This window comes from Rana temporaria, chromosome 4, assembly GCF_905171775.1.
Source record: "Rana temporaria chromosome 4, aRanTem1.1, whole genome shotgun sequence".
NCBI classification, from domain to species: Eukaryota; Metazoa; Chordata; class Amphibia; order Anura; family Ranidae; genus Rana; species Rana temporaria.
In genome coordinates this window covers 431,104,563-431,392,920 of record NC_053492.1, presented here as the reverse complement: position 1 = coordinate 431,392,920, position 288,358 = coordinate 431,104,563, and the positions used below count along the sequence as shown (strand labels likewise).

At 44.6% G+C, this 288,358-nt stretch overlaps 1 long non-coding RNA gene across 1 annotated transcript; it reads right to left on the bottom strand.

The window, feature by feature from the left end:
• Positions 1-209,861: 209,861 nt before the first annotated feature.
• Positions 209,862-210,419, bottom strand: LOC120935458. Its single transcript, XR_005748498.1, has 3 exons — positions 210,356-210,419; positions 210,057-210,261; positions 209,862-209,920 (listed from the first exon to the last, which is right to left on the bottom strand). It is a non-coding gene; the product is annotated as an uncharacterized LOC120935458 (long non-coding RNA).
• Between the last annotated feature and the right edge of the window lie 77,939 nt (positions 210,420-288,358).

The following is a 288,358-nucleotide window of genomic DNA, read 5'->3' as shown; positions in this document are numbered from 1 at the left end:
GGGGGGGGTCAATTTTTGCTGGGAGGGATCTACTGGTGAGGGAGAGTTCTATTGTTGCTGGCTCCTGGCGGGCCTATTGATGCAGTCTGCTGGGAAATCTGTTTTTGCTGCTGGGGGTCTATTGTTGCTTGGGTTATATATTTTTTTGCAGCGGGTTGTCTATTGTTGTGTGGGGGATCTATTTTTGCTGGGATGAGGTTTATCATTGCTGGGGGTGTCTACTGTTGTTGGGGTGGGTCTGTTGTTGCTCACTGCAGGGGATCTATTTTACTGTCTGTCTTGTTACCATTACCAAATTCAGTGCCCATTGACTTGGCAGCAAAATTGATACTTGGTTGTGTATTCTCTAAAAGGGGCGGTACTGGGAGGTTGGTAGGAGGTGGAACCAAGGAACGGTGCTCAGGGGTGGGTAGGGAGCAGAAACAAAGGGTAAAGGTCGGAGTTCCTGCACCTATTCTCTGAGAAAAAAAGCCCTGCCTATACCTAGACGTTCCTGTGCTTTCAGCCTTATAGCTGTATATCTGTAGTGTGGGCTCATCCAAGACACTGTTGCTTCTGACTGCTTTTCTCACCAGATTTGGAGTAAGGTTTGGTGAGATCTTTACTGTGCTGCCACTGCTCTCCTTGCTGGAGGGAGTGAGACTAGAACTCATGTCTTTTATATTATACAATCAGTGCCCATCAGTGCCGCCTATAAGTGCCACCTATAAGTGACCATCAGTGCCACCTATCAGTGCCCATTGATGCAGCCTATCAGTGCCAACTATCAGTGCCCATCTATGCTGCCTATCAGATCTCATTAGTGCTGCATATCAGTGCCACCTATCAGTGCTGCTTTATCAGCATCAATCAGTGCTGCATCATCAGCAAGCATCAGTGAAGGAGAAAAATTACTTATTTTATTTACAAAATTTTCGGACAGAAACTTAGAAAAACGTTTTTTTTTATTCAAAACTCTTGGTCTTTTTATTTATTTTTTAGCAAAAAATAAAAAACCCAGTGGCGATTAAATACCACCAAAATAAAGTTCTATTTGTGAGAAGAAAATTATAAAAAAAATTCATTTGGGTACAGTGTAGCATGATCGCGCAATTGTCATTCAAATGTCACAGCACTGAAAGCTGAAAATTGGCCTGGGCAGAAAGGGGGTGAAAGTGCCCAGTATTGAGGTGGTTATAGGGAAAACAAATCTGTACGCGATTATTGGTCAAAGAAAACTACATAGGATTGATGAAAGTGAAAACCTAAAAATAAACATGGAGGGAGATTTCCTCCTGGTCCGCCATGGCAGATGTGGTCAGGTAGGAGACTTAGCAGAAAGCTGCTTGCTGTGTGTAATAGAACCATCCTTTGCTTCGTAAAGCTTTCAAGGGTAATAAAGCCTTCCCCCTTTAAGCCTTCCCTTTTGTCCTATGCATTTATTTAGTGCCATGTGTACAGAATACAAATGGTCCTTAAAATCAGCCTGCAGTCTCAGCAGAATAATGCAAGTGGACAAGTAAAAGTCACAGAGACGCTCCAGAAATCCGAAATATCTGATGAAATACAAACTCGGACCAATGTTTGGCCATACACATGGCATACTATAAAGCTGTATATCACACACAGTTTTGAGACTGAAGAAAACAAACAATCAAAATTCTATTAAAAGAATCAGTAATTTCTACCCCATGATTTAATTGTTTGCTCACTTGTAACTGAGTTCCAACTCAGGCCCCGTACACACGACCGAGTTTCTCGGCAGAATTCAGCCAGAAACTCGATCGGAGCCGTATTCTGCCGAGAAACCCGGTGGTGTGTACACTTTTGGCCGAGGAAGCCGACGAGGATCTCGTCGGGCCAAATAGAGAACATGTTCTCTATTTCCTCGTTATTCAATAAGGAAACTTGGCTCGCCGAGATCCTCGGCGGCTTCACAAGGAACTCGACGAGCAAAACGATGTGTTTTGCCCGTCGAGTTCCTCGAACGTGTGTACAGGGCCTAAGAGTATGGATGGCAAATTGTCATAGACCATTCAATTTCACGCAATTGTTTTTTTTTTAATCAACAGTTTCTACATTGCAACAAAACTTGCTTCTGGGTGGCACTAGTCACAGAATAACATGTGTGTGTTGGTGTGAACAGGCCCTTAAAGTGGACCTCAATTTAAAAAGTGAAGATTTCCTATCTTATAGGTAATACCTAGAAATATCGATTGTGCTTAAGCAGTTCCCCTTAAAAAAATACTTTTTACCATGAATTTCTTCTACAGTATAGCTGTGCACTTCCTGTGCCTTGGGGCCAATAGCAAACAATCACCTATGAGATCATCTTTGACACTGCTGCCTTTAAAGCCTGCTACACACTATGATTTTTTTCCGTTCAACCCTCCGATTAGAGCTGCTGTACTAACTAGTGTTGTCCCGATACCGCTGCTGTACTAACTAGTGTTGTCCCGATACCGATGCTTCCGATGCTTTACCGATACTTGTACTGTCGGCGGTGATCAGTACGTGTGGAAGTTACAAGCACCGCTGACTGTCCCGTGTCCTCCTCCAGCCCCCCCTCCGTTTTGCTGCAGTCTGTCTCCCTCCCTCCATGTCCCCCGCCGTGTTTCTCTCTCCCTCCGTGTCCCCCGTGTTTCTCTCTCCCTCTGTGTATCCCTCCGTGTATCCCGCCGTGTATCCCACCGTGTTTCTCTCCCCTTCCGTGCTCCTCCTCCACCCCCTGGAACTGTCAGGATGGAGAGCGGGGTAGGAGCCGGTAAATCCGGCTCCTTACTGCTCCGAATGGACAGAGTCAGTGATCACTGACTCTGTCCATTCACATAACTGAAACATCGTAACCTGTGTTTACAATGTTTCAGTTTATGAATGAAGAGAAGACGCTGTCTTCTCTCCTTTCATTTTCAGAGCAGCTAATGCTGCTGAGAAAGGGACTGGGGAACATGTGTCCCTAGTCCCTTTCTCTGTCTCAAAGGGGAGATGTCAGTGGTCTGTTAAGACCCCTGATATCTCACCAAAGCCCCCCAACAGGGCTGAAAAAATAAATAAAAAAAATAAAGAATAAAAAAACAAAAGAATTAAAAAAATTATTGTAGAAAATAAAAAAATAAAATAAAAAACACACTGACACGATCCGCCCCCCCTCCCCCCTTAAAAAAAAAAGAAAGCATTATAAATAAAAATAAATGTAAAATAAAATGTAAAAAAAAATTGTAAAAAAAAGAATTGTAAAAAATTAAAATCAAATTGTTAAAGATAAAAAATAAATAAAAAATACTGACACATGTGCCGCTGTCACATGAGATTAAAAAAAAGTATTAAAAAAAAGTCTCGGTCTTAAAAAAAGTGGTATCGGGACAACCTTAGTACTAACGATTTGACATTAGTACACCGATCTCCCTCGCTGAGCTGTTGTGTTCTGATGGATAACGGCCCCCTGGTAGAACACTCTGATCAGCACTTTCTACCATTGTCTGAGAGCGCTGAACGGGAGTCAGTTACAGTAACTGCTGGTTTTCCAGCATGCTTGTCCAACAGAAGCTGGCCAAATGTTCGGCTTCTGTCAGACCGGCTGCCATAAACACCGGCTGAATGTAAGACGTTTTTTATTGAACTGGCCGATGTTCCTCGGTATTCGACCCGTGTGTACGGGGCGTAACTACAAGTCTCAGGAGACTTGAAGACAGGGTTGGTGGTCACTACTGTGCTGCTATCTGTTTTGCTTGCTGGAGAGGAAGCTGTACCTGAGGACCTGCAGTGGAAGGATCTCCATGGTTTTGCTTCATCCATTCTGTGGATCCATGCTTTTTTCACTTCTCCTGCTGCTTTTGGAATATCCCTCCACCAGTCATCAGGGGCAACTTTGACATAAGAAATAAATTGTCTGCCTTTACCAAGATGGCAGAGAAAGAGAAAATATTTGCCAGCACACCTCTGAGCTTCAGTCCAAACTTTTTTTTGTTCAGCATGATCACATCAAAGCAAAAAAGTGCAATGTTTCGGAGTCATGCAGGCATGTGACATGTCACATGCCTGACGAAGAGGTTCTGCATGACTCTGAGACGTTGCACTTTCTTGCTTTTGATGTGATTATGCTGAACAAAAAAACATTTGGACTGAAGATCAGAGGTGTGCTGGCAAATATTTTCTTTGTGGTGTTCATGATCCAGTCTCCAGCTGGTGGTTGTTACAGCATCCAGTATCCTAGAGCTTTCTCCAGGAATGTGTGCAATGAGAATATGGACTATTGCCTCCACACAGAGACACAGTGCAAAACATACATGGTGGGTCAGCAATAAAGGAAAATATCAGTTGCAGAGAGCCTACGGATAACATCAATGACTAGTCCTGTACTCTATGCTTGCATGTTTTTGGCACAAATTCCAGGTTTAGGTTCTCTAAATTTAATAGTAATAGTAAATACTGTAAATAGTAACTGAAACACGTTTAATGGAGGATTAATAAAAGAGGAAACAATTTCTTAAGCAAGGGTGGTACAAATCTTCCAATATTTAGAAAAATAGCTGTTAAAAGACCTTAAAGTCAACCAAGAATGTAGGTAATCAAATTATTGTGTATTTGTTAGACTGTAATAAGGAAAAATGTGAAGCAGGAATGAGAAAGTGAAAACACCCTGTTGAAGGTGAGAAGAGGATGGGTCATTTTGTGGTGTTAATAGCTGAAGATGAGTCCATGTATGGTGGGAGAGGAGCTAGCTAATTGAGGAAGGAGAAGAAAGGAAAGAAATAAGAGAAAAAGGGAAAGAAACAAGGAAAAGAAAGCATAGAATGTAAGGAAAGAAGAGAGAAAGGACAGAAGGAAAAGAAAGGAAAGTAAGAAGAAAAAGAAGAATGTAAGGAAAGAAGAAAGTGATACAGACTAAACTGCTATACAGACCTTACTTTACACCATGTTTACTGTTCAAACTTCAAAGACTATCCTCAGCAGCACTATGCCCCCGATGCGGCATGGCTGATGGCACGTTCTTTCACTTGATGTGGGAGTGTGCTCCGATTAGGAAGTTCTGGTCGAAGGTCACAGCCTTTATTAGCTCCCTAACACAGATACCCAATATATGTAATCCCTTGAGGTGTTTACTGGGCTATATTGATGATGACGGTATATCTAAGAGTGTGCAAACTTTTATGCGTATACAGTAGTATTGTTTTATGCTAAGAGATCAATAACCTTCCACTGGAAGTTTCAATCCTCGCCTACCATGGCCTTTTGGCTTACTACCATTAATCATGCTATACCGCTATATAAGCTGACATATGAAGCCAGAGGGTGCCCGAAAAAAATCTTAAAGGTTTGGGGCTCCTGGGTTAGCTCCAAGAGTACCATGCCACCTGCTCCTTGAAATCTGAATGAAGCTCCTTCCCCTTGAACGGTCGTGATTGGGCAAATTTACATGTGATTATTGGGTTGCTATGTATCTACTCAATGTTTACCAGCTACCAGATCTCTGTAATGGAATGAGTGATGTTCGCTCCAGATATGTGTTTGTTGTCTGTTGTGTGTTTTGTACTAAAAATCAATAAAAAAATGTACCTTTAAAAAATAAAGCAAAGAACAAAAAAAGGAAAGAATGAAAAGAAAGGAAAGTACGAAGGAAAAGAAGAAAGAAGGGAAAGAAGGAAAAGAAGGGAAAGAAGAACTGACGGAAATAAGGAAAAGAAGAGAAAGAAGAAAGAAGGGAAGAAAGGAAAGTGAGAAGGGAAAGAAGAAAGAAAGAAGATAAAGAAGAAAAGAAGAAAGAAAGAAAAAAGATCACGAAAAGGAGGGGTTGGGTTAAGGAAAAATACAATGAGAAAAAGGGATATATAACAGAGCTGGGAGGAAAGCATGATGGAAAAACAAGAAGAGAAAGAGGGGTTTGAGGGAGAGAGAGAAAGAAGAGGGAGAGCAGGGATAGGAGGAGAGAAAAAGTAAGAGATTGATGACACTGAAAAGGAAGATAGGTGTAAACCGAGGAGAAAGAATAAAATAGAAGGAGGAAAAAGAGAAAAGATGAAAGTAAAAAAGATGAAGGTGGTGGGGACAGTTGATGAATGAGAGAGCGAGAAAGCAAGTAAAAAATGAGGAGGAGAGAGGGAAAAGTAAAGTATGATAGTAGTTTGGAAAAATTGTTGGGATTTTAGCATGATGAGAAAAGCCTTGTTGTTCATATCTGTATACTAAAATAATAATATTTTCAAATTAAAAACCACCAACAGCAATAACTATAAAACAAAAATCTGTAACATTGACATAGAATCTTCACAGTGCCTCTAATTGTCCTCCTAATTTAACTTAAAACCAAACTAAAGCAAAAGCCAATAACACAAAATATTTTCAAAGCTTGTGCTAGGTAAAAACAGTGTATAAAAACTCAAGCATCAATTTTCTCTTCAATATAAAATAACACAAAAGTAAAAAGAAAATGAAAGCAGTACAACATCCTAAACTCTACTTGTTCCCTATTTATCCATTTGTTCCCCCCATCTCCCCAAAGTCCACATCCCCAGGGAGCATAGAGCTAACAGCCGGGGACTGGAGTTGGTGTTGCCTCAATGAAATATACTTACAGATCTTAGGAATCCCCCAAGAATTTGATGCAGTTTCAAGGACAAAGTGTCTTAAAGGAAGTCTTGCTAGCATACGGCAGCATTCTAATCTGATTACATTGGCACCCTACTAAATGTGCCGAGATAATGGAAAGTTCCCTGATGAAGAGATTGTCTTGTGTGAAATATCAGGGTAAGGTCTCGCTCAGTGATATGCTCCCTAGTTTACACACATAAACATGCAGGCAGGCTGATGCTGGTTTTGCAGCCCTGCAGGGAGAAGACCTTACTGAAAAACCAATGGCATCACATTTCAGCGTTTAGTGCCAGGCATAGGGAGGAAAACATGCTTCCACAGCTTCACACAATTGACAATTAAAGTGGAAGTGTGAGTAGGTCTCCCGCTTGTCCTCTTCTCAGCCTGTCTGCTCTTTTATCCTCAATATTCTCCTGTTTTTTTTAATTAAACAGGTTTCCAGCTAAAGTATTTTCTCTGTGGTCTGTAAAACTTAGTTTAAAAACAATGCCGGCAACCAAACCCCCAAAGTACCCCAGGGCCTTAAAAAAGAAACAAAACAAAAAACACACCAAAAAAATAACGGGAAAAAAATGGGCAGACTCGTTGGACTACTCTGTCTTTTTCTGCCATCACTTTTCTATGTTTCTATGTTTAAAGGGGTGGTTCCCCCGAAATTATTTTTTTTTTTTTAAATCCATTCTCCCGCTTAGTGCATGTACAATCATGTACTCACATGTCCCAGGAATCTAGGCGCCAGCATTCTTAATTCATCAGAAAGTAAATGTTATAAAATACAGCGATGGACGTTTCCATCTTAGCTCCTGGCATTCTGAAGCCCTACGTTCGTGTCTTCCGGGATGCGGCGAATGCTGTAGTCCCAGCATTCACCGCTCTATCCCGCGCATGCGCAGTGTTGACGGCGGAATAAACATCTATTTATTGGAACAATAATGGGCTAGATTCAGAAAGAATTGGGCCGCGTAAATTCTAAGCTGTGCCGGCGTATCTTCTTTCTGTATTCAGAAAGCAAGATACGCCGAAATGTGGCTAAGATCCGACTGGCGTAAGTCTCTTACGCCGTCGTATCTTAGTTGCATATTTACGCTGGCCGCTAGGTGGCGCTTCCGTCGATTTACACAAGGAATATGCAAATTAGGTAGATACGCCGATTCAGAAACGTACGTCCGCCCGGCGCATTTTTTTACGTCGTTTGCGTAAGGCTTTTTCCGGCGTAACGTTACCCCTCATACAGCAGGGGTAAGTCATGTTAAGTATGGACGTCGGAAACGACCGAACAGCGTCGTATTTTACGTCGTTTACGTAAGTCGTTCGCGAATAGGGCTGTACATAAGTTCCGTTCAGGTCGAAAGCATTGACAGTTTGCGGCGTAATTTGGAGCATGCGCACTTGGAAACGTTCACGGACGGCGCATGCGCCGTTCGTAAAAAAACGTCAAATACGTAGGGTACCTCACTGTGCCCATGCCTCACTGTGTCCATGCCTCACTGTGCCCTTGCCTCACTGTGCCCATGCCTCACTGTGTCCATGCCTCACTGTGCCTCACTGTGTCCATGCCTCACTTTGTCCATGACTAGACACGTTTAACATGGAAGTATATAGAAGGGGTGCCCGACTTTGAAAAATCGGTGCTCCCCGGCCGTAGGTCCCCCGGACAACAAACTCTGCACACTTGTCGAGGAAGAGTGTGGCTACATGTGTGCCAAGCCGGTACCGGGTCCCCAAAGTCCAGGAGATCAGGTGCAAAAAGGTGACTCGAGTATACAATAAAATGTGCTGAAAAACTCGGCATATACTCGAGTATATACGGTAAATAAAATGTAAATGAATGAATATGTTTTAACTAGGGCTTTTTTTTTTTTTTTAACAAACTGTATGGGACTCGGAACAACAGAGAAAGAACTTCAGTGAAACAAAGCAAAGAAGTTACAAATAAACTTGAGTTTATAAAACTTGAGTCATCAATAAAGATCGAACATGAATAAATTCAGTCTGCACCTTTCTCATCAGAGTCCCCCCTTACATCAGGGTCCCCACCAGTTCCCCCCCCCCTAAATCAAAGTCCCTATCATACTCCCCTTTACATCAGTGCCCCCATCAGAGTCCTCCCTTATTTTCAGCAGAGACTATGCACATCAGCTGTAGGTCAGACAAAATCTTGTATTGGGCCACATGTGTGCTGTAGTTTAGAGACCCCTGGTTTATAAACTAGTAAGTGATGGTAATTGTCCCCACAAATGTAAAAAAAAAAAAAAACAGACAGGGGTTTCAGCCTTTCAAATATAAAAGGTATACTTTAAAAAACACAAAATACTATTAGCCAGATTCACGTAGGCGGGCGCAACGTTTAGCAGGCGTAGCGTATGGCATATACGCTACGCCGCTGTAAGTTAGAGAGGCAAGTGCTGTATTCACAAAGCTCCTAAGTTATGGCGGCGTAGCGTAAATGGGGCCAGCGTAAGCGCGCCTAATTCAAATGAGGATGAGGGGGCGTGTTTTATGTAAATGGGTGGTGACCCGATGTGATTGACGTTTTTTTACGGCATGCGCTGTCCGTGTACATATCCCAGTGTGCATTGCTCCAAAGTACGCCTCAAGGACGTATTGGTTTCGATGTGAACGTAAATTACGTCCAGCCCCATTCACGGACGACTAACGCAAACGACGTAAAATTTTCAAATTTCGGCGCGGGAACGACGGCCATACTTAACATTGACTAGGCCAGCTATTTGTTCGACTAACTTTACGCCGGAAAAAGCCATACATAAAAAATTGCGCCGGGCACACGTACGTTCGTGAATTGGAGTATCTAGTCATATACATATTCTACGCCAAACTCACCGGATTCGCCACCTAGCGGCCAGCAGAAAAATTGCACCCTAAGATACGACGGCGTAGGAGACTTACGCCGCTCGTATCTTAGCCTAATTTAAGCGTATCTGGTTTCCAGAATACGCTTAAATTTACGCCGGCGTAGATTCAGAGTTACGCCGGCGTATATCTACTGATACGCCGGGGTAACCCTACCAGAATCCAGCTATATCAAACTACCAATATTTTCTAAGAAAAAAAAAACACACAAAAAAAAAACGTACACTGCTGCAGAGCTTGCCAGCTTTCCAATCTATTATGCCAGCCATTAATACGGTTTAAGTCACCGGAATTGTTTTATACCTAATAAGAACAGCTCAATCAGTTAATAAAAATGGGACACATTGATAGCAAGTAAAAAACTAATTATACAATTAAATTAACAAAAGACGGAATGTATTCTGCAAGGAGTAATTTCTGACCAGCAACACCCTGCATAAAAACCCTTGAGGCTGATGCTATTCCAGCGGCTGGTGCGCGTGGTTCAGTCTTATTTATCCAATGAGGCATACACAGCCGAGATACATTCCACCGAAAACACAAGACGTGATCTAGTTTACAAAGTCCCAAAGAATAAACACTGATGGAAATAAATTAGCTGAAGGAGGAGAAGATCCATAAACACAGGCCACACAACTAATAAGACAAAAACACAAATACGCTCTGATGCCACAAACTCTACAAACACTAAATCTAAATACACAGATAAAACTCCTATAGGGGAAATACTATATCTGCCTAAAGATACGAAAATGCAAATAATGTCCTGAATCACCTATTCAAGTACAGTACCATAATAAGGGTGCAGACTGTACAATTCTACAGCCTTACTAAAGCTTATGTGCATATATTGGCACAGCCTTTCTCAACCTTTTAACCCTAGAGGAATTTTTAAAGTGATATAAAAGTTGTTGTTCTTTTTAAATAAAAAACATGTTATACTTACCTACTCTGTGCAGTGGTTTTGCACAGAGCAGCCCAGATCCTCCTCTTCTCACGCTCCTGGCCCCTCCCTCCTGCCAAGTGCCCCCAGAGCAAACAGCTTTGTGTGGGGGCACCCAAGCAGGTTCGCTCCTGAGCCACTGCTCTGCGTGTCTATTCAGACACAGAGCTTCAGTTTGGCCCCGCCTCATTTCTCTTCTCATTGGCTTACTGGCTGTGATTGACAGCTACAGGAGCTAATGGCTCCAGCAACTTCTCAGCCAATGAGGAGGGTGAGTCCCCGGAGAGCAGACGCTCTCATGCCCATCGCTGGATCGCGATGGGGCTTAGGTAAGTATTAGGGGGGCTGCTGCACACAGAAGGAGTTTTTACCTTCATGCATACAATTCACAAAGGTAAAAAAACGCCAGCCTTTAGAACCACTTTAAAAAATATTTTATTGGCTTCTGGGAACCCCTGCTAAGATAATTTCATTAGGGGTCATTGGGAAAATTATTATACAGGATTTATATACCAACAACAGTTTGTGTAGAACTTTACAATAAGGACGATGGCACCGTTGCAACACGATTCAATACAAGAGAGTTAGGGGGGCCCTGCTTTTGAGAGCTTACAATACAATCTAGGTATGCGCCTTACATTGATAGCCAGTGGGAAACATTTACCTTTCTATGGTGGTCAGTGGGAAGAATGCCCCCTTACATTGGTGGTCAGTAGAAAGAATGCCAACCTTACATTGGTGGTCAGTTAGAAGAATGCCACTCTTACATTGGTGGTCAGTTAGCAGAATGTCACCCTTACATTGGTGGTTAGTGGGAAGGATGTCCCTTACAATTGGTGGTTAGTGGGAAGAATGCCCCTTATATTGGTAGTGGGTTGGATTGATGCCTCTTATATTGATGGGCTGTGGAAAAAATCTCCCTCTACATTGGGTCAGTTAGAAGAATGCTAACCTTACATTGGTGGTCAGTTAGAAGAATGCCACCCTTACATTGGTAGTCAGTTAGCAGAATGCCACCCTCATTTTGGTGGTTAGTGGGAAGAATGTCCCTTACAATTGTTGGTGTCAGGAAAGGGTTCGCCCGTTGGTGGCGCTGTCGGTCCTGTGGATCTCAGTACCAGTGTCCACCACCAGGTGTCTTTTGACAGTCAGGATCTGTAGTGAAAGGTTTCACCTGCTGGTGGCACTGTTAGATTCTTGGGCCGTAGTACTGGTGTCCACCAGCAGGTGTCTCCCAGCAGTGTGGGGCCAACATTATCTTCTGCGATCAGGCGTCACCCGAGCCTGATTGCAGGAGATGTGTATAAATACCCGACAAACACACACACAGTTGCCTTGGTATCTTCCTAGCGCCCAGACCTGAACCTGTTATCTCGGAAATTGACCTTGTCTCTGTACCTGATACCTGAACCCTGTGCACTGTACCCAAACCTGTCCCTCCTGTGACCCTGTTACCTTTACCTTGCCCTGCAGCCTGATCCATCCATCCTCTCCCAGTTGTTCCCTGTCCCGATCTGCTGATCTCCTGTGAATGACCCTGGCCTGGCTAATGTTTATGATTCTGCTATTTCCCATTTATTGTATATACCTGTCTGACTGTTGTTATTTGTGGGTCTCTGTCTGTTAGTTGGTTTGTTGTGCACTGTGTTATATTGGAGGTGGTTGTATTTATATTATTCACTTATCTTAACCCCCCTGGCGGTATTCCTGAGTCTGACTCGGGGTGAGATTTTCATACCAAAAGCGGTAACCCCAAGTCAGACTCGGGCTTGCCTCGTTGCAGCCACAGACAAAGTTACTTACCTTGTCCCTGGATCCAGCGATGCCTCTCCACTGTGTGAGCGAGCGGGACCTCGCTCGATTCACACAGTGTCCTCCTGTGCCGCCGATCTCCGTTCCCTGCGACGTTACGACGCACAGGAGCGGAGAACGGCGCCAAATTCAAAAACGTAAACAAACACATTACATACAGTATACTGTAATCTTATAGATTACAGTACTTAATGTAAAAAATACACACCCCCTTTGTCCCTAGTGGTCTGCCCAGTGTCCTACATGTACTTTTATATAATAAAAACTGTTCTTTCTGCCTGCAAACTGTAGATTGTCCATAGCAACCAAAAGTGTCCCTTCATGTCAAAAATGGTTTTAGAGCGGCTAGAAAACAGCGATAATAAATTATAATCACTTGCAGAATTGTGCGATAGCGATTTGTGGGGAAATTCATCATAAAAAAATAAAAGTAATGACAGCGACAATTCTGCAACTGAGAAAATTTCAGTGATTTTGAGTTGATTACATTATTGAATAATTTTTATTATAATTATATTATTACTTGTTATAATTATTTATAATTATTTATTATATTATAATTTATAATTTTGTTTTTAAAAAAATGTCATATCCGGGATGCCTACAAGACTCTTGTTTGATCAGATTTAAGTGAGTTATTCCTAAAAATTACAGGCCTACAATATAAAACACCAAATTTCCTTGCAAATAATTGTACCGCTTCCAGCACCTTTTTTCTGAAATAATCATACCGCCAGGGAGGTTAATAAATCACTTTACATGCATTTGGTTTTCCTCTGTTGCTATCCACACAGTTCTGGTCACACCTAATTCGTGACAGGTGGTTAGTGGGCAGAATGCCCCTTACATTGGTAGTGAGTTGGATTGATGCCCCTTATATTGATGGTCTGTGGAAAAAATCTCCCTCTACAATGGTGGTCAGTGGGTAAGAATGCCAACCTTACATTGATGGTCAGAAAGATAATTATTCCTTATATTGGTGGTCAATAGGATAATTGCCCCTTACATTGGGGGTCAGGAGGAAGAATGCTCCTTACATTGGTGGTTAGAAGTATGCCCCCCCTTACAGACAGCTAAAAACATCATCAGTGTCATGCTGCTGGCTCTGCCAAGTGAAGTTAGACCCATAACTATGCAGACATCATCAGACTGAAGGTCAATTAGCACAGTTTAAGGAACCTCTGGAGGTACCCTAGGTTGTCCTGGTTTAGAATTAATGCATTAGCACATCTATCGTTCCCCCTACAGCCTAATCATAAAAATATATAACAAATAGCGTGCATATAGTGGAGGCCATTTATCACTAAAGTCGCAATGGTTGCAACCATTAATGTGCCATGGTTTGCGAATCCGTTGCAGACTTGCAAAAAGCATTTAAGAAGTAATTTTTAGATACTTACTCCTATTTCAAATGTAGTCCTCATCACGTCGGATGATTTGAGAGATCAGTGTGTTAATTCTGTCGTAATCTAATTCATGATACTTATGAGCAATGTGAAAACAGGCAGCCATTTTTAGATTGGTTGGTGGCATTCATGATGCAGGAAGTAGCACGACACTCACAAAGCTTCAGCCAAAAAATGACAGTAGGACAGTTTGAATGTTATACACACATGTCATGAACATGGTGTGACATTTGAACAAAAGTGTCCTTAAATCTCCCCCAGTGGATAAAAGTAGCGTGCTTGGCTATTGAATCTGTAAAAAAAAATCAATTAACCACTTGCCTACCTGCCACCCTCATTATACTGCGGCAGGTCGGCACGATCCTGTGAACCGCTGTACGTCGGTCCTTTTAAGTGGGATAGCAGGCGTGCACTGCGTGTGTGCCGATGCTCGTGGCCCGCGGTTGCGATGACTGCCGGCCACGCGTGATCGCGGGCACGGGGGCAGAACAGCTATGTCTGTGTGTAAACACACACATCCCTGTTCTCTGAGGAGAGGAGATGCAGATCCTGAGTTCTTAGTAGCTAGGAACCATGATCTGTTATCTCCTATAGTGAGTCCCCTCCCCCCAAAGTTGGAACACACACTAGGGAACACTGTTAACCCCTTGATCGCCTCCTAGTGTTAAAGCGGGGGTTCACCCCAAAAAAATAGTTTTAACATTACAATCAGGCGAGTTATGATAATGACATTAGGCTGTTTTTTTTTTAAATCCTTGCCGTACATACTGTTTCATATATACAGTGAGGAAAATAAGTATTTGAACACCCTGCTATTTTGCAAGTTCTCCCACTTGGAAATCATGGAGGGGTCTGAAATTGTCATCGTAGGTGCATGTCCACTGTGAGAGACATAATCAAAAAAAAAAATTCCAGAAATCACAATTTATGATTTTTTAACTATTTATTTGTATGATACAGCTGCAAATAAGTATTTGAACACCTGTCTATCAGCTAGAATTCTGACCCTCAAAGACCTGTTAGTCTGCCTTTAAAATGTCCACCTCCACTCCATTTATTATCCTAAATTAGATGCACCTGTTTGAGGTCATTAGCTGCATAAAGACACCTGTCCACCCCATACAATCAGTAAGAATCCAACTACTAACATGGCCAAGACCAAAGAGCTGTCCAAAGACACTAGAGACAAAATTGTACACCTCCACAAGGCTGGAAAGGGCTACGGGGAAATTGCCAAGCAGCTTGGTGAAAAAAGGTCCACTGTTGGAGCAATCATTAGAAAATGGAAGAAGCTAAACATGACTGTCAATCTCCCTCGGACTGGGGCTCCATGCAAAATCTCACCTCGTGGGGTCTCAATGATCCTAAGAAAGGTGAGAAATCAGCCCAGGACTACATGGGAGGAGCTGGTCAATGACCTGAAAAGAGCTGGGACCACCGTTTCCAAGGTTACTGTTGGTAATACACTAAGACGTCATGGTTTGAAATCATGCATGGCACGGAAGGTTCCCCTGCTTAAACCAGCACATGTCAAAGCCTGTCTTAAGTTTGCCAATGACCATTTGGATGATCCAGAGGAGTCATGGGAGAAAGTCATGTGGTCAGATGAGACCAAAATAGAACTTTTGGTCATAATTCCACTAACCGTGTTTGGAGGAAGAAGAATGATGAGTACCATCCCAAGAACACCATCCCTACTGTGAAGCATGGGGGTGGTAGCATCATGCTTTGGGGGTGTTTTTCTGCACATGGGACAGGGCGACTGCACTGTATTAAGGAGAGGATGACCGGGGCCATGTATTGCAAGATTTTGGGCAACAACCTCCTTCCCTCAGTTAGAGCTTTGAAGATGGGTCGAGGCTGGGTCTTCCAACATGACAATGACCCGAAGCACACAGCCAGGATAACCAAGGAGTGGCTCTGTAAGAAGCATATCAAGGTTCTGGCGTGGCCTAGCCAGTCTCCAGACCTAAACCCAATAGCGAATCTTTGGAGGGAGCTCAAACTCCGTGTTTCTCAGCGACAGCCCAGAAACCTGACTGATCTAGAGAAGATCTGTGTGGAGGAGTGGGCCAAAATCCCTCCTCCAGTGTGTGCAAACCTGGTGAAAAACTACAAGAAACGTTTGACCTCTGTAATTGCAAACAAAGGCTACTGTACCAAATATTAACATTGATTTTCTCAGGTGTTCAACTACTTATTTGCAGCTGTATCATACAAATAAATAGTTAACAAAATCATACATTGTGATTTCTGGATTTTTTTTTTTGATTATGTCTCTCACAGTGGACATGCACCTACGATAACAATTTCAGACCCCTCCATGATTTCCAAGTGGGAGAACTTGCAAAATAGCAGGGTGTTCAAATACTTATTTTCCTCACTGTATATGTTCACCATGGCTTCCGGGTATAATCTGCGGGACTGGGCGTTCCTAATTGATTGACATGCTTCCGACCGGCGCATACAGCGCGTCACGAGTTGCCGAAAGAAGCTGAACGTCGGTGCGCAGGCGCCGTATAGAGCCGACTCGCAGTACGGCTTCTTTCGGCAACTCGTGACGCGCTGTATGCGCCGGTCGGAAGCATGTCAATCAATTAGGAACGCCCAGTCCCGCAGATTATACCCGGAAGCCGCGGAGAACATATATATATAAAACGGTATGTACGGCAATGATTTTTTTAAAAAAAACTGCGTAATGTCATTATCATAACTCGCCTGAATGTAATGTTAAAAACATTTTTTGGGGTAAACCCCGCTTTAACCCCTTCCCTGCCAGTTCCATTTTTATAGTAATCAGTGCATTTTTATAGCACCGATCGCTATATAATTGTCAATCTTCCCACAAATTTTTTTTCAAAAGTGTCCGATGTGTCCGCCATAATGTTGCAGTCCCAATAAAAATCGCAGATTGCCACCATTACTAGTAAAAAAATAATAATAATACAAATGCCATAAATCTATCCCCTATTTTGTAGACGCCATAACTTTTGCACAAACCAATCAATACACGCTTATTGCAATTTGTATTACCAAAAATATGTAGAAGAATACATATCTGCCTAAACTAAGGAAAAAAATTAGCTTTTTTAAAAAATTGGGGGATATTTATTTTAGCAAAAAGTACAAAATATTGTGGGCCAGATTCATGTAGATTTGCGGCGGCGTATCGTATCCCGTTTACGTTACGCCGCTGCAAGTTTCCAGCGTAAGTGCTTGATTCACAAAGCACTTGCGTGTAAACTTTCGGCGGCGTAGCGTAAAGCCGTCCGGCGCAAGCCCGCCTAATTCAAATGGGATGTGTACCATTTAAATTAGGCGCGTTCCCGCGCCGAACGTTCTTCGCATTCTCCGTTTGGAAATTTTCCGCCGTGCTTTGCGCGAAATTACGTGCCCCATTGTGTTTTTTGAACGGCGACGTGCGTAACGTAGTTTCGTATTCCCGGACGTCTTACGCAAAAAAAATAAAAAATTTTAATTAGACGCGGGAACGACGGCCATACTTTAACATGGATGGTGTAATTTTACACCATCTAAATAGCACACTTAACTTTACGACGGGAAAAACCGGCGATCCGAAGGCGTACGCCTGTCGAATCTATGCCAAAAGCCGTCGTATCTTGGTTTGAGGATTCCAAATCAAGATACAACGCGGCAAATTTGAAAATAAGCCGGCGTATCAGTAGATACGCTGGCGTATTTCTGCTGTGAATCTGGCCCTGTGTTTTTTTTCTAAATAGTCACTCTTTTTTTGTTAATAGCGCAAAAAAACGCAGAGGTGATCAAATACCACCAGAATAAAGATATATCTGTGGGGGGGGGGGGGGGGAAGGTAAATTTTGTCTGGGTACAACTGCGCATGACCGCACAATTGTCAGTTAAAGTGACGCAGTGCCGTGTCGCAAAAAATGGCCTGGTCATTTAGCAGCCAAATCTTCCGGGGCTGAAGTGGTTAAAAAAATATATATTTTTGCTAATGTTTTTGGTCTCTACTGTCAGGGTTCACTATAAGGTTGTGTTAAGGTAATGCATGCTACCGCTATGGCTAGGCTCTAAAAAACGATCTGTGGTAGATCGCTTTTCAAAGTGTGGCTAAGCAGCCACTGTCAGGTCTGGTCTTTCTTTGTTTGATTCTTTTTGCCAAACGGTGGTTTATAATGGGACCAATGCATCGCTACCCAACCATGAGCCAAGCATTTGGGTTGCGGTTGCACTAAAGCCCCATCAACCCGAATAGGAAAATTGGTAGGCAGTGATACCTGTCAGGTTGGCATGTCATGTGCAGAGCATGGCAGTTGTGGTATGTAAACAGCCTCCTCTGGCTGTATTTTACATTTTAGGTGGAGAGCTGCAGGGTGGTAGAATTGTGGCTCATCTGCCTATTTTTACTGACCCTGAGAAAGGGTCCTAACACACAAATGAAGTACAAAACAACACACGTGCATTTTAGAGCACCACATTACACATATGTAACCTACCTGTGCCTTGTGGTATACTGCATTGAACAAAAATGCTGTGTTTTTGTGTGCTGGCAGCCCATTTAAAATGAATGGGATGCTCTACTGCAATGCATGTTAATGTGTGATGGTAATGCATGGCATCAATTTTAATGCAGCCTTAGGGATTTTTCATGCACATCTAATCTCATAGGATTAAAACAGCACTGATATCATTAATAGCAACAAAAAAAAACGCAATCTGAAAAAATACAAAATGTATCCTGACCTCACTAAGAAAAAAATATATATTCATAACAGGTCCTAAAGGGATAATCTCTGCTTGGTGTGTTTATAATGTGTAATGGTGATCTGTTATCACTGTCTGTGCCACTGATCTCGCCTGTGTTGGGGGACTTGATGAATATTAGTCTATGAGGGGGTACATTCCTGGGCTGCATTCTTGGGCACAGATGGGGCTGCATAGCTGGGCACAGGTGAGGCTGCATTGCTGGACACATGTGAGGCTGCATTGCTGGACACAGGTGAGGCTGCATTGTTGGGCACAGGCGAGGCTGCATTCCTGGGCATTGGCGAGGCTGCATTTCTGGGCACTGGTGAGGCTGAATTGCTGGGCACAGGTGAGGCTTTGTTCCTGGGCACTGGTGAGGCTGCATTGCTAGGAACAGGTGAGGCTGCATTGCTGGGCACTGCTGAGGCTGCATTGCTGGGCACTGGTGAGGCTGCATTTCTGAACACAGGTGAAGCTGCATTGCTGGGCACTGGTGAGGCTGCATTGCTGGGCACTGCTGAGGCTGCATAGATGTGCACTGGTGAGGCAGCATAGATGGGCACTGGTGAGGCTGCATTTCTGGGCACTTGTGAGGTTGCATTGCTGGGCACTGGTGAGGCTACATTGCTGGGCACAGGTGAGACTGCATTCCTGGGCACTGGTGATGCTGCATTACTGGGCACTTGTGAGGCTGCATAGATGGGCACTGGTGAAGCTGCATTGCTGGGCACTGGTGAGGCTGCATAGATGGGCACAGCTGAGCCCTGCATTCTTTATGCAGTGCATTCCTGAACTCTGCACTCTGTTTTTTCTCTATCTTATCTTCATAACATTTGGTAGTCATATCTCCAAAAATTCTAAGAAGTATCTTTATTTATTTTATTTATGAAATGTGAGAAATATTGTATATATCAAAAAAATATAATTCCATAAACAGACACCACACACACTGCATATGAAATTTGAGGAAAATATGCTTAAAAAATAGTTAACCATTTACCAATAAAAAAATATATAATTTTAAAAATCTGGTCACCTTCTGGTAGATGGTAGCAGATTTTTATCAAGAATGTCTTGGTGCTTTTTTCCATTCATTCTTCCTTCAATGATATAAAGTTTTCCAGTACTGTATGCTGAAAAACAGAACCACACCATGATGTTCCCATCTCCAGACTTCACTGTTGGTATGGGGGTGTTTTTGGGTTGATGTGCAGATCCATTTGTCCTCCAAACATGGTGTGTATTATGGCATCCAAGGAGTTAAATTTTGGTCTCATCTGACCAGACTATATTCTCCCCATATTTCACAGGCCTATCTAAATGTTGTGCAGCAAACGTTAAACAAGCTTCAACATGCTTTTTCCTCAGCAATGGAGTCTTGCGTGGTGAGTGTGCATACAGGCCATAGCGAGGAGAACATTACTTATTGATTTCTTTGAAACAATTGTATCTGCTAATTCCAGCTCCTTTCTGAAGATCTCCACAAGTGGTTCTTGGCTCTTGGACAACTCTTCTGTTAATTCTTTTTATTCCTCTGTCAGAAACCTGGTCATGGCTTATGGTGAAATGATGTTCCTTCTACTTCTGGATTATGGCCCCAACAGTGCTCACTGGAACATTCAGAAGTTTAGAAATCCTTCTGTAACCAATGCCATCATTGTGTTTTGTAACAATAAGGTTGCAAAGTTCTTGAGAGAGCTCTTTGCTTTTACCCATCATGAGATGTTTCTTGCGTGACACCTTGGTAATGAGACACCTTTATATAGGCCATCAGTTGAGACTGAACCAGCTGATATTTATTTGCACTGATGAGGGGCAGGATTGCTTTCTAATTACTGATAGATTTCAGCTGGTGTCTTGGCTTTCCATGCCTTTTTGCACCCCCTTTTCTTCATGTTTTCAATACATTTCCCCTGTGTCATTCCATTTTATTACACATAACTTAAAGGGGTTGCAAAGGTTTGTGTTTTTTCATATGCATTAAGGTGAAAAAACACCTGGCAATGACGGGCCCCCCAGCCCCCCGTTTTACTTACCTGAGCCCGTTCACCTGCTCGGCTCGTCCCCGGCATCCTCTTCTCCACAGAGTCTCTGCATTGATCGGATAGATTGATAGCAGCGCAGCCATTGGCTCCCGCTGCTATCAATCAAATCCAATGACGCACCCGCCGGGGGCAGGACCAAGACATACACTATGGCCCAGATTCTCAAAAGATACGACGGCGCATCTCCAGATATGCCGTCGTATCTCTGCCTAGCGGCGTCGTATCTATGCGACTGATTCTTAGAATCAGTTACTCATAGATATCCCTTAGATCCGACAGGCGTAAGTCTCTTACGCCGTCGGATCTTGACTGCAATTTTTTTTTGCCCGCTAGGTGGCGCTTCCGTCGATTTCCCCGTCGAGTATGCAAATTAGCTAGATATACGAATTCCCGAACGTACGCGCGGCCGACGCAGTAAAGTTATGACGTTTACGTTAGGCTTTTCCCAGCGTAAAGTTACCCCTGGGTCTATGAGGCGCAGTCAATAATAAGTATGGCCGTTGTTCCCGCGTCGAAAATTAAAAAATTTACGTAGTTCGCGTAAGTCGTCCGTGAATGGTGCTGGACGTAATTTACGTCCACAACAAAACCAATGACGTCCTTGCGACGTCATTTAGAGCAATGCACGCCGGGATATTTTAGGGACGGCACATGCGCAGTTCATTCGGCACGGGGACGCGCGTAATTTAAATGAAACACGCCCCCTACTCGTCGAATTTGAATTCCGCCGGGTGTTTTACGCTACGCCGCCGCAACTTTACAGGCAAGTGCTTTGTGAATAAAGCACTTGCCTGAAAAACTTGCGGCGGCGTAACGTAAAACAGATACGTTACGCCCGCCCAAATTTATGCCCATCTACGTGAATCTGCCCCTCTGTGTCTATGACAAGGAGCGCGCCCGCAAGGTAACCCTCTTGGTAGAGAGCTTCCCAGAGGTGGTTAGCTATTGCAGGGAGGAGCCAAAAAAGCCGCCGTGGGACCCCAGAACAGGAGGATTGGGGCCACTCTCTGCAAAACGAACTGCACAGTGGAGGTAAGTATGACACGTTTGTTATTTTTTTTTAAAAATGAACCTTTACAACCACTTTAATTTCTGAACTTATTTGTTTTGGTTTATTTGTATGTATGGATTTCATGGGCTGTTACCGACATGTGGTGAAAATTTCATGTCAATAGTACCTTGAGAGTCGGTTCACACAGGGGCAACACGACTTCCAGCACAACTTTGGGAGGCAACTTGGACACGACTTGAGTATGAATCATCAGGCAACTTACAAGGCAACTTCAAGTTGCCTCCCGGACAGGAAGCTTTCCAGTGGCCAATCAAACAACAATCAGCTCTGTGGGAGGGGGAGGGGTTTGCCTGAGAAATGTAGGTTATCTTCCTGTATTGTTGCTTCAGTTAAAGCGGAGGTTCACCCTTAGAGGGCACTTTTTCCCCTTAGATTCATGCTCATTTTGTCTAGGGGAATTGGCTATTTGTTTTAAAATATGAGCAGTACTTACCCGTTTACGAGATGCATCCTCTCCGTCGCTTCCGGGTATGGGCTGCGGGAATGGGCGTTCCTTCTTGATTGACAGTCTTCCGAGAGGCTTCCGACGGTCGCATCCATCGCGTCACGATTTTCCGAAAGAAGCCGAACGTCGGTGCGCAGGCGCAGTATAGAGCCGCACCGACGTTCGGCTTCTTTCGGCTACGAGTGACGCGATGGATGCGACCGTCGGAAGCCTCTCGGAAGACTGTCAATCAAGAAGGAACGCCCGCTCCCGAAGACCCATACCCGGAAGCGACGGAAGAAGATGCATCTCGAAAACGGTAAGTACTGCTCATATTTTAAAACAAATAGCCGATTCCCCTAGACCGAACGAGCAGGAATCTAAGGGGAAAAAAAAATAAAAATAATAAATGGGTGAACTCCCGCTTTAAGACAGTGATCCGACTTCTGAGGCAACTTCCATTGAAATCAATGGGTACAAGTTGCCTACAAGTTGCCTAGAAGTCGGACTGAAGTAGTACAGGAACCTTTTCTGAAGTCGGAGCGACTTCAGTAGTGTGTATTAAGACGGCTCCATTCACTTCCATTGATTTTCTCAACCACACGACTTGGGATGACTTGGGGCAACTTTGCGTCGGATCTCAGGTCGCCCCTGTGTGAACCGGCTCTTAGAAATATATTTACCTAGAAAACCAGTGACGTGTTAAATCCTTTTTTTATCCGCTGTATAATTAGCGGCTATTGAGGAATATATTCGATTTTTTTTTGTACCTTAAATTCTGCTTCAATCCAGTAAACAATGATTAAAAAAAAAAACATTATAGTTCCAATAAAGTTAAAATATCCACCAGGCTTATTTTTATGGTAATTAAACATTACATTACATTTAAACATTACATTACATTACATTTCTTGGTACAGGGCTGGTGTTTTGTTTATCTGACCGCTCACATTTATTCCAGGTAAACCTCCCCCACATCTATTTTTCTAACCGGTGAAAAACAGCCGGGTAAAATATAGACTCGCCTGTGTTTATTATAAACCATCTCAAAGGATATCTTCAACTCTCCTACAATTTCTTTGATTTATGTTCAAAAACACACAGGGCATGAAATGATTTCGGCAACCTCACATTTCCCTGAAGAGCGCGGCGGCCAGCCGGTATATTCCGAAACATCATGTCGGATCCCTTGTTATGTCTCCTTCTTAAAATAAATTTATGATAATCAATTATGTCTGCTTCAAAGGAACTGCCACTGGATTCCCCATGACAAAATCTGCAAAAAATATATATATATATATATACTGTATATATATATATATATATATATATATATATATATATAGAATACCGCTTTCCCTACATTTAAGGTACCACGGGAGGATTGTGCCCATGCTGACATCCAAATTGAAAGAAAATGTGACAAATTCAGCAAAAAGCGACATCTATCAAAAGCCGGTAATGTCAAAGGTGCTGGAGGAATCGGTAACCTTCCTTCTCTTCATATGCAGAAGATTCATGGCCGGTGAGATAATGCACTCATAGCGCTTCACAAAGAATCGGGTTACCTGTAGTTAACCAGCAGCTGTCTGCCTATTTCACAGCCCTCTCGCTCCAACATTCCGTGCTCTATGCATATTGATCAGCTTATCATTGTACAATTTGCTCCAGCTGGTAAGAAATGCAAAACCGCAGTTCACAATATGACAGCAAGAAATGACCATATAGGTTGTCTTGCAGGAGGTATGCATTTGTTATTATTTGAAAGAAGACTCTACATTCTTTAAAAAAAAAAAAAAAAAAATTGATACAATATATCTATTGGTTAAAGCAGCCTTGATCCAAAATCAAAATTCCACAAAGGGCTCTCCCTGCAAAAGGAGAATGGAAATAGTCCCTTTCCTGCCAGCTGTGCCGTCAAACATCATCCTGTTAGTCCTCCAAATAAGGGGCAGAGAGACGCTCACCATAGAAGCCACTATGAGTTTATTGAAATCAAAAGGATTAGGCTCCTTTGGTGAAGTGAAACGCGTTAGCCAGTTATCACACCAGGTGGACTTTGTGACTGCATCCTTTGGATTCGATAAACTCATAATGTCTTTTAGGCTCAATGCACACTAGCTTACTTTTAAGCTGCTAGCAGCTAGTGTGAGCTTATTTTTGTTTGCCCCTAGAAGCAAACAATGGTATTCTATGTGCCCACGCACACTATTGTAAGCTAAAAGCATTTCCAGCTTCTAGGGGCAGAAAGAAAAACAATGGGGCAAATCCTCAGCCAGCGGGCGTAACGTAATTTTTCCTATTTAAGTTACACCACCGCAAAATTTCTACCTAAGTCCCCGATCCACAAAGCACTTACCTAGAAATTTTGAGCGGTGTAACTTAAATCCGGCCGGCGCAAGGCGTTCCTCTTCTCCAGGGGGCGATTCCCATTTAAATGAGGCGCGCTCCCGCGCCGGCCGTACTGCGCATGCTCGTGACGTAATTTTCCCGACGTGCATAGCGCGAAATTACGTTACGCCGGGCTTTGTGGATCGCGACGGGACAATAAAGTTGCGTCGGGTAAAAAAAAAGATACGGCGCCAAAAAAAAAATTTTAAAATAAAAAAAAAATCGCGTCGCTAGCAAGAAAGGTCTGCTTTTACAAGGTGTAAACAGTTTACACTTTGTAAAAGCAGCCCTAATTTTACGTTTGCAAAATAAAACTTACGGAGAAAAAACGAAGCTGAAAAGCTTCGTGGATCTCCGTAAGTCCTAATTTGCATACGCGAGGCGGCATTTCGACGCGAAATGCCCCCAGCGGCGGATGCGGTACTGCATCCTAAGATCCGACAGTGTAATTCAATTACACATGTCGGATCTTCGTCCTAACTATGGGAAACTGATTCTGTGGATCAGTTACTCCGTCGTATCTCTTTTGAGGATTTGGCCCCATGTTTTTTGTGTTTTTGGGAGCGATTTGCCAGCTGAAAAATAAGCTGACAGCTTCTAGAAGTTCCTAAATGCTGTTAACCACTTTTAAGCACTGGATTCCAGCATTTTGTTTTTCTAGCAAGCGACCCACCGGCATCCTTAGCAACCAGTGCATAGCTGGTTGTTAAGGAGCGAACCAGGAAGCTGACCGCCGCATCCTTAACAAAAGATCACTCACTGTCCCCCACTGACAGCTGAATGTTAACACAAAATCCAGTTATGGATTTTGAAGGGGAACCCCACGCCACAAATATTTAAAAAGCGGTGTGCCCCAGCCCCCACCCCCCTCAAATAAAAAAAAATTGGGGTGCCCCCCCCCCAAAACCCATACAAGGCCCTTATCCAAACATGCAGGAAAGGGGGTAGATGAGCAAGCGGGGGGGGGGGGGGTTATTATGCGACAAGGGCAGCAAGAGAGGTGTGTATTTACATTCATTATTTACTTTTGTGGAACAACAAGTCTTTTAAAGCAGAACTTCACCACCGCACCATACCCCTGTTCCCACCCCTCTTCTGTGCTGCTATCTTCAAAAATTCAGCAGGTGCACAGGTACGCTGCCAGTTCCTGTCAGGTATTTGGGATCTGGCAGAGCTCTACAGTACACCTTAGCACGCATGGGGGATTTCTGCACATGGGCACAAATACCATCAGTTTCTGATATATGGGCACTATAGCGGCCCGCGGCATCTGTGTGCATGCACAGAAATACGCACGTATGCTCAGTTGTGGCAATGGTAACACACTGCCTCCTAGGTGTGATGTGGCAATCCCACAAGGCAGCAGGGCTAGGGTGAACACGTGTCCCGGGTTGTCTGGGACAGTCCCGCATTTTGCAGGTCTGTCCCGGGTACCTTCATCCCAGGACAATACAGTGTCCCGGAAAGAAACTGACACAGCCACCCCCCTTGCCAATCTCATGCCCCCAAAAAAGGCTGCCACATCACCGCTTTACTCACTGACAATACTTTTACTAGCCGGGAATGCCTGGAGGAGCACAATCCCCGCCCCCCTTGTGATGGGAGAAATCATAAGTCCTGCCTCCTGTGTCCAATCACTGTGCTGTGATTCGTTACAGCACAAGCTGATTTTTGGGAAGGCGGGTGTCCCCGAATGGTAGTTTGAAATGTGGTCACCCTAAGCAGGGCCTGGCCTAGGCCGGAAAGCAGGAGATGCTGTCTTGCAGTACATAAAAGTTCAAAAAGTTTAAAATAATTTGTATTTTTTCCACTTTTTTTGTAAGGTGGAGGTAAACACATTGATAAAAGGTTGCTATAAGTAAGTTGAGGGCCTACTTATTAAATGGAGGATAATTCACTGTAGGTACTTTAAAGTGAACCTAGAATACATAATTGTTCATGTTAAATTGGAACTAACCTGCATCTGAGCACCACAAACTAAAAACACTTTCATTTTTAATATTCACAGCAAATTGACCTATCCATCCATGTCTCTGTGCTTTATTTTGTTGAGAAATCACTTTGAAAAACACCCCCCAGCTAGGCTTGCCACCTTTTCTTCAAGTCAAACCTGAACAGTTTAGCGGTGCACAGCTATTTTTTTACAGTATATACTATACAGTACATATATTTTGTAATTAAATATGATTTATAATCATATGAAGTTACGGCAATCACAAGAGTCCCCTCTTACATCAGAGTCCACAGCCCAGCCGGTCAGGAAAGGAGTGGGAACGAGTGAGCCCCCCCCTCCTGTGCCATACCGGGCCGCATGCCCTCAACACCCCCCCACCCCAAAGCACCCTGTCCCCATGTTGATGAGGACAGGCCTCTTCCCGACAACCCTGGCCATTGGTTGTCAGGGTCTGCCGGCGGGGGGCTTATCGGAACGTGGGATCCCCCTTTAATAAGGGTGTCCCCAGATCCCAGCCCCCCACCCTAGATGAATGAGTATGCCCTACCCATTCACCTGGTGGAAGAAAAATATCAATAAAAAAACACTACACAGGTTTTTAAAGTAATTTATTAGGCAGCTCCGGGGGTCTTCTTCCAAGTCCGAAGGTCTTCTTCCGACTTCAGGGGTCTCTTCAGACTCTCCGGCCTCTTCTCCCACTCTCCGGTGCCTTCTTGGCGCTCTCCGGTTCTCTTCCCGCACTCCGGTGCTTTCTTCCTTCTGCCGGCCTCCATCGCTATCTTCTTCCAGCTCTTTTACTAGCGGGGGCCCGTCTTCCTCGTCGCCTTCTTCCCTCTTCTCTTCTTCCGATGTTGCCACAACGCTCCCTCCCGCTGTAATGCCGGGTGTGCGGTGCGCAACGATTTATATAGCCCTTTTATGTCGTCACTTTTTTTAAAAAAAAGGGGGGAAGTTTTGGGACTTTGAATGAGGTTGCAGACATGGTGTGAGTGTTAGGGAGGTACATATTTATTAAACATAAAAATTGCATGACATATCTCAAAGTACAGCAACCACATGGATGAAACAATCATTAAGTGTAAATGTCATTTCATAATGCAAGTGCAAAACAAAGCAGAAAGGGTACAACAGTGCATAACCTGACGCCAGCCAGTGGTCTGAATTGATCGATGGATACAGTGTATACATTAGCATATGTACAGATGTAGTAGTGAACAGCATAAGCGAGAAATATAAAAGTTGTTTAAAACAAGTAAAACCATCCAAAATGTTGTATTGTAGTATTCATCAATATTAGTGATATTCTAGGGACATATATCCGCATATCTCGTGCCCGACGCGTTTCGTGTCCATGACACTCATCAGGGGCTGATGCAAGGAATATCTATGAAGTAAATAGTATAGGTATAATTAAGGGGTCTGATCGTAAAAATAAATAACAGTAATGATGAAGGATGAAAAACCAGAAGGTCCATCTTAAGTACTTACATATAAACTGGGAGATGACTGTGGTAAGTGTGTAGTAAGGGCCACTAAAAAGGTCCGCCACGGGAGCTGAGGTAATGGTAGGCCACACACCGGCGGAGCGCAGAGAGCAGAGCCTCCCCCACAGATTTGGAAAATAATGTGCTGGCATGCAAGAGGACATAAAATGGTGGACCGATAATGTCAGTCAAGGGATATCTAAAAAAACACAATAACAATGCCAGCAGTCAGACTGGGTTTGTCCACATGGAGGACTAGTATCCTATGTCAAAAAGAATAAAGTAGCAAAATGATTAACCTGGTGCTGGGGTGTAGATGAACTCCAGCATACAGGAGGTAGAATAAGGTGTGTCAGTCTGGCATGGTGTCTCCAAAAAGTGGCCAACAAATCTGTGTGTGGGGAGGATCTCTATATGTCGTCACAGTCCCAGCATGCTACGGGTGGTGACAACATAATTCCCCCACCCCCTTATGTCGTCACCACCCGGAGCATGCTGGGACTGTGACGTCATAAGGCCCTGTACAGACGAGCGGACAGTCCGCTGAAAACGGTCCGCCGGACCGTTTTCAGCGGACATGTCCGCTCGGAGATTTCTGTCTGATGGTTGTACACACCATCAAACAGAAATCCCCTCGGACAGGATACGCGGTGACGTGCCTCTGGAAGGTCAATGCTTCCATGCATGTGTCGAATCACTTCGACGCATGCGAGGACTTTGGGCCGAGCGGACATGTCCGGTGAGTCTGTACAGACGACCGAACATGTCCGATGGACAGGCTTCCAGCAGACATGTTTCTTAGCATGCTAAGAAACATTTGTCCGCTGGAAACTGTCCGATCCGCCGGACAATTGTCCGGTCGGCCGTACACACGACCGAACATGTCTGCTGAAACTGGTCTGTCGGACCAGTTTCAGCAGGCATGTTCGGTCGTGTGTACGGGGCCTAAGAGGCCTATATAAATCATTGCTCACCGCACACCCGGCATTACATCCCCCCTCAGTGTCTGGAATTGGCAGGAATCCAAGTCTGATCCCCTTCACTTCTATCTCGCGCTCGCTGTAATGTGTTTTTCCTATTGCAGCGGGTGTGAGATGTCGGCACCCTGTCGACGAGAACCACCATGATGTGGTCGTGCTGGAAACACATTCACGGGGACAGGTACTGCATGTCGGCTTTTTCCCTTCCCGGCGAGCCAGCTATGCGAGATTGACCACCTACTAACCAATATCGCAGTCACCTACTGTATAACATTTTCAACTCTTTGAAATTGACTGGCCTGCACAAAGTCCTGACCTCAACCCGATAGAACAGCTTTGGAATGAATTAGAGCGTTGACTGTGAGCCAGGCCTTCTCGTCCAACAACAGTGCCTGATCTCACAAATAAGCTTCTAGAAGAATGATCAAACATTCCCATAGACACACTGCTAAATCTTGTGGACAGCCTTTCGAGAAGAGTTGAAGCTGTTATAGCTGTTATAGCTGCAAAGGGTGGGAAAACTCCATATTGAACCCTACGGACTAAGACTGGGATGCCATTAAAGTTTATGTGCGTGTAAAGGCAGACATCCCAATACTTTTGGTAATATAGTGTATATGCATCTGCCTTTTGATAATATAGTGTAGCTGGTGGGTCTTCTTTACATGGATACGGCATGGCTGTCGGCCCGGCACACTGTGACACGGACATAGAGCCTGGTCATATGTGTGCCCTGGAGCGAATAGCTCGCCGGCCACCCCTGGAGCAAGGGGCATGTCGTGGACGGCCCAGCGCGTAGCTAAAGGCCAGGACACGCTTGATGGCCAAACTTGGGGGGACTACAAGGATCGAGGATCCAGCCTGTCACCCAGTCGGCAGTTGATTGTAGATCTCAGGATCCAAAAATGCAGGAAAACAAAAAAGAAAAGCAAGAAAATTGCAAAAAAATCCCCAGAGCACATAGGCCCAGAGGAGCCATGTCATTCTCCTTGCTAGGCAGAAAAAATCTGGTGCTGCAGAGCAGAGAGTGGGGGATGTACCCGGGGGAACCGCCCCCTGGGAGGTACTATACTGTGTGGAGTGTTTAACACTTAACATGCTGTTTTTCTGCCTAGTCAATCTCCTAGAAAGGAGGATAATACCCTAAGGTCAATATGCTGCTGTGTCCGTCCATGAACGGAAGATATTTTTTTTTATTATTATAAATATCAGTTTAAAAATATATTTTTTGGTGGTAATACTGCCCTTACACTAACCCTACCTATATCCCCAACCTTAAGCCTTGCACTAACCTTCCCATTAACCCTAGCACAGAGAAACTCTTAAAACCCTAAGCCTCATATTTACACTTCATGTAACCCTCACACTAATCATCCATGTAACTCTAACACTAACCCTATTCATCCTTCTAACTCTAATATAAACCTCACACTAATATTACTTTATCTATGTAGAAGTAGTGCCCCTCACAACGTCACGTGTGACAAAACGCATATGGCGGAGCTGCGTGCGTATATCATCGCTTCTCAGTGATCCCGGAAGTTGGGTGTTATGTGTATTGCTAGCAAAGAATTTGTTACTGCTTTGCATTCAAACTTCTTTTATCATGTAAGTGTGATTGTATTGTTCTAAATAAACTATATAAAGGATACTACACTATTGGCGCATTCTGTTTCCATATTTATACTTGTGTGAGAGGATATCTGGCGGATGGTTATTACATCTACCCTGCCCCCTATTTACCATTGGAGGATTTAAATTTGAGCCTTGTAGACCTCTCTAGAGATAGAGGGTCATCTACAGTGGTAAGCGTGCATTTTTACCATTGAAGGTGGTGGTTTGGCACAAGGATGAGAAACGGTGATGGATACTCACTACATTTATGTATTTCTTAAGGAGAATTTTATGGACTCATGTGGACTATTTTTGTTTTGTTTTTTTTACTTTTTTTTATATATTGGTGTTTTCACTGTGGAATTCAAATTAATTGTTAATTATACACAGATGCTTAATTAACAAATTTTTTAGCGCAACTTTGATATTTATGATATGGAGTAGTGTTGTCACTCTTGGACAGGAAGTTGGTATTATAGAACACCTCTCCTTCTCTTCCTCCCCATAATATGGGCGGAAAGGGGTTCTGTAATCCACAGAGAGAGATAGGAATAGTGTTGAGCAGAATACGCCATATTCGATTTCGCGATATATCTCGAATATATAGTCGAATATTCGAGATATATTCGCTAAATTCGAATATTCGTGATATTTTATCGAAATGAAATAATTGCGAATTTTCGCTATTGCGAATGCGAAAATAATTGCGAATTTTCGATAAATGCGGTAGGAGCACTCTGATTGGCTCAGAATATTCGTGATATTTTACAATACAAAATAATTGCGAATATTCGGCAAATGCGGAAGGAGCACTCTGATTGGCTCAGAATATTCTTGATATTTTACAATACAAAATAATTGCGAATATTCTGCAAATGCGGAAGGAGCACTCTGATTGGCTCAGAATATTCTTGATATTTTACAATAGAAAATAAAAAGTGTTTTGCATTGGTGGTGATTCTTTACTCTATCCATCTGTCACAGCCGTTTGTCAATCAAACACCTTGAAGATTGAACACGTTCATGCTGCATGCTTTGGACTTTTTTTCACTTCACATATTACTTTTTCTACTATTGGGACTATATTTCTTTATATATTTGTTTCACTGTGTATTTCACAAGTTATTTGCGCTTGCTTATTTTATAATTTGCCCACATGTCTTGTCACTAGACATATTTTTTATTCTTGTAGAGCGACTCCATTTTCTGTCTTGTATTAATTTATGTTGTATAACATTTTTGAGTTGCTGCTGTATTCTCCCCTTTTTTTAAGGTATGCGCAATTTTTTCCTTCTTACAAAAAAAAATAATATCAAACATACAAATATTCATAACAGAAACATACACAAAGCCCCCCCCTTTTGCATCAGAGACAATCAGAGTTCTCCTACCACAGTTATCGAAATTTCGCAATCATTTTCGCATTCGCATTAGCGAAAATTCGCAATTTTTTTTTTTTTATATTCGGCAACATAAAAGGATCGCCTCAGCTTAGCTGCTCGGCCCAGGGTCTCTAATCATACCAGCAATGCTTTTAGACGTCGATAGGATGTGATCTGTTTTAAAAATAAAATTGAAAAAATGTGAATATTCGGAATTGCGAATATTCATTGCGAAATTCGAAATATATCGCGAATACTCGAATATGCCATATTCGAGCCGAATATTCGCAATACGAATATTCATGAGCAACACTAGATAGGAACAATACTAACTGATACGAGACAACAGACAGTGCAGGAAGGTATTAGCTCACAGGATTTCTGGCAGGACCAACAGGTATTTTTTTGCACACAGTAAATAGATCTAACAAAATGCTTTTATTAGTATTTTAACAAACCAAAAGGGAGCAGTAAAAGATGTTCATTGTTCTGGGTTACATGCACTTTAATCACTTTAATTTGCCTCTCCTACAGTGGAATTCTCTGTCCCAAAGACCAACCCTTTATACATTGCCAGTGCTAAGGTTTCTGCAGCAGAATCTTAAAGGGGTTGTAAAGGTTCGTTTTTTATTTTCTTAATAGGTTCCTTTAAGCTAGTGCATTGTTGGTTCTCTCACCTATTCTTTCGATTTCCCTTCTAAATGTTTTTTTTCTTTGTTTTCTTTGTCTGAATTTCTCACTTCCTGTTCCTCCTCAGTAAGCTGTTCAGTAAGCTGTTCTGGCTGACTGAACACCGCTCGGATGATGGTGTGAACTTTACTGAGGACAAACAGGAAGTGAGAAATTCAGACAAAGAAAATAAACATTTAGAAGGGAAATCAAAGGAAAAGGTACGTGAACCACCAATGCACTAGCTTAAAGGAACCTATTTAGAAAATAAAAAAACAAAGCTTTACAACCCCTTTAAGAACCACCTAGCCTATCATGGGCCTATGAGATTCTGCTCTCACGCTAACAGATATATCAAATGCTGAGCTTAGCATTGGCCTTACATGATGATCCTCCAGTTGGCCACAAACATAAGTCATCCTCTACACCACATTTGACGAACACAAGACCTGCGGGCCAAATACGGCACCCCCTCATCTCTGATCCCACATTGTCTCAGCAGTTGGCAACAGAGAGAAGGACAACCCCCCCCAGATCCTGCACTTTTCCATGCAGCCACAGAGACGATGGTCTCCACCCTGCCCCCAAATCTAAGCATTTGGCAGCAGAGAGGATGGTCAAATTCCTCCCACAGATCTTGTGCCTCTCTGTGCAGCTGCAACACCCCCTTGTCTCCCCTTTCCCTAATCTCAGCATTCAAAAGCCCCCGGCAGCTGACTTCAGCCTTCCTCTGGTCCTCCTCCAGACCTTGGACTTTCTGCTTCTCAGCTTTGCCTCCAGCTTCTTCCCGGCAGCAGCATAAGGTAAGAACAGGGGGGGGGTGCACTATGATGTAAGGGGGGGACTCTTGACTTCTGATGGTGGGGAGCTATTGACATCTGATGTACAGGGAGAGTGGGGTACTCTGGACATCTAGTCTTACAGATATAACCGGCCCTCCATTGGCTGAGAGCGCTGATCGGGAGTCGGTTAGCTGCTGGTTTTCCAGCATGCACCTCTGACAGAAGCCGGCCAAATGGGCGAATGTTGGCGGTGTTTTCGTGAACCGGCAAATGTCCCCCAACATTTAGCCCGTGTGTACCCGGCTTAAGTGACAGTGGAAGGGGTCTCAGCACCCATCAGACCCACATCCAGTATAAATGGGCTCATAAGTCCCGTAGGGCCCTTGCACAAATTGTATGCCTCCCCTTGTTGTTTATTTTTGGTGAAATATGTCCAATTTTTATTAGGGCTGTTACTGATTAAAATTTTCATTTTTTTTCGTTTTTAATCTTTTTTTTTATTTTTATCGATTAATCGACTAATTTCGATTAATTATAACGCACATACAGATCCAACTACTTTTAGCTGAGCTCCTTGCAGGCTGATTCCCAGTGCAGCTACCAACAACTGGAAAAATGGAGAGCAGGATACAAAAAACACACAAAGGCAGCGCTTGATGGGAATAGCATTAAAACTTTTATAGTCTTCAAGTAGGTAACAAAATAAATATTGCACTGGAGATAAAATCGATGTAGCTACATAAACAGTAAAAATGGTGCGAGTAATACCAAACAGTAGCAAAAGCAGCCATAAAAACATGTAGCTAAGTATGATACTGGTATAAAAATGTGTACAACGATACCACTGCTGAATCCAGATGAGAAGGGGTTAACATCAGTCTGTCGGCATGTAGATGTTCCATGAAGGGAACTATCACAACTCCCAGTGTATGGCTGTAGAATCCCAGGTTGATAGAGGGAAGTGATAGAGGGAAGTGTAACAGCCCTTGCGTGTGGCAGATAGTAAGGTCCCGCCGGCATGCAGATATGAAGGCACAGCAAAGGAGCCCTTCAGATGGACACGGCAAGCCCCGCCGGTGTCCGTGACGTCACGGGATATCCGACGGAACACCCTGAAGACCCGGAAGCCAGCAGAGAGGTGAGTACCGATCAAAAGAATTTTGAACGATCAAAAAAATGTACGATTAATCGAGGAATTAATAGTTAATTTCCACAGCCCTAATTTTTATACTACATATTGTTTTTGATACACAGTGGGACCTTATAATTTCATTTGCCTGGAGTAGTAGGCTTTGCAGATCCCTGTCCAACACTTGACCTTTCATTGGCTATTTTTTACATTTGTTAGAACGTAAAGGCTTCTACCAAAAAAAAAACTACAAAAAAATTGAAACAGACACACAAGTAGCTTTTACCACATCCAAGAACGCTCATATTTTTTAGAGCATACAACTCCCTGGTGTAAAGCAACCTAAAAAAAAATGCGTTCAACAAATACTCCACTGTCAAGACAAGGCCCTATTAGCCCATAAAAATGTAAAAGGCAGCTTAAAAATCATAATATTATGAACCTTTAAAATCATTATTTTCAGAAACAGCTTAAAGCATCTCTGTTGGCTGGGAAATCTTTGGCTATTTCTCCTACTTAGAAGAGGCTCAATCAAAAGATTCACCAAGTGCCCCCTCGAGAAAACAGCAGATCTACATTTAAATGGAGATATATTTTCAAATGCACACTACCTGGAAGGCAGAGGCTGTCAAGGTTCCTTAGCGAGTTAATATAAAATAGTTTGAAATATATTTTGCTGGCTTATCCACCTTCCCTTTAGAGGGCTGTGAAATATGCATTCTCCCATTTATTTGCTTGCCTAGTTTTGATTTTTCTGTCTTGTAAATTAATATTAATCACTTAACCAATGACATTTTTTATTGTGCTAACAAATCTCTATTATGCATTTATTGCGTTCTTATTTCACTTGAGACCGTGGTAGGCAGCTTGTGTTTGCTGGTCAGCTGTGCTAAATAATTAAGCATTTTAATGTTATGAAGTGAAAGGGGCTGCTTTGTAAAGGAGCCAGTTTCAGCTATAAGACAATGGGGGTTATTTACGAAAGGCCTTTTAGTTTTAGATTTAGAGCGACTGGACCTCCAGGTGCAATTTCAAGTGCACTTTGCACTTGTAGTTTGCAGTCGCTCTAAATCTAAGGGGTAGATCTGAAATGTGGGGAAGCTCTGCTGATTTTATCATCCAATTATGTGCAAGCTAAAATGCAGATCTACAGTGACTGCACTTCCAGTGCAATTTCTAGTGCACTTTGCACTTGTAGGGCCAGATTCAAATAGAATTACGTTGCTCCACGGCAGCGTAACGTATGTGATTTACGTTATACCGCCGCAGGTTTACAGGATAAGTGCCTGATTCTCAGAACTCTTACCTGTAAACTTGCGGCGGTGTAACGTAAATGCGCTCGGCGCAAGCCCGCCCAATTCAAATGTCGGGTAAATTACCCGACGTGCATTGCGCTAAATGACGTCGCATGGACGTCATTTGTTTAGACGTTAACGCAAATGGCGTCCAGCGGCATTCACGGACGACTTACGCAAACGACGTTGTTTTTTAAATTTCGACGCGGGAACGACGGCCATACTTAACATGGCTTAGAACAACTAGGGCTCAGCCCTAATTTTACGTGGCGTAACTCGATGGAAACGACGTAAAGTTAGATCGACGGGCAGCGCAGACGTTCGTGGATCGCCGTAACTATTCATTTGCATATTCTATGCCGACCGCAATGGCCTCGCCACCTAGCGGCCGGCCTAGAATTGTATCCTTAAGATCCGACAGTGTAATTCAATTACACCTGTCGGATCTTAGGGCTAGCTATGCGTGACTGATTCTATGAATCAGTCACATAGTTAGGACGGCCGTAACACAGAGATACGACGGCGTATCAGGAGATACGCCGTCGTATTTCTTTTGTGAATCTGGCCCGTAGTTTGTACTTGTAGGTCAAAGTGGATTTGCCTTTTGTAAATAACCCCCTATGTACCCTGCACAGCTCATGTCTCAGTGTCACAGGTTACTAAGATAATTAAACAGAACCCAACTTTTCAGCCAGATAGTTAGGCATAAGGATTGGATTTGCCACTGCCATGGGTTTGCGGTGAATCCTGCAGGTGCAAAATTTACGATACCGGTAAATTTATGTCCGAAAACACCTGGGCTAATTTTACTTTAAACTAAAGCCGCGTACACGCGATCAGTCCATCCGATGAGAACGGTCTGATGGACCGTTGTCATCGGTTAACCGATGAAGCTGACTGGTGGTCCGTCGCGCCTACACACCATCGTGTCAGAACGCGGTGAAGTAAAACACAACGACGTGCTGAAAAAACTACGTACTGAAAAAAATTAAGATCAATGCTTCCAAGCCAGTTTCAGCTATAAGACGATGGGGGTTATTTACGAAAGGCCTTTTAGTTTTAGATTTAGAGCGACTGCACTTCCAGGTGCACACGATCGGTCCATCCGATGAGAATAGGCCGATGGACCGTTTTCATCGGTTAACCGATGAAGCTGACTGATGGTCCATCGCGCCCACACACCATTGTTTAAAAAAACGATTGTGTCAGAACACGGTGGCGTAAAACACAACGATGTGCTGAAAAAAATTCAATGCTTCCAAGCATGCGTCGACTTGATTCTGAGCATGCGTGGATTTTTAACCGATGGTTGTGCATACTAACGATCGGTTTTGACCTATCGGTTAGGAATCAATCGGTTAAATTTAAAGCAAGTTGGCTTTTTTTAACCAATGGTTAAATAACCTATGGGGCCCACACACAATCGGTTTGGACCGATGAAAGCGGTCCATCAGACCGTTATCCTCTGTTTAACCTATCGTGTGTACGAGGCCTAAGGTAACGGCAGGCCCAAATCTAAACCAGCAGCTCCTTCGGGGGTAGTGCTACATAATAATGCTTAAGTTACACAGGTGTGAGTGGCCTTCAATCTATAACCAGGTGTGTCAGTGGAGACCATGTAGTTTAAGGAGTTGTGGCAGAACAGATGACCCATCAAATCAAACGGATCCTTTGGGGGTTCGCTACACATGCAAGCACACACATACTAGGACCATTTAACCTACGTGTATGTCTTTGGAGTGTAAAGCCCTGTACACACGGTAGGACATCCAACAAAATTTCCCTTGGATTTTTCTCCTAATTGATTTGTCCTGCCACACCCATAGCATACACACAGTCAGACTTTTCTGCAAACTTTTCTAAAAGTTTCCTAACATCATGTTTTTTTTTTTGCTATTTTCTGCTCTTTACCGCCACCCTTTGGTTAACTTCTGCTATTGTTTGTTGCTTTTAACATTGGTTTTGAGCATTCGTATTTGCACTTTGTCCAAAAGTTGGTTGGATTGCTGTACACACGGTCACACAAAGCACCATCAGACTTTTGTTGCCGAAAAGTTGGTCCGTTCGCAGACCCAACTTTTTGTTGGATGAAACCAGAAAAAGTTGGTCTGATGGAGCGTACACACGGTCGGACAAATTTGAAAAGTTGCAGATTTTGAAGTTGGTTGGCCAAAAGTCCTACCGTGTGTACAGGGCTTAAGGCCTCGTACACACGACCGGACATGTCCGCTGAAACTGGTCCGCGGACCAATGTCAGCGGACAGATCCGATCGTGTGTACAGGCTAGCGGACAGATTTCCAGCGGACAAATGTTTCTTAGCATGCTAAGAAACATGTCCGTTGGAAAGCTGTCCGGCGGAAAAAGGTCCGCTGGTTAGTACGTCTAACCAGCGGACCGAAATCCCGCGCATGCGTCGAATTGATTCGACGCATGCGTGGAAGCATTGAACTCGCGCGATAGAGAACGTCGGTGTCGTCTACGTCACCGCGTTCTCTGTCCGCGCGGATTTCGGTTTGATGGTGTGTACAGCCATCAGACCGAAATCTCCCAGCGGACATGTCCGATGAAAACGGCCTGGCAGACGGTTTTTAGCGGACTGTCCCCTACGAGGCCTCAGAGGAAGCCAAAGTAACTAAAGGAAACCCATATAAGCACAGCTTGAACATGCATATTCCATACAGATAGCATCTTAGAGACCCCAGTACTGCAAAGCAGAAGTGCTAACTACAAAGCCACTGTGCCACTACAATCAGTTTCATAATATTTTATTATAGCATTTAAGTATGAATTTTCTTTTACCGTTTTTTTTCTAATAAAAATCATTACAATGTTCATTTATATAGAGTATGTGCAATATTAATAAAATCTCTTTTAGTGCCATTTCCCCTTAAAATAAAACACACTGGATCCTCTAGCATGACCACCAGCCAAAACACTGTAAATCCAGACCATCATTACAGTGTTGTAAAAGGAAGGATTCTCTCCGACTGGGGTGAACTCAGAGATGGAATTAGTTCATTTTATTTTCATTATTTTGGCACATAAAATGTACATTAGGAAAACGGGGATGCCAGAATTATAAAATAACACAGTTCATCTCCAAATCTGTGCAAAATGGGATAAATTAGTCTCCATCAACCCTCTTATCTCTCGGTGACTAGTGCATGGAGCACCATGGCACCCGGAGCCTCAGGCTAATGCTGTGATAAAGTGATTACTGCCATTCAGTGTATTGGGGGTCGCTAACGGCCAACACAAAAATAGAAAACATACTTGAAAACTAAAGGAGAATGCAGTAATGCTGGCTATACGCAGTAGAAATTTCTTTCCCGCAACCATCGGTTGTTAACAGACAATCATAACAGGGAAATCCTTTCCGCTGAGCCATTGTATTCTTCCGATGGGGGGGGAACTTCTCCCTAGGACAAGACAGTGATTATTGCTAGCAGCTATATCAGCCGCTAGCAATAATTGCATGCAAAATCCAGCATGCTGAATCGATCGATCAACTTGTTACTTTCAGCTTGCCCATACATTATTTGAATCTCAGCCAGTTCAGTAGGAACTGGCCGAGATTCAGCCATTGGCTCCCACTGCTGTCAATCACAGCCAGTTAGCCAATTAGGAGACAGAGGGCCGGGGCCGAGCCATGGCTATGTGTGTGAATGGACAAACAGAGCCGCGGCCTGGGAGCACAACTGATTGGGTGCCCCCACAGCAGGCTGCTTTCTGTGGGGGCACCCAGCAAGTGGGAGGACCCAGGAGCGCCAGCATGGGACCCGAGAAGAGGAGGATCCGAGCTTCTCTGTGCAAAACCACTGCACAGAGCAGGTAAGTATAATGTTTGTTATTTTATTTTTATTTTTTTAACAATACTTTAAAGTGGAACTACACTGCATCTGAGCACCACAAACTAAAAACACCACTTAGTTAATTTTTAATATTCAAAGCAAACTCCCCCATCTATCCATGTTCCCATGCTTTATTTTGTTCAGAAATCACTTTGAAACACCCCCCTGCATTTCTGTGAGTGGCCATCTGTGAGTAAGGGCAGATGATTTCATGTAGCATTTACTTCCTGGGATTCACCTGCCCTCTGCTCAGGCACGCATGCAGGAGAGTGTGCTTAGCTGAGAAAATCTCTACTCCTCTCCTCCCCTACTGAAGACTCCTGGGATGTATTGCATAATTTGCCTAGGCACGAAACCAGGAAGAAACTGAAGAAAATATAATGGGCCAGATTCACATAGGAATGCGCTACGCTGCGGCAGCGTAACGTATCCCATTTACGTTACACCGCCGCAAGTTTACAGCGTAAGGTCTTGATTCACAAAGCACTTACCTGTAAACTTGCGGCGGCGTAACGTAAATCCGCCCGGCGCAAGCCCACCTAATTCAAATGGGGCGGGGACCATTTAAATTAGGCGCATTCCCGCGCCGAAGGTACTGCGCATGCTCCGTCCCTAAAATTACCCAACGTGCATTGCGCTAAATGACGTCGCAAGGACGTCATTGGTTTCGACGTCCAGCGCCATTCACAGACGACTTCCGCAAACGACGTGAAATTTAAAAATTCGAACGACGGCCATACTTAACATTGGTTAGACCACCTAGAGGGCATGCTTAGTTTTACGCGACGCATCTCTACGGAAACAACGTAAATTTAGATCGACGGGCAAAGCGGACGTTCGTGAATCGCCGTAACTAGTCATTTGCATATTCTACGCCGACCACAATGGAATCGCTACCTAGCGGCCGGCCTAGAATTGCAGCCTAAGATCCGACGGTGTAACACAGTTACACCTGTCGGATCTTAGGGCTATCTATGCGTAACCTGATTCTATGAATCAGGCGCATAGATACGACAATCGTATCTCAGAGATACGACGGCGTATCAGGAAATACGCCGTTCTATCTCTTTTGTGAATCTGGCCCATTATACCTTCCTATCTATTTACTAATGCTAGAAGCCTAAAGCCCTGTACACACGGCCGGTTTTCCCCTTGAAAAAACTCAGATGAGAGCTTTTCGTCGGGAATCCCGACCGTGTGTATGCTCCATCTGACTTCTGACAATCCAGTCTCCATACTCCTGACCCTCAGAACAGAGGTAGAGTCACCAGTAGAGGTAAAAGGGGTGGACGAGGGCATTCTCGTGGCAACTTTTCACAAAATGCACCCCGTTCCCATCATCGTTATGATAGTTATGCTTCACCTGACCCTTATAGGGAGCACCATGAACCATACTATCACTATCCTCCCCAACATTATGCACCCTCCATCCCAACCCGCAATAGATTCTCACCTCTGAGAAATCAAAGTGGCTACATTTCAGACCCTTATGGGAGGAATGATTATCAACACACACCACAGCCATATGCCCATTCAAACACACATGGCAATCAGGGTTTTCACGAGGACCGGTCTTCAAAAAAGAAAAAAGGTCCAAATCCAAGAGAGGGTGCAGAGGGGGCCGTCGAATCCAGACGAGGAAAGAGAAGGAGGGTTTAAGAGGCCTTGGTGTATTCAATCTTAGCACTAAGACACTTACAAACGCCGAACAATCAGTACTTGATAAAGGTCTCAAGTTTGCTCCCCCTAAACAACTCAGCAAATTTGGGACCTTTATTGACATAAATAAATATATACGTAAAATCAATATTCAAAGATATTTGATTTCCAATACACGCAGTCATGAAGAACGGGCAGCAACGTCCGGCACGGTGCATTCCGGATTAGCTAATCCATCTCTTTTTAATCCCACAGTGGCGGTAGCACCAGCCGTTAAGATTTTCAAGGACTGCGTGTTAAGGGATTTATCCAAACTGTCCATTAAATCACCCCATTTACCTTCGGTTAGCAGTTCGGGCCTCCGCTCCCTCTGCGACCGAAAGGACCTGGTTATACGCCCCGCCGACAAAGGTGGGGGCATTGTGATTTTGGATAAGTCAGACTATGAATCTGAGATGTACCGTATTTTAAGCGAACCCGGTACTTATAAGGAAATTCCGAATAACCCTACTCATATCTACAAAACTCAGTTATTAAGCCTTGTCAATAAGGGTTATGAGTTAAAGATTTTGAATGACAAAGAAAGAACATTTTTAGTACCCAAAGTTCCACGTATACCTACAATATACTACCTGCCTAAAATTCACAAGCATCCCACTGCTCCCCCCGGTCGGCCCATTGTGAGCGGCATCGACTCGGTCACGTCCCGTATAGGCCGGTATATCGATCATTATTTACAACCACTTGTTCAAAAAACTCCATCCTACTTGAAAGACACTGGTGACACCATACGTCTATTAGAAAAAACAACTGTTGAGGGCGACTATTTATTGGCCACGGCAGATGTTGCTTCCCTCTACACCTGCATTCCCCATCATCTGGGCATTGCTGCTGTTAAGCATTTTCTTGATCGTGAACCCACTCTTGCCTCGTTTCAATGCGAGTACATCTTAGAGTTGTTGGAGTTCGCAACCAAACGAAACTATTTTTGGTTCAACCAGTGTTACTATCTCCAACAACGAGGAGTAGCCATGGGGGCCAAGTTCGCACCCAGTTTAGCGAACTTGTTCATGGCCAAGTGGGAGGAGGATGTCGTCTTTGCACAGGACCATCCGTCCTTGGTCCTTTGGGCCAGATACATAGACGACATCCTCCTCCTATGGAATGGCAGCCCAGAATCGTTAGAGTCTTTCTTCAAGACTCTTAACCAGAATGATAGAGGCATCTCATTATCTTTTGAATACAGTTTCACCAAAATCAATTTTTTGGATCTTGAGATTGGACTTGTCGATCGCAAGTTCAGTTTCCAGACTTATTTCAAACCAACTGATAGGAATGGTTTCATTCCCATTGGCAGTTGCCATCATAACTCATGGCTTCAGTCGGTTCCTCGTAGCCAGTTTTTGAGACTGCGTAGGAATTGCACTGATACAGAGTCCTATTTACGCCAGGCCACGATGCTCAAACAGAGGTTTGTTGATAAAGGCTACTTAAGTGATGTACTCGATCTGGAGTTACAGAGAGTTCTCTCATTGGACAGATCATCTCTCGTTGTGGCCAAACCAAAACGGGTGCAGGATGATAGTTTTAAATATGCCATGATTACATCTTATTCCACTCAACATAGACAGGTGAAGAACATCATAGACAAACATTGGGACATTCTTAGGAATGACAGTGTCCTTAGATCTGTACTCCCAGAACGTGCCAAATTAGTCTTTAGGGGTGTACCCTCGTTACAGAGTCGGATTGCGCCCAACATCATCAATCCCCCATCAAAGATTTCCTTCTTTCATGATCTTATTGGTTTTTTTCCATGTAGGAAATGTAAGGTGTGCCTACACAATTCATTAAAGGGACGTAAAATTACACACTTTACATCCACTGTGACCAACAAACAGTATGAGATTAAGCATTTTTGCACCTGTGAAACAAATTACATTGTTTATCTCATTACTTGTATATGCGGTAAGCAATATGTCGGCCGCACGATCCGTACCTATTCGATACGTGTGGGTGAACATATCGCTTTAATTATAAGTGGCGATACGAACCATACGGTTCCTCGCCACTTCAGACATTGTCATGATAGAAACCCTTCCGGTACACAATTTACAATTATTGACCGGTACATACCTCCCTGGAGAGGAGGGGCTAAGACAAGAGGGGTTTCTCAATTAGAAACATATTGGATATATGAACTCCAATCTTATCATCCCTTCGGCTTGAACGTCGAATGGGATATCAATTCATTTATTGATAAGGCATGAACTGTCATGTTTCAATTTCGTAGGAACTTTGTGTACACAACCCCCCCCCCTCTTTTTTTTTTTTTTTTTTTTTTTTTTTTTTTTTTTTTTTTTGTCATTCAATAAATATGCTCATTCATTTGACATCTTTTTAACAATTTTTACATTTATTGTTAAATATAAAATTGATATATTGACTATTTTATTTGTTAATGCATGTTTTGTCCGTACTTCCAACTTATCATCTGGACGACTCACTCAGCATTGCTTTACAGATATATTTTGATTTTTATATATTTTTACACAATTTTTATCTGTTGCAGTTTGCGGAATTTTTTCATTATTAGATTCCACAACTCTGCACTATTTATTACAGTTGATTTCCGTCACTGTCCTTTTTTTTTTTTAATATTAAAGGTCATTTTTTATAAATATGTCATTTACACGATTTTTTACTTATGTTTTTAGACTCTTACTTGGAACTTTTCCTTTCTTTAGGTTATTCCATTAATGATTTTTTGTCTATTAATGCATTTTGGCTTTCCGATGCATTTGGAAGTTATACTTCCAAATATTGTGTGGTGTTTCAGTCATCCAAAAATCAGCCGGCCTCTCTGTTAGCCAGTGCATTTACATTTTCCCCTTTTTTTTTTTTTTTTTTTTTTTTTTTTTTTTTTTTTGATCTTTTTTACTGCGGAGCATCACGTGGACCAACCTTGAGTTATTACTTCCGGTCCACTTGACACGCACAGCGTTAACCACAGTGAGGGGTGAACTACATAGATTTGCATTTTGATCCGCCCCCCATCCTGACGTTTCTAGTCTGTATCGGCTTGCCGTTATGTGCTGCGGTACTTCCTGCTCAGCACATGTACTCAGAACGAGGCTTGGAGCGCACGCTCTGGCGCCATTTTGCTGTAACTAGGAAGCGCCCGCTCGGAGCGCCTCCTCTTTTCTATACACCCTATCAGAACATTGTGTCAAGATGAGGCTTGGAGCGCACGCCCCGCCGCCATCTTGCCACATCCAGGAAGTGCTTGTTTCAAGCACTTGTGCATTACAGACGTTCTGATTTTCCATTTTTCTTCTTTTTTGTTGCTTTTTTTCGCCACCCATGTGCTCATTACATGTTCAGAGTGCTATTTCACATTTAACATTTTGTTCAGATCTGATTCCTACCCGGAAGTGTTGCTGTTCTGAGTGACTCCTCCCAGATGGTGAGTTGTATGTGTTTGGGGGCTCATTATAAATTTGTCTGTTGGCCACATAGGAGGGATACCCTTTTGACAACGTGTACTCACACGAAACGCGTCAGGGATGACTCCAATGTTGCCATCATTTTATTGAAGTGCGCTTTTTTCTCAACTGACATGTAAGTGCAATCTTTAATTAAACCTAAACTGATTTTGACGGTACTACACTATGGCGTCCCCTCTTTTCTTTTCCACGTTCACATGTAACCCTCACTAACGGATGACCATCTCCTGCATTCCCTGAGCGAGAGACCTTCCAGTTCCCCCCAGGTCATGATATTTGGATCATTTGTGGACCCCTTCCTGAAGCAGCTCCACACCGTGGTTTCCAGTCTATACCAATCCTGATTGACTCTGGAAATATACATTTCGCAGAGTCCACAAGTTCCGGTAAGCCTGCATCCACATTGGTGACGGGATATTCCTTATTTTTGAAATTCATTTATATTCATATATTTTTTGAAGATTTCATCTCACCCTTCAATTTTGAACTTTGTATTCATCCATCACTTGGTTCATTTTGGACATTTAGTCATTTGCTTCCAACATTTGTACCTCCATATATATGTGCATTTCTCATTGTTGCATATTGATCATGCGTGGTTTTTGATTTCACTGTCATACCTTTTTTGTATCAGAGCGCTACACTTTTTTGTTTCTATTCTGTTTTTTGCTTCTTGTTTTTCAGTAGCTGTGTTTAGCAGCTTGATACATGCACATTTAGCAGCGCAATAATTTACACTATACCATTTGACTTCTGAGAGCAGGATCTCTTTTTTCCCATCAGGAAAAAATCCTAGCGGGAAAACCGTTCGTCTGTATGCTTTTCCCGACGGGAAAAAAAAACATGCATGCTCGGAAACAATTTGACGCATGCTTGGAAGCATAGAACTTAATTTTGTTGGCTCGTCGTAGTCTTTTACGTCACCGCGTTCTTGGCAGTCAAAAGTTCACCGGACTTTTTGTGTGACCGTGTGTATGCAAGGCAGGCTTGAGAGGAATTCCATCGGGAAAACTGTTGTTTTTTTTTCCCGACGGGAAAACTGCTTGTGTGTATGTGACATTAGGATTAAAAATAGCCAATGTTGATTTAGAGAGCGAAGTTCCGCTTTAAAAATATGCTGACTCTGACTATTGACCCTTAACTTGACTATAACACTAACCCTGACACTGACTTCGATCAAACTTTTTTTTCTTTATTTTTACATTTTTTTTATAAAACATTATTTTCCACGCTTTTGTTTGTTTACCTCTTTCTGCCCTGCAAGATGAGAAAGATGCAATGCATTGTTCTCTCCATTCAGAAGAGAAAGAAAACAAATGACTATTCACCGTCATAGCCAATCAGAGGCTATCACAGTGGTCAGGTCACAAGGAACTGGGAGTCGCAGGTCTCGATTGTTAGATCAGTGAGAGCTCGGTTTCTGTGCTGGGAATGCTCTCCCATCACAAACACAAGAATACATAGGCCCACCTCCTGGACAACGCATATGGCCCGTCCATAGGGGCGCCCGGGCGCCGCCCCCCATCCCACAGTCAGTAAAAAAAAAAAAAAAAAAAAATTTTTTTTTAAGTCTGTCCCTTTAAGAATTTTTTTTCCCCAAAAACGGGCTTTATGTGCTCTGTGTCCGCGCGCCGGATGCCGGGAACAGTGCTGTTGGAGTAGCGCCACGTCTGTGCAATCACGGGATTGCAGACGCGGCGCTACATTGGCACAAAAAATATGCCATTGTGGCGTTCTCCATCGCGCCACTCGCTTCCGGCGCGATGGAGTGTATTGTTATGGCCGGGCGGGTGCATACACTGTCTGTGTGCACCCGCCCGTCTCTGCGCTCGTTCCGACGTCACTGGGAAAACAGGAAGTGACGTCGGGTCAGCTCGAGCTCAGTGCGCCCGACCGTGGAAGAGGTAAGCCTGCCTGTCTCTACATCGGCGGCCACTTCACAGCATCCAACCCCTCCCGCGATTTCCACAAACTATTTTCGTATTCGGCGGCTGGCCGGCCATCCCCCCCCCCCCCCCCCCCGCTTATTGAAACTTTTTTTTCTATTTAGTATTCGGCGGCACTCCCCCCCCCGCTTATTCAAAGTCTTTTTTTGCATCTAATATTCGGCGGCGGCCCCCCCCCCGCTTATTCAAACTCTTTTTTTTATCTAATATTTTAATATTTTATTTTATATTAGTTAAATATATTAAGCTTATTAACAGTTTATTTTTTATATTTGATTCAATTTAGCATTAAGTATAAAAAAAGTTTTTTTTTTAATAACTGGGGGGGGGGAGGTGGTCTGGTGGGGTAGTGTTACCGGCCCGCTGTAGTGTTACTTGTGCTGTAATTAATTTTTACATAGAAAAGAAATGTTGTTAATAAATGGGTAAATGAATTATAAAAAAAAGATTTTTCCAATAACGGTTATTAAAAAAATCTTTTTTTTATAATTAATTTACCCATTTATTAACAACATTTCTTTTCTATGTAAAAATTCATTACAGCACAAATAGCGGGCGGTAACACTGACTCACAGTGCGCTCAGCCTATCAGCGGCCGCAGCAATGTCCCGTCGCGGCCGCTGATAGGCTGAGCGCACTGTGAGTCACCGACCCCCAGGAAGTGGAAGAGACCGGGACCGGAGAACGGGACGGCGATATCGGAACAACGGGGGATCGTAGGCAGGTAAGTGAAAGTTTATTTTGTATAGTTTTACAGCCCGGGCACAGCGGGGGTTAAAAGTTTTAGCTCAGAGAACTCCTTTAAAGCAATGCCTGTGTATTCTCGAGGTCTACGGACCTCAAGTTGCATCAAAGTGGGACCAAAGTAATGCAGGGACTACTTTGAAGTCGCACAGATATGAACGGTTCTCATTGGAAACGACTTGTCATGCAACATTTAAGTCCCAAGTCGCAGGACAAGTAATTCCTGCAGTCTCTGGTAATCTTGTGCAGTATGTCCGCAGTCTCTGGTAATCTTGTGTAGTATGTCCGCAGTCTCTGGTAATCTTGTGTAGTATGTCCGCAGTCTCTGGTAATCTTTTGCAGTATGTCCGCAGTCTCTGGTAATCTCCTGCAGTATGTCCGCAGTCTCTGGTAATCTCCTGCAGTATGTCTGCAGTCTCTGGTAATCTTGTGCAGTATGTCCGCAGTCTCTGGTAATCTTGTGCAGTATGTCCGCAGTCTCTGGTAATCTTGTGCAGTATGTCCGCAGTCTCTGGTAATCTTGTGTAGTATGTCCGCAGTCTCTGGTAATCTTTTGCAGTATGTCCGCAGTCTCTGGTAATCTCCTGCAGTATGTCCGCAGTCTCTGGTAATCTTCTGCAGTATGTCCGCAGTCTCTGGTACTCTTGTGCAGTATGTCCGCAGTCTCTGGTAATCTTGTGCAGTATGTCCGCAGTCTCTGGTAATCCTGTGCAGTATGTCCGCAGTCTCTGGTAATCCTGTGCAGTATGTCCGCAGTCTCTGGTAATCTTGTGCAGTATGTCCGCAGTCTCTGGTAATCCTGTGCAGTATGTCCGCAGTCTCTGGTAATCCTGTGCAGTATGTCCGCAGTCTCTGGTAATCTTGTGCAGTATGTCCGCAGTCTCTGGTAATCCTGTGCAGTATGTCCGCAGTCTCTGGTAATCTTGTGCAGTATGTCCGCAGTCTCTGGTAATCTCCTGCTCATTTCGAGTCCTTCATTACTAACCGTGTCATATTTTAGTTTGTTTGCACCGATCTGTAAGGCTGCGCTATATACCATGATTTGTGATGCTGGGGCTATATACTCTGTGCTGTGACGCTGAGCTGTATACTCCTGACATTGAGTGGAATACAGGGGACGGAGTGGTGGATTATATAAGGGGTGTGGCTTATGAGAAGTGGGAGGGACCAAATGTGGAAGGGCGGGGTATTGCGCCCCCCCATCATAAAACTTCACCAGCCGCCACTGCTGTATGTGTTATGTTTTGGAACAATCACTGGGCATTAATTGTGGTAATTAGCACTGCTCTATGGATGCTATAAATCCCATAATCCCTAGTCCAATCTCGGAAACGAGCAAGAAAGGGTTACTATGATCCTAAACACAGCCACCCTCTAATTGTAAATCGTGTTACTGCAGCAAATAAAAGAAATGCGGATGTAGGGGCCCAAGTGCCGCCCGTGGCCCCACACCTCCCACTGCCGGGAAACACAGACACTGACAGGCTCTCTAAAAGGGAGAGTGAGCCTGTCAGCAGCTGCGGGGGAATTCCCCCTCCCTCTCCTATCCAGCACTACAGTGTGCTAGTGGCACTCGCAGGGAAGTAGGAACAAAAATTGTCTCTGGACAGCCGCACTCTGAACAAATTGTAGCCTTTATTAAAAGAAGGACAGCACTACAAGTCACAGCAAAATAAAATAAAAACCTGACTGCTGACACGTTTCGCACTGAAACTAGTGCTTAGTCATAGCAGAGACTCAACAGCCTGACCTGCTTCCTCATTGGAAGTGGAAGGGAACCAATGGGGCTCCATAATTGCTATAGCAAAGCATCTTGGGACATGTAGTCCCCAGCACAGGTGGCCCCATAGGTAATCTCTGGGGGCAGAACTACACAGCCTAGCATGCCCACACTCAGGGGGAGTAATCACACAGCACAAGGCTGCCCAGAAGGACAGAGACCATGAGTCGAGAATATATAAACGGCGCTCGTCGCTGTATTGCGTTCCACGCTGGAGCGCATACGGCGACTGTGCACTGACGTCATCGCCCGGTGCCGCGTGCGTTCCAGCGTGGAACGCGGAAGTGCCGAGTGTAATTAACGCTCAATTCGGCACATATGCTGTATCCTAATAAATAGAACAGCGTGTCTGCCCTCCATGAAAGAATCCCATTGCTGCTACAGTACTCTGCTTATTGAAGAACTTTCATGCTCTGCAAATGGATAAGTACCATTACTACGTTACATTTATTGCTGTACAAATACCTGCTTCATATATAGCTTTATTAAGTACTGCATTTGAATCTGGCGCTAGTAATTACTACTTGCTGCTTGGGATTACTAATGGTACCTTCATGTAACAGTTGTGGAATATCTTAAAGGGACATACACTCTTAAGCCATTTAATCTTCAATTGCCTCTCTCAAGTTAATGCTACTTGCATACAGTATTTTCATATGCTACGTGCTTGACATTCGTTGTTACTTGTATACGGGCCCTAAAATACTGAACATGTTCATTGTACCTTTTTTTGACTAAGGTTGAAGGTATGTGGTAATACCTCCACCCTTAGTAGCTCAACGCATTCTTGTATGTGAAAGAGATGATGTAGTGAACCCCCAAACTCCTGTTCTCTGATTGGAGTGACGCCTGGGGTCCAGTACTGATATTCACATCGCATAGAGAGGTGCATTGAAATCTTTCCTAACCCGCAGTTGTGGTTCTCTCTCGTTCACCGTTAGTTTGTGACAGAAGAGGACCAGACACGGAGGGAAAGGTGCTGCCATCCAAGGTCGGTGTGCCCATTTTCTGCCACAGATCTATGGCCAGTCATGAACATCCCACCAGAGAGAGGCCCCGGTGCATCTCCAGGCGTTCCTGAAGACATGAGACGTGCCGATTGTAGGGTAGCCAGTCGTTCAACCTGAGGAGCCTACCTGCCAGGACATCTCCTTTGGGCCTTGGTCACAGGATTGGTGGGCGGGCACTTGCCCATCATACAGATACTGAGAGACACTGCATGCAGACACCTTTACTTTACTTATTTCATCAAGCTCTGTAAGGGGACCCCTTTTGCATCGGTTGCTTCATCCTGCTGAAAGGATTACCCTTAACACATTTGCCAGGACATTTCCAACACACTTTAACCCCTTGCTGACCACCCCATATATATGCTGTCCTCTGGGCAAAATCCCATGCAGGTACATGATTTTTTACTTCCAGGGCGGCGGCACGCGCTGCCGGTGACCCGCTCCCACTCTGATTAGACACAGCGGGAGCCAATCAGCAGGTCCGGTGGACCCGATGTCCTCTGGAACCCACCGATCTTTCCTGACAGAGGCAGAACGGTGGTCTGCCCATGTAAACAAGGCAGATCGCCGTTCTGTTAGTAGGGAAGACAGAGATCCTGTGTTTCTGCTAAGCAGGAACACAAATCTCTGTCTTCCCACAGTTAAAGCACCCCCTGCACAGTTACAAAGCACTCCCTAGGCAAACATTTAACCCTTTGATCACCCCTAACGTTAACCCCTTACCTGACAGTGTCATTAGTACAGTGACAGTGCATTTTTTTAGGACTGATCACTGCATCTGTGTCACTGGTCCCCAAAAAAATATCAAAGTGTCACTTAGTGTCCGATGTGTCTGTTGCAATGTCACAGTCCCGCTATAATGTGAGTATATAGTTTGTTTCAAACTAGCTACGACTAAGGCTATTGCTGAAACGCGTACAGTCTTGCCGGCTCTTCTAAATATTTACAGTCCCACTATAAATCGCTGATTGCCACCACCACTACTAGTAAAAAAATTAAATAAATTAAAATTCCATAAAAATATCCCATAGTTTGTAGATGGTATAAATTTTTCACAAACCAATCAATATACACTTATTGGATTTTTTTTTACCAAACACATTTATAGCAGAATGTAAAAAATATTGTTTATCTTTCAACATTTTCGGTCTTTTTTCGTTTAAAGTGCTAAAAAAATCGCAGAAGTGATCAAATACCACTAAAATAAAGCTCTATTTGTGGGAAAAAAGGACATCAATTTTATTTGTATACAGCATTGTATGTCCGTGCAATTGTCAGTTAAAATAACTCAGTGCCATATTGCATAAAATGGCCTGGTCATGAGGGGGGGGGGGGGTAAACCTCTCGGAGCTAAAGTGGTTATAGAGCCAGCTGAAGATACCAGACATCTGCACTATGAGGACTTCCTTGTTTCTTCTTCATTTAACAGTGATTCAGTGGCCAAACTCATTAGGATGGAACGCTAACTTTAAGGGCCCTTTCACACGGGGCGGATCAGTAATGATCCGCCTCCGTGTGTACGTAAGCTCAGCGGGGATCGCTCCGTATATCCCCGATGAGCCGGCAGCTGACAGGGCGGTCCCTGCACACTGTAGGTCAAATTCGAGCCATTTAAGTTAGGTTTGAATTGTGCCATTTGTAATTTGCATGTGATTTTGTGCTATATTGTCCGATATCAGAGTTTTACAATTTGTGACTCCTCTGTGATACTATTACTGTTTCTTGATGTTAAAAAGTCGTCTAGTAAGCATACTTTCTGATTTACCGAGGTTTGTGTCTATCCATACCTCCCAACTTTTTGAGATTGGAACAAGGGACACCTATTAGCAAAAGTATAAAATAAAAAAAAAAAGTATTAGTTAAACCCAGAAGTGCTTTTTTTTTGTACCATTAATATTCCTTTTATATTGGAATTTGAAATTTACAAATGCAGTAATTTAGAAATTGATGAAAGTTTTAGCACTGGGAAACACTTTTTGATAGATAAAAAGTCAATTATTTATCCAACTATATAGATCAGACCAAAATGAGGGACAAATGAGGAGGAATGAGAGACATTGCTCCAAATCAGGGACAGTCCCTCGAAATCAGGGACAGTTGGGAGCTATGTCTATCTACTATTGTGTCTGCACTAACACTGTTTACTAGGGGGGTTATTTACGAAAGGCAAATCCACTTTGCACTTAAAATTGCACTGAACGTTCACTTGGAAGTGCAGTCACTGTAAATCTGACGGGTGGATCTGATATGAGGGGATGCTCTGCTGATTTTATTATCCAATCATGTGCAAGCTAAAATGCTGTTTTTTAGTTTCCTTGCATGTGCCCCTCAGATCTACAGCGACTTCACTTCCAAGTGCACTTTCAGCGCAATTTCAAGTGCACTTTGCACTTGTAGTGCAAAGTGGAGTTGCCTTTAGTAAATAACCCCCTTGGTGTTCCAGAAGGGCTGAGACTGTTCTTGGGGTTGAGAGGCAGAGTACAGACACCCTTGGTGTTCCAGAAGGGCTGAGACTGTTCTTGGAGTTGAGCGGCAGAGTACAGAACCAAAAATACTCAAGCAATCCAGTTTTTTGTAGGATGTTGAGCGCAAAAGAAGGGAGTTTTTGAATCAAGAATACAAACTTGAAATAATTTTTTTAACTCAAGTTTAGTGTAATACCGCGTACACACAACCGTTTTTCGGGATGTAATTTTTTTTTAATGGTCTAGAAAAAAATAATTTTTTTTCAACCCGATCATTAAAACGTCCTTGCCTACACACGATCATGAATGCTCTAGCAAAGCGCGGTGACGTACAACACGTACGACTGCACTATAAAGGGGAAGTTCCATTCGGATGGCGCCACCCTTGGGGCTACTTTTGCTTATTTTGTGTTACTTAAAGACGATTCACGATTTTCAGTCTGTTACAGCGTGATGAATGTGCTTACTCCATTACAAAAAGCTAGTTTTACCAGAACGAGCGCTCCCGTCTCATAAATTGCTTCTGAGCATGCGTGTTTTTTTCACGTCGTTAAAGCCCACACACGACCATTTTTTACGACGTTAAAAACAACGTGAAAAATTAGAGCATGTTCTAAATTTTTAATGCCCATTTTTTACGTCGTGACAAAACGCTCTGGAGCCCACACACGATCGTTTTTAATGACATAAAAAAAACCGTAATTTTTTAGAACCCGAAAAACGGTCGTGTGTACGCGGCATTCGTTTTAAAAAGTGACCTTTGGGTCTCAGTCTGCTTATTTCCTTCTTGACATTTTTTTGGCAAGACCGGCATACAGCTTTAAGAAGCTTGCCTGCAGTTTGGCCAGTTGTTACTGTCTGGGAATAATTCTGCAAAGTGCATAACATGACATTCAGTTGGGAGTCGTACAGATGGCCATATAGTGAAGCAGCACGCTGTTTGCATAAGGCACTCTCACTAATTCATTCACATGTCAATACCATCTCTGTGTATTTAATTTTGATTCAATCAAGGTTCCGCAGGCTTGAATTAGAAAGAACAAAGTACGGCATAGATTTTCGGGCCTCTGTTTATCTATTTCCAGCGTTTTCCTGGCTCTCCCTGCCCGGCAGTCTTTGTCTTCTTCAGCTTCCCTCTGACATTATCCGGCTTCCTTTACAGCACTTATGTTAAACGAGGTTAATACAACGAGACAGTAAACATTGCTCCTACTTCAAATAATATTGAAAGCAACAAACACTCCTTTTAGTTAATATTTTCTCAGGCTGAACTGGCAACACATTCTGATAATCCAATTTACAAAATGGCTTGGGTTAACCTGATTATAGTCAGCCAATGTTCGGCTAACCCCTCTATGGATAGGGATCACAGCAGGAGAGGGGTTAAAGGTCAGCTCTGCCCAAAGGTAATATTGAGGGCACATTCACATTCTTGCGGTGCGTTAACACTTATGCTTTGCGTGTATTGTGTCTTCTGTTAACCATTTCAATGACCGGGCCATCTTTTACGATTCGTCACTGCGTCACTTTAACTGACAATTCCGTGGTCGTGCAACGTTGCTCTAATAAATATCCCCAAAAAAAAGATATAAAAAAACTTTTTTATATGTATTCTTCTACATATTTTTGGTAACAAAATTCACAATAAGCGTATATTGATTGGTTTTCTTCTACAAAATAGGGGGTCGTTTTATGTCATTTTTATTTTTATTCTTTTTTATTAGTAATAGCAGTGATCAGCGAGTTTTATCGGGACTGCGACACTATGGCGGACACATCGGACACTGTTGATGCTATTTTGGGACCATTGTCATTTATACAATGATCGGTGCTATAAAAATGCACTGAGTACTGTGTAAATGACACTGGCAGTGTAGGGGTTAACTTGTAGGGGGCGGGGATAGGGTTAAGTGTGTCATAGGGAGTGATTCTAACTGTGGGGGGATGGGCTACATGTGACACGACACTGATCACTGCTCCCAATGACAGGGAGCAGACAATCAGTGTCCTTTCACTAGGCAGAACAGGGAGATGCCTTGTTTACATAGGCCTCCCCCCGTTCTGCCGCTCCATGGGACAAGTCTAAACGAGCCCTATATTTTTTTTGTGGGGTACCAGTTAAATCACCTGCCAGCTTCTCTCAGTAGTAAATGTTTCTGGTAGCCTCCACTCCCTGCCACAAGATTGTCACTTGCTCACTTTGGTTATTTGGCCTGGTAAATTCTTCCAAGATCTTCCTTACTCCAACAATCAAGGATAACATTTATACTCCTACAATAAATATATGGGAATGGAAAACATGTACTGAAAAGCTGGAAGGATCTGGATGGGGCTGGGTGTCACCACCAAAGGGGACTTTACAGCAGACTTGATGGTTCTTTAGCAGAAGAGTTCTGGAGGGAGTTGAGGGGCACTGTGGGACACTGTTAAAGGTCGGGGCACTATGGAGGGATGGAGGCTATGTGCTATGGGAGGCTGGGTGGTACTGTGGAGGGTGGTGGTTCTGGAGGGGTTCTGGGACTCTGCAGCTAATTTAAAGACCTGTAGGTGAGGTGTTCTAAAGGGGGTTGGGGGGCACTGCGAAACACTGTTGGAGATTGGGGGGCCCTGTATAGAGACTCTGCTCCTCAGGAGGCTGGGTGGAGCTGTGGGAGGTTGGGGGCCACTGCAAAACACTGTTGGAGATTGGGGGCAGGGCTGGTGCAAGGATTTTTGGCATCCTAGGCGAAACCTCATTTTGCCGCCCCCATTGACTCCACTCTATTTGCCCTGCCCATGTGACAGGAGGCGGCGCTATACATCGGCTCTGCTTCTTCTAGCGATGGCTCCAGTGAGCAGCTGCCTGAGACTGAGTTAGTTACATGCTGCAGCCTGCAGAGCATGCAGACACAGAGGGAAACCAGCGGGCGGGCGCCCCTAGGCAACAGTGCACCCTAGGCGGCTGCCTAGTTTGCCTAGTGGTAGCACCAGTCCTGATTGGGGGCACTGTGTATGTATAGAGACTCTGCTCTTCAGGAGGTTGGGTGGAGCTGTGGGAGGTTGGGGGGCACTGAGAAAGTTGAAGGCTCTCAGAGGGCCTGAGGGCACTGTGGGTCACTATGGGAGGATGAGGGGCATAAATAAGGCTTTTGATAGCTGATATACTCCTACAATAAAAGTATAGGAATGAAAAAAAGTACTGAAATGCTGGAAGTCAGAGAGGAGAGGGAGAGGAGCGAGGCTTCGTTTGCCCACATTTCCTATCCCATTGGAAATTGAACTATTATGCCACAACCGCCATACAGTAGCTGTGTTTGGCAGTAGAGATGTATAGAACGCTTCGCCGGCGAATAGTTTGCGGCGATTTTCGCTTGTTCGCGTTCGCCGTCGCAGGCGAACATATGCGTTGTTCGACCCGCCTCCTATTAAAGTGGTTGTAAACCCACTTTTTTGACTTTTACCTACAGGTAAGCCTATAATAAGGCTTACCTGTAGGTAAGGAGAATATCGCCTAAACCTGCACGGTTTAGGAGATATTCCCCTCGCAATGCGCCGCAGCGCATGTGCAGGGGGGATCTACGGCGAAAGGACCGGCAGCCGCCGGACCTTGCCGAATTTAAATCTCCCGCGCGCACGAGCGGGAGTGATGTCATCGCCGCTCCAGCCAATCACAGCGCTGGAGCGGCGATACCCGGAAGACACGCCAGACAAGAGGACATCTTGCTCGGCGTGGACCAGGTAAGTTCTACACACCTCGTTCCGAGGTAAGTATTTTATAATGAGCTAATATGCGGCGCATATTAGCTCATTATGACTTTTGCCTTGCAGGAGAAAAAAAATAAAAAATGTTGATGCGGGTTTACAACCGCTTTAATTAACATTGAGCAAACTTTGACCCTCTACCTCACAGTCAGCAGACACATTCCAGCCAATCAGCAGCATACCCTCCCTCCCTGACCCTCCCACCTCTAGGGCAGCATCCATTTTAGATTCATTCTGAACCTGCATTTTTAGTGAGAGGAGGGACAGTGTTGCTGCTGCTGATTTTATAGGGAAAGCGATAGCGAGGGCAGTGTACTCCAGTCCTGAAAGACTCATCTGATCTCTGCTGTTAGAACAGCACCCCAAACAGCCCTTGTTAGGGCTAATCAATCAGTCTGCTTTTTTTTTCTCTGTAATCTGTGCTGCGTGGTTTACAGAGAGAGACAGAGAGAGAGACAGTGTATTTTTTTGGAGTTAGGCAGGCTAGTCAGTTAATGTTACAGTGTGTAGAGGATATATATACATCCCAGGAGTTGTACATATATTTATACACTGTACAGTTTAGTTAGATTAGAGGTGCAGGGTGCTGTGTAATATAAAGGGGCCCAGTGGTGCAAGCTGCTGTGTAATATAAAGGGGCCCAGTGGTGCAAGCTGCTGTGTAATATAAAGGTGTCCAGTGGTGCTGGGTGCTATGTAGAGGGGCCCAGAGCTGTGGGGTGCTGTGTAATGTAAGGGGCCCAGTGGTGCAAGCTGCTGTGTAATATAAAGGGGCCCAGTGGTGCTGGGTGCTATGTAGAGGGGCCCAGAGCTGTGGGGTGCTGTGTAATGTAAGGGGCCCAGGCTCACAGTGTAAACTGTGCCCACCTGCCAGTGCCACATCTCATCTATATTGTGTTGGCACAGTTGATAAGATATAAAAACAAAATTCACGGCAATACATAATAGTAGTCATTTGTCTGCCAGGGTGTCTTTGCCTCACAGGGTAAACTGTGCCCACCTGCCTGCCAGTGCCACATCTCATCTATATTGTGTTGGCACAGTTGATAAGATATAACAACAAAATTCACTGCAATACATAATAGTAGTCATTTGTCTGCCAGGGTGTCTTTGCCTCACAGGGTAAACTGTGCCCACCTGCCAGTGCCACATCTCATATATATTTTATTGGCACAGTAGATAACATTTAAAAAAAAAAAAATTCACTGCAATAGAGAATAGTAGTCAGTTGTCTGCCAGCGTGTCTCAGGCTCACAGCGTTTACTGTGCCCACTTGCCTATGCAGTGCCACCACTCATATCTGGTGTCACATTACATTTAAAAAAAATGCAGGGGGTCCAGTGGTGCTGTGTAATATAAAGGGGTCCAGTGGTGCAGTGCTGTGTAATGTAAAGGGGTCCAGAGGTGCAAGGGGCTGTGTAATGTAAAGGGGTCCAGAGGTGCAGGGTGCTGTGTAATGTAAAGGGGTCCAGTGGTGCTGGGTGCTATGTAAAGGGGTCCAGAGCTGTGGGGTGCTGTGTAATGTAAGGGGCCCAGTGGTGCAGGGGGCTGTGTAGTGTAAAGGGGTCCAGAGATGCAGGGTGCTGTGTAATGTAAAGGGGCCCAGAGGTGCCCAGAGGTGCATGTTGAACTTCCAGTGACCAATATGAGAGAGAGTGAGAGCGATAACACCAAATTTAACACACCTGCTCCCCATTCACACCTGAGACCTTGTAACAATAATGAGTCACATGACACCAGGGAGGGAAAATGGCTAATTGGGCCCAATTTGGAAATTTTCACTTAGGGGTGTACTCTCTTTTGTTGCCAGCTGTTTAGACATTAATGGCTGTGTGTTATTTTGAGGGGACAGCAAATTGACACTGTTATACAAGCTGTACACTCACTACTTACATTGTAGCAAAGTGTCATTTCTTCAGGGTTGTCACATGAGGGTAGACTACAATTACAATACACTTTAAAACAGGAGGAATCAGAGGGCCCTGCTTGTTAGAGCTTACAATCTAAGAGGGAGGGTCAAGAGATACAAGAGGTAATAACTGTGGGGGATGAGCTGATGGAGAAAATAAAAATACAGTTGTTAGGTGGGGGCCAGATAGGCTTCTCTGGAGAGATGTGTTTTCAGGGGTCGTTTGAAAGTGGACAAAATAGGAGATAGTCGGACAGATTGGGGTAGGGAATTCCAGAGGATGGGAGAGGCTCGGGAGAAGTCCTGGAGGCAAACATTTAATGAAATGACAAGGGAACTAGAGAGCAGGAGGTCCTGGGAGGAGGGAAAAGAACAATTTGGTTGGTATTCTGAGACCAGGTTAGTACATTGATCTCCCCACTGAGCTATTGTGTTTTGACAGGGGGACCCCCCACAGAACACTCCAGCCAGCACTGGCTGTGAGTGCTGATCGCATGCCGTAATTTTTTTTCGCCCATGCGCCTTCTTCTGTCATAGACATAGGAGACGAATGCTGTCTGGTTTTTATTGAACTGGCCAATGCCGTCCGATATTCCGTTTGTGTGTACAGTCCTTTATATACAGTATACTAGCAGATTTAGATGCACTAACAAATTGAAACCAAACTCCAGCTCACACTTTATAATCAGTTACAGCAAACGTTTTCTCCTTTTTTTGCTAAAGGTTTTACATGAATAAATAAAAGCTGATCATTGTAAGCACCCTTGACAGTGTAAAATGGTTTGCTTCATCGCTGTAACTGATACATTCTGCTGGAGAGCTTGTTCTTTTGAAGAACAACAGACTTACTGGCCAGATTTCTAGATGAAAAAAAAATAAGAAAAAAAGCCTAAAATTAAATTGGTAAGTTGCAATGTAATGAATGTTTGCTTTTTGGGTTCATTATCGCTTTAACTACTTGCCTACCAGTTTTACTGCGGCAGGTTGGCTCGACTGGGCAAATCCACGTTACCTTACATCGCTTCCAATTGTGGCCACTAGGGTCGCGTGCCACCGGAGCCGATACGAGTGTCCGGCGGACGCGATGACTGCTGGGCACCCACGATCACTCGTGACAGAGCGAGAACCGGGATCTGTGTGTGTAAACACACAGATCCCGGTTCTTTCAGGGGAGAGGAGACAGATCATGATTTCATACAAAGTATGAACACCGATCAGTCTCCTCCCCTACTAAGTCCCACCCCCCTTCAGTTAGAACACAGAAAGGGAACAAAATTAACCCCTTGATCGCCCCCTAGTGTTAACCCCTTTCCTGACAGTGACATTTTTACAGTAATCAGTGCATTTTTATAGCACTGATCGCTGTAAAGTTGTCAATGGTCCCAAAAATGTGTCAAAAGTGTCCGATCTATCCGCCATAATTTTGCAGTTCCAATAAAAATCGCAGATAGCCATTACTAGTAAAAAAATAAATAATAAAAAGGACATTAAACTACCCCCTATTTTGTAGACGCTATAACTTTTGCGCAAACCAATCAACATACGCGTTTACTAAAAATACTTAGAAGAATACATATTGACCTAAACTGAGGAAATTGTATTTCTTTTTTTTTTAAATGTGGGATATTTATTATAGCAAAGAGTAAAAAATATTGCTTATTTTTTTCAAAATTTACGCTTTTTTTGTTTATAGCACAAAAAATGAAAACTGCAAAGGTGATCAAATACCACCAAAATAAATCTCTATTTGTGAGAAAAAAAGGACAATTTTGTTTGGGTACAGCGTCGCACAACCGTGCAATTGTCAGTTAAAGCGACACAGTGCCGAATCGCGAAAAGGGGCCTGGTCATTGGACAGCCAATTCTTCCGGGGCTGAAATGGTTAAGGAACTACTTTATATACTAGAGTATAAGCCAAGTTTTTCACCTTTTTGCGCCTGATCTCCCGGACTTTGGGGACGCGGAACCAGTCGGCCATGAAATTTGGCACACATGTAGCCCAACTCTTGCTGAACAAGTGTGCAACGTTTGTTGTCCGGGGGACCTGCGGCCGGAGAGCACCGATTTTTCAAAACCGGGCACCCTTTCCATAGACTCCCATGTTAAACAGTAATTGTATCTGTGATTTTGGGGACCTGGTACCGGACGGTCGTGGGCACAGTGAGACATGGGCACAGTGAGGCATGGACACAGTGAGGCATGGTCACAATGAGGCATGCATACAGTGAGGCATGGACACAGTGAGGCATGGGCACAGTGAGACATGGGCACAGTGAGGCATGGGCACAGTGAGACATGGGCACAGTGAGGCATGGACACAGTGAGGCATGGTCACAGTGAGGCATGGGCACAGTGAGGCATGCACATGGACACAGTGAGGCATGGACACAGTGAGGCATGCACATGGACACAGTGAAGCAAAGTGAGGCATGCAGATGGACACCCTAAGCTTATAATCGAGTCAATACGGTTTCCCATTTTTTTGTGGTAAAATTAGGTGCCTCGGCTCATATTCGGGTCGGCTTATACTCGAGTATACGCGGTATATTGAAAAAAAAACGACCGTATTTTCCGGCGTATAAAACGACTTTTTGCATCTAAAATCATGCCCCAAAAGTCGGGGGTCGTCTTATACGCCGGGTACCTGTCAGTCAGTCAGTCAGACGGCGGCCATCCATTAATCAAAAGCCGCGCCTCCTCCTCAGGCTGTTCCGTGATAGGCGGAACACTAATTTTCCCAGCAGAGCCTCTGTTCAGTGTTCCGCCTATCACGGATGCCTTCTCATCCTCAGCCTCGGACGAGAGGACATCCGTGATAGGCCGGAACACTGAACAGAGGCTCTGCTGGGAAAATTAGTGTTCCGCCTATCACGGAACAGCCTGAGGAGGAGGCGCGGCTTTTGAATAATGGATGGCCGCCGTCTGACTGACTGACTCTGCAAACAGGAGAAGGTAGGGAGATAATCGAGGCAGGGAATGGCACAGTGAGGCATGTATAGATGGCACAGTGAGGCATGTATAGATGGCACAGTGAGGCATGTATAGATGGCACAGTGAGGCATGTATAGATGGCACAGTGAGGCATGTATAGATGGCACAGTGAGGCATGTATAGATGGCACAGTGAGGCATGTATAGATAGCACAGTGAGGCATGTATAGATGGCAAAGTGAGGCATGTATAGATGGCACAGTGAGGCATGTATAGATGGCACAGTGAGGCATGTATAGATGGCACAGTGAGGCATGTATAGATGGCACAGTGAGGCATGTATTGATGGCAGAGTGAGGCATGTATAATGGCACAGTGATACATGTATAGATGGCACAGTGAGGCATGTATTGATGGCACAGTGAGGCATGTATAGATGGCAGAGTGAGGCATGTATAATGGCACAGTGATACATGTATAGATGGCACAGTGAGGCATGTATTGATGGCACAGTGAGGCATGTATAGATGGCAGAGTGAGGCATGTATAATGGCACAGCAAGGCATGTATAGATGGCACAGTGAGGTATGTATAATGGCACAGCGAGGCATGTATAGATGGCACAGTGAGGCATGTATAGATGGCACAGTGAGGCATGTATAGATGGCACAGTGAGGCATGTATAGATGGCACAGTGAGGCATGTATAGATGGCACAGTGAGGCATGTATAGATGGCAAAGTGAGGCATGTATAGATGGCACAGTGAGGCATGTATAGATGGCACAGTGAGGCATGTATAGATGGCACAGTGAGGCATGTATAATGGCACAGTGAGGCATGTATAGATGGCACAGTGAGGCATGTATATTGGCACAGTGAGGGGTCGTCTTATACAGTGAGTATATCCCAAAACCAACATTTTAGCTGGAAAATTAGGGGGTCGTCTTATACGCTGGCAAATACGGTATAAGTAATTTCAATTAATTCATGAATTAAATAAATGGGGGGGGGGGGGGTCTGTTATATCTGGCGGCACCTTGATGTTAATTTCATAAAAGCAAGTTTCTTTTTTGCACCCATCCCCCTCAATGTCACTGAGAAGGTATGTAAGTAAAATTTCACTTATAAGCGCTCATTTCCCCGCGGTAAAAGTAGTGGCTATCACGGTATATTTTCCTTTATTAAACAGGATTTCTGCATCTACGAATCCAAAGCCGTTCCATGGCCCAGATTTAATCCGCGGAATACAGCGCACATTAAGGGAAAACACACCCTGCCCACATTACTGTAACAACAGATAGCGTGTAGTCCATTCTCCCAGACTCGTGTTTGATAACACAGCAGTCCCATGTGGCTCCGCTACATAACTAGATTTAAAATAAAAAATAAATAAATATATCAAAGCGGCAAAAAAAAAAAGAAGAGAACTAAATGGATACAAGTCTGGATCCCACTAGGCCTGCGAGCTGCAATCTTATTTGAATTCAGGTTGTAGCAGAATTAATTCAGTAAGGAAGCAATCACTTGACTAGCAGACAAGAGATGAGGGCTGTGGTTACATTAGGAGTCTCACCCGCCATTAATTGAAGAGTGGGGTATAGGAGAAAGGGGGGGGGGGGGGGGGGGGGTTGAACTTGTGAACTCTGACTGTCTGTCTGTCTGTCTGTCTGTCTGTCGGTCTGTCTGGGAAATTCAGAGCATAGGCATATCACACGTCTCTTTCTTGTGCTTACTGTCAAAGTATTTTGTAAATCATTTTTAAAAATAGCGGGTCCTTCTAAAAGGCCGGAAGTTATATAGTTAAAAATCGTACAGCTAATTTTTAAAATGTTTTTCAAAATGTAATTTTGTTTTACTCGTATGTGCAGCCTACCTTACACAGCAGACAGCGATAGGGGTGTTGAATTGCGCCCCCCCCCTGAAGGAAATCAAAGGGGTCCCAAATATATTACACACTTTGGGCCAGATTCACATAGAAGAGCGGCGACGTAACGTATCGTAGATACGTTACACCGCCGCAATTTTTCATCGCAAGTGCCTGATTCACCAAGCACTTGCGATGAAAACCTACGCCGGCGGCCTCCGGCGCAAGGCGGGCCAATTTAAATGGGCGTGTGCCATTTAAATTAGGCGTGCTCCCGCGCCGGACCTACCGCGCATGCTCCGTTTCCGAACTCCCGTCGTGCATTGCGCGCCGTGACGTCATTTTTTCGAACGGCGACGCGCGTAGCGTAATTCCGTATTCCCGGTCGGCTTACGCAAACAACGTTATTTTTTACATTTCGACGCGGGAACGACGGCCATACTTTATACAGCAATACGATTGCTGTGTAAAGTTAAGGCACAAAAAAAAACGACTAACTTTGCGACGGGAAACTAGACTAGCGGCGACGTAGCGAACGCGAAAATCCGTCGGGAATCGCCGTAACTCCTAATTTGCATACCCGATGCTGGTTTACGACGCAAACTCCCCCCAGCGGCGGCCGCGGTATTGCATCTTAAGATCCGACAGTGTAAAACAATTACACCTGTCGGATCTTATGGCTATCTATGCGTAACTGATTTTATGAATCAGTCGCATAGATAGAAACAGAGATACAACGGCGTATCAGGAGATACGCCGTCGTATCTCCACTGTGAATCTGGCCCTTTAATTCAACATCTAATTGATGTGCAATTTGATCAACATGATCGAAGCAGCAAACAAATGAATGGGTATAGCTTCCTAACAATCAATTTAGACTTGATTTAGATACACTTTGCTACAATGTAAAGTAGTGAGTGTACAGCTTGTATAACAGTGTAAATTGGTTGTCCCCTCAAAATAACTCAACAAACAGATATTAATGTCTAAACCGCTGGCAAAATAAGTGAGTACACCCCTAAGTGAAAATGTCCAAATTGGGCCCAATTAGCCATTTTCCCTCCCGGTGTCATGTGACTCTTTCGTGTTACAAGGTTTCAGTTGTGAATGGGGAGCAGGTGTGTTAAATTTAATGTTATCGCTCTCACTCTCTCATACTGGTCACTGGAACTTTAACATGGCAAAGAATCTGAAAAAGAAGAATTGTTGCTCTAAAAAAAGATGGCCTAGTCTATAAGAAGATTTCCAAGACCCTGAAACTGAGCTGCAGCATGGTGGCCAAGACCATACAGCGGTATAACAGGACAGGTTCCACTCAGAACAGGCCTCGCCATGGTTGACCAAAGAAGTTGAGTGCACATGCTCAGCGTCATATCCAGAGGTTGTCTTTGGGAAATAGACATATGAGTGCTGCCAGCATTGCTGCAGAGGTTGAAGGGGTGGGGGCTCAGACTGTCAGTGCTCAGACCATACGCCGCACACTGCATCAAATTGGGTGGAATGGGAGTCCTTCTCCCAGTGAAGGGGAAGGGAGAGAGAGCCGCCCATGTGATCGAGTGCATCACAGGGAACACAGCGATAAAAGCTTTCATTTTAATTGCTGGGTTCCCACGGCTCAACGTCATATACAGCCCCTCCTCCTGGTCCCGGGACTTTGATAGACAGATCACCCGTCCAATCCCAGAACAGGTGATCTGTCAATCAAAGTTCCCCGGCCAGGGGGCGGGGCTGTATATGACGTTAAGCGGTGGGGACACAGCAATTCAAATGAAAGCTGTTATCGCTGTGTTCCCTGTGATGCGCTCTGATGATCCAGGCGGCTCTCCTATTCCGCTCCTCCCCTGCACAGGTACAGTAGGTTGTACAGTGGGCACAGGCTGCATGGTGGGCACGGGCTGCATGGTGGGCACGGGCTGCATGGTATACACAAGGCTGCATGGTGGGCACAGGCTGCAGGGTGGGCACAGGCTGCCTGGTGGGCACGGGCTGCATGGTATACACAAGGCTGCATGGTGGGCACAGGCTGCAGGGTGGGCACAGGCTGCAGGGTTGGCACAGGCTGCATGGTGGGCACAGGCTACATGTGGGCATGGATAAAGTTGTAGTTGTTAATATTTAGTTTTATAACTTAATTTTGCATAAAACATTTAAGTGTAATTTCATGAGATAATTTACGAGGGCGGGTTTAGGGGCGGGATTGGAGGCGGGGTTTGGTGGGGCAAGTGGTTCCTATAGGCACAGCGACCCATACGTTGCTGCCTGTTTATAGGATTCGGACACGTGCCCCCATCCACCTACTCTCCTGTGATTTAAAATAGCAGTTTGTCAGCAGGGGGGGAAAAAAAACAATTTGTAGTAAAAAGCAGCACACATTACATGTTGTTAGGCATGCAATTAACCCCTTAATTGCCCCAGATGTTATCCCCTTCCCAGCCAGTGTCATTAGTAAAGTGGTAGTGTATAGTATTAGCACTGATCACTGTATTAGTGTTACTGGAGATGTCACTGGCAGTTGGCAATTAGTCAGTTCCTGTAAAGTGTCAGTTAGTGTCAGATTTCCTGTTGCACTATCACAGTCAAACTGATCGCCACCATTACTAGTATAAAATAAATAAATACAAATTCCAGTATACATACCATTGTTTGTAGACGCTATAACTTTTACGCAAACCAATTAATATTCACTTATTAGGATTTTTTTATCAAAGACATGTAGCAGAATACATGTTGGTCTAAAGTTATGAAGAAATTAGATTTTTTATCAAAATATTTGTTATTTTTCCGCTTATATAATAAAGAATAAAAAACTCAGTGGTGATCAAATACCACTATAAGACCCGGTTCACACTGGGGCAACACGTCAGGCGGCTCAGCCGCCTAATGAGTCGCGTCCCATTGAATGCAATGGAAGCGTTCTAATAGGAGCGACGCAAGTCGCTCCGACTTAGAAAAAGGTTCCTGTACGACTTCGGGGACGGCTCGGGGCGACCTGCATTGACTTCTATACAGAAGTCGTTTTGCAAATCGCCTCTGAAGTCGTCCTCAGGACGACTTGCAGAGTCGCCCCCAAAGTCGTGTCGCTGCAGTGTGAACCGACTCTTAGAAAGCTCTATTTGTGTGAAAAAAAAGATATACATTTCATTTGGGTACAGTGTTGCATGACTGCGCAATCGCCAGTTAAAACGGCCGGGTCACAAAGGGGGTAAAATTTTCTGGAGCTAAAAAGGATATACACTGTATATACTGTACATATATGTATACTGTCAGGGATGCTGTTAGAAACCAGGGGCCCCATACAGCCTTCCCAACTGGGCCCCCCACCCCTGAAAATATAATAATATTTTCGCTAAAGTGCCATGGCTGTGATGCAATGCTTCGGAGCCATGGCAGAAACTATACCCTCGTTGTTAAATACCCATTCAGTTGAATAGCGCTGCACTGTAAGTGCCCCACAACCACGTGCTAGTGTGGGGTTAAAACAAGTGGTGAGACGATTTTATTATTTATTTTATCTTTACATTTTTTTAACTGCTCTTTTGGGGGGGCTTTGGTGAAATATCAGGGGTTTAGACCCCTGATGTCCCACATTTGAGATAGTAAAAGGGACTGAGGACAGAGATTCATCAGTCCCTTTCTCTGCAGCCTCAGCTGCACTGGATCCACAAGTGTCAGCAATAAAACAGTACAGCCAACCCTCTGGCTCAGTAGGTACAAGAGGGCTTCCTGTACTGCCTTGTCAGCGACTTCTGCCGCTGCTGTCTTCTCCCTTTGCTGGTTCTCCTCTCTCCGCTATCTTCTCCCTCTGTTCTTCCTCTGATGTTATCTTGATGCTCTCTTGCGCTGTAATGCTGGGTCCGTCTTGTGCTAATACTTATATGGCCACATGGCGGAGCCACCTGGTGATGTCATCCAGAGGCCGCGCCCCCTGTGTTGTCACCGCTGGGGCATGATGGGCGGTGAGGTCACAACCTTTTAGCAGCATCAGATGTTTTTAAAACTCGTTTTTAGGCTCTGTTTCCACTATTGCAATCCCAAAGTTGCGCGATTTAATGCGACTTGAAGCAATGCCTGTGCATTCTTGAGGTTCTGGACCTCAAGTCGCATCAAAGTGGAAGCAAAGTAGTACAGGGATTACTTTGAAGTCGCTTCCACTTGAAGTCGCACAGATATGAATGGTAGTCTTCGGAAATTATGGGGTATGACTTTTCATGTGACTTTGCAGCCCCAAGTCGCACAAGTGGAAACCGAGCCTTATTGCTCCTGGAAGCACAGGCCGTCGTTTTTTTCTACTGCCCCTAAACACTTATGCCTCCAAAGGCCTTTGATGTGTGCATGGGCCAATAGGCTAACATGGAGGGGCGTTTAAAAGCAGTTAAAAAAAAAAAACATCAGACGCCCCAAACAGGAAGAAGAAGCAAAAGGAGCTGAAGTGCAAGGAAGATGCTGACAGGAGAAGACAGCAGAGAAAACAAGAAATGAGCTCATCACTGTGCTGCTTCTCCTTTCACTGTCTAGTCGCTGGCTGTGGGAGGGTCAAGACCTGTAACCATAGAGGAGAAAAATCTGGTCTCCTAGTGGGCAGGGTTGTCCCGTGTGATGGGGCTTAGACCTCAGGACTGGATGGGCAGAGGTAAAATAGTCCCCATATATGTGTTTAATTTGTGTATTTAGCGGTTTGCCTCATGGTCAGCTTTAAACTGAAAAAGAACCAACACATTGGCACACTTAAAATAGGGTTGCGCAGATACCGATATCAGTGTCGATACTAAGCAAATGCTCCGATACCTAAAACTGATATCTTTGCGGTGTAATTAGAGCTCATACAAAAGGAATGGGTTCAAATGTGTCCGAGTCACGTGCAGTTTCCTGTACCGCTCCCGGTTGAACCTAGGCTTGCCATAGTGACTTCAGCCTGGGTTCACACCAATTGAGACATGAATCATACGCATTCCTGTACAAATCACATGCGATTCTTTGCAGTGCGATTTGAGACCATTAATTTTGTATGGGCTTAAATCGTACCGCATCGGTTATTGGTATCAGTGAGTAATTGAGCACAAGTATCGGTACTCACACTCGCTCTTAAAAAACAGGTTTCAGTACATCTCTAAGGCCTCGTACAGACGAGGAGATATCCGATGGAAACGGTCCGCCGGACCGTTTCCATCGGACATTTCTCCTCCGGATTTAGATCCGATGGCTGTACACACCATCGGATCAAAATCCGCGGTGACGTATCCGCGCCGCGACGATGACACAGCGACGTGCGCGACGCTGGAAGGTAAATACTTCCACGCATGCGTCGAATCATTCCGACGCATGCGAGGGATGGGGATCGGACGGACTTATCCGGTGAGTCTGTACAGACGACCGGATAAGTCCGACGGACAGGATTCCAGCGGATAGATTTTGTAGCATGCTACAAAATTTTTATCCGCTGGAAATCTGTCGGCTGGATTTTTATCCGCCGAAAATTGTCCACTCGGGCCTACACACGACCGGATCTATCCACTGGAGCTGATCCGCAGATAGATCCGGTCGTGTGTACGGGGCCTAAGGCCCCTTTCACACTGGGGCCGGAGGTGTGGTGGCAGTATAGCGCCGCTAAAAATAGTGGCTCTATACCGTCGGAATTGCCATGGGATTCGCCCGCTAGCGGTGCGGTATTAACCCCGGCTAGCGTCCGGAAAAGGGTTAATACCGCCCGCAATGCGCCTCTGGTATTACCGCGGTTTCCCATTGTTTTAAATGGGAAGGAGCGGTGAAGGAGCGGTATACACACTGCTCCTCTCACCGCTTCAAAAATGCTGCTTGCAGGAGATTTTTTTCTCTCCTGCCAGCGCGTCGCCTCAGTGTGAAAGCCCTCAGGCTTTCACATTAAGAAGGCTGGGCAGGAGTTTTTCAGGCGGTATTTAGGCGCTATTTTTAGCTTGAAAAACTCCTCAATGTGAAAGGGGCCTAACTTAAAGCGGTGTTCCGGGCAAAAAAAAAAAAAAGCCAGCAGCTACACATACTGCAGCCGTTGGCTTTTAATAATAGGACACTCCTCTCTCCTATTGGCCCAGTGGCTGGGGGAGGAGGAGGGAGCCCCACAGTGACGTCACGGGCCGTGGCCCGGACTCCTGGAAGTGTGAAAGGATACCTGTCAAAGAATCAGATTAGCGGAAGTTGTACTTTAAAGCCTATTCACTGGATTCTAACAACCAAGAATAGTACCAAGAAAACTTTTTAGAGGTTTCTCCTTCTACAATAACCCCCCCCCCCAAAAAAAAAGGTTACTTCAAGATGAGATGGAAGGCAGCCATCATTTTTTTATGATAACTTCACCACAGGGTGGCTCTGCTCCGTTCAGCCTCTTTGCTTCTGCTTTAAACATCAGCTACAGAGCTTCTAAATGCAAAGCGACAACAAAGCTTCGCTGTGCAGAATAATGTACCGCCATATGTTTTATTGAACAATTATAGAAACACAAAAAAAAAAGTACAATGGCTTCTGCTTACTAAACAGGGGCACCTTCTAAAAGTGCAGGAGCGTAGAAGATCAACCAATTCTACGCCATGTTAATGATGGAATGCTTCTTTTTTTATTCTTTCCCTTTTTTTTTTTTACGAATCCTGCTGTGGTTTAGTCTACCTTTATAGGTGAAATTAGTATTGTAGGTACAATACATACATAGTACATTTTAATGCATGCAACAACGCACAAAAAGCAGGAAGATGAAAATAACCACAAACATGGTCACCAAGCATCCTGCGCTTACAAACTGGTCCTTGCTCGTACCATTGCCTTACTTAAAGGGATAGTTCACCTTTACCACAACAATTGCTTATGCTCATAAGGGGCATTTATAGATAAAAACAAAAGGCCAGATTCACGTAGCCCGGGCGCAACGTAACTTAAACGATTTAAGTTACACCGCCGCAAATTTTCCAAGTTAGTGCCCGATCCACAAAGCACTTACCTGGAAATTTGCGGCGGTGTATCCTAAATCCGTCCGGCGCAAGGCGGGCCAATTCAAATGGGGCGAGTCCCATTTAAATTAGGTGCGCTCCCGTGCCGGACGTACTGCGCATGCTCCCGATACAAATTTCCAGACGTGCTTTGCGCAAAGTTACGATGCGCCAAGGTTTTGTGAATCGCGACGGGTCAAAAAGAGTTGCGGTGGGAAAAAAAGAGTTGCGGCGGGAAAAAAAAAATGTGAAAAAAAAATTGAAAGCGACGTGGGAAAGACGGGTATACTTTTACATGGTGTACTAATTTTACACTTTGTAAAAGCAGCCCTATCTTTGCGACAGCAAACTAACACTTGCGGCGACTTTCCGACGGGAAAAAGTTTCGTAGATCGCTGTAAGTGCTAATTTGCATACCCGACGCTGGTTTACGACGAGAACTCCCCCCAGCGGCGGCCGCGGTATTGCATCCTAAGATCCGACAGTGTAAAACAATGACACCTGTCGGATCTTAGGGATATCTATGCGTAACTGATTCTATGAATCAGCCGCATAGATAGAAACAGGGATACGACGGCGTATCAGTAGATACGCCGTCGTATCCCTTTTGTGAATCTGGCCCAAACTGTGCAGCTCTGACTAAAGTTGAATAAAGCCATTGCTATAGGTGTTGTCCATTTACATACCTTATGAAGCCTGACTGGAATACTCCCAGGACGTTGCTAAGTGAGGCCTAGTCATCACTGCTCACCTCCACCATAACAGGAATGAGAACTGTCTCTGATTCAAACCCCCTCACATGCTCTCTCTATCCCCTGATGGAGTAGCTCTGAGCTCAGCATTTGAGGGCTCACTCCTGTGATGGTGGAGGTGAGCAGTGACGACTAGGCCTCACTTAGCAACGTCCTGGAAGTATTCCAGTCAGGCTTCATAAGGTATGTAAATGGCCTACACCTATAGCAAGGGTATTATTCAACCGGACAGTTCGGGTTTGGAATCATGTGTCCGGGTTTCCAACTGCCTGAAACCCGGACAAATTATTCAGACTGGACTATGGCTTCCCAGCAGGGTTGTGGCTCTAGCTGTCTAAGCTGAGAGTGTCTGTCACACTCTCTTTCACACTGTCCAAGGCCAGCATTAACAATCCCCCCACACACAGACAGAAGAGGAGAGAGGGCTTGATCTGCTCCTCTTCCTCTTGCCCCTACCCCTCTGTGTCTGCCCACACTTCAATCTCCGGTGCTGTGCCTCAGAAAAGGGAAGGGGGGGGCCATAAATTTGAAGCCCAGCAGCCTCAGATACGTCTGGGTGAGAGGTGCTGACTGCCAAGGGGTGAGTGATCTCACCATCCATCCCTGTCTGTGAATAAAGTCTCCCCCCCCCCCCTTCTCTCTCTTGCCTCTGAGTGAATACACTAAAACCTCGTACACACGATCAGTCCATCCGATGAGAACGGACCGATGGACCGTTTTCATCGGTTAATCGATGAAGCTGACTGATGGTCCGTCGCGCCTACACACCATCAGTTAAAAAAACAATTGTGTCAGAACGCGGTGACGTAAAACACAACGACATGCTGACCTATCGTGTGTACGAGGCCTTAGGTAAATCAGGGTTCTCAGAGCACCCCTTACATCAGAGTTCCCCTTTACATCAGAGGCCACAGTGTTCCTCCTTACATCAGAGTCCTCTACCGTACATCAGAGTTCTAAGTGTTCCACCTTAAATCAGGGTTCCCAGAGCATCCCCTATGTTAGAGTCCCCAGAGTTCAGATGTAAAAAAAGGAACTCTGCGGATTCAGATGTAAAAGGGGAACTCTGCGGATTCAGATGTAAAACGGGAACTTTGCGGATTAAGATGTAAAAGGGGAACTTTGCGGATTCAGATGTAAAACAGGAACTTTGCGGATTCAGATGTAAAAGGGGAACTCTGCGGATTCAGATGTAAAACGGGAACTTTGCGGATTAAGATGTAAAAGGGGAACTTTGCGGATTCAGATGTAAAACAGGAACTTTGCGGATTCAGATGTAAAAGGGGAACTCTGTGGACTCTGATGTAAAGGGGAACTCTGTGGACTCTGATGTAAAGGGGGACTCTGGTGATTAACTTCATATGATTAGAAATGTTATTTAATTGCAAAATATATGCATAGTTTATACTATATAAATGTCGCTAAAGTGTTCGGGTTTGACTTGAAGAAAAGGTGGCAATCCTAGTTAGGCGGGAATCCTACAAGTGGGTTCATAGGGTTTTAAGGTAAGTGCATACTCATATTTTACTCCAGTGGTCTCCAAACTGCAGCCATGGGGCCGGATGTGGCCCTTTGCTTGCCTTTATGCATTATTCCTTCCACTGACACCAAGGTTGGTGTATAATGCCTTCCACTGACACCAAGGTTGGTGTATAATGCCTTCCACTGACACCAACGATGGGGCATAATTCCCTCCACTGACAAAAAAAAAAAAATTGGGTACTATTCCTCCCGCTGACACTATTTCTTTCCTTAATTCCAAAGATCGGCCATTGTTTGCTCCCACTGGCCACAGATTGGCACTCCTTAAGGTTGAAGGACAGTAAACTGGCCCTTTCTTTAGACAGTTTGTAGACCCCTAATTTAGGGTACATTCACACCAGTCACAGTACCACCTGGTGAGAGGCATTGGATTGCCTTACATTGTGCTGCACTTAAAAAAGTACTTCACGCAGTACCTTTTTGTATCGCACACCACTCACAGTGGTATCAGCAAGGCAAACAAGGCATTTTGCGGTGCTGGAATAGCGGCCCAACGCAGTCCCACCGCTGATGGTGTGAATATACCGCTACCCATTACAGAAAAAAATATTTTTTGTGAATATTGCCACCTGTTTAGGCTGGGTTCACACTATTGTGAATTGGATGTGGGTTCCCTGCATCCAATTTGCAATAGTAGGAGGAGATTTTGACCGGCTATCTATGGAGTCGGTTCACATGTCTCCACTGTGGCTTCGATGTGAATTTGCACAGGAGCCCTGTGCGTCTTTTGATCAGTTTCAGATCCAAATTCAGACAAAAATTCAGGCTGAAATCGGACCTGAGAAGGTGAACGGGGACGCACCAGACCACTGCTGTGAGCCACATGGGAAGCCTTACACCTTAATATGCATGTAAAATACTCCTTCTGTATACAGAAAACCATAGGTAAAATGCACACATTTTACTGCATGCAAGTGTTCGCAAAAAGTACAAAGATGGGAGAAACACAGGCACAGTTGACTGCCCGTCATTTTATAATTGTATGTCTCACTATTTAGTGGGTAGCCTCATGGGCGTCCGCTCCATAGGGCAAGGAAGGTCGTTTGCCCCCCCCCCCCTGGAATCACCAGGGAGAGCCAGGAGCAGGGCCGAACTGGCCCTGAGGCCGATTTAAGTGGTGACTGCAGCGCTCCCCTCCCGTCTAGTTGTCCCTTATTTAGAGTGCCTGTCCCTCTTCTGGAATCAAATCCATTTGTCCCTCATTCCAAAAGGTTCCTCTTTTAGACCTGCAATAAATATACTGTCAATATAGTGTAGTGTTTCAGTCAAGGGAAAGGGGTGCAGTGTAATGTAAAGGGGGTAAGTGTAGAGGGTGCTGTGTAATGTAAAGGGGGCCAGTGATGCAGGGTGCTGTGTAATGTAAAGGGGGCCAGTGATGCAGGGTGCTGTGTAATGTAAAGGGGGCCAGTGATGCAGGGTGCTGTGTAATGTAAAGGGGGTCAGTGATGCAGGGTGCTGTGTAATGTAAAGGGGGCCAGTGATGCAGGGTGCTGTGTAATGTAAAGTGGGCCAGTGATGCAGGGTGCTGTGTAATGTAAAGGGGGCCAGTGATGCAGGGTGCTGTGTAATGTAAAGGGGTCCAGAGGTGCAGGGTGCTGTGTAATGTAAAGGGGGCCAGTGATGCAGGGTACTGTGTAATGTAAAGGGGGCCAGTGATGCAGGGTGCTGTGTAATGTAAAGTGGGCCAGTGGTGCAGGGTGCTGTGTAATGTAAAGGGGGCCAGTGATGCAGGATGCTGTGTAATGTAAAGGGGGCCAGAGATGCAGGGTGCTGTGTAATGTAAAGGGGTCCAGTGATGCAGGGTGCTGCATAATGTAAAGGGATCCAGAGCTGTGGGGTGCTGTGTAATGTAAAGGGGTCCAGAGCTGTGAGGTGCTGTGTAATGTAAAGGGGTCCAGAGGTACAGTTGTGGAGGGGTACACAGTAGTGACAAAGAGATATTGAAAGATGCAGGGGGCACAGTGTTTTTTTTTTACATTTTAAGGTGGGGTTGCGCTTTTAACCCCCACTAGCAGTCGAAGAAACGGTAAAATGCGACTGTGTATGGCCGCTGCCGAAGCGCCCCCCTCTGAAAAAATTTCAGCGGACGCCCATGGGTAGCCTACAAGCTGCCACGGAAGGTTTCAAGCTAAATTCCTGCCAACTTTTTGTCCTTCCGTTTAGTGGGTAGTCTACAAGTTGCCCAGGTGGGCTTCAAGCTAAGTTTACACTCATTTTTCGTCCTGCAAGTAGTCAACCCCCAATTTGTCAAGGTGGGCTTCAAGCTAAGTTCACAATAATTTTTTGTCGTACTAGTTAGGAAGGACATAGATGATGCAATTTTCTTTCCTGCAGCCACAGGTTGATTCCCCCATCAACACAGTCAGTGTTGATGTGGAAATCCCTCCTGTGGAGGGGGCGAGGGCAGCTACCCCTGCTTGGAGAATACATAGGGGTTGATTTACTAAAAGCAAATTGCTGTGCAAAGTTCAGTTGCAAGCTTCAAGTGCAGTTGCTCCAGAGCTTAGTAAATGAGGTAAAGCTTCACTTTGCAAAGAGTACCCAATCACCTGCAAGGATATTTAAATAAAGAGCATTTTTGCTTGTACATAATGGAAATAATGATGGAAGTCAGCAGAGCTTCTGCTCATTTACTAAGCTCTGGAGCAACTGCACTGGCCGCTGGCGATAATCGCATGTAAAAATCTGACATGCTGGTTGTACCAAGGTTGATCGATGGATCGATGTAGGTACAATCAGCATGCCTATAGAAGGATTGAATCTCAACCTGTCCCTGCTAACCCTGGTGAGATTCGACCAATCTGTGTCTGACTTAGGTTAATGATCATTTTTTGTCCTACCAGTTAGTGGGTAGCCTACAAGTTGCCAAAGTAGGCTGCAAGATAAGCTCACACTCATTTTTTGTCTTGTTAGTTAGTAGTCGACCTTACATTTTTGCCAAGGTGGTCTTCAAGCAACGTTTACACTTATTTTTGTCCTTTCCATTATTGGGTAGCCTGCAATTTACCAAGGTGGGCTTCAAGCTAAGTTCACTTCACACTCATTTTTGTCCTTTTGGTTAGTGAGTAGCCTACAAGTTGCCAAGGTGGGCTGCAAGATAAGCTCACACTCATTTTTTGTCCTGTTAGTAGTCAACCTTCAATTTTTGCCAAGGTGGGCTTCGATCAACGTTTACGCGCATTTTTGTCCTTTCCATTATTGGGTAGCCTACAACTTGCCGAGGTGGGCTTCAAGCTAAGATCACACTCAGGCCCTGTACACACGACCGAGTTTCTTGGCAGAATTCAGCCAGAAACTCGATGGGAGCCGTATTCTGCCAAGAAACCCGGTCATGTGTACACTTTTGGCCGAGGAAACCGACGAGGATCTCGTCGGGCCAAATAGAGAACATGTTCTTTATTTCCTCATTCGTCAATGAGGAAACTTGGCTCGCCGAGATCCTCGGCGGCTTCACAAGGAACTCGACGAGCAAAACGATGTGTTTTGCTCATCGAGTTTCTCGGACGTGTGTATGGGGCCTCACTTTTGTCCTTCTGGTTCGTTAGTAACCAACAATTTTCCAAGGTGGGTTTAAAGCTAAGCTCACACTCATTTTCTGTCCTGTTAGTTAGTAGTCAACCTTCAATTTTTGCCAAGGTGGGCTTCAAGTAATGTTTACACTCATTTTCGTCCTTTCCATTATTGGGTAGCCTACAACTTGCCAAGGTGGGTTTAAAGCTAAGCTTACACTCACTTTTGTCCCTCTGGTTAGTGATTAGCCTACAAGTTGCCAAGGTGGGCTTCAAGATAAGCTCACACTCATTTTTTGTCCTGTTAGTAGTCAAACTTAAATGTTTGCTGAAATGGGCTTTGAGTAACGTTTACGCGCATTTTTGACCTTTCCATTGTTGGGTAGCCTACAAGCTAAGTTCACACTCACTTTTGTCCCTCTGGTTAGTGAGTAACCAACAATTTGCCAATGTGGGCTTAAAGCTAAGCTCACACTCATTTTCTGTCCTGTTAGTTAGTAGTCAACCTTCAATTTTTGCCAAGGTGGGCTTCAAGTAATGTTTACACTCATTTTCGTCCTTTCCATTATTGGGTAGCCTACAACTTGCCAAGGTGGGTTTTAAGCTAAGTTCACACTCACTTTTGTCCCTCTTGTTAGTGAGTAGCCTACAAGTTGCCAAGGTGGGCTTCAAGATAAGCTCACACTCATGTTTTGTCCTGTTAGTAGTCAAACTTAAATTTTTGCTGAAATGGGCTTTGAGTAACGTTTACGCGCATTTTTGGCCTTTCCATTATTGGGTAGCCTACAACTTGCCGAGGTGGGCTTCAAGCTAAGTCCACACTCACTTTTTTTCCTTCTGGTTAGTGAGTAGCCTACAATTTGCCAATGTGGGCTTCAAGCTAAGCTCACACTATTTTTTTGTCTTGTTAGTAATCAACCTTCAATTTTTGCCAAGGTGGGCTTCAAGTATTGTTTACGCTCATTTTCGTCCTTTCCATTATTGGGTAGCCTACAACTTACCAAGGTGGGTTTTAAGCAAAGTTCACACTCACTTTCATTCTTCTGGTTATTGAGTAGCCTACAAGTTGCCAAGGTGGGCTTCAAGCTAAGCTCACAAAATTTTTTTGCCCTGTTAGTAGTCAACCTTCTATTTTTGCCAAAATGAGCTTTGAGCAAAATTTATGCTTATTTCTCATCCTTTCCATTATTGGGTAGCCTACAAGTTGCTGAGGTGGGCTTCAAGCTAAGTTCACACTCATTGTTTAGTGAGTAGCCTACAATTTACCGCAGCGGACTTCAAGCTTAAGTGCACATTTCCTTTTTTACCCAATACAGAAAAGATTTAAAAAAAAAAACAGAATATTGTCACTTTAACGCGCAGCACTGATACAGAAAGCAAACAAACCCCCCCCCCCCCCCTCCTACACACACACATGTGCAATGCTTCCCCTAAATCACATATTCAGCACGTCTTAAAAATGCGCAAAGTGTTTGTCGATGAACGATCGTCTTGAATTCGTCTTGGAGGGATCAGACTTCAGAAAAACAAAGATGCGATTGGTTGCTGTGGGTTACCACACTTTACGACGTTGCTACCTAAAGAGGATGCGAGGAAATGGTATAGGTCCCCCCCCCCCCCTGTGAGTGCCGTCTGCCTGTGTCATTGCAATCTCCTCTATTGTGCGGTGACTATGAGAACTGACTGCTGAGTAAGTTCATGCGAGGCTCGCCAAGGTTACACACAAGTACACACATAGCACAGACACAGACAAGTCCCACAGCGCGAGTATCCCAGAGGAAGGTCAGCCAGTTGCCTGCATCTTATCAGCGTCCGAAACTCTTGCTCCAGACTTTGGCTGCACTCTAACGACGCAGTAGAGTCATGGGTCTGTCTAATTTTTCTTAGTTCTATGGCAAAACTGACAAGGAAGAAGGGAAAAGAGGACACAGAACAAAAAGATTCTATCCCCCCTCCACCACCACCACCTCCACCCCCCACCCCCCCTGTGTGCTAGGAGAGCGAAGGGCACAGTACCTGGTGGTAAGCAGTCAGGTAGCCGGTTGGGTATTACGGAGAGAACACCATGCAGAAGCACTGAACGCACGCCTCCTCTCACCGGCTCCCACGACCTCCACTCGGGAGGGGTGCTGGGTCCTCCTCCACTGACGGGGGCGCCTGGCTGTCCACGGGGCCGGCTCCTTCCATTAGGCAAAATTAGGCATTGCCTAGAATGGCATAAAATGAGTTGGAAGAGGAGGGGGGGGTGGCGCCGGAACAGAAAAAAGAGATGCGGGCAGTTCAAAGAGCTGTGCCGTGATCAGGTCTTTGAATTGCAGAGTCTCCGTTACAGCAGCAGCAGGAGGAGGCGGAGGAGGGGGGGAGCGAGGAAATTCATCACCTCACTCTATGCAGAGCGCTCGGATGAGACTTCTGGTTCCTGATCGTCTGTAAAAACTGCTAAGTTATTCCTGAACGAGCCCCCCGACTGCGTGCGGATTAACGTGAGCCCGGGGAGAGCAGCACTTGGGGGCTGTGTGTGTGTTTTCCCTGTGACCCCCCCTGCATGACAGCTGACACAGCAAGCTGACCTCCAGGCAAGGCAGGAGAAGGGGGACCGGCGATGGTCACAGGACTCCACTGCACCTTGCGAAGGTTACCGGAGACTTTCTGCAAACACCTAACCAAAACATAAAGGAACGCTCGTCATAATGGCAGCATAACTCCAATATCAAAAAAAGTAAAAAAAAAAAAAAGTATTTTATAACTTTGATATAAAGCTATCTATAATACAAAATAAAGCCTAGCGCGTAAAATCACTTCAAACCTTCCTATGTATAAGCTGGATTGTAATATTGTTTTTTTTTTCTTTGTCTTTTATGGATAAAAAAATTGCATAAAAAAAATAAATAAAAAAAATTTTTTTTTTTTTAAAAAAATATATTGGGATTGATTTACTAAAACTGAAAATTAAAAAAAATATAAAATGGAGTTGGGACTTTGTATGAGGCACGTGGCTAAGACCGCCACGGGCCTCCATCCCTGCAAGGGTTAAAAAAATGGAAGATTGGGACTTTGAATGAGATGCGATTATAGCAGTATGCGATTAAGTATAAATATGGAAAATAAAAAAATTGTTTCCATAATGACCAGGCTCAAAAATACCAGCTTTACTAAAATACCAGCTTTACTAAAACTGGAGAGGGCAAAATCTGGGGCAGCTGTGCATGGTAGCCAATCAGCTTCCAGTTTTTTTTTTTTTTTCGTTTTTTTTTTTTTTTAAGTCAAAGCTTAATTGAACAAGCTTAAGTTAGAAGCTGATTGGCTACCATGCAGAGCTGCACCAGATTTTGCACACACCAGGTTTAATAAATCAACCCCAATGGGGGTTATTTACTAAAGGCAAATCTACTTTGCACTACAAGTGCAAACTACAAGTGCAAATTGCACTGAAAGTGCACTTGGAAGTGCAGTCGCTGTAAATCTGAGGGGTAGATCTGAAATGAGGGGAAGCTCTGCTGATTTTATTATCCAATCATGTGCAAGCTAAAATGCTGTTTTTTATTTTCCTTGCATGTCCTCCTCGGATCTACAGCGACTGCACTTCCAGTGCACTTTCAGTGCAATTTCAAGTGCGCTTGAAGTGCAAGGTGAAGTTGCCTTTAGGGCCAGTTCACACCAGATGCAGTTCCGTTCGGTTCTATGTGCTTTTTTTCTGCACTAAATGCATGAACTGGGGGTTATTTACTAAAGGCAATTCCCCTTGCACTACAAGTGCAAACTACAAGTGCAAATTGCACTGCACAGAGCTTCCCCTCATTTCAGATCTACCCCTCAGATTTACAGCAACTACACTTCCAAGTGCAATTTCAAGTGCACTTTGCACTTGTAGTTTGCACTTGTAGTGCAAAGTGGATTTGCCTTTCACACGGAGCGGACCGTTTTTGTGTCCGCTCCGTGTGTCCGCAAAAGCTCAGCGGGGATCATCCGTAATCCCCGCTGAGCTGTCGGCGGATAGGGCGGTCCCCGCACACAGTGCAGAGACCGCCCTGTCTTTCCTCCGCTCTTCCATATAGGGGATCAGATGAAGACGCACCGTCATTCCGTCTTCATCCGATCCGTTCCGCCGGAAAGGCAAAACCCCCGGTGTTTTCCATGTATTCCAATGGCTCTAAGGCTTCATTCACACTAAGGCCCCTTTCAGACGTACGGACCATTCGTCCGTTCATTACAAGTCCGTTTACGGACTTGTAATGCACCCCTATGGGATCGCGTCCGTTAGCGGATGATGCATCCGCTAACGTCCGTAACCATCAGCGTCCGTCAGGATCCGGTTTTTCGGACAGAAGAAAACCCTATTTTTCTTCCGTCCGGCGGAACGGATCGGATGAAGACGGAATGACGGTGCGTCTTCATCCGATCCCCTATAGGGAAGAGCGGAGGAAAGACAGGGCGGTCTCTGCACTGTGTGCGGGGACCGCCCTGTCCGCCGACAGCTCAGCGGGGATTTACGGATGATCCCCGCTGAGCTTTTGCAGACACACGGAGTGGACACAAAAACGGTCCGCTCCGTGTGAAAGAGGCCTAATGCGTTTTTTGATGCACTTTGCATTTTGCAGAAATGCAGGGAAATTTTTTAACATGGTTTCCTATGGAACATCAATGCTTTTTTGTGCCTCTGCGTTTTTGGAAAGGGTTAAGGGACTTTTTTTCCTGCAAAAAGCAGCGTTTTGCATGTAATAGAATTCAATGGACCCGCATCCAAAACGCAAGTACTGCGTTTCTACTGCGATTTTGCCGCGATTTGCATTTGCGTTTTTTTTTGTTTAACCTGTTTATAGCTGATTATTAAAGGAAATGTAAAAAAATAAAAATTGATAGCTAAAAAAAACAAAAAAAAGCGAAATGCAAATCGCGGTAAAAACGCACGTCAAAAAACGCAGCAAGCACCGCAAAAAGCACTGCAAAAACGCTCAAAAGCAACATGCATAGGTGTGCATCGAGCCTAATTGGCTCTAGTTCACATCATGCAGTCAGTTTCCGGTCAGTTTCTGCACCGTCCGGTAACTGATCGGAAACTGACTGCATGGTGTGAACTAGAGCCAATTAGAGCCATTGGAATACATGGAAAACACTGTGCATGCATTTTTAGTGCAGAAAAAATGCACACGAAACTGTACGGAACTGCGTCTGGTGTGAACTGGTCCTTAGTAAATAACCCCCCCAGTGTGTTTTTCATGTCGTACATTGTTGCCAAAGCTCAACAAATCGCACAGGTGTGAACGACAGATGAAGTCCTGTGTGATTGGTTGCTCCTCAGTGGCTGTGCATCATTTCAGGACAAGAGGAATCTCATTATTGTTTATGGGGCCCATTCACACCAATGTAACGCGCTTTCGTGCGACTTAGAACAAAAAGGTGCAGGCTTTTTTTTTTGGTGTGTCAAAGCGCAATTTTAACTCCACAAACTTCAATGGGAGCACATGAATGCATTATTAACCGCTTGCCTACTGGGCACTTTTTTGTGATGAAAAAAAACGTTGTTTTTGAAAACGTCATTTAAAATGACCGTGTGTGGGGAAAACGTTGTTTTATGTCTTCTGAAAAACGACAAAAAAAATTTTTGAACATGCTTGAATTTTTTGTGTCGTTTTTCAAAACGTTGTTTTTTGTGTCAATTAAAATGATAGTGTGTGGGCAAAACGACGTTTAAGACAACGTTTTTAAACCCGCGTATGCTCAGAAGCAAGTTATGAAGCGAGCTTCAATGGAAAAGAGTGCTGAACGTAACCGCGCTTTGCTAGAGCATTTTGAAAAAACGATGGTGTGTAGGCAACGTCGTTTTTGAAAATGAAGTTTCAAAAACGTCGTTTTATTTCATGATTTAAAACGTCGTTTTTTTTCATCACAAAAAACGACCGTCTGTACGCGGCATCACACTTTGAATGACAATTGCGTGGCCATACAACACTGTGCCCATAGGAACATTTTTTCACACAAATAAAGCTTTCTTTTGGTGGGATTTAATCATCACTGTATTTTTTATTTTTTGCTAAACAAATGAAAAAAGTCAGAAAAATTTGAAAAAGAAAATAGTTACTTTTCATAGTTTGTTATAAAATTTTGCAAACAGTTAATTTTTTTCCTTCACTGATGTGCGCTGACGAGACTGATGGGTACTAATGGGCACTAATAGGCGGCACTGATAGCTGGCATTGAAGGGCACTGATAGGCAGCACTGATAGCTGGCACTGCAGGGCACTGATAGGTGGCACTGATAGGCAGCACTAGTAGGTGGCACTGATAGGTGACACTAATGAGGGGGAATGCTGATTGTCAGCAATGATGAGCACTGATTGGCAGCACTGATGGGCACTGTTGGTACTGCACTGACAATTAGAACACTGATAATCAGTGCCAGTGTCCCTTTAACACAAACCAGTTATCGGCTCTCTTCTTCTCTCCTCACAAGAAAATCCGATAACCAGCTTGTATTTATTTCTGTGATCAGTTGTCATTGGACACATCCGAAGCACAATTACAGGAGGACATCCATGTATGTATAGCGCGAGTGTGAAGGGGTTAAACCCAAAATCAAAAATATAATATAATGCAGCTTACCAATCCTTAGAGGAGGTGGCTGCATTAGTTTTATTTTTTAAACCTTTTCGCCTCTGTTTTCACCTGGTGACCTGTGTTAGAGTGCCCCCACTCTGGACGAAGGAGCACATGAGCACCTTTGGACAGCAACATTGTTAACTTCTTGGTGCCGGACGCTCAGTGGGTGGGCCTTAAATAGGAAGTAAACCCTGATGGGTTTTACTTCCTCTTTAGCTCGCTGCTGCAGCCTACAAATGAAATGCATCGCATACTAGCCCATTATGTGCCACTTACCTGCAAAAGAATCCAGCGATGTCCCCAGAGTAGGCAGCGTCTATCTTCTGTCTTCTCTTCCTTCCGGGACATGGACTGTGATTCGCCGGAGCCGCGTGACATCACTCCCTCGCATTGGCACACGGGACCCGCCATGCACGGCACAGGCTGGGCAGGGCCGTCTTAATAGCATCATGGGCCCCTGGGCAAAGTATTGCTCTGGGGCCCCTACAATGATGACAGTGCAGGTAAAAAGACATTAAAGAGGAGTTCCACCCAAATTTGAACTTTCGGTTATCCCACTCCTCACCCCCTTACATGCCACATTTGGCATGTAATTTTTTTTGGGGGGGGGGAGTGGGGGCTTCAGGAAGAGTGGGACTTCCTGTCCCACTTCCTCCTTCCTGTAGGCGACTAAGCTTAATCGCCTACAGGAAGGGGCTGCTGTAGGCGATCGCCTAGGACACGTCACAGGTCCTAGGCGATATCCTGGCCAATTACACGGCGCAGCGCCGGGCCGCGCCGCTCGCGCATGCGCAGTGCCGCTCGCGCATGCGCAGTGGGTGCCCGGCCGTGAAGCCGAAAGCTGTCACGGCCGGGTGCCCACACTGAGAATGAAGACGCCGGCCGGGGAGGGGGGGAGAGGAGCGGAGCCCCGGCTGGCGCGTCGCTGGAGCAGGTAAGTGTCTGTTTATTAAAAGCCAGCAGCTACACTTTTTGTAGCTGCTGACTTTTAATAAACATACAAATTGGCTGGAACTCCCCTTTAAGTAGGTAGGGGGCCGACTGCCTCCCCTTTGCATCTATCTATCTCTCAGTGCCATCATGGGGCCCCCAATTTCAGGGCAGTGTGGGCTTAAGGACCAGCTGCTCTGGGGAAAGTGCAGGGGCCCCCCATGTAGCTGGGACCCCTGGGCAGTGCCCAGGTGTGCCCTCTCATTAAGACAGCCATGAGGCTGGGGAAGAAACGGCACTTAGTTTAGTTTCTTCCCCGCGCATGCGCAGTGAAGAATTTCGGCGGACTACAAGTGAAATATCTCCACTACCTATAGGTAAGCCTTATAAGCCGCAGTGGTTCAAACTCGGCGCGGGAAGCGGGTATCGGCGTATATCGCGCACTCACGATTTTGCCCTGACTTTCAGGGCAAAAAAGTGCGCGGTATACGCCGATAAATACGGTACTCTTTGACTCCGTTGAATTTGGTTAAATCGGCGAAACAGGCTCTTTTGGGTGACAGGGTTGCGGAGGCCTCTAAGGCCCAAAGGCGGTTGCTTACTTTCATTTTTATATCGGCTAAAATTACAATCGCTAGGAATTGGCGGTCCGCAGCCCTGCAATTCAATCAGCTTAAGAGGAAAATGTCCTGGTTGAGGCTGAATGAATGCTTGACGGCACTGGCACAGGACAAAGTGAGGTTATTCCATAAAGTCTGGGATCCATGGCTTGGGTATCTTACCAACGACCTGAGGACACTGGCGATGTAGTTATGATCTTATTTGATGGACTATTTCTTCCTTTTTTCTTCTTTACTTCTCTTCCTTTTTCCCTCCATTTCTCTCCAACACTGGCCCTTTTTTCTCAGATGTCGGTATTAGCAGTAAGACGGGCTTACAATTTTGTGCCCGAGGACTCTTGCCCTGCGGGACTTGAGGTCCCTGGGATACGCACTGCTAGTTATGTTGTTCCTAAAGGGTTACTCTTTAGGTGGTATCCTGGGGGGGTTTTCAGGGTGTGTGTGTATTTGTATTTTTATTTTTTATAACTTACTGCATTACTTATATGGTCTATGTATGGGTCCTAGATTGCGTTTGCTAACACTGGTGGATGTGTTAAAACACTTTTGTACTGTTGTATACATCTTTTAAATCTTTTCAATAAATACCATTGAACATTAAAAAACATGTAAAATATGCGAAAAAAGCGCAAAATGCACCGGGAAAACGCATTAGCCGGAACCTGCATAGGTGTAAACCTAGTCTTATAAGAGATGTTTTTCTATTGCCTTTTCCCATATTTGATTATTATCCCCTAGCTAGTACACTGGGCTGTGCTATCCTTTCTTTTTAGGGCCCATTCACTCTTATAAGTTCTGTTGCAGGATGTTAATGCACGCGTGTTATAGCATGTTATGGCATACAACATGCGTTGTGTTTAGGCAGCCCATTCATTATGGATAGGCTGCTACAAGCAGATACATTTTTAACAACACAGCCAGGCTCGGTGGACTATGGGCCGCATGTCACGTCTCCCCCCAGTGTAACATGCAGTAGGTCCAGAACTGTTAGAGGGGTGTTTGTGTAATGTAAAGGGGTCCAGAGGTGCAGTGCTATGTAATGTAAAGGGGTCCAGAGGTGCAGGGTGCTGTGTAATGTAAAGGGGCCCAGAGTTGCAGGGTGCTGTATAATGTAAAGGTGTCCAGAGTTGCAGGGTGCTGTGTAATGTAAAGGGGTCCAGGGTGCTGTGTAATGTAAAGGGGCCCAGAGGTGCAGGGTGCTGTGTAATGTAAAGGGATCCAGAGGTGCAGGGTGCTGTGTAATGTAAAGGGGTCCAGAGGTGTGGGTGTTGTGTAATGTAAAGGGGCCCAGAGGTGCAGAGTGCTGTGTAATGTAAAGGGGCCCAGAGGTGCAGGGTGCTGTGTAATGTAAAGGGGTCCAGAGGTGCAAGGTGCTGTGTAATATAAAGGGGTCCAGAGGTGCAGGGTGCTGTGTAATGTAAAGGGGTCCAGAGGTGCAGGGTGCTGTGTAATGTAAAGGGGCCCAGAGTTGCAGGGTGCTGTGTAATGTAAAGGGGTCCAGGGTGCTGTGTAATGTAAAGGGGCCCAGAGGTGCAGGGTGCTGTGTAATGTAAAGGGGTCCAGAGTTGCAGGGTGCTGTGTAATGTAAAGGGGCCTAGAGTTGCAGGGTGCTGTGTAATGTAAAGGGGTCCAGGGTGCTGTGTAATGTAAAGGGGCCTAGAGTTGCAGGGTGCTGTGTAATGTAAAGGGGTCCAGGGTGCTGTGTAATGTAAAGGGGTCCAGAGGTGCAGGGTGCTGTGTAATGTAAAGGGGTTCAGAGGTGCAGGGTGCTGTGTAATGTAAAGGGGACCAGAGGTGCAGGGTGCTGTGTAATGTAAAGGGGTCCAGGGTGCTGTGTAATGTAAAGGGGCCCAGAGGTGCAGGGTGCTGTGTAATGTAAAGGGGCAATAAAGGAGTGGCTCAAGAAGAAGAAAATTAAGGTCTTGGAGTGGCCCAGCCAGTCTATAGACCTTAATCCCATAGAAAATATGTGGAGGGAGCTGAAGGTTCGAGTTACCAAACATCAGCATCAAAACTTTAAAGACTTGGAGAGGATCTGCAAAGAGGAGTGGGACAAAATCCCTCCAGAGATGTGTGCAAACCTGGTGGCCAACTACAAGAAACGTCTGACCTCTGTGATTGCCAACAAGGCTTTTGCCACTAAAGCCTCGTACACACGCTTGGTTTTCTCGGGTCAGAAACAGCAAGAAAACTGCTGGCAGAGCTTTCTTGCTGAGTACACCGTGCGTGTGTACGAGGCTTGGAGGTTTCTCGCCAAGAAAACTGTCCAGAATCTCAACGAGAAAAATAGAGAACCTGCTCTCTATTTTCTCGTTGTGATTCTCAGCTGCGTTTTCCTGCCGAGAAACCCGAGAGTGTGTATACTTACCTGTCTCCATCGAAACCCGCGCATGCTCAAAATGACTTTGATGCATGCGCGGTAGCTTCCAAGGCATAGGTAGGGTGAAGCAAGAAGGCGGCGACGGCATCGAATGTGACGAGCGCGTGCTCGTCATAGTCGATGACGTCACCGCGTTTGTGACATTCAAAAGAACTGCGGTTCTTTTGAATCGTATGTGTGTACTCTCAGCCGGCAAGAAAATCTTGCCAGGAATCTTTTCAGGAAAAAAAAAAAATTCCTGACGAGAATCCCGGCAGTGTGTACAGGGCTTAAAGTGGATGTAAACCCGAAAAAAAAAAATCTTTGCTGTCACAATGTACAGTATAATATTTGCTATCATCTGTGCCCAGTCTTGCCACACAGAGTTAATCCAGCTCTGAGCAATCCTCTTTTATTGTTCAGTGAAATAAAACGGACTTATAGAGAAAAACTTTAGTCCGTTCCGCCCCCTTGCTGTGAGTGACAGGTTATTTATATATCTCATGCACTAGCATGGAGACAGGCATTATTTCTTAATGGCCACCCCCACTCCTTTTCTGAAGTCATGTGGTTACTTTTCTGGATTTTGACTGGATGATAGTGATCATAGCAGAATTTAGTGTAAGGGGAGTGTAGAGGAGGGCGGGGAGTCTACTGACATCACGACTCCACCCACAGAGCTCCAGACAACAGACCCACCCACAGAATCTGCAGTTTTTCAGTTCTTATAACAGACAGAGGGGAGACATTTGACAGGTAAGGATACCTGCAGGAGACATCTATGGGCCAGATTCACAAAGGGGATACGACGGCGTATCTCCTGATACGCCGTCGTATCCCTGTTTCTATCTATGCGACTGATTCATAGAATAAGTTACGCATAGATATCCATAAGATCCGACAGGTGTAATTGTTTTACACTGTCGGATCTTAGGATGCAGTACCGCGGCCGCCGCTGGGGGGAGTTTGCGTCATAAACCAGCGTCGGGTATGCAAATTAGGAGTTACGGCAGATCCACGACGGATTTTCGCGTTCGCTACGTCGCCGCTAGTCTAGTTTCCCGTCGCAAAGTTAGTCGTCGTTTTAGGTGCCCTAACTTTAGTCAGCAAACGTATTGCTGTCTAAAGTATGGCCGTCGTTCCCGCGTCGAAATTTTAAAATGAACGTCGTTTGCGTAACACGTCCGGGAATACGGAAGTACGCTACGCGCGTCGCCGTTCGAAAAAATGACGTCACGGCACGCAAAGAACGACGGGATTTGCAAAACGGAGCATGCGCAGTAGGTCCGGCGTGGGAGCGCGCCTAATTTAAATGGCACACGCCCATTTGAATTGGCCCGCCTTGCGCCGGAGGCCGCGGGCGTAGTTTTCATCGCAAGTGCTTTGTGAATCAGGCACTTGCGATGAAAACTTGCGGCGGTGTAACGTATCTACGATACGTTACGCCGCCGCGATTCTACGTGAATATGGCCCTATATCCTTATAGATTAGCACTATGGCGGTAGTTTAGAAAGGATGAGAGTGGCTTTACATCCACTTTAAGTCATGTTTTGCGAAGGGATCAAATACTTATTTCACTCATTAAAATGCAAATCAATTTATAACTTTTTTTAAATGCGTTTTTCTGAATATTTTTGTTATTCTGTCTCTCACTGTGAAAATAAACCGACCATTAAAATTTTAGACTGATCATTTTTTTGTCAGTGAGCAAATGTATAAAATCAGCAGGGGGTCTAATACTTTTTTTCCCTTACTGTAAATGCCCCAAACATGCAACATAACACACTTACAGGTGTGAAGGGCCCAATAAATTTCTACACCACATCGGGAATGAACAAATCTTTAACATGTTTTTCCTACTAAGACAAAGAAATGTTCCCTTTTTATATTCCTCAAGAGTTGCCGTATATATCATTGCTAATTGATAATGTCAGTTTTGTGACTGAATACAATACTGATAATAATTCATTTTCTACTTCTATCGTTTTACTTTCTAGTAATTTTTTTACTGAAAATTAGTAAAAAAAAAAAAATTTAAAAGACTTTACAAAAAAAAAAAAGACTTTGCATGTGTTTTAAGACCTTGCAGCTATAAATACCGAGGGCCAGATTCTCAAAGGACTTACGACGACGTATCTCCATGTACGCCGTCGTAAGTCCGAATGTGACCCGTCGTATCTATGCGCCTGATTCTTAGAATGAGTTACGCATCAATTTGGCCAAGATACGAGCGGCGTAAGTCTCCTACGCCGTCGTATCTTGGGTGCATATTTACGCTGGCCGCAAGGGGCGCTTCCGTAGATTTACGCGTCGAATATGTAAATTAGGTAGATACGCCGATTCACGCCCGCTACGCCGTTTACGTTAGGCTTATGTCCGGCGTAAAGTTACCCCTGCTATATGAGGCGCAGCCAATGCAAAGTATGGACGTCGGAACAAGCGTATCTTTTTACGTCGTTTACGTAAGTCGTACGTGAATGGGGATGTGCGTAGGTTACGTTCACGTCACAGGCATTGAGCCGGCGTATCTTAGGGAGTAAATTCGACGTGATACTGAGCATGCGCGCGCATGCGCCGTACGATCGGCGCTTCATTTGCATGGGGTCACGGCTCATTTTAATAAAACACGCCCACCTCTTCCACATTTGAATTACGCGGGCTTACGCCGGCCGATTTACGCTACGCCGCCGCAACTTACGGAGCAAGTGCTTTGTGAATACTGCACTTGCCTGTCTAAGTTGCGGAGGTGTAGCGTAAATAGGATACGCTACGCCCGCACAAAGATACGCTCTCCTACGTGAATCTGGCCCCTAAAGTCAGTTAGCCAGATTCAGGTAGAGTTACGCCGTCGTAACTCCGAATCTGCGCCGTCGTATATATAAAAGGGTATTCTCAAATTGAGATACGCTTAAATGTTGCTAAGATACAACCGCCTGCGCCGTCGTATCTTAGCTGTCTATTTACACTGGCCACAAGGGGCGTGTACGCTGATTTTCGCCTAGAATGCGTAAATCAGCGAGATACGCCTATTCACGAACGTACGCTTGCCCGTCGCAGTAAAGATACGCCGTTTACGTAAGGCGTTTTCAGGCGTAAAGATAAACCACCAAAAAGATGGCGCAGCCAATGTTAAGTATGGACGTCGGAACCGCGTCGAATTTTAAAATGTTTACGTCGTTTGCGTAAGTCGTCCGTGAATGGGGCTGGCCGTAATTTACGTACACGCCGAAAGCAATGAGTCTTTGCGGCGTAATTTGGAGCATGCGCACTGGGTTACGTCCACGGACGGCGCATGCGCCGTTCGTTAAAAACGTCATTTACAAGGGATCATGCTTTATTTACATAAAACACGCCCACCTCTTCACAATTTGAATTAGGCGCGCTTACGCCGGCACATTTACGCTACGCCGCCGTAACTTAGGACGCAAGTGCTTTGTGAATACAGCACTTGCCTCTCTAACTTACGGCGGCGTAGCGTATATGAGATACGCTACGCCTGCCTAACGTTAGGCACGTCTACCTGAATCTGGCTAAGTATTTACATTATGTGATCTTCCCACAGTCTCAGGCATAGAAATAATCAGATCAAGTGTGGAAGGTTCTGCACTGTAAGCAAATAAACCATGGCTCAGATCTGTCCCTTATTTGAAGGGGCTGGCCTTCTTTTGGAACCAAATCCCTCTGCCCCTCTTTCTTCCTCAGTTGTCCCTCTTTTTAGCTTGATGTATAGATCTCTATTAAAAAAAACATATATATATATATATCTACATACACAGTAAAACCTTGGTTTGAGAGCGTTTTGCAAGGCAAGCAACATTTTTTTATAAATCTTGACTTGATATACAAGCGATGTCTTGATATACAAGTAGTGTCATGTCCCAACTGAGTATAAAATAGAAGAGGGGCGCCTCTAAGTGTAGCAATATGGTTACATGTAATGAAGGTACAACATTTAGCAACTCACAATATTTAGCATTTTCTGAATGAATGCAAAGCCTTCTCTGATAGGACAAGGTGGAGAGGTGGGCGGTGACATAACACTCTCCATCTTGTCAAATCAGAGAACGCTTCTTATTCATGCAGATAATGTAAAGCATTCTCTGAATGGCGCCCGTGCTGACTGGCTGACCACCCGTGTTCACAATGCATACAGCACAAGTGAAGATAACTGGCAGGGGGCTATTTCAGAGATTTCCAGCCCCTAGGGGCGTTGGTCAGGTATGGTATAATCCTTCTATGCTATACTATATACTATAGTGCAGAACCTCACAAGAAGATGATCCTGCACTGCATTGAAGGGTCATCTCTATCAAATTTGGGGTACTTGTCTTTACCTAGGATCATAATGGAAGAATGGTGATGTGACCCATCCCCCACCAACCCCACCCCCATATCTCCCACTGCCACCCCCATATCTCCCACTCCCGCTTTTTTTTTTACTTTTTAGCACCAGTAAGGGGTCCATCAGTAAATAAGCTTTACCTCTGTGTAAAAGAGCCATGTGTATTCTTATTTGAATCTTACATTTTTTGGTGTATTTCTTTCAGATCTGTGCAGTAATCCAGTGTGAGACTTCTCCGCTGTGCAGGAGCTTCCTGTAATTAAGACCGGTCACCGCTGCTCTCTCGCCTTCTGCAGGGTGACTGGTCTTGTCTCCACCCCCTCCTGTAGTTATCTGCAGGAAGCCACCTGTAGTGTAGAGGTCGACAACCCGTGGCATGCGGGCCACACCCGGCCCGCCCCTGCTAAATGTCCGGTCCCATCAGTTGCCCCGTTATTAATTCACTGCCACCCGGCCCAAGGACATTTTCACTGCTTTCCTCTTCATTGGACAGCAGCCAGTATCACAGGACTGGATGGGAAAGGGGACCGCTGGAGTTAACGGCAGGTGATTGGTTGCCGGGCAATCCTACTAACCAATCACCAGCCTGTTAATGTGAAAAGTTAACTTCAGCAGTTCCCGCCCCCATCCAGACCTTTGATGCCGATCTCTGCTCTGCTGTACACATGTGTAAGGTAGGAGAGTTTTACTTAAACAGTGTGTTTTGTGTGTGTGGGGTGCAGGGGGCATACGAAACTGCTTTTGGGGGGCACAGGAAACTTGCTATGGGGGGGAGGGGGCAGAGGACACTATGGGATTGATGTGAAGGGGACAGAGGACAATTCTATAGGGGTACAAAGGACACTGCAATAGGGAGGATCCTATCTCCCCTGGGGACAGGAACCTCATCACCCGTGGGGGCAGGGACCCCATCTCCCCCTGGTAACAGTGACCCCTTCTTAACTGGTGAGAGGGATCCCTTCTCACCTGGAGACAGGGAGCCTTTTCACCTGGGGACAGGGACCCCTTCTTCCCTGGGGACAGGGACCCCATCACCCCTGGGGACAGGGACCCCTTCTTCCCTGGGGACAGGGACCCCTTCTCACCTGGGGACAGGGACCCCTACTCACCTGGGGACAGGGACCCCTTCTTCCCTGGGGACAGGGACCCCATCACCCCTGGGGACAGGGACCCCTTCTTCCCTGGGGACAGGGACCCCTTCTCACCTGGGGACAGGGACCCCTACTCACCTGGGGACAGGGACCCCTTCTCCCCCTAGGGACAGGGACCCCTCTCACCTGGCGACAGGGACCCCATCTCACTTGGGTTTGAGTTTTGAGATGCAACAGAAGAGACATTGTCATTGTGTGTGTGTGTGTGTATTAATGTATTAAACAAACGACTTTCAGAATTACGATTTGTTATCACAAATATATATACATAAATAACTAATTATCCGCAAACGAAACAAACACTAAAACGAATCGATTTGTTAAAACGAATATCTATACTCTACAGAAATAACAAATTATCCAAAAAGAATTACCGTAACATAACAAATATAACAGAACAAAATTATGTATTTTACTAAAGAAAAACGAAGCAAAAAATATTTTTGCCCATTATTCTTTGCAAAATAGCTCAAGTTCTGTCAGATTGGATGAAAAGTGTCTGTGAACAGCAATTTTCAAATCTTGCCACAGATTCTCAATTGGATTTAGGTCTTGACTTTGACTAGGCAATTCTAACACATGCATATGATTTGATCTAAACCATTCCATTGTAGCTCTGGCTGTATATTTAGGGCCGTTGTCATGCTGGAAGGTGAACCTCTGCCCCAGTCTCAAGTCTTTTGCAGACTCTAAGGCCGAGTACTCACGAGCAAACATGTCCGTTCGAAATGTCCGACGGGCTGTTTCCGGCGTACAAGGCTGTTTTTTCATTTGGCCCGCTGGCTTGTACACACCAGCGGACGATATTTCCCTGCGGACCTGAACGCGTGCACGTAATCCACGTTTGACGTCACTATAAAGGGAAAGGCCAAAGTCAATGGCGACGCCCTCTGTTCCGCTTTTGCTAGTTACGGCTTTGCTCGTGTTAGTGAAGGTTTGGTTAGAGCTGATTCGCGCTTCTCGGTCTCCAGGCTTTAGCAGGTAGTATTTTCTCGTTCAGTGCGTGTGCTTGTGGGTACGTAGTTGGCATTCGGGTACAGGCGTGCAGTTCGTTCTGCTTAGCAGATTCGTACTGTGCGTTCGTATCTGTGTGTCGTGCGTTCTTTGCAGGTACCGCTGGATTTGATTGTGCTTTCTGTTGGAGTGTGTTCTTGACTGACCAGCCGGCCGGTTTGAAGCCATGATGGAGCAGCAGCGTCAATTTTCGCGAGTTGGTGCTGTTTATGGGATGGCTGCTGGATATGTTCATTATTCCAGTACTTTGGCCAGAAACAGGGGGCGGAGGCGTTTCTGGACCAAGAATTGGTTGCGCCAGCGTGACCAGTTCTCACATATGCCTCTGCTTAGGGAAATCCAGGAGAATAATCCTAATGATTATAGGAATTTTCTCCGCATGACGGACCCCGTATTCAACAGTCTGCTGGATCTTCTGTCCCCCTATATCATGAGGCAGGACACTGTGATGCGCCAAGCCATCACGGCCGAGCAGAGGCTTATTGCCACGTTGCGGTACCTGGCGACTGGGAGGAGCCTGCAGGACCTCAAGTTCTCGACAGGCATCTCTCCGCAGGCGCTTGGGGTCATCATACCGGACACGTGTGCTGCCATCATTAAAGTTATGCACGAGGAGTATATGAAGGTAAGTTTCCTCATTTTAACCTCACAATGTGTCTTTAATAATGTGGCAAACTAACTTTTTATTTTATTTCCCAGATATGCTGTGTGTTTAACTAACGTTCCCTTTTCTCACTATGCATGTTGATATCAGCTTTTACATGTTCTTTTTATTTTGGCCTACCTGCATATTTTGATCTTACCCAATATTAACCTGTCCAGCATGCTATCTTCGGGCCAACCCCCACCATGCCACTTTTTTTTTTTTTTTTCTAAAAACAGTTTTAACACCCCCCACCCCCCCCTTCAAAGTGTTTTTGTCCCCATCAGAGGGCTGTGGAGTCTCTTATTAATTAAGTGGGCCTATATATTTGTGCCCCGAAATTCTCCCTTCATAATTTGCAAATGCTATTTTAAAAATGTAAAGTTGCACAAGGATGCTTGTAGGATTATGTTTGCAATGTTTATGTGCCAAAGTACTAAATCTCTTTTTTTGTTTGTCCCCACAGCTACCCTCCACACCACAGGAATGGCAGTCTGTGGCTTCCCAATTTGCCGAGCGGTGGGATTTTCCTAACTGCGGTGGAGCAATAGATGGGAAACACGTCCGCATTGTGCCCCCACCCCACTCGGGGTCCTACTATTATAATTACAAGGGTTATCATAGTATCGTGTTGATGGCGGTGGTGTCGGCACAGTATGAGTTTCTATATGTGGACGTGGGGAAGAACGGCTGGATGTCAGATGGGGGAGTGTTCGCACGGACTGATTTCTATGATCGTCTCCAAACTGGTGGTCTGGCATTGCCACCAGATGAAGATAATGTGGAAGGACTTCCGTTTGTGTTCCTAGCGGACGAGGCTTTCGGCCTTGGACCTCACCTAATGCGGCCTTTTCCCCAGAGGACCCTCACCTTAGAGAGGAGTGTGTTCAATTTTCGGTTGTCCAGGGCTCGGAGGGTAGTCGAGAATGCCTTTGGGATCCTCAGCAACCGGTTCCGCCTGTTCCTGACATCGATACATTTGGCGGAATATAAATTGAACACCATTATATTTGCCTGCTGCATTTTGCACAATTTTCTACGCAGGCACTCCCAGACGTACCTAGCCTCCATGGGCTCTGAGGCAGGACTACCCTCAGAGAACATTCCTGGCCTGGACACTGGTCGCGCTGGCTTGGCCCCCCAATCTGCTCGTGAGGTACGCGACAAATATGTTGAGTACTTCATGGGTCGGGGGGCCATTGCTATGCCAGATCATATTTCTTTCTAATTCGGCCCCCAAAGAAAGGAATATTCTCACAACTAATAAATAATTAGACCATTGGACTTTATACAGTTGTTTGTCATTACTGCTTTTTCTCTATTTTTCTGTCTTCCAGGTTATCTCCAAAAATAGTGCACTTCTAGTGCCAGATTTACTTACTCAGATGTATAAACTAACCACATTTGCACATTATTCACTCATCTACTAACTGGGTATTCAGTCTAGAAATAAGAAGCCACTCATTTTTCTGCTTTTGATGTCTCATATTTTTTTTTTTAGTTTATTCATTTTTTAACAAGAAATGTGTATTTTTAGGCAGAAAACATTTCCTGCAAATTCTTGAGACAAAATATTGGCTTTTAATTATTTATTTTTTTGTCTTTATTGACAGTGATTATCAATAATAATGATCGAAACACAATGTAAGAATAATTTCACTAAAACTATACGCAAGAATTTTTGGGCTTGTCATTTGTTTGTGTCTAATTTTTTCAACAAGATTTTAACACAACACAAAAATTTTTGGATTTTTTACCAAAATTAGTTAACTTCTTTCTTTAGGTGAGATTTATTGTTCGTTTTGTGATCTGAAACTGGAAACATTTACAAACCAAAAAAGATCAACACCAAACAAAAATTAAAAACAATAACAGCAGTCAGTCATATGGATGGTGTGCTTTCACACTGGAACACGCCAAAATTTCTAAATGCACACATTCAGTGCAAACTCGCCAAATGTCATAGGTTAAACAGACAAATGGCCACATGTGCTATCTGACATCATGGGTGATCAATGTCTGTGTTTTGTGGGAGCAAACCCTTCCTCTCAACTACTTGAGGATCGAGGAGGGGTTTGTACCCACAAAGCACAGACAATAGATAGTCTGTGATGGCAGCTAGCACATATTGGCACACTGTGTGTGCATTTAGAAATTTTGGCGTATTCTAAAGTACAAAAATTAAAAAGGGTTTTGTGGGCGGGGGATGGGCGGGGGATGGGCTTCTGTGGTTCAGTCTTTGACACGGCCCATCATGTCCATGATATTTTTGTAATTTTGGTTGATGACTAGCATCCTTTGTCGCATGTTCTCCATTTCCGTGCTACACTCTGAAATGACATTTCGCACATTCTGCTCCATGACTAGCATCCTTTCCTGCATAATGTCCATTTCCGTGCTGCACTCCATTAGTTGCTGTATAATGATAGAAGCACTTGCACGTGAAAAATGTGCTACTCCATCTTGATCCCCTAAAAAGAAACAAATTGGCATTCAAAATATGTAAATAATTTCCAGCCTATCTGCATATGTTTGGCCCTATTAATATAGGGGTGACACTGACCTGATGGCCTGATAATTTCCACATCCCCAATTTCTTCATCTTCTATCACTCCTCCTTCTTCCACCACCTCCCCATCATCTTCTATCACTCCTCCTTCTTCCACCACCTCCCCATCATCTTCGACTCCTCCTTCATCCATCAATCCACCTTCTTGCAATTCGCCAAATTGTTCTTCCGCCACTTGCCCTTCATCTGATATAAATTCTAAGTCCAAAATAACTTCTTCCTCCTCTCTTCCTTCCTCCTTTCTTCCTTCCTCTTCTCCTTCCACATCCTCTTCTCCTTCCACATCCTCTTCTCCTTCCACATCCTCTTCTCCTTCCACATCCTCTTCTCCTTCCACATCCTCTTCTCCTTCCACATCCTCTTCTCCTTCCACATCCTCCTCTCTTCCTTCCCCAGCCTCCTCCTGCTCAACATGTGGAGGTGTTTGATTTTCCGGGTGTCTGGCCCTCTCTGCCTCCTCCAATTGCTGGCGTCTTCTTTCCCCTATAAGAAATAATAAAAAACAAAAGGTATACTCATCAGCACACAGATATTGGATATCATAAATCGCACACATTGCATAGACGATACATTTATGATGATTTTTGGTTGTTTATTCTTTCAGCAATCCTCCATTTTTGGCGTAGTTCTAGGCCAAGCTCTGATCCTGCCCCTTTTTTGCAAAGAAGTGACACAAATGGATGTCCCCCCAAAACATTAATTCTCGTCGACCCTCCAAATAAATATACTTAGATTTTTGAGACACAGGTGCTTTGCATTTCAAGATGTTAAAACATCAGCTTTATTTGCATTTTGGAGAATGAATCTTGTTTGCCTGTCACATTCACTCAATTTAATTTCTGTGATTTTGCTAGTCAACAATGTTGGAAAACCAAGTTTGGGGCCAGTCAGCCATGTCCAGGTGTGTTGTTCCTGGAGTAACGTCACATTTTTGCTAAACAATGTCATATTACGCGTGTTTACTATTTCACCAAATTTGTTTAAGGTTGTTATTTGACATAAACACAATACAGTATCTACACGTGTTCAAAAGTACAAGCAGGCCAAGGAGGCAGATGTGAAAAAATACATGTCAACACATTATTGCAGACATTTCCCCCCCCCCTTAAATAATATGGACTTACTTTTACGCAGAATTTTTAGTATCTTCTTCATGTGATGTGGCTCCCTCAATTTTAAATCGGACCAACGCTTCCGTAGTTGCTCCTTTGACCTGGTGACACCAAACATTCTCCTCATTCTCCTTGCCACCTTGTCCATTATGTGTGACTTCCTACGGTTCGGTGTTTTGTAGGGCCCACATTCACCATCATAATCCTTCCTCCTCATGATGTAAACCAACTCCACCATTTCTTCGAACGCCATATTAGTGGCTTTATATCTTTTAGGCCTGGATCGGGACGGTCCAGCCTCTGTCCCTTCACTTGCGCCATGAGAGCTCCGTGCCCGCTCGTGTGACATCGCCATCTTTCCTTCCCACAGAGATTAGGGGCGTGGAAACGAGGAAATGTCCCGTCAGGGGCGGAGATGAGGGCGGGGATTATTGCATATGCGGAGTGTCGCGAATGCCAACAACGTATTGACGTACGTTACGCGGAGAATATTCGCGCGATTCCAGAACCTACACAGTTAACGCCATATTTACTTTTTCAATTGATTAGGGGCATGGCAAAGGTGACGAGGGCGGCGTTTCATACATACGCGGAGTGTATAAAAGGCGCTTGACGTGATTACGTAGGTTACGTGTTAATTCAGCGAGCGGAAGAAACGAGGATTGTGAGAGAGGCAGGTAAGAAATTTAAACATGGGATCAGCAGCGGGCTCTAAAATGTAGAGCAATGGGATGGGGGTTTGGTCTGTTGGTTGCACAGTTTTATTAAGCTATTATGTCTCTTGGATACCAGAATGTGATTTTCATACCCAAATGCTTTTGTAGACATCACAAAATAGAGAGATCAAAAATGCTGTGACTCATTATCAATTATGTAGGGTGTATTCAGATCAGGCCAAGTATTGTTCTGTGTTGGTTGGACAGAGGTCATTAGGAAGTTTCTTTCATGTAATCAATGCTGAGGGGCAGGATATCTACACATGCAATAGTGGCTTGATGAATGCTGTCATTTGTAATAATTGTGTATGGTTGTAGATTTATATTATTTCCTGCAATGTAACCAAAGGGGCGGCATGTATAAAAAAAATGTTATCTAAAACCAACCAATGGGGCAGAGCTGGCCAGCATTTTCTAAACAAGAGACACTGTGTTTGTATTTCTATATAGGTACTACTTTTTAAACAACATATTCTATCAATGTAAATGCTGAGGCTTTTTTTAATTGTGTTTTTGGTTTCTTTTTATTTTTTCAATCTAGAAAAAAAAAGAGTAAATCCTAATTTCACAATGGATCTCCTGCAGAGCCAAGACATTATCCAGCATTTGCTGGATAAATTCAGGGAAATGCCCATCCTGTGGGATTCAAAGCAGGACCATTATCATAACAAGGACGTACGAGCGGCAGCACTTGAACAGCTAGCAGCATACATGAGGACATGGGTGCCAGAATGCAGTGCCAACATGGTGAAGGATAAACTTGCCAACCTCAGGGGCACATATAGGAGAGCGTACAAAGCTCACCAAAAGCAGCTAAGATCTGGAGCAGCAGCAAGACCACCAAAGGAACCCAAGCTGTGGTATTACAACCAGATGTCATTTTTGCGGGATCAACTGGAAGGCAGGGCATCAATGTCAAGTCTGAATCCCAACCTTTCCTCCACGCTACCTCCCAGCGGGACTTCCCCAGATCACCACAGCCCTGCAGAGTCGGATGAAGAGGGCCTGGCTGACAGAGAGGCAGATCTGCGCCTCTACGATGATGAGGTATAGTAGTTTCATAACTAGTTATGTAATAATCTTAATTATTGTTTGATTCTTGACTTGATATTGGTTAATAAAATACAAGCTGGGAAGTAAAAATCTAAAATCGTGGGCAAACAAATAGGTGTCAGGGATGACAACTGCAGGGGTCAGAGGGTGAGTCTGTTTTCAAGTTTAAATTCAAGGCAAAAAATAAGATTCAAGCATGAAAATGTGAGTGAGTATATTCCTAAATATATTACAACATGTCCCTTTTTTTTACACAGGAAGAAGAGACCAGCCAGGAGGTGGCAGATCCTCTCCTCACTGTCAGCCAGGACGAAGGGGTCAGTGGCAGCCAGGAGGAGGCCGGGCCCAGTGGCGTTCAGCAGCTCCCCAGGACAAGCACCACCAGCCAGGCTCCTCCCCTTTATATTAGGCCACCAGGCCGTAAGAAGAAATTGGGGGCAGTGGAGGAAGCCAGCCTGAAAATGATTCAGGAGGCGAGTGCCATCATGAGGGCCCCCCTCAACCCCACTGAGGCCTACAGTGCCTCCGTGGCACATGACCTCAATAAAGGCACGGAGGAGCAGAGGCAATTGGCCAAGGGCATCATCAACCAGGCCCTTTGGTGGATGCAGAGGGAGCTGCTGACCCCAGACACTGGGCTATGTGACCCGGCCCGGCTTGCTGAACATCATACTCCTGCTGCCACATCATCCCCACCTGCAAGGGCCCAGGGAAGACCCGCTGGAAGGCAGCCTGGAAGGAAGGTTGCAAGGAAGAGGAGACGTTGATGCCCTGCCTTCCATTTGATCCCCCACAAATGGCATCTTGTTTGGACTACCACAGCTTGGGTTCCTTTGGTTATGTGCTGCTGCTTCAGATTTTATTTTGTGTGCTTCCTGAGGTTGGCTAGTTTATCCTTCACCATGTTTGAAATGCAAGTTTGCATGTATGTTGCTAGCTGTTCAAGTGCTGCCATTCTGTTTTTGATCCTTTTTATAATTTGCTCAAATAAAAGCCTTTTTGTTGATTTGAAAAACGTGCCTATTGTTTGTAATACTGTGGGTATTATTTTAGGCATCAAACATTACAAACAAATAAAATGTTTAATCTAAACTATTCACTAACTCATGTGGGGGGGGGGGTCATTTGGTGTGCCAACATGGTAGACAATTTAAACAACCTTCAAAAAAATCATGTTAAATATACAAACAAAAGCTAAATCAAAACTATTTCCTATTAAAATATTCTAAATGGTGACATAACTATAAACACCTAAAGAAAGTGGGAAAGATAACCATTAAACATTAAAAGCAAAAAATTTGAAATGTGGAGGACCACTAAAAATATGATACGTCGGGCCAATAAAAGTTTGCAAAAATCTTACTACATCACAGCTAACAAATGTCACTTTTCAGTATGGAACAACTCAGTTGAAATAACATGAGCTAAATAACTGATTAGTTATAGCAAGAGAAGAATGAATAAAACGACGGCATCAAGCATTGGTTATTGTGTGTTTTGCTTCAGTGTTCTATTGCTAGAATTAATCTTTCTATTGACGAATGTGCCATATCCCAAAGAAACGTGAGTTTTACCTGAACGAGCGCTCCCGTGGCCTCATTTAGTCTGAGCATGCGCGGGGTTTTTGTACGTTGGTTTTGTGTACTCACCACCAAACATGTCCGTTCGGACAGGATTTGAGCGGACGGTTTTAAAACAAGTTTGGAAATAAATGTCTGCTGAAAAACGGCCCGGCGGGCAAATGTACGGTGAAATTCTGTACGCTCGTAACTACACACGACCAAACATGTATGCTGAAACTGGTCCGCGGGCCAGTTTCAGCAAACATGTTTGGTCGTGAGTATGGGGCCTAAGGCCCCGTACACACGACCAAACATGTATGCTGAAACTGGTCCGCGGGCCAGTTTCAGCATACATGTTTGGTCGTGTGTAGGCGCGAGCGGGCCGAATTCCAGCAAACATTTGCCTGCTGGGCCTTTTCCCAGCAGACAAATATTCCTGGACGTGTTTTAAAACCGTCCACTGGAATCCTGCCCGCTCGGACATGTACGGTCGTCAGTACAGACCTACCGTACATGTCCGAGCGCCCGCCGTCCCTCGCATGCGTCGAATGACTTCGACGCATGCGTGGAAGCCTTTAAATGGCAGGCCCGCCCGCGTCGCCGCGTCATCGCCGCGTCATCATCGCGGCGACGACGCGGACACGCCCCGCGTAATGTTTACGCGCGGAGTTCTGTACGATGGTTAGTACAACCATCGTACAGAAGCCCTCTGGCAGGCATGTACGGTGAAAACGGTCCGACGGACCGCTTTTATCGTACATGTTTGCTCGTGTGTACCGGGCCTAACAGGTTTTCTTCTAAGATTGCCCTGTATTTGGCTCCATCCATCTTCCATCAACTCTGACCAGTTTCCCTGTCCCTGCTGAAGAAAAACATCCCCACCACATGATACTGCCACCACCATGTTTCACGGTTGGGATGGTGTGTTCAGGGTGATGTGCAGTGTTAGTTTTCCACCACACAGCATTTAGCTTTGAAGCCAAAAAGTTCAATGTTGGTCTCATCTGACCTGTCAGGGATCGGATGGGAGACTGATTTGATGAGGTTGGCCTCTCTTATATCTCCTGTCCTGGCTCCGCTGAAGGTGACACAGAGGAAACCGAAGGACAAGAGGGACATGAGTGCCTGGAGCAGGAGGTCCTGGGAGAACAGCTTGGCAGGGTTTAGCGGCCTGGAGAAGACTGTGATGAGCTGAGCAGGAACAGGTAACAGCCAGGCAGGTAACCGAGCATTAACAGCAACCAGGAACATAGACAGGAGCAAGGTCTCAGGGATAGCCAGGTTTGTCAGCAGGCGGGCAGTGAGGTACCAAATCATAGACAGAGCCAGAGTCAGGAACGGAGCCGAGATGGGCATCAGTACAGGAACAGAACACAGAGCCAAGGTCAAGGGCAAGCCGGGTCTAAATACTGGAAGGACACACAAGATCAGAGCAGGATTCAGGAACACAGCTGAAGATCAGTCAGCAAAGCACAAGAGCCCAGACTTCCTTTAAATAGCCTGTCTGGCGCCAAGGGGAATTAGGCTTGTACATGTGCGCGCGTGCTCGTACATATGCGCACCGGGCTCTGGGCGCATGCGCGCGCCTGTGTGCCATTCTTTGGCAAAGGCTATGTGCTTGCGCATGTCTGTGTGCAAAACGTCTCACAGGAGTTCCCTGACATGACAAGAGCAACTTCTTCCACATGTTTGCTGTGTCCCCCACATGGCTTCTCACAAACTGCAAACGGAACTTATGGTTTTCTTTCACCAATGGCTTTCTTCTTGCCACTCTTCTATAAAGGCCACATTTGTGGAGCGCACAACTAATAGTTGTCCTGTGGACAGATTCTCCCACCTGAGCTGTGGATCTCTGCAGCTCCTCCAGAGTTACCATGGGGCCTTTTGGCTGCTTCTCTGATTAATGCTCTCCTTGCCCGGCCTGTCAGTTTAGGTCAGTGTTTCTCAATTCCAGTCCTCAGGAACCCCCAACAGGTCAGGTTTTCAGGATTTCCCTCAGATGAAAAGGCTGTGGTGATTACTAAGGCAGTGAAACTGATCAAATCACCTGTGCAAAATAATGGAAATCCTGAAAACCTGACCTGTTGGGGGGGCCTGAGGACTGGAATTGAGAAACACTGGTTTAGGTGGACGGCCATGTCTTGGTAGGTTTGCAGTTGTGTCATACTCTTTCCATTTTGGGATGATGGATTGAACATTGCTCCATGAGATGTACAAAGCTTGGGATATTTTTTTTAAACCTACCCCTGCTTTAAACTTCTCCACAACTTTATCGCTGACCTGTCTGGTGTGTTCCTTGGCCCTTATGATACTATTTGTTCACTATGGTTTTCTAACAAACCTCTGAGGGCTTCCTAGAACAGCTGTATTTATACTGAGATTAAATTACACACAGGTGGAATCCATTTACTGATTAGGTGACTTCTGAAAGCAATTGGTTCCACTAGATTTTAGTTAGGGGTATCAGCAGTGGCGGCTGGTGTACGCACGTGGTCAAGCTCCAGTGTTCACGGCGATGCACAGCGAGATTGCTCCCTCTGACTAGGATGGCCTCCTCTGGATCCTCTGATACCAGCCAATACGGTCGCTTCTCCTCTTGGCCAATCGGGTCTCAGGACCAGATTCCTGATTGGCTGGGAGGAGAAGCAGAAGGACAATAGCGAATATTAATTTGCTATTGTTACACAACTGTGTGGGCACTGCGCCCCAAGCCCACCCTTTTTTAAAGCCAATTAGAGCTTCGGGCTCTAATCATGTGCTTAAAAAAAAAAAAAAAACATAGAAATCTATGCGTCCCGTACTCTGCATCTAGATTAAGGGACGGACGCATTTATTAGGGGAACGGCGCTCCTGCGCCCCTAATGGAGTGGCCACCACTGGGTATTAGAGTAAAGGAGGCTGAATATAAAAGCACGCAGATATTTATTTGGAGAAAAAAAATTGAAAACCATTTATCACTTTCCTTCCACTTCACAATTATGTGCCACTTTGTGTTGGTCTATCACATAAAATCCCAATAAAATACATTTATGTTTTTGGTTGTAACATGACAAAATGTGAAAAATGTCAAGGGGTATGAATACTCTTTCAAGGCACTGTACATGATCTGGCACAGACAAGCCATTTTTATTTTTTAATATATATATATATATATATATATATATATATATATATATATATATATATGTGTGTATATATATATATATATATATATATACACAATAGCCCGGATTCAGAAAGCCCGGCGTTACTTTGTGCGGGCGTAGCATATCTCAGATACGTTACGCCACCGTAACCTAGTGAGGCAGGTTCTGTATTCAGAAAGAACCTGCGCCCTAAGTTACGGCGGCGTAGAGAATGAGGGCTGGTGTAAGCCCGCCTAATTCAAAATAGGAAGATGTGGGCGTGTTTTATGGTAATTCAGTGTGACCCCACGTAAATTAAATTTTTTAAGAACGGCGCATGCTCCAAATTACGCCGCAAAGCCTCATTGGTTTTGACGTGAACGTAACTTACGCAAAGCCCTATTCGTGAACGACTTACGCAAACAACGCTAAATTGGACACTGGTCCGACGTCCATACTTAACATTGGCTACGCCTCATATAGCAGGGGTAACTTTACACCGGAAAAAGCCTTACGTAAACAACGTAAAAAAATGCGCCGGGCGGACGTACGTTTCTGAATCGGCGTATCTACTTAATTTGCATATTCTACGCGTAAATCTCCGGTAGCGCCACCTAGCGGCCAGCGTAAATATGCAGCTAAGATACGTCGGCGTAAGAGACTTACGTCAGTCGTATCTTAGCCAAATTTCGGCGTATCTTGCTTTCTGAATACAGAAAGAAGATACGCCGGCACATGCTAGAATTTACGCGGCGTATCTAGATACGCCGACGTAAATTGTTTCTGAATCCGGGCCAATATATATAAATATACTTCTACTCGCTTCTATGAGATAAATGGCCTGAGTTAAATCATGCAGAAATTGACCAGCACTGTCCTACAGACCTGATTTTATTCATATATATAGCACTAAGATATTCCACAGTGTTTTTACAGAGAACACCGAGTTCTTCACATCTGTCACCATACCCCAAAGGAGCTTACAGTGTAATGTCCCTTCCACGTGGTCATGTAACCACACTATTTAGGGGGATGGTAAACCATTTAGCGCATCAATATTTTTTTTTTCTATGTTAGAAGAAACAATTGATTAAAACGTTATTTTTTAAAGTACTTTAGTCTTGAAATCTTTTTTTTTTTTATGCAGTCTTTATGCAGAATTTACCCCCTTCCTGACCAGAGCACTTTTTGCGATTCGGCACTGCGTCACTTTAACTGACAATTGCGCGGTCGTGCGACATTGCACCCACCCAAACAAAATTGACGTCCTTTTTTTCCCCCACAAATAGGGCTTTTTTTTGGTGGTATTTGATCATTTATGTGGTTTTTATTTTTTGCGCTATAAACAAAAATAGAGCGACAATTTTGAAAAAAAAAGCAATATTTTTTACTTTTTGCTATAATAAATATCCCCCAAAAAATATATATATATAAAAAAAATTCTTTCTCAGTTCAGGCTGATGCGTATTCTTCTACATATTTTTGGTAAAAAAAATTGCAATAAGCGCATATTGATTGGTTTGCGCAAAAGTTATAGCGTCTGCAAAATAGGGGATAGTTTATGGCATTTTTAGTATAATTTTTGTTTTATTAGTAATGGCGGCAATCAGAGATTTTTATCATGACTGCGACATTATGGCGGACACTTTTGACACTATTTTGGGACCATTGTCATTTATACAGTAATAAGTGCTATAAAAATTCACTGATTACTGTGTAAATGACACTGGCGGTAAAGGGGTTAAACACTAGGGGGGGCGATGAAGGGGGTAAGTGTGTCCTAGGGAGTGATTCTAACTGTGGGGGGCTGAGCTACAAGTGACACGACACTGATCACTGCTCCCGATGACAGGGAGCAGTAGATCCCTGTCATGTCACTAGGCAGAACAGGGAAATGCCTTGTGACAAGATCGGTGGGAACACCGGCGGACATTGAGTCCATGGGTCCCACGGTCACGGTCACGGAGCTCGCGACAAATTCAAAGCGACGTACCGGTACGTTGCTTTGCGCAGCCGTGCCATTCTGCCGACATATATCGCCGTTTGCCGGTCGGCAAGTGGTTAAAGTGAAAGAAATACCTAAACCCAACTATTCTTAAAGTGGTTGTAAAGGCTGAAGGTTGAAGGTTTTTTCTATCTTAATACATTCTATGCATTAGGGAAAAAAAACTTCTGTGTGCAGCAGCCTTCCTAATACTTACCTGAGCCCCATCTTCATCCAGTGATGTTGCACGAGAGATTAAGCTGTCCGGGACTCCCCTCCTCATTGGCTAAGACAGCAGTGCGGCGCCATTGGCTTCCGTTGCTGTTAATCAAAGTGAGTGAGCCAATGAGGAGAGAAAGGGGGCAGGGTCAGGCTGCAGCTTCATATCTAAATGGACACAGGGAGCTGTGGCATGGCTCAAGTGCCCCCATAGCAAGCTGCTTGCTGTGGGGGCACTAAACAAACGGGAGGGGCCAGGAGCACTGATGAGGGACCCGAGAACAGGAAGATCTGGGTTGCTCTGTGCAAAACCACCGCACAGAGCAGGGAAGTATAACATGTTTGTTATTTTTAACAAAAAAAAACTGAGATTTTAGTTAACTTTAATAATATTCCCTCCCCCTGCTCCTCCTATTCTCCTGCCTAACTTGTATAAAATGATCTGTGTACTTACTTATCTTTAATCTCCTCCGGTAATGTGATCCTGCTGCTCCTGTTTGCTCCTGTCCTGCTGCTCCTGTTTAGGGCGCACTTAAAGGAGTTGTAAAGGAAAACATTTTTTTGCCTAAAATGAATGTCTGCAAGGTAGACAGACAGAATAGTGTAATGATTCTGTTAAAAAACGAGTAAATACTAGGGCTGTGCAAATTAACTTTTAATTAATCGATTAATCTTAAATTTTTTTGATCGATAAAAATCTTTTTGATCGATTAAAATCCTTTTGATTGATACTTACCTCTCCGCCGGCTTCTGGGCCTTCGGGGAGTTCAGGGAGTTCTGTCGGAGATCCCGTGACATCACGGACATCGGCGGGGCTTGCCGTGTCCATCTGAAGGGCTCCTTTGCTGTGCCTTCATATCTGCATGCCGGCGGGACCTTACTATCTGCCACACGCAAGGGCCGTTACACTTCCCTCTATCACTTCCCTCTATCAACCTGGGATTCTACAGCCATCCACTGGGAGTTGTGATAGTTCCCTTCACGGGACATCTACATGCCGACAGACTGATGTTAACCCCTCCTCATCTGGATTCAGCAGTGGTATCGTTGTACACATTTTTATACCAGTATCATACTTAGCTACATGTTTTTATGACTGCTTTTGCTACCGTTTGGTATTACTCGCACCATTTTTACAGTTTATGTAGCTACATCGATTTTATCTCCAGTGCAATATTTATTTTGTTACCTACTTGAAGACTATAAAAGTTTTAATGCTATTCCCATCGAGCGCTGCCTTTGTGTGTTTTTTGTATCCTGCTATCCATTTTTCCAGTGGTTGGTAGCTGCACTGGAAATCAACCTGCAAGGAGATCAGCTAAAAGGAGTTGGATCTGTATGTGCGTTATAATTAATCGAAATTAGTCGATTAATCGATTAAAAAAAACGATTAATCGAACAGAACATTTTTGATCAGTAACAGCCCTAGTAAATACCTATTAAATTCCTTCATCTATATCACCTCCGGCGTTCTAGTTTCTGTTCTCTCATTCACTTCCTGGTTTGCGGCGCTTGTTCATGTAAGAACTTCATTCCCCAGTATGCATTGCGGCACACCCAGTAATTCACACCTCCTTGAGGTCTCTAACATGTAGAGAGCGTCCTGCCACACAGATGTAGTTCCCAGGAGGGGGTGAGCACGTTACTGACCTGACCACTGCAGTAAAGCCTCCCTTCACAGTGGTGAGTAACAATCAGACAAGCAGGAAGTGAACAGAACAGAGAAGAAATAGAGCAACTTCTGAGCAAAAACGAACAATGAGGAAGTGAAAAGAGGAATGTCTGCAGGTAAAGGATGCTTATTATGAAAAAAAAAATGTTTCCTTTACAACCCCTTTAACAACGACTGTGAATCCTGGGTCAGGCTGGGAGGGAAAGAGCTAAAAGATGCCGAATGTCCTCCAGCCAGGAAATGAGGCGGGCTCTGACTTACTGCAGCTTCTAATGCACGCTGTAAGAAGCTCACAGTGTGCAGTGAAATCAGAGTAAGCAATTTCAGTGCAGGAGAGGAGCCCATATAACTGTGCAAGACTGAAGAGAAGCCTTAAAAAAATCTGATTCCGGTTAAACTTTAAATATAGATATATTATATGGCCCATGTTATTGCTAATGGAAGTGAAGTATGTCGTATGACGCATGTCACATGGGTACATGACCCATAAAACATCCCCATCACACTGTGTGAAATATTCTGGACGGGACAAGGACTCCCAGTTCCTCAGCTGGGTGCTGGATGTATATATCTGGAATGTCACAAGAAGTTTCCTTTAGCAAAGTCCAGTACAGAGAACACTCCAAAGTCACAAAGTATCCTACAGTCTTTATTTATGGCTCGGCCATCTATCAGCACACATTTTAGGAGGAGTAAATATAAAAACATCAGATGGGAGCTACATAAGGAAAAGATTCGGGACCAGCAAGAAAAAATCATGTGAACGTCCACCAATGATTTTTCTTCCAAAAGAGCAGAGGATAGCTGATATCAGGATATACAGAATCTCACAAAAGTAAGTACACCCCTCACATGTCTGTAAATATTTTATTCTATCTTTTCATGTGACAACACTGAAGAAATGACACTTTCCCACAATGTAAAGTAGTGAGTGTACAGCTTGTATAACAGTGTACATTTTCTGTCCCCTCAAAATAACTCAACACACAGCCATTAACCACTTAAAGGGGAGTTCCACCCACAATTTCACTTTTTAAATATAAATACCCCTGTAATACACAAGCTTAATGTAGTCTAGTAAAGTTAGTCTGTAAACTAAGGTCTGTTTTGTTAGGTTGTTAGAGCATTTAGTTAGTTTATAATCTAGAAATAGACCGTGGCCATCTTAAGTGTGGGCATCATGAAGCCAGACTGTATGACTTCCTGGATTTCAGCCTTGCAGATCTCGCACATGCTCAGTGCTGCACAAACGATGTAATAGGTTTCAGTCAGGTTTCCATAGCAACGGGAGTGTCAGAGGAAGTTGCCGCCCCTTCTCTATGCAAATAGGCTATTTGCAAGGACTAGTGGGATACATGATGCCTATCCCAGAAACCTTTGCGAATAGCCTTGTGACTTAATAGCCTAGGCTAATAAGGAGGAGGAAGTAATGAAGGACTACAAAATAAAGGTATTTACAAACAACAAAATAAATAAAAATTGTCCATTCTGAACACTATGAGATTAGGGCAGGGATCCTCAAACTACGGCCCTCCAGCTGTTTTAGAACTACACATCCCATGAGGCATTGTAACAAACTGACATTCACAGACATGACCAGGCATGATGGGAATTGTAGTTCCTGAACAACTGGAGGGCCGTAGTTTGAAGACCCATGGATTAGGGCATGCAGCACAGACAAACATAAAAAAATGGGTGGAACTCCACTTTAAGGACCGCCTAACGACGATATAGGTCGGCAGAATGGCACCGCTGGGCACAATCACGTACCTGTACGTGACTGTATAAAGCCCAGCGGTGGCTCCCGCGACCCAGTCCGAAGCTCCGTGACCTCGGCCGCGGGACTCGTGGACCCGATCACCGCTAGAGTCCTGCGATCGGTCCCCGGAGCTGAAGAAAGGGGAGAGCCGTGTGTAAACCCCTTCAGCGCCCCCTTGTGGTTAACCCCAAACTGCAAATGTAATTTTCATAGTAAACAATGCATTTTAAATGCATTTTTTGCTGTGAAAATGGCAATGGTCCCAAAAATGTGTCAAAATTGTCCGAAGTGTCCGCCATAATGTTGCAGTCACGAAAAAAATCGCCGATCGCCGCCATTAGTAGTAAAAAAAAAAAAAAAAAAATTATAAAAATGCCATAAAACTATCCCCTATTTTGTAAACGCTATAAATTTTGCGCAAACCAATCGATAAACGCTTATTGCGATTTTTTTACCAAAAATAGGTAGAAGAATACGTATCGGCCTAAACTGAGGAAAAAATAATTGTTTTATATGTTTTTGGGGGATATTTATTATAGCAAAAAGTAAAAAATATTGCATTTTTTTCAAAATTGTCGCTCCATTTTTGTTTATAGCGCAAAAAATAAAAACCGCAGAGGTGATCAAATACCACCAAAAGAAAGCTCTATTTTGGGGAAAAAAGGACGCCAATTTTGTTTGGGAGCCACGTCGCACGACCGCGCAATTGTCAGTTAAAGCCACGCAGTGCCGAATTGCAAAAAGGGGCCTGGTCTTTTACCTGCATTTTGGTCCGGGGGTTGGGACCCCCTTGGGCGTCGAATGATGATTTGCCAGGGGGTCACCAAATCCTGGGCTGTTCCTGAAGCCTGCACTGCTCTCCCAGCCTTTTTGCAGCCGCCCAGCTGGGCTTTCCCTTGAGCCTGTGGTTGCCCACTCAGTCTCTTCCCAGCTGCCCATTCTGTTCACCGCATGGGTGGGGGTCAGAGATTAGAGGTCATCTGACTAGTAAGGAATGTGAAGTGGGAGGGGCTGGAGGAGACCCCATCTCCTGATTTCGGCATAGGTGTCACTGCTGCGAGACACCACAAAGCTGGAGACACTGTGAAGCCGGAGACACAGTGAGTAACACTACCTGTGATTAGAGTTGCCATTAAAAGTCCCCACTACAGTTCTCAGATCAGCAGATGACCTTCATCAAGAGCACCTACGTTGGCTGATCAGAACTCCCCCCCAGCACTGCCACTGATCTCACCCCACCACCAGCACTGCCACTCATCCCAACTCCCCAACAGTACTGCCACTCATCCCATTTCCTTCCTTGAATTCTGTGACATGTAGTCACTATGTCATGTGAGCAGGCACTGCTGTGTCACACATTCCACAGAACAGAACCTGGGAGGAGCTGAGAGGAGAAGTTTCAGGAGGCGGAGTTAGTAAAGAAATCACTGCTTGCAGACAGCAATGTACCATGGGGCACATAGTCCTTAGAAATTGAAAGTACACAGCAGAGGAGAAATCGCAAAGCATGCTGGGAATCCAGGAAGTGGTGGAAAGAAATGGGCAGCATACAGGCAGCACTCACAACATGAAAGAAGATTGTTCAAGAAAGCTTATATTGGATTGTTATTACAATGCTGATGTTAAAAATGAAAGTGTATGCTGTGACTACAAACAGGGCAGCCATCAGGAATTATTGGGCCCCTTACACAGCTTCAGGCATTGTCCCCCTGGAGCAGAGAACCGGGGGGGTGCTGCCGCCTGAAATTGAGAAGCGGGGGGGGCTTAAAAGGTGGGGGGGGGGCCTTTACAAAAAAAGGAGAAAAAAATATATAATAGAAAAGGGGGGTAGCCATCCGGGGCCCTGGGGACCTCTGGGCCCTTTAATAAAAAATAAATAAATATATATACAAATTATTATTATTTTTTTTATATAAAAAGAAATTACAAAAAAGGGGGGGTACACACGGGCGTTTTTCATGTCGTGAAAAATGAAAAAAAATGTATGTCATTAAAAACGATTGTGTGTAGGCTCCAGAGCATTTTTTGTGACGTGAAAAATGGGCATTAAAAATTTAGAACATGCTCTATTTTTTCACGTAGTTTTTTTTGTGGCATTAACGACGTTAAAAAAAAAAACGCGCATGCTCAGAAGCAAGTTATGAGACGGGAGCGCTCGTTCGGGTAAAACTAGCATTTGTAATGGAGATAGCACATTTGTCACGCTGTAACAAACTGAAAAGTACGAAGACTGAAAAGCGCGAATCGTCTCTCACCAAACTTTTACTAACATGAAATCAGCAAAAGCAGCCCCAAGGGTGGCCCCATCCAAATGGAACTTCCCCCTTTATAGTGCCGTCGTATGTGTTGTACGTCACCGCGCTTTGCTCAAGCATTTTTTTTTCACTCTCGTGTGTAGGCAAGGCAGGCTTGACAAGAATCGGGTTGAAAAAAAAACTTTGTTTTTTCTAGACTATTAAAAATGGTCGTGTGTACGCAGCATTAGAGTCACTCACTTCCTTCTCCTGCCCAGGACTACATGTCCCACGAGCCATTGCTCCTCACACATTCACATGTTCTCAGGCACTTACTGACATGTATGGTTGGTATACTGAGCTGTATGTGTGCTGCACTGTATTTTCTCATATGTAAACAAATAATGCATTTTGTATGCAGACCAACTAAGCGGCTGACACAGGAATCAATAATGAAAATAGTTGACAACTATTTTCCTAATCAATTATGCCAATTAGTTGTTTTAGCCCTACTGCATACTCAGTAAGTGATTAAATCAGTTGTTAAAAGTGTATAACCCCTTCACGCCGATCATATGAAAATATGCGGCCACACTGGACTGGGCTTTTTTGCGTGGGGCCGTATATTTGTGTACACTGGAACCTTGGTTTACGAGTAACGTGTTTAACAAGCGTTTTGTAAGACGAGCAACTTTTTTTTTTAAACCCTGACTCGGTTTGCAAGTGTTGTCTCGCAACACAAGCAGGATTCAAGCCTCTGTGGTGTGCAGTACCACATTTGGCCAGAGGTGCGGGGGCACCGGTGACACTCGGAACAGTTTGGAGCCGTTCAGAAATATTCGGATTCACTTGGAAATACTCGGAAACACTCGGAAATACTCTGTTCCCAAAGGTTTCCGAGTTCAGACAAGCTTTCTCCGAGTATTTCCGAGTCCCTCCGGTGCCCCCCACCTCTGGCCACATGTAGTATTGCATGCAATAGAAGGCAATGTGGAACGAATTATCTTCGTTTCCATTGACTTCTATGGGGAAACTCGCTTTGATATGCGAGTGCTTTTGGATTACAAGCATTCTCCTGGAACGGATTATGCTAAGAGCGTGCCGTACATAGACCCCAGGGTCTCACCGAGAGCCCTGGGCACTGTACTAATGTTTGGGACCTGGAACCCCAGATTCCGTGTCACCTGATCGCTGTGAAAGGCTCTGATTGGCTATCAAAGTTAGCAGTCACTGTGAAGCCCTTCCCTGTTTTTTTTTCTCTGTGAATGGAGGAGAGAGATGCATCATATCTCTCTCTCTCTCTCTCCTTGCAGAAAAACACACATGTACACACACACACACATACAGACACATGTACACATATACAGACACACATACAGACACATGTACAGACACACACACATACATACAGACAGACACATGTACACACACACATACAGACATATGTACACACACACACATATAGACACACACATACAGACACACATGTACACACATACATACACATGTACACATACACACAGACACATGTACACACACAGACACATGTACACATACACACAGACATATGTACACACACACAGACACATGTACACACATACCGTACAGCCATATGTACACACACACACAGACAGACTCATGTACACACATACAGACACATATACAGACACATGTACACACATACAGTCACATGTACACATACACACAGACACATGTATACACACACACACACACACAGACACATGTACACATACACACAGACATATGTACACACACACAGACACATGTACACACACACGTACACACATACCGTACAGCCATATGTACACACACACACAGACAGACACATGTACACACATACAGACACATATACAGACACATGTACACACATACAGTCACATGTACACATACACACACACACATACACATGTACACACACATACAGACACATGTGCACACATGTACAGACACATGTATACACATATGTACATGTACAGACACATGTACACACACACACACACATACATTCACACAGACACATGTACACACATACAGACACATATACACACACACACATGCCGACCGTACGCAAATATGCAGCCTCACTGGACTCAGCTTTTTTCAGTGGGCTGCATATTTGCATATCTCCCTTTCTGTCACATGGCATGTTCCCAGCACAGAGACCAGGGTCTCATCATGAGCCCCGGGCCCCGTACTAACAATCAGGACCCGGAACATCCGATTCTGGGTCACCCGATTGCTGTGACAGCCTCTGATTGGCTATCAAAGTGATCAGTCACTGTGAAGCCTGCCACATCGCCGCTGGCAAAACAGAGCAGGATAAGACAACACCGCTTTGCCACCCCCCCACCCCCCACCCCATAGCGATCCCAGTACCACTGGATTCAAATGTACTCCCCTGATGGTGGCCCAGCGTGCGGGAGCCGGGAGGAGGGTGCGGGGGCTTTCTTTGTGGGGGGAGGTCTTCTGCTGCCCCTGCAAAGTGCCGCCCTAGGCCTGGGCCTTGTTGGCCTAGGCCAAAATACAGCAATGCTCCCAACAACAATGCCCTTTTCTGCTTTTCTATCCAGGGGGGGGGGGGGGTACCATCTTTTTCCAGGCATCATACAGGCTCACTATCTACTTCCTGGACTGAGATGCTAGCTCAAAAATTGCACTATCATGTAAATTCTGATGCTTTTGCTGTTCTTGGCTATGTTCACACACAAAAAACACAGATCAGCCCTTTGCCATATTCTCCTGCTTCTTGGCTCACTGCAAAGTTACAATCTTGCACTCTGATAACTGGGTGTAAGGTAGACTGAGGAAATGCTTTGACTTGCCTGCAACAGACTGATGACATCATCTCAGCCTAGGCAAAGTCACTGGACTGGATCACAATGATTGCTTTTTTAATGATAAAAGGTGGATTTTTTTGGAAACTTGGAACTTTTTGGACTGCGCAAATGCTTTGACCTGCCTGTAGCAGACTGATGACATCATCTCAGCCTAAGCAAAGTCACTGGACTGGACCTCAATGACTGCTTTTTAATGATAAAAGTTGGAACTTTTTGGAAACTTGGAACTTTTTTGACTGAGGAAATGCTTTATCTTTTTGGACCGAGGAAATGCTTTGACCTGCCTGTAGCAGACTGATGACGTCTAGGGATGAGCTTCGTATTCGAGTCGAACTCATGTTCGACTCGAACATCGTATGTTCGATCGTTCGTCGAAATACGAACAAAACGGGTCGTTCGCGCCAAATTCGAGTTACGTTTCACAGGCCATAATACACTGCGGCATCGCTGGCTGATGATTGGCCAAGCATGCACTATAACCCGCATGCTTGGCCAATCACAGCTTGCAAAAAACGGAACGCCATAATTGGCCAAAGCCAGGCTGGCTTTGGCCAATTATGGCTCAGGGGGTTTAGTACATGCCCCACACTATAAAAGGCCGCCTGCAGGTCGGCCTTGTGTAGTGTGTTGCGGTGGATAAGAGAGGACAGAGAGAGTGTAATTTTTTGCAGGTAGATAGAGCAGGTAGGCAGGCTAGTCAGGTAATGTTACAGTGTGTAGAGGATATATATGCATCCCAGGTGTTGTATATATATTTATACACTGTATAGTTTAGCAAGATCAGTTCTTCCTAATTTACTGGCAGGCAGGTGATTGTGCTAGCTGCAGTATTCTTACGTGGTTCTCTGTAGTTTGCACCTAAAGCTACCTGGTGTGTACTGGCCGTTTGCTCTGTAGTTTGCACCTAAAGATTCAGGAGCAGTGATTTTTATGATGCTTAAATAATAAAAAAAAAAAAAAAAATGAAAAATTCCTTTAACCACTTCCATACCAGGTACTTACGCAGCTTCCCGCCCAAGCCAATTTTCAGCTTTCAGCACTGTCGCACTTTGAATGGCAATTGCGCGGTCATGCTACATTGTACCCAAACAAAATTGGCGTCCTTTTTTCCCCACAAATAGAGCTTTCTTTTGGTGGTATTCGATCACCTCTGCGATTTTTTTTTTTTGCGCAACAACTAAAAAAAGGCTGAAAATTTGGAAAAAAAATTACGTTTTTATTTTTTTCTGTTAATTTTTTTGTAAATAAGTTTTCTCTTTCAATTACGGGCACTGATATGGCGGCACTAATGGGCACCGATGAGATGGCACTGATGGACATCGATGAGGTAGTACTGACGGGCACAGATGAGGTGGCACTGATTGGCGGCGCTGGTATGCGACACTGATGGGCACACATAGGCGGCACTGATGGGCACACATAGGTGGCACTGATGGGCACACATAGGCGGCACTGATGGGCACACATAGGCGGCACTGATGGGCACACATAGGCGGCACTCATGGGCACTCATGGGCGGCACTGGGCACTCATGGGCGGCACAGATGGGCACTCATGGGCGGCACTGATGGATACTTATGGGTGGCACAGATGGGCACTGATAGGTGGGCACTGGGCATGGATGGGCACTGTGGGGTGGCACTGGGGTGGCACTGATGGACACTGGGGTGGCGCTGATGGACACTGGGGTGGCGCTGATGGACACTGGGGTGGCAGCACTGATTTTTGCCAGGTTGCCAGTCAGTGCCCATTTGTGGGCACTGACTGGCATCTGTTTTTTTTTTTTTATGTTTTTTTTTTTTTTTTTTTGTGTCATTTGTTTTTTTTTTTTCTTCTGTCATTTTTTTTTTTTTGCCCACCCTGGTGCTCCAGGGTGGGCATCCCTGGTGGTCCAGTGTGGCGATCCGAGGGGGGGCTGCGCTGATAAACAATCAGCGCTAACCCCCCCTGTCAGGAGAGCCGCCGATCGGCTATCCTCTCCTCGCGTCTGTCAGACGCGAGTGAGGAAGAGCCATCGGCGGCTCTTCCTGTTTACATCGTGATCAGCCGTGGTTGGACACGGCTGATCACGTGGTAAAGAGTCTCCGCCGGAGGTTCTTTACCGAGATCGGAGATGCAGGGTGTCAGACTGACACCCCGCATCACCGATCGCCGCGATGCGCGCCCCCACGGGCGCGCGCGGCATGAAATCCTGCAGGACGTTCTGGAACGTCCTGTCAGGATTTCATAACCACTTCCCGGACGTAAATCGGCCATAGGCCGGGCGGGAAGTGGTTAAATATTGTACCTGCTGGGTGTCTATAGTATGGCTGTGAAAACGTCTTTGGGAACCCGGGTCTTGCCCAAGGGTACATGTATCAATGGAAAAAAAGTTTTAAAAACGGTCATTTTTTTTCAGGAGTGCTGAAAAAAAACGACCATTTTTAAAACTTTTCTTCCATTGATACATGTTCCCTGGGGCAATACCCGGGTTCTCAAAGACGTTTTACGACAATAACTTGCATATTAGGCTTTAACCTCCCTGGCGGTATGATTCTGTCAGAAAAAAGGTGCTGAAAACGGTACCATTATTTGCAAGGAAATTTGGTGTTTTATATTGTAGGCCTGTGATTTTTAGGAATAACTCACTTAAATCTGACCAAACAAGAATCTAATAGGCATCCCGGGTATGACATTTTTTTAAAAACAAAATTTTTAATTATAATATAATAAATAATTATAAATAATTATAGAAAGTAATAATATAATTAAAATAAAAATTATTCAATAATGTAATCAACTCAAAATCACTGAAATTTGCTCAGTTGCAGAATTGTCGCTGTCATTATTTTTTTTTTTATGACGAATTTCCCCACAAATCGCTATCGCACAATTCTGCAAGTGATTATAATTTATTATCGCTGTTTTCTAGCTGATCTAAAACCATTTTTGACATAAAAAGACACTTTTGGTTGCTATGGACAATCTACAGTTTTCAGGCAGAAAAAAAGTTTTTTATTATATAAAATGACATGCAGGGCACTAAGCAGACCACTAGGGACAAGGGGGGTGTGTTTTTTTTACATACAGTACTGTAATCTATAAGATTACAGTATACTGTATGTAATGTGTTTGTTTACTTTTTTGAATTTGGCGCCGATCTCCACTCCCGTGCGTCGTAACGTCGCAGGGAACGGAGATCGGCGGCACAGGAGGACGCTGTGTGAATCGAGCGAGGTCCCGCTCGCTCACACAGCGTGGTGACATCGCTGGATCCAGGAGAAGGTAAGCCAGCGCACGCTGCAGGCTCTGCACATCTACCCCGAGCGTGACTCGGGGATACCGATCGCAGCAAGAAAAGCCCACCCGAGTCACGCTCGGGGATACCACCATGGAGGTTAAAATGAGCACTTTTGAATTTGAACGTTCGAGTCCCTACATGTTCGCGCAAACGTTCGGTCCATTCGAAGGTTCAGGTGCGAACTGAACGGGGGGGGGGGGGGGTGTTCGGCTCATCCCTAATGATGTCATCTCAGCCTAGGCACAGTCACTGGACTGGAGCTCAATGACTGCTTTTTAATGATAACAGGTGGAACATTTTAGAAAAGTTATATGATTACTCCATATTGTAACGTGCCTGAATTTATCTATGTATACTTTTAAAGGTTAATTTAAAATTTTGACCCTCATGGGAAAAAAATACTAGTGTTACCTCTTTTTACATTTAAATTTGATATCATTATTGTTGTTACACAGCGAGATACATCAAGTCAAATTAAACAGCCCTGGGACTACAGCTAAGCCTAGATAAAATGTTGAGCGTGGTTCTCCCGTGCCCGCGCCATCACCAGGTCACCGAGCAGACTCCCAGTAGTGCTAACCCTTGATCCAACTCACTGGACACTTATGTTTTAATTGCACTAGAATCACTTTAATGGGAGCTCATCTCCCACAACGTCTGCAGCAGCTTCAGGCCTCCAAAGTGTAATCTCATTCTATTAACCCTTTTCTTCGCCAAATCTGTACAATTATACCCGTACCTCAGCCCCTCCTGACTAAGGAATCATTCCTGCCAAAGCTTATTTCATTTTACAATTTACAATTTTATACGTTCGCCGTACCTCCTCGCCGGCGAGAGGGTTTTATATCATATTGATAAAATGAACCTTATGTCATCCACATCATAATTTGCAAGGTCACCAGTGCCAGGTTTTCAGAATAATTACATTTACGAAAATTGGTCTGATGGTACTCAGGCTATTCCTGTGCTCCAATGGGAACGGAGAGAACAGTGGTCGTAGAATGTTACGGTGGAAATAATACTGGGAGCTCTGGTAGCACTTAATACTGAAGGATCTTTTAGCTTTGTATAGAGCAAAGAATGGTCAGAACCATTGTCAGGTTTTTATTGCTGTCCATGTTCCTGTTTGGGAAATTTCCTCTAACTTCCTGTCTGCTAGACAAGTGTCGGAGAAAACAGGAAGTGAGTTGAAATTTCTACAATGGTAACAAAGACAGTGAAGCCGCGTAAACACGATCAGTCCATCTGATGAGAATGGTCTGATGGACCGTTTTCATTGGTTAACCGATGAAGCTGACTGATGGTCCGTCGCGCCTACACACCATCGGTTAAAAAAACGATCGTGTCAGAACGCGGTGACGTAAAACACAACGACGTGCTGAAAAAAAACGAAGTTCAATGCTTCCAAGCATGCGTCGACTTGATTCTGAGCATGCGTGGATTTTTAACCGATGGTTGTGCCTACTAACGATCTGTTTTGACCTATCGGTTAGGAATCCATCGGTTAAATTTAAAGCAAGTTGGCTTTTTTTTAACCGATGGTTAAATAACCGATGGCGCCCACACACGATCGGTTTTGACCGATGAAAACGGTCCATGTTTAACCTATCGTGTGTACAGGTACGAGGCCTTACCAAACCAAGCATTTTAATATATTCTACACCCTTATATTATTGGATCAAGATTCAATTATAATTTTATATGTATACATGGATATGGGTCCATGTGTATGCTTACACACCACTTTCTGCGTGGGTGCATCACCTATATGTATAATCATGTTCAAGATTTAATAAGTTTTGTATGTATGCAGGAATTCTTTCCCCTCTAGTATATGTGCACATATATCATATATTATTTATTTATGTTTTGCTGTTCAGACTAATTGGGCGTGTACATACTATAAAATAATCATCTATATATGAGATGCTTTCAGGGCACCCATGATATGGTATGAATATATCCAATTTAAATGTGTCAGTGGCTGTTCTGGGGAGTGCGGATAATCCCTCACTTGACAGATCGCCTCACACGGAGCGTTCAAGCTCCTTTTATTTGTTCCAGCCCCCTGATGACATTAACATACACTGCAATGCTCCCTGTCTCCGCTCACGAACGGGCTCTATGGTGGGAGCAGTGAGCTGCAATGGGAGCGCAGTACAAAGCACAGCCTCGCAGATCTCCTCCCCTCCGGGGGCGTGGTTACACACGGCACCAGGAGAGGAGGAATACACCAGTGACACACGGAGGGAGTGTCAGCACCATCCGGAGCTTTGTCATTGGCTGAAGGGCGGCTCAATGCTATTTATTTCCGGGGGATGCATAGGATTAGCACGCTCTTAGAGGAAGTCCGAACGGACGAAACGTCAGAGCATTGCTATCCAGCATCCCGACCGGAAGTGATGTCATGCGCTCCACTTGGTAAAGGAAACCAGAAAGCAAGCTACAGGAAGGTGTTCCAAGCGGTCTTCAGGGGTCCTACCAGTAACAGTGAGAGTGACACTAACATCCACATCAATTATATATTTATTTGCCTGACTATTTTACCAATCTGGTACGCATGTTGTCTTAAGGGGATACGCTTTTATATGTTTTTTGGGTGAAATTAAATTTTATCAAAACTATATTGCGCTATGTGGATTTTTCCTTCCCCTATGTAACTGCCATTATCTGGAGAGTGAAAATTACACGGTGATCAAGGAGATAGAGCGGTATGCTGATCCAATCAACTAACTGACAGAGATATGGTATATTGAAACGCGGTTTTTAATTAATCATCTGGTGAGTGCTTTCCCCGAAGGGGACCCCATATCCCCCCACGCGGTGAATTTCTTTGTGGTGATTGGAGCACATATCATTGATTCTTCTGATCTGGTTACTATACACAGCACATACAGCAATCCAGAGGTTTGCAGCGCTGCTGCAGGACTATATACAAGCTCTGTACGAGCATGTTTTTATTTTTCTGTCTTTTTACATGAACTATTTTTATTTAAGCAGCTGCTATCATAGTTTACAGTGTGTTCTATTTTTACAGATTTTATGATTATTTCCGAATTTTTAGAATCATCCTAAGCGCAGGGCTGTACTGAAATTGGGAGGCCTTTTTTTAGTTTTTTAGTACTTTGCTTACCAAACCAGTACCTGGAAGTGTCGTTTTAATATCATCAGTCACCATTGCATATGTGATTTGCAAAGAGTGTGCTGCTGTCTTTGATCCCATTCAGTTGTAAACCTCTGAAATTAAAAATGAATAGAGGATATCCCGCTATATAGTGTGTACTTGCCTCCGTTCAAAGCACTGAGCGGGATTTCCGTCTCCTCTCTCTTCCCTCTGTTATCTGCATTAATCACTTTAACAATTTATCCCAACACTCCAGAATCTCAGGAAATACCCCCCCCCCCACACACACACACCTAAGCGCACAGAAAGTGTTTGATAGCAACAACCGGGCATGTTTCCGTATAAAACAGTAAAGAGAGGGTATGTCCTTTCCCTCCACTCAGGTCTAAGATTACACTCAGCTCCCTGCTCTATGATGTGCAGTGTGTGATGTCAGGTCCCTACCCTCTGCCTGCTGGAGCTGAGAAATAGCCATTGATCTGTGTGTTTTAGAAGGCTGTGGAGGAGAGAAGACTGCACATACGCAGGTACAACTCAGGGCCGGCCCTATGATGGGACCGGGTGGTACCATGGGTACCAGGCAGCACTCTTAGCTGATGCCCGCCAGCCCGTTCCGCCACCCAAATAAAATTGATGTCCTTTTTTCCCCACAAATAGAGCTTTCTTTTGGTGATATTTGATCACCTCTGCGGTTTTTATTTTTTGTGCTATAAATATATATATTTTTTAACTTTTTGCTATAATAAATTTCCCCAAAATTTAGAAAAATAAACTATTTTCTTCAGTTTAGGCCAAATGTATTCTTCTACATATTTTTGGTACCAAAAAAAAAAAAAACACAATTAGCGTACATTGATTAGTTTGCGCAAAAGACATTGTGGCCACCGGCAATTCACAGGTCCCTTTATACTCCTGGATACATGTATAGAGGCATGGCAGGTCCTTTTATACGCCTATATGCATGTATAGAGCCATGACAGGTCCTCTTTATACTCCTTTATACATGTATAGAGCCATGACAGGTCCTCTTTATACTCCTATATACATTTATAGAGCCGTGGCAGGTCCTCTTTATATTCCTTTACATGTAAAGAGTCTCGGGTCCTCTATATACATGTACAGTATAGAGCCATGACAGGTCCTCTTTATACATGTATAGAGCCATGACAGGCCCTCGTTATACTCCTTTATACATGTATAGAGTCATGTCAAGTACTCTTTATAGTCCTATATACATTTATAGAGCCATGGCAGGTCCTCTTTATATTCCTTTACATGTAAAGAGTAATGACAGGTCCTCTTTATACTCCTTTATACATGTATAGAGCCATGACGGGTCCCCTTTAGTTATCATGATATAAAATAATGAATGTGGGGGCCTTTTGGTTGGCGTGATTTTTTTTCTGGGGGGGGGGGCAGCATTTCATTCTTGGTCCCAGGCAGCACAATGTCTTGGGCCGGCACTGGTACAACTTATGAAGAAGGATTTTTTAATCCATGGCCTGTCACATCAGTGGTTATATGTAAGGTTTACAGCCACTTTAAACACTACCTTCCAAATCCTTCAGAAAACCTTCACAAAACATGCCAGAAGTGAAGCATGTACAATCTCCCCTATTCATGATCCCATTGAATTGTTAAGGGGGTCACATGAAACAGCCTGAGGTTCATAGTACAGTGAATTCACCACTGCTTACACAGTGTATATATGTCAGCAATGCACAGTTTCACTAATGTCTGGAAAAGGCTTAAACAATGGTAAGATTGACACATTTTCTGGGAAAAAAACACCAGCCTTATGATTAATATCCTATTATTAACTTTAGAAACAGGCCAGTAATGTATTGATCAGGTGGCCAGACTATAAAGAGGTCCTGAAAAATAGGGGCATCCTTGGGCACTCTTGATAGTATTGTCATTAACTCATTAATTCATGGGAGTGGTCAAAGTATAGATGTCATTTGAAATTAGACGCCACAACTGATATGCCTATACCTCAACTGTCGTACCTGCCAAGGGATTTGTAAGGCCTCGAGCATAGAAACACAAAATCCCAAAGTTTTAGGGTGCCTAGCAGGCACAGGAGCAGTGTCCAGTACTGCTGCTATCAGGGGCGGACTGACCATTCGGACACTCGGACACTGCCCAAGGGCCCCATCTCACTAGGGGGCCCCATCAGGGTTGCCAGCCTCAGTAAAACCAGGGACAGTATGTAAAAATCTGTGTTTTTTAGAAATCCCAAGATTATAGCTGCCCCACCTCTCCAGTACCTTTTCAGTGTGTGTATGTGTATTCTGGGCCATATTCTCAAAAAATATCCGCCTGCTGCGCTTAGGGCACTTACACTCCGCTGTCCCAACTTACTGGAGCAGGTGTTGTATTCCCCAAACACTTGCTCCATAAGTTGGGACAGCGGAGTGTAAGTGTCCCGGCGTAGCCTGGCGGATCTCCAAGGGGGCGTCTTCTATTCAAATGAAGCGCGCCCCCGATGCGAAAGAACTGGGCATGCGCCGGGCTGCAAAAAGCCCAGTGCGCATGCTCCAGTTCTCGGCGGAAAACGTCAATGACGCCGACGTGTGCGTCATTGACGTAAAGTCGTATTCAAGAACGACTTACGTAAACGACGTACCCGATGAAAAAACACGACGGGGACCCGACGCCATCCGTAACATGGCCTACGCGAGACTTGCGGAAATGTAATCCTCCATATAGCAGGACTAAATTTCCGCTTACGCAAACGACGTTAGCGACGGTTACGCGACGCGAACTCGTTCGGGAATCGGCGTAGAAGGATCATTTGCATATGCAAATGACTCCTTCACGTAAATGCCATCTAGCGGCGGCCGGCGTCATTGCATTTAAGATCCGCCAGTGTAAGTGACTTACAGATGGCGGATCTTAAGTGTATCTATGCAAAAATGATTCTGAGAATCAGGAGCATAGATACACTGGCCAAAAAAGGGAGTTACGATGGAGTATCTGACTTACTCCATCGTAACTTCACTGAGAATATGGCCCAGTGTGTGTATGTATACTGTGGGCCGGATTCAGAAAAGAGATACAACGGCGTATCTCCTGATACGCCGTCGTATCTCTGAGTGCGGTCGGTCGTATCTATGCGCCTGATTCAGAGAATCAGTTACGCATAGATATCCCTAAGATCCGACTGGTGTAAGTATCTTAGGCTGCATAATCACGCTGGCCGCTAGGTGGCGCTTCCGTATAGTTACACGAGGAATGTAATTTGGTATTTACGCCGATTCAGAAACGTACGTCCCGCTGGCGCATTTTTTTACGTCGTCTACGTTAGGCTTTTTTCGGCGTATAGTTACCCCTGCTATATGAGGCGTAGCTAATGTTAAGTATGGCCGTCGTTCCCGCGCCGAGTTTTGAAAATTTTACGTCGTTTGCGTAAGTCGTTCGCAAATAGGGCTGGACGTCATTTACGTTCACGTCGAATCCAATATGTCCTTGTGGCGTACTTTGGCGCAATGCACACTGGGATATTTTACGGACGGGGCATGCGCCGTTCAAAAAAAACATAAAAAACGCGGGGTCAAGTAAAATTTAAATACAACACGCCCCCAACATCCCCATTTGAATTAGGCGGCCTTACGCCGCAACACATACGTTACGCCGCCGTAACTAAGGGTGCAAGTTCTTTCTGAATACAGAACTTGCGCCCAAATTTACAGCGGCGTAACGTATCGGAGATATGTTATGCCGGAAGAAAGATGCGCTCATCTTTCTGAATCCGGCCCTGTGTGTGTATATTGTGTGTCTGTATACTGTGTATGTGTACTCTATGGCCCCGTACACACGACAGAGGAACTCGACGTGCTTGGCACGTCGAGTTCCTCGTCGAGTTTTGGGATGAAGCCGCCGAGGAGCTCGGCGGGCCGGCTTCTCCCATAGAAGAACGAGGACAACGAGAAAATAGAGAACATGTTCTCTATTTTCTCGTCGAGTTCCTCGGCGGCTCCATCGAGCCAAAAGTGTACACACGACAGAGATTCTCGGCAGAATCCGGGTTTTGACCGAGTTTCTCGGCGAATTCTGCCGAGAAACTCTGTCGTGTGTACGAGGCCTATGTGTGTGTGTGTGTGTGTATACTGTGTGGCCCCATAATCTATTGCTTGTGGGCCCCATAATCTCCTATTGCCCGGGACCCCCATAATCTCCTATTGCCTGGGGGGCCCCATAATCTGCTATTGCCCGGGACCCCCATAATCTCCTATTGCCTGGGGGGCCCCATAATCTGCTATTGCCCGGGAGCCCCATAATCTCCTATTGCCTGGGGGCACCATGAGTTGTCAGTCTACCCCTGGCTGCTATCAGCCAGTCAGAATCTATAACAGGCTGAAATACAAGGCGGATGGATCTGGCCGGCCGGCCAGCCGACTGGAGAATGAAACTCGCAACTAGAGAAGTATACCATCAGGGACAAATACCCCGCACGCAGAATTCCTGTATTCCAGGAATACATCCCTGAATGCACACAGCCACATTGTACAACATCCATCAGCAGCATGTTTAACAGGCTGCTGGCAGTGGGACTGGACACTGCAACCATGCCTCTTGGGCACCTGCAATTTTTGGGATTTGATGCACACAGGCCAAAGCGCATGAAGCCTAATATCGTCTGTGACGGAAGTCACTTTGGGTGGGGGTTGGTGGGGAACGCAGCTAACCTTAGAGAGGCCAGGAAACTCCTTGTTCAGCTCCCCAGGCCCATATTACCCGTGTCTATTAGGGGCATAGGATGGCCGAGACTCAGTACAACCACACTGGACTCAGCATTTATTTTTACCCCTGAACCAGCCAGGTTGTCTACACTATGGTAAGAACATTGACATTGGACATAAGAGTTTCCTCAAGTGTCATTCCCTCTGATAAAAATGGCTGCATGCCCAGTTTTTGTTTATAAGATGTATTGAAAAATTTGAATGTAACAATACCCTCTGTTATTGGATGTAAAGTTTACCCCGCCGTATGTCTCTATGCCAACAAGGAGGGGGGATTGTCTCCAGAGATATATACTTGTGTCTGTTCTTAAAGCAGAAGTCCACACGAAAAGTGAACCTCCGCTTTTTGGAACCCTCCCCCCCTCCGGAGTCACATTTGGGAGGGGGTGCAGATACTTGTATAATACAGGTATTTGCACCCACTTCCGGGAATAGACTCCCGTGGGATTCACGCACCCCGACCCCCCCCCCCCCCCCGCTGTCATCTAAGAAACACACTGGTCCCAGGAGACAGCTGGGACCAGTGAGGACGGGCTGTGCCGCTCGTGCATGCGCAGTAGGGAACCGGGCAGTGAAGCCTTCACCGAGGATGGGGGCAGCCGAGAAATGACCGATTACTGCTGAGATGGCGGGCGCGCTGGACAGGTAAGTGTCCATTTTTTAAAAGTCAGCAGCTGCAGTATTTGTAGCTGCTAGCTTTTAAAAAAAAATAATTCAGATGGACCTCCGCTTTCATTAAAAATCTTAAGCTTTTATCCACCTTACACTGGTGTCTCGACAAGTGACTGGGTGGGCTAAAGGATCTTGGATCATGCTGGTACCGGGCAAGGGAAGCTTATACGGCGGACATACTTCTCAGGAGTACGGGGGTTCGTCACACCACTTTTCTGATTGAGACAACTTTTCTGCAAAGGAAATCCAGGTTGGTGGCACCACTTTCTCCAACAGATACTTAGACAGTAAAGGGGCAGAGGGGGAGGAATCATTGCTCTGGTTTTGTCAAGTGTGTGTATTTGAGCTTCAGCTACTGAGCTCTGTAAGCAACAGGCATGTTTTCAGTAAAACCATTCTCATAAAAAAAGTGTTCCGCTGTCACATACATAAACAATACTAAATCACATAAACTATAAATCTGTATATATATATATATATATATATATATATATATATATATATATATATATATATATATACACACTGGGCCGGATTCAGATACCTGAGCGTATCTTTCTTCCGGCGTAACGTATCTCCGATACGTTACGCCGCTGAAACTTTGGGCGCAAGTTCTGTATTCAGAAAGAACTTGCGCCCTTATTTACGGCGACGTAACGTATGTGTTGCGGCGTAAGGCCGCGTAATTCAAATGGGGATGTTGGGGGCATGTTGTATTTAAAGCCGAACGCAAACGACGTAAAAAAAAAGCACCGGGCGGTCGTTCGTTTCTAATTCGGTGTAAATACTAATTTGCATATTCCTTGCGTAAACATACGGAAGCGCCACCTAGCGGCCAGCCAGAAAATGCAGCCTAAGATACGACGGTGTAAGACACTTACACCTGTCGGATACGCCGTTGTATCTCTTTTCTGAATCTGGCCCAGTATATGCATATCCTGTTTGAGGCAAGCTAAAAAAACTCAATACAAACTTTAAACGGTTAATAGAGATAGCAGCATACACTGATAATGCACACAAGTATCGAAACCAATCTCATGAAAAAGGGGTTGCGCTGTCACATATAGAAGCGATAATAAATCACAAGAAACACATAAATTAATAGAAGTCCAAAAAGTGTTGGTTATATGAAATCCACTGTGAAACATCTTGATGACTCCAAAGTGCACCAGCCACATGTGAAAAGGAAAGTCGCTTACCAGAAGTTTGGACCTCACACTATAATTTATACACATATTTTTCCGCAAATTGGGTAAGATTAGACAGTTAAAAAGAAGTATAAAGTTCCACCTACTTGCTGAAAATGCGAATCCAATATATCCATATGCAATATTTCATATTTACATATTAAAAAATAACAATTATCATTTTTAGTTTCAAGCACCTGAAAAAAAAAAAAAAAAAGAATACAAAAACCACTCTACGTTCCCTTTAACTGCAGTGCTGGAGTTCTCCTTTAGCCCTCACTGACGATTTTTGGATTGACTTTTTCCCAGAGAGTTGTGTTATTTATATTGCTAATAAAACAGCAATTACTTCAAATGTATATCATAGGCTTTTCTTTAGGTTTCCTATTTATTGCCCATATTAAACTGTAAGAGGCGACATGATGAATTGTGGCGATTGCATTATTTCATCAAGTATACATTGCTTTCACATCATGACAATTTACACATAAAACCATCAAAAATAAAAGATCTGGAAAAGCAGTATTTTGCCATTATTTTCCCAGGCATGTAATTGATGAATGCGAAAAGCAATTGATTACTCTACTGGTTACATTGACAGAGCTCTTGAAATATTACACTAATTGTTCAATGTTTTCAATGACGGTAAATTAAAATAGATCCTGTGTTACAGGGATTCTAAACCTAAGAAGCTATTAAAGACTCAGCTCAGTAATTAAAGGACAACTCCAGGCAAAAGTTACCTACACTGTAAAATTAATTTATGTATATAAGACACTTTTCTTGACCATGTTTCTGTGCAGAGCAGCAATGACGGTAACCCTCTGGTCCCCTATGTCTCAGAGAGTGTCTAGGTCTCTCTAGGCATGGATCCAGGATCTAGGCCTGTTGCAATGGGACAAGCAACATCTGGGTGTAATATCGCAACCAATGGTGCCATCATTTATCAGAGCTCAGAGGCAGGACCTTTGTAGGCTCTCTCTCTCTGACCATCTATCTCATAGACCACATAGGCAGCCCAAAGGCCAAGCTAGATGTAGGAGTGTACCTACCAGGCTGACAATGCTGCTGCTAAAGTGCACTTAGGGTGTATATTAATCCCCTCCAAAATTGGAAGGACCCTTTCCTGACCCCCCCCCCCCCCCAGGGCGCAAGTCCCCTGATGGGAGTAAGGCACACTTAGGTCCACCTCGCTCCTGATGATCAACTGAAGCCTACCGAGTACTAGGTGAGGGGCTCTTCTGAAGATAGAACCCCCCAGGGCAGGGGAGAAAGGAACCTAATGGCCAAATATTCTTCCCCTAGACTTCAAGGTAGGCCTGAAGACCCACAACCTACCATCCAAGAGAAGAAAGACCACAATTCATAAGAGCTGGGTGACACACAACCTGTGGCCTGGTAACAAAAAGTGCCTAGTCTCAGCCAAAAGGCCCAGCCTTTGAGGTGTTGTGCAGAAAAAAAGCTTAGGTTTTTGGGCTAATGCAGCTTCATACAGCAGGGTCCTAAACCCACAGTGCTACTCCAGCTCCCCCAGGAAACTCTCCCGGAATGACAGTTCCTCCTGGCACAACTTGGTGCTGGGAGGAATGAACTCCATCCCTGTCTGGTCAATCAACCTGGCCAAAGACCCTGAACCTGGAAGAAGCTGTAGAGAAGATGTTGACGCAGTAGCTAGGGATGTTTCATCGATAAAAGAAAGTGAGGTTTGAAGGGTTTAAAGTGGTTGTAAACTTCAGGCATACAAAATGAGCAAAGCACATGTAACGGAACCCCAAATGGGACAGGGGTTAAAGCCGTTTAAGATATTCCATTCCCGAACCCAAGACAGCTATCGACACTCCACAGTCAGGCAAACAAACCCCAATAACGAGACACACAGCTCTGTTTGAGGTTCAATGAGACCCAATACACATCTTTTTGGTAGACATCATGACTCTGATCTAATTTACATGAGCTAATTAACTACAGCTGATGTCTCAGACACATGCCCTTTAGACTGTCTGTTAACTTGCAATACACATTTATCACAGGACTCCTTCACACAATACAGGGTCAATTAGCACAAGCCACAATGACAGATCCTCAGAAGCCATCCTAGATTAATTTACATCACAACAGACAGACAGGTGGCAGAGTTGATGACATTAACACCTAACAATATGTGTCCCCACATTATGAATGAGTCACTTTTTCAATTAACCTGTTGAGTTCAGAATCAACAAACAGCAACCAGTTCTCCACAGATATCCTGAAATATATTGTGGATAATAATTACATAATAGTCCCATCTCAGGTAGTCCAAGATATATTCTGCCCTCCCGTTACAGCACACATCTGCAGTTTTTACTTGTTACTCTCCAAAGCTCTAAGTGTCGTTTCTCTCTGGTGCTTCCCCTGTTATCAGCATGATTCACTTTCTGAGAAGTTTTCCCGACATATGAGATAAATTTGTGTCAGGAGGGGGAGAGCTCAGCACACAGCTTGTCTATTCACAACACAGTTCTTCTGCTGTGTGGGGTGGGATGTGTTCCTTTCCACCAATCAGCTCTCACACAGTGTAACTGCAATCTCTCCACTCCCATCTCTGTACTCCTAAAATATGAAGAAAAAATTTAACACATTTATGCCCTTTTGAATGGGTGTAGAGAACAGAAGACTGCAGATAAACAAGTAAAACTTATGAAAGAGGATTTGTTTCATCTCTGTGTATCATCTGAGGCTATTCACTTCACTGGGTATTTGTGAGGGTTTACATTCACTTTAATTCCACTTTCAAGTCTTCCTTATGTTCCTTATGTTCATACTTTTTCTTGGCCCTACCCTTGCCATGTCTCCTTTTATTGACCATCATCTTATGTTTTTTAGCCTACTCTATGACATCATGAACTGGACTGCAGAAAATGCCCTTCAAACTTGCCAGGGTCTCTTGAAATGTGGAATTCTAGTTTGCCTGGATTGGAGAAGACACTTCAAAGTGATTTGAACTGGAGTTTCTCTAAAGCGGTAGTAAAATCTGTGATTATTACCTATAGGTAAGCCTATAATAAGGCTTACCTGTGGGTAAAATGAATATCTCTAAACCTGCACTGTTTAGGAGATATTCATACTGGATGCAGCCGGTGCATACACTCTAAAGGTCTGGCGTACCGGGCCAGACCTTTCGTGCCATAGCCGAGGGCTCACCGCGGCTCCATCCACTCATACAGCTGGAGGTCACGAACCCAGAAGAAAGACTGGGGGAAGATGGAAGCCCTCTCACTGGTGACAGCACGTCGCTGGAGGACTTTGTTCTAAGGTAAGTATTTGATAATGTACTACAGTAGTATGCGATGCATACGTACAAACACATTATGCCGTTGCCTTACATGTGTTTTTTTTTTTTTTTTTAACGGCCACAGTTTACTACCACTTTAGTGTATAATAAAATACAAGTGTAGCACCCACCCCAATTCTAGGGGGCGCTATTTTAAATTTAGGGGAAGTCTGGGCCAGTATTTGGGCCCAGACCTGTTTGATTAACCTAAATTTGCCTCTGTTCTGGCTGTGGTGCTACTTGGTAGTTTCCCTTGTTGCCTGCAGGTGGTGTTGCCACCCTGGCCTCACAGGTATACCATGGTGTGTTGGGTGTCCCTTCTCGGGAACTGAGTGATGTAAACATAGAAAGGCAGGGCATTGAGTCTTATTTCAACGCTTCCCCTTTAATGACTGAAATGATCAAGAAGTAGCAGGAGAGGCATTGATAGCACAGATCCATAGAATGAATAAAGCAGAAGCAGAGAGATCCTTGCATTGCAGGTCCTCAGGTAGAGTGTCCTCTCCAGCAAGGAGAACAGTGTGCAGCATAATAGTGATATCACCAAATCAGGTGAGACAGAGATCACAGGTCAGAGGCAGGATTGTCTTAGATCAGGGGTGTCCAAACTTTTTTCAAAGAGGGCCAGATTTGATGAAGTGAACATGCGTGAGGGCCGACCATTTTGCCTGACATACTTTAAACCATTAAAATTTGGTCTAAGTGTGTTTGTCCAAGCACTAATACACTGCCCAACAAAAATGATCTTGCCTTTGTGGTTGTGTGTGGTGAAGAGATGAGCTTGGGCGTGTTATTTGGATATTTATATATCTTTTGTGGCCCCCAATGAATCCCAGAGCGCCGCTCAGGACTAAGAATGAGCTTGGGCATGTTTTTCAATATACTGTATTTATCGGCTTATAACACTGCAGCCTGTACATTGCCCATCAGCAGCCTCACCATTGCCAATTAATGCAGCCTCACCATTGCCAAATAATTTAGCCAGCACAGTGCCCATCACCAGGCTCTCCATTGCACATTAATGCAGCCTCACCAGTGCCAAATAATGCATCCAGCACATTGCCCATCAGCAGCCTCTCCACTGCCCATTAATGCAGCCTCACCATTGTAAATGAATGCAGCCTGCACATCCTAGGTCATCTGCAGCTTCGTCAGTGCTGCCTGTGATAGGAAGAACAGTGGTCCAATCCTGGACCAGGAGGCGGGACTGTGTGTGACTGATCGCCGGGTACACAGAAGATCGCCGCTCTGTGTAATCTGGCAGCGCCCACCCCCTCCTTCCACTCAAAGACAGCATGAATCGGCGTGTAACATGCACACACGATTTCCCCTGATTTTCAGGGGGCAAAAGTGCATGTAATATGCCAATAAATATGGGTATATATCTTTTGTAGCCCCTGCGGCGCTCAGGGATTCGTTGGGGGCCACAAAAGATATATACAGTTGGGAAAAAAGTATTTAGTGTGTTTACACACAGCTCTCCCCGTTCTTCAGCTCCGGGGACCAATCGTGGGACTCCAGCGGCGATCGGGTCCGCAGGTCCCGCGGTCACGGTCACGCGACCCACCCCTGGGCACTTAAAGAGGACGTACCTGTACGTGCTTGTGCCCAGCCGTGCCATTCGGCCGACGTATATGTGCAGGAGGCGGTTAAAGAAGAAGATACAGGTCTGTGAGAGCCAGAAATCTTGCTTGTTTGTAGAGGAGACCAAATACTTATTTTCCACCATAATTTGCAAATAAATTCTTTCCAAATCAGACAATGTGATTGTCTGGATTTGTTTCCACATTTTGTCTCTCATAGATGAGGTATACCTATGATGACAATTACAGGCCTCTCTCATCTTTTTAAGTGGGAGAACTTGCACAATTGGTGGCTGACTAAATACTTTTTTGCCCCACTGTATAGCCATTACCAGTGGGGCCGCTTGAACCCAGAACACGGCAGCAATTGGCCTGCGGGCCAGACTTTGGGCATACCTGTATTAGATCATGGGTGGGCAAATGTATTTTTCCAGGGGGCCACATGAGAGATTGGGACTGTTGGGGAGGTCCAAACTTGACCAATATTAATTTTAGACCTGGAAGGGTCCTAAGTACGTAATCATATAGAAAACAAACACCTGACACTAGGTATATCTGGCCGTCGTATCTCTGTGATCCGCCCGTCGTAACTATGCGGCTGATTCATAGAATCAGGTTACGCATAGATAGCCCTAAGATCCGACAGGTGTAATTGACTTACACCGTCGGATCTTAGGATGCAATTCTAGGCCGGCCGCTAGGTGGCGATTCCATTGCGGTCGGCGTAGAATATGCAAATGACTAGTTACGGCGATTCACGAACGTACGCTTTACCCGTCGCTCTAAATTTATGTAGTTTCCGTCGAGATACGCCTCGTAAAACTAAGGCTGCCCTCTAGGTGGCCTAGCCAATGTTAAGTATGGCCGTTGTTCCCGAATTTGAAAATTCACGTCGTTTGCGTAAGTCGTCCGTAAATTGGCGCTGGACGCCATTTACGTTAACGTCGAAACCAATGACGTCCTTGCGACGTCATTTAGCGCAATGCACGTCGGGTAATTTGACGGACGGAGCATGCGCAGTACGTTTGGCGCGGGAACGCGCCTAATTTAAATGGTGCCCGCCCCATTTGAATTAGGCGGGCTTGCGCCGAGCGGATTTACGTTACACCGCCGCAAGTTTACAGGTAAGAGCTTTGTGAATCAGGCACTTACGCTGTAAACCTGCGGCGGTGTAACGTAAATGGGATACGTTACGCGGCCGCTGCGCAACGTATTTGTCTGTGAATCTGGCCCAATAGGTACAGCCGCTCATTAAATAGGTCTCTTTCATATGGGTGATCGGGGAGTAAAAACAAGCAGCTGAGCTGCAATTTTACCAGCCCCTAGCTGCTCACACAAACTGTAAAATAACAGCTGGACAGGGCTGTTCACATGCCACAGCCATGATGCGTTGCTGTGTGACCACAGCATTTTTGGGGTGCAGGGTTTGACAAGAAGCATTACTTATCAAAGTTGGTCATTGATTTCAGTGAGGAAGCAGACAGGCTTGGAGAGGCATGTTGACAGTGGAGACATCATGGGCTGGACAGAGACATCCAAAGGGCCAGATGTGGCCCTAGGGCCACAATTTGTTCAGGTCTGTCTTAGATGATTTTCAGATACACAGCTATGAGCCTACAAAACAGGAGTGCCTAGACACATGGGGCCAGATTCATGTACATTTGCGGCGGCGTAACGTATAGCATATACGTTACACCGCCGCAAGTTTTACGGGCAGGTGCTTGATTCACAAAGCACTTGCCTGTAAAGTTGCGGCGGTGTAGCGTAAATCCCTCCAGCGCAAGCCCGCCTAATTCAAATGGGGCGTGGATCATTTAAATTAGGTGCGTTCCTGCACCGAACCGACTGCGCATGCTACGTTTTGAAATTTCCCGCCGTGCTTTGCGCGAAATGACGTCGCACCGATGTGATTTTTTGAACGTCGACGTGAGTTACGTCCTTTCCTATTCACGGACGACTTACGCAAAAAAAAAAATTTAAATTCGACGCGGGAACGACGGCCATACTTTAGCATGGCAAGTCTAAAGATAGACCAAGAAATAGCAGCTTTAACTATACGCCAGGAAAAGCCGACTAGCGACGACGTAAGAGAATGCGACGGCCGCGCGTACCTTCGTGAATCGCCGTAAACAGCTAATTAGCATACCCGACGCGGAAAACGACGCAAACTCCACCCAGCGGGCGCCGAAGTATTACACCTACGATCCGAAGGCGTACGAAGCCGTACGCCTGTCGGATCGAAGCCAAAAGCCGTCGTATCTTGGTTTGAGGATTCAAACTAAAGATACGACGCGGCAAATTTGAAAATACTCAGTAGATACTCCGGCGCATTTCTTCTGTGAATCTGGCCCACAAAGTTTTTTTTCTTTTTATGGAAGAATTCAGCGCCGAAGTTAGAATTTTCAGGTTACTGTTTAGGCACAATTAACATTTCTAGATGTTCCCTTCAACAGAACAAATCTTTACTTTTTATGTTCAGGTCCATTTTTAACCAAACATTTATTTGAAGTGGCTTTTTACAAACATTTCAGCTTATAACGGCGATCGCTGATTATAGGGACATGAATGGAACGGTGCCATACTGTCTGAGCACCATAGAGCTTCTATTAGCTAATGTGTCTGGCTTACAGGCAGGAATATGTGAGGATAATGTTTAGTAGTGACCGAGCTCCTGGTGAACATCATCGACAAGGCTTACATCCTTCTGCATTAACAGAACCAGGGGTAGGAATGTCACAACAAAGACTAATAGCTACGGTACATCAAGGTCTTGCAGGATGAGTGTGAGAAAGGATGCATTATATTGTGACCTCTGACCTTTAAAGGCGATCGGATCACACAGATTTTTTTGTGATGAAAAGTGTATGTAAACCCTGTCAATGAACTTCACTTACACTATATTGGCAAAAGTATTGGGACGCCTGCCTTTACACACACATGACCTTTAATGGCATCCCAGTCTAAGGCCCCGTACACACCATAGAATCCATCCGCAGATAAATCCCAGCAAATGGGTTTCAGCGGATAGATCCTATGGTGTGTACACGCCAGCGGATCTTTTTCCGCGGATATATCTCCCCTGGGATGGATTCCAGCAGATCGGATATTTGCTGACATGCAGAACATATCCATCTGCTGGAGTCCATCCCAACGGATGGATCCGCTGGTCTGTATAGACTCACCGAATCCATCCGTCCGAAGGGATCCCCCGCATGCGTCGTAATGATTTGACGCATGCGTGGAATTCCTTATATGACAGCGTCGCGCACGTCGCCGCGTCATACTCGCGGCGACGGCGCGACACGTCATCGCAAGAGGATTTCGGCGCGGATTTCAATGCGATGGTGTGTACACACCATCGCATGAAAATCCGCCGAAATCCACGAGAGGATTTATCCGCGGAAACGGTCCGCTGGACCGTATTCGCGGATAAATTCTATCGTGTGTATGGGGCCTTAGTCCATAGGGCTCAATATTGTGTTGGCCCACCCTTTGCAGCTATAACAGCTTCAACTCTTCTGGGAAGGCTGTCCACAAGGTTTAGGAGTGTGTCTATGGGAATGTTTCACCATTCTTCCAGAAGAGCATTTGTGAGGTCAGGCACTGATGTTGGACGGGAAGGCCTGGCTTGCAGTCTCCGCTCTAATTTGGGATTGGGACACCTCCTCTTTTCAATTAAAAGGGATGTTTAACGACTTACCTCCCGGACCATATTGCTGGTCAAAGACCAGAGCACTTTTTGCGATTCGGCACTGCGTCGCTTTAACTGACAATTGCGCGGTCATGTGACGTGGCTCCCAAACAAAATTGACGTCCTTTTTTTACCAGAAATAGAGCTTTCTTTTGGTGGTATTTTATCACCTCTGCGGTTTTTAGTTTTTGCGCTATAAACAAAAATAGAGCAACAATTTCGAAAAAAAATAATATTTTTTACTTTTTGCCATAATAAATATCCCCCAAAAATATATAAAAAAAACTTTTTTTCCTAAGTTTAGGCCGATACATATTCTTCTACATATTTTTCGTTAAAAAAAATCACAAGAAACGTTTATTGATTGGTTTGCGCAAAAGTTATAGCGTTTACAAAATAGGGGGTAGTTTTATGGCATTTTTATTAATATTTTTTTTTTTACTGGTAATGGCGGCGATCAGCGATTTTTTTCGGTACTGCGACATTATGGCGGACACTACGGACACTTTTAAATTTTTTTTGGGACCGTTGGCATTTTTATAGCGATCAGTGCTATAAAAATGCATTGGATTACTATAAAAATGCCACTGCCAGTGAAGGGGTTAACACCAGGGGGCGGAGAAGGGGTTAAGTATGTTCCCTGGGTGTGTTCTAACTGTAGGGGGGGGTGGTCTCACTAGGGGAAATGACTGATCTTCTGTTCATACATTGTATGAACAGACGGTCAGGCATTTCTCCCCTGACAGGACCAGGAGCTGTGTGTTTACACACACAGCTCCCTGTCCTCGCTCTGTAACGAGCAATCGCAGGTGCCAGGCGGCCGTGATAGCGCCCGTAGTGGCCGCTTGGAGAGCCGACTTATAGCTACGGGCTCTCGCGCAGGGGAGCCGACCTGCCGCCGTATAACTGCGGCGGCTGGTCGGCAAGTAGTTAAAAAAAAGGGTCAGTGTAAAAATAAAATAAATAAGAAAAAAAATTAAATCGCCCCCATTCCTTGTTTTACGCCCCCCCAAAAAAATGGAGCACCAGCTGCCACTGGTGGTTACATCTACTTTACAACTGATAATGAGATCTGCCTGAACAGTACAGACAGGGTTAATTATGGCAAACACACCTTCCCAGCCCCTTACAAACAAAGAGAACTAAGTGAGATTTTTCAGTGCTGGAGTTATCTGAAAAGAGCATTTAAAATGTTAAGCAGCCATTATTAAATAGATATATTTTAGTGATACTTTGTAACAAATATAAAGCAGGTGCTATCTCAATTTGCCTGCAAAAGTGGACATACACTTTAATCCAGAAAATGTCTTATTTAAAAAAAGAAAAAAAAAAAGAATGCTCATACATACTTGGGAGATTAGAATCTTTTTAACATAAATTCCTTATGCATGTAGTAATATATAAAAGCATATGTGGTGTTATCTTTGTGAACAGCCTATTCTGTATGTTGCTCCATTGTCAGCCACATTCCTCGATCAAGATTCTAAAGAGTAATGGACTGTTCCTGTGACAAGATAAAGATTTATGACTATCAATAAGGCATATATTATTCTCTTCTACACAAGGACTTTTAATAGATTTCAGTTTAAACTCCCGATTATTACAGAAGAAAATTACGCAAAAGACAACATTTTTCCATGTATTGACGTACATATACCAGGAACTGATGTAAGGGGGTGGGCAAAGCAGAACTCCAGCCAGAAATAAGAACACATAGCCCAATAAACCATTAAAATAACAAAAAAACTGCAATATTCACCTTCAGTCCAGAGATTTCCAGCACTGTACATTTTTTTTGTTTCCAAGGGCCTTAGGTGAATATGGTATGGGAGGATTAATGCTGAACTCTGGGCAAGAAAGCTTTCATTTAAATGAGTTCCCCCCCCAAAAAAAAGGAAACAAATCTACTTTTTGTATACCAAATGCCCTTGCAAAGCCAGTTATCTTGTAAATGTAGTAGTGACACTATCAACAAAAATAGAGCGACAATTAAAAAAAAAATGCAATATTTTTTCCTTTTTGCTATAATAAATATCCCCCAAAAATATATAAAAAAAAGTTTTTTTTTCCTCAGTTTAGGCCGATACGTATTCTTCTACATATCGCAATAAGCGTTTATTGATTGGTTTGCGCAAAAGTTATAGCGTTTACAAAATAGGGGATAGTTTTATGGCATTTTTAATAATAATTTTTTTTTTTTTTACTAGTAATGGTGGCGATCAGCGTTTTTTTTCGTGACTGCGACATTATGGCGGACACATCGGACACTTTTAGCACATTTTTGGACCATTGTCGTTTTCACAGAGAAAAGTGCTATAAAAATGCACTGATTACTGTGAAAATGACAATGGCATTGAAGGGGTTCACCACTAGGGGGCGCTAAGTGGTTACGTGTGCCCTAAGGGAGTGATTCTTACTGTAGGGGGGCGTGGCTGTAGGTGTGATGTCACTGATCGTTGCTCCCTATAACAGGGAACAGACGACCAGTGTTACTGCCACACAGAAGAACAGGGATTGGGGAAGGTGTGTTTACACTCACCTCTCCCCGTTCTTCAGCTCCTGTGACCCGATCGTGGGACACCGGCGACGATCGGGTCCCGCGGGCGTGGTCACGGAGCTTAAGTGGTCCTTAAGTGGTTAAATAGTATAAATGATCGATGTACAGTGCAAGTATTTTAACAAACTTTGTAGCAGATTCCTATCTTTTGTCGCTGTGAAAAAATTGTATATACGGTAGTTTCAGCATAATAAACTTGCATATTTATTCTGAATGGGGGGGGGCATCAGTGCCACCTATCAATGCCACCTATCAGTGCCCATCAGTACTGCCTATCAGTGACAACTATCAATGCCGCCTATCAGTGCCCATCAGTGCTGCCTATCAGTGCCACCTATCAATGCCGCCTATCAGTGCCCACCAGTTCTGCCTCATCAGTGCAGCCTCATCCATGCACATTAAAGCGGAGTTCCACCCAAAATTGGAACTTCCGCTTATCCCACTCCTCACCCCCTTACATACCACATTTGGCATGTAATTTTTTTGGGGTGGGAGTGGGGGCTTCAGGAGGAGTGGGACTTCCTGTCCCACTTCCTCCTTCCGCCGAGAGGCTGGTTAGGCGATTAAGCTTAATCGCCTACAGCAGCCCCTCCCTGTGACGTGTCCTAGGCGATCTCCTGTCCAATCAGACGGCGCAGCGCGCGCATGCGCAGTGCCGCTCGCGCATGCGCTGTGGGTGCCCGGCCGTGAAGCCGAAAGCTGTCACGGCCGGGTGCCCACAGTTGAAATGAAGACGCCGGCCGGGGAGGGGGGGAGAGGAGCGGAGCCCCGGCTGGCGCGTCGCTGGAACGCTGGAGCAGGTAAGTGTATGTTTATTAAAAGCCAGCAGCTACACTTTTTGTAGTTGCTGACTTTTAATAAACATAAAAATTGGCTGAAACACCCCTTTAATGAAAGAGAAAAATGTCCTGTTTGCAAAATTTTATAAAAAACTATGAACATTTTGTTTTTTTGTTTGTATAGCAAAAAATAAAAAACACAGAGGTGATTAAATGGCTTATTTAGCAATTGTATAAGCTATATATTTTATTTTATTTTTTGCACCACTTTTTCTTATGAAAGTGGAGTTACCTGTTAAGTCTAATGCCGCGTACACACGACCGTTTTTCATGACGAGGAAAATGCCATTTTTAAAATTGGTCATTAAAAACGACCTTGTGTAGGCTCCAGAGCATTTTTCTCGACGAGAAAAATGGGCATTAAAAATTTAGAACCTGCTCTATTTTTTCTCGTCGTTTTTCACATCATCGTTTTTCTCGTCGTGTAAAACGGTCGTGTGTAGGCTTTAACAACGGGGAAAAAAACGTGCATGCTCAGAAGCAAGTTGCTTCAACTCTTCTGGGAAGGCTGTCCACAAGGTTTAGGAGTGTGTCTATGGGAATGTTTGATCATTCTTCTAGAAGAGCATTTGTGAGAACAGGCACTGATATTGGACGAGAAGGCCTGGCTCGCAATCTCTGCTCTAATTCATCCCGGGGGTTCTATCGGATTGAGAGGTCAGGACTCTGTGCAGGCCAATCAAGTATTTCCACCCCAAACTCATAGTCCAAATCATTTGGTGGAGGGGGGATTGTAGTGTGTGGTTGTTTTCCAGGGGTTGGGCTTGGCCCCTTAGTTCCAGTGAAGGGAACTCTTAAGGCGTCAGCATATCAAGACATTTTGGACCATTTCATGCTCCCAACTTTGTGGGAACAGTTTGGGGACGGCCCCTTCCTGTTCCAAAATGACTGTGCACCAATGCACAAAGCAAGGTCCATAAAGACATGGATGAGCGACTTTGGAGTGGAGAAAATTGACTGACGTGCCCAGAGTCCTGACCTCAACATCTTTGGGATGAATTAAAGCGGAGACTGCGAGCCAGGCCTTCTCGTCCAACATCAGTGCCTGACCTTACAAATGCGCTCCTGGAAGAATGGTCAAACATCCCCATAGACACACTCCTAAACCTTGTGGACAGCCTTCCCAGAAAAGTTGAAGCTGTTATAGCTGCAAAGTGTGGGACCAACTCAATATTGAATCCTACGGACTAAAGCCTCGTACACACGATAGGTTAAACAGAGGACAACGGTCTGATGGACCGTTTTCATCGGTCAAAACCGATCGTGTGTGGGCCCCATAGGTTATTTAACCATCGGTTAAAAAAGCCAACTTGCTTTAAATTTAACCGATGGATTCCTAACCGATAGGTCAAAACCGATCGTTAGTAGGCACAACCATCGGTTAAAAATCCACGCATGCTCAGAATCAAGTCGACGCATGCTTGGAAGCATTGAACTTCGTTTTTTTCAGCACGTCGTTGTGTTTTACGTCACCGCGTTCTGACACAATCGTTTTTTTTAACCGATGGTGTGTAGGCGCGACAGACCATCAGTCAGCTTCATCGGTTAACCGATGAAAACGGTCCATCAGACCGTTCTCATCGGATGGACTGATCGTGTGTACGCGGCTTAAGACTGGGATGCCATTAAAGTTTGTGTGTGTGTAAAGGCAGGTGTCACAATACTTTTGGCAATATAGGGCTAGATTCACGTACGAGATACGACGGCGTATCACCAGATACGCCGTCGTATCTCTGAGTTGCAGCGTCGTATCTATGCGCCTGATTCTTAGAATCTGTTACGCATAATTTGACTAAGATCCGTAAGTCTCTAACGCCGTCGTATCTTAGTTGCAATTTTACGCTGGCCGCTAGGTGGCGCTTCCGTCGATTTACGGGAGGAATATGCTAATTAGGTAGATACGCCGATTCACAAACGTACGTACGCCCGGTGCATTTTTTTACGTCGTTTACGTTCGGCTTTTTCGGGCGTAAGGTTACCCCTGCTATATGAGGCGTATGCAATGTTAAGTATGGACGTCGTTCCCGCGTCGAATTTTGAAATTTTTACGCCGTTCGCGAATAGGGCTGTACGTAAGTTACGTTCACGTCTAAAGCATCGACGATTTGGAGCATGCGCACTGGGATTCTTTCACGAACGGCGCATGCGCCGTTCGTAAAAAAAACGTCAAATACGTGGGGTCATGTTTTATTTACATAAAACACGCCCACCTCTTCAGAATTTGAATTCGGCGCGCTTACGCCGGCAGATTTACGCTACGCCGCCGCACTGCACTTGCCTCTCTAAATTGCGGCGGCGTAGCGTAAATACCATACGCTACGCCCGCACAACATTACGCAGGGCTACCTGAATCTAGCCCATAGTGTATAAGAGGCAGATGTAAAAGGCACAGCAATAGAATGATAATAAAACATGAAATTGTTAATTTAAAGTGAAAATGTCCACTGTGCATGAATATCATAAAGGCAGGCGTCCCAATACTTTTGGTAATATAGTGTATGTTATGTGTGTATATAACTTTTTTTTTTTTTAGGAGCTCAGCTGTAAAATATTCACGTTTACCTGGTGTTTACCTTGAAACCACCCAAACCGCATCTTGTAAATGAGAATGAATCATCATAACATTGCTATGTTCCTGAGAATGTTAATTGAATTTTTCCCTGTGTGCGGCGTGCAGGTAAGTGAAATATTCGTCCATTTCTAGGAAGGATAAGAGCAGAAATGTCCTGGCAGATCATTTGGAAGCGATCACATTGTTTTTCTCCAGTCCGCTGTATCCGTCTTGAAGTAAAAATGCACTTTCGCTGTCTCTTCCGCCAGTTTGTAATCTGTAAAACGTCTGGAAATATATTTAGACCTCTTTAACAAAGATATTAATACGAGAAAGCACGGGGACTGCACATTTATAATAAATAAAATCAGTTAAAGTTAATAGAGCTAATAGCTGTGTACCGTTTCACCGGGTGCCATCCATCAGAATGCCGGCCAATGATGAACATCGTACCAAGTGGGCACATGCTGAATGTCATCTGACCTTGTCTGCCCGCACTGCTCTGCTTTACAACTTTTCCATTGGGGTGACTGTTCTCTGTGCCAAGTAATAATATAATAAAATAAATCTTATTTCAGTAAAAATAGTAAAGCCTTTCAAATAAAAGGTAACTCCTGCTTAAAGCGGTATTAAACCCCAAATCAATGTAATTGCAGCCTACCAATCATTAGATGCAATTTGTTATTGCATTCAAATCTGCTAATACATTAACACTCCCCTTTTCCATAGACTGACAATACTGCTGTCTGCTGTGCCTCCTGTTCTCATTCCTCCAGAGCTGGGTTTCACTGACACTGGGGGTTTGTTACTAGCCAGATTACCAGGTGAAAACAGAAGGGGGAAAGTCAAAGAAAAGAAAAACGGATGCAGCCACCACATCTAATGATTGGTATAATACCGATTTAAGTCCAACTCCAGGTTCCCCCCAACCCAGGAGACTCCCTCTATATTAATTTCTTCTATACACAGGGTTTTTTTTTTTTTTTTAATGAATAGGTGCTGCAACTCCCTCCTTCTGAGTCACTTCTTGTCTCGGCCCCCTACCCATCTCTGAGCACCATCCCTTTGTCCCACCCCCTACCCACCTCTGAGCACCATCCCTTTGTCCCATCCCCTACCCACCTCTGAGCACCATCCCTTTGTCCCACCCCCTACCCAGCTCTGAGCACCATCCCTTTGTCCCACCCCCTACCCACCTCTGAGCACCATCCCTTTGTCCCACCCCCTACCCACCTCTGAGCACCATCCCTTTGTCCCACTCCCTACCCACCTCTGAGCACCATCCCTTTGTCCCATCCCCTACCCACCTCTGAGCACCATCCCTTTGTCCCACCCCCTACCCACCTCTGAGCACCATCCCTTTGTCCCACCCCCTACCCACCTCTGAGCACCATCCCTTTGTCCCACCCCCTACCCACCTCTGAGCACCATCCCTTTGTCCCACCCCCTACCCATCTCTGAGCACCATCCCTTTGTCCCACTCCCTACCCACCTCTGAGCACCATCCCTTTGTCCCATTCCCTACCCACTTCTGAGCACTATCCCTTTGTCCCACCCCCTACCCAGCTCTGAGCACCATCCCTTTTTCCCACCCCCTACCCACCTCTGAGCACCATCCCTTTGTCCCACCCCTACCCACCTCTGAGCACCATCCCTTTGTCCCACCCCCTACCCACCTCTGAGCACCATCCCTTTGTCCCACTCCCTACCCACCTCTGAGCACCATCCCTTTGTCCCATCCCCTACCCACCTCTGAGCACCATCCCTTTGTCCCACCCCCTACCCAGCTCTGAGCACCATCCCTTTGTCCCACCCCCTACCCACCTCTGAGCACCATCCCTTTGTCCCACCCCCTACCCACCTCTGAGCACCATCCCTTTGTCCCACCCCCTACCCATCTCTGAGCACCATCCCTTTGTCCCACTCCCTACCCACCTCTGAGCACCATCCCTTGGTCCCACCCCCTACCCACCCCTGAGCACCATCCCTTGGTCCCACCCCCTACCCACCTCCTAAAACCACCTCATTTAGAGAATACAGAACCAAGTATCATTTTGCCATAGAATTTGTATGGAATTTGTTAATGATAACAAGAAAAGTAGTAAAAAAGACTCTCCTCCTCCTCCTCTAGCCAGCAGCAATACCCCCCCCCCCCCTCAGCAATAAAAGATCCCTCCAGCAATAATAGATTCCCAGCAACAATAGATTCCCCCAGTAACAATAGACCCCCCAGCAAAAATGGGCCAAAGCAACAACAGACCCCCTAGCAAAAATGGATCCCAGCAACAATAGCCCCCTGGCTGCAACAACACATCTCCTAGCAGCCAGCATCAATAGACCCTCCAGCATCCAGGAACAATAGACCTCTCCCTCAACAGTAGATCCCTTCCAGCAACTATTGACCCCCCCCCCCCCAGAAACATAAGACCCCCCAACAACAATATTCCTCCCCAGCAACAGTAGACCACCATGCACAAATAGATCCCCTCCATCAACAATACATTCCCAGTAGCCAGCATCAATAGACCCCCCAGCACACCCCAGCACCCCTTGCCATTACATACATTCAGTGCTGGAGGTACCTTCCTTAAAAAAAAAAAAGCACTGTATATATATATATATATATATATATATATATATATATATATATATATATATTAATATATGAATTTTCAGGGGTTGTGCTGTGATCTGTGAGAAAGTTAATAAATACCTGAATGTGTTGCTTATTTCTTACACATGAAAAGTATATCTAATGCTAGGACCATGTTAGTTTCATCTCCTCCAATGACTGCAATGCATTTAACCAAAGTGGTAAAAGGTTGCTAAAATCTTGTGATTTTTGCAGAAATGATGGGGAAAATAAAACTCTCAATTTCATTCCAACAAAAACAGTGGATGATTGATAAAAGGGAATAGAGAGGATTGATACACTACAGCGGGGATATGCAATTAGCGGACCTCCAGCTGTTGCAGAACTACAAATCCCATGAGGCATAGCAAGGCTCTGACAACCACTAGCATGACACCCAGAGGCAGAGGCATGATGGGATTTGTAGTTTTGCAACATCTGGAGGTCCGCTAATTGCATATCCTTGCACTACAGCAACCTTTGGGCTCTTTCACACGGGGCGGATCAGTAATGATCCCCCCTGTGAACCTCCGCTTGCTCAGCGGGGATCGCTCCGTTGATCCCCCCTGAGCCGGCGGATGACAGGGCGGTCCCCGCACACTGTGCAGGGACTGCCCTGTCTTTTCTCCGCTCTCAACAAACAAAAAGAAAGTATTCCGCGATGGAAAATATACAAAAAGAAAAAAATTGCTAGCCAGCACTCAGGATAAATTCAAGTAAACTTCCCAAAAACAGTATATAAAGTAAAATAGTGCAGCGCAAACATTTAAATATTACAAAACACAAAAAAGTCCATAAGTGAAAGTGTAGAAGAGAAATCCATGTAAATTTCATTCAGTGGTGCGGGTTCAAAACAGGTGACCAAAAAGGAAATCCTCCACCAAAAAGTAAAGATAGCCTCTCACCTCAAATATTCGACCTTCAAGAGGTCACAAAGCATGATAATCAATCTCAGATCTTATTAGGAACGATCAGATGGTCGCTTGACAACTCCAAGATGACAATGGAACATCCATAAGTAGCAGCAATGTGATGTACTGTATATAATATAAAGGAAGAGAGATCTGGTTATTTATAGTTATGAATAGATACTTCCATTGCAGCAAAGTCTAGTTGTAGGGGCCCTGAGGATGGTCATGCAGCATTCATCTTTGTGTCGCAGCCCTGAAAACAAGGTATGCAGTGGTGGGGAGTCTTGCCAATCGTTATCCAACCAACCCTAGGGGGGGATCGGATGAACACGGACCGTATGTCCGTGTTCACTCGATCCGATCCGCAGACAAATGGAAAAGTAGTTTTTTCCTCCGTCACACTTTGGCGGATCGGAGCGAGTCCGATGTCAGCGGGCATGTCACCGCTGACATCCGTGGCCAGACATGAAATATGAACAAAGCATATCCCTCTATAGTGTGTACTTGTCTCAATCCAGAGCACTAAGTGTCATTTCTTTCTGCTGCTTCATTCCCCTACTATCATCATGAATCACTTCTGACATGTTTTCTTGACACCAAGAGAAAAATGGTGACACTGGAGGGACCTTCAGCTGATTGACAGCCTCAGCTCTGTTCCTGTGTGATGTGTAAAGGAGGATGTGTCCCTTTCCTCCAATCAGCTCTTAGCGCTCTCCTCACTGTTGTAGCTTTAGCTCTCCGCCCTCTGATTTTCAGAGCTGAGAGATCCTGTGTAAATTCCTGTGTAGATCCTGTGTAAAACCGCAACTTTTTGAAAGCAAAGGAATTATAAAAAAGAATCAATGTTGATTGGTAGAGTGAACTTCCATTTCAAAACTATCTACTGTTTTTTCCCTCAGCGCCTCCTCTTTCGTTTGGGGGGTACTTTGTTTTATGCAAGCACTCTCACCAAACTGGTTCAGCTTAACAACTAAGATGGTCATGCAAAATATTGGACTTCAACAATAGGAGTGGTCAGCGAAAACTGGACCCCTTACAATGGTGGTCAGTAAAGTGTCCATTTATGTACAGTAGGTGCTGAGTGATGGGTCCATTAAATTGGTGGTCAGTTCAGGACTGCCACTGGTCATTGAAAAGAATAATACTTACATTGGTGGTCAGTGGAAGAATACCCCTTTACAAATAGCCAAAATTATAATGGTGCCAGTGGTTACTTATCTACGAAAGGCAGAAATTGCTCATTGTTTATGGAATCCCTAACAACCTCTTGAGGAATCCTAGTTGAGAAAGGTCGAAGAATAGCAATGTCCATAGGCATGTGCACAGGGTGTGCCAGGTGTGCCAGGGCACACCCTAATCCCCTATTGCGGTGCAGATTCCCCCTGCTGCTTGGCTACAGAGAAAGGGACTGCGGAATCTGTATTCAGTCAATTTCTCTGTCTCAAAAGTGAGACATCAGAGGTCTGTTTAGACCCCTGATTTTTTACCAAAGGCCCACAGTCCCCAGTTGGGCTTCTGAAAATCGTAAAAAAAAAAAAATAAAAATAATAATAATAAATTATAAAAAAAAAAAAGGTATCGTCCTCTGCTCTACTGCCATATACATATATATATATATATATATATATATATATATATATATATATATACATGGGCGTCCGCTGAAATTTTTTCAGAGGGGGGCGCTTTGGCAGCGGTGATACACAGTCACAGTTAACCCTTTCTTAAAACGCTAACGGGGGTTAAAAGCGCCCCGCTAGTGGCTGAATAGCGCAGCTAAAACTATGGTAAAGCGCTGCTTTTTAGTGGCGCTTTACCGATAACGCGGTCAGCTGGCAGTGTGAAATAGCTCTTGAGATAATTCAGCTTCACTCCATGCCCATATAAATATAGCCTATAGAATGTACAGACCCCCCTTCAGCACAGACCCCAAATTCAGCACAGATGGACCCCCCATTCAGCACACACCCCCCCATTCCACCCAGACCCCTCCATTCAGCACAGACGGGCCCCCCTCCCCTCATCCCATTCAGTACCTCAGATCAGCCATCAGTGCGGCACAGGCACAGCAGGTTCCCTCCCCCTGTGTACACATTAACACCGGAGGGGGAGGCGGCTTCACTCTGCTCGCTGTGCCTGTGTGACATCTGGGCCGAGACTGCTCAGACAGCCCACAGCCATTAGACTCTTCGACACCTTCTCGATTTTCCAGGGGGGGTCAATTGCCCCCCCTTGCCCTATGGAGCGGATGCCCATGTATATATATATATATATATATATATATATATATACACACACACACACACACACACACACACACACACATACAAATGTGTGTTTGAGCTTTGAGGTGCACTCCCTAATATATTAGGCTGTGCACACCTATGGCAATGTCTGAATTAAAACTGACCACTGACCACACAGGCTATACTGTTTATATTTCCAATGTAATTTTACAATTTTAAATCTACCTTTAAGAAAACAATTTTCCGATTTTTCAGTATTCTGTTTCATTATGTGCCAGTCCCCGGGATTATTTGTTAAACAATGACTGTATCATTAAAGAATATATATATCGCTTCTTAATACTCAATATGGCTTTTACAAAGCTTCTTAATGCTGTTATATATTTTTGATGGTCTGGAGTCTGTCTCGTGCTCTCCATGGTCAGAAAATGCATTTGTGCACATGAGAAATTAGAGACAGTGTGCCTAAAAGCAGATTGATATACATTAAGAGTCCTTCTATACGGTGCAGTGCTTTTACCCAAATTATATCTGCCGCCTGTAAGTATCTTCAGAACATTAAACGCATCGCAAATGCTTTGTCCTATTTCACTAATCCCAATTCTAATAAATTAAACACAGCAACCAAACTTCAATGTTAGATTATCCACAAGTAATAAAAGGCTCATTGCTGTATTATTTCATCCAGGTTGTTGACAAGGATAAAGAATCACTACCAGCAAACACAAAAAGAAAAAATACCTAGAGCCTGGTCACACCAACGCCGTGTATTAATGCACGTGCATTCATTTAGGCCAACATTTATTTTGCTACATATTGGGCTAGATTCATAAAGGACATACAACGGCGTATCTTCAGATACGCCGTCGTATGTCCGAATGAGCACGGTCGAATCTATGCACCTGAATCATAGAATCAGTTACGCATAAATTTGGCCTAGATACGAGCGGCGTAAGTCTCCTACGCTGTCGTATCTTAGGGTGCATATTTACGCTGGGACGCTTCCATAGATTTACACGTAGAATATGCAAATGAGCTAGATACGCAGATTCAGAAACGTACGTCCGCCCGGCGCATTGATTTACGTCGTTTAGGTAAGGCTTTCTCCGGCGTAAAGTTACCCCTGCTATATGAGACGTAGCCAATGTTAAGTATGGACGTCGGGACAGCGTAGAATTTTCCGTCGTTTGCGTAAGTCGTACGCGAATAGGGCTGTGCGTAAGTTACGTTCACGTCGAAAGCATTGACTATTTGCGACGTGATTTCGAGCATGCGCACTGGGATACGTTCACGGACGGCGCATGCGCCGTTCGTTAGGAGCGTCAATTACGTGGGGGTCAAGGCTCATTATAATACAACACGCCCACTGCCTGGACAATTTGAATTAGGCGGGCTTACGCCGGCCCATTTACACTACGCCGCCGTAACTTAGGACGCAAGTTCGTTGTGAATACGGTACCTGCCTCACTAAGTTACGGCGGCGTAGTGTATCTGAGATACGCTACGCCCGCCTAAAGATAGGCAATTCTACCTGAATCTAGCCCATTCTTGGTAAGAATAATCCCAATAAGTGTATATTGATTGGTTTGCTTGAAAGTAATAGCATTTGCAAACTATGTGATTCTGTATATACTGGAATTAACCTATTTACAGTTAGGTCCATAAATATTGGGACATCGACACAATTCTAATCTTTTTGGCTCTATACACCACCGCAATGGATTTGAAATGAAACAAACAAGATGTCATTTAACTGCAGACTTCCAGCTTTAATTTGAGGATATTTACATCCAAATCAGGTGAACAGTGTAGGAATTACAACAGTTTGTATATGTGCCTCCCACTTTTTAAGTGACCAAAAGTAATGGGACAATTGGCTGCTCAGCAGTTACATGGCCAGGTGTGCGTTATTCCCTCATTATCCCATTTACAAGGAGCAGATAAAAGGTCCAGAGTTAATTTCAAGTGTGCCATTTGCATTTGGAATCTGTTGCTGTCAACTCTCATTATGAGATCCAAAGAGCTGTCACTATCAGTGAAGCAAGCCATCATTAGGCTGAAAAAACAAAACAAACCCATCAGAGAGATATTAAAAACTTTAGGTGTGGTCAAATCAACTGTTTAGAACATCCTTAAAAAGAAAGAACGCACCGGTGAGCTCAGCAACACCAAAAGACCCGGAAGACCATGGAAAACAACTGTGGTGGATGACCGAAGAATTCTTTCCCTGGTGAAGAAAACACCCTTCACAACAGTTGGCCAGATCAAGAACACTCTCCAGGAGGTAGGTGTATGTGTGTCAAAGTCAACAATCAAGAGAAGACCAGAGTGAATACAGAGGGTTCACCACAAGATGTAAACCATTGGTGAGCCTCAAAAACAGGAAGGCCAGATTAGAGTTTGCCAAAGAAGATCTAAAAAAAGCTTCACAGTTCTGGAACATCCTATGGACAGATGAGACCAAGATCAACTTGTACCAGAGTGATGGGAAGAGAAGAGTATGGAGAAGGATCATAATCCAAAGCATACCAGCTCATCAGTGAAGCATGGTGGTGGTAGTGTCATGGGTGGACATGTATGGCTGCCAATGGAACTGGTTCTCTTGTATTTATTGATGATGTGACTGCTGACAAAAGCAGCAGGATAAATGCTGAAGTGTTTCGGACAATATTATTATCGGCTCCTATTCAGCCAAATGCTTCAGAACTCATTGGATGGTGCTTCACAGTGCAGATGGACAATGACCCGAAGCATACTGCAAAAGCAACCAAAGAGTTTTTTAAAGGGAAAGAAGTGGAATGTTATGCAATGGCCAAGTCAATCACCTGACCTGAATCCGATTGAGCATGCATTTCACTTGCTGAAGACAAAACTGAAGGGAAAATGCCCGAAGAACAAGCAGGAACTGAAGACAGTTGCAGTAGAGGCCTGGCAGAGCAGTCTGCAGTTAAACCACATCTTGTTTGTTTAATTCAAATCCATTGTGGTGGTGTATAGTGCCAAAAATATTAGAATTGTGTCAATGTCCCAATATTTATGGACCTGACTGTATTTATTTTTATATATATTAGTAATGGTGGCGATCAGCGACTTATAGTGGGACTGTGCGGTGGACAATCTGACACTAAGTGGCACTTTGTTAGCACTGACTAACTGACACTGCCATCACCAGTGACACATAATGTAATAGAGTGATCAATGCTAAAAATATACACTATCAGTGTACTAATGACATTGAGTGAGAAGGGGTTAACATTTAGGTGCAATGAAGGGGTAATTGTGTGCCTAGCAAGTGTTAAAGTGGTTGTACACCCTGTACAACCACTTTACCTACAGGTAAGCTTAGATTAAGGCTTACCTGTAGGTGCTGGAAATATCTCCTAAACCTCCACAGTTTAGGAGATATTTACAATAGAGATGTGCGCCGACAATGCTCCCGTAGACAACGGCGCAGGTGAACTTTAGAAACAGCGATCGTGCTGTTTCTAAAGGCGGACATGCCGTCACTGGCGGCTCCTGTGTACATGTGCAGGAGCGACGTCATCGCGTCGCCAATCACAGCACCGAAACTGCGATACCCAGAAGTAACTCCAGGAAGACATGTCGCTGGCCGGTGCTGTGTCGGGCACCACAGCTGGGACTTCGGTCCTAGGTGAGTATTACATAATGAGCTAGTATGCTATGCATACTAGCTCATTATGCCTTTGTCTTGGAGGTATTAGTTTGTTTATTTTTTTATAAAGTGGGTTTACAACCAGTTTAATGTGTACAGTAAACGGATGTGACCTAACACGCACTATATAAAACACATGGCGGCCTCCATCCCTAATTTAGTAGGTAGGAAGAAAGTTTGTGGGACTTTAAATGAGATACCGCCATGTCAGGTAAAAATAATTACATCTAGAATTCATATCAGATATTTTGTATCAAATAGATAGGTAGTCACAAGACTCACACTAAGTGCCAGTTCACACAGGGGCAACCCGACTCATAGAGTGACTTTGCAAGGCGATTTGGAGGCGACTTCAGCGCAACTTTAAGCAACTTACAACGCAACTTAAAGTTGCCTCCAGGACAGGCGACTTTGGCTATGGCCAATCACAGAATAATCAACTCTGTGGGAGGGAGGGGTTTGCCTGAGTCAATTATTTTCTTTTCCTGTAGTTGCTTCAGTTAAAGGGGTTATAAAGGTACAATTTTTTTTCCTAAATAGTTTCCTTTACCTTAGTGCAGTCCTCCTTCACTTACCTCATCCTTCCATTTTGCTTTTAAATGTCCTTATTTCTTCTGAGAAATCCTCACTTCCTGTTCTTCTGTCTGTAACTCCACACAGTAATGCAAGGCTTTCTCCCTGGTGTGGAGTGTTGTGCTCGCCCCCTCCCTTGGACTACAGGAGAGTCAGGACGCTCTCTACGTTGCAGATAGAGAAAGGAGCTGTGTGTTAGTGGGTGTCCTGACTCTCCTGTAGTCCAAGGGAGGGGGCGAGCACGACATACGCCCATCTGCCTGTACGTGTCATTCTGTGGACGTAAATAGGCGTGCGGCGGGCATTAAGTGGTTAAGATGGAGATCTGACTTGGAGGCGACTTCCATTGAAATCTATTGGTATAAGTTGCCTAGAAGTCGGATTGAAGTAGTACAGGAACCATTTCTGAAGTCGGAGCGACTTCAGCAGTGTACATTAGGACAGCTCTCATTCACTTCAATGGAATTTCTTATGTCCAGCAACTTGGGTCAACTTGAGGTCTGACAAGTCGGATCCCAAGTTGCTGGAGTGTGAACTTAATATGCTGCTCATAGCATGCAATACAAATAGAAAAAAGATATGGCAAATATACATGTTAAAATAAATCGATTGAAAAACAAGTAACTATTGGCATCTAGTGGCACTCAACACGTTTCTTGGCATTAGAGACATTCATCAGGAGTGTTATGAAGTAATATACTGGAAAGGAAAATGGACAGGGGCTGTCAGGGGTAATGATGATGCCCTTAGAATAAGGGAGGACAGAGAGACTATGGAGGTGATTTACTAAAGGAAAATTGCACTAAAAGTGCACTTGGAAGTGCAGTCGAAGTAGATCCAAGGGGGACATGCAAAGAAAATATTAAAGGGCCCAGAGGTCCCCAGGGCCCCGGATGGCAACCCCCCTTTTTTTATAAAAAAATTTAAAACATTTTTTTATATTATTTTATTTCTTTTTTTTCTTGTTATTTCTTTTTTATATATATATATATATATATATATATATATATATATATATATATATATATATATATTAGTGCTGTCAGTTAAACGCGCTATTAACGGCGTTAACGCAAACCCATGTTAACTCCGTCAATTTTTTTATCGCGCGATTAACGAGGCGGCGTTCGGGGGTTATACCGGGATGATGCCTGCAGCCGCAGGCATCATCCCGGTACCGTTGTTTAGAGCGGGCGATCGGCTATCCAGACATAACAACCGATGCAGCTAAAAGCCGCTCGGTTGTTATGCCGGAGGAGCGGGAGGGGACATCCCCCCCTCCCGCCGCCTTTCGCCGCTCTGACCGGGCCTCCAGTCCCACCGGGAGACCCGATCCTAGATCCGCCGCCATCTGTGTCCAGGTTGGAGACTGACACTAAGCCGTAAGCGGCTTTGATTCAGTCTCCGCATTGAAACCACGGAAGCGGCGTCATGACGTCACTTCCGGGTTTCTCGGCTGCCAATGGCGCCGGATTTAACAAAGTACACAGTATTCAGAATCGGCGTTTTCGGCGATCTGAATACTTTGAAGTGCAAAGGAGGGCTCGGAGGTCTTTTAGACCCCCGATCCCTCCATAAAGAGTACCTGTCACCACCTATTGCTGTCACAAGGGATGTTTACATTCCTTGTGACAGCAATAAAAGTGATCAAAATGTAAAAAAATAAAAAAACACAATTTAATATTATAAAAAAAAAAAAATAAGAAAAAAAAAAAATGTTTTAAAGGGTGAACCTCCTTAATCGCGCGATTAATCGTGAGTTAACTATGACATTAATGCGATTAATCGCGATTAAAAATTTTAATCGCTTGACAGCACTAATATATATATATATATATATATATATATATACAGTATATATATATATATATATATATATTTTTTTTTATTATTATTATTAAAGGGCTCAGAGGTCCCCAGGGCCCCATGTGGCAAACCCCCTGTTTTATTTTTTATAAATGTTTATTTCTATTTTTTTGTTTATATATTTTTTTTTATTATTTTTTTTATTAAAGGGCTCAGAGGTCCCCAGGGCCCCGGATGGCTACCCCCCTTTTTTTATATATATTTTTCTGTATTTCTTCTTTTTTTGTAAAGGCCCCCCCCCCCGCTTCTCAATTCGCGGCGCCCCCCCCCCTGCTTCTCAATTTCCGGTGGTGGCAGCCCCCCCCCCCCCCCCCGGTTCTCTGCTCCAGGGGCCCCATGTCTAAAGCTGTGTAAGGGGCCCCATAATTCCTGATGGCGGCCCTGGGTACAGGCATGATGTCTCCCCCTGGGTTGAGACATGGGAATCCTCCAAGGACTGAGAACAGCACCCAGAGCACAACAAAGTGGTCACAGCATAATACAAATACTATGGGGGTTATATACAAAAGACAAATCCACTCTGCACGACAAGTGCAAACTACAAGTGCAAAGTGCACTTGAAATTGCACATGATTGGATAATAAAATCAGCAGAGCTTCCCCTTATTTCAGATCTTCCAGTGACTGCATTTCCAAGCGCACTTTCAGTGCAATTTCAAGTGCATTTTGCAATTTTTAGTGCATAGTGGATTTCTCTGTCGTAAATAACCCCCTATGTGTGCACGAGGAGTGCAGCGTGTTCCTAGAACAAATGTGTAAAAAATTGATTACCGTATTTATTGGGGTATAGCGCGCTCCCGCGTATAGCGCGTACACCTAAAGTTGCCCCGAAATTCCTGTGAAAAAAAGATTTTTGTACTTACAGTTTGGCGTCTTGCACGGCGTCCATCGGCGGCCTCGTCGGGTCCGGCGTCCGTCTGCGGCTTCGGGTGTCCTCTTCGTCGGGTCCGGCGTCCTTCTGCGGCGTCCTCCTCGCTCGTTTCCCGCGCCGAGTTTGAATACTGCGCCGGCATATACCGAGCGCAGTACACTCGCGTATAGTCGGCAATGCTCGCGCTGACGTCCTGGACGTACAAGACGTGAGCACGAGTGTAGCCGAGACTGCCCGACTATACACGAGTGTACTGCGCTCGGTATATGGGCTCAGGTAAGTATTTGGGGGGGGGGGGGGGGGCTGTTAAACAGAGAAGGTTTTTTACCTTCATGAATATTCATGGGGGTAAAAAAACCTCTAGCCTTTACAACCACTTTAAGTCACAGGACAAGTGTGAGTACCATGACACTTGACTTCCATCTGACTCTCGCGGTCTGTATGCCTGTTCTGTATTAGTGAAAGGAAATATTGAAGCCAGAGGACTGGTATGACAGTCAGCCAGGCAACTAGAACTTTCAGAAGGAAGCAAAACCAGCCCTATTTTTTAGGGCTCCTTCACACTTCACCTAAAATCCTGCTGTTGAGCCGCACTTTTACCGCCTCTCAATTATTCCCCCTTTTAGCAGCAGATACAGCAGGCGGGGTGTATATATGCTACAGTCATGCTTTGCTTTGCGGATGTGGCAGGTATTATACCCTCTGTCCAGGGCTGGTGCAAGGATTTTTGACACCCTAGGTCAGTGATATCGAACCTTGGCACCCCAGATGTTTTGGAATTACATTTCCCATGATGCTCAACTACACTGCAGAGTTCATGAGCATCATGGTAAATGTAGTTCTAAAACATCTGGGGTGCCAAGGTTTGCCATCACTGCCCTGGGTGAAACCTAATTTTGCTGCCACCCCCGCCTCTAGCTCCACTTCTGACTCCACCCCGTTTGTCCTGCCCATGTATACCCCACCTTTCTAATGAAGCGCCCATCAAAAGCAGCCTCACCAGCACCCATCAAATGCAGCCTCACCAGCACCCATCAAATGCAGCCTCACCAGCACCCATCAATGAATGTTTGATTGCTTCCATTCATTCGGGTGTCGGGACAAAGACACAGTCCTCCATCGCCGCTGCTCCTCTGACACTATGTGCAAACAGAGCAATGGCTGCCTTGCTGATACTGAGACTTAGTTGCTTGCTGCAGAGAGAAGAGAATAGGAACACCAGTGGCCGGGCGCCCTAGGCAGCAGTGCGCCCCAGGCGGCTGCCTAGTTTGCCTAGTGGTAGCACCGGCCCTGCCTCTGTCACTTTCAGTGAGACTACCACTTGCCGAACATAATTCATTCAAGTGAATGGGGCCACTCCACACGCTCCCTACAACTGTGTGCCATGTACAATGTAGTGGCCCGCTTTAAGGGGTTAAAGCAGGCAGTAAGGACGACAGACGACTCCTCAGTGCCTGTCAAATGCTTTCTGAGGAGTGATCTAATCACGGATTGCTTATTAGAGAACAAAGCAAGTGTAAATGAGCCCTTACGGATTTATTTTATAGAGATTTGATATGCATGTAAGATAGCCAGAAATTGTCAGAATAAGAGAAATATATGTATGTTGTACGTCTGGCAGATGTGAGAGGGATCTGAGTGATCCACAGATGATCCTTTGTATTGTAAAACACGGCAATTGTCTGTTTCCAGACTATCGTCTTCCAGCTCTAAAAGGATGCTGTACTGCCACCTAGATACATGATGGAGCCTCGTCCCCGCTGTCATTGTACGAGGGATACACCAGACCCACCACACGGCTCCTCTATTGTGTTCAACATAAAACTGAACTGCTGTGGGCTAAAGAAAAACAAATTGGTTCAATTCCAACTGCTTTTATTGCATTTAGTGAGCATGAAATGAAATAAATCAGTAAGTAAGTTGTAAAAAACAAAAAAAAACAATTAGATATTCATAATTATGAATACTAATAATGTTATTGTGTGTGTTTTTTTTTTCCTTCTTCTTCTTATTGGCCTAGATTCAAGAAGCAATTGCGTCTGCGTAACCATAGTTACGCAGCGCAATTGCTTACTTGCGCCGGCGTTACGAATGCTCCTGATTCAGGAACCTCGTTACGCCGACGGCAGCCTAAGATATGACTAGCATAAGGCTCTTATGCCAGTCATATCGTAGGCTGCATTCTTACGATGGCCCCTAGGGGGCGTTCCCGTTGTGGTCAACGTATAGTATGCAAATTGCATACTAACGCCGATTCACAACCCTACGCGAGCCCTGCGTACGCAGTTTACGTCGTTTGCGTACGTCAGGTTTCGCGTAAGGCTGCTCCTGCTAATAGCAGGGACAGCCAATGTTACGTATACCCGTCGTTCCCGCGTCGCGAGGTTTAAATTTTATGTAGTTTGCGTAAGTGAATCGTGAATGGCGCTGGACGCCATTCACGTTCACTTTGAAGCAAATGACGTCCTTGCGACGTCATTTGCCGCAATGCACGTCAGGAAAGTTTCCCGACGGAGGATGCGCCCTACGCTCGGCGCGGGAATGCGCCTAATTTAAATGATTCCCGCCCCCTACGGGATCATTTACATTAGGCGCCCTTACGCCGGGCATTTTTGAGGAGCGCCCACGCAAATTACGTGGCTACTGCTTCATGAATGAAGCGTAGCGCAGATAATTTGCGTAGGCGCAGGGTAAAAAGGGTACACTGCGCCTCCGTAAGGAGTGCGCAGCTGTACCTGAATCTACCCCACAGTTATTATTAATTTTCTTAATCATTATTAATATGACTCACATTAAATTTTTCTGTAATTAAATTTAGATTACGCTGGAACTGGATAATCAGGCACCAACATCCGTAGTAGAATTAAAAGTAATACACAAATAATGATGGGACTTTTTAAGTATCAATATGTCGCATTATGACATCAAATACTAATATAAGATCGCATTCATTTTATTATGGTGTATTGCAGTGCCGTATTCTTTTTCGGATGATGAATTGAACATTGCTCTGTGGGATATTTTTTTATAACCTAACCTTGCTTTAAACTTCTCCTTAACTTTATCCCTGACCTGTCTGGTGTGTTCCTTGGCCTTCATGATGCTGTTTGTTCACTAAGGTTCTCTAACAAACCTCTGAGGGCTTCACAGAACAGCTGCATTTATACTGAAATTCAATTACACACAGGTGGACTCTATTAATTAGGTGACTTTTGAAAGCAATTGGTTCCACTAGATTTTAGTTAGACCCCTTTCACATTGGGGCGATTTTCAGGCGTTTTAGCGCTAGGAATAGCCTCTTCAAAACGTCTGAAAACCGCCTCTCGTTCATTTTCACACTGGGGCGACACGCTTGCAGGACATTCCGAAAAGTCCTGCAAGCAGCATCTTTAGGGTGGGAGCGCTGTATTTACAGCTCCCAAAATGCCCTGCCCATTAGAATGAATTTTTGGGGGTAAAAAGCAACCCGCTAGCGGCTGAAAAGCACCGCTTAAACAGCGCTAAAGCGAGTGTCACTTTAGCGCTAGCGGCCGGCGCTTTCAATGTGAAAGTAGCCTTAGGAGTATCAGAGTAAAGGGGCTGAATATAAATGCGCGCCACACTTTTCACATATTTATTTGTAAAAAAAATCTGAAAACTATTTATCATTTTCCTTCCACTTCCCAATTATGTGCCACTTTGTGTTGGTCTAGACCAGTGGTTCTCAACCTTTCTAGTGGCGTGACCCCTTAATAAAATTTTCCAAGTTGTGGGGACCCCCAACAGTAACATTTTCGTAGCGTGGGTTGTCAGCACCCAAGGCAAGTAATTTGTGCCCCTAACCCACATACTTTTAGCGCTCCCTGAGTCCCTTCCACATGCACAGTATTAAAACCCCTTATGGTACATTTTAGGATGTACTACTCTCTCTTTGTTCTTTTCTTTCCCTTTTATGGCTCTCTAAACTAATTTATTGTCGTCGTCTCCCAATCCCTCTCTCTAGCCATCTTTCTTGTTCTTTTTCCTTCTCTCCCTTTTTCTTTGTTCCTCCCCCTTATTTCCCCTCCCTTTCATGTATTCTTATTCCCCCCCCTTCTCTTACTCCTTTCTGGGGGGGTGGGGGGAATGGGAAACGGATAGTGTTACTCACTGTGTCTCCAGCTCTGTGGCGTCTCGCAGCAGGGACACCTATGATGAAATCAGGAGATGGGGTCTCCTCCAGCCCCTCCCACTTCACATTCCTCACAAGTCAGCTGACCTCTAATCTCTGTCCCCCAGCCATGCTGTGACCTGAATGGGTGGCTGTGAAGAGGCTGAGTGGGTGGCCTTGTGCTCCAGGAACAGCCCAGCTGGGCGGCCGCAAAAAGGCTGGGAGAGTGGTGCGTACTTCAGGAACAGCCCAGGATTCAGTGACCCCTGGCAAATCGTCATTCGACCCCCTGGTTGAGAACCACTGGTCTAGACTATCACATAAAATCCCAATAAAATACATTTACGTTTTTGGTTGGAAGATGACAAAATGTGGAAAATTCCAAGGGGTGTGAATACTTTTTCAAGGCACTGTAGACATAGGGCCAGATTCAGGTACAAATGCGGCGGCGTAACGTATCGTCTTTACGTTACACCGCCGCAAGTTTTCAGCGCAAGTGCCTGATTCACCAAGCACTTGCGTGTAAACTTACGGCGGTGTAACGTAAAGCCGTCCGACGCAAGCCCGCCTAATTCAAATGGGGCGTGTACCATTTAAATTAGGCGTGTTCCTGCGCCGAAACATTCTGTGTGAAAATTTCCCGACGTGCATTGCGCGAAATGATGTCGCCCGACGTAATGTTTTGGAATGGCGACGTGCGTAACGTACTTTTGTATTCCCGGACGTCTTACGCAAAAAAAATGTGAAATTTGACGCGGGAACGACGGCCATACTTTAACATAGGCTGTCTAAAATTAAGCCATGAAAAAGCAGGCCTAACTTTGCGACGGGAAAAAACAACTAGCGACGATGTAACGAACGCGCATACCTTCGTGGATCGCCGTAAAAGCTAATTTGCATACCCGACGCTGGAAAACGATGCGAACTCCACCCAGCGGCGGCCGAAGTATTGCATCCTAAGATCCGAAGGCGTACGAAGCCGTAAGCCTGTCGGATCTTAGCCAAATGCCGTCGTAACTTGTTTTGAGGATTCAAAACAACGATACGACGCGGCAAATTTGAAAATACGCCGGAGTATCAGTAGATACGCCGGCGTTTAACAACTGTGAATCTGGCCCATACTTTTTAAGAATTTTTTTTTTTTTTTTTTAATACCCAATAATAAAATGTATATAATCTCATCTTAGTTTTTGATGTCATAATGTTCCATGGCACCTAAAAAAAAGTCCCATCGTTTTTTTTGTATTACCTTTGTAATTAAATTTAGCGCAGAAATATGTTTTGGTATTTACATTCACAGACATTTAACCACTTGACCTCCGGAAGGTTTTACACCCTTTTTGACCAGGCCATGTTTTGCTATCCTGCACTGTGCTACTTTAACTGGCAAGACTTATGCAAATGAAATTTATATCACATTTTTTTCCCGCACAAATAGAGCTTTCTTTTGGTGGTTTTTGAAAAAACACCCCTGATAATTTCTACTTTAAGTAAACAAAACAGATCCCCATTCTGACCGGGGAGTAGAGAGAGATTGTCTGTTTCTAGTGATCAGGAACAGCGATCTCTCTGTACTCCCAGTCAGTACACTCCCCCCACAGTTAGAAACACCACCCAAGAGATCACTTAACCCCTTGATCACCCCCTAGTGTTAACCCCTTCCCTGCCAGTGTCATTTATACAGTAATTAGTGGCTATTTTTAGTTCTGATCGCTGTAATAATGTCACTGGTCTCAAAAAGTGTCAAAAGTGTGCGATGTGTCCACCACAATGTCGCAGCCCCGCAAAAAATCGCTGATCACCGCCATTACTAGTAAACAAATAATAATAATAAAAATGCCATAAATCTATCCAGTATTTTTTTTACCAAAAACGTATAGAAGAATATATATTGGCCTAAATTGATGAATAAATTCATTTTTTTACTTTTTTTTATTGGATATGTATTATAACAAAAAGTAAAAAATATTGTTTTTTTTTTTTTCAAAATTGTCAATCTTTTTTTGTTTATAGCCCAAAAAAAAAAAAAAAAAAGCAGAGGTGATCAAATACCACCAAAACAAAGCTCTATTTGTGGGAAAAAAGGACATTAATTTTATTTGGGTACAGTGTCGCCGTATCGCAAAAAAATGGCCTGGTCATTCAGGGGGTAAATCCTTCCGGTTCTTAAGTGATTAAGAACATCTGGCAGTTGTGTTTGCCTGTATATGTAACATATTCATAATGGACTAAATCAATACAGGCTTAAAGGAGTTGTAAAGGAAAAAAAATGTTTTGCTGAAATGACTGTTTACAGGGTATAGAGACATAATAGTTAACTGATTCCTTTTAAAAATGATTAGAAATAGATAAAAATCAATCATATAATGTACCTGTAGTTTCTAGTTTCGTTTTTGCATGTTGTTTCCTGCTTCTGTGATGTACAGAGCCACAGAGCCAATACAGGGCAGTGATGGTTTGGAAAACGAAACTGAGTGGTGCTGTGGGGTTTTAGTCACACAGTAATCACACCTCCTTGATTAGTGACCACAGAGAGAAAGCTTCCAGTACTGTGGTTATCAGAAAACAGACAACCAGGAAGTGTGGAGATCAGAGAAGAATTACAGCAACTTGAGAGCAAAAACGAACAATGAGGACATGAAAACAGCACTGCATTAAGGTAAAAGAACGACAATCAGTGATGTCACACCTACAGCCACGCCCCCTACAGTAAAAATCACTCCCTTAGGGCACACTTAACCCCTTAGCGTGCCCTAGTGGTTAACCCCTTCACTGCCATTGTCATTTTCACAGTAATCGGTGCATTTTTATAGCACTTTTCGCTGTGAAAATGACAATGGTCCCAAAAATGTGTCAAAAGTGTCCGAAGTGTCCGCCATAATGTCGCAGTCATGAAAAAAATCGCTGATCGCCACCATTACTAGTAAAAAAAAAAATATTAATAAAAATGTCATAAAACGATCCCCTATTTTGTAAACGCTATAACTTGTGCGCAAACCAATCAATAAACGCTTATTGCGATTTTTTTACCAAAAATATGTAGAAGAATACGTATCGGCCTAAACTGAGGAAAAAACTTTTTTTTTATATATATATTTTGGGGGGATATTTATTATAGCAAAAAGTAAAAAATATTGCATTTTTTTTTTAAATTGTCGCTCTATTTTTGTTTATAGCACAAAAAATAAAAACTGCAGAGGTGATCAAATACCACAAAAAAAAAGCTCTATTTGTGGGGAAAAAAAGGACATCAATTTTGTTTGGGAGCCAGTAAAGCGATGCAGTGCCAAATCGCAAAAAGGGGCCAGGTCCTTAACCTGCATATTGGTCCGGGTCTTAATGGGTTAAGACGGCTCTCATTCACTTCAATGGAATTTCTCATGTCGCGTGACTTGGGGTGACACAAGTCGGATCCCAAGTCGCTGTAGTGTGAACCGGCATTTAGGGGCTTTAGTGAAATATCAGGGGTCTAAACAGGGGAAATCTGCACCACACGGCCGGGGTGATTTGGGTGTGCCTAGGCACACCTGGCTCACCCTGTGCGCACGCCTATGATTACGGCACAGATCTGGAAGAAATACACAAAGCACTGTGAGATTCAAGGAAGAACACACATGGCTCTTTTACTTAGATAATATTTGTGTATCCTGGAGTTCAGCTGTAATATCCTGTTTACTAATGGCATACTCACCTTATTGCTGTTTTTTTATATTGTATTTAACCACTTAAGGACTGCCTCCTGCACATATACGTTGGCAGAATGGCACGGCTGGGCACAAGCACGTACCTGTGCGTCCTCTTTAAGTGCCCAGCCGTGGTTCGCGGGTGCGCGCCCGCGACCCGGTCCGAAGCTCCGCGGACCCGATCGCCGCTGGAGTCCCACGATCGGTCCCCGGAGCTGAAGAACGAGGAGAGCTGTGTGTAAACACAGCTTCCCCATTCTTCACTGTGGTGCCGTCATTGATCGTGTTTTCCCTGATATAGGGAAACACGATCAATGATGTCACATGTCCAGTTAGAAACTCATATGAGGTCACACTTAACCCCTTCAGCGCCCCCTAGTGGTTAACTCCCAAACTTCAATTGTGATTTTCACAGTAAAAAATGCATTTTATAGCATTTTTTGCTGTGAAAATGACAATGGTCCCAAAAATGTGTCAAAATTGTCCGATGTGACCGTCATAATGTCGCGCTCATGAAAAAAATCACTGATCGCTGCTATTGGTAGTAAACATTTTTTTTTTTATAAAAATGCAATAAAACTATCCCCTATTTTGTAAACACTATACATTTTGCGCAAACCAATCGATAAACGCTTATTGCGATTTTTTTTTACCAAAAATATGTAGAACAATACATATCAGCCTAAACTGAGGAAAAAATATGTTTTTTTATATATTTTTGGGGGATATTTATTATAGCAAAAAGGAAAAAATATTGTTTTTTTTTTCAAAATTGTCGCTCTATTTTTGTTTATAGCGCAAAAAATAAAAACCGCAGAGGTGATCAAATACCACCAAAAGAAAGCTCTATTTGTGGGAAAAAAAGGACGCCAATTTTGTTTGGGAGCCACGTCGCACGACCGCGCAATTGTCAGTTAAAGCGATGCAGTGCCGAATCGCAAAAGCTGGCCGGGTCCTTTACCAGCATTAAGTGGTTAATGCAGTTAACCTTGGTTTGAGAACATAATTCGTTCCAGAAACATGCTTGTAATCCAAAGCACTTGTATATCAAAGCATTTTTTTTACAGGGTATAAAAGAGAAGAGAGGCACCTCTAAGTGTAGCAATAAGTTGCTAAATGTTGTACCTTCATTAAATGTAACCATATTGATACACTTAGAGGCTTCTCTCTCCTTTTTATACTCAGTTGTGACATGACGCTACTCTTATATCAAGACATCTCTTGTATATCAAGGCAAAATTTATTAAAACCTTTAGCTTGTCTTGCAAAACGCTCTCAAACCAAGTTACTCTCACACCAAGGTTTTACTGTACTGCATTTATTTCACACTGCAAAAAATATAATCACTCAGGGAAGATAACCAGTTCTCTGTATGGCCTCGTACACACGACGGGACATGTCCGCTGGCGGATTTTGGTCTGATGGCTGTACACACCATCAGACCAAATTTCCCGCGGACAGCGACCGCGGTGACGTGGCCGCGCCATCGCCGCGACGATGACGCGGCGACCCTGGAAGGTCAATGCTTCCACGCATGCGTCGAATCACTTCGACGCATGCGAGGGCTTTCGGCCGAGCGGACATGTCCGGTGAGTCTGTACAGACGACCAAACATGTCCGACGGACAGGCTTCCAGCGGACATGTTTCTTAGCATGCTAAGAAACATTTGTCCGCTGGAATCCTGTCCGATCCGCCGGAAAATTGTCCGCTCGGCCGTACACACGACCGAACATGTCCGCGGAAACTGGTCCGACGGACCAGTTTCAGCAGACATGTTCGGTCGCGTGTACGAGGCCTAAGAGTACATTATATTCTCTATACAGAAGTGGGATTTTGGTTCTTTTTGTTATTTTAAATGTCTACGCAGGAACGCTTAAAGTAAAATAATAAAAAAAAGTTTTATTTCGAATTTACAATTCAGGTAGAGGTTAAAATACTATTTTCACTTCAAAGTTTTATTTAGAGCTTCATTTACACACAGCAAACACTCCATCTTCCTTCACCCAGATAAAAATGAGCAGTTGTGGGTGGAAGTCTCCCTTAAATCATCCACAGTGGGATATTAGGAAAGGTGTGGAGAATTCCTGCAAATTACACAGGCACCTTAAATTATCTATAAAACAAGAGTTGGCGGTTTATCTGCACCGTGCGCACTGCATACAAATAGGTAACCTTTCTAATCTAGATCAGCCAGCGATAAGAAGCTTAGTGGTGTGCTGCAGACCTCTGTACAATGCAGTGCCACTTCTATAGGACATGAGCCCCATCTATAGTTATGTGCAGAAATGAAGCTCTGCAAATGACTTGCATTTATTCCGAGTGACAAATGGATCCAGCGGAAACCGCTCAGTTCTAAATATCATCTTACCATCTGCTTGTAGTTATTTATAAAATAAAATATAATCTGACAGATTAGTAAAGTGAAGAAAATAAAAATAACCCCACTAAACAAGTGCAAATCAGAGTATGGTGTTCGTAAAGCAGAAGCCTAAACTGTTTATATTTTGTCTTCTCTAGCCCCCCCCCCCCCCCCCCCATTAAAAATGCTAAAATGTTGGAATAAAATCTTTCTGTTTTCATACCATACTGTATTTTAGACAGTGATACCATCACAAGGCTTCTGTGCATCTCTATGAAATGCAGGTAGATCATGGCTGATAAGGAGGGCATAGGTCCCAACTGTCCCTGATTTCGAGGGACTGTCCCTGATTTGCAGCAATGTCCCTCTGTCCCTCATTCTTCCTCATTTGTCACTCATTTTGTCATTTGTCACTCATAGATGTATATAAAATGCACTTTTTATCTCTCAAAAAAGTGTTTTACAGCACTAAACCTTTCGTCTGATTTCTAAATTCCTGCATTTGTCAATTCCAAAAGCCAATATAAAGGAATAGTAGTGGTAAAAAAAATCACGTGGGTTTTTTTTTAACAGAAAGAGGTTTTTATTAACAAAACAGCATTACAAAATATGCATTATTCGACAATCAGATTTGCATAGCAACGATGACAGTCAATCACGTGGGTTTAACCAATCTTGTTTTTTGTGTACAATTCTCCTTTAAGGGGGTGTGGCCAGGGGTGTGTCCCATGCCTGTATACTTTTGCTGATAGGTGTCCCTCATTCCAATCTCAAAAAGTTGGGAGGTATGGGAGGGGCCAGCAGGTTGCTACACATTGCTTCCTGAAAACATTACAGAACCCTGCTCCAGTACTTCTCTCCAGAGCCCCTATCCTGCGGGCTGCCTTTTCAGGGGAGTTATGCAAATATCAAAATGCTTTGATGGGCTTATATCTGTCTGGAGGAGTGGGCATTTTTTGGCAGGCTGTATTTGAATGCAGATCAGTTTAAAGCAGGGGTTCACCCAAAAAAACATTTTTAACATTACATTCAGGCGAGTTATGATAATGACATTACGCTGTTTTTTTTAAATCCTTGCCGTACATACCGTTTTATATATATATATGTTCACCGCGGCTTCCGGGTATAATCTGTGGGACTGGGCGTTCCTAATTGATTGACATGCTTCCGACCGGCGCATACAGCGCTTCACGAGTTGCCGAAAGAAGCTGGACTGCGAGTCGGCTCTATACGGCGCCTGCGCACCGATGTTCGGCTTCTTTCGGCAACTCGTGACGCGCTGTATGCGCCGGTCGGAAGCATGTCAATCAATTAGGAACGCCCAGTCCCGCAGATTATACCCGGAAGCCACGGTGAACATATATATATAAAACGGTATGTACAGCAGGGATTTTTAAAAAAAACAGCGTAATGTCATTATCATAAGTCGCCTGAATGTAATGTTAAAACATTTTTTTTGGGGTGAACCCCCGCTTTAAGTAATGCCCCACGTGTGATGCTGAGCCTGACTGAAAGAACTGAAAGTCAACGAATTAAAGCAAGAGTAGGCAACCTTAAAGAGGTGAATAGGCTACCTGAACAACATGGGAGAAGTCAAAGATCACCAGGCGCAGTGTTGCCTCCACACACCTGATTTAAACCTCTTTTTCTCTGGCAGTGTAGGCAAATTTAGGTAGGCCTAGCTGGCTGCTAGGCCTGTTTGATTTTCATTCTGGGCTGGGAGGGGCTCAGGGCAGCAACTGATGACTCACGGGCAGTGTAACTTCTCAGTTACCTCCCTCTTCCTTCTGGAATTTTCTAGAAGGAGGGGAGGGGAACAAAGGTGGACTTGCCTGTGGTATCTTGAGGAGCTCTGACCAATCCCCAAATCGGATTGACAGAGTGTAAACCTCCTTAAGTGCCTGTGGTCAGCCCAGCTGGGGAGTAGTTGTCGGGTGGAAGAGATGGCGTGAGAGAGGTGTGGAGGCTGTTGGGGCCCAAGGGAGCTCCCCAGCCTGGAAGGGGGGGGTGACCCTGGGCTGGGCTCGGGTGTATCCGGGAGGAGTGTCAAGATCCTGTAAGGAGAAGCACATGAGAGAACAAGTAGAGGACAGTGGGAGAGAACACTTCTAAGAGTCTCCATGGAGGACTACTGGTCGCAGCCAAGAGGGCTGATGAGTGAACATAGTTGGGAGGACTGGGGAAGCACACCTGAGAGAACTGTGAGATTGCAGTTTGAGAGATGGGTGCAGAACCAGTGGAGAAAGGACTGTGAGAAGGGCAGTGGAAAGGGCAGAGAATGAAGAGAGCTGTCTGGGAGTGGTAGCTGAGCAGAGGACAGAGGACCGCCAGGCCCCCTGTCAGCTGCTCACTTACCCAATGCAGGTCACGGCTGCGGCAGCAGCTTCCCCACTCCGTCTCCTCTGTGTCCCAGCCGTCACTTCTCCTCCCGGCCAATGGGGTCTTCGGACTCCCGGCAAATGTGGTCTTAAGACCCACTTCCTGATTGGGAGGAGAAACATTAAGACATTAGCAAATATTAATTTGGTAATGCCACACAACAGGGTGAGCTCAGGGCACACTGCTCTGCGCCCTGAGCCCACTCTTTTTGAAGCAAATTAGAGCCTCGGGCTCTAATCACGTGCTTCTAAGAAAAAAAAATCCATTGAAATCCTTGCGTTCTGCTCCCTGCCTGTAGATTAGGGGGCGGACGCATAGATTAAGGGGGCGGCGCCCATCCGCCCCTAAGGCGGGGCCACCACTGCTATGTACCCTGCTTCCACCAAGGCGATAGTCATAACACCCTTGTTTAACGAATGTTCCAGGCCCGCCAATCCTCCGGCTCAGGGGCTATGTTCAGGTTAGTTTCCCATGCAATCCGATACGACAATTTAGACAATTTAGATCTGTACAACATCGAGATGCTTCCACGTTGGAGAGTTTCTTGTATACATCGGGCGCACATTTAGATCAGAGCTCGTCTTGTGTGTGTTTTCCATTTTCTATTGTGAATAAAATATGGGTTTTTGAGATGTGTAAATTACTGCACTCTGGGCCAGATCCACAGAGAGAGTACGCCGGCCTATCTACTGATACGCCGGCGTACTTTCAAATTTCCTGCATCATATCTTTAGTTTGAATCCTCAAACCAAGATACGACGGCATCTGAGTTAGATCCGACAGGCGTACGGCTTCGTACGCCTTCGGATCGTAGATGCAATACTTCGGCGTCCGCTGGATGGAGTTTGTGTCGTTTTCCGCGTCGGGTATGCAAATTAGCTATTTCCGACGATCCGCAAACGTACGCGCGGCCATCGCATTCTCTTACGTCGTCTCTAGTCTGCTTTTTCCGGCGTATAGTTAAAGCTGGTATTTTGCGGCGTATAGTTAGACTTGCCATGTTAAGTATGGCCGTCGTTCCCGCGTCAAAATTTGAATTTTTTTTTTTGCGTAAGTCGTCCGTGAATAGGGATGGACGTAATTCACGTCTAAGTTTAAAAAATGACGTTGTTGCGACGTCATTTAGCACAATGCACGGCGGGAAATTTAGGGACGGCGCATGCGCAGTTCATTCGGCGCGGGGACGCGCTTCATTTAAATGAAACACGCCCCCTACTCGCCGATTTGAATTATGTGCCGAGAGATACACTACGCCGCCGTAACTTACGGCGCAAATTCTTTCTGGATTCAAAGAATTAAAAAGTAAGTTACATCGGCGTAGCGTATTACAGATAGGCTGCGCCCATCTAATTGTATGTGGATCTGGCCCTCTTTTTTTATGTAGATTTTACACACCGTCCTAACCTTTTTTGAAATTGGGGTTGTAATTGTTTCCGAGTATTACCTTGTCGTTGTTGCTCTGTATTAAATCAATACTATACAGGGATTTGCCTTTGAATAAAGCTGACCAATGTGTCGGAGCGTTCCGGGTCAGTTCATGGCGGGTCAACACTGGGCAGAGTAGAGAAGGATCCATCTATCAAATGGCTCCTCTGGGGTAGTTCTACAAATACGTTCCCTATATCAGTTTACAGTAAAAATTGAACAGTAAACAGCTCATTGGTTGCTACAGGTCAAGACGCCATTTCTATAAGTCAGCCCTAATATATTAAATACGGTGTAATAAATAATACACAGCGTAATAACTCTTATCCAATGCAAAGCAAATGAAATAAACGACCATAGAAATAACTTTTATTATAAAGCCAATAATACGCATATATATTTGTTTCTAAAATACAAAGTTGTTTATCATAGAGATTGAATTAGCTGCGTCGCTGCTAATCAATAGGGCCGTTCATTAATAAAGCACTGAGCAATTTGTTTTTATTAGCTGTACTTTAAGGTTGTCATTATTTTCTATTTGACTGTCTGTCTCGTCTGTGGGGTTTATTTAGTAAGAGTGCACAGGGCACCAGCAACGTTCGGAGAACGCCGCGATACAGCGAGCCATCCGAGTTCACCTTACCTGTCTAGGGCAGTCAGGACGATGAATGATAAACGGCTTGGTTGCCCAGGGTTACTGTACGCTTGTCGCTGACTTTTTTTAAAGCTACAATCCCTATTGTAAAGCTTAGGGGTCATTTACACCAGCGGGTACATGTAATGGTGCTTGTAATATGCGTGTTGGAATGTGTTGTGCACACACAATACCATGCAATATTACCCATAATAATTATGTACTAACAGTTCCATTCCCTTAGTTTTTCTACACCTTTTTTCAGTCAAGGCACCCTTTAAAGAGGAAGTAAACCCTTGTTGTTTTTTAACCACTAGCCGACCACGCACCGTCATTATACGGCGGCAGGTCGGCTCTCCTGGGCGAGAGCCCGTAGCTATACTAGGGGGCGCGCGCGCGCGCCCCCCGCTCGCCCCCGACTCCCGTGCGTGTGCCCGGCGGGCTCGATCGCCGCCGGGCACACGCGATCGCTCGGTACAGAGCGAGGAACGGGAGCTGTGTGTGTACACACACAGCTCTCGTTCCTGTCAGCAGGGGAAATGCTGATCTTCGGTTCATACAATGTATGAACAGAGGATCAGTGTTTCCCCTAGTGAGGCCACCCCCCCTACAGTTAGAACACACACAGGGACATACTTAACCCCTTCCCCGCCCCCTAGTGTTAACCCCTTCAGTGCCAGTGGCATTTTTATAGTAATACAATGCATTTTTATAGCACTGATCGCTATAAAAATGCCAATGGTCCCAAAAATGTGTCAAAAGTGTCCGAAGTGTCCGCCATAATGTCGCAGTACCGAAAAAAAAATCGCTGATCGCCGCCATTACTAGTAAAAAAATATATTAATAAAAATGCCATAAAAATACCCCCTATTTTGTAAACGCTATAACTTTTGTGCAAACCAATCAATAAACGCTTATTGCGATTTTTGTTTACGAAAAATATGTAGAAGAATACGTATCGGCCTAAACTGGAAAAAAAAAAAAATTATATATTTTTGGGGGATATTTATTATAGCAAAAAGTAAAAAATATTATTTTTTTTCAAAATTGTTGCTCTATTTTTGTTTATAGCGCAAAAAATAAAAACCGCAGAGGTGATCAAATACCACCAAAAGAAAGCTCTATTTGTGGGAAAAAAAGGACGCCAATTTTGTTTGGGAGCCACGTCGCACGACCGCGCAATTGTCAGTTAAAGCGGCGCAGTCCCGAATCGCAAAAAGTGCTCTGGTCTTTGGGCAGCAATATGGTCCGGGGGTTAAGTGGTTAAAAAGAAATTCTGCAAGATAAAGTCATAATGAGCTTGTATGCACAGCATACTAGCTCATTATGATCGATTTATCTGAGAACGAAGCCCCCAAAGTTTTCCTCCGTGCACTCCGCAGCCATCGCCATGTCTCCGGCGATCTTCTTCCTGTAATCGCCGCTCCAGCGCTGTGATTGGCCTGAGCTGCGATGACGTCATTCCCATGCATGCGTGCGGGAGCCATCAAACGCGGCATTGCCGTTTTTAGGACGGCTATTGTTAGTGCGCCTGCGCGCCGTTGCGCCGTAGACAGCGGTGTCTGTCTTTGGCGAATATCTCCTAAACCATGCAGGTTTAGGAGATATTGCTAACACCTACAGGTAAGCCTTAATGTAGACTTACCTGTAGGTGTAAATGACAAAAGTGGGTTTACAACCACTTTAACCACTTGGCTTCCAGAAAATGTACCCACATTTATGACCAGGCCATTTTTTGCGATATGGCACTGCGTTATTTTTTTCACTGACAATTGCGCAGTCATGCGACGCTGTACTCAAATAAAATGTATGTCCTTTCTTTCCACAAACAGAGATTTCTATTAGTGGCATTTAATCACCTCTGCGTTTTTTTTAATTTTTTGTGCTATAAACAAAGAACGACCGTCAATAAAATATATATTTTTTTTACTTTCTGCCAGGCATGTACTTGCCATCGGGACTACCGGGAGTTTCCTGGTGGGCCGATAGCTTAGTGGGCTGGTTTCAGTGACAGCGGAGGTAGAGCAGGCAGGGACTCCCAAACCCTGTCCACCAATAAGATATTCTCCCGCTGTGAAGCTGTTTCAGTAAAAACTTCTCCGGCCCCCTGTGTTCAGTGGGGGCCGGGGGAACAGAAAGCGGACTATTTCATCACTTTCGGCTATGGGCGGGTTAGTTCGCAGCAGCACACTACACAGTTGAAGGACGGTCTGTGCTATAGCAGTACACTGGTGCCTACTGGGAACACTACTGTGAATTAATACGCCTAAAGCCAAAAGATTAGCTGATTGGTTGATAAGATTTGGGAGTTCAGCCTGCTCACCACATTTCCTCCAGCCCTAGTTACCCAGCTCTGTGGTGCCCAGGAGGAAGAGAGAGGGCCAGATGTACCAGCAGTGCACAGCTGGTCCCAGGCTCCCAGCTCCAGAGGAACCACCTGCAGGACAAGCACTGCACCCGGGACCTAGGTAGAAAAAGCTGTGCAGACCAGGTACTGGGGGGACCAACATTGATGGGCACTGATCAGGCTGCAATAATGGGCACTTGTGTTTCTGCATTAATAGGCACTGGTGTGGCTACGCTGATGGGCACTGATCAGACTGCATTAATGGGCACTGGTGAGGCTACATTAATGGGCACTGGTGTGACTGCACTGATGGGCACTGGTGTGGCTGGGCTGACGGGCACTGATCAGGCTCAGTGCCTGTCAGCCCAGCCACACCAGTGCCTATTAATGCAGCCACACCAGTGCCCGCATTAATAGGCACTGGTGTGGCTGGGCTGACAGGCACTGAGCCTGATCAGTGCCCGTCAGCCCAGCCACACCAGTGCCTATTAATGCAGCCACACCAGTGCCCATCAGTGCAGTCACACCAGTGCCCATTAATGCATTAATGGGCACTGATGTGGCTGCACCGACAGGCACTGATCAGGCTGCATTAATGGGCACTGGTGTGGCTGCAATAATGGGCACTGTTCAGGCTGCATTAATGGGCACTGGTGTGGCTATGCCCTGTCTTATGTCCAATAGTGGAATGTTCTTACTTGCGCAATTGCTCATAGTTTATATACTGTTTTTGTGTGTTTGCAAAATTAAAGTGGACAGGTCTGGATGAAGTCCAGGGCCACATTTTAGTCCCAGGCCAGCCCTGCTTTCTGCTATCAAACAAATCCAATAAAAAAAAAAAATCGAATTTCTTGATCAGTTTAGGCCAATATGTATTCTGCTACATGTTTTTGTTAAAAAAAACAGTTGTGGTGCGCTAGTGTGGCAATCAAGGGTTAAAGCAGACGGTGAGGTAGGCGATATAATGTCTCGTAACAGCCTGTCAAATGCTGTCCAAAGCTCCACTAGTGTGAACTAGCACCAACCGTCTGTATGCTCCATCGGACAATTGTTGTTGGAATTTCCGACAACAAATGTTGGCTGTGCATGCTCCCAAATTGTCCGACAACAAATGTGTTCCATCGTATTATCTGATCGTGTGTACACAAATCCGTCGGACTAAAATCTAAAGTACAAACACGCATGCTCAGAAGCAATGCTAACCATAATGCCCTGTACACACGATCGGTTCATCCGATGAAAACGGTCTGATGGATTTTTTCATCAGATATCCGATGAAGCTGACTTTCATCAGTCTTACCTACACACCATCAGTTAAAAAAACGATCGTGTCAGAACGCGGTGACGTAAAACACAACGACGTGCTGAGAAAAATTAAGTTCAATGCTTCCGAGCATGCGTCGACTTGAATCTGAGCATGCGTGGATTTTTAAACGATGGACTTGCCCACAGACGATCGTTTTTTTCTATCGTTTTTTTAACCATCAGATCATTTTAAAACAGGTTCTACGTTTTTTCACCGAAGGGAAAAAAACTAATGGGGCTCACACACGATCAGTTCGTCTGATGAAAATGGTCCATCGGACCGTTTTCATCTGACGAACCGATCGTGTGTATGCGGCATTAGACAACATTAGCAGAAGTTGCCCAAAGGGCGGCGCTAAAGAGCTGAGAAAACATGTAGTATGTCTAGTACGTCACTACGTCAGTGTTTGTTGGCTGAAAATGTTCTGCCGTGTGTATGCATATCAAGTTCACGGACAACAATCCACGGATTTGTCCGATGGAAGTCCAATCGTGTGTACGAGGCTTAAGAGCAGACTTGAAAAGGTACTGCTGTACTGTATATATACTATGGTATTTACCCCCTTGCCCTTGATCAAATACCACCAAAAGAAAGCTCTATTTGTGGGAAAAAAAGGATGTCAATTTTGTTTGGGAGCCACGTCGCACGACCGCGCAATTGTCAGTTAAAGCGACGTAGTGCCGAATCGCAAAAAGCGGCCACCGGACACTTTATTAGGTACACCTGTTGAATTGCTTGGTAACACAAATTCCTAATCAGCCAATCACATGGCAGCAACTCAATGCATTTAGGCATCTAGACGGTTGAAGACGGCTTGCTGAAGTTCAAACCGAGCATCAGAATGGGGAAGAAAGGGGATTTGAACGTGGCATGGTTGTTGGTGCCAGATGGGCTGCTCTGAGTATTTCAAAAACTGCTGATCTATTGGGATTTTTACACACAACTATCTCTCGGGTTTACAGAGAATGGTCCAAAAAAAGAGAAAATAACCAGTGAGTGGCAGTTATATGGATGAAAATACCTTGTTGATACTTGTTACAACCAAGTTATGCGGAATAGTATCTCTGAATGCACAACACATCAAACCTTGAAGCAGATGGGCTACAGCAGCAGAAGACCACACCAGGTACCACTTCTGTCAGCTAAGAACAGGAAACTGATGCCGCGTACACATGATCAGAAATTCCGACAAGAAAACCGTGCATTTTTGTAAAATGGACATGTACAGTGATTATCAGTACAGTCCCAACAGTGCCCACCAGTGCTGTCAATCAGTTATCATCAGTTGCGCCTATCAGTGCTACTTATCAGTGCTACTTATCATAGTTACATAGTTAGTCAGGTTAAAAAAAGACACAAGTCCATCCAGTTCAACCACAAAAAAAATAAAAAAACAAAAATAAAAAACACAATACAATCCCATACACCCAACTCCATACCCACAGTTGATCCAGAGGAAGGCAAAAACCCCAACAAAGCATGAGATCCAATTTGCTACAGCAGGGGAAAAAAATTCCTTCCTGATCCCCCGAGAGGCAATCGGATTTACCCTGGATCAACTTTACCTACAAATCTTAGTACTCAGTTATATTCTGTACATTTAGGAAATAATCCAGGCCTTTCTTAAAGCAATCTACTGAGCTGGCCAGAACCACCTCTGGAGGGAGTCTGTTCCACATTTTTACAGCTCTTACTGTGAAGAAACCTTTCCGTATTTGGAGATGAAATCTCTTTTCCTCTAGACGTAAAGAGTGCCCCCTTGTCCTCAGCGTTGACCATTATCAGTGCTACTTATCAGTGGCACCTATCATTGCTCAACATTGCCACCCATCAGTGCTGCCTATTAGTGCCACTTATCAGTGCCACCTATCAGTGCTCAACAGTGCCACCCATCAGTGCTGCCTATCAGTGCAGCTTCATCAGTGCTGCCTCATCAGTGCCCCTCAGTACAGCCTATCAGTGCCCCTCAATGACCATCAGAGCCGCCTCATCAGTGCCACATATCAGTGCCCATGAATGCAGCCTCATCAATGCACATCAGTGAAGGAGAAAAATTACCTGTTTGCAAAATGTTTTTTATCTTGCAAAAATAAAACCCAGTGGTGATTAAATACCACCAAAAGAACGCTCTATTTGTGTGACAAAAATTATAAAAATTTCATTTGGGCACAGCATTGCATGACTGCGCAATTGTCATTCAAAGTGTGACAGCACTGAAAGCTGAAAATTGGCCTGGGCCGGAAGGGGGTAAAAACACCCAGTAGGCAAGTGGTTAAAGCCCATCTCAAAACAAAAAAAAAATGTTTTCCCATACAGTGGGGCTGTGCCCGCATTGCATGGGTTAGCTGCTCGTTTTTGTCCAGGGGGAGGAGAAAAGAGATTTACTTACTCAAACCTCCGATCCTCTCAACACAAGACCGGTCCGGCTCCCCCACGCTCCAGCAGTCTTGAATTGTGGACTGTTCCTTATGTCATCAAGCCCAGAGTAGGCTCAATAGAGCAGGAAGAGTCGACCACTGTAGAGTGGGAGAGCACCATTTTCCGGTGGGTCAAAGGATCGGGGGAGTACAATCTTTCTCCCCACCCCGAGTTAAAACAAGCAGTTGAACTTTTTTTTGTCCGGAGTTGGGCTTTAAATGAATGGCAGTAGAGAGGTCGCCAAGGGGTCCCATGTTCTGTATTTATGCCGCTAACTAAAATATTTCACTTTTGGATGGACTGACTCTTTACATTTCTGGCTAAATAGCAGAAAGCTGCAGGAGATCTTGCCTTGTCCCATAATTTGGTAATATCATAGGCGTGCGCACACGGTGCGCCAGGTGTGCCTGGGCACACCCTAATCACCCCGTGTTGTGCAGATTGCACCGAAATATACTGCGTTAAACATGCACTAACGCACAGAAAAATACAGCATTAAACGGCACATAACACACCGAAATAGACAACGTTAAACGTGCACTAATGCACAGAAATATGCTGCATTAAACGTGCAGTAACACACTGGAATATACTGCGTTAAACATGCAGTAATGCACAGAAATATACTGCGTTAAGCGTGCAGTAACGCACAAAAATGGACCCCTGATATTTCACCAAAGCTCCCTAATGGGGCTCCTAAAATAAAATAAATATATAATAATAAAAAAAAATCTACTGACTCTGGCCCAGATTCAGTAAGCAATTGCGCATGCGTAACCATAGTTACGCAGCGCAATTGCTGACTTGCGCCGGCGTAACGAGTTCTCCTGATTCAGAGAACTCGTTACGCCGACTGCAGCCTAAAATCTGCGTGGCATAAGGCTCTTATGCCACGCAGATTTTAGGCTGCATTCTTGCGATGACCGCTAGGGGACGTTCCTATTGTGGTCAGCGTATAGTATGCAAATTGCATACTTACGCCGATTCACAACGTTGCGCGAGCCCTGCGTACGCAAATTACGTAGTTTGCGTACGTCGGGTTTCGCGTAAGGTTGCACATCCTAATAGCAGGCACAGGCAATGCTATAGGATACCTGTCGTTCCCGCGTCGCGACGTTCGAAATTTACGTGATTTGCGTAAGTGATTCGTGAATGGCGCTGGACGCCATTCACGTTCACTTTGAAGCAAATGACGTCCTTGCGACGTCATTTGCCGCAATGCATGTCGGGAAAGTTTCCCGACAGAGCATGCGCTCTACGCTCGGTGCTGGAGCGCGCCTAATTTAAATGATTCCCGCCCCCTACGGGATCATTTACATTAGGTGCCCTTACGCAGGGCAATTTTAAAGAGCGCACACGCAATTTACGGAGCTACTGCTCCGTGAATCACGCGCAGCGCAGATAATTTGCGGGGGCGCAGGGCAAAAACGTTGCCCTGTGCCTCCGTAAAAAAGGGGCAAATCGTACCTGAATCTGGGCCACTGTCCACTGACCTACTGACACCGTCCACTTACCTACTGACACCAATCTCTGCCCTACTGACACCGTCCACCGCTTTGCTGACACCATCAGTATACTGAATATACACATGCAAATATATTTGAGCTTTGGGGTGCACACCCTAATGCAATAGGCTGCACACACCTATGGGTAATATGTTGTAACATCAATCCGGACACCAAGAGATAAGTAGAAAAAAAGATACTTTATTCAGTAAACTCCTGCTTGCCCAAGCACTCTTTTCCAAGCAATGTATTCCATGAAAATGTGGCTGCCGGTGAATTGTACCTGGAAACGGTTCGTGATGCACTGATTCCTATTACACCAATGACATCAAACACGTTCATGGCCAACGGTACCGTGATAATCTATTATATAGAAAAAAGTACAAGTTTGATGATTTTCTGAAGTTCCATTAAGGCTTTGGAGTGCTGGCTTTTTCTACAGTATTTCTGCTCTGTGTATCTGTCTGACTTTGTCTGCCACTGGTGGGAATCTGGAAGAAACTTCACCAAGGCTTCCTTCAGGGTTAAATTCCGGTCCGGACGGCAGCGTCTGGCTTTGAAACAAGTCTATCTCAGTTATGTCAAGAAGCTCACTCCAAGCCCCTTCACACCGATGTTTGTTAATAGGCTTATAAGTATTGGCAGTTTTTGGAATGCCCTCGCAATGACAGTTGCCTGTCTCCTGAACGCATTGATTTTTTAGGATGCTCCAGGATGTGGAGTCTTGTCAGCTGATAAGCATCCTATGAGTCTGTAAACCTGCAATCTAAAGAGGTTTTTTTTTCTTCCTCTTCACACAATCTCATGGCCTGCCTGGTACAGAAGTATATACCTATCTTGTGGAATGTTGGGTTAGGACAGTGCTTCTCAAATAGTGGGGCGCGCCCCCCAGGGGGGGCCCGAGGTTCCATAAAGGGGGGCTCGTTCCGGACCACGGCGATCGCGCCATTTAGTATCCGCTTCTGTCCCCAGCCTCCTCCGCTAGTTAGAGGATCGGACGGCGGGAGGTGGGACATTTTTGAACTGGGGGACGGGACCAGAGAGGTAGCAGCCTGTCATGTTGGACAGCAGGTGATTGGCTGCTAGGAGGCGGTCCTAGCAGCCAATCACCAGTTCGCCCAAAAGTCTCCCCGCCCAGTGCTGCTGCGGCTTCACTTGACGAATGTCCCGCCTCCTGCTCTCCGCACTGAAAAGTTACAGGTAGGAGTGGAGAGGGAGGAAGGGAGGAAAAATATATGGAAATGTTAAGGACGAGGAGTGGGGGCTGTGCTGTGGGGGGAAAAGGGGGGTTATGTGATGGGGGAAACTGTGTGCAGGATATGTGATGGGGGTCATGTAAAGGGGGCAATACTTTGTGGGGGGGGTATGTGATGGGGTAATGTAAAGGGAGCAATACTGTGTGGGGGGATATGTGATGGGGCAATACTGTGTGGGGGGGATATGTGATGGGGCAATACTGTGAGTGGGGGGATATGTGAAGAAGGGCAATACTGTGTGTGGGGGGATATGTGAAGAAGGGCAATACTGTGTGGGGGGATATGTGAAGAAGGGCAATACTGTGTGTGGGGGGATATGTGAAGAAGGGCAATACTGTGTGGGGGGATATGTGAAGAAGGGCAATACTGTGTGGGGGGGATATGTGAAGAAGGGCAATACTGTGTGTGGGGGTTATGTGAAGAAGGGCAATACTGTGTGGGGGGGATATGTGAAGAAGGGCAATACTGTGTGTGGGGGGATATGTGAAGAAGGGCAATACTGTGTGTGGGGGGATATGTGAAGAAGGGCAATACTGTGTGGGGGGATATGTGGATACAGTGTTATGCAGAGGTGTACTTATAACAATTTTATAGACAAATGATACTATTTACAGTCGCGCGGGGGGGCGCGAAATGTTTTCTTCTTCCTAGGGGGGGCATGACAGAAAATAATTGAGAAGCACTGGGTTAGGAAGAGTTAAAAAAGTAGACCTGTCACCTGTTCACCCTCAGAAAGCCACTGTAGTAACATGCATCATCAAGAAAGGAAATATAAGGGGAATGCTCAAGTCGCCACTTTGGTCCAGAGGCCTCGGCGTATTGGGTTTTCTGCATGAAACCTATCCTTGATACCCATTGTCCTCTTTAACCACTTGACAACTGGGCACTTAAACACCCTTAATAACCAGACCAATTTTCAGCTTTTGGTGCTCTCACGTTTTGAATGACAATAACTCAGTCATACAACATTGTAACCAAATGAAATTTTTGTCCTTTTTTTCCCACAAATAGAGCTTTATTTTGGTGGTATTTGATCACCTCTGCGTTTTTTTTTTTTTTCGCTATTAATGAAAAAAGAACGAAAATTTTGTAAAAAAATGAATTTTTCTTCATTTCTATCATATCATTTTGTAAAAAAGTAATTTTTCCTCATACATTTGGCCTAAAATGCATACTGCTACATATTTTTGGTAAAAAAAAAAAAATATTTGGATATTATTTAGTCTGGGTGAAAGTTATAGGGTCTACAAGCTATGGTACCAATTTCTGAAAATTGAACAATTTGATCACACCTGAAGTACTGACAGCTTCTCTCATTTCTTGAGACCCTAACAAGCCAATAAAGTACAAATACCCCCCAAATGACCCCTTTTTGGAAAGTAGACATTCCAAGGTAGTTAGTAAGAGTCATAGTTAGTTTTTTGAAGTTGTCATTTGTTCCCACAATTCTTTGCAAAATTAAGATTATTTTTATTTTTTTTTCATACCAATATTGTCATTATAACAGGTTATTTCTCTCACATGGCATGTATATTCCACAAATGACACCCCAAAATATATTCTGCTGCTCCTCCTGAGTATGGCGATACCACATGTGTGAGACTTTTACACAGCGTGGCCACATACAGAGGCCCAACACCGAAGTAGCAACTTCAAGCATTCTAGGAGCATAAATTACACATCTAATCTCTCAACCACCTATTACACTTTTGAAGGCCCTGGAGCACCAGGACAATAGAAACGCCCACAAAGTGACCCAATTTTGGAAAGCTAACACCCCAACGTATAATCTATGAGGCATAATGAGTCTTTTGAACAGTTCATTTTTTTCCAGATGTTCTTGGAAAATGTGGAAAAAAATAAAAACGCATTTTTTTTACAGAAAGTTGTCCATTTATAGGATATTTCCAACACATAGCATGTACATAGAAAAAATTACACCCCAAAATATATTCTGCTGCTCCTCCTGAGTATGGCGATACCACATGTGTGAGACTTTTACACAGCGTGGCCACATACAGAGGCCCAACATCCAAGAAGCACCATCAGGTGTTCTAGGGACATAAATTACACATCCAATTTCCTTACAATCTATCACATTTTTGAAGGGCCTTCATATTTCTAACACAGCATGTACATACCAAGAATTACACCCTAAAATACATTCTGCTGAGTAATGGGTAAAAAAAAAAGAAGATTACCTGTGGTTTTAGTAGTGCAATTGTCCACAGAAGGAGAGCCCCGATCCAGGCAGCAGGCAGGGACGTGGTCACTGGTCAGCGACAGTGAATGGAATTGTCCAGGCAGCAGGCAGCAGGCAGGAATATTGTCCATAGTCAGGCAAAATATTCGTCCTGGTAGGAACATGGTCCAAGTAGCGGGCCATGGGTAGGGGAATGGGGACAGGGGTAGAGGCTTCTCCCACCCAAATCTCTTTGAAGCCTCCGGGCAACCAGACCCTAATCCGGGAATGAGAAAACTAAAAAATTAGTTTTTTCATCCAGAAAAACAATTCTGGAGCCCCTCACATATGTGAGACCCCTGTGTTCCCACTAGTATAGCAGGGTAAAAGATCAATCCAAGGGGCAGGCAAAAAATGTGGTCAAACAGTCCAGGGTCAGTTCCAGAGCAGGCAGATGTAGGTACAGTTTAGGGTTAGGCAAAAGAGTGGTCGTATAACAAGCCAGGGTCAGTTCCAGAGAAGGCAGAGGTATGTTTAGGGTTAGGCAAAAGAGTGGTCGTATAACAGGCCATGGTCGATTCCGGAGAAGGCAGAGGTATGAGTGCAGTGGCATAAGGGGTGTGGGGGGAAATTACAGGAAATTAGAATTGCGTTTACCATACGTCCCTAATAATGAAGAAACGTATGGTAACGGCGGAAACATGTTCCAATACAGAGGCCTGGTTGGGAAGGACAATCGGGACAGTAATACACAGTGTCTTTTCGAATTCCTCTTCTGGAGCACACCCGGCACCTCTTCTGATTTCTGTGGCCTGTTTCAGGGGAGGGGGTTTTCTCAGGAAAGTGACGCTCGTGGAGTCTGCTCACAGAATCAGAGCGAATATTTTCCGGTGGGTTTTCAGGGTACAAAAGGGCGGTGATGACTTCTTCTTGATAGTCCAGATATGATACGGGGTTCTCTGATGACTTTTTGTAGATTACATAGGAGTTATAAAAGGCCAAACTAAAAAAATAAATGGACACTTTCTTGTACCAGTGGCGGGATTTTCTTGTGGGCAGGTAGGGTTCTATCATCTGGTCATTGAAGTCCACTCCCCCCATGAACAAATTATAGTCATAGATGCACTTTGGTTTTTGGATTGGGCCGGTTCTTTGGGGGACTTCCACGCAGGTGTCGTCGTGGATTGATGTAAGCATGTGGACGTTCCGTTTGTCCCTCCACCTGACAGCCAATATCTCCTGGTTCCTCAATGCTGCAGACTCCCCTCGTCTGAGCTTTTGATCCACCAGTTTTTGCGGGAAGCCTTTCCTGTTGGGTCTTATTGTGCCACATGCTGGGGTATTCCGGAGGTAAAGACAGCGAAACAGGGGCAAGCTGGTGTAGAAATTATCCACATAAAGGTGGTATCCCTTTCCAAAGAGTGGATACATCAGATTCCAGACCACTTTTCCGCTGACTCCCATATACTCTGGACATTCAGGGGGATGCAGTTGGGAGTCCTTCCCTTCATACACCATGAATGAGTAGAGGTACCCTGTGGCTCTGTCGCAAAGCTTGTACATTTTGACCCCATATCGGGCCCTTTTGCTGGGGATGAACTGCTTGATGCCCAGCCTGCCTGAGAATTTGACAAGGGACTCGTCCACAGATATGTTCTGTTCAGGGGTATATAATTGGGGAAATCGTTGAGCGAAAAAATTTAGAAGTGGCCTAATTTTATATAGCTTGTCAAAAGCAGGGTCATTTCGGGGAGGGCACTGGGCGTTATCGTTAAAGTGGAGGAACCGCATAATTATTAAATATCGGGATCTTGGCATAAGGGAGGAGAAGAGTGGCATGTGGTGAATGGGTTTGGTGGACCAGTAGGAGTACAATTGTTTTTTTTTTTAAAGTGCCATAGTAAAGGTTAGGCCTAAGAACATTTTAAATTCGTCCACGGTTAGTTCTCTCCACTCAAAGAGGCGGGCATATCTGGAACCAGGGTTACTTCTTATGTACTGTTGTGCGTAGAGATTGCACTGGGCCACAATGAAGGATAGCAAATCTTCAGTGAAAAGTAAATTAAAAAAATTAAGCATTGAAAAGTTTTCGGTGTTCACCTGGACACCTGGCTGGGCAGTGAAAGGGGGGATATTTGCTGCTCCGGAATTAGGGGGAAGCCACAGGGGGTTTTGAAGGCCATAGGGAAGGCTGGCATGGCCCCTTTGTTGCAGTGGCACAGCGCTTGAGGCGGACGGCACAGCGCTTGAGGCGGACGGCACAGCGCTTGAGGCGGACGGCACAGCGCTTGAGGCGGACGGCACAGCGCTTGAGGCGGACGGCACATCGCTTGAGGCGGACGGCACATCGCTTGAGGTGGACGGCCCTGCGCGTCTGGGAGTAGGCCGCTTCTCCACGCCAGCACCCCTTCTTTTCCTGGGCCCACGTTCCTCTTCAGATTCTGAATCCGACCCACTGTCTATAACTGGTTCATAGGCCGAATCCGAATCGGACAGAGACTCCTCGCTGCTCTCATCGCTCATGGCAAGTAGAAGATGTACGGCCTGCTCACCGGTAAAGAATTTTTTTGCCATACTGGTGGCTGGTGAGGCTGTACTGCAGAGCACTGTGGTGGCACTGATGGACACAGGTGGGCACTTATGTGCACTGTAGTGGCACGGGTGTGGCTCTGGTGGGCACAGGTGGCTCTGGTGGGCACAGGTGGCTCTGGTGGCTCTGGTGGGCACAGGTGGCTCTGGTGGCTCTGGTGGGGCTCTGGTGTGCACTGATTAGCAGAAGGCGGCACTTATGTGCACTGTAGTGGCACGGGTGTGGCTCTGGTGGGCACAGGTGGCTCTGGTGGGCACAGGTGGCTCTGGTGGGCACAGGTGGCTCTGGTGTGCACTGATTAGCAGAAGGCGGCACTTATGTGCACTTTAGTGGCACGGGTGGCTCTGGTGGGCACAGGTGGCTCTGGTGGGCACAGGTGGCTCTGGTGGGCACAGGTGGCTCTGGTGGCTCTGGTGTGGACTGATTAGCAGAAGGCGGCACTTATGTGCACTGTAGTGGCACGGGTGTGGCTCTGGTGGGCACAGGTGGCTCTGGTGGGCACAGGCAGCACTGGTGGGCACAGGCGGCACTGGTGGGCACAGGCGGCACTGGTGGGCACAGGCGGCACTGGTGGGCGCAGGCGGCACTGGTGGGCACAGGCGGCACTGGTGGGCACAGGTGGCACTGGTACGGCACTGTTTTGGCACTGGTATAGGACTGTTGTGGCTCTGGTGGCACTGGTGCGGCTCTGGTGACACTGGTGCGGCTCCGGTGACACTGGTGCGGCTCTGGTGTGGCACAGGTGGCACAGATGTGGCACTACTGGGCACAGATGTGGCACTATGGACACAGATGTGGCACTGATGTGGCACTTTAGGCACAGATGTGGCACTGATGTGGCACTATGGGCACAGATTTGGCACTGATGTGGCAATATGGGCACAGATTTGGCACTATGGGGCAATATGGGCACAGATGGGCACTATGGGGCACTGGTATGGATGGCAAAACTCACAGTTTATCTCCTCTTCTCTCTCGCTGATACTGTGTGAGGAGAGGAGAGGAGATAAACTTTCCCTGACCTTGCTGTGTTTACATTGTGATCGCGCCGTCATTGGACGGCGCGATCACATGGAAAAAGACCACTGTTACTGGTCAATTTCCCTGATCTGTGTAGCGCCGGGTCTCATAGACCCGGCGCGCACAGAATCTTCTGTGTGCGCTCCCGAGGCGGCGCGCATTGCTGCTTCTGCAGGGCGCCGTTAATTAACGGCAACCCCCAGTTAAGCAACCACCTTGCCGCCGTTATATGACGGCGGCTGGTGGTTAAGTGGTTAAAGCGGGGGTTCACCCTATATAAAAAAAAAAAAGCGGGAGCTACACTATGCCGGTCTTAATTTTTTTTTCCCCGTACTCACCGTTATATCCTACATAGAAGATTCCGGGGAATGGGCGTTCCTATGGACAGGGAAGGTGATTGACGGCCGGCCGTGGCACGTCACGCTTCTCCGGAAATAGCCGAAATAGGCTTGGCTCTTCACGGCGCCTGCGCATAGCCTGTGCGCAGGCGCCGTGAAGAGCCGAGACCTACTCCGGCTGTCTTCGGGGAGCGTGACGTGCCAGAGCCGGCCGTCAATCACCCTCCCTCTTGCTAGGAACGCCCATTCCCCGCGGCAGACGGAATCGTCAATGCACGATATAACCGTGAGTACCGGGATAAAAAAATTAAGACCGGCATAGTGTAGCTCGCGCTACTATGCCGGATTTTATGCTGCATTGTTCTTAAGGAGGGTGAACTACCGCTTTAAATGGAAGTTTACATTATGATTATGTAGCACTACCCCCGGAGGAGCTGCTGGTTGTTTTGGGTGGCACTGGCACATTAACCTCATGGCTCCCCTGAATTCCTAGGGGTGAATGATGCGTATTGCATTTGGTAGAAGTAAAGGAATGTCGGCAACAGGTGCTCTTTGCTGTGCTCTTTATTACCCAGCCGGGTAAAAACAATAAAACTTGTGGTGAGGAAAGTAAAGTTGAGGAAGAAAGGAGAATAGCAAATTCAGGCGTGATTATAGGGAAACAGTCCTGCTCCCAAGCGTAACACTTCTATGAGCCACTCCTGCCTGAGTGGGGTTAGCGTACCCGGACAGGCCTCTCTCCCTAAATCCCGCTACAAATCTAAGGGAGAACGTAGATTTGCAGTCCAAGGACCACGGCTCTGGAATGCTCTACCCACTACCATCTGCTTGGAAGAAAACCATTGGGCTTTTAGGAAAAAACTAAAGACCCACCTCTTCTGAAGGACCTGTACAACACTGGATGCTAAGCGCCTTGAGGCGATTAAGTTCGCATTTGTTGCGCTATACAAGTTACTTACTCACTCACTCACTCACTGACCTGGCAGCCGGAGTATCACCCGGACAATTGTAGGATAAAGTCTCTGCCACAGACCCTCCTTGGTGAACGTCAGGGAGATACCTCTGCCACAGGGCCTCTCTGATTCGTAGTTGCGGAGGAAATCCTCCTTAGCTGAATTACGCTTGGATCTCCTTCAACTTGTCGTCCGGGTACCGACTGACAGGTGATCAATCCTTCAGTGTCCGGCTACCTTGATCCCCGGTGGTTTGTCAAGGCCCTTTTGGACCGCCAGCCTCTCAATGGCGCTCCTCAGACGGACTCCCCACCGAACAGCAATACAGCTTCGGATCCTCAAAGGTGGGAACCCAGTCGCTCACTGGGTCCCCGTCGCTGTTCAGATGCTCCAGGCCATCGTGGTCCCGGAACCAGGAACACCGCGTAGCACGCACGCCCCGGACAGGTAGGCCATAACGACGGGGCGCCGTGATGTGGTCACCCTAAAGGTGGGTGCCACACTCAAAAAAGAAGACCCAGAGCCAATGGCGTCTGCCCCATAAATACCTCTCCCCAGCATGCACAGCAAGGTCAAACCCTCCTGATTGGCTGCTGGGAAAGAGCACCCACATATTGACTCCACTGCTGCCACCTACAGCACCAGGGTTGGAAGAACACCCCAGCACAGCAGAATAAGCCCACAGCACAGCCAAGCTGAGACAGAGACCCTGTTTAACACACAACAAATTTGGATCAGAGTTTAACTACACTCTAATCTCCCTCTAAATTTAACTAGCACCAGTACTGTAAAGTAACCAGGCGTTACAATTACATAATAGTATCCCTTGGCAGCCTGAAGCTGAGCCCTAAGCAAATATCTAAACAACAGTTTAAAGGAGAAGTGTGGCCAATGCCTTTATTGCCGTACTTCTCCTGGGGATCACTTAGTTCTGCACTTCAGTGTCCCAGATTCAACTGCTGTCAGTTGATGTCACAGAGCTGATCCAGGCTCTGCAAGGATCCTGACAATAATGTCAGAATCTGTCCAGTTACCTGACTGACAGCTGGCTCAGCCTCTCAGCACGTCACTGATAGCTCAAGCTAGCTGCTCCCCACCCTGCAGTCTGGCACTCCAGTGAGCATTGAAGGGGCAGAGCAGAGAGCCGGTGATGGCGGCATGCAGGTGGCGTGCTCTGTGATCGCTGAGTCCTTTGGACTCAGCTGATCACAGATTTGGGTAAGGGGCCAATCACAGCAGTCCTTTACCATGTGATCAGCTGTGTCCAATAACAGCTGATTACAGATGTAAACACAAGCTGGTTAACAGCTTTTCTTTCCTCCTGCTGACAGCGTGAGGAGAGAAGAAGAGAGACGATAACTGTCTTGTGTTAAAGGGACATCAGCACTGATAACCAGGGCAGTGATTATCAGTGTCATGATTATCAGTGCAGTCCCAAAAGTGCCCACCAGTGCTGCCAATCAGTGCACACTAGTGCTGCCAATCAGTGCCCATAGAGTGCCTCCTCATCAGTGTCACCTGTCAGTGCCACCTATCAGTGCCCATCAGCGCCCTTTAGTGATGCCTATCAGTGCAGCCTTATCAGTGCTCATCAGTGCCACCTCATCAGTGCAGCCTCATCAGCGCACATCAGTGAAGGAAAACATTTTTCATTAATTTTTTTTGTTTAGCAATGAATAGAAAACCCAGTGGTAAATACCACCAAAAGAAAGCTCTATTTGCAGGAACAAAATTATAAAAAATTCATATGGGTACAGTGTTGCATGACCACGCAATTGCCATTCAAAGTGTGACAGCACTGAGAGCTGAAAATTGGCCTGGGAAGGAAGAGGGTAAAAGTGGCCAGTAGGCAAGTGAACAGATTGAATTGGAATGCCTCCAAAAGCATTTGTAGTTCTGTTCAGCCAGTAGCGTGATGCGCTCAACATTGCCACACTGTACTGCCAGCTACTGGACTGCTCCAAGGGTGTAACTAAAGCCAATGCGAATGCTATGGTGCCCAGATGCACATAGGGCCCAGCACTGTCTGGCTGATATTTTCAAGGACGGTAGACAGAATGTGAAAGAGGCATGGGACTTTTATCTGTTGCTTACTCTCAGAGAGAAATAGCATACATGTAGGTCTTTTAAAATCCTAATTTTTATTTAGATACAATATTTCATACACAAACAATGGTTACATTTAAATCAAATCAAATCCTAAAGTTATCATAAATAGAGTCAGAGCATAATGGTGTAATGCCTCGTGTCTCGCCCAATCACATAAACGTACCTTTAATTTATCTAAAAGGGATGTTGTGCGTGAATCATCCATCACCATACTCATAATAAATGATACAATATATGCATGTAGCAGTAGCAATTATTAACTAATGTATATGTAGATTGAGGCCAATTGCTAGGAAAGTAATTAGTATTCGGTGTCGCTAGAAGAAAATGACTTTGAGTTGAAGATTTGGGAGGTGAGGAGGGGGGTCTATTACACTAAGATATAGCCCTGGACTGGAATACCCCATCCTGTGACTGAACAACAAAGGGGTAATAGCAGTGGCGGCCCATCCATTAGGGGCGCCTGAGCGCCGCCCACTCTATCCACACCACCCCCTATATGAATAATGGATAGACTCATACATAGCATGAATCTATCCACGGCCACCGCCTTTCAGGACCCCGTTCGCATGAATTACAGCGGTGGGGGTGTTTTGTTGACGCACCTGATTAAAGCCAGAGGCTCTAGTAGGCTTCAAAATAAAGTGGGCTCGGAGCGCAGAGCATTACTGAATATTTGCTGTTGTAACACGGATTCTTAATCCGGCCAATCAGAAGCAGGTCTGGGACCCGTTTTTCTGATTGGCCGAAAAGAGAAGACTCCCGAATGGTCAACGAGGAGGAGGGAGGAAACAGAAGTCGCCAATGCCCATGGAGAGCAAAGGAAGGGAAAGCTGTCCCCGCCGCCGTGTTACTTACAGTGTAAAGCATCGTACACACGATCGGATTATCCGACAGGAATTGTGTGATGACAGGCTGTTGTCGGAAAATTCGACCGTTTGTACACTCCACCGGACAATTGTGGTCGGATTTCCCGCGGACAAATGATGGATAGCATGCTTTAAAATGGTCCGCCAACAAATATGTGTTGTGGGATTTTCCGATCGTGTGTACACAAGTCCGTCGGACAAAACTCCATAGTACAAACATGCATGCTCAGAAGCAATGCTTACCATAAACAACATTAGCAGGGGTTGCCCAAGGGGTGGTGCTTAAGAGCTGAAAAAACACATTAGTTTCGTGTTTCTTGGGCGACAATTCTTTGCCGTTTGTATGTAATACAAGTTTCTGGCCAACGCCCTTCGGACAAAAGTCCTACGCTTTGTCCGATGAAAATCCGATTGTGTGTATGAGGCTTTAGTCTGACAGTTCAGTGAAAAGCAGTAAAGCAGGGAGTGTGATATTTGTGATAGCAGATATTTCGAGCACCTACAAGTAAGCCTTAATCTAGGCTTACCTGTAGGTAAAAGTAGTTGTAAAGGGTTTACAACCACTTTAAGTATGTAAAGAAGAGAATCAACATGACAGTCAGGACTTTTTCAGCCAACTTTCACCAAATCACAGGTTTTTTCTGCTCTTTACCGCCACCCTGTGGGCAACTTTTGCTATTGTTGTCCGATCTTTAGAATTGGTTCTAAGCATGCATGTTTGTACTTTAGACTTTAGTAAGAGGGACTTGTGTACACACAATAGGATTACCCAACGTAGGACTTTTGTTGCCGGAAAGTTTGTTCTCACAGCGAACATTTGTGAAACTCAGAAATTGGATTTCGGAATTTAAAATTCAGAGCTTGGAATTTAGAACTCGGAAATTGGGGTTTAGAGCTCAGAACTTGGAATTTGGAATTAGGAACTCAAAATTTAGAATTCTGACCTCGGACTTTGCAATTTAGGATTTGGAATTTAGAACTTGGGATTTATACATTTGGAACCTGGAATTTGGCATTGGGAATTCAGAATTTGAAATTCAGAAATTAGAATTTGCAATTTGGAGCTTGGAACTTGAAACTCAGAATTTGGAATTCGAAACACGAAATTTGGAATTCAAAACTCGGAATTTGGAACTTGAATCTCAGAATTTGAAAATAGGGAACTTGGATTTGGAATTCAGTATATGAGGTAACTGTAAAAGCATCATAATATCTCTCTACCTTGGAATTTTAGAATTTGACATTTGGAATTCAGAACTCGGAATTTGGAATTCGAATCTCTGAATTAGGAATTTGGAACTCAGAATTTGGTATGTGGAACAACAAAATTTGGAATTAAGAATTCAGAATCTATTATTCAGTATTTGGAGTTTAAAACTTGGAATTAGAAATTCGGAACTCAGAATTTGGAATTCAGAATCTATTATTCAGAATTTGGAATTCAAATTTGGAATTCAGAATTTTAAACTCGGAACTTAGAACTCTGGATTTGAAATTCAGAATCTGAAATTTGGAACTCAGAACTTGGAATTCAGAACTTTGGAATTAAGATATCGAAATATGGAATTTTGAATTCAAAACCCAGAATTTTGAATTTGCAACTTGGAAATTTTGAATTCAGAACTCGGAATTTTGAATTCAGAACTCGGAATTTCATAATTCAGAACTCGGAATTTCGAATTCAAAACTCGGAATTTGGAACTTGGAATTCAAAATTAGGAATATGGAATTCAGAAAGCGGAACAAGGAATTTAAAATGTAAAACTTGGGGCAACTGTAAAAGCAACATCTTTTACAGTTGTCCCAATAAAGTGCAAATTTCATAGGATCTATGAACAGTGCCAATCTAACTATTTTTGTTATATGTTTACTTACCGTATGCCTCTCTTTCCCAGCAGCTTCTGCTCTCTTACTGTCCTCACAGTGTGTGTGATGAGGTCAATGTGACCAATGGAGTTGCCAAGAAAAGCAGTTTGTGCGCTTCAGCAAAAGCCTGCGTTGTCCCTCTAGATCAGGGGTCTCCAAACCTTTTAAACAAAGGACCAGTTTACTGTCGTTTAGACTTTAGGAGGGCATCAGTGGCAGTAAACATTGTCACATTTGGTGTGAGGAGGAAGAATAGTGGTTGTTGTATCAGTATGAGGAATAGTGCCCCATTGTTGGCAGAATAGTGTCTTGAATCAGTGGGAGGAATAGTGCCTCAAGGGCCTGATAAAGGCAAGCAAAGGGCCACATCACAGTTTGGAGACCACTGCTCTAGATAAACACAACAATTAACCATTGCAGTATGGGGGGGATCCCCATTGCATGGGTAACATATGATAGGATGCAGTGATTGTTTGTCTGATAATTTTCTATGTGGTGCTTGCAGGGCCATAGTTCGCTCAAATTCAAGCTGTTTGTGGCCAACATAAGATGGGTATTGAGTTTTAAATACATTTTAGGTAAGTGATAAACAAATAAAGCCTAGTTTCAGATAAGGCCACTTGCACTTCTACCTGCCGTGTGTTCTTCCCAGTATTGTAGTGCACCTTGGAGGGACAGGTGCAGTATCCAGTCCCGCTGCCTACAGTCTGCCAAAGCCCATGGCAGCCTGCAGCTGGCGGGGCTGAATACTGTACCGGGTGGCAATTGTCCCTGAATGCATAGAGCCCTAAATGTGAGTACTACTTGGAGCAGTGTTCGGCCCCGTTCAGCAACAGCCTGCCACAGACTTTGACAGACTCTGGTAATCAAGGTTGGATGCTACACCTGTCCCTCCCCGGATTAAATAAAACCTGGGAGGGACACACACCAGCTAGACACCCCCTTATGCAATAGGCCTAACACTTTTAAAGCAGTTATGGCTTTTTTTATTTTGTAAAAAAGGCTTGAACCATATGATCATCTCCAATTTCTAAAATGATCTTAAACCCCCTTGGATCCAGATTTCCCCTGTAAATACTAATATCAAAACCAAGGCTTTTTTCAGTGAATAGGTGCAGGTACTCCCTTCTTCCAAGTCACCCCTTGACTTCAACCCCTACCCACCTCTGAGCACCCTCCCTTGGTTCCACCCCCTACCCACCTTGCAGTACCGTTCCTTTAAGAGAATACAGAACCAAGTATCATTTTGTGGTGCTTAGTCATTTATGGATTTTTTTAAATGATAACAAAATAGCAGTAAAATAGATTCCTTACGGCCAGCAACAATAGACCCCCCAGCAACATTAAGACCCCCCCCAGCAACAATAGATCGCCCAGCAACAATAGACCCCTGGCAACAAAATTCCCCCCAGAAACAATAGACCAACCCAGCAATGGTAGGCCCCCACCAGCAGCAATAGATCTCCCAGGAATCAGCATCAATAGACCCTGCAACAGCCAGTAACTATAGACCCCTCACCAGCAACATTAGACACCTATCCCCCTGTGACAAAAAAATGCAACAGACAGGCTGTTTAGTGCAGAAGAGACATGCAATGTAAATGAAACTCTGCAATAAATCAAACTTACCTGCCTCTTTGCACTCTCTTGCAGAATGTAAACTGAGCTGTGCATTAATACTCGATCCCACTGTGCTGGGATGAGTGACACCTGCACATATGAGGGACCTCATTCCCCGCAGGCCAATCAAGATGGTCAAAGACTGCTACCTAGAAGAAGACAGGGAAAAAATGGTGGCATCAGTGAGGGACCTTGCAGAGGTCGGACCTTTGGAAAGTATTTTTGACTTTACTTACTACAAAAGTTGACAATTGTAAGCAACCCCAGCAGTGTTATATGTTTGTCCCAACCCCTGTAACTGTCACTTTTGCTTGACAGCTTGATCTGCATGTATTAGTGGAGAAAAATATACAGTAATAATAATTTGTGAACAAAAAAAGGGACTTCATATGCCTAATACTGTCATTACAGGTCTTTTTGGGTCCCATGCCGGTGCTCCTGTCTCCAACCCCTTACCGACGGGGGCACTCGTGTCGTGTGGGCTTGATCCAGCGCCCTGCATAGGTGTCCAAGTGATGAGTAAGCACGTCTGTGTGAAAAGCGTCCACTGAGCACCATTTTTGTATTGATGTTTGTTATGTTCGCTTGATTTTATGGACTTTCAATCAATTCTTTTGATTTTACTTCCGGATGTGCTGCCATTCTTCTTTGTCTCCATTGTGTGTCCATCATAGGCACACACAGTGTGACAAGGCCTCGCCCCCTCACTCTCTGCTCGCTCACTGGCTTTGATTGACAGCCAATGGCTGCTACAGCTGCCTCCATGTCCAATGTGGAAGGAGAGAGCCTCTGCTCTGGATCAACTGTGGGTATAGAATTGGGTATATGGGATTGTACAATTTTTTTTATGGTTGAACTGGATGGACTTGTGTCTTTTTTCAACCTGACTAACTATGTAACTATGTATGCTTTCGGGACAGTGCTGGATTGAGATGAGGCTTCGGGTAAGTATTTTGGTGAGGCTTGGGAGGGGGGGCTGATCACAGAAGTTTTTGTTTACCTTAATACAGAGAATGCATTATGGGTAAAAAACCTTCTGCCTATACAATCACTTTAACTCTTAGGCCGCGTACACACGATCGGTTAAACCGATGAGGACGGTCCATCAGACCGTTTTCATCGCATGGACCGATCGTGTGTACAGGGCTTAACAATGTTTCTTAGCAGTGTTCTGGAAGGACAATGGCTTGATATACAGCCCAAAGACAGGACGGCTGGGCACACTGGGATGGATGGTGTTCAGAGAAGCCCTGCTCTTCTGCGTCATGGTTTTAGCCTTTCTTTCCTTCTCTCTCTTTTCTGATTCTATAGACATTTCTAATCTCATGGATCATAAACTATTAGTAAAAAGGGCCCATTATTCACACCGTACATCCTGCAGGATAGGAAAAAATACAATTGGTAATGTGGAATAGACAGAGTTTAATCAGGAGCCTTTTGTGTCGTATAAATCTGGAGTAATGTGAGACAATTTGTTGTGGCACATCTGTCTCTTTGCTGAAGCATCATTATTGTGATCCCCAGTACGTGTACTCGCTTATTTTCTTTTATTCTCTATTTCTAGTGTCTTGTTGGAAATAATCGTCTGTGTTTACAACTGGCAAATAGAAAAGATAAGAACGTGGGGTTCTCATTGTGGCTAGAGCTGAATGTTTGGCTCAGCGCTGTCTCTAAAATCACACATAAGTTTCAAAACCTGCCAGCCAGTTGGCTTATTCCCTGCTTGCTCTGACATGTTCTGGGCTACAGTTCAACAGATTTTACAGAGCAAATTAGAGACAGGAAGGTGTTCAGGGAAATACGGCAAGATATGAAAATGGGTGACAAGGAAGCCAAATAATTGTGTGTAAGGAAGGCAGTACAGTATTCTCTTTTCTGGGAACATGAAATATGGTCATCTGTGGTTGACTGTCCCATTCTACAGACTTGTAAAGGGCAATATATAAGAGATAGTGGAAAGCATTTTCTGTTTCCACCATGGCTTCTGTATATCCTCTGCTGGTATCATACTAATGGCTTGTGAAATTGTATATCGTGGCCAACACAAAACCGTATAAAACAAAGAAAACCTTTTGATTTAATTCATTTAGTTTACTTAAAGTGGTTGTAACCCTAAAAAAAAAAAAAAAAAAATCATCCCGTTCCTTTAAAGCAGGATATACAGCATACTGCTTGTGCTGTGTAATTTGTCCCTCTCTTTGCTGCAAAATACCTGGTTGATCCTGCCTGTTTCTGTGTCCCCCTAGGTGTGCTGACCACGATTCTCATGGCTGCTGATTCAGGATACGTGCCTCCGTCATCCCGGAGTCTCTCCTCTCTTTCCCTCCCTTCCTGCCTATCTATGTGTGAGCCCTGCTCTCCCACCGCTATTTCACTGTATACAAATCCTGGAATCCCCTCAAGAAGATATACTGTGCAGCATCTGTGTTTTAAAATGTATGCAGCAAAATACCTTATTTCAGAGTGCAGCTATGTGTTCACGTGACCTCCAATCGCTCTCCTCCCGGCTGATGTCACAGGGGAATCTCAGCCCCTCCCACTGTAGTTATTGGATCGGGGAAGGAGAGCATTGGGAGGTCACATGACCGCACAGTGGCGCTGGAAATTAAGTATTTTGCTGAATGAAAACATTCACTGCGCAGTGTATCTTCCTTTTGATTTAATTAATTTAGTTTACTTAAAGTGGTTGTAACCCTAAAAAATAAAAATAAATAAATCATCCCGTTCCTTTAAAGCAGGATATACAGCATACTGCTTGTGCTGTGTAATTTGTCCCTCTCTTTGCTGCAAAATACCTGGTTGATCCTGCCTGTTTCTGTGTCCCCCTAGGTGTGCTGACCACGATTCTCATGGCTGCTGATTCAGGATACGTGCCTCCGTCATCCCGCAGTCTCTCCTCTCTTTCCCTCCCTTCCTGCCTATCTGTGTGAGCCCTACTCTCCCACCGCTATTCCACTGTATACAAATCCTGGAATCCCCTCTGTTACAAGAAGATATACTGTGCAGCATCTGTGTTTTAAAAATGATGCAGCAAAATACCTTATTTCAGAGTGCAGCTGTGTGTTCACGTGACCTCCAATCGCTCTATTCCCGGCTGACGTCACAGGGGAATCTCAGCCCCTCCCACTGTAGTTATTGGATCGGGGAAGGAGAGCATTGGGAGGTCACATGACCGCACAGCGGCGCTGGAAATTAAGTATTTTGCTGAATGAAAACATTCACTGCGCAGTGTGTCTTCCTGTAACAGATGGGATTCTAGGATTTGTGTTTTTAAGTCTGTGTAAAACTACTCAAAATTACATTTGCTTTTAAGATTTGATTTGAAAACAAATTAACTTTACCAAACTAAAACCACATACACTATTAGAAATGTGTTAATTCCGGAGAAATTCTCCTTCGATCTTTCTAATCATTGCAGTCTAGACATGTGCAATTCATTTTGTTCCGAATTCATTTTTTAACGAATTTCGACGAATTTGTTAATTCGGAAATATCCGAATTAACGAAAACCAGTTAAACTTAATTTTCCAAATATTCGTAAATTCATAAAATCGTATATTCAAAAATTCGGAAAATCGAAAATCCTAAAACCCCAAAATCTGAAAATCTGAAATAATAACTAACTAATAATAACTTAACAATTATAATACTAATTATTAAATTATAGGTATTGGAATTTCCTTTTAAATTTGGCTGTTAGTGAACGTAACGAATACGAATTTATCCAAAAGTTACGAATTATCCGAAATAATGAATGCCATATCTAAAGCAATGGAACGTAACAAAGTAATAATAATTAAAAATAACAAAAATAAAAACCTTTTTTTATTATTATTATTATTATTATTATTATTATTATTATAATAATTATTTATTATGAATTTGTTTAGATGAGGCATTTGTTATTTCGGATAATTTGTAACTTTGGATAAATGTGTATTAGTTACGTTCACTAACAGCCAAATTTGAAAGGCAATTTCCAATTCCCATAAATTAATAGTTAGTTATTATTAGTTATTCTTTCAAATTTAGAATTTACGAATTTACGAACTGCGATTATAACGAATGACCTGAAAAACGGGAAAAAACTAAATGGAATGAAAACGAAAACAGTGTACATGTCTATTGCAGTCGAAAAGGAATTTTACCTCACTAACGATTAGAATTTTAAATGAACATTCTTAAAACAAAAAATGTCAAACAAATTTCTACTGGTGTATGGCCAGCATTAGAAAAAAAATTTGAACCAACTAAAACTGAAAAAACGAACTAAAGAAAACTGTTAATACTACTTACAATCTGCATCATTCATAAATATATATATATATATATATATATATATAATTTGTCATTTTGCGCATAGTTTCACAAAATCAGGTAAAAAAACATAGCAGTAATATAAACAGAGCCACAACCACAGTCATTTGCCCTACTGTATCAGTATAAATTAAAGATAACTTGTCAAAAAATAAGATCATCTCAGGAAGCTCGCCTGCATGGGTGCCCACATAGAACATGGCCTGCATGGGTCTCCAGACCTCTGTATTCCCCAGCAAGTATAGAGGGGGCGGGGTCAGGAGCTCCACTGACGCTCCCACTCCGGTCACTGCTCGCTCTGTTCCGAGCATACAGGCTGCATGTGGCGAGGACAGACCGTCAGTGGAGCTCCCGGCCCCACCCCTCTCTGCTGGCTAGCTCGGGAATACAGCCTCCCATGCCCTCTGTGCGCTCTGCAAAGCCCAAATTTGTGGGTAGCGCAGGTCCCCTAGCAAAGATTGGGCCCAGGGCAGGTGCCCAGTTTGCCCCGCGCTAAAGATGACCCTGACCAGCGCCTAATGGAAAGCTTCCTACTTGCGATCGGGAGCTTTCCGATCATGTGACCGATTAGACAGCCAATCGTGGCTGTCACATGATCATAAACCCCGCCTCCCGGCATCAGAACCCCTTAAAGGTCCAGGAGGGACCAGCATTAAGGGGTTATAAAAATATATTTATTGATGTATTAAGAAAACAAAAATGGCATTAATGGGTACCTTTTATATCTGCCTAAGGTTGAGCTTTAAGAACAATGGGCCAGATTCACATATATTTGCGGCCGTGTAACGTAACCCGTTTACGTTACACCGCCGCAAGTTTTCAGTTTTAGTGCCCGATCCACAAAGCACTTACCTGGAAACTTGCGGCGGTGTATCGTAAATACGTTCGGCGCAAGGCGGGCCAATTCAAATAGGCGTGTGCCATTTAAATTAGGCGCGCTCCCGCGCCGGACCTACTGCGCATGCTCCGTTTCGAAATTCCCGCCGTGCTTTGCGCGAAGTGACGTCATTTTTTCGAACGGCGACGTGCGTAGCGTACTTCCGTATTCCCGGACGTGTTACGCAAACGACGTTCATTTTTAAATTTCGACGCGGGAACGACGGCCATACTTTAAACAGCAATACGTTTGCTGAGTAAAGTTAGGGCAGGTCAAATAACGACTAACTTTGCGACGGGAAACTAGACTAGAGGCGACGTAGCGAACGCGAAAATCCGTCGTGAATTGCCGTAACTCCTAATTTGCATACCCGATGCTGGTTTACGACGCAAACTCCCCACAGCGGCGGCCGCGGTACTGCATCCTAAGATCCGACAGTGTAAAACATTTACACCTGTCGGATCTTATGGATATCTATGTGTAACTGATTCTATGAATCAGTCGCATAGATAGAAACAGAGATACGCCGTCGTATCTCTTTTGTGAATCTGGCCCAATCTTTAGAACTCATACAGGTGTAACTTGGGCTCTTACCACATTGATAGACCAGGACTGAGAAATGTAAAGAAAACATTGACCTGTTGAAAAGTTATTTATTCCTCTTTCAGTAACCACATGATACAAATATTCTTTATTGCATTCGCTCAATACTTTAATGTTTTTTTGTTTTGTTGGCTGTCATCTTGTTGTAGCATTTCACTACACTGCATTCCTATTTTATTTAACCCTTTGATTATGTTCATTGTTTTTCTTCCAGAACGGAACAGGTTAACAGTCGTACACAAGGAAATAAAAAAAAATAATAAAAACATTTGGCTCCTATGTTAATTGCATCTGGGACTTTATGGTAACTAAGCAACTTTTGCAAACTTTTAATTAACACTTTGACCCAGAAAAGATTGCCGTCCTGTAAATAAAATAGGTGCAGGGGCATATTTTTTTTTAATCTGATCGGGGAAGCTAATTGCAAAAATTCCTTCTCTTTTCAGATCTCGGGGACTTTAGATGGACCAAGAAAATGCATAAAAGCTTTTCAGCTTTGGGAAATGACATCACATAATGGTGTTTTTATTTTAATATACAAATTATGAGCGCTTGAGAGAAAATCTTAATTGGAAACACAATGAATTAAAAAAACAAAGGGGCTTATCTGTAATTATCCCTTTCATCAGCAGGGGGGGCTGCAACATGTTGGGGTAAAGTTCCAGAAAGTTGAAGCGGGGACAGAGAGACGCATCTCTTAGCTGAGATAACAGTTTGTATTAAAGGGAAAATATTTGGTATTTTCAGTAAGCTGGCTGTTTGTGTATGATAATATTCTGAGGATATTTTGTGACAATTTTCTTACTTTAACCACTTTAGCTCCGAGAAATTTACCCCCCTTCATGAGCAGACCTTTTTCTTTTTTTTTTGTGCGATACGGCACTGCGTTACTTTAACTGACAATTGCGCGGTCGTGCGACACTGTAAACAAATACAATTAATGTCCTTTTTTTCCCCACAAATAGAGCTTTCTTTTAGTGGTTTTTGACCTTTTTATTTTTTGCGCTATAAATGGTAAAAAGTCCAAACATTTTGAAAAAAATATATATTTTTTACTTTCTGCTATAAAACACACCCAATAAAAAAAAATGTAAAAAAAAGAATTTCTTCACCATTTAGGCCAACATTCTACATATTTTTGGTAAAAAAAAACAAAAAAAAACAATAAGCGTATATTGATTGGTTTTTCATTTTTTTTACTAGTAATGGTGGCTATCAGCGACTTATAGCGGTATTGTGACAATAAGGCAGACAAATCGGACACTAATAGCCAGATTCAGGTACGGCGGCGCATCTTTCAGGCAGTGTAGCGTATCGTATTTAAGCTACGCCGCCGTAAGTCAGAGAGGCAAGTGCTGTATTCACAAAGTACTTGCCTCCTAAGTTACGGCGGCATAGACTAAATGGGGCCGTCGTAAGCGCGCCTAATTCAAATGAGGATGAGGGGGCGTGTTTTATGTAAATGGGGGGTGACCGGACGTGATTGACCTTTTTTTTACGAACAGCGCATGCGCCGTCCGTGTACATATTCCAGTGTGCATTGCTCCAATGTACGCCGCAAGGACGTATTGGTTTTGACGTGAACGTAAATTACGTCCAGCCCCATTCACGGACGACTTACGCAAACAATGTAAAATTTTCAAATTTCGACGCGGGAACGACGGCAATACTTAACATTGACTAGGTCAGCTATTTGTTCAACTAACTTTACACCCTAAAAAGCCATACGTAAACGACGTAAAAAAAATGCGCCGGGCGCACGTACGTTCGTGAATCGACATATCTATTCATTTACATATTCTACGCCGAACTCAACGGAAGCGCCACCTAGCGGCCAGCCTAAATATTGCACCCTAAGATACGACGGCGTAGGAGACTTACGCCGCTCGTATCTTAGCCTAATTTAAGCGTATCTGGTTTCCAGAATACGCTTAAATTTAGGACTAAGGAGTTCTTGCTAACTGTGGGGGAGGTGCTTGTACTGTGGGAAGGCAGAGATCCATGTTCCTGCTTAGCATAAACACACTGGCCCAGATTCAAGAGGCTATTGCGCCCGCGCAACCATAGGTTGCGCGGCGCAATAGCTGTTTTGCTCCCGCGTAGCGAATGCCCCTGATTCAGGAACATCGCTACGCGGACTGCAGCCTAGGATATGACAGGCATAAGCCTCCTTATGCCTTCATATCTCAGGCTGCATTCTTGCGTTGTCCGCTAGGGGGCGCGGCCATTGTGATCGGCGTATAGTATGCAAATTGCATACTACCACCGATTCACAAAAGTTGCGCGGGCCCTGCGCACACAAGGTACGGAGTTTCCGTACGGCGACTTTAGCGCAAGGTTGCTCCTGCTAATAGCAGGGGCAGCCAATGCTAAAGTATAGCCGCCCTTCCCGCTCGTGAAATTTAAATTTCACGTCGTTTACGTAAGTGATTCGTGAATGGCGCTGGACGCCATTCACGTTCACTTAGAAGCAAATGACGTCCTTGCGACGTCATTTGCCGCAATGCACGTCGGGAAAGTTTCCCGACGGAGCATGCGCTGTTCGCTCGGCGCGGGAGCGCGCCTAATTTAAATGATTCCCGCCCCCGGCGGGATCATTTACATTAGATGCCCTTACGCCGGGCTAATTAGCATAGCGCCCGCGCAATTTACGGAGCTACTGCTCCGTGAATCGCGGGCAAATCGAAATATTTGCGTGGGCGCAGAGCAAAAATCGTTGCCCTTTGCCCACGCAAATATTGCGCGGATCTACCTGAATCTGGCCCACTATCACTACCTTCCCTTCTCACAGAACGGTGATCTGCCTTGTTTACATAGGCAGACCGCCACTTTGCATCTCTCCCAAACGATCGTCAAGTCCCGGCAGACATTGAGTCTGCCGGGACCTGCTGATTGACTCCCACTGTGTCCATGGACACCCTCCCGGCATTATAAACCTGCACTGTAGTCATCTTGTAGCATGTCCTATAGCGCGTAACCCTAAAACTAACAATTTCCATATACCAAAAGCTAACCTTTCCTGTAACCATCACACTAACCTTCTCTGTAACCCCAACACTAGAATTGTATTCTGCAACCCTAACACCAACCCTGTGACCCCAATATTATCCCTCCTGTCACACTAATATTAACCCTTGTTGTATCCCTAACACTAACCCCTCCTGTAACCCTAACAATAACTCTTCTTGTAACCCTAACATTAACCCACCCTGTAAACCTAACACTACCCTTCTCTTTAACCCCAACACTAAACCTCCCTGTAATCCTTGCAGCAATCCTCTCCTAACACTAACCATTGCCTATGTAACTTTAAAGTATAACAAAAGGCAAAACTTTTTTTGTGTTTTGGATAGAGTAGAGAGGGATTAGAATGCTTGTCCGTTTTTATTGCTGTCTGTGTCCTTGTTAGGGAGATTCCCCCTTTCTATTTGTCCTGTTTACCATTATCATTGAAAGTAAAAGAAAATCCCCAATTTGGGGTTGTCCCCAGAAAAGTAATGGAGGGTGAAATCTTCCAATGTGGACACTGGTTCTAGTAACCTGGGGGTAACCCCTTCAGATCCGCGCTATAGCCGAATGACGGCTACAGTGCGGACCTACTTTGCTGGGGGGCCATCAACAGACGTCCCCCCCTTTGCATGCTCCCCCCGTCCCCTTACCACGTGATCAGCCAATGGCAGCTGATCACGTGATGTAAACAGATGATCGGTAATTGTTTTTTTTCTCCTCACGCTGACAGCCGATTACCGGCTTCTGTGCAAGGGACATCGATCCCGAAGCGGAAGATGCACAGCCATCTCGACTGTGCCCACCAGTGCCGCCTGCAAGTGCCACCTGCCAGTGCCCACGAGTGCCATGAATCATTGCCCACATGTGCATAACAGTGCCAGCAATCAGTGCCCCCTATCAATGCCCACGAGTGCCATCTATCAATGCTCATAAGTGGTGCCAATCAGTGCCTCATCAGTGCCACCTAGCAGTGCTGCCTATCAGTGTCACCTACCAGTGCTGATCAGTGCCCATCACTGCAACCCATCAGTGCCCATCACTGCCACCTATCAGTGGCACCTATTAGTGCCACTTCTCAGTTCCCACCAGTGCCACCTATCAATGTCCTTCAGTGCCACCTCATCAGTGCCACCTATCAGTGCCCATCAATGCAGCCTATCGGTGCACCTCAGTGCAGCCCATCAGTGCCTATCGGTGCAGCCTATCAGCGTCCAACAGAGCAGCCTCATCAGCGTACATCAATGAAGGAAAAAAAATACCTGTTTGCTAAATTTTATAACAAAATATAAAACGGTTTTGTTTTTTTTTGGGGGTTTTTTTTCTGTCTTTTTTTAAAAAAATTAAAAAAACAAAAAACGCAGAGGTGATCAAATACCACCAAAAGAAAGCTCTATTTGTGAAAAAAATATATAAAAATGTAATTTGGGTACAGTGTTGTATGACCGCACAATTGTCGTTCAAAGAGTGAGAAAGCTGAAAGCTGAAAATTGATCTGGGCAGGAAGGGGGTTTAAGTGGCCAGTAAGCAAGTGGTTAATTTGCAGAGATTTCCTCACTTCCTGTTTTGGCTATGGGACAGGAAGTGAAGGGAAATCTCCCCAACGGGACACAGATGGGAAAAATAAACTTTATAGGGGTTATAACCCTCCTTTGCTCTATCTAAAAATAAAAAATAAAATTCTGCGTATAGTTCTACTTATAGCCTTTGGGCCAGATCCACAGACGAAGTACGCCGGCGTACTTTCAAATTTCCCACGTCGTATCTTTAGTTTGAATCCTCAAACCAAGATACGACGGCATTTGGGTAAGATCCGACAGGCGTACGGCTTCGTACGCCTTTGGATCTTAGATGCAATACTTCGGCGCCCGCTGGGTGGAGTTTGTGTTGTTTTCCGCATTGGGTATGCAAATTAGCAATTTACGACGATCCACGAACGTACGCGCGGCCGTCGCATTTTCTAACGTCGTCTTTTTCCGGCGTATAGTTAAAGCTGGTATTTTGCGGCGTATAGATAGACTTGCCATGTTAAGTATGGCCGTCGTTCCCGCGTCGAAATTTGAATTTTTTTTTTTTGCGTAAGTCGTCAGTGAATAGGGATGGTAGTAACTCACGTCTAATTTAAAAAAATGACGTTGTTGCGACGTCATTTCGCGCAAAGCACGGCGGGAAATTTCTGGACGACGCATGCGCAGTTCATTCGGCGCGGGGACGCGCTTCATTTAAATGAAACCCGCCCCCAACCCGCCCAATTTGAAATCCGCCGCCAGAAATACACTACGCCGCCGTAACTTAAGACGCGAACTCGCTGAGGATTCGAATATACGCCAGGTAAGGTACGGCAGGCGTAGTGTATCTCTGATGCGCTGCGCCGATCCAAATGTATGTGGATCTGGCCCCTTGTTTTCATATTCACCTCTCCTGTGCCAGGATCCTCGGTACCAAAGGCCTATCCTCCTTGTGCTGAAAGATACCAGTGCCTGAGTTTCCTGGTGACAAATTCTACTGATTCATCATTTCCAGGCTTCTACACGCCCCAGCAGTTTTGGTCTGGAGGGAGACAGAAAGCTGTGGTCAATAAATCCCTCCTGACTCCAAAAGATAGTCCTATCAATCCTTATCAATCCAAATATTGCTAAACTATCTTTAGTCGTTTTAAACGTCCTACGCCATAAAAACTCATCTAGTCCTTTTTAAATTCAGTTATTGATTTTGGCATATCGTAGTAGGACTTCTACAGGTTAAAGTATATGCAAACCGAATCACTAAAATCTCATACACACGTTAATGTGATTTCAAAAGCAATTTTCAATATTTTTAAATGAAGAGCTCACATTAAAATAATACTTGGTGATCCTACCATGAAGGTCTTTGTTCAGGTAGTTCAGGTTTTAGGGTGACACCACTAATAAAAGACGAACCTTTACAACCCCTTTAAGGTGAAAATACACAAAGCTTTCCAACCCCTTTAATGCATCCTATAGATTAGGGTAAAAAAACTTCTGACATTGACCGGACCCCCAGTCCCCAAAGACCGCCCCCCCGTTTTACTCACCTGAGCCCGTTCGTTCCCTCTCTGCCCGGGGTTCTCGGCTCTTGATTGGATAGATTTATAGCAGCACAGCCATTGGCTCCTGCTGCTGTCAATCAAATCCAATGATGCGGGTGGCCGGGGGGCGGGGTCGAGTCCGGCATTCTGTGTCTATGAATGCAAATGCTAGACTCGGGAGCGCGCCCGCAAGGTAACCCCCTGGGAGAGCGCTTCTCTCAGGGGGTTTACCGATACGAGGAGGAGCCATGAGCGCAGAAGATGAGGTTCGGGGCCACACTGTGCAAAACGAAAATGAACAGCACAGTGGAGGTAAAAAAGATATGTTTGTTATTTAAAACAAACAAAAAAAAAAGGTTAACAATCACTTTAAATTTAAATATATTCCGCAATGGCTACAAAGGATTCAACTTTGTGTGTACCAATTGCCATTTAAAACCCAGATATTACCATATAAAAGTAGTAGTGGCATCATCACTGTTCTATAAAGAGTCTGTGCAGAGAGTAGAGCCCACTATAGGCTTCCCTTAGAAAACTACAGGAGGGGGCGGAGACAAGACCAGTCACCCTGCACAAGGAGAGAGAGCAGAAGTGACTGGTCTTTGTTACAGGAAGCAAAGTTTCAAACTAGATCACTGCACAGATTTGCAGGTCAGCTTTAACCATGAAAAATTCTTCAATTACTGAAGGTAGGATATTTTTTCTTGTATTCTGGTCTGAATTCTACATATACATTAGATGATGCTAGTTTGATACTTCTGTATATCTGAAAGCAATACATGGAATTCCCCTTTAAAAGGGGTCAGATCTGTCGGTACCTAAAAAACTATAACCTATCTTTCTGGCACCCCCGCAGCTCTCCGTTCACCCGTCTGAGAACTGGAATAATCTTGCAGTGCATGATGCCAGACGCATGCACAATAAGCGCTCCTCTTAGTCTTTAATATGTAAGCTTTCATAGGGAAATTTGCTTTGACATTGCCACTGCTACAGTCCTGGTTTAGGTTTTCTCCGTGAACGCAATGGCAGGATCATAAATTAATCTGACATGGAATTGCAGCACACCTGATATCTAGAGAGAGACAGGCCTTGGCTGGATTTAGCTGCTCCTGCATTTGATTAGCTATTTGTTAAGATGCATACCTCAGTACTTCTGCTCAGAGGCAGTCAGCAGTTTGTGTGCTTTTTCCACTGATGCTAAAACAAAAACAGACCACATTGCAGCTTGTGCTTATGAGCCACTTCTAAAAACTCGCACTATATGGCCATCATTTTTTTGGAAACCTGACCATCACAGTCACCTATATAGCCAAAATCATGTGAACTTCTGATTATCACACCTACCTAGATGGCCAAACTCATGTGGACAGTGGCCATAATACCTATCTAGACAGCCAAAAATACACTATATTACCCAAAAAATTGGGACACCTGCCTTTACACACACATGGGGCCAGATTCTCAAAAGAGTTACGCTGGTGTATCTCTTTACAGATACACCGGCGTAATTCGAAATTCCCGCCGGCGTATCATTGTTTTGTTTTCGCAAAACAAGATACGCCGGAATTAGGCTAGGATCCGACTGGTGTAAGTCACTTACACCGTCGGATCCTAAATGCAATACAACGCTGACCGCTAGGTGGCGTTTACGTTCAGGTCTCATTTGACTATGCAAATGAGCCTGATACGCCGATTCCCGAACGAATTTGCGGCGCGTCGTCGTCGTTTACGTCGTTTCCGTAAGCGTAAGGTTACCCCTGCTATATGAGGGGTAACCTTACGCCAGTCCGCCGTATGACATGTTAAGTATGGTGTCGGGTCCCCGTCGTCTTTTTCCGTCGGTTACGTCGTTTTACTAAGTCGTTCTTGAATACGACTTTACGTCAATGACGCTCACGTCGGCATCATTGACGTTTTCCGTCGTGAGCTGGAGCATGCGCACTGGGCTATTTTAACACCCGGCGCATGCGCAGTTCGATCGGCACGGGGGCGTGCTTAATTTGAATACAAGCCGCCCCCTTTGAATTACGCGGCCATACGCCGGGCCATTTACACTACGCCGCCGCAAATTACGGAGCAAGTGCTTGGATAATACGGCACTTGCTCCAGTAAGTTGCAGTGGCGTAGTGTAAATGGCTTACACTACGCCAACGCGGGATCTTGGAGAATCTGGCCCACGAGCTTTAAATGCATCCCAGTCTTAGGCCTTGTACACACGATCAGTCCAAACTGATAAAAATGGACTGAAGTTCAGTTTCATCGGTCCAAACCGACCGTGTGTACGCCCCATCGGTCTGTAGTCCTTCAGTCCAGGAACAGAGAACTTGCTTTAAAATTGGACTGATGGACGCCTGATCGTTGTGTTTTACGTCACCGCGTTGGACTCGATCGTTTTTTGAACTGATGGTGTGTAGGCACATCAGACCATCAGTCTGCTTCACCGGTGAACCGATGAAGCTGAACTTTAGTCCGTTTTCATCAGTTTGGACTGATCGTGTGTACAGGGCCTTAGGGCCAAATCCTCAGCCAGGCGGCGTAACTTAACTTTCAGCAGTTAAGTTACACTGACTTAAAGTTTTTACCTAAGTGCCTGATCCTCAAAGCACTTACGTAAAAATTTCAAGCAGTGTAAGTTAAGTGCCGCCGTCGTAAGGCGTTCCTCCTCTCCGGGGGGCGTTTACAATTTAAATGAGGCGCGCTCCCGCGCCGGCCGTACTGCGCATGCGTGTGACGTCATTTTCCCGACGTGCATCGCGCAAACGTAATTGACGCCGGGCGGCTTTGTGGATTGCGACGGGACACTAAAGTTGCGACGGGTGAAAACAAAGACGCGCCGGGAAAACAAATAATTATTAAAAAAAATGACAGCGTCGCTCGGCATGCATTCCTGAGGGAGAACTCCATGCCAATTTTCAAGGAAAAAAACGGCATGGGTTCCCCCCCCAGGAGCATACCAGGCCCTTAGGTCTGTTATGGGTTGTAAGGAGACCCCCCTCCGCCGAAAAATTGACGTAGGGGGTCCCCCTACAATCCATACCAGACCCGTATCCAAAGCACGCTACCCGGCCAGCCAGGAAGGGAGTGGGGACGAGCGAGCGCCCCCCCCCCCTCCTGAGCCGTGCCAGGCCGCATGCCCTCAACATGGGGGGGTTGGGTGCTCTGGGGCAGGGGGGCGCACTGCGGGCCCCCCCACCCCAGAGCACCCTGTCCCCATGTTGATGAGGACAGGACCTCTTCCCGACAACCCTTGCCATTGGTTGTCGGGGTCTGCGGGCGGAGGCTTATCGGAATCTGGGAGTCCCCTTTAATAAGGGGGCCCCCAGATACCGGCCCCCCACCCTAAGTGAATGGATATGGGGTACATCGTACCCCTATCCATTCACCTGGAGGCAAAAAGTAAAAGTTAATAAACACACAACACAAGGCTTTTTAAAATATTTTATTATTCTGCTCCGGACGCCCCCCCTGTCTTCGTTATTAGCTCAATTACCAGGGGGGGCTTCTTCTTCCACTCTCCGGGGGTCTTCTCCGCTCTCCGGGGGGGGTTTCTTCTTCCGCTCTCCGGGGGGGGCTTCTCCGGACTCCGGGGGGCTTCTTCCATCTTCTCCCCTCTTCCGCTCTTGACTCGGCGAACCCCGGTTCTTCTGCAGCTCTCCGGTGCCTTCTTCTTCAGCGCTGGCTGCCTGCTATGTTTGTGTGTTAGCTCGATTTCAAACAGGCAGCCGGCGCGGTCTTCTGTGACGTCAGGGTCTTCTGGTCTTCTGTTCTTCCGATGTTGCCTCGTCGCCTGTTGTCGCTGTAATGATGGAAGCGCGCCTTGCATCCCATTTATATAGGCATCACCGTCCCATCATGCTCCGGTAGGTACCCACGTGGTGGGTGCACGTGGGTAGGCACCCACCACGTGGGTACCTACCGGAGCATGATGGGACGGTGATGCCTATATAAATGGGATGCAAGGCGCGCTTCCATCATTACAGCGACAACAGGCGACGAGGCAACATCGGAAGAACAGAAGACCAGAAGACCCTGACGTCACAGAAGACCGCGCCGGCTGCCTGTTTGAAATCGAGCTAACACACAAACATAGCAGGCAGCCAGCGCTGAAGAAGAAGGCACCGGAGAGCTGCAGAAGAACCGGGGTTCGCCGAGGCAAGAGCGGAAGAGGGGAGAAGATGGAAGAAGCCCCCCGGAGTCCGGAGAAGCCCCCCCCGGAGAGCGGAAGCAGAAACCCCCCCCGGAGAGCGGAGAAGACCCCCGGAGAGTGGAAGAAGAAGCCCCCCCTGGTAAAAGAGCTAATAACGAAGACAGGGGGGGCGTCCGGAGCAGAATAATAAAATATTTTAAAAAGCCTTGTGTTGTGTGTTTATTAACTTTTACTTTTTGCCTCCAGGTGAATGGATAGGGGTACGATGTACCCCATATCCATTCACTTAGGGTGGGGGGCCGGTATCTGGGGGCCCCCTTATTAAAGGGGACTCCCAGATTCCGATAAGCCTCCGCCCGCAGACCCCGACAACCAATGGCAAGGGTTGTCGGGAAGAGGTCCTGTCCTCATCAACATGGGGACAGGGTGCTCTGGGGTGGGGGGGCCCGCAGTGCGCCCCCCTGCCCCAGAGCACCCAACCCCCCCATGTTGAGGGCATGCGGCCTGGCACGGCTCAGGAGGGGGGGGGGGCGCTCGCTCGTCCCCACTCCTTTCCTGGCCGGCCGGGTAGCGTGCTTTGGATACGGGTCTGGTATGGATTGTAGGGGGACCCCCTACGTCAATTTTTCGGCGGAGGGGGGGTCTCCTTACAACCCATAACAGACCTAAGGGCCTGGTATGCTCCTGGGGGGGAACCCATGCCGGTTTGGAATTTACAAATTGCCGTGGAGTTCTCCCTCGGGAATGCATACCAAATGCCGTCGCTTGAATGGGCCTTTACAAGGTGTGACTAACTTTACACTTTGTAAAAGCAGCCCTAGTTTTACACCAGGCAAACTAACACTTACGGCGAAAAAACTAGGCACAAAAGCTTTGAGGATCGCCCTAAGTGCTAATTTGCATACTAACAGAGGCATTTCGACTCGAAATGCCCCCAGTGGCGGATGCGGTACTGCATCCTAAGATCCGGCAGTGTAAGTCCCTTACAGATGTCGGATCTTCTGCCTAACTTAGGAAAACTGCTTCTGAGGATCAGTTCCAAAGTTAGAACCAGAGATACGACGGCTTACGCCGGAGTATCTCTTTTGTGGATTTGCCCCTTAGTCCATAGCTTTCAATATTGAGTTGGCCCACCCTTTGCAGCTATAACAGCTTCAACTCTTCTGGGAAGGCTAACCACAAGGTTTAGGAGTGTGTCCTTTCTTTCAGAAACTCATTTGTGAGGTCAGGCACTGATTTGGACGAGAAGGTCTGGCTCGCAGTCTCTGCTCTGATTCATCCCTAAGGTGTTTCTTGGCTTGACTTAACACATTTGATATGAATTGACATACCGATTGTGAGCCTTTTATTCTTATCCAACATCAGTACCTGACCTCAAAAATGCCCTTTTGGCTGAATGTGCACAAATTTGCTTAGACAGACTTTTGGATCCTTTGGAGAGCCTTCCCAGAAAAGTGCAAAGTGGAAGTGAATAGTGGAGTTTGTGAGTGACGGAGAGCACGGAGAGGGCTAAAGAGAGTGATAGGGAACCCAGGAAAAAGCAGAAAAGAGTGATCTCATGATAGCGTGGGAAGCATTCAGAATATCCCTAAAGACACATGCCGAGAAACAGGGAGGCAAGGAGAGCCACAAGGCGGGTCGGGTTCTGCTGTGTTGTACAGAGAACAGAGTGTCACGAGGGTACCAAAGAAATTTGCCTGATCTGTATAAGCAGAGACTAAGGAGTTTGAATGGGAACCGAGCACTGGAAACGCTGGGCCATGTGAACTGTGTGGGCGCAGCTGACAGTTGCTTCAAGGGAGACAGAGAGACCTATCTGCAGTACTGCTGAACGCTAAGCCCCTTTCTTGCAGCACTTGTTGCTGTGGATAGTTCCTTCAAATAACCCTTTCTATTGTGCCATGGAAACTTCGAAGCCTAAATCTTATCTGCTGCCATGTGATGAAGGTATTGTGACCTGCTTTCTCCACCTCCATCCAGCCTAGCGGAGTGGTGACAGGGCCTTTGGCCATCTTTGTGTGTAGGGAAAATGTTTCCTGTTGCCAAACTTTGTTGCTGCCAGTAGGATCTGCCCAAGACACCTTGGGAGCATTCCCTTCATAGTTTATACAAAAAATGGATACCTCTAAAGGAGGTGGGACTTTTAGGGCAACAACAAGTATGGTGACAACTGGGTCATAAAAATATAGAAATTTATTACAAAATAGTATTACAAAAATAGTCAAAGAATAAACACTTCACAGTAGTATGTCAACATCTAAAATAAAAAATTGGAAAAAACTGCTGCTATGAGATCATCATGTACCCCAGCACAAAACTGGGGGTATGGATGGTCGTTTCAAATGCTTTTAGTAATACATCCTTCTTCAGGGAACATTAGCAGTGAGGTTTTTCTGAAAGATGAAATATAAGAAAATACATATATACAATGAAAATACTTGTTACCAGACACAGACACTGCAGCATGTGGACAATAGGGGGGAGGAAATGGGAAGCTCAACATGCAGGGGGGAGGAAAAGGAAACTCACCCTCTCCCAAGCTTGGAGTGCCCAGATCGTCCCCAGAGAGCCTGTGTGCGCGCCGGATCCAATGCGGCCAAGTCAGATGGTATGCTCAATGCCCATAGGTCTCCCCCACTCCCAGAGGGCTCCAAGACCATGAGGGGTGTGTGAAATAACAAACGTATTCACATAAAAAGTGTCAGCAGTCAAGAATGGATATGAGGTATCACAACTAAGGGAAAATTTAAATAAACACAAAAGGTCATTAGACCAATACCCAGCAACAAAACACAGAGTGAAACAAAAGAGCACCAAAAAGTACTCACCACTCCTAATCAGTAGGCTCAGTATGGATAGACCAGCATTCCAAGTGGAGATGAAAAATAAATCTTTCTCCCTTCATAGTTTATGGATTATATATATGCTTTGAGAGCTAGCACTTCAACACATGTGCTTCATTTTATTTGGCTTTGCTCAAAGCCTTAGAGATAAGTATTGGTTTGTATAGACAGCATACGTCCCTTGGTATCGAGTTTACCGCAAAATTTGGTTTTTGTAAGTTGACTTTTTCTTACTATACTCATATATTTTTACCTCTGGAGATTTAATCCCACATTTTGGTATTTCAATTAAATTTGTTATATTCTATCATTAACCTAACTCAGGGGTCCTCAAACTTTTTAAACAGGGGGCCGGTCACTGTCCCTCAGACCGTTAGAGGGCCGGACTATAAAAAAAAAAACTATGAACAATTTCCTATGCACACTGCACATATGTTATTTTGAGCCCACCCTCACCGTCATTTCAAGCCATCATTGCAAGCCCATCCTCACTGTCATTCAGACCATCATTGCAAGCCCCCCCCCCTCGCCACCATTTCAAATTCAAGCCATCATTTCAAGCCCCCCCTCACCATTGCAAGCCCCTCACGATCATTGCAACCCTCACCTTCATCATTATAAGTCCCTCATTGCAACCCCCCCTCACAATCATTAATTGCAAACCGATCATGATCATTGCAAGCCCCCCCCCCACCTCACCATCATCATTACATCATCATCATCATCATCATCATCATCATCATCATCCCCTCATTGCAAGCCCCCCCTCGCCATCATCATTGTAAGCCCCTCATTACAAGCCCCCCTCACAATCATTAATTGCAAGCCGATCAAGATCATTGCAAGCCCCCCAAGCATCATTACATCATCATCATCCCTCATTGCAACCCCCTCTCACTTTTGCAAGTCCCCCTCACCATCATCAGCCCCTCATTGCAACCCCCCTCACCATTGCAAGCCCCTCATTGCAAACCCCCCTCACCTTCATCATTACATCATCAGTCCCTCATTGCAAGCCCCCACCACCATCATCATCATTACATCATCAGCCCCCCCATCATCATCATCATCATCATTACATCATCATTTCATCATCATCAGCCCCCCCCACCATTATCATCATCATTACATCATCATCAGCCCCCCCACCATCATCATCATCATCATTACATCATCATCAACTCCCCTCACCATCGCAAACCCCCCCCCCCTCCCTCACCATCGTAGGCCCCTCACAGCATTTCTCCTTACTGTGCCAAACTGCTGTGACGGTCCCGCTGTGTCACGAAGCTCACAGTGTTGGTAACAGTTCTGGCGCGCTGTGATAAATGTCCCGCCCTCCTCCTCCAAGACCAGCTTGTGTGATAGACAGAACACTCGCTCTATCACACGAGCTAGTCTAAGAGGAGGAGGGCAGGACATTTATCACTGCGCGCCCGAACTGTTAACACTGTCATCTCCGTGACACAGCGGGATCGCTGTGTTACAACCTGCAGTGTAACCGGCGTTGCCTGTCAGGGTCGGGTGGGCCAGTTACAAGTCCTATGCGGCCCACGGGCCGTAGTTTGAGGACCCCTGCCCTAAATGGTCTTGAATGCCCCCTATGTTCACCCATAGCACACGGTTCTCTTGATGCAGATAGACTGTGACCTTTCCTAGTGATTTGATTAACATCTCAAGAGACCTGGGTAAGTAGCATTGCCGCCAAACTAAACTTGCACATCTATATACAGTATAGAACTGGTATGTACTCAAATATATTTCCTTTGGAATAAATAAAGAATTATGTATATGGTATGTGATCCTAAATTGATTGTTGATGTAATTATTATATGTATATGTTTTTTTTTCTCAATAGAAGGCTTGTACATTTATAGCTAGATTCAGAGAGGTTTACGCCGGCGTATCAGTAGATACGCCGCCGTAACTCTGAATCTGCGCCGTCCTAAATTTAAGTGTATTCTCAAATTGAGATACACTTAAATCTAGCTAAGATACGACTGTGGGCGCCGTCGTATCTTAGCTGTCTATTTAGGCCGGCCGCTAGGGGCGTGTACGCTGATTTACGCCTAGAATGCGTAAATCAGTGAGATACGCCTATTCACGAACGTACGCTTGCCCGTCGCAGTAAAGATACGCCGTTTACGTAAGGCGTTTTCAGGCGTAAAGTTAGTCCAACAAAAAGCTGGCCTAGCCAATGTTAAGTATGGACATCGGTCCCGCGTCAAATTTTGACATTTTTACGTCGTTTGCGTAAGTCGTCCGTGAATGGGGCTGGGCATAATTTACGTTCACGTCGAAACCAATGAGTCTTTGCGGCGTAATTTGGAGCATGCGCACTGGGATACGTCCACGGACGGCACATGCGCCGTTCGATAAAAACGTCATTTACGTGGGGTCATGCTTTATTTACATAAAACATGCCCACCTCTTCGTAATTTGAATTAGGCGCACTTGCGCCGGCACATTTACGCTACGCCGCGCTAACTTAGGACGCAAGTGCTTTGTGAATACAGCACTTGCCTCTCTAACTTACGGCGGCGTAGCATATATGCAATACGCTACGCCTGCCTAACGTTAGGCTCTCCTACCTGAATCTAGCTATTAGACAGCATCCCCCGACGAAGCCCAACATATGGGCGAAACATGTTGGGAACTCCATTCTACAGTGCTGTACCCATAAAACTTTATTGATATGTTATATTATTTGCTCTCTAAATAAAATCTAAATGTTCTTATATATCATATTTGATATTATTTCATCTAATTCTGCACCTTAAAAATCCCAATTTATCATCTTGTATTTATCACTGTAACACAAGTTTAAGAGACCCACTGCAGGTCGACCTATTTATATGATCCAATAATAGCCAGTGGTTTAGATAGGACCTAAAGGACAGTAGACAGGACATACGGGCGTTGATTTACTAAAGGCAAATAAACTGCACACTTTGCAAGTGCAGTTGTTCTAATTTTCCCCAGAGCTTGTGAACGTGGTGAAGTTCTGCTGATTTCCATCATCCAATCATGTGCAAGCAAACATTTTTTCTTTTTTTTTTTCATTGTCTTCATACCTGATTGGATATTCTTTACAAAGTGAAGCACATTGACTAGTCTCTGGGAAAAGTTAGTACAATTAACCTTGCATAGTTCACAGTCTATTTAATATTAGTACAATAAATCAACCCCACTGTTTATTGCATCATCTGGTGTTCTCTGTTAGGCCCCGTACACACGAGAGGATCCATCCGCTGAAAAATCTCAGCGGATCGGTTTCAGCGGATAGATCCCCTGGTGTGTACATTCCAGCGGATATTTATCCGCGGATATTTCCGATTTCCAGCAGATAAAAATTTGTAAGCATGCTAACAAATCTATCCGCTGGAATCGGCTCCAGCGGATCGATCCGGTGGTCTGTACAGACTCACCGGATCGATCCGTCCGAACCCATCCCTCGCATGCATCGTAATGATTCGACGCATGCGTGGATTTCCTTATATGACAGCGTCGCGCACGTCGCCGCGTCATCATCGCGGCGACGGTGCGACACGTCACCGCGGTTGAATTCCACGCAGATTTGGATCCGATGGTGAGTACATGCCAACGGATCCAAATCCGCCAGAGGATTTATCCGCGGATACGGTCCGGCGGACCGTATCCGCGGATCAATCCTATCGTGTGTACCAGGCCTTAGGCCCCATACACACGAGAGGATTTATCCGCAGATACGGTACAGCGGACCGTATCCGCGGATAAATCCTCTCGAGGATTTCAGAAGATTTCTATGCGATGGCGTGTACACACCATCGCATTGAAATCCGCGCTGAAATCCTCTGGCGATGACGTGTCGCGCCGTCGCCGCTATTATGACGCGGCGACGGGCGCGACGCTGTCATATAAGGAATTCCACGCATGCGTCAAATCATTACGACGCGTGCGGGGAATCCCTTTGGACGGATGGATCCGGTAAGTCTGTACAGACGAGCGGATCCATCCGTTGGAATGGATTCCAGCAGATGGATTTGTTGTGCATGTCAGCAAATATCCGATCTGCTGGAATCCATCCCAGAGGAGATTTCTCCGCGGAAACAGATCCGCTGGCGTGTACACACCATAGGATCTATCCGCAGAAACCCATTTGCTGGGATTTATCTGCGGATGGATTCTATCGTGTGTATGGGGCCTTAGAGTTATTCTCTACTGTATGTATTTAACCGCTTTCAGCTAGACCAGTCCACTCTAATCCACCCAGTACCTGGTGATCCTGCCCCGATGTTCCATGTTATAAGACTTCCTTTTATAAGCTGACAATGCTCTGTCCCAGTCTCTCAAGTGTGCCCTTGCTTTGTTATCCTGTCACATGGGCTTCAGATGGAGTGACAGTTTCAACAAACATTATGCAGCTATGGTCAACTGTTGTCACCATCAGGAAACCCATCCTAAAAAAAGCCACATCTCCATTGTTGCTTGTCATATAAACAGGAAGTGGCTTCAAAGAAGCTGCATGAGAATAAAAAAACTGGTAACACAGTATTTAAAAAAAAAATATCAATTGTTTATAATATACAGTGCTTTAGCAAACTAAATATCATCCAGGTAAGGTTTACATCTACTTTTAGTTTGTTATCTTGTCTCATCTTGAAATGTTCTTTAAGGACAAATTGTACCGGTCATCGGATTTAAGGTTTAAGACGTTCCCAAATTGCATAAGCAGGGAATTTGTATTATAAGGCAAACAAAAAATTCAAACTCGTTTTAATATAAAACCAGGATGACAAATGGACTATCGACAAGGAGTGCTTTAAACGGCTTATGTAGTGATTAGACTTTGGAACCGTAATTGCTCTTGTTGCACAATTCTGTTGCAGTCAATATCTTTTCATCATATACATTTTTAATCACATATTAATAAACAAGAAAATGTACAGTATTGATGGCTGGATTAGGTTATTGACCAGCTTGACAGTTACATGTATGGTTTTACATAAGTATTATCAAGGTCACAGATTGTAAAATGCAATAAGCCACTTCTAAGCTCCATTCTCACTTCTAAGCCATTACAGTCACCAATATATACAACAATGCATTACCTACCTGAACACAATGGAGCTCTGGAGCTTAAGGCAACATTGTATATAAAAGTGAACTAGAGAAATCCTATAGGATTCGCTTACCTTTAGTTAGTGTTCAAGTATAACTAAAGGCAAAACTTTTTTTCTTTTTAGTTTTGAGTAGAGAGGGGTTAGAACACCTGTCAGGCTTGTGTTGCTGTCTTTGTCTCTGTTAGGGAGGTTCACCCTCTCAATTTGTTTTGTTTACCAGTTTCACCAAAAAATGTTAAGTGGTCACCAAGATGTATAGAGGGCAACTCTTCCAATGGGGACACTTGTCTTAGCGACCCTGGTGACAACCAAGGTTTTCCCTAATTTTGGAGGAATTTCCTCAGACCTTCTGTTGTGGTTTTGGAAATCTCCCCAACAAATGGCAAAAAAAACAAAAAAAACATGACAGAGGTAACCCTCCATTATCCTACCAAATGAAATAGAAAGTTCAACATTATAGCCTAGCTCTTCCTGTGTCTCATTCCATCACATATTCCAAAAACAAGAGGATTATTCCACATTTTGGGACAGTGGGTGGAGCCATGCAAATCATTCATTTAAACCCCATCGGCCAGATGTACATGCAGGACCAATGGTGTATATGACAAATGTAGCCTAACATTACACAGAATTTCAAACTGCATACTGTACATCTTTTTGTTGTGCAGAGACACATGGTACTCCTCCAATGAGAAAGGATTCTGACCCTGATCCTCCAGAGCGCAAGACTAGGACACTCGCTGTCCACCCGGCCAAAACCAGGCAAGGTCTGCCAAGAACTAGGTGGTCTCCCCTTTTATGGGAGAGGGAGAACCTGACCATAAATCCAAGACTTTCAGAGCAAGTCCAAGGATTACACCCTACTAATCGGGACTGAGTAAAGTGCAAGGTGTACCAAAAGACTATGATGAGCCTTTTGGTCGGTATAATTCCTCTGGTCTCAACCAAAAGGCCCAACCCAGGAGTCAGGTGTGAAAAAAAGCATGAAGAAATTCTGTGACTATGATGCCATACTAAAAACACTGTGAGTTGCACCTAAGTCAGTTATTCTGATACCACTGGACTGCCACTTCAGAGTCACAAGCACCATTGACTTTACATCTTTTTTTTCTCTCTCTCTCTCTTTTACGAGTCCGCAAAAACAAAACATCTGTAAGTGAACAACAAAAGTGCTCTTATGGTATGTCATTGGTCCCATACTAAGGAGGAAGTACAGTCCTCCGTGACCCCCTGGCGTGCAAGGTCCCTAACAGGAGTAAGGCCCACTTATTTTCACCTAGTGGGCCCCTTTTCTCATGACCAGCCAAAGCTGACCACTGAGTACTAGGTGGGAGGGAAGGCCAGAAGCTATTGGCCATACAGCCTTCCCCTGGACTTCAGGGTAGGCCTAAAGATCCACACCCACCATTCTAAGTGAAAAACCAACACATACATAAATGTAGAGTGACACAAATGTGAAGAGAAGAAAGGATAATATGCAAATTATAACGTGCAAGTGCAATTTCCTTTCGTCGAAGTGGTTGGGAGAAAAATGATTGTCTGAAAAGCGCCTGCATCCAATGAGATGCAGGCTCTGTTATTTCAAATTGCACACATACATATACCACCATCTGACCACCATTTAAAGTGGTGACAGACAATCAGATCAAATTGTGCCAGTAAAGGATTCTCAACAAAATATTATTATTTATGATTATATATACTGTATATAATTCTGGAAGCTTTTACAAGAATAAAGAGCACAATCTGCTCTAGTGTGATTCAATTTATTGAACTTACGTAAAAATAGACATAAGGCAATACACTCATATAATGAAGTGAATAATGAGGCATATGTCGAAAGAGCCATTCCTCCACCATGGCCGCTGTAAGATCTGATGGTAGATGGCATCCCAAGAGTTGGATAAACCCAGGAGCTTCCTGAGCCAAGCTCGATGACGAACCTCCGCAATACCAGGAACCAGTAGCTAGATTCAGGTACAATGGACTAAAGTTACGGCGGCGTAGCTTAGCGTGTTTAGGCTAGACCGCCGTAAGTTAGCTAGGCAAGTAATGATTCTCAATGTACTTGCCTGCTAATACACGGCGGCGTAGCCTAAAGCGGGCTGGCGTAAGGGCGCCAAATTCAAATGTGTGTTAGGGGGCGTGTTTAATGGTAATGAGGCTTGACCTTACGTTTTTGATGTGTTTTTGTTACTGCGCATGCGCCGGGCGCCTACATTTCCCAGTGTGCATTGCGGCTAAGTACGCCGCACGGGCCTATTGATTTCGACGTGGACGTAAACAACGTAAATCCCGATTCGCGGACGACTTACACAAACGACGTAAAAATTTCAAATTTCGTGGCAGGAACGGCGGCCATACTTGACATTACTATTCCAACTAGGGCCCAGCTCTAACTTTACGCGGCCTATCTCTTACGTAAACGGCTTAAAAGTACTTTGTCGGCCGGGCGTACGTTCGTGAATCGGCGTATCTCCTCATTTACATATTCTACGCCGACCTAGCGGCCATCCGAAATATTGCAATCTAAGATAGGACGGCGCAAGCCGTCCTATCTTAGATATGTTTAAGCGTATCTCTGTTTGAGCATACGCTTAAACATAGGTCGGCATAGATTCTGAGTTAGGTCGACTTATCTACTGATAAGTCGTCCTAACTCTTACTGAATCTACCTACAAGTTTCCAGGCAGGAATATGCGTAATGGTTGCCAAGACGACGTGTTTCTGAGGCAACAACCCATCAAGCCCCCCCGAAACGCGTCATCTGAGCAACCTTTATGCACATTCCTGCCTGGAAGCTTGGTTCCTGGTGTTGAACAGGAGATACTCCTGCATGCAGTTTTGCAACATTTTGTGCTTTTTTCCAAAGGGGACTAAGAGCTCCTAGTCCGTAAGGGACTCTTGCCACTGATCCTTAAAAACTGATTGCGTCCAGGATCTTTTTTCTGTACATAGGACGGAAGTTTTCCCCATCTGTTGTTTCAGTTAAGTTGGGCATCCCATAACCCCTTTACCCCATCCAAATTGTTAGCCCAGGGACTGATTTCTTGGTCCGGATGCAAGTGGAAGAATGCGTGTTACCTGGCTGTGCAGGAATAGGGGAGACAGTTACCAGCAGCCCCTGCTGGGTTAGTGCTACTAGAACAATGTAACCAACGTGATGCTAATGGAAAAAGTGTCAAAAAGAGAGGAAAGTCAATCATAAAAAGAGCAAATGAAAAACTTCACCTTGCGCAGTGAACTGATGTATAAAATATCCAATTTGGTTCTTGCTTTACAAAGTAGTGTTTATCCCTCATAGAGTATGTGAGTGTTTCCTGTGAAAACCACAGACACTTTAACGCTGACATCACCCAGATATAGATAATTAGTTTTGCAAGCAATTTTTGTTACTGAGGGAGTTCAGCCTTCTGTTTTTATGGGCTGTTGGGGCATGTCTGAAATATTAAAAATAAGTTAAAATGCCAAATTCAAAGTAAAGACGGGACACATGAATCTCGTAACAAAAACACGGGCTGTTTTGTATTCTGTCAGAGGTAAACTCCAGTGATGTACATCACAATAGCGATTTTCTTCCTCCAGGTGCACCTCAGGCAAAATTACACTGCTAAAGCACAAACAAAACTAAAAACCCCAACAATGTACGCAAATCTAAGAATAAACATAATTTGTCAGCTTGGGGATTGATGTAAATATTCATAAGAAAGTTGATTGTTTAAGAAGTCCAGCAAGAAGTGACAAGTTTGAGAGTTGTAACTCCGTGTCCTCAATGTAACTTAAAGAAGTGACTTGTGTGCTTATAAAGGCTATGCAAACGCTAACAATGAACTTCTCGTATTTGGTCCCTTTGGGTCTGTTATGCCGTGTACACACGATCGGAATTTCCAATGAAAAAAGTCAGACAGAATTAGCATAGGGGGGTTGTATTTTTCCCATTATCTGTGCCCCTTTCTGATGATCATGTGTTGGTCGGAGCGGAGGGAATATTTCTTCAGTTTCAGTCGCATGCCCATTCAGCTTCGCTCGCATGTTCTTCTGGCGTGGCTTAAATCCTGGCCAGCCACTTGCCTATCTCCTTGCCTTCCCTGGCGGAGTGATCTTCCTCCGCTCCCCATCCAGTAGTAGCCAGGGCCCGAAGAGTAAAGCCTCGTACACACGATCAGTCCTTTCGATGAGAACGGTCTGATGGACCGTTGTCATCGGTTAACCGATGAAGCTGACTGATGGTCCGTCGCGCCTACACACCATTGGTTAAAAAAACGATTGTGTCAGAACACGGTGACGTAAAACACAACGACATGCTGAAAAAAACGAAGTTCAATGCTTCCAAGCATGCGTCGACTTGATTATGAGCATGCGTGGATTTTTAACCGATGGTTGTGCCTACTAACGATCGTTTTTTTCCCATCGGTTAGGAATCCATTGGTTAAGATTAAAGCAAGTTGGCTTTTTTTTAAAACCGATGGTTAAAAAACCTATGGGGCCCACACACGATCGGTTTTGACCAATGAAAACGGTCCATTAGACCGTTGCCCTCTGGTTAACCTATTGTGTGTACGAGGCCTTAGACTTGAAAAGGCTGTGAGGCGGGCGGCGGCAGGCAGAGAGTCGCTGATTGTTGCCATTACTAGTAAAGAAAAAATATGTCCCCGGATTTAATTTAAAAAATCTGGTCACCTTATTTTGGGGGGTGGGTCATTCTACTGTGTAAATATAATTTCACCTGCAGGATAGACAGGTCAATGGATGAGGACTAAAGTTAAGGGCCCGGATTCAGATAGAATTGCCTATCTATCAGCGGGCGTAACGTTATGCCGCCGTAAATTAGGGCGCAAGTTCCGTATTCAGAAAGAACTTGCGCCCTAAGTTACGGTGGCGTAACGTATGTGGTCCGGCGTAAGCCTGCCTAATTCAAATGTGGATGATGTGGGCATGTTTTATTTAAATTTAGTGTGACCCCACGTTTTTGAAGCTTTTTACGAACTCCGCATACGCCGTTCGTGAAAGAATCCCAGTGCGCACGCTCGAAATTACGCCGCAAATCGTCAATGCTTTAGACGCGAACGTAACTTACGTACAGCCCTATTCGCCAACACACACAAACAACGTAAAATTTTCAAAATTCGACGCGGGAACGACGTCCATACTTAACATAGGATACCCCTCATATAGCAGGGGTAACTTTACGCCGGAAAAAGCCTAACGTAAACGTCGTAAAAAAATGCGCCAGGCGGACGTACGTTTCTGAATCGGCGTAACTACCTAATTTGCATATTCCTTGCGGAAATATACGGAAGCGCCACCTAGCGGCCAGCGTAAATATGCAGCCTAAGATACGACGGTGTAAGACACTTACGCCAGTCGGATCTTAGGGAAATCTATGCGTAACTGATTCTCTGAATCAGGCGCATAGATACGACCACGCACACTCAGAGATACGACGGCGTATCCAGAGATACGCCGTCATATCTCCTTTCTGAATCCGGGCCAAGGACTTTTTTGGGAACTAATTTGGAAAAGCTGAGCTGTACTCCTGGTTGTTTATGAGATTTGCCAACAGTTTATTGAGAGAGACAAGGAGGAGGAGGTGTTGGCATCCTTCTGTTATATTTAACCACTTCAGCCCTGGAAGAATTTACCCATTGTGCAGTCGTGCGACGCTGTACCCAAACAAAATTTACATACTTTTTTTCCCACAAATAGAGATTTATTTTGGTGGTTTTCGATCGCCTCTGCAGTTTTTATTTTCTGCGCTATAAACAAAAAAAAACAACAATTTGGAAAAAAAAATATATGTAGCACTACCCCCGGAGGAGCTGCTGGATTGTTTTGGGTGGCACATTTACCTCGTGGCACTTCCGAATTCCTAGGGGTGAATGGTGCATATAGCAGTAGTAAAGGAATGTCCGCAACAGGTGGCTTTTCTGTGCTCTTTATTAGCCAGCCGGGTAAAAACAATGAACCGGTGATGAAAGGATAGAGTTTGAAAGAAGAAGGCGTAGTATTTGGAACAGTCCTGCTCCCATACGTAACACTTTCTGTACCACTCCTGCCTGAGTAGGCTTAGTGTACCCGGACAGGCCTCTTTCACTGACCTTGCAGCCAGAGTATCACTCGAACCTTTTTAGGACAAAGTCTCTGCCACAGACCCTCCTTGGAATGAACTAGGATTTGAGGAAAAGTCTCTGCCACAGACCCTCCTGGAATGGACTTCAGGGAGACACCTCTGCCACAGGCCCTCTCTGATTGCAAATACGGAGGCAATCCTCCTCGGAAGAATTATGCCTGGATCTCCTTCTTAACGTCGCCCAGGTACCCACTGACAGGTGATCAATCCTTCAGTGTCTGGCTACCTTGATCTCCGGTGGTTTGTCGAAATCCTTTTGGGCCGCCAGCCTCTCATTGGCACTCCTCAGACGGACTCCCCAACGAACAGCTATACCGCTTGGGATCTTCAAAAGTGGGAACCCAGTCGATCACTGGGTCCCCACCGTTGCTCAAATGTTCTGGACCAACATGGTCCCGGAACCAGGAATACCGTATGACAAGCGCGCCCCGGCCAGGTAGGCCATAACGCCGGGGCGCAGTGATGTCGTCACCATAAAGGTGGGTGCCACACTGGAAGAAGAAGACCCAGACTCAATGGCGTCAGTCCCATAAGTACTCTCTCCCAGCATGCCCAGCGAGGACACTACCTCCTGATTGACTGCTGGAAAAGAACACCCAAGTCTCGACCCTGCTGCTGCCACCTGTCGCCCTGGGGTGGGATAGCACCCCAGCAACAACAGAATGAGCCCGCAGCACAACCAAGCTGAAACAGAGACCCTATTTGAACATTGTAATTTGGAGTCATTAGTACTCTGATCGCCCTCTAAATTTCAATAGCACCGGTACTTGGAAGTAACCAGGCGCTACACATATTTTTAACTTTTTGCTATAATAAATATCCCAAAAAACGATATAAAAAAAAAAAGATTTTTTTCCTCAGTTTAGGCCGATATATATTCTTCTACATATTTTTGGTAAACAAAATCTCAATAGGTGTATATTGATTGGTTTGCGCAAAAGTTATAGCGTCTACAAAATAGGGGATAGATTTATGGCATTTTTATTATTATTTTTTTTATTAGTAATGGCAGCGATCTGCGATTTTTATTGTGACTGCGATATTAGCCCCGTCTCCTGGAAGTGGGGGAAGGTATCTGTCAAAAACAGTTACCTGTTCCCCCCTCCCCCTGAAAGGTTCCAAATGTAGCACCGGAGGTGGGGGGGTAAGTGGAAGTTCCACTTTCGAGTGGAACTCCACTTTAAAGGGGTTGTAAACCTTTGTGTTTTTTCACCTTAATACAATAATATATTAAGGTAAAAAAACACCTTGCAGTGTCCGGCCCCCCAGCACCCCCGTTTTACTTACCTGAGCCTTGAATTTCCGTGGGCATGTCCCCACTATCCCTCTCTTTATGGAGTCCCGGCTTTGATTGGAAAGATTGATAGCAGCGCAGCCATTGACTCCTACTGCTGTCAATCAAATCTAATGGTGCGGACGCTGGTGGGCAGGCCGAATCATACACTTGGCGTCTATGGACGCCGAGTGTTTGACTTAGGGGCGCGCCCGCAAGGTAACCTTCTCAGGAGAGTGCTTCTCCTAGGGGGTTATCTAATGTGGGGAGGAGCCGCGAGAGCAGGGGAGGGCCCCCAGAATAGGAGGATAGGGGCCACTCTGTGCAAAACGAACTGCACAGTTGAGGTTAGTATGATATGTTTGTTATTTAAAAAAACAAACAAACAAAGCTTTAGTATCACTTTTGCCAGCATATGGACTTTAAATCTTATTGGACCCATCTGAAAAAAACTGCCACTTTTTGGACAATAAGGCTCCTTATCCTGGTGTGTCAGCTCCATGAATTAGGCCTTTTGTTCTAAATGATCTATTTGGCACTCGTTTTTGTTACATTGGGTGGCAAGGGAGTTTGACGCAAGGTGGCAAACACTGTATAAAGTTGACTGTTGTATCTGCTATCAAGATTCGGCTTTTTATCATATTTACAGCAGCTTGAAAGAGTAAACACACAACTGGCAAGAAGACAAGATGTGCAGACACATGGAGTCCCAACAACCCAACGCTTTATCTAACTAAATCCAGCCCTTCCATGTAAACACAAGCACCGCAAACACCAGACTTCACAAAGCTAGAGAAAAGCATCACTTCATAAAATTATTCTTTATAGAAAAGAGGGATGTATTGTGTGCGTCCTCTAAGGGTCACGGAACCAAGGATGAAATATTTCAATATGACGCCTGGTAATGTGAACATTAGAACAATCTGACCACAATAGTTTAGATTCACATATTAGTTAAAGCTGAGCTTTAGCCAAACAGGCACATACATGCAATTCTTGACCCTGGATGCAGCCAGTGTGCATGCAGGATTGGCATTGGAATTCTTTTGGCTGCACACAAACTGGCCGCAGCTCTATTGTCGAATTTGGGCCCCAACGTACTAGCCAGGAAAGACTACTAGACCATTGTCGTAGCAATGCCCCTTAAGGGCCGTACACACGGGCCAAAAATCAGGCATTATCAGCTGGTTTACGAGAAACCGGCCAACATTTGGCCCGTGTTTACTGCAGCCAGTCCGGCAGATGCTGGCTGAACGTCTGGCTTCTGTCTAAGGGGCATGACCAAAAAAGGTCTACCAATCGGCATCCGATCAGCGCTCTCAGCCAATAACTAAAAGCACTAACTGGTGTGTTCTGGCGGGGGGTGGACAGTCCCCCGGTCAGATCACAATAGCTCAGCGGGCAAGATCAATGCACTAACATTAGATTGTTAGTACAGGTTCTCCTCCCAAGCTCTTCAGTTTTTTTTCATGCAGCCCGCTGGGTTGAACAAAAAATACATATTAGGCCAGATTCAGATACAATGGCGTATCTTTTGGCCGGCGTATCTCATCCCATTTGCACTACCATTGAGTCTGGGTCTTCTTCTTCCAGTGTGGCACCCACCTTTATGGTGACCACATCACTGTGCCCCGGCGTTATGGCGTACCTGACCGGGGCCGACGTAACATAGTGAGGCAAGTACAGTATTCACAAAGCACTTGCTCCGTAAGTTACGTCGGCGTAGCGCAAATGGGCCGGCGTAACCCCGCCTAATTCAAAGTAGGCATGTAGTGGGCGGGCTACATTTAAATTAACCGTGACCCCATGTAAATGAGGGCCATTCGTACGGCGCATGCCCGCGCATGCTTAGAATCATGTCGCAAATACTCCCTACGTAACGACGTCGGCTCAATGCTTTCGACGTGAACGTAACCTACGCCCAGCCCCATTCACGTACGCTTACGCAAACAACGTAAAATACGACGACTGTTCCGTCGTCCATACCTTGCATGGGCTGCGCCATCTTTTTGTTGGTTTATCTTTACGCCGGCGTATGTCTTACGTTAAAGGCGTATCTTACTGCGACGGGCATACGTACGTTCGTGAATCGGCGTATCTTGCTCATTTACATATTCGACGCGTAAATCCACGTACACGCCCCTAGCGGCCAGCGTAAATATGCACATAAGATACGACGGCGTAGGAGACTTACGTCGGGCGTATCTTGGCCAAATTTAAGCGTATCTGGTTTCCAGAATACGCTTAAATATACGACTGCGCTCATTCGGACTTACGACGGCGTATCTACTGATACGCCGTTGTAAGTCTCTCTGAATCTGGCCCATAGTGTGTACTAGGCTTTAGACAGGACCGTCCCCAGTATAGGGAAAAGCACCATCCAATTTCAGGAACCTTCATCCAGTCCAAAACCTTCCACCCCCCTCCCTCATCACTGTCCAGCTTAGGGATTTCTAATGATGGCAGAAATGTCAAACCATGCAAAGAGTATGATTGGTGCATACATCAGGAGATCGTTACTGTACTGCGCCCTGATACCACCCAGTTGATTAACAATAGCGAATTAATATTCACTATTGTCTTCCTGATTCTCCTCCCAGCCAATCAGTAAGTGGGAGCTGAGAACCGATTGGCCAGGGAGTCTTGAGACTCCTGGCCAATTGGGTCTCAGGACCCACTTCCTGTTCAGCAGGGAGGAGAAGCCCTGGCTCTTCCCTTGGCAAACTCATCTCATCTCTTCATCTCACCCCAGATCCCATCTGCTTCCTTAGAGTAAGGCTGCATTCACACCTCCGCGACAAGATTTTGCCGCGAGTGTGTAACTTTTTTTTTTTTTTTTTTTTCAACAAAGCCTTCCCATTGCTTTGTATGGCCGAACGCCAATGCCACCTGAAAAAAAGGGTCCGGGACTTTTTTTCAGGCGGCAGGCGTACGGTGTCTATGAGATGTGAACCATCTCATAGACAGCAATGGGAATTCTCCCCTCCAGCGGCACGAGCGTCCGGCGTCGGGCGTTTTGTCGCGGAGGTGTGAATGGGCTCTAAGGCCACCGATCACCGCCTTCCCATCGGTCTCCAGCGGGGGGATATTGAGCACCAGCCACCAATGATCTTGGAAAATCGGTGAGACAATCGCACAAGCAGAAAATAATATTTCTAGGGGTGTTTTGTACACCAACTGTGTACAGAACACCTCCAGGTTGCCAAATTGCATTGAATTGTACAGAAAAAATACATCAGCTGCAGATTGAGAAGGAAAGGTGACTTTTTAATAACATTAAATTACAATATGGCCTGTGTAGCAGTTGTATATGCTATATTATTATTTTTTTATTCAGGTTTTTTTTTTTTTGTGGAGTTTTCTTTTAATTTACCGAAATTGTTGTTTTCACACTAGAAAAAAAATGTATGTAAAATTGTATTCACGTTCAGATAAAAATGTTTGCAGTGGGTGAAAGCAGTTACATTTATTGTGTGTTTCAAAACAAAATACTCCATTAATAAGAGTTCCCTCTCTGCCTTCTGGCTACGATGTTTGATTGCATAGTTTAACAGGTTTTTATTTGTTCCAATATCCAGTCAGGGGCAGTATAAAGATAACATAAATTTCTTTAGTGGCAATCTTCACCTCTGACTCCTCGGAAACACGATGAGCTCAGAATCAACAATGACTTCTGTTTCTGGACTAAAAATTATTTCTATTATATTTAAGACAGAGGTGTACTCAGGACCGTCGTAATAGCATCATGGGCCCCTGGGCAAAGTAATGCTTTGGGGCCCTTACAATGGAGACCGTGCAGGTAAACAGACATCAAGTAGGTAGGAGGCAGACAAGCAGAGCTTCCTCTTTTCCCCAGATTATCCCCCCAGCACTCTGACCTCTCTACACCCCAGATATCTCCCCAGCACTATGATCCCTCTACACCCCAGATATCCCCCCCCCAGCACTGTAACCATATACCATAAGATACCCCTTGTATTGTGACCCCACCCCTGACACCCCCTACACTGTGGCCTCTCTACATCCCTGATAGCTCTAGCACTATAGCAACCCAAGCTGCCCCAAGCATTGCTACCTCCTATACACCCCAGATCCCCCCCTCAGCGTTGTTTTCACCCATACACCCTTGATATCCCCCAGCACCATTATTCCATCCATGTAGTACCCCCTGTTCCAGTGGAGATACAGCGCATGTAAACTTTTGGCTCTGTGCCCACCTCCAGCACTGCACTCACCTATACCAATCAAGCAGGCAGGGGAGGGAGCATCCCTCCAGGCATTCCAAGCTTTTCGGGGCAAATAGTGCTGGACAGCTGGGCTCACCATGACACCATCCACAATTCTACTTCCACAGGTGGGCTCTCAGTGCTGCCGACTCAGCAGCTCCCACTCCTACCCCACAGCCTTCGAGTTCCAAGCATTCAAGCTGCTTAGGGTAGGGTCAGAGCATCACCGGCGCTCTGGCCCTGCCCCTCCTTGCTGGCTGTGAAATAATAGGTATCGTTCTGCACCGCACGGCACACCGCTGCCAGCCTGCCTCCCCTATGCATCCATCACTCTCAGTGTCATCATGGGGCCCCCAATTTTGGAGCAGCGTGGGCTCAAGGACTAGCTGCTTTGGGGAAAGTGCAGGGGCCCCCCTGCAACTGGGGCCCCTGGGCAGTGCCCAGATGTGCCCTCTCATTAAGACAGCCCTGGGTGTACTATCTACCCATGAGATTAAGAGATCGAGTCATAACTGTTCCCATACAGCTGACTACAGGATCATTTCACATTTAAAGGGAAGGTATAGATTTTTTGCAGCGAGCACATATTTGTTGCATCTCTTAAATTTTTCACATGCTTGCACTATAATTTTCCATGTTGTTGCCCATAAACTATAGATTTCTTTTAGATGAGCAACTAAAAGGCAGGTTATATTACCCACTACTATTACTATCCATAACTGCTGTATTTTCACTTTTGCAGCCAAACTGGCATGAGAACAACTTTGTATTTGTTACATGTTTCCATCTACATAGCATCATTTTATAAAAAAGCATTTTAAATGACTGCTTACCTTTTTACATGCTAGCTAGCTTCCATGTAATGTTTATTAGGGGGACAGGCTGTGGGGGCTGCTGTTTTTTTTCTTTTTAGGGGGCGGCAAAAAAACACCCCTCCTCCAGATTGGTAGGCGATGGCGGTGGCGGCGGCAGCACCAACCCCCCGGGAGGACAGCCGGGACATCAAAGCCCCGCACTTACCCCATCTAAAAAGCGGGGGCGGGCAGTGTGTCTGGTGGCTTTCTTCCTTTTCCTGTGGTGTGGATCACGGAGCCTTCAAATAAAATAAAATCTGATTGAAAAAATAAATGAATCAGTGTGTGTTTACTATCACTTTAACTCCATCTTGGGCAATATATACTAAATTCCAGTCGCCAATCATGAGATAATGTATAAAAGCTGCTATACTCACCCAATTGCTGGTGCTGTCTCCTACAGATTTAGCAATCCAGTGATGTTTCCAAATGTCAGAAAAAGCCGGCACATGTATGCTTCTTGATTATGCGATTTTATTCCAGTACTTCCAGCAGTTACAACATGATGGATGCTAATGCATTTCAGCCGTAGCCTTACTCATAGCCTTATTTCATACGGCCAAAAAGCGTTAGCGTCCATCATGTTGTAACTGCTTGAAGTACTGGAAACACAATTGCAGAATCAAGAAGCATACGTGTGGCAGATTTTTCTGACGTTTTGAAAATGTTTTGGACTTTTCAGCCTGAGCACCGACACTCAGCTCCATATTCATCCCATTGTGCAGTAGAGCTTGGGTGAGTCTTTGCACAATCCAGTGATGTGGTGCCATTCCTCTTGTAGTTTTAATGAAGCCCTGCACATTCAACTCATATCTTGTGAGCCCAGGGTACCATTCTCTGCCCTCTGCCTTGGACTCACAGGGCTATGCTGTAAAGAGTCTTACCACATCATTATGTGATAACCTCTGTAACATTTTGAATCTACCCACCACCAGAGGAAGAAGAGGATGAGGAGGAACTGTGATGGACTGAAGATCATTGGATAAAACAGCCTTTTTCAACCAGGGTACCCAGGCACCTTGGGACGCCTGGAGGTTTCTTCAGGGGTGCCTTGGCAAAATGCCTAAAAATTTATCAAAAATTGTATACAAGCCGGCAGGTGGATCAAGCCTGCCTTTAAGTTACGCAAAGCCACGGTCTTCATTATGCACCATTACAACCTTCTAGACACTGGCATCCTAACAACCAATTATGTCATCAGTTAATAAGCAGGATGTCTGTTCCCTCCACAGCATCCTTGTTTGACCCTCCTCTGCCCCTTTTCCTCAGCACCGGGGTCACATTAGCTGACTGATGGAAAGAAATTGAGGTAGAAGAGAAACATTGTAATACTAGTCAATACCAGTGTGCAAAAGTGTATTTGCTTTGTAAGAATAAATCACCTCTAATGTTGGGTGTCCTATGTGTGGATGTTGCTGGGGGCCCCCTTATTAAAGGTAGCTCCTAGATTCCGATAAGCCCCCCACCAGCAGACCCCGACAACCAACGGCCAGGGTTGTCAGGAAGAGGCCCTTGTCCTCATCAACACGGGGACAAGGTGCTTTGGGGTGGGGGTGTGCAGGGCCCCCCACCCCAAAGCACCCACCCCCATGTTGAGGGCATGCGGCCTGGTACGGTTCAGGAGCGGGGGCGCTCACTCGTCCCCACTGCCTTTCCTGACCGGTCGGGCTGCATGCTCGGATAAGGGTCAGGTATGGACTTTGGGGGGACTCCTGCACCGTTTTTGCAGCGTACGGGGTTCCCCTTAAAATCCATACCAGACCAAAGAGCCTGGTATGCTCTTAGAGGGGGTACCAATGCCGTTTTTTTTTTATTTGTCTTGGAGGTCCCCCTCAAGATCATTAGAGCACAAGTCGCATGCCAAAGTTGGATCACTCAAGACGGCGATCTGATTTTGATCCGACTTCAGTGATATTTAAAGGATCACTAAAGGAATTTTTTTTTAGCTAAATAGCTTCCTTTACCTTACTGCAGTCCTGGTTTCATGTCCTTATTGTTCGTTTTTGCTTTGAAGTAGCTGTAATTCTGCTGTGATCTCCACACTTCCTGGTTGTCTGTTTCCTTATAACCACAGTACTGGGAGCTTTTCACGGTGGTCTAAGCTGTCATTACTGTGTGTCTAAAACTTAACAGAACCAATCAGATTCATTTTAAAAACAAAACACTGCCCTGGATTTGTTCTGTGTGTCTCTCTAGTTCACAGGAACATGAAACCAGTTTAAAAGTGAAACTAACCTGCAGGCACATTATATGATTGATTTTTATCTATTTATAATCATTTTTAAAAGGAATCAGTTAATTTTTGTCTCTATACCCTGTAAACAGTAATTTCAGCAAAACATTTTTTTCCCTTTAGTGACCCTTTAATGGGCTGAAGTAGGATCAAAGTCGGACCAAAGTAGTACAGGGAGCATTTTCAATGCTGGGCCGACTTATGTCGAACCAATTAAGATGGCTTCCATAGGGAAACATTGATTTTCAAACGTCATGCGACATGAGCTCCCTAAGTCGGAGCATTTGTTGTACCAGTGTGAACCCGGCCTAAAGGTGGTGTGCTGTACAGGTCTCAGTAATTTTTTCACAGGCTACACATATTGGCCCAGATTCAGGTAGAATCGCGCAATATTTGCGTGGGCAACGAGCACATTTTTTTCTCTGCGCCCACGCAAATATTGCGCTTTGCCCGCGATTCACGGAGCAGTTGCTCTGTAAATTGCGCGGGCAATATGCTAAACAGCCGGGCGCAAGGCTGCCTAATGTAAATGATCCCGCCGGGGGCGGGAATCATTTAAATTAGGCGCGCTCCCGCGCCGAGCGAACAGCGATTGCTCCGTCGGGAAACTTTGCATTGCGGCAAATGACGTCGCAAGGACGTCATTTGCTTCTAAGTGAACGTGAATGGCGTCCAGCGCCATTCACGGTTCACTTACGTAAACTACGTGAAATTTAAATTTCACGGGCGGGAGGCGCAGCTATACTTTAGCATTGGCTGCGCCTGCTATTAGCAGGAGCAGCCTTATGCTAAAGGCGCTGTACGGAAACTCCGTACCTTGCGTACGCAGGGCCCGCGCAACTTTTGTGAATCGGTGGTAGTATGCAATTTGCATACTATACGCCGATCACAAAGGCCGCGCCCCCTAGCGGCCAACGCAAGAATGCAGCCTGGGATGTGAAGGCATAAGGAGGCTTATGTTTGTCACATCCTAGGCTGCAGTCGGTGTAACGAGGTTCCTGAATCAGGAGCACTCGTTACACCGGAGCAAGTAAGCACTTGCGCCGCGCAACTATGGTTGCGCGGGCGCAAGTGCTTCTTGAATCTGGGCCAATGCTGATTACACCACTCTTGCCATCACTACTGTCCGAGATGAGATTAAGTTAGGTAGATGTCCTTTGAGCTGGACACCATGGGGTTGATTTACTAAACCTGGAGAGTGCAAAATCTGGTGCAGCTCTACATAGAAACCAATCAGCTTCCAGCATTGTCGAAGCTTGACTGAACAAGCTGAAGTTAGAAGCTGATTGGCTAATATGCACAGCTGCACCAGAGTTCAGGGGACGTCTTTGGCATGTATAGCCTGTAAACGATCTTTACAGCAAGAAAGGTGCAGGTTATGTTTGTAAAACTGTAGGAAAAACTTTAACCGACTGTGTTTTAGATTATACAAAGGTTTAGTTATCCTTTAAGACACTAGTGGACGCAGAACACAAAACAAATTGTGTTTGGGCTTCGGTTTTGATGCCCATCAGTATTATTTCATGGCAGTGCACGCACTCCTGCCATGATGCCATCTGTCCACAGTCTATTTCTGTCAGGGACTCACAGGGCACCTACAGTACATTTGTACCAGCAAACACAGCTGCTCATTTTACTTTCCACGTTTACTGGATGAAATGTAGTTGCTAAATTACTGTGTATCATTAGCATTTTTCATGTTTAACCCCTTCAATACCGGGCACTTTTACCCCCTTCCTACCCAGGACAAGTTTCAGCTTTCAGCGCTGTCACACTTTGAATGACAATTGCGCGATCATACAACACTGTACACAAACTACATTTTTTTAATTTTATTCAAACAACTAGAGCTTTCTTTTGGTGGTATTTAATCACTGCTGTGTTTTTAATTTTTTGCTAAATAAATGAAAAAGTATGAAAATGTTGGGAAAAAAATGTTTTTCTTTGTTTCTGTTATAAAATTTTGCAAATAAATAATTGTTCTTCATAAATGTTGCCCAAAATGTATTCTGCTACATTTCTTTGTAAATACAAATCAGTGTATATTCTCTAGTCTGTAGGAAAGTCCACAAACTACGGTATATACATAGCTGAAAAGTGATCAATCCTGATGTACGGAAGTCTGTCTCATTTCTTGAGGCCCTAAAATGCCCGGACAGTGCAAGTATCCCCCAAATGACCCCTTTTTGGAAAGCAGACAGGCCATTTTTTGGGGGGGGGAGTTTAGAAATTAAAGGGTCACTAAAGGAAAACATTTTTTTAGCTAAATATCTTCCTTTACCTTTCTGCAGTCCTGGTTTCATGTCCTCATTGTTAGTTTTTGCTCTAATCCTTCTCTGTTCTGAACACTTCCTGGTTGTCTGTTTCCTGATGAAAAAAGTCCTGGGAGCTTTCTCTCTGTGGTCACTAATCAAGGAGGTGTGATTACTGTGGGCCAGATTCAGAACGGAGATACGACGGCGTATCTCCAGATACGCCATCGTATCTCTGAGTGTGCGTGGTCGTATCTATGCGCCTGATTCAGAGAATCAGTTACGCACAGATTTCCCTAAGATCCGACCGGCGTAAGTGTCTTACACCGTCGTATCATAGGCTGTATATTTACGCTGGGCGCTAGGTGGCGCTTCCGTATAGTTACGCGATGAATATGCTAATTAGGTATTTACGCCAATTCAGAAACGTATGTCCGTCCGGCACATTTTTTTAAGTCGTTTACGTTAGGCTTTTTTGGCGTAAAGTTACCCCTGCTATATAAGACATAGCTAATGTTAAGTATGGACATCGTTCCCGCGTCGAGTTTTGAAAATTTTACGTCGTTTGCGTAAGTCGTTCATGAATAGGGCTGTACGTAAGTTACGCTCACGTCTAAAGCAATGATGACTTGCGGCGTAATTTCGAGCATGCGCACTGGGATTTTTTCAAGAACAGCGCATGCGCCGTTCGTAAAATACGTCAAATACGTGGGGTGACAGTGATTTTACATAAAACACGCCCACATCATCCCCATTTGAATTAGGCGGGCTTACGCCAACAAAAATACGTTACGCCGCCGTAACTAAGGGCGCAAGTTCTTTCTGCATACGGAACTTGCGCCCTAAGTTACGGCGGCGTACCGTATGTGAGATAAGTTACCCTGCGCCGACAGATACTGCTATGTATCTGAATCCGGCCCTGTGTGTCTAAAACCCTCAACACCAATCAGCTTCGTTTTACAAACCATCACTGCCCTGTATTGACTCTGTGTCTCTGTACATCACACAGCATGCAAAAACGAAACTGAAACTGAAACTGTAGGTACATTATATGATTGATTTTTATCTATTTTTAATCATTTTTAAAAGAAATCAGTTAACTATTATATCTCTATACCCTGTAAACAGTCATTTCAGCAAAAAAAAAAAATGTTTCCTTTACAACTCCTTTAAATCAGAAACACTGACTGGTGACAGTACAATTTATTTTTTTATACTTTTTATGATTTTTTTTAACACAAAGTGACCAGAGCAATATACTGTTACCATAGTAGCACTCTAGGGAAGTGATTAGATTTTTTTTTATATATATATATACACATTATGTTTGCTTATAGCAGTGAATTCCATTGCTATACACAAGCATTTTACTGACTGAAACTGATTTATTCAGTTTGTTCTAATGTGATTAGCTGTGATAGGTCAACGCTAATCACATGGTACTGATAGGCTGTGATTGGCCCTGTCTGTACCATGTGATCAAATTGACTAATCACAACTAGCAACACAAATGGAGGCATGAAAGGAAGTCATCCATTGTGTACAACTGTCACGTAACCTGCTGTGATTGGTACCGGCAGACAAAAATTGACAATTTTATTCGACGTGATCAAAAGATATGCCACCAGATGGAGAATCTGTCCCAGGGGCTAAGGAGACAAATGCCTGAAGGGTGAAGGTCAATTGGCAAGTGTGGCTTATGCACCCAATAAGGCCCAGCTCGGAAAGCCATTCAGAAATACTGAGTAATGTGAACCATCCAATAAGTTGGTTTGACATTGGGCAACCATTATGTGGTCCTCAGCCATGGCATGGGACTAGTTCTAGGGATTCATCCTGCAACCATGTAGAAGCAAGGCCTTGCATGTGTGATGGAGTGGTTTTCTTCCAGGTCTTCAGGTGTAATCTACAAGAAGCAGCATATTGGTAAGAGCTGGTGGGAGGACTAGTGTTCTGTACTCTTTCTCCCAAACTGTGTCTGAGTCAGTGCTGGGACAAGGCAGTCACTGGCAGGAAAAGAGAAGAATAATGTTTCCTTCTGATGTTGGGCCCCGATAAGTTATGCCGCATACACACGACCATTTTTTGGGTTCTAATAAATGACGTTTTTTTTATGTCATTAAAAACGATCGTGTGTGCACTCCAGAGCATTTTTCACGATCTAAAAAATGGCCACATTTTTTTTCTAACATGCTCTATTTTTTCACTACGTTTTTAACGTTGTCATTTTTAAGGTTGCAAAAAATGGTCGTGTGTGGGCTTTAACGACGTGAAAAAAACATGCATGCTCAGAAGTAAGTTATGAGATGGGAGCACTCGTTCTGGTAAAACTACCGTTCGTAATGGAGTAAGCACATTCATCACGCTGTAACCGACAGAAAAGCGCAAATTGTTTTTTACTAACACGAAATCAGCTAAAGCAGCCTAAAGGGTGGCGCCATCCGAATGGAACTTCCCCTTTTATAGTGCCGTCGTACGTGTTGTACGTCACCGCCCTTTGCTACAGCATTTTATTTTCACGATTGTGTGTATGCAAGGCCGTTTAATGATCGGGTTGAAAAAAACGTAATTTTTTAGAACCCGAAAATGTTCGTGTGTACGTGGCATTAGGAAGGATACCCTCCAGTCACCAGTGGGTGCCAACCTACATGCTAACACAAAAATAGTAGGTACCTGAACAAGGACCTTCATGGCGGGAGCACCAGGGATTCTTTTAATGAAAGCTGACAGTCTGATAAAATGTAAAACTTTTTAAATTACAGTAGCAGGTTAAAGCTTGTGAGATTTTAGGGATTGGATTTGGATACACTTTATAAGTCCAATTTACTCCAGCTATAATGGATCCTTCAACAAATCAAGCCCAACTTTTCTCTAGAAATCCAGATGACTGAGCTGAAGCTATCTGATTTTGGATATGTAGAATAGTGGAGAACAACTGAGCTATGTTAAATAAATTATATAGCCTACGTTTGCCCCGAGACGAAGTGACCTATCACAAAACGTGTTGGGCGGAGCGAGTGGCGTGCTGACGTCATCACCCTCTTTCGCTGAATCTCTACACAAAACGGGTTTGCCTGTTAGCGTCCGGCCGGCGCTACAGGCTCAAGGCTTGTTTATGTCTACAAAAATGTGAGTTGTATACCTTTATCTTTTTACCAATAAATCACCCTGATTTTACACTATGTGAGGCTTCTCCTTCATTACATGATTGAACTGCCAATGAGTGATTTGCATTTGGAGCCCATCTGACTTTTGCCATACTGCGGACACAGTGGTTATTAGGGATGAGCCGAACATACCCGGGTTCGGTTCGCATCAGAACGTTCGAACAGACCGCGGGTTCGCGCGAACATTTAGAACCCCATTGAAGTCTATGGGACTCGAACGTTCGAATTCAAAAACGATCATTTTAAAGACCAATATTCAATTTAATGTTGGTAAACGTCTTTCAGAACCCGGGTCTTGCCCCAGGGAACATGTATCAATCGAAAAAAATATTTTAAAAACGGACGTTTTTGCGGAGCAGCGATTTTAATGATGTTTAAAGTGAAAAAAAAAAATGAAAAATTCCTTCAAATATCACACCTGCTGTGTGTCTCTAGTAGTGGCACATGTTTAGAAATGTCCCTGCACAACATTAAATTATTATAAGAACAAAGTAATTTAATACTGGTTGCGCACGTGCTGTCTGGGAACAATATCTCAATTATTTTAGGGGTGGTGGCATTATCTTTTTGGGAAAGCAAAATTGTAGAAAAAAGGGCACCCCTCAAACATACTGTAATTGTAGCGCAACAAAGAGCCACGTGCAAAGTATTGCATCAAAAATTGTTATTAGGCGCCCTTGTTACAAAGGGGCATAAAAATGTGTCCGTAGGCGCAACATAACACTGCAACCCCTCCCAATATCTGTAATTGGAGCGCAACAAGGAGCCACGTGCAAAGTATTGCATCAAAAATTGTTATTAGGCGCCCTTGTTACACAGGGGCATAAAAATGTGTCCGTAGGCGCAACATAACACTGCAACCCCTCCCAATATCTGTAATTGGAGCGCAACAAGGAGCCACGTGCAAAGTATTGCATCAAAAATTGTTATTAGGTGCCCCTGTTACACAGGGGCATAAAAATGTGTCCGTAGGCGCAACATAACACTGCAACCCCTCCCAATATCTGTAATTGGAGCGCAACAAGGAGCCACGTGCAAAGTATTGCATCAAAAATTGTTATTAGGCGCCCTTGTTACACAGGGGCATAAAAATGTGTCCGTAGGCGCAACATAACACTGCAACCCCTCCCAATATCTGTAATTGGAGCGCAACAAGGAGCCACGTGCAAAGTATTGCATCAAAAATTGTTATTAGGCGCCCTTGTTACACAGGGGCATAAAAATGTGTCCGTAGGCGCAACGTAACACTGCAACCCCTCCCAATATCTGTAATTGGAGCGCAACAAGGAGCCACGTGCAAAGTATTGCATCAAAAATTGTTATTAGGCGCCCTTGTTACACAGGGGCATAAAAATGTGTCCGTAGGCGCAACATAACACTGCAACCCCTCCCAATATCTGTAATTGGAGCGCAACAAGGAGCCACGTGCAAAGTATTGCATCAAAAATTGTTATTAGGCGCCCTTGTTACACAGGGGCATAAAAATGTGTCCGTAGGCGCAACATAACACTGCAACCCCTCCCAATATCTGTAATTGGAGCGCAACAAGGAGCCACGTGCAAAGTATTGCATCAAAAATTGTTATTAGGCGCCCCTGTTACACAGGGGCACACAAATTGTGCCTTAGGCCACGTGCAAAGTATTGCATCAAAAATTGTTATTAGACGCCCCTGTTACACAGGGGCACAAAAATTGTGCCTTAGGCCTTAGGCCACATGCAAAGTATTGCATCAAAAATTGTTATTAGACACCCCTGTTACACAGGGGCAGAAAAATTAGGCCTTAGGCCACGTGCAAAGTATTGCATCCAAAATTGATATTAGGCGCAACATAACACTGCAACCCCTCCCAATATCTGTAATTGGAGCGCAACAAGGAGCCACGTGCAAAGTATTGCATCAAAAATTGTTATTAGACACCCCTGTTACACAGGGGCAGAAAAATTAGGCCTTAGGCCTTAGGCCACGTGCAAAGTATTGCATCCAAAATTGTTATTAGGCGCAACATAACACTGCAACCCCTCCCAATATCTGTAATTGGAGCGCAACAAGGAGCCACGTGCAAAGTATTGCATCAAAAATTGTTATTAGACGCCCCTGTTACACAGGGGCACAACAATTGTGCCTTAGGCCACATGCAAAGTATTGCTTCAAAAATTGTTATTAGACGCCCGTTACACAGGGGCACAAAAATTAGGCCTTAGGCCACGTGCAAAGTATTGCATCAAAAATTGTTATTAGGCGCCCCTGTTAAACAGGGGCAGAAAAATTAGGCCTTAGGCACTGGTGGCGGAGCACAGAAAAACAAAATTTCTTACTAGCTAACAGCATGAAAAGTGAGGAGGAGAAGGATATTCCATCAGCAGCACAACAGGACAGTCACTCAGCATCAGCAGTCTCAAAGGGATCTGATATTTCAACACAAAATTCTTATTCAGTAACATCAGCATCAGGTGCTTGGTAGCCGGTGTTGATCCAAGCCTGATTCATTTTGATGAAGGTCAGTCGATCAACAGAGTCGGTGGAGAGGCGTACCCTGTGATCGGTCACAAAGCCTCCAGCAGCACTGAATGTACGTTCTGAAAGAACACTGGATGCAGGGCAAGCCAGTAGCTCAATTGCGTACTGTGCAAGCTCTGGCCAGTGATCCATCCTCAAGACCCAGTAAGCCAGAGGATTTTTCGTGGGGAAGGTGTCCAAGTCGGATCTTGCCGCTAGGTATTCCCGGACCATGTAAACCAGACGCTGGCGATGGTTGCTGGAACCGGTCAGACCTTGGGGCTGCGGACTAAAAAATTGTCTGAACGCATCGCTCAGACGGCCACCTTCTTCACCGCTCCTTCTCTGACTCACCGAAGCCTCAGCAAGACGTTGTCCAGGGCCAGGTTTTGGTAATCCCCCCGGTTCTGGGAACGCATTGCACAGACCCTTCTGCAAGGCCTCCCGCAGTAGTTTCATTTTCTGCTCCCTCTGCGATGGCAACATAAGATCCGTTACCTTACTCTTGTAGCGTGGATCAAGGAGAGTTGCCAGCCAGTAATGATCCCTCTCCTTGATAGCACGTACACGAGGATCCTTACGCAGGCTTTGCAGAATCAGGGAGGCCATGCAGCGTAGGTTTGCAGAGGCATTCGGGGCACAGTCCTCTGGGTCACTGAGGACGACAGGATCCTCAGCCACCTCATCCCAGCCACGTAAAAGTCCACGTGTTCCTTGGGACTGTAAATGATCCCTTGAAGACTGCTGCTGTTGATGCTGAGTGCTAGGCTCCACCTCCATGCTGCTGATACAATCCGCCTCCTCCTCCTCCTCTTCCTCATCCTCCTCCTCCTCTTCCTGTGTTCCAGGTGGGCAAGCAGGAACAGTGTCTGGATAAAGGGGGCCTTGAGAGTTAAGGAAGTCCTCCTCTTCCTCCCTCTGTTCTGCCTCAAGGGCCCTGTCCATTATTCCACGTAGGGTGTGCTCCAACATGTGAATAAGCGGGACAGTCTCACTGATGCATGAACTGTCACTGCTCACCATCCTCGTGGCCTCCACAAATGGTGACAGGACGGTGCATGCATCCCTGATCAAGGCCCACTGGCGTGGTGAAAAAAACCCAAGCTCCCCTGAGCCAGTTCTGCTGCCATATTGGCACAGGTACTCATTGATGGCCCTCTGCTGCGTGTGCAGCCGCTGCAGCATGGCCAACGTAGAGTTCCATCTGGTGGGCATGTCACAGATTAGGCGGTTCTTGGGCAGGTTGTATTCCCTCTGGAGGTCTGTCAGCCGAGCAGTGGCATTATATGACCTCCGGAAATGCACACAGACTTTCCTGGCCTGCCTCAGGACATCCTGTAAGCCAGGGTACCTGCCCAAGAACCGCTGCACCACCAAATTGAGAACATGCGCAAAACAGGGCACATGGGTGAGTTTTCCACGTCGCAGGGCAGAGAGGAGGTTGGTGCCATTATCGCTGACCACCATTCCAGGCTTCAGCTGGCGTGGCGTCAACCACCTCTGAGCCTGCCCCTGCAGAGCTGAAAGAACCTCTTCCCCAGTGTGGCTCCTGTCTCCCAAGCACACCAGCTCTAGGACCGCATGGCATCTCTTGGCCTGCATTCCTGCGTAGCCCGTCGTACGCCTACGGAGCACGGCTGGTTCTGAGCCAACATCACCACAGGAAGAGGCCACAGAGGAAGAAGAAGAGGAGGGGGTGGAGGAGAGAGGTGTGTCACAAGCAGTTGTAGTGTTTTGGAGGCGTGGTGGTGGAACAACCTCCAAAACTACTGTGCCTTGACCTGCGTCCTTCCCAGCTGCCAGCAGAGTCACCCAATGGGCCGTAAAAGACAGGTAACGTCCCTGTCCATGCCTGCTGGACCATGAGTCAGCGGTAAGATGCACCTTACCACTGACCGCCCTGTCCAGCGAGGTATGGACATTGCCTTCCACATGCCGGTAGAGAGCCGGAATCGCCTTCCGTGAAAAAAAGTGGCGTTTGGGTACTTGCCACTGAGGTACTGCACATTCCACAAACTCACGGAAGGGGGCAGAATCTACCAACTGAAAAGGTAGCAGTTGAAGTGCTAGCAATTTTGCTAAGCTAGCATTCAACCGCTGGGCATGTGGATGGCTGGGAGCGTACTTCTTTCGGCGCTGCAGCAGCTGGGGCAGGGAAATTTGTCTGGTAATATCAGTAGATTGGCCGGATGTACTACCACTACTACGTTGTGACACACCTATTTCTACACCTTCGGTGCAGGCTGCAGAGAGGACTAGGGGTCTAGTGGGGTTTGAGGTCACAGAAGGGCAAGGGGAGGACCGCTTTGGTCTTTGGTGTGGGTCTTTCTGGTATGCCTGCCAACGAGCTGCATGGCAGGTCGACATATGTCTGGACAAGCATGTGGTGCCCAAGCGGGTGATGTTTTGGCCACGCGAGATACGCTTGAGACATATATTGCAAACAGCAAAGGTAGCATCTGATGGACAGGTTTCAAAAAAGGCCCACCCTAAAGAACTTTTGCTGTACCGTTGAGACACAGCAGCGCCACGTAATGCAGTTGGTGTACTGCCCTTAAGCTGACCCCTGGAGGGCTTCCTGCCTCTTTGAAGATGTGCCTGTGCCTCGTCCTCTTCCTCCTCCTCCTCTCTCCTACCAGGCACCCAGGTAGAGTCAATGACCTCATCATCCCCTCCCTCCTCATTATCACTGGCGACAACCTGGCAGTATGCTCCAGCTGGGGGAACATCACTCCCAGATTGTTGTCCCTCTCGGCCACCCCCTCTCCCTGGGCTCACATCAATGCCTTCCTCTATCAGTGTTCCGTCATCGGAGTCTTCAAAACGCTGTGCATCTTCAGCTAGCATGTACCCAACACTGTGTTGAAACAGTTCGGGGGACTCCTCAGGAGGACACGGTGGGACTAGGGAAGGATTGTGTGATCCCATTGTGCAGAGGGTAGAGGACGCCTTGGCAGCTGCTTTGCCAGACAAACTATAATCAGTCTGTGTGAGAGAGGATGAGGAGGATGAGGACGGCTTGGTCATCCACTCAACTAATTTCTCAGCATGTTGAGGCTCAACACGGCCAGCTCCCGAAAAGAAGGACGAGCGGCCACGGCCACGTGCTGAAGAGGATGCACCACATCCATCACCAGCGTTACCTCTAGATGCAGAGCCTGCTTGCCCTCGTGACTCTCTGCCTCTCTTTGTCCTTCCAGCCATAGTTATGCGTTCAGGTGTTATGTAACAAAATAGTCGCTGTCACACCAACTGCGTTCAGATGGTATTAAACAGCAACCACACAGTAAGAGCGACTTGGCTCAAGTGTAAAGTAACAAAATAGTCGCAGTCACACCAACTGCCTTTAGTTGCTATTAAGCAGCACGCACGCAGTAATAGCGACTTGGCTCAAGTGTAAAGTAACAAAATAGTCGCTGTCACACCAACTGCGTTCAGATGGTATTAAACAGCAACCACACAGTAATAGCGACTTGGCTCAAGTGTAAAGTAACAAAATAGTCGCTGTCACACCAACTGCGTTCAGATGGTATTAAACAGCAACCACACAGTAAGAGCGACTTGGCTCAAGTGTAAAGTAACAAAATAGTCACAGTCACACCAACTGCCTTTAGTTGCTATTAAGCAGCACGCACGCAGTAATAGCGACTTGGCTCAAGTGTAAAGTAACAAAATAGTCGCTGTCACACCAACTGCGTTCAGATGGTATTAAACAGCAACCACACAGTAAGAGCGACTTGGCTCAAGTGTAAAGTAACAAAATAGTCGCAGTCACACCAACTGCCTTTAGTTGCTATTAAGCAGCACGCACGCAGTAATAGCGACTTGGCTCAAGTGTAAAGTAACAAAATAGTCGCTGTCACACCAACTGCGTTCAGATGGTATTAAACAGCAACCACACAGTAAGAGCGACTTGGCTCAAGTGTAAAGTAACAAAATAGTCGCAGTCACACCAACTGCCTTTAGTTGCTATTAAGCAGCACGCACACAGTAATAGCGACTTGGCTCAAGTGTAAAGTAACAAAATAGTCGCTGTCACACCAACTGCGTTCAGATGGTATTAAACAGCAACCACACAGTAAGAGCGACTTGGCTCAAGTGTAAAGTAACAAAATAGTCGCAGTCACACCAACTGCCTTTAGTTGCTATTAAGCAGCACGCACGCAGTAATAGCGACTGCGGTCAAATGCGATTTAACAGCACGCACTCAGTGACACCAACTGCCTTTAGTTGCTATTAAACAGCACGCACGCAGTAATAGCGACTGCGGTCAAATGCGATTTAACAGCACGCACTCAGTGACACCAACTGCCTTTAGTTGCTATTAAACAGCACGCACGCAGTAATAGCGACTGCGGTCAAATGCGATTTAACAGCACGCACGCAGTGACACCAACTGCCTTTAGTTGCTATTAAACAGCACGCACGCAGTAATAGCGACTGCGGTCAAATGCGATTTAACAGCACGCACTCAGTGACACCAACTGCCTTTAGTTGCTATTAAACAGCACGCACGCAGTAATAGCGACTGCGGTCAAATGCGATTTAACAGCACGCACGCAGTGACACCAACTGCCTTTAGTTGCTATTAAACAGCACGCACGCAGTAATAGCGACTGCGGTCAAATGCGATTTAACAGCACGCACGCAGTGACACCAACTGCCTTTAGTTGCTATTAAACAGCACGCACGCAGTAATAGCGACTGCGGTCAAATGCGATTTAACAGCACGCACTCAGTGACACCAACTGCCTTTAGTTGCTATTAAACAGCACGCACGCAGTAATAGCGACTGCGGTCAAATGCGATTTAACAGCACGCACTCAGTGGCACCAACTGCCTTTAGTTGCTATTAAACAGCACGCACGCAGTAATAGCGACTGCGGTCAAATGCGATTTAACAGCACGCACGCAGTGACACCAACTGCCTTTAGTTGCTATTAAACAGCACGCACGCAGTAATAGCGACTGCGGTCAAATGCGATTTAACAGCACGCACTCAGTGACACCAACTGCCTTTAGTTGCTATTAAACAGCACGCACGCAGTAATAGCGACTGCGGTCAAATGCGATTTAACAGCACGCACGCAGTGACACCAACTGCCTTTAGTTGCTATTAAACAGCACGCACGCAGTAATAGCGACTGCGGTCAAATGCGATTTAACAGCACGCACGCAGTGACACCAACTGCCTTTAGTTGCTATTAAACAGCACGCACGCAGTAATAGCGATTGCGTTTCTGTGCAATTCAATAGCCCAGTTGCATTAACAGCGACTGCGCTTCTGTGCAAATAAATTGCACACGTGCAGTAACAGGTAATGCGTCTGTGTGTGCAATTAACTAGCACACGTTAAATAACACAGAATAATTATATTTAAAGTAAATCCCTAATGCAGGCAATACAACACGTTAGAGCGCTGCATGTAGAACAATCTCCTGCCTGATAGATAAACTAGCTGAGCTGTACAGTTTATAAATATATTGACAACACCTAAGGATGTGAATATATTCTCTACAAACTGTACTTTTAACTATACTGACTACACTTCCTACTCTATCTATCTTTCTATATATCTATCTATCTATCTATCTATCTATCTATCTATCTATCTATCTATCTATCTATCTATCTATCTGGTTAAGACACTGTGTCTCTATCTCTCTATCTCTCTCTGTCTGACTGACTGATCTTCTCTAGAACCGCCAACACACTACACTAGGCAGCCGTGCACTAATCCCCCTGAGCCATAATTGGCCAAAGCCACCCTGGCTTTGGCCAATTATGGCTCTTCCTTTTTTGAGCGCTGTGATTGGCCAAGCATGCGGGACATACAGCATGCTTGGCCAATCATCAGCGCTCAACGCCCCAGTGAATTATGGGACGTTTTGTGTCATTCGAATTTGGCGCGAACGACCCGTTTTGTTCGATTTTCGACGAACGATCGAACGACCGATGTTCGATTCGAACATACGTTCGAATCGAACGCGGAGTTCATCCCTAGTGGTTATCAGTTTCCTGCTGGATTTTTTTATGCTGTATCTGGTCCATTAGGACCTTTGGATCTGGTAAGCAGATTATTTGACTAATGGTGGCGGACTCACACTGGGTCTATACGGGATCACGGGAATACAGTCAATTGGAGTGTGCACAGGTGTTCAATTAGTTACACCACTTTATGGACTTTCCTTACATCCATTTTTGGACTAATTACTTTTCAACTTTTTTCTTTTTATGTCACTGTTCAATCTATCCATAGACGGATCAGGATTTTCGTTTCTTTATATCATTGTTTATTGCAGATAGAGCACTAATGTTGATTAGCTTCACGCTATTCACTAATTGGTGACATATGCACTTGAATGTTTTCTGGTGTTAGCAATTTTGTGTCATCCAACAATATATGCTTTTACTTCATTCACTACTAGGCACATACGTTTCACTTTACAGGTTTGATATGTGTATTTGATATGCTCCCTTAGTGGTAGTATATCCCTTTGGTTTAGCGCAACTATTTATTTCCCACTGATTTTGGATATATTCAAGACGAACCGCATCACTGGAAAAGACAATGCTTGCAAAAAATTGAAGAGAAAAGAAGAAAATATGAAAATAAAGTCCCAAATAGAAGATAGATCATTCTGGAGAAACACACTATGTGGTTGCTCGGAGTCAACACCGACAACATTTAATAATAATAACATCCTTAGTGGATTTAGCAATACAATTGGCACAACTCTCTGTAAGGTTACCAGCCTCGATAAATTCATCCCCATGCTGAACCCTTGTAATAGATTTGAATTTCACCAGATTACATTGTATCCATAAAGAGGATCTGACTCCATGCTGACTACCTTACTCCCCCTGTAGCTTTCATACCCTCTTGGTGGGCCCTATTCATACTGCTAGTGGGTTTTTTGTGAAGCAGAACTTGTCCTAATTCCCTTAGGTTGAATACTTAGGGCCAGATTCTCGTAGAATCTGCGGCGGCGTAGCGTAAGCCATTTACACTACGCCGCCGCAAATTACTGGAGCAAGTGCCGTATTCTCCAAGCACTTGCTCCGTAATTTGCGGCGGCATAGTGTAAATGGCCCGGCGTAAGGCCACGTAATTCAAAGGGGGCGGCTTGTATTTAAATTAAGCGAGCCCCCGCGCCGATCGAACTGCGCATGCGCCGGGCGTAAAAATAGCCCAGTGCGCATGCTCCAGCTCACGACGGAAAACGTCAATGACGCCGATGTGAGCATCATTAACGTAAAGTCCTATTCGCGAACGACTTAGGAAAACGACGTAAACGACGGAAAAAGACGACGCTGACCCGACGCCATACTTAACATGGCATACGACGGACCTTCGTAAACTTACCCCTCATATAGCAGGGGCAAGTTTACGCTTACAGAAACGTCGTAAATTCACTGTGTTGACCGCGCGTACGTTCGGGAATCTCGCGTAAATAGCTAATTTGCATAGACGACGGGAAAAAAAGACGAGGCGACACCTAGCGGCGGGAAAAAAAATTGCATTTAAGATCTGACAGCGTAAGAGCCTTACGCCTGTCAGATCTAATGGATATCTATGCGTAACTGATTCTAAGAATCAGTCGCATAGATACGACGGCCCAGATTAGGACTTACGATGGCGCAAATGGCGTTGCGCCGTCGTAAGCCCTTTGAGAATCTGGGCCTTAGACTATGGGGCTGATGAATACAGCATTAGTGTTAATAAATGTTGCTGGACACTGTATACAGCTTAATTGCCAATACCAGCCCTATGTAGAATGTGGTTGACCGTTGTTGAATTGATCGACAGAAGGCTGTAAAATGACCTCATCTGTAAATAAATTGCTGCCAGTTTAGGTTGAGCTCCTGGCTGTTAAAGTATTTATGGAGCACTTAAGACTAAGCTCAAAGGATACTGTTATCCAAGAAACACGAACCTTAACCGCGTAAGTATAGCGAATATGGAGCAATCCTCTACCCTGCAACCAAATAACCAATAGACTGTGGAGCAAACTCTGGCCAATGGACATACAGACCAGTTAATGTTATGTTTCTTTATGTGTACATTTAACTTTACGATTCTTACTTAGCTCTTAAAAACCTGTGATATATTATGACAGCACAGAGCAGGTGAACATGACAACAACAAGTCAACAACATTCTTTCTGAAGCCTCTCCTTATGAAGTGTGCTGATGTCCAGCATATTGATGGAGATCGGGACATGTACCATATATCATGGTGACTACCTGTGGCCTATCCGGTAAATACGCCTTGTTAGAAAGGGCTTTATACACCTAGGTGTCAGAATGGGGTTCTTGAAAGAATTGCCATCCAAATGGCTCAAAACAGATGTATTTGAACACATATTCCACCACCTGCTCATTTTAAACTAGAAGCTATACTAAAACTGTTTTTTTTTTTTTCCAGGAAGGGGTAAAACAGTTGTTGCCGACTTAATAAAGAAGCCTCCAGTGCGGCTGTTAATTTCACCAAAGTGCCACACAAATGTCCAGTGAATGTAATGCTACAGAAAACAGTGAAAGATGGTAGACATGCAACAGGAGATGGTCAGAGACTGCGGACATGGTGAAAGAGATGGTCAGAGACTACAGTCCTGTCAAGGAGATTATCAGAGACAATTGACATGCCATAAGAGCTGGTCAGTGTCCACAGAAATGCAGCAGGAGAAAGTCAAAGACTACTGACACATTACAAGTGATGGCCAGAGACAGAGGACACAGTACAGGAGACAGTCAGAGACTGAATGCATACTATAGGAGTTGTTGCACACTGGGAATATGCTTTATGAGTCAATGTCCCCACATTGTTTCTCCTTACAGCCCTTTAAAAATTTGCTGTGCCACATACGGTATTACTCTCAAGATCCACGACACTAGATTAGATACAAAAAAAAAAAGGAAAACACTGTAGGTTTATGAAAGACCTGGGCACATTTGTTGTGCCCCAAGGAGAGTCGTAATGTGGCGTGCAGAGCGTGCCATGCAAACAGTGGGTGTGGCCAGATTGCTTTTGCTGACATCACCCCACCCTTCAGTGATGCCAATCCTGCCCACAGACAGCCGCTTGCAGCTCCTGGATGGCAACAGGTTTTGTGTATGATTATCTTGGTTACTTGGGGAGTCACAGCCCGGTCTGAATAATGTGTCCAGGTTTCAGGCGGACTGAAACCCGGACACATGATTGAAAACCCGGCCTGTCCGGGTCAATCCTGGACAGGTGGCAACCGTAATCTGACATGATGCAGCTTCTAATGCATACTAAAGATTTTAATCAGAGGTCAGAAACCTGTACAACTATGCAAGACTGAAGGTTAGGCCCAAATAGGAGCCTAGGTAAGGAAAACACAGACCTCAGTCTGCAGGGACTTCCGGGGCCACACAATAAGTGCCAAAGGACTACATCCAGCCCCCAGGGCTACAGGTTAGATACTGGAGTTTTAGAACCTCTATCACAGTGGTTCTCAACCTTTCCCAAGTTGTGGGGACCCCAACAGTAACATTTTTGTAGCATGGATTGTCGGCACCCAAGGCAAGACAAGTCATTTGCAGCCCTAACTCACGGAAAGCTCTCCCTGGGTCCTCTCCACCCGTACAGTATTAAAACCCCTTATGGTATATTTTAGGATGTAACACTCTTTGTTCTCCTTTCTTTGTCTTTTATCTCTCTTTATCCTAATTTCTTGTCCCCCCCCCCCCCCCATCCCTCTTTCTTGCCAAGTTCCTTATTTTTTCTCCCCCTTTTTCTTTGTTTCTCCCCCCTTTTTCCTCTCCCTTCCATGTATTTTCTATTTTTTTCCTTTTCTTACTTATTGGTGGGGGGAATGGGATGAGTGACAGTGCTGGTGTGTGGTGGGATCAGTGGCAGTGCTGGGGGGAGTTCTGATCAGCCAACTTGGGTGCTCTTAAACAAGGTCATCTACTGATCTGAGAACTGTAGTGGGGACTTTTAATGGCAACTCTAATCACAGGTAGTGTTACTCACTGTGTCTCCAGCTCTGCGGTGTCTCCAAGTGACTCCTATGCCAAAATCAGGATTAAGGGTCTCCTCCAACCCCTTCCACTTCACATTCCTCACCAGTCAGCTGATCTCTGGTCATGCCATGAACTAAGTGGGCGGCAGCAAAGAGGCTGAGTGGGTGGCCGCAGGCTCCAGGACAAGCCCACATGGGCGGCCGGCCACAGGCTCCAGGGACAGCCCTGCTGGGTGGTCACGAAAAGGCTGGGAAAGCAGTGCGCACTTCAGGAACAGCCCAAGGATTTGGTGACCCCTGGCAAATAGTCATTCCGACCCCCAGGTTGAGAACCACTGCTCTATCAGGCTCAGTTTGTGCCTCAGTAAGGGAAGGTTTCCCTCACTTTCTATTCTAGTGGCAGATGTTATTTAACAGGAAGTGAGGGAAATCTTTCCAATGGGAACACAGACAACAGTAAAGACACCAACAGAGAACAGTTGTGTGTCCTGGTACAATTTATGTCTCTGCTCCCAGAATTCTATCTGCACCAGCTGGTCATTCAGTACTTAAAGTGGTTATAAACCCTATTTTTTTACTTGTACCTGTAGCGCCCCCTTACTTTCAGTATGGGCACTACGCTAAAGTTAGTGGGGAATGGGAGAGTTACCTTGCTCCCATTTAAAATTTGCAAAAATTGGGACTTCTGTCACTCCAGAAACGTCCACTGGGTCAGGCTGTGCTCCAGGGATGCAATACCCTCCCTGGCCAGCAGTTGGCACAGAGGGGTTCTGGCAGAGCAACTTTCCCCAGCAGCCAATCAGAGAAGTTTCTCCCTCGCAAGGCATGCTGGGGAGGGGTATACCTGGGACAGGTGTCATGTGCTAAAAAAGTTTTGCGGGGTCCCGGTTTCAGGTGCGGCATCCACCTTCAGGCTGCGCACATCCATGGACCCCACCAGCGAGGCCCACCAGGCCAGAATTGCAGTCTACACAAACCCTCATCCGGAGGTAAAAGGGGACTCCAGTGACTTACTGGATCCTAAGTTCTATTGAAAGGATCCCAGGCTGGGTGCCGTTCGATTGGGGGGTCGGCTTGAGGAGAACCCGGAGGCAGGTTATCCAACAGGGCTTGAACGAACCAATCGGGGATCTGGTGACCGGAATGTTGACAGGTACGTTTTGCTGTCATCCGGTGACCTATTCTAAGACCTACTGGGAGAATTCGCTCCATTTATCCATCTAGCTCACCTAAAGTAATTGGCCTGTGGCAGAGGCTCTAGAGCCAGGTCTGTGAGAGAGATCTGTTCCTCCCAGAAAATCCTAAGTGACACTTCGGCTGTCAGGCTTGTGAGAGGGGTCTGTCCGGGGGCGCTTTGCCCACTCCGACTGGAGTGGCGACGAATAACAATTTGGTACTCTATTGAGCAAGTACTGCTCAATTAATATCTGGGCCTGACACTGCAATGTTCTCCTTTTTCTTCATCAACCTTCTCTTCCCACTTAATGTTGATGTTGGCCGTGTTTGGCCTGGAATAAAGCATTGGAAAACCCTTTTTTCACTGTTTGGACCTTCGCTCACTGCTTTGTTCTCCAACTGCACCCATACACCACATTAAGGTAACTCAATATGCCGATCCCAATATCAAATCAGCGGCTCCTTCGGGGGTAGTGCTACATACCTATCGGTAAGCCTAGAATAAGGCTTACCGATAGGTAGTGGAAATATCTCCTAAACGTGCACCGTTTAGGAAATATTTCACTTGTAGTCCGCCAATAATACAAGCGGCACATTCGATGGGAAGAAACTAACTTCTGTGTCGTTTCTTTGATCTAAGGTAAGGCTTTGATCTAAGGTAAGTTATTCATAATGAGCTAGTATGCTAGTCATACTAGCTCATTATGCCTTTGCCTTGCAGGTTTTTTTGGGGGGGGGGTTTAAGATGGTTTATTTCCTCTTTAAAAAGTTATCACGTGGTACAAAAACTATGGAAGATAAGCATATAGCAACAGTATACTAGCAAAGTAACTACCGTATTTATCGGCATATAACACGCATAGGCGTATAACACGCACCCTAACTTTAAGAGGGAAGTTTCAGGAAAAAAAACTTTCCACAGCCCCCTGCGTATAACACGCAGACACAGTTTACCCTCTATTTTCAGGGTAAAAAGTGAGTGTTATGCGCCAATAAATACAGTAACTATAAGGTTTATATATAAACATGTAGCCTAAATATGTTCAGCTAGTCTTGCAATTTATGCACACTGCATAGTTAGAAAGATGACACCACCATTTCCTGGTTTCATTTTAGAGTTTCTTATTTAATATGCGGCCCATTGGGCAAGAAATATGCAGTCTGATTTTACAGATTCATTGTCCAATGAACAATCTGGGAATGAAGAGGAGACGTTGGAATCTGAAAAGCAGACAGTAGTGTGTAACAGGAGTATGTGGAGGGGTCAGGAGTATGTAATGCATAAAGTGCAAGAGTTTGGAATAGATAATGTAGAGACCACAGGGATCAAGGGGTACATAACACACAGAGTGCTGGGGACAGGAATATGTGAAGCACAGAATGCAAAGAATAAGAGAAAATAATGTAGAGTGCAGAGATCTGGAATATGTAATCCAGAGACCACAGGTTAAGAGGTTTGTAATGCACAAAGCGCAGAGGTCCAGAGCGTACACACAGGCCGGCATGCAGAGTGCAATGGCTATAAACCAGCCCCTTCTCTCCACCCCTCCCAAGCACAAATTCTTTCCAAGACAAAATCTATTAAAAAAACATAAATTCCCCTCTCCACTGAGTACACATCTATCTCTCTCTCCAAAATCCAATTCCCCCCTTCTCAAAACAAATCTCCCCCCAAAGACAAAACTGTTCCCAACACAAATTTCCACCCTGAGCTTACCAGACCTCATGTGCAGTGGCTCCCGACAGAGTGAAAGTCACCCTAAGTCTCCCCTTAGCTGTGATGAGACACATCATATATGATGTGACACATCAGAGCTGAGAAGAATCCTAGAGAAACTTTCTTTGGCTCTGCAATGCTGCTGTTTCTGAGTTATTATTATTATACAGGATTTATATAGCGCCAACAGTTTGCGCAGCGCTTTCCAACAGTCTGACTGGTGGGGAAAGAAGCCAGTGGCTCAAGTCCTGGAGCACCCTGCAAGAAATGTGGGGTGTGTGGGCCTGGTGCTTGATACTAGTGATGCCCATGCATCCCACAAAGACTGCTGGTAAACTGACACTTCCAGTAGTGTAAATGTCCTTAGTCTTCCAAAGCTATCGCTGGTTGCTCCTGCTAGCCTCTAGTACTGTCCTTCTACTACTGTCTCCTGTAGTAACATGGAGGTCAACAGGAGAAACCAACATGAGTTGAAACTCCCAGAAGAATTTGGGGGACTATTGCTCACGAACTGAGCATTGTGTGGCGGTGTGGGCAACAGAAGAAGTAAGATGTACATTCTTCTTTTACAAGAAGGTTTGCCTTGGAAAGTTTGTACAGAGACGGGAAACTGACTTGATGGTTTGGCAATTACAAGAACAAGTGAACAGAATTATAACTATTATCAGGGGGGCAAGTCCTGGGGAAAAAAGTGTGGGAACTCCCACCCAAGATCCACTCCCACACCAAAAAAAAAATGATACGCTCATATGCATATATATTTCACAGAAAATACTGGTGCTGGCCTGGCTGGTCTCGATACTGGCCTGGCTGGTCTCAGGGTGCTGGCTGACTGGCTGGCCTCAGGATACACGGTGCTGGCCTTGGTTGGTCTCAGTGCTGGCCTAGCTGGTTTCAGGGTGCTGGCTGGCTGGCCTCAGGGTGCTGGCTGGCTGGTCAATCTATATATATATATATATAAATATACATTATAGCAGGGTACAAAAAGGGCTTTTTTTACAGCTCACTGCACACACAGTGTCAGTGTCAGTGCAGAGTGCATGCATGTGACGGTGTGAGGAGAGGAGACACGGGCTCACCCTAGCGTTGCTGTGTGACTCCGCCTCTGCGTGATGTCACATGCAACCGGCCGCGTGCTGAAGGACAGGTGGCAGGCGAGGTCGGAGCCTGGAGGAGGAGCTCCGAGTCTGCTCGGCTCAGTTCGCCTGCCCCTGACAGTGACTCGAGTCGAGTCCTTCACTATGCGGCGATGTTGGACATCGCTGCTTAGTGAAGGATCGGCTCGGGTGGCTCGGCTGCTCAAGGCTGCTCTAGTCCTGCAAGAGGAACGGCGTTTCTGTGAAAAAAGTGCAGGGACATCGTTCCCACGCGTTCCCGCACGACTCGAGCCCTGACTATTATGGTGGGTTAATCAACTTGCCAATGTATATTTTAACTTTGTACTAAGTCGTTTACTGGAATTCCACTTTAAAAAAAAAAGAACTGTTGGTCAACTGTTAGCAGAAGCAAGGAATGCCATGTGAAACAGTCGTAATGGAAAGCTCCTGCACAACTTACAAAACCATAGATAAATTTGCTTTCAAGAGAAAAGGAGACCTGATTTACAACCTTATATTTCATGAATCAAACACTTTTAATGTCATAGCAGAAGAGCCAATGAGCTATTTTAAATAGAGTCATAATTTTCCGAGCAAATAAATGTCAGGATTCTTGGGAAAGCACAAGTCCTTGTAGTCTTGTTGTAATTCTTACATAAAGGACCTCCATTTATATCCTCCTCTAACACACTTTCCATAGGTGAACATTTTGTCAAATGGAGGATGTGCCTCTGTTTCTATCCTGTACTAGCCATCGACGACACAAAATGTGTTATCAAGCCCAGCTTTTTCAGCACCAACAAGGAGTAATGTCCGAGCCAAAGCACAACAGCATGCAGAGCCAGTAATTCAAACACAGAGATCTCATGAAAAGAGAAATAAGACCAAAATGCATACATTCAGGAAAATTATCTGATTTTTGTCAACATGTGTGTAGCACTACCATGGCAGGAGCCGCTTGGTAGATTGGGTTCCCTGTTCTTTTGCCTTGACAACCTTGGTCCCTCTGACACACCCGGTTAAGCATATAGTGCAATACTATTAGAAGCACAAATATAAATATTCTGCACTATGGTTTAGTTTCCGAAAGCAAACGCCAGAGTGGTTTATGGTAAAGAAACACAACATATTGTCATAGGTTGACGTAAATAGAAGAATGTACATAAACAAGCAAGTAGAGAATTAGGTCAATCACAGTTCACTAACTAATGTAATCACTATGTTATAGCAGTGTTACAATGGAGTTCTCTATGGCTAGATTAAAGTAAACATGGTAATCCAACAAATTGGCAGTAAGCAAATGGCATAGGTAAACAGTACAAAAACGGAAATGAGGTGGCAGGGTCCTGTTGACTGTAAGTCTCAGAGGTTCAATCAGGTAGTTGGAGTATCGACTCACCCAAATCTGGGTGGAGTTCTCCTTAATTAGAACAATACCAATAACCAAAAGGGGGGTATGACCCCAAAGTTGTCCATAACTCAGGAGGAGAAAAGGGAACAGACTGTGGTATACAGTATCACGGTTTGAAGATGCTTAGAGATGTTATCCGTCGATGGTTGACAACAATCCAATGCTGCTGCATACAAGGTACATTTGACTGATTCTTCTGGCAGATGCCGGGGGTGAACTGCTGCTCTCCGTGGAGCACTGTGTGGAAACAGGCGAGCTGCCGTCCGGCCGTTTACTTCAGGTTTCCGGTCTAGATCAGCTTCCAGCTCACAGTGGGATACTCAGGGCTGGAAGGTGGTGAAAGATCCTGGCATGATCCGGATAACAGGCATGCGTTGGCGCTGACACTGACATGTTTCACCCACTAGCTCCATAGGTTTCTTCTGTTCTGTAGAGTGTATACTCTATGAATGGCTGTGATTAAATATAAGACTCCCTAAAGAGGTACCTCTGTCTCAGGACAATGGGAAAAGTTCTTGTGAAGTAGCTATCTGTCCATAGTTTTTAAGTCAGCTAGTGTTGGGGCCCATTCTTTACAGTGGTGTACATAAGTACAGTCCCAATAAAGTTTGCATGCAGTGAATAAGGGTGCTAGTTAGATGGCCAGGCCTGTGTCCAGTCTCTGCTAGCAGCAACAGGTTTATGGCAGCAATGCCCTCTTCATTTTAAGTGATACAGCAGCTTTGGTCCCACTGTTCAGATGTCAGCTCACTTCTGGATCTGCCTGAAGTGGCTTCGGTCCTCAGTTCTCAGTTAACAGTGCTTCGGTTTCAATCTCAAGCTTAAAAGTAGCAGCGTGCACACTTTGGTCCCCTTGCAGAAAGAGGAAGTTACTTGGTGTTCAGCCCAGAAAAATACAGCTCTCTCTCCCCTTATAGCCGGCTCTCCATGGGAATTGTAGTCTAAAGTCCCATTGACTGTCATAGCAGAATTTATTTCCCAAACAACATCTCCTCTAGGTCAATGTGGCCAAATTCAAAGTCACTTGAGCTGCTTCTGCTTGTCAGCTCGCCCTTGTGGGTGGAGGCAGGGCCGGATTAACAATGGGGCTGATGGAGCTGCAGCTCCAGGCCCCTTTCTCAAGATAGGCCCATTTGCCCAACAAAAAAAAAATTTTTTTTTAAGATTTTTTTTTTCTAAGATCGAATTTGGGGGGTTGTAGCTCGATGACCAGAGGTCACAGAAACCCCACATTTGGGGGTAGGCATGGGAAGAGCTACCCCACAACTGGTTAAAATATGGGACGGCTATCATTTATGGTTCCGGAGATACAGGCCTGCTTGCACAGCCTGTCAGAAGCTACATTCAGAGTGGCCAGTATAAATACAAGCTGACACACTACAGCAGACTGATAGGATCACAGTGCTTATAATAATTATTTGTATATTACTCATGGTAATTAACCCCTTGCCACCCAGGCCAATTCTGACACTTCTCTACTACATGTAAAAATCATCATTTGTTTTTTGCTAGAAAATTACTCTATGGTGGTCTTTGCACTTTTTATGTTGCAGGGTACAGAGCTGCACGATTCTGGCTAAAATGAGAATTGCAATTTTTTTGCTTAGAAGATAGATCACGATTCTCTCACGATTGTTGCGGCGTAACATCATCTTTCACATTAAAACAAAAAAAAACAAAAATGGGCTAACTTCACTGTTTTGTTTTTATGGTTTTTATTATTCATTGAAGTGGGAAAATGCAGTGTGACATAAAATATTGCAGCAATAGCCATTGTATTCCCTAGAGTCTCTGCTAAAATATATATAATGTTTGGCAGTTCCAAGTAATTTTCTAGCAAATAATATTGCTTTCTAACTTAAGAAACAAGTGTTGGACTTTAAGTGGTAAAAATTTAGTTTCAATGTTAGTTAGTTACAATGTTTCATTTTGTTTACAAACTTCGCAGACTGCCCAGATTTGTTCTTTACACACATAAGTGTATCCCTTTGATCTAAGAAGGAAGTGTGAGTTACAATGTTTCCTGTTAAAAACTTGGCAGACTGCCCGGATATTTTCTTTTGACAGCTGAAAGTCTCTCCACTTGTTATATGAAAGAATCAGCAAACTCTGCATTGAAGATCGTCAGGGGGGTTGAATCGAGATCACGATTTTTTTAACGATTAATTGTGCAGCTCTAGCACGGTATTTGCGCAGCAATTTTTCAAACATGTTTTTTTTGAAAAAAATGTTTCATTCATTAAAAAAACAGGCTGGTTGTACTCAAGTTGATTAATAGATTGACTTGTGTAAAACCAGCTAGCCCATACATAGATTGACTATGGCTGGTCTCTGCATAATTGGCGTAATTTCAATCCATGTATGACCCGCTTAACCACTACTCAGTCCCTAAATATCCTTCCACTCCTGTACATAGTGCTCACTGTCATACTCTCCACACTCCTCTCCTGTACATAGTGCCCACTGTCATACTCTCCACACTTCTCTCCTATACATAGTACCCACTGTCATACCCTACACACTCCTCTCCTGTACATAGTGCCCACTGTCATACCCTCCACACTCCTCTCCTATACATAGCGCCCACTGTCATACCCTTCACACTTCTCTCCTGTACATAGTGCCTGCTGTCATACACTTCTCTCCTGTACTTAGTGCCCACTGTCGCACCCTCCACACTCCTCTCCTGTACATACTGCTCACTGTCATACCCTCCACACTCCTCTCCTATACATAGTGCCCACTGTCATACCCTCCACACTCCTCTCCTATACATAGTGTTCACTGTCATACCCTCCACACTCCTCTCCTATACATAGAGCCCACTATCATACCGTCTACATTCCTCTCCTGTACATACTGCCCACTGTCATACCCTCCACACTCCTCTCCTGTACATACTGCCCCATCATACCCTCCACACTTCTCTCTGGTACGTACTACCCTCTGTCATACCCCCTCACTCTTCCTGTACATACTGCCCATTGTCATACCCTTCACACTCCTCTCCTGTACATAGTGCTTTTTTCCGTACCCTTTGTACTCCTCTCCTGTACATAGTGCCCACTGTTAGACCCCCCACATTCCTCACCTGCACATACTTCCCACTTATATACCGTCCATACTCCTCCCCTATGTCGCTTACCCACAAAAACAGTTCTTTAAAATTATACTGAATATCCTCAATGTTACCAGCTCTAGAATGGACACACTTTTGTTAGTTCAACTAAAGGAAATATCAGTTCTCATATTTGTTCTGCCCCATTATTAGTACTCATTTAATTTTGTGATTACTACTATGATGTATAGAGGAACATCGGGGATCTCAGCTACTCTAAATATAGCACTTATATAAAAAAGTGGCCCTGAAAATATTTTTTAAATGTTGGCAACTGTGCACTTAGGCACTGCCCAAGGGCCACCGTCCACCGGGTCAGTAGGGGGCCCCATGAGAGGCTCCTGGGATCCTGTGATAATAAAGCGGTAGTAAACTTTCCTGACATTACTACTTTTTTGGAGGCCCTGGGGTAGGTTATGCCACAATGTACAAGTATGCACAGCATATTAGCACATTAGTGCAGTGTTTTTCAACCTTTTTTTTTACCAAGGCACCCTTTAAAATCTGTCAGAATCTCAAGGCACACCAAACCAAAAATGTATAAAAAAAATCTCCATAAGCAACGCTTTAAAAAAACCTTTACAGGTTACATGTTTAGAGCTAAAGAGAATGTCTAGCACTAGTATTATTGCACTCGCTCTAATGTGCGGTGATACCTCACATATGTGTTGTGAATACTGTTTACATATGCGTGTGCATATCCACTTGCGTAGGGATGGGGGGGTGCTTAAAAAAAAAAATTGTCTTATTAAACTTTTTTTTCTTTTCACTGTGCCTTTTAAAAAATGTTTTAATATAATATACATGGGCTATGTGGGTTAATATTGATAATGATAACTGTATACTTCAATACTGCAGTTTGGCCACAGTGCAGGTGTAGCGCAGTGTACCTGCGGTTTTCATGTGGTTTCTCATAAACTTCTATTATGTAGTACATTTTTGGTACATTTTCTGAAAGCACACCAAAAATGAGGGACATAATAGAAGTCTGAGAAACCACATGAAAACCGCAGGTACACTGCGTTACACCTGCACTGTGGCCAAACTGCAGTATTGAAGTATACAGTTATCATTATCAATAATAACCCATATAGCCCATGTATAAAATATAACATTTAAAAAAAAAATCACCATGCCTGCAATGAAATGAGGCAATGTGAAAGTGCCAACAGGTGTAATGTAGTTTCTTTTTTTTTTTTATAAACAATGCCTGCAGCCTGCAATAAAACTATTAAACATGTTTCACATTGAAAATGACAGTAAATAGACAGAAAATACTGTACCCGTGTCTCCTCACTGTTCTTCCACCTCTACTTTACTTGCGTTCTTCTTCCCCTCAGGGAAAAGCGCGCCAGCCAGAGTCCTCTAGGTGCCGCGGCTCACACGTCACACATAGCAGTGCGTGCGTGCGCCCGACCCTCCCATAGCAACCGATGACGTACTCGGTTGGCAAGACGCTTTCGGGAGGCCCGCACAGCCAGCACAGCTTCCCGAGTGCCTGTTGCAGTGGCAATTGAGCTTTACACAGCGGACCGGCACCGCTGTAATAACGAATATTAACCAAGTGGCTAGAAGTAGTTGTGACATCAGATAGCTGCCATAGCTGACATATTGGGGGTCATTTTGCCGCGGCACACCTGGGGACTCTTCACGGCACACCAGTGTGCCGCGGCACACTGGTTGAGAAACGTTGCATTAGTGTACACTTCAATTTTCAGACTGAGCCCTCCAGTGCTGCGATGAATCAGGCGGGGCCTGGACACTTCCATCTTCACCCGGTCTTCCTTCTGGGTTCTGTGCCTTTGGTCACTTGCCTTGGCTGGGCTGCGTTCATGTCATTCCCACGCATTTATTTATTATTTATTACACCCCATTCACACCTCCGCGACAAAACGCCCGACGCCGGCCGCTCGTGCCGCTGGAGGGGAGAATTCCCATTGCTGTCTATGAGATGGTTCACATCTCATAGACGCCGTACACCTGCAGCATGAAAAAAAGTCCCGGACCCTTTTTTTCAGGCGGCATTGGCGTTCGGCCATACAAAGCAATAGGAAGGATTTGTAAAAAAAAAGTTACACTATTCGCGGCAAAATACGCCGCGTACGCGGCGTTACTTGTCGCGGAGGTGTGAATGCAGCCTAAAAGGCCCCACCAAAATCCTCAGCACCAGGCCCATGATGTTCTTAATCTGGCCCTGGGTGGAGGTGAGGTAGTGTTAAACATTTTAGCCTGAAGTCTGGTGAGAGCACAAAAGCACTGCAGTACAGTGTCATAAATCACTCTCTGTTTTAGCCAAGCACCTGGCTACATTTTTTTATTAAATCAAAGTTCATTCTTGGTTAATTATTTAATTCTAATATTATTATTATTATTATAGTTATTTCCCTAATAATATAAGGAGTAAGTTAGAGTTTCATTTTCTCAGCACAGTTTACTTTCCCATTGGGGATAATGCCTAAAGGCTTACATGGATATATATATATACTGTATATAACAATGAACAAGTTGCCCTCTCCATATTTTGTTGTAAAGGCTTTTTTGAACATTAAAAGAATCCGCAAGACCTTCTTCACGTTAGATTGTCAAATTAAGTTTCCATAAGGACTAGGTAGACATCCTCTTTTTAGTTAAAGATACCTCAATGGTATGCATCATTTAAAAGGACAAAGACAGAAAACGCTCATTAAAATAACAAACGTACTACTTTTTTTGCTGCAGACCAAAGAGGACCGTGAATAAATCATTGTTCGCAGAAAAGAGCACCCCTAATCTTTGTGACATGTGTCTCTGCTCTGTGTCATGTTTTAAGACTAACAACTTGGTTGCATATTCTACAGGACTTATAAATTAAAGAAGCCCTCCCCTTTTAAGTAATTTCCTTAAAATCTCTGCAGCTGACAGGGACGCTATTTGCTTAGTAACTACGATGGGCGTATTTTGCCGGATACAGAGAATATAAACTGACATGCTATCGGGCAATCTGGATGCATAATTAATAGGGGCATAAATTAACATGATTAGGGCTTTATTGGACGCTATTGCTTCGGAATCTACAAAAGGACGCCGGAATAAAACATGGCTGTGTTTTCACGTCTGATAGACATCAGCGTGTAATGCATATTATCCCTGACGTTCTCATGTTAGGGGGTGATGACAGCACTCAAATTAATTGAAATTTTTATCTTCCTGTAGGAAGTAGACAGTTCTGACGAGCCGTTTGCAGCAGATCTGATAGAGAACGCATTATTTAAAAAAAAAATCTGGATTTGTTCATGTTTTGGTACACAGAAAATCCACCACTTTTAACTGTGCTTGACTTATTTTTGGTGATAAAACAAGAGCCTAATGGATTTTCCAACATAAACAAAATTCTGACAGTTGCGCCAGCTCTTCAGGGTTTTAGTAATAATTACATCATGAAATTTCCTGTATGTTGGATTACATTTTTTTCATTTATAAATGTATTGTGGATTTGTTTATATTTAAAAATGTGTCCCATATAGGGAATGCCATGGTTGACCCCCACCCCAACAATGCCAAGTGCCTGGCAACCAGGCTGACCTTTTGACTTTAAGGGGTTATAAAGGTACAATTTTTTTTCCAAAATATCTTCCTTTACCTTAGTGCAGTCCTCCTTCACTTACCTCATCCTTCCATTTTGCTTTTAAATGTCCTTATTTCTTCTGAGAAATCCTCACTTATTGTTCTTTTGTCTGTAACTCCACACAGTAATGTGAGGCTTTCTCCCTGGTGTGGAGTGTCGTGCTCGCCCCCTCCCTTGGACTACAGGAGAGTCAGGACACCCACTAACACACAGCTTTTTTCTCTATCTGCAACGTAGAGAGTGTCCCGACTCTCCTGTAGTCAAAGGGAGGGGGCGAGCACAACACTCCACGCCAGGAAGAAAGCCTTGCATTACTGTGTGGAGTTACAGACAGAAGAACAGGAAGTGAGGATTTCTCAGAAGAAATAAGGACATTTAAAAGCAAAATGGAAGGATGAGGTAAGTGAAGGAGGACTGCACTAAGGTAAAGGAAGCTATTTAGGGGGAAAAAATTGTACCTTTACAACCTCTTTAAGGCCCCATTCACACCTCCGCGACAAAATGCCCGACGCCGGACGCTCGTGCCGCTGGAGGGGAGAATTCCCATTGCTGTCTATGAGATGGTTCACATCTCATAGACACCGTACGCCTGCCGCCTGAAAAAAAGTCCCGGACCCTTTTTTTCAGGCAGCATTGGCGTTCGGCCATACAAAGCAATGGGAAGGCTTTGTTAAAAAAAAAAGTCCCGGACCCTTTTTTTCAGGCAGCATTGGCGTTCGGCCATACAAAGCAATGGGAAGGCTTTGTTAAAAAAAAAAGTCCCGGACCCTTTTTTTCAGGCGGCATTGACGTTCGGCCATACAAAGCAATGGGAAGGCTTTGTTTAAAAAAAAAAAAAAAAAAAAAAAAAAGTTACACATTCGCGGCAAAATACGCCGCGTACCTGGCGTATCTTGTTGCGGAGGTGTGAATGCAGCCTAAGGTGGATCTTTAAGTTTGCATGCATTATTTAATTTCATAGTATAAAGCAACAAGATCGTTTTTCAAACAAGTTGTCCTTGATAACCAGTCCAGACAGAACCCACCCGTTTCCTAGCTGGAAGATATCCAGCAACATTTAGTTCTGTCGCTGGCCCACCCCTCTCGTTGCTGGATTTCAGTTTTTCAATTGAAACTTGGACTGTAGCTCATAACTGCTGAAAAATGTCTTCCTTTGTTGATGCTGTATTATCCTTCTACAGTATGGACAGGGTTAAACTGAGTAATCATTAATGCAGAAGTGCATGCAGCCATCATTAGGGAGACCATTTTGCAATGCTCCCCTATGGACTGTCTCTATTGTAGAGTGGCAGCCATTTTGGTTTCGTCTGGATCGATCCTGAAGAACAGTGATTGACTGATGCAACAAAGCAAGGGAAGTGTGGGTCATGCAGGCTGCTGAGAGGAAAATAAGAGACAGTCTTAAAGCTATCGGGGGTGAAAATAAAGAGATTGGAAAGCTGGCTGAACAGAACTCTGCCATAGCTGACCACAATTGGGTGGGACAAACAAAGAGATTGCTCATTGCACAAGACCTTGCCTCAAAGACTGAGAATTTCCTCTCTGGGAAGGTGCAAGGTGTGATCTAGATATCTGGTGAGATCAGGCTGTATTAGAGAACACTCCCACCTCTTGTAAGGGAAAAACAAGGGTCTGTCTTAGAAGAATTGAAAGAGAGAAATTACAGCAACTTGTATCCCTGTTGTCCTTGGTCTGGTATAAGACTAACATTGCACAAGTTAATCTGTTGTCTGCTGGGAACTGTTGCGCTTTCTCCAAGGGCCTCAACTTTGCCGGACATTTTTTTCATCATTCCCTTGCCAGTGTGATAAAACGGGGACTGCTATAGCAAGTTAGGACTGTCTTTATATACTGGGGTAGATTCAAAGAGCAATTGCGCCTGCGTAACCATAGTTACGCAACGCAATTACTTACTTGCGCCGGTGTTTCGAATGCTCCTGATTCAGGAACCTCGTTACGCCGACGGCAGCCTAAGATATGACTAGCATAAGGCTCTTATGCCAGTCATATCGTAGGCTGCATTCTTACGTTGGCCGCTAGGGGGCGTTTCCGTTGTGGTCAGCGTATAGTATGCAAATTGCATACTAACGCCGATTCACAACCCTACGCGAGCCCTGCGTACGCAGTTTACGTTGTTTGCGTACGTCGGGTTTCGCATAAGGCTGCTCCTGCTAATAGCAGGGGCAGCCAATGCTACGTATACCCGTCGTTCCTGCGTCGCGAAGTTTAAATTTTACGTCGTTTGCGTAAGTGAATCATGAATGGCGCTGGACGCCATTCACGTTCACTTTGAAGCAAATTACCTCCTTGCAACGTCATTTGCCGCAATGCACGTCGGGAAAGTTTCCCGACGGAGCATGCGCGCTACGCTAGGCGCAGGAACGCGCCTAATTTAAATGATCCACGCCCCCTACGGGATCATTTAAATTACACGCCCTTACGCCGGGCAGTTTTCCGGAGCGCACGCACAATTTACGGAGCCACTGCTCCGTGAATCGCGCGTAGCGCAGGAAATTTACGGAGGCGCGGCGGCAAAACGGTGCGCTGCGCCTCCGTAAAAAAAGGGCAAAGCTACCTGAATCTACCTCACTGTTGCTAGGTAAATGCAGTTCTGATATGTTAATTACTATTACTCAGAACACTACAGGTGTTTAGCAATATCACTCAGAGTAACACTATTGTCCTATTAATTGTTTGTATAAGCACACTTGCTAATCAATCTCTTCTTCTTTTAGGCTATGCTTGGTCTAATAAATTGTTTAAAATACCTCAAGGTGTTGGTCAGTAAGTGCTGGGCAAGTGAGGTGTGTCATCTTTAGGTGTGCAGAGAAATCGTAAAACAATTCAGTGGCTCCTTTGGGGGTAGTGCTACATAATTATATGGTCAGGCATGGATTTTAACATTGAAGGCCCATTTACATCGGTGCAATGCACTAAGGCACACTCTCTAACTAATGTAATGTTGTGTGTCAACATACACTACATTAAAGCTGAACTCCAGGATAAGCAAATATTATATAAACACAAGAGTCATGTGTGTTCCCGCGACCCAGTTCGAAGCTCCGTGACCGTGACTGTGGGACCCACGGACCCGATCGCCGCTGGAGTCCCGCGATCGGTCCCCGGAGCTGAAGAACGGGGAGAGCTGTATGTAAACACAGCTTCCCCGTTCTTCACTGTGGCGGCGTCATCGATCGTGTGATTCCTTTTATAGGGGGACACAATCGATGACATCATACCTACAGCCACACCCCCCTACAGTTGTAAACACATATTAGGTCACACATAACCCCTTCAGCGCCCCTTGTGGTTAACTCCCAAACTGGAACTGTCATTTCCACAGTAAACAATGCATTTTAAATGCATTTTTTGCTGTGAAAATGACAATGGTCCCGAAAATGTGTCAAAATTGTCCGAAGTGTCCGCCATAATATCGCAGTCACGAAAAAATCGCTGATCGCCGCCATTAGTAGTAAAAAAAAAAATATTTTAAAATGCAATAAAACTATCCCCTATTTTGTAAACGCTATAAATTTTGCGCAAACCAACCGATAAACGCTTATTGCGATTTTGTTTACCAAAAATAGGTAGAAAAATAAGTTTCGGCCTAAACTGAGGAATTTTTTTTTTTTATATATATATTTGTGGGATATTTATTATAGCAAAATTATTGCATTTTTTTCAAAATTGTCGCTCTATTTTGGTTTATAGCGCAAAAAATAAAAACCGCAGAGGTGATCAAATACCACCAAAAGAAAGCTCTATTTGTGGGGAAAAAAAGGACGCCAATTTTGTTTGAGAGCCACGTCGCACGAGCGCGCAATTGTCAGTTAAAGCGACGCAGTGGCGATTTGCAAAAAGGGGCCTGGTCCTTTAGCTGCATTTTGGTCCGGGGCTTAAGTGGTTAAGGAATAATATTTAAACGAACATTAAGTTCATGAGTTCAGCTTTAAGCAGCCCATTAATTTTTAATTAGCTGCCAATTCACCCCAGAATGTCCAAAATCAGACATGGCTTTTTTTGTGAAGCAACGCACAGTAATGCACAGTAATGCACAGTATTGCACTACCAATGTGTTGCCATGTATTGCAGTGTGCTACAATGCAGGTGTGTTGGTGAAGGCTTTCTGGGTGCTATTTAAAATGATTGGCACCATATGACACCAGCATGCACTTGTCTGATCGCTCCGTCACCGGACCACGTTTATGCAGAATTGTTCTGATCCAATTTCCAACAGCTTGGGAAAACATTGTCTACCCTGTATGAACTCCTTTAGCATTGAACACATAATCACCCAGACACGTTCTTTTCTGAGAGCTAGAGAGAGATCTGAACAAATGGTAGGAAGAAAATTAAAGTCAGCGCAGGGCAGGGGATCAATGCTTTAGAATGAGCAAAGTTGAGAAGTAAAAAAAAAATGAACAATGAACAGAATTAAGGAGATAATAAGTAAGAATAGATTTTCTAGCTAAAAAATGGCTACAGGTTGTAATTAGTTGGCAAAATATTGTTAATCTCTCAACTAACAAAGGACCCGCAGGGATAAGTGTCTGCGCACACGCCGTGCTGATATTCCGCAGCTATTTCATTGAATCACATAGATTCAAGAAAAAATACATAGCGACCCTCTCACATATTCCTTAAAAATTCATGATTTTTTTTTTTTACTCAGCTAATAAGGCTTCATTTCCACTGGCGTTTTTACAGCCACTGTTGTTAGGCTTTTTTACAGCTTAAAAACGCCTGTCCATGTTTATTTTGTAAAAAAAAAAAAAAAAAAAAAATTTTGTGAGCTGCAGTTTTAAAAATGCCGCGGTCGCGTCTTTGAGCGTTTTCGCGCGTTTTTGAGCGTTTTTTAACATCTGGCGTTTTTACAGCTCTACTCTGGAGCTTCAGAAAGCCCTGGTCCTGCGTTTTTTTTACAGCTCAAAAACGCCTATGCCATTTGCAGCTCAAAAACGTCTATGTGGGCATGATGCCATAGAATAACATGGACAGGCGTTTTTAAGCTGTAAAAAACGCTCAGAAAAGTGGCTGTAAAAACACCAGTGGAAATGAAGCCTTAGAGCCCATTCACACCTAGGCGTTTTGTCGCCTGTAGCGCGACGCTCACAAACGCCAGAGGGACCAAAATACATGAAAGTCTATAGGGATGGTTCACATCTGAACGCTGATGCGCCTGACGCCCATCGCCTGTAGCCAAAAAAAGTTCCGGACCCTTTTTTGTCACGCGTATTCGAGCGGTTTGGGCGTATTTGAGCGTTTCCATTTCCCATAGAAAGTAATGGAAACACTCGATTCAAGCGACTTGCGCGACAACGGGCGTTTGCTACGGGCGTTTCGTCGCTTTAATCAATAGAACTTGTCACCCAGGCAGAAGATTAAAAAAATCTACCAACATAGCAACAAGTGATGAAAAGATGATAGTTTTTCCTATTGGCTAAAATAAAAACGTCAAAGTACAAAAACGTCGGACAACGCTGTATGCAAACGCGCAAATAAGCATAACTGCCGAAAAAAACGCCGAACGACCGACACTCAGGTGTGAATGCAGCGTTAAAGTTATCTCAAATCTACCTTGATAATGAGTTGCTAAATAGTATCTGAAAATTGAAGTCAGGCTTGCAGTGGGAGGAATAAAACGCAGGCGGCGTTATAGAAAGGAGGGTGTCCTGGATGGGAATTACCATTGTGGTAATAGTTTAAAGCAAATTTATTGCTACTTAAAGTGGTTGTAAACCCACATTTTTGACTTTTACCTACATGTAAGCCTATAATAAGGCTTACATGTAGGTATAAAGAATATCTCCTAAACCTGTACGGTTTAGGAGATATTCCCCCCGCAATGTGCCGCCGGGATCCTAGGCTAAAGGACCGGCAGTCGCCGGACCTTGCTGAATTGAAGTCTCCCGCGCGCATGCGCAGGAGTGACGTCATCGCCGCTCCAGCCAATCACAGCGCTGGAGCGGCGATACCCGGAAGACACGCCGAGTCAAGATGACATCTCGCTCGGCGTGGACCAGGTAAGTTCCTCTCACCTCGTTCCGAGGTAAGTATTTAATAATGAGCTAATATGCGGTGCATACTAGCTCATTATGGCTTTTGCCTTTCAGGTGAAAAAAACAAATTCACGGGTTTACAACCGCTTTAAAGCGGAGTTCCACCCATTTAAGAGTCAGCAGCTACAAAAAGTGTAGCGCTGACTTTTAATAAGCACACACTCACCTATCCCACGATCCAGCAAAGTGGAAGCACAAAGCCTCGCTCCTCCCCCTCTCCTCTCCGTCATTGTGCGCCAGGCGCGCACTGCACATGCGTGAGTCGCGCTGCACTGTCCTGAATGGCCGGGCAATCTTGTGGGACCTATGACATGTTCCAGAAGATCGCAGGAAGGGTGCGGGAGAGGTGAACTTCTGCTCGGTTCCGCAGTGCCAGGACAGGAAGTGGGAGCTTGGTACCTGTCAAAACCAGGTACCTGCCCCCCCCTCCCCAAAATTGAAACGCCAAATGTGGCATGTCAGGGGGTCACGAGTGCTTAAAATGGAAGTTCCATTTTTGGGGGGAACTCCGCTTTAAAGTGTTACTAAACCCGGGACCCTGCATTAACTAATCTGGTCTCCCACAGTAAACAGAACATGGAAATGCAATTATTTTAGTAAATATAAATTGCTAAATACCTTTTCTCATCAGCAGTAGCAGTCTTATGACGTCTATCAGTGTCTGGTTAACCTCCCTGGCGGTATGATTCTGTCTGGAATTACGTACCAAAAGCGGTACCATTATTTGCAAGGAAATTTGGCGTTTTATACTGTAGGCCTGCAATTCTTAGGAATAACTCACTTAAATCTGACCAAACAAGAGTATTGTAGGCATCCCGGGTATGATTTTTTTTAAAAAACAAAATTATAAATTATAATATAATAAATAATTATAAATAATTATAACAAATAATAATATAATTATAATAAAAATTATTCAATAATGTAATCAACTCAAAATCACTGAAATTTGCTCAGTTGCAGAATTGTCGCTGTCATTGCTTTTTTTTTTTTATGACGAATTTCCCCACAAATCGATATCGCTCAATTCTGCAAGTGATTATAATTTATTATCGCTGTTTTCTAGCTGCTCTAAAACCATTTTTGACATAAAAAGACACTTTTGGTTGCTATGGACAATCTACAGTTTCCAGGCAGAAAGAACAGTTTTTATTATATAAAAGTACATGTAGGACACTGGGCAGACCACTAGGGACAAGGGGGGTGTGTATTTTTTACATACAGTACTGTAATCTATAAGATTACAGTATACTGTGTGTATTGTGTTTGTTTACTTTTTTGAATTTGGCTCCCGTTCTCCGCCCCCGTGCGTCGTAACGTCGCAGGGAACGGAGATCGGCGGCACACGGGGACACTGTGAATCGAGCGAGGTCCCACTCGCTCACACAGCGGGGATGCATCGCTGGATCCAGGGACAAGGTAAGTAAACCAAGCCTGTGGATTCAGCGAGAAGGTAAGCCGCGCCGATGCACGCTCTGCACATCTACCCCGAGCGTGACTCGGGGATACCGATCCCAACCACCCCGAGTCACGCTTGGGGATACCGCCAAGGAGGTTAAAGCTTGTAGGAAAAAGTTTAAATTCTACTCTGACTATCCTATGAGGCTTCATGACCCCTGACCCTCTGTCTGGACAGTTCTGATTGGCCCAACATCAGGAGATGTATTGGGGACAGTGGAAGAAGGGTAGGATCAGAAAAGACAGGATCAAACAGCCTTTTTACACAATGGATTAACCCCTTAGGTTTACCAGTGAGTATAACAAACATGCTTTACTGCATATACAGACGGATTTTACTGTTGTGGGTTTAGTAACACTTTAAAGTCGTATTAAATCCAGAACGAAAAATGTAATATATTGCAGCTTACCAATCATTAGATGTGGTGACTGCAATTGCTTTTTTTTTTTTTTTTCGCTCTATTTTTACCTGGTGATCTGGCCAGTAACACACCTCCTGTATTAGAGTGCCCCCACTCTCGAGGAATGAGCACAGGGGGGCACCTTTGTCAGTCTGGGGGAGGAAAATTTCAGATGTACTAGCAGATTTAAATATACAAATTGAAACCAAACTTCAGGTAATACATATGGTTACTGCAACAGTTATTTAAACTTTTGGGATAAAGATTTTTCATAAATAAATAAAAGCTGATCATTGTAAGTGCCACTGCTAGTGTTAAAAGGTTTGTCTCATTTTTGTTACTGATAAATTCTTCTGGAGATCTTGTTCCTTTGTAAAACAACAGACTTGCTGGCCAGATCACCAGATGAAAATAGAAGAGAAAAGCTTAAAAAAAGAAAATGATTGCAGTCGTCGCATCTAAAATTTGGTAAGCTGCAATATAATAAATGTTTGCTTTGGCGCTTTAATACCTATACATTTTTTTTAAAGATTCCCTACAAAGAGAAATAATACCTACCCCTTCCCCCATTCTATGCTATGCTTTACTAGATTCTGTATCAGATACCTGCGTCCAACCCCCCCCCCCCCTCCATGCTGTGGATCTTTCTGCTGACCCCTACTTAATTATTGTGTCCTGTAGTGATGTAAGGGCCAGTGGAAGATCCCACAGAGCTAAGAGGGGAACCATGCAGTTTTTTTCAGCCATGTAGCGCTTAAAAAATGCAGAGATATCTGATGTGAGTGGAATTTTCTTGGCAGGGGATCCATTTAAAAAAAACTTCTTAAAGTGAACAGAAAAGTACTCACAAATTATAATGCCTCCCACTCTCATGGTTGGAATGATACACTTGTGTTTAAATACACCAGCTGTCTAATCATATAAGTGTCACCATGTATTTCCACAGAATTCAGGAATGGCCAGTAAATATGTGAAAGAATAAAAAAATGCCTCCAATGGTACAATAACCAAACAAATGAATGTATTTAAAAGATGAAAAACCACTCACATATTAGGCCTGGTACACACGATAGGATTGATCCGCGGATACGGTCCTCCGGACCGTATCCGCGGATAAATCCTCTGGCGGATTTGGATCCGTTGGCATGTACTCACCATCGGATCCAAATCTGCGCGGAATTCAACCGCTGTGACGTGTCGCGCCGTCGCCGTGATGATGACGCGGCGACGTGCGCGACGCTGTCATATAAGGAAATCCACGCATGCGTCAAATCATTACGACGCATGCGAGGGACGGGTTCGGACGGATCGATCCGGTGAGTCTGTACAGACCACCGGATCGATCCGCTGGAGCCGATTCCAGCGGATAGATTTGTTAGCATGCTAACAAATTTTTATCTGCTGGAAATCGGAAATATCCGCGGATAAATATCCGCTGGAACGTACACACCAGGGGATCCGCTGAGATTTTTCAGCGGATGGATCCTCTCGTGTGTACGGGGCCTTAAAGTGGAGTTCCACCCTAAAAAAAAAAAAAAAAAAACACCAAAATTCGGCAAAAAAATTTTACTTACTAGAAAGGGCGGTTGCTATGTGGAAGTTCCTTATCTGTCTCTTCCCATACTGCGGCAGGTCTTCTTCCTCGTCCGATCCCGCGTTGTCTTCTGGGGAATGGGGCGCGCTGCCTTCTGGGAACTATGGCCCAGATCCTGCGGCGGCGTAATGTATCCGATTTACGTTACCCTGCCGCAACTTACACGGGCAAGTGCTGTATTCTCAAAGCACTTGCTCCGTAAGTTGAGGCGGCGTAGCGTAAATCACCCGGCGGAATTCAAATCGAACTGCACATGTGCTGTCCATAAAATATCCCAGTGTGCATTGCTCTAAATGACATCGCAAGGACGCCATTGGTTTAGACGTGAACGTAAATGCCGTCCAGCCCCATTCACGGACGACTTACGCAAACGACTTAACTTTTTTAATTTTCGACGCGGGAACGACTGCAATACTTAACATTGGCTGCGCCTCATATAGCAGGGGCAACTTTACGCTGGGAAAAGCCTAACGTAAACGTCGTAACTTTACTGCGTCGGTCGCGAGTACGTTCGGGAATTCGCGTATCTAGCTAATTTGCATACTCGACGGAAGCGCCACCTAGCGGTCCAAAAAAAAATGCACTTAAGATCCGACAGCGTAAGAGACTTACGCCTGTCGGATCTAATGGATATCTATGCGTAACTGATTCTAAGAATCAGTCGCATAGATACGACGGGTCAGATTAGGAGTCGGACTTACAACGGCGTACATGGCGCTGCGCTGTCGTAAATCCTTTAAGAATCTGGGCCTATGTGTATCCCAAGCAGCCGCCCATTCACAAAAGCGCTGCACGACTCGCGCATGCACAGTAGAAAACGGGCAGTGAAGCCGCAAGGCTCCACTGCCTGTTTCCCTCAGTAAGGATGGAGGCGCCGGGAGCTGCCAGGATCGAGCGATTGGCCTCGGGGGGGCGACATCGCAGGTGCCTAGGACAGGTAAGTGTCATTAAAAGTCAGCAGCTACAGTGTTTGTAGCTTCTGACTTTAAAAAAATAAAAATTAATTGTGGGTGGAACCTCGCTTTAAAACAATTATGCTCTTTGTAAAGTAATGGCATCAGGTATTGTCAAACTTTTGTGATAGACTAAGCAGTCTCACCATCTCCAGATACCGCAAATGGGACTCCACGTCACTTCCGGTTCCAGTTATGACCTCACCTCCAGTCGTAGCATAACCATCTGTGACGCGTTTCATTACTTCCGTCTTTGCCTCCCCTTTTTTACGTTTAACACCACGAGCTAACGTTCGAGTAATCAGTCCACACTGTGAATACTACTTTACTATTCTCCCAATGCAGCTCCTTAACCACTTCCTTACTGGGCACTTAAACCCCCCCCCCCCCCCCCCCCCCCCCCCGCCCAGACCAATTTTCAGCTTTGAGCGCTGACGCACTTTGAAAGACAATTGCGCGGTCATACAACACCGTACCCAAGTACCCATTTTTTTCCCACAAATAGAGCTTCCTTTTAGTGGTATCTCTGTGGTTTTTATTTTTTGCGTTATAAACAAAAAAAGACTGACAATTTTGAAAAAAAACACAATATTTTTTACTTTTTGCTACAATAAATATCCAATTTTTTAATAACTATTTTTTTTCTAAGTTTAGACTGATATGTATTCTTCTACATATTTATGGTAAAAAAAAAAATCGCAATAAGCAGATATTGATTTGCGCAAAAGTTATAGCGCCTACAAAATAGGGGATACATTTATGATTTAGTAATGGCGGTTATCTGCGATTTTGGTCAGGACTGCGATATTGCGGCGGACAGATCAGACACTTTTGACACTATTTTAGGACCATTCACATTTATACAGCGATTAGTGCTATAAATATGCACTGATTACTGTGTAAATGTAACTGGCAGGGAAGGGATTAACACTAGGGGGCGATCAAGGGGTTAAATGTGTTCCCTGGGAGTGATTCTTACTGTGGGGGGAGGGGACTGACTGGGGGAGGTGACCGATGGTGTGTCCCTATGTACAAGGGACACACCATCAGTCTCCTCTCCCTGACAGGACGTGAATCTGTGTGCTAACACACAGAGATCCAAGTCCCTGTTCTGTGACTGCTGATCGCGGGTACCTGGCGGACATCGTGGCAGCCAGGCATGCGCATCGGCACCCGTGTGACACGGCGGGCACATCTCTTGCTCGATGCGCTCCTGCGGCGGCGCGCATTGCGGAAGTAAACAGGAGGACGTCCAGGGATGGCCTCCCGGCAATTGAGCGCCATGCTGTAGACGGCTTTCGTCTATAGCGTGGGTGCCAACAGGTTAATCACCGGTGCAGTTAACCTATAAAATGCCAAAGGTATTTCACTACACAGAATTACAGCCCCTTCGGACCTGCTGTACAGTACAGCTGTGGCCAAAGCTTTTGAGAATGACACGAATATTTTCTGTTTTCTGAAGCTTTCCAGAATATAGTGGCCCAGATTCAAGAAGCACTTGCGCCCGCGCAACCATAGGTTGCGCGGCGCAAGGGCTTACTTGCTCCGGTGTAACGAGTGCTCCTGATTCAGGAACCTCGTTACACCGACTGCAGCCTAGGATGTGACAGACATAAGCCTCCTTATGCCTTCACATCCCAGGCTGCATTCTTGCGTTGGCCGCTAGGGGGCGCGGCCATTGTGATCGGCGTATAGTATGCAAATTGCATACTACCACCGATTCACAAAAGTTGCGCGGGCCCTGCACACGCAAGGTACGGAGTTTCCGTACGGCCACTTTAGCATAAGGCTGCTCCTGCTAATAGCAGGCGCAACCAATGCTAAAGTATAGCTGCGCTTCCCGCTCGCGACGTTCAAATTTTACGTCGTTTACGTAAGTGAACCGTGAATGGCGCTGGACGCCATTCACGTTCACTTAGAAGCAAATGACGTCCTTGCGACGTCATTTGCCGCAATGCACGTCGGGAAAGTTTCCCGACGGAGCATGCGCTGTTCGCTCGGCGCGGGGGCGCGCCTAATTTAAATGATTCCCGCCCCCGGCGGGATCATTTACATTAGGCGCCCTTACGCAGGGCTATTTAGCATATCGCCCGCGCAATTTACGGAGCAACTGCTCCGTGAATCGCGGGCAAAGTGCAATATTTGCGTGGGCGCAGAGAAAAATTTTTGCTCTTTGCCCACGCAAATGTTGCGCGATTCTACCTGAATCTGGGCCAGTGGGTGGAAGAGTCAGATATACAGCCTGAATATTTATGCAGCCAATCCTTGGAGAAGTGTGTCCAGATGGTGGTTGGGGAGTATATAAATAGCCTGGAGCCCAGAGACTGGGGTTCTTGTCCAGGAGAAAAAGTTCCCAACACAGACTTCTATTTTTTCAAAAAGCAGCTAAACTGAATGTACCTGAACACAGATAAATGCACAGCATGCCTTATATCATTTAAAATCATTATATATATTTATATGCAACCAGAACTGTCCTATAAATGCATATAAGTACAAATATTGGCATGCCAATGTGAATGAGGCCCAACTTGGTATACAACATTGTTCTATCCCATCGTTAATGCAATGAACACACACAAGTGGTTGGGAAACCAAATCAGCACGGGGATTTCATTCTTCGATACTGTCCTAAAGATGGTAATCTCAATATTGACTATAATGTCCTAATAGCCCGTGCCTGTGACAATCTTTATGCAGACCGAGGAATTCTGTAATGTGTTAGGATTTGCAGAGATCTGTTTCCTAAGAACAAATTTCACATTGAGATAATTCAATCTCCCTGCGAGAGTAGCTGAAAGTCAAAAGGCTCCTTTAATACCACCGGCATGGGGTGGAAATGGTACCCCCACAGCCCTTATTAATATAATTTTAAGGGAATTCTCAGAGTTTTGTGGCTGCCTGCTTCCTGGGGTGAAACACCAAGTAGTTGGTTGCCTGTTTTCGGCCCTGAGGGACCACAAGGAGAGAAAGACTTACTCAAGCTTCACTCTCACACAGAAATGAAAATCAATAAACAATTTGAACTTCTCAGAAGAGAATTTTTCTACTCTAATGAATATACAAGCTTGGTTACAGCTTAATTTAAAGATTGAATTTACTGTGTATTCCTCTCTGCTCCATAAGCATGACAAACACGAGATTGCACTGACATATCCCAGAGGGGACGAAGCGGAGGCTCATCGTAAAAATTAAGACCTGACAGCGATAACATCAACATTCCAGTCCTCCAATATATATTTCACAGGGATGGCGAATAGGACGCCACATAAGATAGGACGCAGCACCTTTTTTTTAAGATACAGATATGATTATTATTATAAATGGTACCTGTGTTAAAGTGGTAGTCAACCTTTTGTAAAACGGTAGTAAATGTGGCAGTGTTGATCTCATCATTGCTCATTACTAATTTTTTGCAAAGTACACAGCCTCTTGCAATGTTTATCCCCAGCCACAGGTCCGTATGTATGGAGGTAGAGACCTGCTGTAGGAAGTGCAGCTCGAACTACAGAGCAGGGAGAGAGAAGGGATGGGATCACTCCCGGACCTGGATGATATGGCTTTATGTGCTAAATCAGCAAATCTCAACCTTTTTTGAGCCACGGCATCCTTTACACTATGGAAAGTCTTGAGGCACCCCAGTCCAAAATGTAGAAAACGTAAATGTTATTTATCAATGGGAAGCCTAAGTTTGGGCCAATGCACACAATCAGTTTGAATAAATTAATTTTATATCAAAATCCCCAACCGCATCAGAGGCCCCACCAACACATTAGACTCCCCCTTCACATCAAAGACCCCTATAATATCAGAAGCCCTCCCATCACATCAAAACCCCCCATATATGAGAGACACACCCCTTGATCCTGGACAATCTGGATCCCACGCTTGAGGCACCCGGGGGAAACCCAGACAGCATCTCAGGGTATCTTGTAATGGTGGTTGAAAAACATTGCTCTAAATTAACGCATTTCTTCTGGCGTGGCAGCATATTGGGTGGGCTTTAACACCAAGCAGCTACATATATGCATCAGACGGCTCTACTGTTCTGCTAGTGAGCACACTCTACAATATGTAGCCAGGAGCTAGATAAGTGTGCTTGCAATAAGGAGACATTGTGCAGCCTTATACCTTGTACACACGACAGAATTTTTTCATCGGATATTTTGACCGGATGTGTGCCCCATATGAGTTTTTCCATTGGAAGTTCCAACGGACTTAGAAAGAGAACATGTTCTCTTTTTTTTCCGCTGAAAAAAATTCCATTCGTCTGTATGGAACTCGACGAAGAAAAAAACACGCATGCTCAGAAGCATTGAACTTCATTTTTCTCGGCTCGTCGTAGTGTTGTACATCACCACATTTTGGATGGTCGGAATTTGGTGTGACAGTGTGTATGCAAGACAGCTTGAACGGAATTCCGTCAGAAAAATCTGTCTGAGTTTATCCCAACAGAAATTCCGATCGTGTGTATGGGGCATTACTGTTGTGGAACTGTTTCCCTCTAGTGTTGAGCTTGGACTCAGTCCTGCCACATCCTGAATGTAATAACTAAGCAAAGCAAAGCATCTTGGGATGTGTAGTTCATATTTCCCTTTCAACTGAACTTTTTGGAACTACAACTACCAGAGGCTGAGGAGGAAGAACAGACTGCTGAGAAAGGAGATATATATATTTTTTTAAATGAAGCTTTAATACTACTTTAACTTTTGATTGTTATTGTATATTAGTATAATATGACTGTCATTTTGTAACTCTTTTACCAAGGGGAAGGTCCCAGTGTTTCTGTTTTAACTTTCCTTTCCAACAAACTCCAATAATATTATTATTATTATTATTATTATTATTATTATTATTATTATTATACAGGATTTATATGGTGCCAACGGTTTATGCATTGCTTTACAACATGGGGGCAGACAGTACAGTTAGAATACATAATTTAAGTAAAAATCCTTTCATGCTGATGAATATAATTTGGATGTTTGAGATACTACACCATGGGAGCGTGTTTTTTTTTATTTTTATTATTGTGTTTTTTTATGCTGGCTATGAAACCTAACCACTAAATGAGGAGAGGACAGCATTGGAGGTGAAGCCTTAAAGTGGACTGTTTGGAGGATCTTTGGAATTAATACAAGCTATCCTTGCCTACTCTTGTAGTAAGATAGGCACACACTTCCGGTATGTGCGTTTTTCTGTATTTATGGCGATTGTCACTTTGGATTAAAGATTTTTCTACACTTGGTGATGGGAACTTTTTAGTCATTATACCACTGGATTGTTTAATTTGAACTTATTTCATTTGAAATTAATGTTGGTTGAAAATATTTTCATGTATTGTTTGAAGGACTTTATTTTATCACAATATTTATGAAATTATTTATTGTGCAAAAAAAAAAAAAAAAAGTTATATACAAATTTTAATAATATTTTTTTTTTTAATTCTGTGCTGTTTTCAATATGAAACGTGGAAATACTGTATATTTTAAAGGTGTAAAAATAGTAATAAACAAAGCAAACAAAAAATAAATAATTATTATTAATAGTTTATAAAATAGAAGTGAAAAAAAATCAGCAGGAAAATAATAATTAAATGGAGGCTGGTTAGTGTAAATTAAGGGTTAAGAAGGGGTTTACACAGGAACATTTAATAAAAAACAAAAAACTTTATTTTTTCTTTTTTAATGACAGGTTGCTTTAAACTGACTTCATCTGCAGATTGAAGTTCATTCCTTTGATCTGTAGATGAATAAACAGAAAGATACAAAAATAAACAATGTTTCTTTTTATCTTTTTGTTTCAGTGGCTGTACAATGTCATTGATAAATTTAGGCTGCTTTTTTTGACAGCTCCAATTGCCAGGACTTCATTTACACTTCAGCTGTCAACAGCTGAATGAATCATCGGATATTAAGGATGCGGTGGCCCACTTCTTAACAACCGATAATTGCTGGCTTTTTCTTTTACATTTTAGCTGTCAGTGGGGGAATCCCACTGAAAGCTGAAAGAACCGAGCCTGAAAGTATCGGTTTCAGGTAATCTGAGCATTTGTACGAGTACCGGTACTGGTGCAAATGCTTTGTATTAGTGCAACCCTAGTTACAATATAATTCAATACAGTAGGAATCAGAAGGCCCTGCTTGTTAGAGCTTACAATCTAAGAGGAAGGGTCAAGAGATACAAAAGGTAATAACTGTGGGGGATGAGCTGATGGACAAAATAAAAGTACAGTTGATAGGTGGGGGCAGGATAGGCTTCTCTGAAAGAAAGGGATTTCAAAGATCGTCTAAAATTGAACAAAGTAGGAGATAGTCGGACAGATTGGGGTAGGGATTTCTCTAGGAACAGGGCCATCTTTAATATTGATTGGGCAAACATTTTCTTGGCCCTCCCTCCCCCCCCCGGGAGAAATCCTGGAGGCGAGCATGGTAGAAGGTGACTAGAGAGCAGGAGGTATTTGGAGGAGCAAAGATAAGGATTAGGGGCCAGATCCACAACCAGCGGGCGCAACGTAACTTTTGTGATTTAAGTTACACCGCCGCAAACTGCCCAAGTTAGTGCCCGATCCACAAAGCACTTACCTGGAAATTTGCGGCGGTGTATCCTAAATCAGTCCGGCGCAAGGCGGGCCAATTCAAATGGGGCGAGTCCCATTTAAATTAGGCGCGCTCCCGCGCCGGACGTACTGCGCATGCTCCCGACGCTATTTTCCCGACGTGCTTTGCGTTACGTTACATTGCGCTGAGTTTTGTGAATCGCGACGGGTAAAAAAGAGATGCGGCGGGAAAAAAAAATGTAAATAAAAATTTGACAGCGACGCGGGAAAGACGGGTATACTTTTACATGGTGTACTAACTTTACACTTTGTAAAAGCAGCCCTATCTTTGCGACGGCAAACTAACACTTACTTCACGAAGGGAAAAACCTTTGTGGATCTCTGTAAGTGCTAATTTGCATACCCGACGCTGGTTTACGACGAGAAATGCCCCCAGCGGCGGCCGCGGTACTGCATCCTAAGATCCGACAGTGTAAAACAATTACACATGTCGGATCTTAGGGATATCTATGCGTAACTGATTCTATGAATCAGCCGCATAGATAGAAACAGGGATACGACGGCGTATCAGCAGATACGCCGTCGTAACCCTTTTGTGGATCTGGCCCTTGGTTGGTATTTTTAGGCTATGTTAGTGATGTACCTGGGGCTGGGCTGTGGATGGCTTTGTTGGGTGAGCGGAATCCAACCGAGAGATTGGCTCAATAAAAACATATATATTTTTTTATAACCTCCCTATAAAGGAGAAAACTCTGATATGGGTAATGCTGTAGGGAGCTGACACCTGCTCAGATTGGCTGCAATACATGAGCAGTGAAGAGGTGCGATATTGAGTACATTTGATTCTTTTTTTTTTTTTTTACAAGAATACAAGAGTACATTAACATGGTGTTAGAAAGTCCTTCCCACAATTTGCTTCCTTCCTACAGATTTGTTACATTTCGTACAAAAAACTGCCAGCCATGACATACCGTAAATAGTATATGTTGCAAATGCAGGAAATGTAGGAATTGATCAATTAGATTATTAGGGTTGGCACAGCCAGTTGAAGCCTTGACCAGGGAGCAGTTGACAATATGACAATGCAAGAACTAGACATGTGCAGATCGAAAAACTTAACATAAAATGTTTTAGTTACCGGTAAATTTGTTTAATTGGTTTAATTCGCTTTTGGAATTTGTTTTGTTTATTAGTTTTCTAATCGATTTTTTTTTTTTTTAAATTCGGAACGATTAGAAAAGTTTTCAAATCAATTTCAAATAGTTTTCAAATTCTAAGGCCCCATACACACGAGAGAATTTATCCGCGGATACGGTCCAGCGGACCGTTTCCACGGATAAATCCTCTCAAAGATTTCCGCAGATTTCGATGCGATGGAGTGTACACACCATCGCATTGAAATCCGCGCGGAAATCCTCTGGCGATGACGTGTCGCGCCGTCGCCGCGATTATGACGCGGCGACGGGCGCGACGCTGTCATATAAGGAATTCCACGCATGCGTCAAATCATTACGACGCGTGCGGGGAATCCCTTTGGACGGATGGATCCGGTGAGTCTGTACAGACGAGCGGATCCATCCGTTGGAATGGATTCCAGCAGATGGATTTGTTGTGCATGTCAGCAAATATCCGATCTGCTGGAATCCATCCCAGAGGAGATTTCTCCGCGGAAACAGATCCGCTGGCGTGTACACACCATAGGATCTATCCGCAGAAACCCATTTGCTGGGATTTATCTGCGGATGGATTCTATCGTGTGTATGGGGCCTAATGCCCCGTACACACCATCACTTTATGTGATGAAAAAAAACGACACTTTCTGTGAAGTAAAAAATTACGTTTTTGAAACTTAAATTTTCAAAGACGAAGTTGCCTACACACCATCGTTTTTCTCACAATGATCTTGCAAAGCGAGGTTACGTTCTCACCACTTTTTCCATTGAAGCTTGCTTCATAAGTAACTTCTGGGCATGCGTGGATGAAAAAACGTCTTAGAAAACGACGTTTTTTGCTACACACGGTCAATTTCTGTGAAGTAAAAAGTGCACTTTTGAAAAACGACACATAAAATTGAAGCATGCTTCAATTTTTTTTGGTCGTTTTTTACAAGACATAAAATGACGTTTTCCCCCACACACGGTCAATTAAAGTGACGTTTTTGAAAACGTCATTTTTTTCCATCACATAAAGTGATGGTGTGTACGCGGCATAAGAGTTTTCAAATTTTGCATGTTTAAATATAACAAATTTAAATCTTTGTAATATATTTTAGTGAATGGCTTTAGATCTACTTTACTTGAACACTTTTAATCTTCCTGTAAATGCCAAAGGACAACCTAATGCAAGGTTTTACTATTTGCAGCATATATGAAATATATGGTCATAATATCCATCCTTTTCTACAAAAACAAAGCTCAGAAATATATTTATTTTGCATAAAAATATTTTAAACTCCAGTGTATATTTGCCTTACTTCCATTGTGCCATACATTATTTTTATTCACTCTGTATTATTTTAAACATAGATATTTTCCTTTTTTATTTTAAGTGTTACTTGGCTGTTCAAAGATGTCCAGAAAGCTTTTCATTTTGACTACAATTATTCTGTTGTCTTCTGGGAGTCCAATGCAAAGATGATGTCCTGTGTGTTGAAGGCAAGCAGTCTGAATATTAATTAATGAATATTCCTTAATATGCAGAGAAGATGACAATCAACAATCGTTCCTGAGCCCCTACATATTAATTGGCATATCATTGTTATTCCGCCAGGAAATAGGAGGCCAAATGTGGGTTATAATGCGTTTGGAAAATCTCTTTTAATTAAAAAACATGAAAGTTTAAGTCGCGGGTCTTCAATAGCTTATAATTTCTCTAAGAGATACAGTTAGCGTCTTTGGTGGTACGGCAAAGGTGACTGATATGATGGGCGACCGACCTGCTAGGGGTAGGATATGCTGTGTGAATTGTCTTTTGTAAGCCAAATATCAGGGCCTGCTATTTATTACTCTAATAATTACCACTAATCAGGCTTTCGCTCCTCCTTTTTAAGCATTGATGGTAAAATTAAATGTCTCTTTTTAGATACATTTTAAAAAATTGGCAAACACCTGACAATCACACTTACTTACACTATATTGCCAAAAGTATTGGGACGCCTGCCTTTACACGCACATGAACTTTAATGGCATTCTAGTCTTTGATGTTTTTCCTGGAGAAAAGTGGCTTCTTTGCTGGCCTTCTTGACATCAGGCCATCCTCCAAAAGTCTTCTCCTCACTGTGCATGCACATGCACTCACACCTGCCTGCTGCCATTCCTGAACAAGCTCTGCACTGGGGGTGCCCTGATCTCGCAGCTGAATTAACTGTAGAAGACGGTCCTGGCGCTTGCCCGACTTTCTTAGGTGCCCTGAAGCCTTCTTCAAAACAATTAAACCTCTTTCCTTGAAGTTCTTGATGATCTGATAAATGGTTAATTTAGGTGCAAGCTTAGTAACAGCAATATCCTTGACTGTGCAAAGCAATGATGACAGCACCTGTTTCCTTGCAGGTAAACATGGTTAACAGAGGAAGAACAATGATTTCAGGCACCATCCTCCTTTCAAAGCTTCCAATCTGTTATTCTAAGTCAATCAGCATTACAGAGTGATTTCCAGCCTTGTTCTCGTCAACACTGACACCTGTGTTAACAAGCGAATCACGGACATGATGTCAGCTGGTCCTTTTGTAGCAGGGCTGAAATGTAGGGGAGTTTTTTTTTTTTTGGGGGGGGGGGGTCATTTTCATAGCAAATAGGGACTTTGCAATTAATTTCAATTTATCTGACCACTCTTCATAACATTCTGGAGTATATCCCAGATAGCAAGCAATTGTGCTGAAAGTTTGAAAATGACTTGCTAAGCTATTGCTAGACTTGGCAGGCTTCACAAGTTTGTCCACATTGCATGACTCCAGATCAACTTTCTTTGTATACATTCTGCAAGTCTGCTGCAAGTTCTGGGTCAGTTATGTTGTGCAATAGTCATCTCACCACAGGGATCACTCTGGCTGAATTTTCGTGCTGTAGACCAGTGTTTCTCAACTCCAGTCCTCAAGGCGCCCCAACAGGTCATGTTTTCAGGATTTCCCTTAGAAACGGCTGTGGTAATTACTAAGGCAGTGAAACTGATTAAATCACCTGTGCAAAATAATGGAAAACCTGAAAACATTACCTTTTGGGGCACCTTGAGGACTGGAGTTGAGAAACACTGCTGTAGACTTACAGAGCTCTTGCTGTAGACTCACCACTGCAACTTTGCTCTTGCTAAAGACTTGCAACGCACATTTGCTACAAATTGGAAAAGTGTCAACTAGAACTTGAACAAGAACTTGTGCTTCAAGTGCTCTGCAAGTGTACAACCAGTGAAAATGTGCAACAAGTTAACAGACTTACAATCCAACACTGCTGCACATTTGTGGCAAGTTATCCTTCCTATATATCAGGGGTCTCCAAACTTTCTAAACAAAGGGCCAGTTTACTGTACTTAAGACTTTACGACTGGACAGTGGCCAGTGAAAAGGTCCCGACATCACTGGGAAAAAATAATGCTCCATTATTTGTTTCAATGGGAGTAATTTACGCCTCAGTAATGGTGTGATTGTGCCCAATTGCTGGTGTCATTGAGAGAAATTGTGCCCCATCGTTGGTGTCATTGTGAGGAATTGTGCTCCATCGTTGGTATCATTGGGAGGAATTTTGCCCATCATTGGTATAATTGAGAGCAACTGTGTCCCATCATTGGTGTCAGTGGGAGGAATAATGCCCCAATGTTAGTATCAGTTGATGAAATAGTGTCCCAAGGGCCAGATAAAAGCAAGCAATCTGGCCCCCAGACCGCAGTTTGGAGACCACTGCTATATAGCATGAAAATTGCCATCATAAAAACTGATGCAGCCAACTTTGTGAAAATGTATATTTGTGTCATTTTCAAAACCTTTGGCGATGGCTGTACTCCAAATCTGTGTTGCAGCATCTTCTATCATGATTTTAGATACTCAGCATTCTCCAGGATCTCGCTGGAAGCAGCTATAAACACCCTCTTCAGTACAGAAAGCTCCCATTTATGATGGGGTTGGAGCAATGTCTGCTTTATTATACAATGCCCTGCAGTCATGAAAAGAAAACTCACCTTACCACCCCATCTCCAGCACTCTACCTTCAAGACTTACCGCCCATTGATACAGCACCAGTTATCTTCCTGGGTTGAATCCTATAAGCTCAGGGTGTAAAACCTATATCCTGGAAAGGGTGCATTATGAAAAAAAAGGTTGTGGGGCTGCACCAGGAGGAAAGGGGCAAAAAACGAGTGGGAAGATGGGGGTTGGACAGGAAACTGGGCTTTAAAAATAACTTAGGCAACTTTTCAGTAAATATCTTTATTGCCCCGTACACACGAGCGGTTTTCCCGTCGAAAAAAAAACAATGGTTTGCCTTACGGAATTCATCTCAAGCCTGCCTTGCATACACACGGTCACACAAAAGTTTGGTGAACTTATGACTGCCAAGAACATGATGACGTACAACACTACGACGAGCCAAGAAAATGAAGTTCAATGCTTCTGAGCATGCGTCGACTTGATTCTGAGCATGGGCGTTTTTTTGCACATTGAAATTGCATACAGACGAACAGTTTCCTGCTAGGATTTTTTCCTGACGGGAAAAAAGAGATTCTGCTCTCTTTTTTTTTTCTGACAGTTTTCCAGTTGGAAAAAGTCAGATGGAGCATACACACGGTCAGGATTCCAGACGAAAAGCTCTCACCTGAGTTTTTACGTCGTGTGTACATGGCATAAGATTTGCACTAAGAGCCCATTCACACAGGTCCGACTTTAGGTCGCCCCAGGTCGCCCCTAGTCGCCTCAAGTGGCGCTGCATGAAGAAATCAATGTAAGGCAAACACCTCCCACAGGGGAACTCCACACCAAATTTTAAATAAAAAAACGGCATGGGTTTCCCTCCAGGAGCATACCAGGCCCTTAGGTCTGGTATGGATTTCAAGGCGAACCCCTTACGCCGAAAAAACACTTGTCCCCACCACCTTTTCTGACCGGCCGGGCTGCATGCTCAGATAAGGGTCTGGTAGGGATTTGGGGATTTGGGGGGTTCCCCTTGAAATCCATACCAGACCTAAGGACCTGGTATGCTCCTGGAGGGGAACCCATGCCGTTTTTTATTTAAAATTTGGCATGAAGTTCCCCCTCCTGGAGGCGACTTCAAGTCGCATTGTAAGTCGTGCTGTGAAGTCGACCCAAGTCACGCTGTGATTCATACTCAAGCCATGTCCAAGTTGCCTCCCAAAGTCGCGCTGGAAGTCGTATTGCCCCTGTGTGAATGGGCTCTTAATGTTATAATGGCTGGAATACTTCTTTAAGCACAAATCCTAAGAGCATGACTGCAGCGTGGTGCAAACTAAACTGGCGAGAGATTTTTCCCCCTACACATTCTCTATTGTTTTATTTAGGCAGAGCCATTACTTAAATGGTTTTTTAGTATAAAATTAATTTGATAATCAGATTTTCTTTACTTGAATGCACCTAATAATTACAATAATGTAAGAAGACTCTAATAATTAGGATTCATACTCAGAAGATTCATTTTGTAATGGGTTCGAAGATAAGAGAGATTTTTTTTTCCATGTTTGCTAAGCAGAGTAAATATTTTGAGTGTGTTTGCACCAAGCTAATTACAATCCATAAATACAATTTAAATAATGCCTAGAGCAAAATGCAAGTAGTATAGTAAAATTTAAATAAATTAATGTCAATTGTTAACCATCCATTCAGAGGACTTGCAATCGACTTAATTGTGCAGACAAACTATCTGGGTTAGTAGAATGCCAAAAAATCCAACTGGTCATAAGCCTCGTAAACACGATCGAATTTTCCGACAACAAATGTGTGATGGCAGGGTTTTGTCGGAAAATCCGACCGTTTGTACGCTCCATCGGACAATTGTTGTCGGATTTTCCGATGTTTCGCATTTGTTGGTTGAGAAAGTTTTGCTGTCTGTTTACAGAAGAAGTTCACAGCCAATGCCCTTCGGTCAAAAGTCTTACACTTTGTCCACAGAAAAATGCGATCGTGTGTACAAGGCTTTACTGTGCATATAGTTATTTGCCGCCAAAATAATTTTGAATGTTAATTCTCAACATAAAAACACAATTAAATACATATTAATAATTGTATTAATAATATATTACTAATATTGTTAATAATAAATAATACATTTAGTGGAAATTTATCACACAGAATCTGATGCAGCTGTGCATAGTAACCAATCAGCTTCCAGGTTTTATTGTGAGGGATAAATTGAACAAGCTGAAGTTAGAAGCTGATTGGTTACTGTAACGGCACCGCATTTGGGACAGGGGTTAAAGCCGTTTAGGATATTCCATTCCCGAACCCAAGACAGCTATCGACACTCCACAATCCGGGGAACACGACCCATAATAATCCCCCCCCCCCCATTAACGAGACGCACAGCTCTGTTTGAGGTTCAAAACAGAGAATTAATCTTTATTGCAAGCACATGGGTGGGTTAAATTGTCCAATGACAATGGTGATACAGGTCAGGTGTGTTCAAACTTCTCCTTCAGTAAACAGTCTTAGCTGGGGGGGGGGTAGTTGCTGGAGTGACCCCCCCCCTTTCCTTACAGCAAGACACTTAAACATCCCATAATAGGCAGCCAGACTGTCTACCAGGCTCCAATCCACATCACCACAGTAGCAGACTTAATTACCACAATAGACAATAGAATGCAATCACACCCCACCCCATCACAGCAAGCTTATAGTGCACAACAGCCAACACACAATATATACAATGTATACCACATTGAATCTGACTAGACCCTGTGCCCCTATTAGAGACACAGGGTGATCTACACATAAGAGGCATCGGGAAAGCTGAAACAGGAGTATCTCATATTTTTTAAAAGCTTCTGGGTTCCACGGTCCCTTCCGTTACAGTTACTATGCACAGCTGCACCATATTATATGTACACCAGTGTTAGTAAATCTCCTCCCACAATTCTTGATTACATAAATTATTTTCCAAGTTCCAAGATTTTCCAAGTTCACAAATTCAGCTTCCTGGGGTTGATTTACTAAAACTGAAGTGCCAAATCTGGTGCAGGTCTGCATAGAAACCAATCAGCATCCAGGTTTTTTGTCAAAGCTTATTTGAACAAAGTTAGAAGCTGATTGGCTAGAATGCACAGCCGCATCAGATTTTGCACGCTACAGTTTTAGTAAATCAACCCCCCTGTGTCACCTCTCCACCTCCAGCCTCCTCATTTGACAGTAAATTAGCAGGATAGTCTCTGTCCAGAATGGAACTAACCCAGGAAGCAATATTTTTTAAGTCAGGAAGTAACAGATTTTACCTGGTGTTTTGTTTAATTAATTTTAGACTTACAATAATTACTTAAATAATTTCAATGCAGTCAGGATTGTTAAATTGCACATACATAATGTATGGGTAAACAAAAATATATTAAAATGTATCCATCGGCAAAATACAATTTTCAACTTTGATTTGATCCTGTTTTCACGCACATGCGTACACAGAGAGTAAGGCATCATAAAGATTAATGAGCACTCCATTTAAAATAATTATTTAGGGTTTATAGAAAATGTACAGAATGAAAAAATATGGATTAGATTATCCATTAAATATAATGGCTCCCTGACCCTGCTGGAATGTTTTTAAGTGCCATAGGAGAGGTGTCAGCATTTAAATAAAGTCGTTTGAAATTCAAAAAGTAGTGAAAAATTATTTTCATTATTATAGTAAATGAATCTCTTATTGGGATGGTTATGAAGGGTAGTAAAATTATATGTATTTTTTACATTTTTAATTATTTCCCTGATAGAGGAGAAAAACCTGCTTGCATTTTTCAAGCACATGTCCCACTTTACAACGCCTCCCCCTGCAATAAATAAATTAACTAAAAATATATTGACAGCAATTTATCTTATCTTATATATATATATATATATATATTGTGTGTGTGTGTGAAAAAGTAAGTAAACCCAATGAAAATTGTTGGTGCACAGGGCAGTTGATATGACACATAAAATTGACATGACGTGTTCATTTTCATGATTTAAATAACTAAAATGTAGATCTGTCATTTGGAAAAAGTAGGTGCACCCTTACATTTACCACCACTTCAAATTCAATAAATTTGAATCTTGTGTTCCAAATTAATGGCAACAATTAGAACCTCCTTAGGGGGTATGCAGGTAGAACTTGTCATATTTAACCACTTGCTGACTGCGTATATACAGTTGTGCTCATAAGTTTACATACTCTGGCAGAATTTATGATTTCTTGGCCATTTCTCAGAGAATATGAATAATAACACAAAAACTTTTCTTTCACTCATGGTTAGTGTTTGGCTGAAGCCATTTATTATCAATCAACTGTGTTTACACTTTTTAAATCATAAAGGCAACAGAAACTATCCAAATGACCCTGATCAAAAGTTTACATACCCTGGTGATTTTGGCCTGATAACGTGCACACAAGTTGACACAAAGGGGTTGGAATGGCTATTAAAGGTGACCATCCTCACCTGTGATCTGTGTGCATGTAATTAGTGTGTGTGTATAAAAGGTCAATGCGTTTCTGGACTCCTGACATACCCTTGCATCTTTCATTCAGTGCTGCACTGACATTTCTGGATGCTGAGTCATGGGGAAAGCAAAAGAATTGTCAAAGGATCTGCAGGAAAAGGTAGTTGAACTGTATAAAACAGGAAAGGGATAGAAAAAGATATCCAAGGAATTGAGAATGCCAATCAGCAGTGTTCAGACTCTAATCAAGAAGTGGAAAATGAGGGGTTCTGTTGAAACCAAACCACGGTCAGGTAGACCAACTGAAATTTCAGCCACAACTGCCAGGAAAATTGTTTGGGATGCAAAGAAAAACGGTAAAAATAACTTCAGGCACTCGAAGAAAGATGGGCTGCATGGTCGAGTTGCCAGAAGAAAGCCATTACTATGCAAATGCCACAAAGTATCCTACTTACAATACACCAAACAGCATGGAGACAAACCTCAAACCTTCTGGCACAAAGTCATTTGGAGTGATGAGACCAAAATTAAGCTTTTTGGCCACAACCATAAACACTACATTTGGAGAGGAGTCAACAAGGCCTATGATGAAATGTACACCGTTCCTACTGTGAAACACGGCGGTGGATCGCTGATGTTTTGGGGATGTGTGAGCTACAAAGACACAGGAAATTTGGTTAAAATTTTGGCAAGATGAATGCAGAATGTTATCAAAAAATACTGGAGGAACATTTGCATTCATCAGCCAGGAAGCTGCACATGAGATGTACTTGGACATTCCAACATGACAATGATCCAAAACACAAGGCCAAGTTGACCTGTCATTGGCTACAGCAGAATAAAGTGAAGGTTCTGGAGTGGCCACCTCAGTCTCCTGACCTAAATATCATTGAGCCACTCTGGAGAGATCTCAGATGTGCAGTTCATGCAAGACAGCCCAAGAATTTACAGGAACTGGAGGCTTTTTGACAAGAGGAATGGGCAGCTTTACCATCTGAGAAGATAAAGAGCCTCATCCACAAATACCACAAAAGACTTCAAGCTGTCATTGATGTTAAAGGGGGCAATACACAGTATTAAAAACTGGGGTATGTAAACTTTTGATCAGGGTAGTTTGGGTAGTTTATGTTGTTTCCGTTGCCTTTACAATTTAAAAAGAGTAAACACAGTTGATTGATAATAAATGGCTTCAGCTAAACACTAACCAAACACTAACCATGATTGAATGAAAAGTTTTTGTGTTATCATTCATATTCTCAGAAAAATGGCCAAGAAATCATAAAATCTTATGAGCACAACTGTATACATGTATGCAGCCTATCAGCAAGTGATGTTTGCCTGCTCGAATATATTGAAAATGTCCAAAATGTCTATTGGGTGTACATGACTGTATACATGTATATAACATATGCACATTATGTTTAATGGTCTTTTTCTTTTACTAACCAGACACTATTCTGGCACAGAGCCACCTAATGGCAAAGTAGCTAACTGCTCC